Source organism: Manis pentadactyla, chromosome 11 (genome assembly GCF_030020395.1).
Source record: "Manis pentadactyla isolate mManPen7 chromosome 11, mManPen7.hap1, whole genome shotgun sequence".
NCBI lineage: Eukaryota > Metazoa > Chordata > Mammalia > Pholidota > Manidae > Manis > Manis pentadactyla.
In genome coordinates, this window is record NC_080029.1 from 87,848,821 (window position 1) to 88,100,916 (window position 252,096).

The window sequence follows — 252,096 nt, forward strand, 5'->3', positions numbered from 1 at the left end:
AGCAACTTTAAAGCCAGAATGCCCCCATGGTCTAGAAAACATCCCACCTGTGCATGGAAACATGGCCTGCAATTACAGTGCATTCTGGATCAGCTAGTACATAGCTTAATGCTTTAGAGCAGACCAGAATTTGAATCCCTGCTTTTCCCAGCTATGTGACTTTCAACAACTTCTCCTGAGCTTCAGTTTTCACATTTGTGACATGAGGAAAAAGATAGTAAATATTTAATGTGAAGAGTAAATAAAATATATAGGTAAAGAGCTCAGCACAGTACCTACCTCACAGGAAGCCCTAACTTAAATTATCTAAAGTAAGAAAGAGTCAGAGTAGACAGACCAAAGTTGACACTCAATAGCTAACATGGCCAGATGATAGAGGCAGAGCACAGCATGAGTGACAACTCAAGTGGGGGCCTAGGAACCTCTCCAAATGTAGGACAACTACCAGGAACTCAGAGCCCTATAAAGTATGACTGGGGCACCCAGGTCAGGGGCTGGCTGCTGGTGTTCTGTTCTCAGCAGCCTGGCTGCTGTGCATAGATGTATGTGACATTCCAACAGAAAACAAAGGTCCCACTCAAGGGTGTGAAAGACAGAGCAATTATGGTTTAAGGAAAGTCAGTGAAAGATGGTGAAGCAACCCTGGGCTAACAAGAGGGACACCACCAGCAATGCCAAGTCTGAATGGCAAGGGGAAGGAGTGGTTGCTGGGTCCCCGTGGGACCTGCATTGTAGGAAAGAGTCCCAACAGGAGCTGTGGTCTTTTTCTAGAAAAACACAGCCACTAATAACTTGAGGCCTGGTAGGAAGGGCAGTGGAGAAGAAATAGATCCACCTTGCTTTCCTGCTGCCCTCTGTCTTTCTTGTAAGTCCTTCCCATCAGCCAAAGCAAACAGAAGCCAGAGGTAGGGGAGTAAGTGATTTAGTCCCTAGGCATCAGTGATCATAGTGAGGTGTGGGGTATAAATCCGTAAGGGAACTCCGAATATACAGGGCAATGAACAAAGGATAAAAGGAGTGTATTCTCTTTCTGAAGAAGATGGGGGTCTGAAGGCATTGTTAACATTAAGAGTTGAGACAAGATCTTCTTGGGACCCCTCCTCAGTCTAGCTACAGACTCACCAAGGCAGAAAGGAGCTAAGAAATCTCTCATATTCCTCAGGAGCATGAAGGCCCCTTCCTCCCTCCTTCATCCAGCACACCTCTCCTCCTTGGATTATATTCCCTCATGTGTGTTTCAGAATCTTTAGCACCTGGCTTCTGCCTGGGTGGCTGCTTTCTTCTCCTTCAGCTTCCCAAAAGTTTAAATTTCTTTCTAGAAATTCTATTTCAAAGTGAGCTCCAATGACCTTATCCTACTATACCTAGGGACAAGTTTGACTTGAAATAGTCTGGTGCAAACATGAATAATTCAGGAGAACAATTTTAAATCTTCTACTTCATCTTTAGCCTGTGTCCTAAATGCTCTACTTTGTTTTCTGTTAGTCATTGAAGAGTAATGAGACTTTGATCATTTTCATCTTGGAATGTATTGCGGAGATGTTGACTTTGGGATCTAGTCCCCTTGCCTCCACCCCACCGGATATGCACTCATAAGTCTTGTTGACATTAATGAATAGTTGTGTGTGCACAGTACAAGGATAAGAGAGACAACTGAGGGGTCAGAGTGACCATTTCTTTGCTAAAAGCAGGAGCAATAAACTTTGTCCAACAAAGGAACCAGTGGAGTAGCAATGCAGGCTGTTATTTTTTTCTTTATTCTATAGGGAGACATTATAAGTTCTCCTAATTAATAGAATCTTTTGTGTATCACACTGAGAAGAGCTTTTCCCTTTCAAGAAGGAATCTAACAGCACAGCAAACATATGCATTTTTGGCTGCCTTTCAAGCCATATTTATTAACTAAGTGCTAGGGCGGAGGACGGTTTTCTTGCCAACAGGATTCAGAGGACACAGCCCTTGAAAGCACATCAAGGAATGAGCCATTTCTGTGACAAGCACAATCACTGCCTGTAACTCCAATTTAGCTGGTGCTGTCAGCGCTGACCACATAAACCACAGACTAACTGAAGAACTTCAGGCACCTAGGATTAAACACAAGTCTCCCAGTATTATGAGGTGCTGGGACCAATCCCCAGAGCCACTTGAGTTTAGAGAAAATAGCAGCTGGTCAGATAGAGACCACTTCCGACTTCTTCCCACTGTTTTGGACACAAGGATGTTCCTGGTGCTGAGCTCTCCCATATCCTGTTGCTGGGAAGAAGTATCCTAGTCACCAGAGGGCCTGCACTACTCCATATGCCCCTTGCAAAACAACATTTCTGGGAGAAATCCAATGGCCTATGAAACTAAAGCTGGGAATCTGCCAGGTAATTAAGACATAGGTAGGTTTTCTTTGGTGCCTCCCCCGTCCCTTGCCCACCCTTTCTCAGTCTCTCCCAACTTTTAACATCAGAGATTGTTCTCTTTCACTCAGAGGCAGTCTGTGTAGATGAGGTTGGAATAAAAGGCAGTTACAGGGTTCATGTAAGGTGACAAAGCTGGCACACGCCAAACACTTAGCATTATACAGCCTCCCTTAAGAGTGCTCCAAATCCATCAATCATCATGGAAAAATTAGAAGCTGTACTGGATTCCTGCCTCCCCAGACAGATCTTCTGAACTTCTTAATGGACTCTCTAATTCAGCATTTGAGAATAGAGCTTCAGACCAGCAAGACTGTCTCTGTAAGATGCTCTCAGGCTACTTGGAACAGGCAGAGAGGAACAAGTCATAACAATCAGCTATTTCATTAAGGGGATAAGATTAATCTTGAATGATGCCCAAGTCTGATTCACATTGTCAAATATTATATATGATCTCTACAAGCAGGCCATTTTCCCAATTCACTGAAACATCTACATGTTTCAATGGGCTAAGCTTTACCCTGTCTACTGCCCTCTAGCTGTTTTTGTTGTGGATTATGCAATTCAGTGAGTGATGCAATCAGAAGAATGCTTTCTACCTGTGCTTTCATACACAATATTATATTGGCTGATGATGAGTGCAACAGGCTAGATGGCTCAGACCTTGAATTTCGACACCTGAACTGCTCTGTGACCTCTATGACTTCCCTCTCCTGGCATCTGCTATAAAAATGGGGAGGAGCAAATATTCTTGCCTCTTTCACCACTGGATTTGAAAACATGTAACAGCCATGAAAATAAGCACTGGTCCAAGAGGCCAATGCCCATAAAGTTATGCTGAGAATCCCAGAAGTAAACAGTGGGCAAAACAAAACTTTTATTGTTGTTTTTATTTGTCTTTACGTTTAACTCTGTGAGAAGCTATGTGTTTAAAGAGGGAGTCAGTTTAATTTAGATTTTCATTCAGTGATATAAAGAAGAGAAAGAAGACTTAGAGAAGTTTAGGAGGTAAAAAACCTCTGTTATATACAAGAAAGCTTATATTTATCCTAAAATATATCCTACAGGGATCAATACTTTAAATGTTAAAAAAAAATGATGCCATGTAAACACTACAAGAAAATGGGTGAATATTTTAAGAATGTTGGAGCCTTTCCAAGGGTATCATAAAAACCCAGATGCCACAAAGGAAAAGCTGGTGGATTAACTACATAAAATTCTAAAACTTCTTTATAATAAAATAAGGATACACAGAAAGCCAATGTATCAAAGAAGAACTAGAGGCAATGTTTTATTTCACACCATAAGAAAAAGACAAAAGTCCTTAGCATATGAAGTGCTCTTTCAATACCAATGTGAAAACCATGAATACAAAAATGAGCAAAGGAAATGAACAGGCAATCTGGGGAAAAAAGTGTCAGAAGACAAATAAATGTCTGGGAAGATGTTATGCTGTACTTGTAATTGAATAAATATCAACTAAAATAGATACACCAATTTGTTACCTATCTGATTGACAACTATCAAATTCTTCTTAAAACCCGATGAGTGGTGGTATGGAGAAATGAGCACTCCATATTTTGTGAATTCAGTAATTCTCCTTCTAGGATTTTATTCTGCAGATATGCTCCCAAAAGTATGCAAAGACTCTTCATGTTAGCTGTTTGTCATAACAGAAATCTGGGAAAAGCCTTAGAATGCAGTATCTTAGTGGGTCCCTATGTACTGACAATCACTAGTGCTCTGTAAACATCCCCCTCTAAATGGGGATGAAATAAAAAAAATAGCTTCTCTCTTCAGTCTACTCCTCTGGGCCCCACACTGAACCCCAATGCCACTGCCTCCTCCAGGACTGGGCTGCAGAGGTAGGGGGAGCAATAAACAGGAATTCCATTTAAGTGACATACATGTCATGTGCACATGCATGCATGCACACACTTCTAAATATTATATATCCTTTCTTAACCTCAGATGGCAGTTTACTATGTTTTCTGTTAGAACTTGTTTTCTTAAGAACATATCTTAGACAGCTTGTACTGTCAGAACATACGGGTCTGTTTGATATACCAGTTCTACATGCATTAAACATTCCTGAAAAAATAAACAAGTAGCTCTTAGCTGGGCTTACTCAAGGTGTGGGAATAGGGAAGCACACAGGTTGGGGACTTCAGTTTATTCATCCATACTTTTTGCATCTTTTACAATAAACATAAATTACTCTTAAAATTTAAGATGTTCTAAGTAGGGAGCTAATACACATTTTGTAGGCAGATTAATTTGTGAAAACCCTTTGCCCAGGGCATTTATAGTATCTCTCTCCAAATTCTCTCCTTCACCTTTAAGACAGTTAACTACCACCTACTCGACTTAATCAGCTAGGACTAGGTGGAGTTCCCTGGTCACCTGGTTGGCTCCATAGGCCACCAGAATCTTCTGGCATCTATCCATTGAAGTATGCCAGAGAACAAATAACCCCAAGAGGGAGGCTTCAAACAGCTGGTGCTGTGGCTTCAGTCTCTTGAACTAAGTGCATCCCAGTGCAACCCTTAAGGCTTTAAAGTTACTCTCAGAGCTCCTACCACACATATGAAGTATTACAAGGAGGTCCCAGTATGAACAAGCTCAAGACTAGAGAGTTCCATATCTTCCACTGAGATGTTCATTCATCTGCCCATCAATCCTTCATTTAATGCATTCTGACCCTTAGTATCATGATTGGCTATTGTGTACCATGCCACAGGGTGGGAAACAAACCACTGATAATGCTGACAAAAGGAAAGATAAATTTCCCCCAATGGTCCTATTTCCTCAGAATTATTTTGTTTATATCGCAGTAATCTTTCATGTCAAGTCAATGGTATATTTGGTTTGTATTCTCATAAACACTCACAATTGTGGTAAGGTAGCTTCTTGCCTTCAGATTAAATGGTCTGAAAGGGGGCTGCTCACCTAGTGATTCCATCAAAGAGAAAGAAGGAACCCAGGAAAGACCAGGCTCCAAGACCCAAGCCACTGGGCCTCATGCCTTTGAGGGACAGTAGCAAAAAAGACATCCCCTCTCAGTTTGCAAATCTTTGTCTTCTCTTTCCACAGAGGGAAAGTTGATGTATCTCACTCTATTTACTCTTCTAAAAACTAATTACAGAGCTATATCCTCCAGGCTCAGGGAGAAATAATGAAGGGTCTTTTCACATTTGCTCTGGGGAATACTGAGGAGGCAGTGAAGGAACAGGGAGAAGCAGAGGTGGCACTGCCACTTTGACATCCCCAGTCCTGCCAGGGCTCCTTACCTACCAGCACTACCCTAGGGCACCTGCTGTGTTGGCTCTTCCCAGCAACGATCCTCCAGTCCTGTGGGTTACAGAGCAAGAACCTCCGAAATCCAAGATAGAGTGAATACCAGGGACGAGGAGGGTCAGACGTGGCAACACCTAGAAGTGAGCAGTGTAGGGAAAGAGGCAAAATCATTTCTGGTGGAGAATCCAGACCCATGACCAAGAGCCAGGATGGCATAGGTACCTGAGGTCAACGTAAGGCAGCAGGAGGAAAAAGGTAATGTGGGAGGGTAATGGAAAGAACAGTCAAGAACTCAATTTAAAACAAAAAAAGGCCAAGGCAATGAAGAGACTTGAAACAGAGGTGACTTCTATTTAGGACTGGAAGCCTGCTTCCTCTTTCAGGATGGTCTCATTCTACTTAAGGAACATGATCTGCTGGGGCATGCCACTGAGCCCAAAGGTAGCTGTGCTCTGGAAATGGCTGATGGGAGAGTTAACCTGGGTTTGGGAATCTGAGTATGAAGATAAAGGTAGATTCTAACATTGCTCTCTCTGGCTAGTTAAGTATCACCACAAGACTGCTGGGAAGGGAAGTTGCACAAGGCTGAAATATAATAATTAATTAACAATGCAAAAGAACATACTCTGAAAGGTAAGGACAGGAAGCACTCCATAATCCTATAAATTATTCCTGTTTATTGAGTACTAAATGCACAAGTTCCAGACATATATGAATAATATATTTGTATAAATAATTGAAAACACAAGGAAAATTACATAAGCAGGAACCAAATCTAAATTTAGCAGGGCCTCTGGCTTGAAGAACCCCTATAAACTATCCTTCTTACAGAGCCCTATCACCTCATCCGGGAAAAAACAATCAAGATGAAGAACATTTTACTGCACCATATGGAACTGGCCACAGTGTTTCCTTTCTCTGGTTTTCAGTTTTAACACCAAAAAAAAAAGAGTCTGTATAAATGAGCTCTAAAATCCCTTCCAGCTCTGACATCATACTATCTCCTTAAAAATTACTAGAATACTCTTTAATTAGGATCCTGCTTATACTTCCATTGTTCAGGATAATAATTTGTTTTGGGCTTGATTTTCTATCTTCATTGCAAAATCCCCTATGTAAGCCCTAACATCTCTGAGCATCTCAAGCATCTCTGAATTTTAATTTTATAATTTATGACTTGACCCATCCTTAAGCAGCATTTTCTCTAGTAACACTGGTGGTCTTGGTTTGGTGTTATTTAAGCTAACAAATTACTATCTTTGGCTAAAAGAGCATACTGTAACTACAACCTTAGTTCATGAATTAGCTAATTGTTTCTCCCTCCTTGGGACATTAGCTTGTTGTCTGTTTCCTCCAGAGGAAGACTTTACACAGTGCCAAAAGCTCTGGTGTAAATTAAATAAATGGGCTTCATTTTCTAAGTCGTGCAAAATTGCACAAGGAACATGTGCTCCCTGGTATTCTTTCCTGTAGCAATGGTTCCACTTGATTCTAGGGACAAGTTATCAAGTAGTCACCAGTAGCCCTGATTAATGAAAAAAAGAAAAGTTAGGTGCATTCCAAGTTTGGCTTGGCTTTCTTCCTCTATGACTCTGTTTAGACTCAGAGATAACAGTTAAATCACAACTATCATTTATTGAAAAGCAACCATCTGGCATGCACATGTATTATTTCTAATCTGAGAATTTGGCTAAGTAAATATTATCTATACCATTAGACACTAGTACTATAGATATTAGTATACTTTAGTACTATTAGATACAGTAGTACTACAGATACTATATTTCAGACAATCTGAATATTATAGATAATATAATATAATTATACTATAATTATATTATATTTATACTATATTATAATATATTATAATTAAATATTAATTATAATTGTTACAATATTATAGTCTATATTTTAGACTATTAACCTTTGATTCTCAAAGTTAAGTAACTTTCCTAAGGCTGCATATGGGACAGAAATACGATTTAAACTTGGGTTTCATCTGACTCCAATATTCTCACACTACTTCTGAGCTCCCTCTCATGCAACACACCGCAGTGGTTAGGCCTACAGGCCCTACAGACAAAATACTTGATTTCAAATCCATCATCTATAATTTGCTAGCTCTGAGATCGTGCAAAAGTTTCTTAACTTCTATGAGCCTTTGTTTCCTCATCTGTCGATAGTAGTAGTACTTACTGCATGGGATTAAATGGTACAGTATTACAATGATACAATAATGCAAGTACAAATGATATAATATTACAATAATACAATAATGCAAGTACATGCACTTAGCACCTTCTTGGCAAGTAATAAGGAGTCAGTTCATGATAGTGGTTATTGTTGTTCTTATTATATTATGCTCCACCTAGAATCAGAATTAATTCAACTTCTACAATGGAACAAGGTCTCTTGCTACAGGATCCACCAACGGTAGATGCCCAATAAATATTTGTTAATGATCTCTATGGTTTGCCCAATAAAACATTTTCTGTCTGGGCAAGGGGTATGTGTGCTTTTATTTTTATTTTTATTTACATTTACTAGATTACAGTAAGTCTTTTTTTCCCCTTATACATGTGGTGAGCATGCCTGCCTGCATGCATATGCATGTACATTCAATAACATATATTATATAGGGTTATAGTTTATCATCATTCATTTATATCAGTGATGTCACAATGCCACAGAAATGTTTTTTTCCAGAATGTATTTTATGGTATGAAATAGCATTTCTGCATCTGAAATTTCTTAGTAAATACTTAGCTTTGATAAAACACATGTACTTTGAAGATTACCAAAGAATAGGTTGTAGAGTAAAATGTCACAGAAAGAAAATGTGTGCACATGCGTTTGTGTGTGTGTCCCATATCATTCATTTACTCTGTAGTCTGATGCTGCCAAGTTCATCAGTTAAATTTCTGGGAGACAACAGTTATCCTTATAGTATATCCATCTTATAGTTAACAAATATAGATACATGGTCAATAACAACTGTTCCTCTTCAAACTGTTCAGTCTAACACATACACAAAATTAACACCCCATAATTAAGTTGGTTTCCTATTCTATAACATGTTCAGGGTAAGAGCCATTGAATATGGCCAAAACTGGTCAGTCATTTTCTGAGCCCAAAATCATGTTTGAGTCATTAGGAGTTAAGTCTCCTGGATAGAAAGCTGGGAAAAGGTGTGTGTCTCTGTCCCATTCCCATAAAGTGGAATATAATACCCTCCCTATGAGTAGCATGCTATGCTGTCTGGGTAAAGAAGTGAAACATGTTAAAATAATGACCTTAGGACCTTTGCACTGACAATTCCTTCTTCCTAAAAATGCTCTTCCTATAGATAGCCACATGTCTAACTCTCTCACTTCCTTTAAGTCTTTGCTCATCTCTGAGCTTCTCAATGAAGCCTACCCTGATTATTCTGTTTTAAATTGCATACTCTCCCTTTAATACTTCTGATTCCCTTTATCCTGAGACATCTTTATTTTTCCATACTGTCTAATTTACTTATTTACTAGGTTTAATATTTATTGTCAATCAACCACACTAAAATGTAAATTCCATGAGGGCAGGCACATTTGTCCATTTTACTCATCAGTATATTCCAAGAGAAGTACCTAGAACATAATAGGTGCTCAGTAAATATTTGTTGAATGGTGCTTCTGCAGATGCTATTAATGACATTTATGACATTTTTTTCCACAATGATGAGATATTGCTCACTACAAATAAGTAAATTCCTAATAAAATACAATATTGCCTTATTCAAACAATGAACCATTACAAAAACCAAATGCTTTTGCCAAGGAAAAAGAATGAAAAGTAAAATCTATCATTGTATATACATTTCTTGGGATGCGGGATCCTGACATAGGGGTCTAGTCATACAAGTCTGTTCAGTTTAAGTACATGATCAACTAAGTCACATATAATGTCTACCCAGTTCTTTCCCCCAGGAAATATCTCTTCACTTTAGGGTGATGCAATCTAATCTTCACACAATTTCATCTATCTCAAATTGCATCACAATTCTCCAGGCCTTTGTCAGTGGCTTTTTCAATATGCCTCATATAGAACCCTAGCATTCCACACCAAAAGCATACAAGTACAGTATGAAATCATTGCTCCCCTATCCCCAATATTTTAAGTTTATGTGAAGATATTATTTCAGAGTCTAGTGTCTTTCTCTCTTAACTGTCTCAGGTTACACTCATTCTTACCATGTAGCATACCAGTTCTACCCCGCCACAATTAAAGACAATGCCTCTGGTGTTACTAGAGTATTTCCACCTTGTTTGACCCTATCACTGATGCCATAAAAAGGGAAGAAATAAATAGTATTATAACCAACACAGCTTCCCATCCCTTATTTGTTCTTCCCTAATTTTTTATACCTTCCTCTTGAAGTTTACCAATAGTTACAAACCTATGTCTTTATTTAATCACTTGTCATGGACATTTTTAACTATCAATAACTAGACTGAAAGATAAGAAAGTTCTGTGTTTGTACAGTTTTTAACAAAATATATATGCTGTGGATTTCTAAACCTTTGAGAACTTCTGATTTAGTATTTCTTTTGGAAATTATCTGTTATCTTCACTAGAACGAATTAGATTAAGCCTGGGGTGAAGGTTAAAACCAAGTGACTTCAAAAAGTGAATCTAATTCAAGTGAAAATAGGCATATATTCCCTTACCAAGCATGGATCTAAAATCACTGGAAATGCTGAGTGGTTGTTATGATATTTAGAGCCTTCCCTTAGCACAGAATCACTTGTAGTGTTGAACAGAGTATTGCTAGAACCAAAATTTGTTTAAATCTCATGCAAAAGTAACAGGATTAAATGTGTCTTTGATGAATGACATTTAAAGAAAAAAAATTCTTTAAAAAAAACACTTCACTCATATAAAGCCATACATCCCCATTGGCCATCGTCACTGTGATTTCCTGATCTATGACTTCTTTGTCTCCAACTCCATGCTCTGAGTGCAACTGTCACTGAGTCACACAGCCTGCTCTAGGCATGGAGCCAATTTGATTACAACAACTGCTTGTGCGACAGAGAAAGGTGGTTTCAGGGCCCCAGCACATGGCTCACCCAAGCTTCTAACTCTGGGGCATAAATTTGGACTGTCATTCACAAGATGGAAAATAAATATCCACCTAACCTAGTAAACCAACAACCCAGAAAATACATATGGACACAGAAATCTATAACCAGGACACAGTAGGAGTGATCAGACTGATCATACGCTAGCCTTATAATGTGCACATTTACACTCCTCAAAGCACAATGTCCATGGACTCAATACATTTGCAAACTTACCTTTGTTTTTAAGGGTTAAAACTGTGCCCTGCTCATTTGTTAATCCTAGGAGCCTGGTGCATGGTATATGCATTAACGTATTTAATATTTTAAATATTATGAAATAACAGGTCACTTGGAATGAAAATAACAAGTTTCTCAGAGGCACAAAGGTACCTGTTAGGTAGGCTTATCCAACTAAAAAGCTGGTTGTTCAGGAGGAGGAATCTACGTTTTTGATCTCTAAAACTGAACTTAATTGTTCTGCTTTCAATAGTTGTTTTAGTGTCATGGAAACTTTTTGCTTTTTTTCTGTTGTTTTTTTGTTTTTTTAATCTTGTCAAAAACATGGTATTCTACTAACATAGTTAATACCATCAAAAATTATTTATTTAAGCAAGAAGTCCTAACTACTTGGACAACTGCATGGGACATCCCTCTATTTATTTTCATATTTTTATGTTTCCCTCTGGTTTTCACCTAAAACATAACCTAGAACATTAAAATTCCTCAAATCCCTGGGGAAAAGTAAGCTTTTTACTGTAATATATCTTTTGTCCTTTCATAGTGTATCTTTGTTTCTTTCATAGAGTCACCTGACAAAACCTTATAAAACTGAGTATATAGTTAGGCACTTGTGGGGGAGAGAAAACTAGACTAATAAGATAATTGTAGCTACCATATATAGTGAATATTTCTTAGGCTCCACTCTTCATATGCTAGAGCTTTACATGTATTATCTCAGTCAAATAAATCTATGTGGCTGTTACAATTCTTATGCCCACTTTACAAATGAAGAAAGAGAGATTAAAGAATTTGCCCAAGATCACCTGCCAAATGAGTGGTAAGTCAAAGTTCAACACAGAGGTCTTTGACCCCAAAGCCCAGTTCCTTGCTATTCACACACACATACATAGAACTGAAGGAGAAGATATATTTTCTTGTTCCAACCAACAATTTGGGTGGCAAATAAGACAAATATGCCTGAAACAACTTAAATGTTTCTCAGGGAATACAGAAGGAAATATAAAAGGGTCTAGGCAAAGAACCACTTTCCAGTAAAGTAAACCAACAATATAAGCAAGCAGAACTTGAGAAAGTCAAACCCAGGCCAGAAAGAATCTGCAACTTCTGGACATTTTCCAACACTTCCTCCCTCTGGAATATTCTCTCCCAGCTCAGCCAGCTTTTGTGTTTTTGTTTTGCAGCTGGGGTGTCCCCAGGGCACTGTGCTTCCCATAGATTCCTAGCCTCCCTAAAAACGTGTCCTTCTTCCTTCTTAGCTAGTGGAGTCAAAGCTGAAGATCTTCAAAAAGTATTTACTAAGAAATGAAGGGAAAAATGAACAAGAAGATGGTGGGAGAGGAGGAGGAGGAGGGGAGAAAATAAGAAAATAAAGATCAGTAAAAGAACATTGAACATATGGAAACTGGTGTTTAAAAATGCCAGCTGCTTGTAGGTTTTTGGTTCTTCTTTGTTGCTTTGTTTTGTTTTCCAGTCCTAAGGGAAGTCCACTCGGAGGGGTGCCTTTTCAATTTGATTAACTCAAAGATCTCGTTTCTTTCTTTGCCTTTGATAGCAGGTTGGGGTAGATGACAGCTACGGTTTCTCTGAGCCCACTGTGCATGTATTACCTTAGTTCATTATGAGGACCTGATCAAAGTGGTGTTATTATCAACTTTTTACAGAGTAGGAAACGGAGGTTCAGAAAAATGAAATACCTTTTCCAGGGGCCCTTAGCCTGTCCGAGGCAGAGATGAGCAGGATTTCTGACCTGGCTCCTTCTCTCAGAGCTCCACTTTGCAGCCTGCAGAACTCTGCCCTTCTTTGTCCTGAGGCCCTTCCTTCTATCACTCAGTACTTTGCATTGTCTCCCTCACCTAAAACTTCTCCAGTAGTTGAAGCAAAAGTCAGCCCCAAGGAGCTTCCTAAAGATTGAGGCTTAGAAGTCACCCATGCAGACTCTCAGGATGCTTGTGCTCAAATGCTTCTGGATTGTGCGTGTGTCACTATGTTACCTTAGGCAAATGCCTTAGCCTTCCTGGGGTGAGATTTCCTCATCTGTGAAATGGGGGTGACTAATGGTGCTACTGCCTTGGAGGGTGAAACAAAATGTGTAAATACCTAGGTGAATTGGCTAGAGCGGTGCCTGACACAGATAAGCGTGACATAATTGTAAGCTGCTGTCATTGTGGAAGTTGATGTGTGGGAAAGAAGAAGAAATTAGGACTTCAACACGCTTCCTAAAATGTGACACATCAGTACTTACTGAGTTACTCTGCAGCTGATGGGGCAGTCCATGGTTTGGGATGGTAGGGAGAAGCGGCAAGGAATACCCAGGAAATAAGGAAAACTTTGGAATGCCCTATGCCAACACAATCTGTTATATTGACTTTGAAATAATGGTTTGTCTGGAAGAAGACAAATACTGTTGTTGAAAGATAAACTGAGGCATATTAACTTTTTAAGAATTTATTTGAATAAAAAATCTATTCAAATCGGGTAGAGACAAACCAGAAGTGGGTAGGAGTGCTTATCCAATCAGAGCTGGATGGGGAGTTGTTCACAGAGAGGAGGTAGAAGTAAAGCAAGAAAATTATTGACTGACTAGAGCTTAAGTGGCTGCCCCATTTGGAAAAGCTGAGTTAGCTGTTTGTAATTTGTTGTCTGTAGGTTTCGATTTTTTAACCTGGAGGCATTTCAGGCTTAGGCTGTGGTTTGCTTAAAGCAGGCTACTAAGGCATTAAAACCATGTCAGTCTAAAGGCCTCCCTGTTTAATTAATTTAACATTGTGTTGGCCATTTTCTTAGTGTGTATATTTCTTTGAGCAAAATAGGGACTACAGAAAAACAGATATTAATTTAGGGGCTAAAACAACCTTCAGAGCTGAGAGTTAAGTGCTTTCACTGTACTCAACCACAGCCTTCCAACTACCTTTCATTCCAATACAGATGTTATGAACATTCATACAGGGAGGGGAGATTGAAAGATGCCCCAAATGTGAAATGTTACCACAAATGGACTCTTCCCCTTGAAGGAAAACGTTATTCTTCTATTAAAGAGATGTCTATCTAACTATCATCTATCTACCTATCTATTTAAAGAGAGAGATGACTACATTATTTGGAGGATTGGGGAAAAGACATTTTATAGTGATACCCGTTTAAAAGAAACTTAATTGAATGGAATATATAAGTCAAGGTTGTTTTCAATGACCCAAAGGATTTAAATGGGTCCTTTCAAAGTAGATGGACGGTTTGTAAGACAGACTGATTAAGAAAAGTCACCAAGTCTTTGACATAAATAATAATCCTGTAAGTAAAATTAATTTCTGCTATAATATATATTGATTTTATAGAAGCCTAACTTCTCTCTTACTGATAGAACTTGCCAATTATTCTTAGAATATTTTGATAGGACCTTGGAAATTTCATTTTTAACAAGTTTCTTGGGCAACCGTGATGCACACCAAAATTTGGAAACCACTGACATACTTTTTAATGGCTGCCTAGTAGTATATTATACAGACATGATACCATTTATTTAATCAGTCTCCTTTTCTTGGGCACTTAGGTTTATCTAAATTTTCATTATTGTTAATCATGCATTATGATTATCTTTGTAGTAACAGCTAATATTTATTGCATGTTTCCTGTGTCCCAGCCACTATACTACATGTTTATTTCCTTAGGACAAATTCTTAAAGAGTAGAATTACTGGGGGAAATTTTGTGTATTTTTAAGGTTTCAGATGCCCATCACCAAGATGCCACTCCAGAAGTTTGCTCTGTGGCCCTTTGGAGTGGGAGAACACTGATGGCTATGTTATATGAAGACTAGCATTCAGCTGTCAGCTCAGTAAGCACCCATAAACAGTGGTCATTCAAGAGACCTAGGAAAGATATAGCTCAATGTCCTGACTGGTGCATCATATCTTAGCTGCTATTGTTGCTAAAAGCAGCACTCCTGAGTGGTCGCTTCCAGGAATGCCTATCCAGAATCCAGCCACAGGGACTGTATGCTGTTTCTGGGAACTGGTATATTTCACATGCTGTCCCTTCTAGGACCCATCAAGGCATAGCTGTCTCTGGTAGTCAAGGGAACACAGGGTAGAGTGGAAATGCTGAATCCTAGATCACTTTTTATAGAATTCAATTTGAAAATGTTCTGATATCAGACACAAAAATTATGCATTGGCCTATATGTCCAGGTAATAAAGAAATTAAAGCAAGCCTAAAAAAGTTGATCAGGTAGGCATAGTGGAATCATCCAGTGAGGAAAAGTGAAGTACCTTTTGTCCCCATTGCACTTTTCTTGAATTTTTGTGAACGAAATGTATAGAGAACTCTGAATAATATGAATTATATGCTCATAACACTTATTAGCCATCTATCATGGAGAGGGACAGAAGAAATCATTTGGAAGGGTGGCATTTTTCTATGTAAGACCAGTGTGAGACATTTTGGCTGCCTAAATTGATATTTTTTTAAATCACAGCAACCCATTATAATGTTAGCACTGGGAGACAAAGCCATTTGGTTTTCAAAGAAATCTGGTTAATTTGATGATCATAATTAGATCACTTAGGATCTGTACACAAATAGTAAAATGCAAGGGCTATTCACTTTGGAAAGTAGAGTGAAGCCACTTGCTTTCACAAAAAATGTGGAACTTTAAAGTGGGATGGATTTTATATTTCTTCGGCTTCTCCAATCCTTTTAAGAATATAGTGAAAGTAGAATTATAAATAATTTCAATAGAGACTATATAGTCCCCATTCTTATTTTATATAATTTAGGAAACTTAGGCACAGAGAAGTTAAGTGAACTTCTGAAGGTTACATAGTTAGCAAATGGAAAGCATGATGTCTGACTATAAACCAAGATTCAATTTAATGTCCATTCCTTTATTTTCTTTCCCTCTTGGAGTTCCCAAAGAATTCGCAATTGTTATGTATAAATGTTCCTCTCTGGAGACAAGTAGTAAGTGGGGCATCCTAACTACTAAATAAAGGTATTTTTTTTTTCCTCTCCACTCACAATGTGCCTCGCATGTGGTGAAAACATGCCTTATCTGTTCAAAACCCTTGTGTGTGTTAATGTGTATCATGACTGGTGGCTATCAGAGCAATCACTCTCCATGTGGATTTTAGAAAAGCTAATTTGATCTGAGTGGTAGAAATAGCCAATAGATAGACAGAAGAGAGCAGACTCCAACGTAGAGAAGAAAGACAGAAACAACTTTTAAATCCATAAACCTGAGGCCCAGTGTGTTCCTGTCCTTTATGGCATTAGATGCCTTAGAATCCTCACATTAAATTTCCCATTAAAAAATTAAATTGGCTGTTTAACCATTATTTACTAATTGAGATGAAGATTATTATATCTACCATCTCTTTCATTTCTTAAAGTTGAAGATTTTAAGGCTTATGAAAGCTGTGTAGTGTTCAGATAGGAATGCTATATTTTGATAGGAAGAAATTTAACTGGAGCAGACTTAAAAATAGAAAATGATCTGCTGTTGGGAAATTTCATTGAGTGGGGATCAAAGGAATAGTTCACTTGGGCAATCAGGGAGTAAATGAAGTATCATTGTACCTGGATGTGAAGGTATGTCATGGAGAAACAAGACAGAACAGATATTATTTCCACAATCCCCAGAAAGCTGAAAGACAAACTGCTCTGTCATTATTTAAAATTCTGATATTTTGTTCAGCTCACCTTAGTCCAAGGCCTTAGAGAGAAGAGTCCCATATGCACAAAGGGTAGAAGCAAGGGTATTGGTAGGAAGTGGGACAAGAGAAAATTAAGGAAGCTTTAGTAACATCTTCAGTCAAATTAAATAAAGTAGCTAAGGAGGGAAGAGTTTGTCTTTGGGCATATAATTCATGCCTCCAAGATTTCCTTACTGTGTGGTAGAATAGTTTTACCTTTTCAGTGAGTGACCCCAATAAATGTTTCATTGAGTGATTACTATGGAAGAAGTACTGGCAAAGAATTATAAGCAATTTTCCTTGGGACTCGGAGATGAAGGCCTTTGTAATGAAATGCTGGAGGCTTTCGATCTTGCGCTATGGATCTGCCTTGTCAAACAATACTTTCATCTTGATGATGATAAAGAAGCAGAAGTCCTCTTCCTGCCATATTCTCATACACCTTTCTCCTGGATAAGAGCCACATTTTCTTGTTACTGTTGTATCATTTGGTTTTAAGTGTGGGTCTGAACTATTGGTATCTAATATTGATCAGACAAAAGGCCATTTCTAGGGGAGTCTCTGAAGAGGCATTCACTGGCCAAGTCTCCTAGTTTGACACATACATTGAAGAAGAACTGACCCCATTACTCCAGTGGTCTCCAAAGGGGGTGGAGACTCCCAGGACGTATACAAAATGATCCACTGAGTTATAGAAATAAAATATTAGAACTTTTATTTTCACTTGTTCTTTATCTTATTCATTTAAAAATTTTTGTTTCGGAGTGTTTTGAATGCACATTAATATATTAATGTGGTAGTATGTGTATATAATTTATAAGCTTATTTTATTTGGAGCCATATTTAAAAATTACCAATAGGGCAATATTCCATTCTTTGAATGATCTTGGGAACAGGGATAATGAGATAAGCAGAATCATATTGTACAAATAATGCTAGAGTTGTTCAGAATCAGAGAACATGAATTCAAATCCTGGTCTGCTTCTTACTAGCTTATGTAAACTAGAGCAAGTAAGTTCACCTTTTTGAGTCTTCAATTTCCATATCTATAAAATGGGTATGTGAGGGTGACATCAGATAATGTACAGACAACTGAGCAGAGTATCTGGTACATAAAGTTTTAAATATCATATAAATCTCAAATATATTATAAAATACTAACTTTCATAGACTCTAAATAGATCACATGTTATCATGAATAAACACATAAAAAGTCAATATTCAGATCTGTAAGGTAAGTTTTCTTAAGATAAGGAATATCCTAATCTAATTATTGGATAATAATTATTCCTAGGCAGGTTCACTAAAATGAAGACTTTTCCTTTCTTTTCTTCTATTGTCATACTGATAATGCCTGCTCAGTTCCATTTCAGTCCACGGCTTTATAAACACCCAAATAACTTCATTCACAAAATCCTTCTGCAAAAGAGTTCATGACCAGAGGTGGAAAACTCTGGCAAGTGATTGCACCCAAATATTTTGTCCTGAACTTTTATATACTTAAGTTTTCCACCAATTTTTTCTCATGAATGGCCTGGCCTTAAGCCAGACAGGAAAGAGTTAGAAGGAAAAATTATAGAGTTTGGCTAGAAAGAAAAGTTCTAGTTGTCCTTGTATTTTGGTTAGGGAACAGATTCCTGTGCTATCGTAAAGGAGCTTTAACCTGACCAGGGTAGCGTTACCTTACACCACAGGGGTTCTCAACCTTGGTGCTGTTGATATTTTGACCTGGAGTAGTTCTTTGCTGTGAGAGGCTGTCCTTAGTAGCATCCCTGACCTCTACCCACTGGGTGCCAGTGGTATCGCACCCCCAGCCCTAGGTGTGACAAGCAAAAATGTCTCCAGGAATCACCAAATGTCCCCTGGAGGACAAAAATCACCCCATTTGAGAACCACTGTCACAAAATAATCTCCATTATCTTTTCTACTGTGCTCAAGATGAAATGAGTAATGAATTAGGGAGAACTGGAAATCCAAATCTAAATTTTATAATGTTTTCTCTGGAATGTTTTTAAAGGCATACTTTGTAAACATTTGGTCAGTGGCCTGTTTTATGCCTAAAAGCAAAAATCAGATGTGGAGCAATCCATCTTTCTTTGTAAGAGTCCACATCTCTCCAATTTTTGTGAATCTCTGCAGTCCAGCAAGGGAAGACACAAGGACAAGTTCCTGCATCAGAGGAAGGATGTTTGCACATGGGTGGGAGGGGCTGGCTGGGCCAACCCTGGGGAGCATGAGGAATACTGAGCCCAGAGTGCAGTGCGTTTTATTGGCGCTGATGTGAGCAGGCCCGTTTAGTTGACCATTGGGGTGGTGGCCCAAGAAGATCAGAAGGTATTTTCCCCATTTCTTTCTTCCCTATCTCCTTCCTTTATTTTTTCTTCAGCTTCCCTATTTTCTACCGTTTTCTTGTCTCATCCTCTGTTTCTTTCTTTTCTCCCCTTTTCTATGTACTTCTCAATGTTCTGATGCCCTTACTAGTTTAGTCATACCCTGGTGCTGGAAGCCGAGCATCGTGGCTGGGAGGGGGCTCTGGAACCAGACGGCCTGAGTATGGATCAGGGTCCTGCCACTTTCCTGCTGTGAGGCTTACTCAAGCAAGTTATTTTACCTTATGTGTTTTCATTTTCTCATCACTAAAATGGAGATGATACCAATAATACCTTCTCATGATGAGATGAGCATTAACGTATATAAAACAGACTGAACAGAACCTGGCATGCAGTAAGCACCTAATACATGTTAGCTGTTAGGATTACCTTCATGTCCTCCATCAGGGAAGAAAATGTACCACACTTTTATATAAAAGAGTCTAGTAACATTTTCTCATTTGTATTTATCAAGAGGGTAAGTCTACTGTGCTGGTCTGAGACAAGAGAAAGAGGTATCTATCTCATAACACTTTTAGGAATAGTGCTGGTTTTATTTAACACCTCTGTACCAGGCAAGTTGTGCTGGGGGAACATTATGGACAAATGTATATTTTATAGAAGTAGAGCATATGTAGTTCCACTGAATTTCTCCCCAAAGTGTAAGTATTGTTAATGTTAGTCTGAATACAATGTATACAGAGTTTCTGTGTGACTGGAGAAAAAGCAAATTTTAAAATTACATTAAAAAGTTACCAACTACAGGAGAGAAAATTTTGAAAAGCTGTTCTAAATAGTGTTTTACCTGTTATTTTTCTTAGAAAAGACAGTGACCCACTGATAACAGTGTTTAATAAATTAGTATTTTCTTTTTTTTTATTGACATGTAGTTGATATACAATCTTATTACTGGTTTCAAGTATACAAAAATTAGTATTTTCATAATAGTTACTTCAATACAATATTCAGCTAAGAGTACAGTTAAGGAAATTGAGGCAAAGAGAAATTAATGAGAAACTAATGATTGGGGGAGAAGAAGAATCACTGAATTACTGAAGAAGAAACATGAATGAAATTAAACATAGTGCTTAGGGAAATCAGAATAAAACAAGATACCATACTGGTTGCCATTATACTGGCAAAAATTATAAGACTATCAATATCCACTTTGAGTGAGGGTACAGAGCAAAGGATACTCTCATATACTACTGGTGAGAAAATAATTGATTAAAAAAATGGAACAGTGTTTTTGGAAGACAATTTGGCATGATCTTTCTTGATTGAAAATGTTCATTCTCTTTATTTGACCTTGTTATTTCATTTATATAAATCTGACAGAAGTTGTTACCCTTATGCTCAAAGATAAGTATACAGGATGTTCACTGAAGCATTGTTTCTATTAGAAAGAAAACAAAATCTGGAAACAATCAATGATTGATGTTCATTTATAGATAGAAACATAAATAAATTACAGTATACCTACATTATAAAATAATACACAACTGTGTAAAAGAATGAACGCTAGTATGGAAAAATGTACATGGCAGGTTAAAGAGGAAGTAGAATAATAAGTAAAACCTATGTTTATCATAGGTGTGTGTGTGGAAATACATAGAAAATGATCTGAAATTACATATTCTAAACTGTTTAATAGTGGTCTCCTTTGAAGTAAATGAAACTAGAGTCCTTGCATTTACTGTGCACTACTTTTTAATAGAGTCCTAAGTTTTTACAAGGAGCACTTGTTTTAATTTAAAAATGAACACAATAGGCAATTTTGTATTTTTGTCTTTGTGCTGGGAGATTATAGTGATGATACATGGCAAGTCCATGTAAACTTTCAACTCCAATATATCTGGCTTGAGGTAACTGATTAAGTCTTGGGATTTCTTTCTCTTAATTATTTTGTGCCTTTTAAAATTAGTTTTGAATTGCACATGATGACCCAGGTTCACATGAGCTTCCTTCAAATTTTGAGGAGGCACCAGGCAACTTCTGTCAACATTGTTGAGGGTACAATATTAAACATTTTGGAAAGATAAAAGAAATCTTAGTAAGCAAGTCCTCTGTTTTCTTAATTTGATATTCAGAACATACACTAGGAACCTAAGAACACTTTTAGGAAAAAAATAAACACAACAAAAAATATGTCCAGGATAGCATTTTTACATGCATTCAGAATAGACAGGAGAAAATGGAAGGCCTGGTGAAAACTACCTTGGGATGGATAGGATGAGAAGCCAGACAGGTGGTCTTGCACATTTCGTACACAAAACAACCCTAGACAGTTCTTCAGTTGGGAATCAAAACAAAGTGTATTATGTTAAAGATTATTTTCTCAGAGTATTTAGGTACAAATTAGTAGATTGTTGAAATAAACCAAGATGGCCTATACAATAAATAACTGCAAGAAAACAACTGAAAACAAACAAGCCTGCTATATAAACAACCATTGGGTCACTGTGCAGCGTTCTCCCAGGGGAAATGAAGATATGTATTGGTGAAAGGGGTAACATATTTAAATATGCTGATGACTTGGGAGTGGCTGTAAGAGCTACATCCTCATGGGGATGCATCTTCAGCGACTGACCTTGTTACATGTAAGTGTACAAAAAAGAAGTAAACATTCATCAGATCTCTCTGAGCTCCAATAGTCCCTTTGGAGGTTAAAGTTATACAAGTAAACAATCGCCAGCATTTTTTTTTTCCTATTAACACTCTCCTTGAATACATGCGTGAAGTCATTTTCAAGGATGGTTTTTCATTTAATTGTTCTTGTTTGTTTCACAATAATGTTTTATGGTTACTCACTGTGAAATAACAGAAAAAATATATATTGGCTTCTGCCCCAGGATCCTGGCACAAAGCTTCTAAAACCCCTGTAATTTCCTAAGTGATAAGAACACCAGGAGCATCTCTTATTCTGATATTTGTTTTTAACCCTGTCCCTGACACAGAGCTCCTGAAACCCTTGTAAATTCTTAAGTGATAGGAGCACTGGAGTATCTCTTGTTCTAATGAAGCAGTTCTGGGTGGGCTCCTGGATGGCTCCTGGATGGGGGCTGCTCACCAGAAAGACCAAGCCATGGATTCGAAGCTTAGAATTTTCAGCCCCACCCCTTTTCTCCAGCGACGGAAGAGGGGCTAGCAAGTTAATAAGTGATCATTTCTACATGAGGAAGCTTCCATAAAATCCCAAAAGCAGGGAGTCAGAGAGCTTCTGGGATGACGAACATGTGGAGGTGCTGGGAGAGTAGTGTGCCCAGAGAGTGCATGGAAGCTCTGTGACCCTTCCCAATACCCTGCCCCCTGCATCTTTTCCATCTGGTTTTTCATCAGTATCCTTTTACAATAAACCAGTAAATGTAAGTCAGTGTTTTCCTGAGTTCTGTGAGCTGCTCTAGCAAATTAATTGAACCTGAGGAGGTAGCTATTGTAACCGCCAATCTACACAACATGTTGGGCAGAAGCCTGGGTAACAACCTAAGCTTGTGACTGGCTTCTGAGGGGCTAGGGACAGTCTTATGAGACTGAGGCCTTAACCTGGAGAATCTGATGCTATCTCCAGGTGGATGGTGTCAGAACTGAGTTAAAAATTGCAGGAAAACCAGCTGGTGTCATAGAGAATTGCTTGGTGTGGGAAAACCTCCACACACTTGGTGACCAGAAGTGAAGTGTTCTGTGTAAAAGCAAAAGAGACACACAGGAGAGAAGCATAGGAGGCAAGAACTGGATTTTTCCCCGTACAAAGGAGGAAAATTGAGTTTTTTACTAAATACTCACCTACTGTTAATTCTCTATTTTATGTGAGGCAAAATCAGTTGCTACTTTAGCATTTTAGTCCTGACTCTTATAGTACTTCCATGGTAATAGTAATTTACCAGTTTACACCTGCACTAGACATCGGTTTCTTGAAGTCAAGGCCTGCTTTAATTTCACCCCGAGTACTAAGTATGGCATATACAATTAATTAATTAATTAATTAATTAATACTCCTGATGTTGATATCTTCTGTGAGCTTATCAAAGATGGATCCTTTCATAGCTAGACGTAAGCACCACTCTCTAATGAGTTCTAATGACAAATTCCTGAAGTTTCTATACTGAGTACTTTTGGTTTTATGAAAGATCAACATTTCAGAAGTGATGGTGATGAAAAAGAATAAAAAAGCAAGAAATGATTACTATTAGAATTAAATGAGTTGCATTTGAAATGCTTTCCAAAGAAATTTGACATTATAGATATATGAAAAGTGAAAAATAAACTGGAATCATACCTAAAGAGAATTTATGCATCTCAGTGAAAACTTGGCAAAATATCTAGTGTCATTTATACATTTGAATGGATAGGAGCTCCAGAGATATAAATTCAAAATATAAATTAAAAGTTGTCCTTTTGCAGTAATAAATTACTAGTACTATATAAAATAACATTTGATAAGCACCTATCAGACATCTCACTTTACGAGACATCTCCTTTTATTATACAAAAACAATTTGAAACATGAATATTGGATATGAGGAGAGTAAATATAGACATTAAGCAAATACATAGTTAGGAATCCTGGGACATAGGAAAAATAACAACATTTATAAGATGTAGACTGGACCAAATAGTGTAGGATGATAGAAAATAATTTTATTTTCCCAAATCAATTCTAAAAAGCTGTATGGAAAAATAGCAGGAGATGTTCTTAAAATAAGCAAGGACAAAAAGGAAGGTAAAAAGAGACCGTTCAAATAACTTGGCACAGCTTGGCAAGGAACGCAGAAGGGGAGACTGGGATGAGCCAGCAAAGGAAGGAAACTGGAAATAAACAAAGATGGGCTAAGAACCAGAAGAGGATCAGAGTGTGAAGTGTTTTAGGGCTTCTTGATAAAGAGCTTTAGAGCTGAGGCGGCATTCTCTAGTATGAAAGAAAGCAGTGTCTTAGGATTTTAAATCTTACAGAGAATGAAAACATCTCTTTCTGGTGAGGTAAGGACTGGTCAGATGTCACTGGAACTGAAGTTTTCAGCATCTAATAATTTTTAAACATAGAATTTTCCAATATGGTGTACATTTTAGAATTTATTAAACAAAGATATTAAAGATATTATCATAGGATTCCAAAATGGACATATTTGGTGATGCTAATAAGACTAATGCCATTAGAGGAAAATAACAGCAGTTATTTTTGTTACTTGTTATGGCATTTATGCATATAACATCTTGTATTTTCTCAGTGTTTCCTTTTAGTTTTCCATGTCTCCCAAGTTTCTGGAAAGCAGGCCTCCTCCTGGCAGCTAAAGTAGTCCTGACTATTCTGTCACCTACATGGATTTGTATCCATCCTCTTCTCTTTAGCCCCTGACCAGTGCCTAATTTTTCTCTTATGTAGACCATTGCAATGGCCTTTTTAGTGGTCTCCAAAAATCTTACAATGTATCTAGGAAGACATGGAAAACCAAAAGGAAACGTTTCAATGACATGAGACATTATACAAAGCAGATAATACAAAACACTGCTACCCTTCCTCACTGATACTGTCTTTTCCTTTATAACTCTCCTGCTTCCATCACTAAATTTCTATATTCTTTGAATTATAGAATATAGGATACTACACACACACACACACACACACTGCCATCATAAGTACAGGTCTGGAAGGGCCAATGCTGTATATCAATGTGGGATTCAGAGTTCTGTTCTGTTTTTAAATTACAGAGCAAATAGAAGTTACAAAAAAATACAGTTTTAAGGCCCCCTGAGTGACTTGTGTAGAACTACCAGGTTTTATACATGCTTAATAAGGTGTGATAAAGTCTAACTAGAGTGTGACGTTGCAGAGTGAGAAGAAGAGGGGACCTTTAGATGAGTCAGAAAAAGAGAGTTGGAAAGAAGCAGGATTTTTTTTTTAAGTAGGGAAATTTGAGAGAAAAGAAGGAAATGGGGAAGGAAGGGGAAAGGCGCAGCGTTCAAGGGCAGAGTCCCCTGGCAGAGTCCCAGGTCTTCAAGGAGCTAAGAGTGCGTAGTAGACAATTTAGAGAGCAACTGAGTCTAGGTGCTGAGTGGTCTAAAGCCTAGACCAAAAAGAAGAGACTAAAAACAGGAATAAAAATTCTCTCTTGGCAGGGACAGGAAAAGGGCTAGAAGTAATGGTGGGAATATTTTACTTTTGTATTCTTGGAGGCTAGACAGGCTTGAAGAACAGTATATTTAGGCACATTTAGGAAGGGCCACTTAAATTAGAGAGAAAGAGATTATTTACAACAGGGCTTCTTGAACTTGAATGTGCAGATGAATCACCTGGGGATTTGTTAGTTCAGTAGGGCTGGGGTAGAGCCTAAGAGTCTGCATTTCTAACAAGCCCCCAGGTGAAAGCTCTGCTGCTTTGAGTAGCAAGGATTTGCAGTATTAAATATAAACATTTAAAGCATTTTTATTAAAAAAATAAATCAGTGCTTCCCACTATAGATATTTTTTGTGGGTTTATCAAAGACTTTAATTATGAAGTCATCCTCACTTATACTTTTAGTTAATGCAATGAAGACATAGCTAACATCAAAAGAGGGAATACAATACCCCAGTACAAACCAATAATATTTTTGAAAGCCTAATCATTGTTAGATGTCTATATTAATAACAACATAACTACTTGTGTTTTTTACAGCAACACATCTGCACATTACATGCCCAAGAGAACTTTCTGTGATGACAGAAATGTTCTATATCTGAACTGTCCAATATGGTAGCTGCTAACCATCTGTGGCTATTGGGTGCTTGAAATGTAGCTAGTACAACTGAGGAGTGTTTTAAATCTGTTTGAATTTAATTAATTTAAATTTAAATAGCCATGTATGCCTAGTGGCTACCAAGCTCATCAAAACTGTGAGCATTACCAAAAGACAACCAGATGTTTTTGCCTCCTGATGGAAGGAAATATTCTTCCTATCAAGGCTCAAAATTAGCTATCAGTTTCAAAAGGGACCCCAAAGGTGTCAAGACCACACTCTGAGAACAGACAGTAAAAGAGAATTTATGTACCTGAGGCCCACAGAAGGCTGCTGTTAACAGCCAAGGAATTCAATCCTTCCTTTTTCTAAAGTACCATTCTCCTGCAAGTCATCATCTGCAGTAAAAATGACTTAAAAGAGAGAGAATATCCCACCAAGGATCCCGTCTTTGAGAAGTTTTTTGTAATATTAACTCTCTCTCTTTCTCACACACACTCACATTCCACACACATGGCTGTTGAGGGAGGAAATGTGAGTTTGAGCTCTAGTCACATGCTCACTAACGTGTGACCTCTGGCAAGTCACTTAACCTCTCTGATCTTAGGTTCCTAATTCTCTCTGTAAATTGGAGTTGATAATAATACCTAGTGGGCAAGGTTGTTAGGAAGGTTAAGTTCCTGAAGGGCATCATAAATTTTATAGTCCTGGACAATGGCTACTTATTACTCACTAAAAATGGAAGTCAAATCCCATATTTAAAATCCAAGGAAATGCTTAGACTCTTTTGTACTGAGTTTCTGCTGCATACACATGGCCTTGGAAATCTTAGGTAATGGATATTTCAATCCTTTATATTTGTTGTAGTGGGATTCAACCTTCAAGAAAGGAGCATGCCAAAGCCATTGGGGACAATGCTGGTAAGGGAGGATTGCCTTATTTAGTACTGTGGGGCCTGGTAAGAATTCTCCCTGCTAAGATTATACTGGAAATAAAGGAAATCGCAGACTGCTCATTTCCCTTGTACTGGTCGTAATCTCCTGGAAACTTCCTGTAAAAGGCAGTTATAGCATTAAACGTAAACTGATTTCACACTCACCGGATACTACCAGACCAGCAATTGCAGTCCTATGGGAGAAAAATAAAATAGCATACTTACCCTTTATACTTTGTATTAGTTTGGAAGAACATGGAAACCCTAGTGATAGAGAAACAGACTCATGCCAGAGGCAAGGAAACTATTTAGAAACATGGTTACCATTTAGTAATTCCTCTGAGAGGCAGACCTCATTAGCCAAGAGACTGGTTACACTAAAAAAAAAAAGAAAAGATCATTCATTAAACAAAATACAGCATGAAAATAGAATCTCCTTTGATCTGGGCACACATTAACAACAATTTTAAAATACAGAATTTTAATAACATCTGCTAAAGGGTAATGTTAAGAGTAATTTTAGAAATGGAAATGTGTACATGTGTTTTATATACTGTCAAAACCTGAATGTTGGCATGGCTGTCTCCTCTCTTGGCTTTTCAAGTTCACAAATATCCGCTGAGAGTGGATATTTAGCGCAAGCGACATTGTATGTGAAATGCTGAACTGTAGAGGGATCAAGTCACGATAGGAAGCCAGAGGAGACTCCTGATTCCCATCACTGTGTCAGTCAGTACAGTTTCAGTTTTATACATGCCTACTTTGGAATAATATTTCACTTGAAAAGCCTCCATGACTTCAAACCACTGTGGAAAAAAACAACAAAAAATATGAAATGCATTTTCATGTGAAACCTTCATAAGAGTGTATATCAATCATACCTTAATAAAAAAAATGAAATGCAGCCTCTGTCTTCAAGCCATTTAAAATGTAACTGGGAAAACAAACTCATAAAAAGGTTGATTAGCCAAAAAAAAAAAAGGAGAGAGGGTGATAGAATTATCAGTACAAGCGTAAAACAGTACTGACAAAAATAAAATAATTCGAGAAGACAAATTGAGTTACGAAATACAATCACTATGGGCCAAATGGTCTGTAAAGAGGTTGAAAGCCTTGAATTGGAGCCATACATGCCACCTGCCAGTGCCTCCGTAAGGACAAGCCACCTTTTCTGTCCTTGTGACCTACATGGAAATCCAGAACCCATTTGTATCTTCTTAGCTTTGATGATGTCTTGTACTGGCAATTACTTGGCAATTGTGCCATGAATGCTTTGAATAATTCATCATATGGAACAGGCTTATTAAGTGGCTGTGGCAAATTCCTAACTCTGGAAAATAGTACGGAGAGCACCTGTGAACACCAGCTGTTGTGCCCAGCTTCCTTCCAACAGACCTACCTGAAAAAGCACAGCCAAGCAAATACAAGTACTCCTTGCCCTGCTGCCTCATGACCAGCTGAATGGAGTTGGAACTTCTGGTGAAACTGTAATCTATAGTCATCTTTTCAGACTGCTTTTCAAGTCTTTATTGGATGCACTTTCTCTTGGCCTTAACTAGTATCTACCTTAGCTTATGACATACCTTGGGCCACCCTTTTTTTGTCTTCTGCTGAGATAGAGGTTTCAATGTGTAGGATGTGTGCAGAGATGGGATGACACAAGTAGTTAATATAACCACAGAAAGGAGAAGACCATGAAGGGCTAAGAAGGACCAAGTACGTGAAAAAGCAGATTTGTCAGCCCAATTATAGATCTGCTGATCACAATGTCTGCAATGGGGCAAGGAATCTGCATTTAAAGCAGTATTTGCAGGGTACTTACAAAGACAAAAAAATCTTTTTGTTATGGAAAATTCCAAATATATATAAAATAGTTTAATGTGCTCATCATCAATCCATAACCAAACTTGTTTCATGTATATCCCTACCCACTTCTCCCCACTCTTCATCCCACTGGATTATTTTGAAGCAGATCTCAGATACAATATCATTTCATCTGTTAATATTTCACTATATAATTCTGAAAGATGACTTTAAAAAACACAACCACACACCAGTACTCCCCAATTATCTCAAATTTTGAAATATTTGTTCAAATCAGGATCCAAATAAAGTCTCACACATTGCATTTGGTTGCTATGTCTCTTAGACCTCTTGAGGTCCAGACATGAGGATTGACTAGGTAAGGCCTCTCGAATTTAGGACAGCTACTGATAAAGTCAGACTAGAAGACTAGAAGCCCTCTGAACCTCAATGAACAACCATTTCTGATAGTCTTGGAGTAGAAGACTCTGGGCTCTGGCCAGCCGAAGACAATTTTCTAAAATGTTGGTAAGCTCTTTAACAACTGGGTGAGAGGAGAGAGCTACAAACGCATCCTTAAAAAGAAAGGCACAAAAGTCCTGAGAATTATACGGGGGAACATCAAAGAAAATGAATGGTTTGTGTCTTGGTCATGGGATTGGGAAAAATCTAAAAAGCATTCATTTGGGCTGTTGATCATATCTTGCCCCTTCGGGTATGCAATGTATGTGAAAGTGGTCAGCACAGTGCCTTGCATGTGATAGCCAAGATGGTTTTCATATCTTTGCCCAAAGCCTGTAACTGATAATTTCCCTGGTGCCCTTGAACCTCAAATGGATGTAAATCTTCAAAAGAAAAGGTCTTTGCCAGTGACCCAGCTTTCCTTGCACTTACTTAATCATAATAACTCTGAAAGCTATCATTTTTTGCTGGCTTACTCAGGGGTAGGCAGGCCATGGGTCTAAGCAAGACTGGTAGGTACACAGAAGAAAACTGGTAGTTATTTGTTGAATGAATGAACAAGGCTACTAAATGCTTTACATTTAACCTTCGAAGCAACTGCCACCACCTTGTCATGGAGTTTATTATGTCTATTTTACAAAATCATAGTAAGAGCTAGGACTTACTGAGCTCTTAAACTGTTCTCAGGGCTGTATGTATATTATTACCTCATTCATCAGTACAGCAGCTCTTGGAGTTAGGTACCATTATTCCTATTCTACACAGGCACAGAGTTAAGTTACTAACTTGTCTAGAACACATAACTGATAGGACTTGATTCAAATCTGAACAGCCAAAGTGGTAGCAGGAGTACTGGAAAGAGAGGCAGACGGTACTACTACTCCCAGTTACAGGTTCTTCCCAGGAACAAGATAAAAAGTGCAGCGTCAAGAGTTCACAAAGGTAACCCCTGACTATCTTGGATCCCCTGCTCTCTTCCAGTCACCAACATTGCCCCTTCCTCGCTCTAAGGACAATGCTACTGCGGAGGCAGGAAGCAAGAGTTACATAAAAAACAAAACAGAAACTCTTCAGAAATCAACGGGATGGGTTTTTAAAATTTTTTGGCAGACTGGTTTCGCTCCTTTACTTATTATTCAAACATTTATTAATTACCTAGCACGTTCAACAAACAAAAACAGTTAACAGGCACGGGGACGCACTCCCGAGAACAGCAATTCTTAAACTTCCTGGAAACGGGTGGCCGAGTGCTGGTTTCGGAGGTTCTCTGACTGTTCTTGCTCAGGAATCTACCCCTCAAGGTGGCAGGAGCGTCAACCTTTATTCTTAGGTCGCACACGTCTGGGAATGCAGGTGAAAGCACTGCGCACAGAACTAGACTGATACCTAGGGAGGTGCGTCAGAAACCTGGGACTCAGTCCCGCAGGCCACATCCTGGACAGGCTGGCTTTCTAGGCAGAGAAGAGATAATAGAATTTGCAGAGCCAGTAGCTCTGAGTCCTCCGGTCCGGTGGACCTTACACTCCTGCCCGAAACCCCAGCAGGTTTCTGTGCAAAAACCGCTTGAGATGAATACATATATTGTCCTCTAACAATGCAAACGTGACAGCTGCCTATTCACTAATCGTTTGGCCTTCGTTTAGAGCAGTTCGTGCTACAGAGGCATCTTCTGCGCTGTAGTTATGCAACCTCACTCGCAGCAGGAGTTATTTCCTGTGCTTCAGGCTGCGCCAGATTCACGTAACACGCTTACCCTGGGCTTCAATGGAAGTCGTTCTCCATTAACAACCACTGTAGCTTGCGGGGATGAATGCCCTGCACAACATGCTCCTTGTGCGGTAAGAATCCAAGGTATTAAAACTAATTCTATCTCTGTCTCTAACACATACATGCACACACTCCCACTGTCCTTGTAGCTAGGGGGCTGCAGCAGTGCAATCAGAGGGACAGCAGGCGGAGCTCTCTTTGTACAGTCCCTCCCTCTAACCCCCACCAACTAAAGATGAACTCATGCCAGTTCCATTCTTTGCTCTGCAAGGAAAACACACACACACACACACACACACGAACAGAGTAGACTGCAGTTTCCTCTTTCAGCACACTGTCAGTCTAGCCTCTTTGCTCAAACAACCCGGATATTCCACGGCGAACAACGGGGAGCACCACGCCGCAACAATGCAACCTCCCGAGCAGCTCGCACCCCCGCCCCCTATCGCAGCGTGCCAAGAGTTTGGAGCGCGCGCACGCATATTGAGCACGGTGTTCTAGCGTATCCCTCCGCCTCCCTCCTCCTTTCCCCGCTCAGAGCTCGGCAACGATTTGGGAAATGAAGGGAGGAGGGAACTACTTTCCTGAAACTTGCTATGCTGCACACGACTTCGAGTTGCAGTGATTCGCCCGGAGGCCGCAGCTTTTAGTTCTACTACACGCACTCACAGCCTGGGCACCGCGCTCGGCAGCCCCACTCTGTGCTTGCCTAGGCCCCCGGGGGAAGCCGGCGGCCCGGAAAGTCGCCAGGGACTACTTCGTCTCTTTCTCCCGTGGGCGCCCCCGGTTCGGGCAGCGGCAGCGGCGGCGGAAGGAGCGCGCGGCGTGAGCGCTTCCGCCGCCCCCCTCGCGGTTCCCCTCTGGCGGGCGTGAGGAGCTGGCCCGCCGAGCTACTGGTGGGCAGCGGCTGGTAGGGGAGCTGCGGCCGCTCTCCTTGCGCTCCGCCGCTTCTCGGGACCCTGCCCTCGGGCTCGCCTGCCCTTCTCCGACCCGGGTGGGGGCGGTGGCTCGCCGGTCCCGGCCCACTCGCTCCCCACCGCCGCCTCCTCCCGGAGACGTCCCGGCTGGAGCGTGTCTGGAGGAATCCGCCACCGTGAGGCCCCTCGCCCGGCTCTGCGTGCTCCTGAGAAGCGCCCCGGTCGCCACCGGGGGACTGAGCGGGCAGCCGGCGGCGAGGCGGGAGATGGTGGGCTGGGCTCTGGCAGAACCGCGCCGCCGCCGTCCGGAGCCTGGGTTCGGCCCCCTGCCGCCGGCCCCCACCGAACGGAGCTCGCCTTCCTCGTCGCCGCATCCCTGAGGGAAGCGCCGCCTCTGCTCCCGGGCTCTCCAGCCGCCCGCCGCGCTCCACCCCAGTGCTTGGAGCGGCAGCTCTCCGCTCAGCCTGCGCAGCCCGCGCCCCTCTCCCTCCCCACCCACCGTCCCGGCCCCCCGGATCCCTCGGTCGGGCGTGAGGCGGGGGAGAGGCTGGGGTCGCCACGGCCGAGGTTGCTGCCGCTCCCCTGCGGGGGTGGCCGGGGTTCCCGGTGGGGGGGGCACCGATCCGGCTGAGGCGTCCACCATGGTGAGGCCCCAGAGCCACTGCCCCCGCGCGCCCCCGGCCGCCGCCTGCCCCTCGGTGCTGCTCCTCCGACTGCTGTTGCTCCGCCGCCCAATCGGATCACGGTGAGGGAAAGATGAGCGAGGAGACGGCGACTTCTGACAACGAGTAAGTGCCTGGGTCTTTATTATTAGCCCCCTCCCACCTGCCACCAACACCAGTATTTCCTTGGCGCTTGCCAAGACCCCCGGGGACTTAGGTGCCTGAAAGCTCGCAGCCCTGCAGAGTTCCGTGCATCTTGTTCTGGAGATAACATTAGATTTTTTTAGCCATTTTATTTCTTGGCAGCAACCTCCCCGCCCCTCCCCCCGGCATCCATTCGTTTCCTTCTGGGGGAGGTTTAGAGTGTTGGGGTGGGATGGCAACTGTACGTCCCTGAGGGGCACAGTGTTGACGGATGGAGGCGGGATAGAAATCATCCTGTTGCCTGGAAGACCCGCGTGGCCCGTTCATTTACATTTTAGCATACCAATCAACATACCCTGCATATCCATTCTGCTGCTTTTAGAGCTATTTCCCTGGGAAACTGGTGTGTGGGAGCACCTCCTGCAGCAAACTGCTCTTGAATCCTTAATTCGATGAGTCAGTGACTCTTAAATACCGATTAAGCCTCCACCCTCTTCCCCTCCCCCCTTAAACTTATGACCTGTAGGATTCTTGTAAAAAATTGGGGCTAGGGAACATTTCTAGAATTTAATAGTATTGAGGGCACCTGGAATGTGGGAGTTGTTGAACTGTTAGATTTTACCTCTGCGAAAACTGGTCATGTCTTTATCAGGAGCATAGGATACTGAATGCTGATTTTTCTTCTTCAGCCAAATTGCAATACCCGTCTTAGGTTGATTTAACAGTATTTACAATTGCTGAACATGTTGATGACTTCATTAACTTGTTAGAGCATCTCAGTTTAAGTGTGTATTTGGGCTGTCCTTATGTTTGCTAAACGAGTTACTTAGCCTTTAAAATATTTTGCTTTACCGTAACAGCTGCCTGGAGGAATAATGGTGCGGCAACAGTTCTCTTTTGCGAAGGGATTTAATTCCACGCGGAATATTGGCATCCGTTTTCTCATAGTTAAGTTCAAGTTTTATCTTTGGAGGATTGGAAAGAGTTAAGTGAGTTAAGACTCGTCCTAGGATGCATTCCTTTAAGTAAAGTGCATTGCTCGAGTCAGACCTTTTTGAGATAACTTTAAAGTCCCAAGCCTAGGCCTGTTTAATATGAAATAGCTTGAGAAATGCCAAGCAGCATTTCTCCTCACTCCTCTCACCTCCCCACAACACACTCTTCCGAAGAGCGGGTGTGGGAGAAGGTAGATTGCTGCAGTGTCAGTGCAGTGTGGAAGCAGAAGTGGCCGCCATGTTCTCTCTCTTTTTGTGAATCGCCCTCATTTGCATAGCACACTCTTCATTCATAAAAAAATAATTAAACATCCATCACCTTGGACATGTTGAAAGGATTTCCCAAGAAAAAAATTCGAAGCTTGACTGTCTGTTGTCGTGTAGACTTTGAGTTCAGAAAGTAAGGAGAAGTCTAAGTTATGGGTAAAATTCAAAAACAAAGCACACACCAACAACTACCCCTATTCTCAGAATGTTGACACAGTTATGTGGGAAATATCAGTTCGGGGAGGTGCTGGGATCACGTGATCGCCTCCATTCATAAAATACCTGGCTGTCCATTCACAGTGCTGTACACTGTCTCGCTGCCTTCCTCAGATTAGACCTACTTTGAGAGATCAAGAAGTATCTCAGATAACGCTTAGTTAGGAGGAAAATTGCTAAAAATTCTGAACGAGATGATGATAGTTTTTTCTGGTATCTTTTTAGAAAATAGCCTAAGTCAAAAAGTCAAGTTCCATTTTAGCTATGGGAAAAGACTGATTAATATATTTAAAGTAAAATACTGAATACCTTATTTTCGGGTGCAGCTAACAAAAACAAATGAAGGAATATGAATCGACACAATAAAATATGTTTACAAATGGGATCTTTTTGTACTACTTGCCGTGGACAAATTGAAAATTCTAGTTTTTGTTGTAGTGGTATCAGTGGATAATACCGGTGTTACACTAAAAATGAGTAAATATTCCTAGTGGTTTAATCCCAAATGTGATACCTGAACCACAAAATGACAGTTATTCCCCCACCCCATTTGAAATGTGCTTATATGGAACAACTTGAAAATTACCTCACGCAGACTCTTAGAATTGTTTTCATAAATGTATCCTGCTTTATTAATAATTTATTCTTTAGGGGCTTTGTTTTGGTAGGACAAGAATAATATGTTTTGCATATGTAATATTTTGATGAGATATTAACTCTAAATGGTGCAAACCCTTGAGGTTTTAATTAAAATTTTTTTTATTCTAGAAAGTTGTGTCTTTATCTAGTAATCAGTTTTATTAGAGCCACAATTGTTTGTGTGTTAGCCAAATGACAAAGTTCACAAAGAATGAACTTGACTGTAGCTTTTATTCTGAAAACATATCATTTTTAATATATAATGTTTCAAAGTAGTAGTTTACTACTTATAATCATATATTATGAAGAAACAAAAGAGATAAAATATAGAAGACATCCTTAAAGCCTTAGCATAGTTTAAAAAACTGTCCTGTGATAGGGATTCTATTTGGGCCTTACATATATTTTTGCCTTTTTCTCTTCTACCTTTTTAAATGCCACAATCATTAGGAATTTAATTACAGTGGAGACTGTTCTTAACACTCAAGACTGTTTCTACACTTGATTTCAATCTTTAAAAGAAGTGCACATCACCAGTACCTTGGGAAACTGTTATCCTTTTCTAGATAGATGTTGTGGTAAAATCCAGTAAGGCCTTTAGAGGCCTCATTTTGAAATCCTGTAGCTAAATGCTCTGTTATTTGAAAATAGCGTTTTCTGTGGAAGGATACATAGCTCTCAGAGATTGATGAGTACGTGTTTAATCAAGAATATGTGAAGGATCTGTTATGTGTATGACTTTGTTTTATGTGATGCCAAATATGGGGAAGGATTGGTGAAAGTTTCCTTTTCTTTTCCAGCCATCGATAAGACCCGGAACTGCCTTAAAAGTGCCATTAAAAAAAATTCCTTCCATGCAAGAGGAATAGTTTATTTCAGATAATGTATAAAATGATCTTTAAAGTGAATAAGTAATAATAATTTATTTGCTCTTCTGCCACTCAGATAACAACTCTTAACATTTTATATGTAATCAAACCTTTCCTTTCCTATGATGTGGATGATGAATCAAATCCTTTTATTGGATATTTGCTGCGTGCCTAGCACATGTGATAAGCACATGTATTATATAGTTTTTATATATATGTATACACATATATTCTCAACAGAATGGAATTGCATAGTAGATATTACCATAACTCAATATATTGTGACTGCTTTCCTATGTCATTAAATATTTCCTAGAACATAATTTTTAATGGCTCCATTATAGTCAGTGTGTAACATACATTAGTTTTAATCAGTCTATTATTGTAAGATATTTTTGTTATTTCTAAACAATGCTGCATTTGATCCTGAGTTCTGTCTTCATCCAAACCTATTATTTTTTCTTAGAGATAGTCTAGGAATAGAATTAAAAGAGGTGCAATTTTTAAATTGTTTTATTCTTTCTGCTAAATTGCTATCTAGAAAAGAAAAACTCAGTATGTGAGAGTGCTAATACCTTGAAATGTCTGTCCAATTCTCTTTTAAACATTATTTGCCAGTTTTGAAGGTAGAGATGAGACTGTATTCCTATTTTTAAAATGTGCTGGGTAGTAAAATAAAATTGTTAAAGAAACAACTTGGTAGGTTGTTTTGGGACAACAGGACTGTTCTTAAATACTGTGTTTTAAATAGAATTAAAGTGATCATATAGAAGACGTTTGCAGATAATATAACTCTTACCAACTTTTATGCAGTATGGGATAATATGTAAAGAATGTTGGGCTTGGAATTGGGAGATACATTTCTGTCCTAGCTTTCACTAATATATTCTGTGATTCTGGGCAAATGATAGCCTCTGTGGGCCTCAAGTCTGCTCAGTCGTAAATGAAGCAGTTTGAACTAAGCATCATTATGTGCCTTTCCTGTGCCAAATTACCTTAAAGTAATACAATAATAGACAAATTGCAAGTCACTGGACTTGTAACATACATACTTGTTAATTTTATTATTTTGTTGTTTTGACATATTTAAGCAAATGAAAGGCTTCCAGTAGAGATCTGGTTGTATGATGAAGTAAAAGCATGAATTTGAAGAATGAAGATAAAACATTTGGAAACAATTGGTATATTTATAATCTTTTAAGACTTTTCTTATCTTGGGCTTAATGCCATGTGTCTTTGATAATATATATACTTCACAGATGGAGAACTTCGTAGTGCTTTTTTTTTTTTAATATGGCCTCTGGATGAGTAAGTGAGCAAAAGTATATTGGGTTTGAATACCAACTTGAGTCCTTCTAAGAGGAATATACTTACAAGATAGCAGCCCTCATTCTTAACTTACTGGCTAAGAAGTGTCAAAAGTAAGTCTTTTTGTTGTTGTTCATGCAAGTCATAGTAATCTAGCACCAAGGGGTAAATTTTACTTTAATTAGTTTAAGAAGTTAATGCAGATAGTGAAATTTTTTCTTTCTTATTTAGATTTAATTTGCTGTTTATGAAAAGTTTTGTGTCATAGCTGCATCTCATTTTAGAGTCCAAAACCAAAGTCATTACAGATCCCCAAAGTGGTGTTTTTGTGGCACTCAGAATGGTTTGAAATGAAAAAAACAAAAATAAAAAAACTACTGATAGCTTTTTGTTTAAAATTAGTACATTATTTTTGATAAAACATAGTTTATTAGTAATGGATCTTTGACTGAAGTGTTAAATTGCTTTAGACATAGGGTTCTTAGAATTGAGAATGTTTTTAATAATCTCTAACTGAAACTTGTTTACATTGATTGAAAATTGCAACAAACCAAAGCAGTATTAGAGGTATTTGTGACAATTAGTTTCCTGGTGTTTCCCTAACAAAGTATGGCAAGCTGGATGGCGTAAAACAACAGACATTTATTGTCTCACAGTTCTGGAGGTTGAAATGCAGTGATCAAGGTGTTGGTAGGACCATGTTCTTCTGAAACCAGTAGGGGAATCCTTCTTTGCCTTTTCCTAGCTTCTGGTGGTTGATGGCAGTCTTTGGCATTTCTTGGCTTGTAGCTGCTCAATTCCATTCTCTGGCTTCATTATCACATGGTGTTCTTCTGTGTGTCTGTGTCTTCATGTGGCCATCCTCTTAAAAGGACACCAGTCATAGTGGATTAGGAGTTCACTCAGCTCCAAGATGGCCTCTTCTTGACTAATTCCACCTGCAGTGACACTATTTTCAAATGTCATGTTCTGAGAACTGGGGGTTAGAACCCACATATTTTTTTGGAGGGTAGCAATTCAATCCATAACACCAATAGAAATCAGTTTTTTTTCCTTATAATTGCTGTTCAGTTGTTGCACGGATCTTTAAATAGCTCCTATAGTCATCACTAGTTGGAAATATAGTTCTTAAGCCATTGCTAGAGCTTATATTTTAATATGTTAAAAAAGCAGCACATATGTACTATATAATTATAAGTATTTTAATAATTCTATGTAATTGACTTTTTTTGTAATCTTATGTATTTTTTAGGCCTTTAATATTTTTCTGAGAAGAGGGCCATAGGCTTCACTAGACTGTGAAAGAGGTCTGTGGCACAAAAGTTTAAAATATTCTGCTGTGGACTGAGGCCTAAATGGCTGAGCCCAAAGATAGAGATTATAAAATAGGAAAATGAAGAAACATGGAGGGTAAGATAAACAAGTCCAACATACAGCAAACAGTTCCAAAAGAAGAGATAATGGAAGAGAGGAAATATTCAGAGATAATCGCTGAGAATTTTCAAGATGTAGCAAGTCAAACCCAACTCGGTGAACGAAAAACAAAGCCTCACAGTCCAACTGGGTTTATCTTGAGATTGCAAGGCTGGATCAACATGAGAAAATCAATGTAGTCTATTACATGTGAAGATTAAGGAAAATAAATGGTATAATCTTAAATGCCAGAAATGTAATACTGTTGTTCATTCTCTGCCATAATATGGAAGTAAATGTTCATAATTTATAGATTTACAATACAAATGTTCACAAATATAGATTTATTTTTCTCCCTAGAATTTTACTTCTAATTTTTTTTTAATTTAAAATTAATTTTGGATTTGACTGGTGGAAATTAACCTTGTATCTGAAATTTTTGAATTATCTTAGAAGGCATTTTCTATGTTTAGAGTGCAAAACAAAAACTTTAGTAATTCAAGAATAATTGGAAATTAATTTTGATCTAATACCAGTTTTATAATTTTATTTCTAAACTTATATAACAGGGATTATAGTTTAGATAAGGGCCGTTATGACTTGTAATGTAAAATGTTATTATTCTCCTGGAAGTATTTAATGATACTATTACCTATGATTAAACGTTTATTGTCTGTTCACCTGGTTACAGATTACTTTTACAAATACATAGTATTTGTTAATGGTGTCTCTCTGTTAGTATTCTGTAGTGGGATCACCAAAAACTTAGATGGAATTTGGTGAATTGTGACTTTTCTAATGCCATTTTTTTCAAAGTTATTGAAACTTTGACCACATTGGAATGTTTTATTAACTTTGACATAAAGTTAACAAACTTTTTTTTTTTCACTGTTTACAAGTAAAATTACACTGATACTTTTGAGATTGGAATTAGAGATTAATTCTGGGTTTGTCCCTTAATAATATATAAAAGTATTTCAGAATTTTAGTTGCTGAATTGCACATGTAGATTTCTTACTTTTTCAGGACAGTCCCATTAGTAATTTTTTCTTTAAGAATTTCAGTTCAGTGACATTTGAGTATCTGCTAGACACTTGATTTTTCCTTAGCCCTGGAGATATAAAGATAAGTAAAACCTGATAACTGTGTTCAGGATCCAACAAGGGAACTAGATCCCTCAGAAATGTGATGAGTGCTCTGCTTCCTGAGTTCTTCAAGGCTCAAGGAGAAAGTGATTCTGCCTGGGGGTGGATGGCAGTGAGGGAGCTGTGTGTGAAAAAGTTTCAGAAAAGAGAGCTTTGGAAAGGGGAAGAGCATTCCAGAAAGAGTAGGGTTGCAGCAGGGGACAAAAAAGAAACCCCAAAAAAACAAGCGTAGAGGGATTAAAGAAACATTTGTTTGATTTTAGAAAAGCAATAACGTTTTAGATACACTTTTTGAAGGAAAGGTGAGGATATAAGAAAAGTGTTGAGGGCTAGATTGTGATTGTTTTTAGGTTTGTGCTTAAGTTTGTATTAGCAATGTTGGGGCAAAGGGTGGCCAGGCCTGGAGCATGTAACCCCAAAATAAATATGACAGAAGCTCCTGAAAATTAGATTTTCATGAAAAGTTGAGGAAAATTTATTCAGCTGGTTAGTAATAGTAATATTAATTTTAAACAGTTCCCACTGATTTTTCAGATAAAGCACTAAGAGCTCAAAGAAATTTTGTTCTTCGACTACTCTCCCTCACTCCTCACAGCGCCACTCAGGTCAGTAAGGATGTTCACTATAAAGTACCAACTAAAGTCTTTACATGTAGACAGCGGGGAACCATTATTTTAAGTGAGGGAGTGATAATCAGATTTGTGTGTGGATACTGGGAATTGTTTGGACAGTTGATTGAAAGGAGAAAAATGAACTACAGTTGATGAAGAAGATAAAATATTCAAGGCAAAACAAGAGCTGGAAGTAGTGCATTTGAAACTGTTGGGGTGAAACCAAGGCAGTCCAGATGTCCAGTACGATTACTTGATTGGATAGGAAGGAAGGAGTAGGAGGAGTGTGGGATGACTCGAACGTTTTATATTTGTGCTGCTGTGGTGCTTTTAAACCAAGTGGAAAAGAGGAAAAGAGGTAGAGAAAGTTTTTAATGGGAAAATAATGCAATTTTGATGTTTTAAAGTTTGTGGATACCTACCTAGGTATCAAGGTAGAAAATGTCTTATAAGGTGTTTTAAGTATAGGTTTGGCACCCGAAGAAGATTGAGAAGGTAAATTAGAGGTGATGCCTTCAGCATATGTAACAATTGAAGCTGGGGAAAATTGCCCAAAGAGAATATTAAGTTGTAATGGAAAGATGAGTAAGAAATAACAGTGTTTTTAAGGGAGACCAAGAAGAGACACCAAGACAGAAAAGTCTTGAGAGGTAGGAGAGTTTAGAGAAAGTAATAAAGGCAAAATGGGAAATGAAGTGGAGACAGCAATGAGTAAGATTATACACATCCAGGGGGAAGTTAGGAATTGAGATTAATTATTTGTTGGATGAGGTTGTGTCAGTAGTGGGGAGAAAGAGAAAAAAGATTTAAGGAAAGGCGAGTAATTGGTAGAGGAAGGTGCAGGAAAGACAAGTCTCTCAAACTGTTTTACTGCTTTTCAGGCTCTGCTAGGTTTAATCCTCCTAATGACCATGTGAGCCAAATATTATCCATAGTTTTCATAGGAGGTAGCTGAGACTTTAGAGAGGTTTAGTAACTTGCCCACAGCCACAGAAGGGAGTAAGTGGTAGAACTAAGACTCAAATTGTGCTGTGTTTATGCCACACTATACCTCGTACATTTAATGTCTAGACTAGATTTTAATGAAAAGAACTAGCTTGAAGTTATAGGTAGACACGTAGAATTGACAACTGTTTTGAGGGACTGGATTTTGGTGAAAGTAAAGATCATGTAGAGTGGAAGGGGGGAAAATTGGAAGATAGATTTTAACCAGAAAACACAAACTCAAGAGTGATGACAGATGAGGGAAGATTAAAGTAGAAACAGGCTGTTGGAGTACAGGAACCATGATCTGCTAGGATATTAAAAAAGATCAACAATATGGCTGTTCAAGTTGGTTGGTAGAAGGGGTTGCTGCGGAGAGGAATCCTGAACCAGTGCCCATGTATTTGATGTGTGGGGAATGAGTTACTTAGAAAAAGAGTATGAATGTTGATAATGGCCTCTACAATTTAAAGAGACAGGAGTAAGCATTTTGGAATTGGTGTTTGAAGAGGAGGGTGCTGGGGAGAAAGATAAAAAAAGAGAAGTGCTTAGCTGAGAGGAGTTTGAGAGAATTGGAAATGACAGAATCTCATGTAATAATGGTCCTATCAGGAATGAGGGATGTAGAGAATTAGGAAGCAGAAGGGAAGATAGACATATGACTTAGTTATCCAGATTTGGATTATTAAGAACTTCACGGTTTTCTGAGATGCTAGCATGTTGACTGGTGTTGCAGTTTTATCCATTTAAGTTAAATTGTCTCTGACAGAAGGTTTTGTATTCTTTGGGTACTCCAATCTTAATGTGCTTAGAAAGGCCTTTTCACAACAAAATACATAATTAACTTTGTGTTCACAATTAACATGATCCTGTAGTTACTGCTGGTTGTTGCATTAAGACTTTGGCAAACCACATACCTGTCTTTCAACTCGACTCTCCATCTGTAAAACGAGGATAGTATGTACCTACTTCAGAGGAATGTTAAGATAAATGTAAACTTCTCTACCCCCAATAACATTTTTTGATTAGAGATAAGAGAATGTTAAAAATAACTTAATTCTTGAGAAGAAAGGTCTGTATTCATGAAATAATCAGTGCTCTTTTTCATTTAGTCTGGAGGTAGAGTTACTTTTTTTTTTAAAAGGATTATTGACCTGCTAGAAGAATTATATTTCAGCTTAAATGTTAAAAAACAGCTTTTCAGGAAAACTTAAATCTAAAAATTCCAATAGCAGAAAATAATATAAAGCTATGTTGTAAACATTTTCTTCCATGTTCTGAGCAGACTAAGTGAAGAGGTAGTAGATACACCTAGTGTTGGGAAAGACACTAAGGCAAAGACTTGGCCCTAGCCAGTTGTTTGTTTGATATTTAATACAACTATTTAGTAATCAAAGGAGTATGTTTCTAGAGCTTGTTAATTAAAGCAATTTCAATACCTGAGCACATTTTGAAGTGTAAGATTAGACATCTCTCCATTATTTTCAGTGGAAAAAGCTATCTTTTTCTGGTTGAATGCAGTAGTTTTCACTGTATGGAGGGAAAAATCTGCTTTCATGGAAGAGGAGGGGAGAGAATTTTTCATCTTATTAAAGATTTAGATGTTTTATTTTTTGTACCTGCAATCAATCTAGGATCCCTTTGAATAGGTGAGATAGGCTAGATCTGCTAGCCTAGAAATTCATTACTCTTGATTTAATGTTTCATTTGTGCAGCTAAAGGTCTGTAAGCTTATGTTCATTTCAGTCCAAAAACAAGTTTGTTAACATTCTGAGCTAGTCGAAGGAGAATTTGATTGGTGGGAGTCATAAGCCCTGCTATGCCATTAGTTTGCTGAGGCAAACTTTTTTTTAGGTATGTTTCTACTTTGGCAAAATGGGAGAAAGGCTGACTTGGAGAAGAGATGGTAAATTATTTTTTTTCCCACTTTTTAATATCAAATCAGAAAGTGTGTGGCTATAAGATAAAACATTTTTAGCAGCAGAGTCTGGGGATGACCAATGCATTATAAACACAAGACTTTTTTTTTTCTTTTTTCTTTTGCTATCATTAATATACAATTACATGAGCAACAATGTGGTTACTAGATTCACCCCATTATCAACTCCCCACCATACACCCCATTACAGTCACTGTCCATCAGCGTAGTAAGATGCTATAGAGTCAGTACTTATCTGCTCTGTGCTATACTGCCTTCCCCCTGCCCTCCCCTACATTATGTGTGCTAATCGTAATGCCCCCTTTTTCCCCCTTATCCCTACCTTCCCACCCACCACCCCCAGTCCCTTTCCCTTTGGCAACGGCTAGTTCATTCTTGGGTTCTGTGAGTCTGCTGCTGTTTTGTTGCTTCAGTTTTTGCTTTGTTCTTATACTCCACAGATGAGTGAAATCATTTGATACTTGCCTTTCTCCGCCTGGCTTATTTCACTGAGCATAACACCCTCTAGCTCTGTCCATGTTGCAAATGGTAGGATTTGTTTTCTTCTTATAGCTGAATAAAATTCCATTGTGTATCATGTACCACATCTTCTTTATCCATTCATCTACTGATGGACTCTTAGGTTGTTTCCATTTCTTGGCTATTGTGTAAGTTGTGCTGCGATAAACATAGGGGTGCATATGTCTTTTTCAAACTGGGCTACTGCATTCTTAGGGTAAATTCCTAGGAGTGCAATTCCTGGGTCAAATGGTATTTCTATTTTGAGCTTTTTGAGGAACCTCCATACTGCTTTTCACAATGGTTGAACTATTTACATTCCCACCAGCAGTGTAGGAGGGTTCCCCTTTCTCCACATTGTCGCCAGCATTTGTTGTTCCTATTCTTTTCTATGTTGGCCATCCTAACTGGTGGGACGTGATATCTCCTTGTGGTTTTAATTTGCATTTCCCTGATAATTAGCAATGTGGAGCATCTTTTCCTGTGCCTGTTGGTCATCTGAATTTCTTCTTTGGAGAAGTGTCTGTTCATATCTTCTGCCCATTTTTTGATAGGGTTATTTGCTTTTTGGTTGTTGAGGCATGTGAGTTCTTTATATATTTTGGATGTTAACCCCTTGTTGGGTATGTTGTTTATAAATATATTCTCCCATACTGTAGGATGCCTTTTTGTTATGCTGCTGGTGTCCTTTGCTGTATAGAAGCTTTTTAGCACGATGTAGTCCCATTTGTTCATTTCTGATTTTGTTTCCCTTGCCCAAGGAGATGTGTTCAGGGAAAAGTTGCTAATGTTTATATTCAAGAGATTTTTGCCTATGTTTTCTTCTAAGAGTTTATGGTTTCATGACTTACATTCAGGTCTTTGATCCATTTTGAGTTTACTTTTGTGTATGGGTTTAGACAATAATCCAGTTTCATTCTCTAGCATGTAGCTGTCCAGTTATGCCAACACTAGCTGTTGAAGAGGCTGTCTTTCCCCATTGTGTATCCATGGCTCCTTTATCATATATTAATTGACCATATATGCTTGGGTTTATATCTGGGCTCTCTAGTCTGTTCCATTGGTCTATGGCTCTGTTCTTGTGCCAGTACCAAATTGTCTTGATTACTGTGGCTTTGTAGTAGAGCTTGAAGAGAGATGTTAAATTATAAAATGTTTTATTTAATAACTTCTGAAAGATCATACCATGTTGGATAGTAACTAACATATATTAAGCATTTTGTTGTATGTCAAACATGATTATCTCATTTTATCCTTCACTCCAAAACAGATTACATTTAAGCTTCTGTCCTTTTTTAAAAAAACCTTTGGTGCACAGAATTGGACTAATCATTATCTTTATTCATACTATCATTATTGGTATGTGTATGGATCTTGGTAGCCTATTATTTTAATTTTTTATTTGACATATACTCACAGTACAAAGAATCAGGACATTAATGAAAATATAATACATAAAGTTCTTCTATCATATTCTCTTGACTTTTTCTCAGAGTTTACTCTATCCTGAGTTGTGTGCTTAAAATTCTTTTCCTATTTAAAAAAAGTTTTATCCCATATATGTATGCCTAAATAGTGTCTCATTGTTTTTGACCTATGTAAAAGGAATATATTTACTTATATGTCAATTTCTATAACTTGGTTTTATACACACACACACAGACACACACACCACACACACACTCAACAATGCATTGCAAAGATGTATCCATGCTTTTGGGCATAGTTTTAAAATTCATTTTGCACTGCCATATAATATTCTATCATGTGAGGTTATCTCAGTTTAGACACTTGTTTAAAGTTATATAGGTTATCTCCAGGTATTTGCTGGCATGGACATGATGTGAACATTTTTGTAATACGCTTCTGATACACATGTGCTAAAGATTCTCCTGGGTGTATATTTAGGAGTAAAATATAAAATAGTTGGATTACAGAGTACATTGTGAATTTTCAGGTTTACACAGTAATGCCAAAGTGTGTCCCAAAGTAGTTCCAGTAACAATGTAAGAGAATGGGTATAAAATCTTATTTTATTGTGGTTTTGTTTTGCATTTTCTTCAATAGATAATGATTTTTGCTGGGTTTTTTTGAGTGCCTGCTGTATGCCTCTGTTCTACTTTACATGAATCAATAAATTCTTTTAATCCTACAACAACCCTTTTGAGTAGTAGGTACTGTTACATGTATTTTATAGATGAGGAAATTGAGGCATGATGAGGTTAAGCTAATAAATGATAGAGTTCAGATTCAGACTTGGTCAGGTCAGGCTGCTACATCCAGCTTCTTAACTGGTGTGATATTTTACCTCTCCAAATACTCATGTTTATGCATTCACACTCTTTTTTCCTTTCCCCCCACCCCTATAAATGTCTGGGCCAAATGTACTTGTGATGGTGAGCATTGGTTATTCTGTCCTTACATTATTGTGTGTTAGCAGTGTCCATTGTGTAGTCTTCCTTTAAAAAGCAATTTCTTACAAAACGTAAGTTTCTTTATTGCTAGAATGAGTAAGATGGCTCAGATGATTTCCAGTACCTTTGGGTCTAATACTTTTCATGTGATTTATTCCCTGTGCAGTTTATTTCAGAATAATCTGTTATTTGCATTTTTAATTTTATTTTAGTATGAAAATGTGAAACAATTCATTCAGTACCTTTTATTTCATTGTGTAATTATATTGGAAGTGAGTTATTTATTTTTAATACAGTATTTTTAATGTGTTAAATAATATAAAAATTTTTTGTTGCCTGTTGCAGTAAGGAAAAGTGTTTTAATTCAAATCCATTTGTGTATACTTCATGTTTTAGTGGTAGTTAACTGTTACAGTGTAGTGAACCCAAAAGGATTGATCACACGTGTGTTCGAAGGGTAGGCTGATGAAAGCAGCCAAATAGATGGAGAGCAGGATGTCATAGCATTTCTTATGAGTCAAATTTAGTTTGTTTCGTGGATTTTACATTGCTCTTAGATTTGGCACATTGATTAATGTTGATAATGAAGTAGCTACAATAAACATTTATTGAGCATTTATTATATGCCAGAGAAAGGATTGGAACTGATGTTTTTATTAGTTAAGAAGATAGGCTTTGGGGAAGTAGATGAATAAAATGTGGATTTTTAACCTCAAGGAGTTATCAATCTGATACTAGAAATAAATTACTGATTCTTTGGTAATGAAGGGCATACTTGGAAATACTGATTGTCTGCTAGGGGAAAGTACAGTTTTCCCAGAAGAGTGAGAAAAACTATTGAAAGTAAAAATCATTTCATTTTGAAGAGGCATCTTTATGTGTTTAACTTGATATGTAGTTGTCTAGTCTTAAAATCTGACAAAGTAAATTTAAATGTCTTTGATTCACTTTGAAGTTTGTATGTGAGGATAGTGTAAAGAAGGTAAAAGATTTAGTGTCTTAATTTAGAGTTAAGGATCAGATGAATATTGTGAACTTAGATGTTTTATAACCTTAGCCTTTATGTATGCAAATAAATTTTATATATGAATTTCACTTTATTATTTATAGGATGTACATGACTTTAATCTTAAAAAATCATTTCTTTCATTAGCAAGAACTTTAACTTGTAACTGTTAAGCCCATTTGTGTCAGACTGTAAGCATTAAATATGTCATTATAAGTCAGATAAACAAGCCTAGATTTCTGATTGGAAGACTAAGGGGTCTTTTAGATGAGGTACACATCCTTGTGGTTAGAAATTCCTCCCTCTAAACTTGTCATGAACCTACTGAACTGTAGGTTTTTCTCCCTTTCCTCTCAGTTATTTGTACTAAAAATTGTAGATTTTATGGGTGAGAGGACAAGGTAGAAGCAATGAAGGGATTATATAAACATGCTGGTCTGTTATTGTCTCTTCCCAGCCTGCATAATCTTGACAAATTTTTCAGTGTTACATACTATGCTGCCATTCAAAGATATGTGGCAGTTATTGGTAAAATAAGTATAAACTAGTCGTCCTCATATTCCTGTGTTCCTTCAGAAAATTTTTATGTGTGTGTATGTATTCATTCTCATTTTGAAATGATTTTAGGCCTACAAAAATAGGAAAAAATATACAAAGAATATCCACTGTATTTTTCAGCCAGCTTCCCAAAATGTTAACATCTTACATAGCCAGATCAGGATATTAGCATTGACATATTATCTACTGACTTAATTCAAGTTTCATCAGTTGTTCCAGTAATTTATTTTTTCCTGTTCAGAATGCAATCCATCCTCACATACCAAGTTTTTATGTCTCCTTAGTGTCCTTTAATGTGGAACAACTCTACAATCTTTCTTGTAAAATTTTGAAATTTTTGAAATGTACTGGCTACGTATTTTGTAGACTGTCCTCAGTTTAGGTTTGTCTGATGCTCTTAATTAAATTCAAGTTAAGCAATTTTGGCAATAATATTATAAAGTGATAGTGTCCTCATGCTTTGAGTCAGGAGGTCCATAATGTTGGTATACCCCATACTGATGATAATGAGCTTTAATTAGTTGGTGAAGATGGTATCTGCCAGGTTTCTCAGCTGGTAAATTCTCTTTGTAATAAGCATCTTTTGGGGAGAGATTTTTTGAAACTGATTCCTATCGTAAACCTGTCCACTACTTTTTACATCTGTTGATGATTCCTGCCTGCAAGAATTATTGTGGTGTTTGCCAAGTGGTGATTTTCTATTTCCATCATTCCTTCCACTTTTATTAATTGGAATTCTGTAGACAAGCTTTCTTTTCTTCCTACACTTATTAACTATTTCTGTCATTATGGATTATAATCCATTATTGTGATTATTTTGATGCTTTACTGTTCCAGATTTGGTCATTGGTAGCCCCATCAATTTGGATTCTGTGCTTTCTTGACATGTTCCGTTTTTTGAGCCTTTTTGGCTTCACAAGGTATTCCAGGCTCATCTCATATTTTCCCTGTCGCAGCTTTATCGTCATTCCATTATGGAAGTCTGGTTCCTTTTTTTGAGAAATAAATTTAGAAACTGTTTTTGAGTACTGGGTGTGCTCACTGGCATTAGGGTGAGGTTGGTGGTACTAATCCCATTTTACAGGTGAAGAAAACCAGCTGAAGGTTAAAAGTCTTGTTCATAACACTCAGATAAAAGTGATAGAGTTGAGACATAAACTCAGACCTTCTTAGTCCAGTGTACAGATTCTTTCTCCTTTCTCTACTATATTATTAACATAGTAGGCCTTCCTTATATTTGTCTTTGCCATTGATTTTTTTATTTGTCTTACCTAGTGTAATTATGGGGGGAAAATCCTGGGGCAAAATACCTTTGAATTCAAAATCAGTCAAAGGGAGAAATAAAGTGGGAGAATCCCATTTCTTTCTTTTTTTTAATTGAAAATGAGGTGATATTTAATCTACAGTTTAAAGACTAAATGGTACACCGGATACATTACAAAATTTGATTTTGAAATAGATTTGAATTTAAAACAGATTTTATTCAAAATGATTTCAGTAGCTCAGGTGCTCCACAACATTGTGGCAGTGCAACCATTACATGATAGCTTCTGAATTGTCCAAGGGGATAAAAGCCTTTTCAAATATGGGAAGAAATTAAATCTCTCCACAGTATTAAGCCCTAAGAGTTACTGTCCCTTATAGCCACACTGTTATTGTCAGTTTCATAGACTTTTACTTTATAAAGAACTCCCACATGAAATAATTTCTGGAGGCTTTCCCAGATATATACAGCTACATTTTCGGTCGTGCTTATGGTGTCTGTAAAGTACAGCACATCGAGATCCACATTCTTATGATCAAGAGGCTTCATAATTGCCTCCTCCATATGCTCTTTGAGGTCAGTCAGATTCATAAGCATCCCTGTGACAGGATCAATCTCTCCATGTACTGTCACCTCAACTTTATAATTGTGGCCATGGCCATTTGGATTGTTGCATTTCCCAAACAATTTAAAGTTTTCTTAATTACTCAGAGATTTGCTGTGCAACTGGTGCATGTGCTGAAGGAGATGAGGCGGGTTACCAGCATCCTGCAGGAAGGCCAGAGCCCAACGCGCTCATCACGTCACATGGCCAACCTCTGCTGCCAGGGCCGCCCTTCTGCGGCTGCGCAGTACGTTTATTTCTTACAAGCAGTTGTGCTGCGTCCTTTGTCACCCGGCTGCAGAAGAAGAGGCTCCACCCAACCTCCCTTGTAATTACCTATTGATATGGGAATGGGCTACTTCTCTCCACCCGTTAGAAACACCTATTGATAAGGAGATGCACTAAGGCCAGGCGAGAGATTCTGGAAATATTGCAATTTTACCCATAGCCCACTGCTCCAGAAATCTCACCTTACAATCTACTTGTTCGCCATCTTCCGCAGTGGTCCCTTTGTGAGAAAACTGGAGCATTATAATCAGACTAATGACATACAATAGCAACAGCAATAAAATCATGATAATCCTCAGGCTGGAGGATTCAGCTAAGTTAAAAGTCCTATGCCGATTTAGTCCACAGCTCACCCATTCTACAGGCGGTCAGTAGCTGAACAGGTAGGGAGTTCAGAGCAATCATCATGCAGCAGCTGCAGCCAGGGGGCGGGTCCAGGCCATAGGGACTATAGAAGAAAATAACCTTAAGGATGATAAGGTAAACGTTTTAATGACACCAGCATAGATAAATCTTGTCCATCAGGTAAGATGTATGCAAGAGAGTGGTGCTGTGATAGGACAGTGGCAGGAATGGGATCTCATCTGGGTCTAGTATACTAGACTTTCACCACCCTCCCTTTGGGAGTTACAGGTCGGTCAATATATAGGGCTATGGGAGGTACATGTACTGGCCATAAAGATAAAATAAAACTTCCCTGTAAGATACTCTTACCTTCTGGACATTTTGGGTACTCTACCATGATCTTTGGGGACCACTCTGCTGTTACTCCAGGAATACACATGAGGCCAGCTTCCAGGCCTTTTTATTATATATTTTTCCCCAAGGTGCTGAAAGGACCAGCCATCGTTGGTCCATGTGTCAAAATGTCCATGGTCACATCCACTCAACAGAGTTTCCAGGGTTTAATTCATTTGGGGCTGGCAGCAGGATGTTGCTCTGCTGGCCATATCCTGGCTTCAATAACTCCTCTTTGGTTTGTATGTGCAGCTGTATAGGGCAGGCAGCAATGTGGGTTAGCATATCCACAGGGCTCAAGGTTCCTTTTTGGGGTTTCTCATTCAAATGCCATAGCACTGTCTGTGAGTGAACTGACCAGCCCCATAGACTATTGGTGTCCGACTTTAGGTCAGATTTCAACAAACCATTGTACTTCTCTATCATGCCTGCTCTGGTTCATGAAACTTCCACTTTATTCCTAATTGCTGCACTCATTTTTGTAACCCATGTCCAGTAAAGTGGGTGCTTTGATTGCTTTCAGTCACCTGTGGGCAGCGATAGGCTGCAAAGAGATGCTCTAGGCTCCTTTTAGTGGTTTGCTGATCTGCATGATGTGCAGGTAAAGCAACCAACAGTCCAGTAGCTGTGTCCAAACAAGTCATGGCCTACCAATATCCTTTTGATATGGGCAGAGGCCCAATATAGCCTATTTGCCACCTGTCAAGGGATATCGGCCCCCTTACTATTGTCCCATGTTGCTGTGGGACCCAGTGTAAGTCCCTCTTAGAGCACACAAGGCCCTCCTTCTGGGCTCTGTTGACTTTTTCAAAGGTCAACGGCAAGCCCCACCTACGGGCTACAGCCCACATTGTCGTTTGCCCCGTGTGCAACAAACACTAATGTAACCATTGGGCTACATCAGAGGTAGGCTTTCCTTCTAGCCAACGCACCTGGGCCAATATGTCTGCTCTATCATTCCCTGGGGATGCTAAAGGCAAATAGCCAGTCACATGATATACGGTAACTGTCTGATCAGAGGCCCATAGGTCTTGCCACAACTCTTGCCCCCAAAGGTGACTAACCAGTTGGCATGGTACCATGTCAGTAACCACAGGGGTCAAGCCCTGATAGATGGCCCAGCTATCAGTGCAGACAACTATAGGAGAGGGCTCCTGGGTGATCATGAGTCATACTGCCTGCATCTCAGCCCATTGGCTGCTCTTCCCCTCTCCATCCTCCATCCATATTGTCTTGGTCTTAGGATGGAAAGCCACAGCCCTCCACTGTGGGGTCTGCCCATGATGGAGCCGTCTGTGTACCAAGCATCTTCAGGTATAGGGGCTTTTCCTTCCTGATAAGGACTCTCAGCTGCCAATGGCTCAAAAGCACATTCTTCCTGCTTTCCACTGGTATATGTCACTGGCCCCAATGAAGCACTGGAGTTCTCCACTTAAGGGTTGTTAAAGAGGGTGCTACACTGCTGTAAATGTGCACTCCATTTGACCAGTGTAGATGTCTGTGCCTCACCACTCTGTGGCCTTTGGGTCCAGTCTGGCACCCGCCCCATGATGGGATAGGTAGTTATTACCTTGGTCAGAGCTGTTCTGGGGATGGGCTCCGTAGCCAACAATGTGTGGTACATAGCAGCCAGTTCCTTCTCAATGAAGGTGTACTGGACCTCTGCTCCTTTCCATAATTGTGACCAGAATCCAGTAGGTCGGCATGTTCATTCAAGCCACTGCCAAAGACCCCAGCTATAACCATCTTCGGTTGCATGCACAGCCTTGACTGCTCGCTTAGCAGCAGTAAAAGCAGCTGCACATGTCTCATCCCACTCCCACCTGATGCCCTTTCATACCAACCGGTATAAGGGCTTCAGAATTTGTGCCAAATGTGGTATAAACACTCTCCAATAGCCCAAAAGACCCAATATTCTTGTAAGACTGCCACAGTGGTAGGGGTAGGGAAAGCCTGGACCTTGTCTATGACTGCTTCCAGAATAACTTTAGTTTTACCCGACGAGACAACCCCCAAGAACTTTACTGACAGACCAGGTCCCTGAACTTTGGTGCTGTTCACAGCCCATCCTTTCTCCTGTAGATGTTGCAGCACTCTAGGAACTGCCCCTTCTAAATCTGCAAGAGTCATATGTGAGCATGAAATCATCAATGTAGTGATACAGCCATTCTGTTTGTGGTTTCTTCCATGTGACCAAGTCCTGGGCTGCAAGTCCATGACAAACTGTGGGACTGTGGAGGTATCCCTGTGGAAGGACAGTGAATGTCCACTGCCAGCCTTCCCACGTGAAGGCAAACTGTTCTGACTTTCCTGTGCTATGTCAAGAGAGAAGAAAGCATTAGCAAGGTCCACAACATAATGATACTGTCCCTAGTTCATGACTGAGGGTGTCCATAAGGGCTGCTATAGAAGGGACAGCAGTTTGCAGAGGGGGTTTGACTTTATTCAATTCCCTGTAATTCATGGTCATACGCCAGGAGCTGTCTGGCTTTTTCACTGGCCACACTTGGGAATTAAAAGGACTGTGAGTGGGCTTTATGATGCCCACCTTCTCCAACTCCTGTAGAGGTTTTCCAATTTCCTTGTGCCCCCCAGGCAATTTATACTGCTTAATATTTGTCACTCACCAAGGTACAGGCAGAGTTACAGGTGGGTGCATAGCATGTCCCCTTAGAACTGCCTTTACCACACATACCCTCAGTCTGAACTCACTTGCAGTGGTCTGTAACCACAGGCCTTGCAGGGTATCTACCCCAAAAATACATCCTGGGATGGGAGAAATATACACAGTATACTCCTTTGGGAGTAAATGCCCTATCTCCATTGGGATTTGGGCTTTCTTCATTTTAATTGCCTTACCCCTATCACAGCAGGGACCTGGGAAAATGCTCAGGGTTGCCATAAATCAGAGAACATTCAGCTCTTGTGTCCACCAGTGCCAGGGCATGTTGTACATTCACAGGGGACCAATGAGTTGCTAATTCTACATGTGGCCTCTGGTTCCCACCATGTCCTCCAAGGTGGGGACCTTGACTCTCCCCTCTGTCTAACCCAATGCCCAATTGTCGTCCTGTGGGGGCAGGGCCCAGGCAGAGCCTGAGTACTGTCACTCAGGAAGTCTTGCAGGGACATGGGGCCTTGGCTCTGGCTTCTGTGTTCTGGACCTCAGTGGCTGGAACTGCTGCTCTGGCTTTAATTGGTGCCCTAGTTCTAACAAGATCCTATTGGGCTGCCCATCAAGTTTTTCTTGAACTACCCCAGCCTTTATCAAATTAAACCATATCTGGGTCCTTGAGACCTTCACAGGGCACTTTGCACCTCTCCTTTCAGTTGTAGTCTGTATTTCTTCCATGCTCTTATTATTGTTTCAACTTCCCCTAGATCTGCTAAAGTACGAGTAGCCTCGCTTATATGTTGGGGGCAAGAATAGTCCCTAGGGACCCAAAGAAAGATGGGGGAGCTGTATGCCGCACCAGATTTCTTATTGCTGTGGTGAACTACTCCTCATCAGGGCTTTGGGGGTCCATATTATAAATGATATTTTTCATGTTGAGCTACTGTTAACACCTGCTGGAGTGCTGCATACATTTTCCAGCTAGTGGATATGACTTGGTAAATCACCCTGATTTAGTCCAAACTGCCCTGATGGCTGCTGTCAGCCAATCCAGAAGTGCCTGATTGCCTGAGGTGTGACGTGCACTTTGCATCCACAGCTGGAGGGAGGGGTGAGTTGTCAGGGAAACCAGTCTACCTAATTCAGAATCCGACTTAACGATGTTTTCCACCTCTGTATCCCAGAGACACAGAAGCTATGTAGGCCGAGGTTCCAGTGGCTTCTGCTGATACTGGACACTCATGTCCACCAGCTCAACCTGGGTATAGGGGCAGAGCATGGAGTGCTCCACAACCTGGGGAGGGGGCGGCTCCTCCCCCTGAGGAGCCCACAGTTGTTGCGTTTTTACTTTCTTAATTACAACCAAGTGGGCCTTCAATACAGGAGAGGGTGGTGCCTCGGGCAGTGGCCTCAACAACAGATCAGCTCTCAGCCACACCCCATCATCCTCTCCCAACATCTCCTCTACCATCCCTGGGGCTGAAGGGCACTGCTCTTTCCTCCCCCTCCCCAACGACCTGCTGCAATACAGATTCTTCCGCTGCCTCTTGCCTCTCTGCTAATGTATCTTCCAGGAGTGTGACCCATCTTAATAACTGTCTTTCTTTCTTAAGGGCATCCTGTAGGTCATCACCCAGCTCCTCCAAGCTATGCTGAAGTGTGTGTGTCTCCTGCTGAAGTCTCTCTCTCTCCTTGATAACCCTCTTTCTCTTCTTGATAACCCTCTCTCTCTGCTGGATAACACTTTCACTGTCTCAAGGAAAAGAGATCCTATAATCCCAGCTGCTGCACAGCTTCTCAGGGCCTCTAAGCAGTCTTAGTGGTAATTCTGCAGCTTCTAGTGTCTGCACCCTTCCCCAATTCTGGGGAAGTCCCCACCCCTTGAGGAGGTGCTTTACCCTAGACCAATTTCCCACTGTGGGCTCCCCAATTAGAAGCCCCACAGATAGGGGGCTCCCAAGTGAAGCTGCACCCTCAACCGCTGCAGCCTCTAGGGCCTCCCCACCATCCACAGGTGGGGTTCCGGGCATCTCCTCACCATCTCTAGAAGCAGTCTGCCCAGGAGTCGCTATTGTAAATTGATTGATCATCCATGAATATAAATATAAATGTGGACAGATTTCAGATTCAGAGGTCCTGCCGACTACTGCCAGATGTAACTCTGGGGCGGGGGGGAATCTTGGGGCAAAATACCTTTGAAACCAAAGTAAATAAAGTGGGAGAAACCCGTTTATTTCTTACAAGCAGTCATTCCATGTCTCTCTTGACCTGGCTGCAGAAGACCCCACCCAACCTCTCTAGTCCAGATATGCCCTCCTTGCCCATGTAATTACCAATTGATGTGGAGAATGGACTACCTTCTCTCCACCCCTTGGAAACACCTATTGATACGGAGATGCACTAAAGGCCAGGTGAGAGATTCTGAAAATACTGCAATTTTACCCATACCTGGCAAGAACAGGCACAATCTAATATTCAAGAAAATTATTTGCCAATAATAGGTATAACTATTTCAAAACACAAAATAGCCATTGTAATTCCAAAATGTTTATTATATGCTTGCTATGGGTAAGGCAATATGCTGGACATTGGTAGTATTTAAGTGTGAACATATATGTTTTGGGACAACATAGTGCTTAGAGTGTTTTATTTTTGTTTATATAGCTCTCTTCCCTTCAATATATAGTTAAGGGGTAGAGGTAGGCGGTATGGCTATTGTAAATTGATTCATCATCCATGAATATAAATATAAACGGCTTAGAGATTTATATATTACATTTAGTATATTCTACATAAATGCATATAATATTTAGATTTATATATATGTGCTTCCTTTTAGTTCACTGTCATTTTATAATTTTAGTGATATTATACAACCATTAAATGATGTTTGCTAAAACACATTATGTACTTTACATTGTTGCTTTGTTGATACTACTTTTCCCATATTCCAGATGATCAGAGAGAGATAAATTAAATGACTTGTCAAAGATCATAAAGCTTATATTTCATATGGTAGATTTAAATACAATTTTTACACTGTCTACTATGCAAAATACTTTTTCCCTTATATATATATATATTTTGTTCAGTCTTTGAGAGTGTCCCTTAGTTCTGATGTTGAGGATTTGGTGAATAAGTCTATTCTGTACACCTCTGTGGTGGGCTTTTGAATTCATTCTGCCAAAGTTGAAGGCCCAGCTTTGTCACCGGTTTTGTGAACTTGGACTTTTATTAACCATACCTGTAAAATGAGGATAATAATTATACTTGTTTGGGAAGTTATAGTGAGGATAAATGTAATCCATGTAAAGCATTGAACTGTGTATGTAGCAAATACTGGAATGTTAGCTGCCTATTAATATTCTTAGTAGTAGTATTAGAAATACTAATTAATTCATTGCAAAGAAACATTAAAAGTTTATACTACAGAATAAGCACTAATACATGACAACATTTATAGTGAACTACATGGGATAACATTACAAGTCTTGGATATTTCATGGAAAATTTAGAATGAGAAAGAATTTTGATTAAATTGCATTTTGTCTCTAATTCTTTTGGATGAAGGTGTAAAGGTCTGAAATTTTATCAATAACTTGCCCAAAATATTATAGTTGCATTGTGTCAGTCTTAGTGGAAGCTTTGGCTTCATGACTGGTATGGTAATTCAAGTATTCTTTGCATTGTGGATTTTTTCTATGTCCTTCGGAACCCCAATTTCTATGAAGGGAAGTAATTTATTTGGGTACATCATCATCATTCTTTCTTTCCTTTTAGTAATCGTTGATACTAATAATCACCACTGAGTTCTAAATATAACCAATGTAAATTGGAAGAGAAGTATCTAGTTGCCTCTTTAATTTAAGGGAGCATGAAAGTATAATGTCTTTAATCAGAATCCCTTAATATGAGCAGCAGGTCAGTGAAAAAGCTTCTCTAAAAGCGCCATTCAGATTCTCATGCTAGCCAACAGGGTCTTGGCAAGAAATAGTTTATTTAGTTTTATGTGAGTTGCTTATTTGTTTATTTTTTGGAAATTTAAAAGAGAAAAATGCAAAGATGATTGCTAGTGATCTGTATCATTATCACTCAGAATAAATCACTTGCCATCTTTGTCCCAGGTTTTTTTTTAACTCATTATTATTATTATTTGCTGGTAATTATAATTGAGTTAGGCTAGTCGATCTATTTTATCTAAACATAGATAAGAGTTTAAAAATGTGCTATTTTTGGCCTTGGTTATTTAGGACATTTGGTTTGGCAGGGTATTCATGAAGTTAATGAGTCTGTATGTATACCAGTGAACTGCATTTTCTTGCTTAAGCAAACACTTGTTTGTAAAACCAAATGAGTTAGAACAATGAGTGCAGATTACTTACCATTTCTTAAATTAAAAGAACTACTTAGATTGTGAACTCCAGGCCATCATTCAGGAATATAATGTAGAGTGGATATCATATTAAAGGGAAAGCAGTGAAGTGCTTTGCTAATGAGTGAACTTAGATATCATGTAATATCCATATCTAAAAGGTTATTTTTTATTCTTTTCCCATACACACATTTTGTGAAAAATTCATAATCTACCAGTATGATGAGATACTTAGAAACTAGGGTAGATGAGGAAATGTAGGAAATTGTCAGGGTGAGTTTAGAGAAGAGTTGATCCAACCAAAAATACTAGCTGTTTCCAAATAACTGAAAACCTCAGAAAATATTAGGAGTAACATACTGCCTTGTCCCTGAGAATAAAACTAGATCAGTGGATGATGGTTAAAGGGTGATAGTGTAAATTTTTGTTTTATACAAAAGACAGCTTCCTAATGATTTGAGTTCCTAGTGATTTAAGTAATAATGAAATGGACTGTCTTGTGAAGTTGAGAGTTTCTCAGTTTGTTTTTTTCAAACTGAGACAAATGATTGATCATCCATGTGACTTTTTCATCACAAGGAGTGCTCTGTTGTGTGTCAGGTTAGTCTACATCTTTCAGATTCCTAACTACTTAAGATCCATGCTTTTAACTTTTATATACTTTAATACACTACTGTTTGTAGTTTGCCACATCTGAGAAATGCACTTTTTTTGTATAAAAGTAAAATACATAACTTCAGAGAAATACTTTATATTTTAAGATTTATGAATGAAGAAAAAAATGTTGATCCCCACTAATCTTATGGTCTAAAGGAAAACACACACACTCAGTTTATATTTGCTTACAGGAAGTTCCTGAAAATATTGTATGTAAAATTGATACCCAAGTATGGGAGAATATATTCATAAATGACATACCCCATAAGGGGTTGACATCCAAATTATATAAAGAACTCACACATCTCAACAAACTAAAAGCAAATAAGTCAAGTAAAAAATAGGCAGAGGAGCTGAACAGACACTTCTCCAAAGAAGAAATTCAGATGGCCAACAGACACATGAAAAGATGTTCCACATCCCTAATCATCAGAGAAATGCAAATTAAAACCACAAGGAGATAACCACCTCACACCAGTTAGGATGGCCAACATCCAAAAGACAACAACAAATATTGGCAAGGATGTGGAGAAAGGGGAACCCTCCTACACTGCTGGTGGGAATGTAAACTAGTTCAACCATTGTGGAAAGCAGTATGGGGGTTCCTCAAAAATCTAAAAATAGAAATACCATTTGACCCAGCAATTCCACTCCTAGGAATTTACCCTAAGAATACAGCAGCCCAGTTTGAAAAAGACAGATGCACCCCTATGTTTATCGCAGCACTATTTACAATAGCCAAGAAATGGAAACAACCTAGGTGTCCATCAGTCGATGAATGGATAAAGAAGATGTGGTACATATGCACATACACAATGGAATACTATTCAGCTGTAAGAAGAAAACAAATCCTATCATTTGCAACAACATGGATGGAGCTGAAGGGTATTATGCTCAGTGAAATAAGCCAGGTGGAGAAAGACAAGTATCAAATGATTTCACTCATCTGTGGAGTATAAGAACAAAGCAAAACTGAACGAACAAAGCAAAACTGAAGGAACAAAACAGCAGCAGACTCACAGAACCCAAGAATGGACTAACAGTTGCCAAAGGGAAAGGGATTGGGGAGGATGGGTGGGAAGGGAGGGATAAGGGGGAAAAAAAGGCATCAGGATTAGCATGTATAATTGGGGGGTGGGGACGGGGAAGGCAGTATAACACAGAGAAGACAAGTAGTGATTCTATAGCATCTTACTACACTGATAGACACTGATGTAATGGGGTGTGTGGTAGGGACTTGATAATAGGGGGAGTCTAGTAATCATAATGTTCATGTAATTGTACATTAGTGATAGCAACAACAACAAAAAAATTGATATCCAGTTCATCATACCTTCCTCTTTAGTAGATACTATGAGCCCTTATAAGACAGAGAAAGTATGTTTTTGTGGCTGTTTTAAGTTTTTCTGTGGAATATTTATATGAATATTATCTGTAGAATTAAAAAGCTTCCACTTCCTGTTTAAGAGATTGACCCTTCATGGTTTCTGAATTATCATAATCTGGTGGACACCAGTATTACTGAGATCATACATGATTCATAATATTCCATGCATGTTCCATAAATACATCTTTTGGTAACGAATGTGGGTTTACTGTATATGCATTAAGCATTCATTATTCTGTTCAAGAAGCCATGTATAGTATCTTTGATTCTTTCCACCTGTGTCTGATGTAGATGGATAAGTGGTGTTAAGAATATTTTGATTTTTTGGACCTTAAAAACTCTTGAGAATTCTTATCTATGCCTATTTCCTAATATCAACAGGAAATTATTCTGTATGTCTTTACTGTAATCTTTTACTCATGACAACTTTCAGTATGAAAGTTCATAGAGTACAACTTGTCTGATGATGATTAAAATTAGTCTGGTGATGGTTGTTTTCATTTCATCAGCACTTGTTTTTTCTTCCAAGTGAGGAACATGGTTTGTGTGTTTGTAAGGGCCTTACTGGCTTGCTGTTTTTGTTCATTTTTCATACCATATATGAGGACCATGATGCTGATTTAATCCAGTATTGCCAGTAGTTGAAAAGCGTCTCCTAAGTTTTAGTTTGTTTCAATGAGGTGTGCTGTGTTGCTGAATGTTTTGATAGGGAGATAAGCAGTTTGGGCATTATGTAAAAGGAATGTTGTCATGATTGGACATGGTTACTTTGTGAAATAGGGTTACAGATTTTGAGATGTGCTTTTCTTCAGGAGAGGGAGTCATGATTGTGGAATCCTATTTTTGAAATAGATGCTGTGAGCTTACATTTAGATATAAGTGCAAGAAAGTGAAACATATAATTGCTAATATTTATTCCAAATTTTCTTTTACATAAATGAAGTTGGGGGGTAAAGAGCAAGTGTTTTTTCCTTTCTAGTCACAGTTATTTAATTTTCAGAGCAGAAACAGAGTAGCATGAATTTTAAATCTTTGATCAGTCAATTACAAGTGATACAATCACTTAATTTCTTGAAACTGGTTTCTTTATAATATGGAATAACACCATTTTGCCAAGTTATATCAGAATTGAATATAATATCTTTAACTGAAGTAGACTAGGCAGATAGTAAAAGCTAGACAGATGTTTACTATTAAATGTTTATTATTAGAGCTTGGATTACTTTGTTTTAGGTAGTTTTACTGTTTTTTGTGATTATAAAAGAAGAAAATAAAGGTAACCTCTAACTGCTACTAAGGGGGATAACAGTGATGACATCATGTAAATTTTTCCACGTTATTTTTCTTTTCTTTTTTTAGGGCATATTATATACATTTTATTTTTTTGTTTTTCCAAAACTGGGTCTTTAGGGTTTGGCCTTTTACCATGACTGAAATGTGTAGCTCTTGCAGGGATTCGAGCAAGAGTCATATGACCTGACTTAGGTTTTAAAAAGATCACTTGAATGTTCTCAGCTTCTAAGTATATGTAAGACACTTTTTTTTTTAGGTTACCTTCTAAAAAAGAAAAAAAACTAAATTTCTAGCAAATAAACAATTTAGAATTGTCATTCTTTATAATACTGAGTTTTACTTTTAGAAAACAAAGTGTCTTCGTATTCATTCAGGTCTTTTATACCCTTCATTAAAGTTTTGTAGATTCATATTGATCCTGCCCATTTTATTCCAGTAATTTTATGTTTCTTTTATTATGAGTTAGCTCTTTTTATAATTTCTTAACTCATTAGTGATTAGGAAAACAAGTTAGTTTTTAAATTATTTTTTATATCCAACTTCTCCACTTTGTTCTCTTATTTATAATAGACCTCTTTTTTAAAACAGTTTTAGGTTTCTAGCAAAATTGAACCAGAAGGTAAGGATTTCCTATATATTCCCTGCCCCCCTAGCCTCTACTGTTTTCAACATTCCTTCCCGCCAGAGTGGTACATTTGATAAAGTTGATGAACCTACATTGATATGTCATTATCACTCAGAGTTTACATTAGGGTTTACTCTAGGTGTTGAACATTCTTTGGGTATGGACAAATATATAGTGATATGTATTCACCATTATCACATCAAATAGAGTAGTTTTACTGCCCTAAGAATCTTCTGTACTCTGCCTACTCTTCCCTCCCATCCTCTAACCCCTGACAACTACTGACCTTTTTGCTGTCTCCCTAGTTTTATCTTTTACAGAATGTTGTATAGTTGGAATTATTCAGTATATAGTCTTTTGGACTGGCTTCTTTCACTTAGCAAAAGGCATTTAAGGTGCCTCCATGTCTTTTTGTGGATTGATGACTCATTTCTTTTTAGCACTGAATAATATTTCATTATCTGAATGTATAGGCATATCTTGTCTTGCTGAGCTTTGCAGATATTGCAGTCTTGCAGAATGAAGGTTTGTGGCAACCCTGTATTGAACAAAGTCTGCCAGTGCCATTTTCCAGCAGCATTTGCCCACTCTGTGTCTCTGTGTCACATTTTGGAAATTCTGGCAAGATTTCAAATTCTTCCATTATTATATTTGTTATGGTGATCTGTGATCTGATTATGACTGGGTGAAAGCCCACATGATGGTTAGTGTTTTTTTAGCATAAAAGTTTTTTTAGTTTATGTATGTATGTTGTTTTTTTAGATATGATGCAATTGTTCACTTAATAGACTACAGTATAGTGTAAACATAACTTTTATATGCACTGAAACAAAAAAATTAATGTGACCTGCTTTATTGTCATGGTTTGGAACTGAACCCACAGTATCTCTGAGGTATGCCTGTACGACAGTTTATCCATTCATTTCCTGAAGGACTTCTTGGTTGCTTCCAAGTTTTGCAATTATAGATAAAGCTGCTATTCACATCCATGTGCAGGTTTTTATGTGGACATAAGTTTTCAGCTACTTTGAGTAAATGCCAAGGGATGCTATTGCTGGATTGTATGGTAAGAATATGTTTAGTTTTGTAAGAAACCACCAAACTGTCTTCCAAAGTGGCTGTACCATTTTGCATTCCCACAGACAATGAAAGAGAGTTCCTGTTCCTCCATATCCTCACTAGCATTTGGTGTTGCCAGTGTTCTTTATTTTTGCCATTCTAATAGGTGTGTAATAGAATCTCATTGTTTTTATAACATGATGGGAATCTTGTCATATGTATTTGCTACCTCTTACCTTCTTTGGTTAGTGTCAAGGTCTTTGGTCCAATTGTTTGTTTCCTTATTGTTGAATTTTAAGAATTCTATGTATATTTTGGTTAAGAGTTCTTTGTCAGATATATCTTTTACAAATATTTTTTGCCAGACTGTGACCTGTCTCCTCATTCTCTTGACATTGTCTTTTGCAGAGCAAAAAACTTTAGTTTTAATAAAGTTCATGTTATTAACTCTTTCTTTCATGGATCATGCCTTTGGTGTCTAAAGAGTCATCACCAAATCCAAGGTCAATAGATATTTCTCCTCTGTTACTAGAAGATTTTAGAGTTCTGTGTTTTACATTTGATTCTGTGCTCTATTTTGAATTAATTTGGTGAAGTATGTAAGGTCTGTGTCTAGATTAATTTTTTTTGGCATATAGATGTTCAGTTGTCCCAACACCATTTGTTGAAAAGACTATTTTTACTCCATTGTATTGCCTTTGTGCCTTTGGTGAAGGATGGACCAGTTGACTGTATTTTATCAGTCTATTTCTGGGCTCTCTGTTCTGTTCCATTGATCTGTTTGTCTGTTTTTTCCCCAATACCATTCTGTCTTGACTGTGACTTTAAATCTTGAAGTTGAGTAGTGTCGGTCCTCCAGCTTTATTCTCCTTCAACATTGTGTTGGGCATTGGGGTCTTTTACCTCTCTGAATAAACTTTAGAATCCTTTTTCAGAAATCCACAAAATAAATTGCTGGATTTTGATTAAGATTGCATTGAATTCATAGATCAAGTTGAGAAGAGCTGACATCTTTACAAAATTGAGTCTCCCTATCCATGAACATGGAATATCTCTACATTAATTTACTTCTACTTTGATTTCTTTCTTTAGAGATGTACACTTTTCCTCACAAAGATCTTGCACATATTTTGTTAGATTTCTACCTAAGTGTTTTGGTTTTTCTGGATACTAATGTAAATAGTATTGTGGTTTTAATTTCATATTCCACTTGTTAATTATTAGTATGTAGAAAAGCGATTGGCTTTTGTATATTAGCCTTGTGTCCTGCAAATGTGCTATAATTTCTTATTTTAGGGGTTTTCAATGTTGATTTTTTTCAGATTTTTTTTTACATAGGTGATCATGTCATCTGTAAACAGGGGCAGTTTTATTTCTTGCTTCTCAATCTGTATGCCTTTTATTTCCTTTTACTGTCTTACTGCATTAACTTGAACTTCCACTACAGTATTGGGAAATCTGTATACACTTTATTTCCTTGTTTTGTCTTGCTGCCTTATCTAGGACATTCAGTATGTTGAAAAGAGTGGTAAGAGGGGACTTCTTCCCTTGTTCCTGATATTAGTGGGAAAGCTTCTAGTTTCTCACCATTATGTTATGACTGATACTAGCTGTATGTGTTTTGTAGATATTTTAAATTAATAATCCTTATCTATTCCTAGTTTATTGGAACTTTTTATTATGAATGGATATTGGATTTTGACAGATGTTTTATCTTCATCTATTGATAAAATCATGTGATTTTTCTTCTTTGGCCTGTTGATGTGATGGATTATATTAATTGAGTTTATGTTTTCTAAGGTAACCAGCTTTACATAACTGGGATAAATGACATGTGGTTGTGGTATATATATTTTTATCTTCACACATTGTTGGATTCAATTTGTTAATATTTTGTTGAACAGTTTTGTGTCCATATTCATGAGAGATATTGACCTGTAGCTTTTTTACAACGATTTTGTCTAGTTTTGAAATTAGCATAACAGTGGCCTAATAATAGAGTGAGTTAGTAAATATTCTCTATTTTCTGAAAAAGACTAGAAAATTGGTATAATTTCTTCCCTTAAATGTTTGGGAGAATACATCAGTAGACCTAAGTAAGCCTGGTGTTTTCTGTTTTGGAAGGTTATTAATTACGATTAATAGACCTTTTAAAAATAGTTTTAAAAATAGATATAGACCTTTTAAGGTTGTCTATTTCTTGTGTCAGTTTTGGCAGGTTGTTATCAAAGGATTGATCCATTTCAGTAGGTTATCAAATTAGTGAGCATAGAATTGTTCATAGTATTCCTTTGTTATCTTTGAAATGTTCATGAGATCTGTAGTAATGTCTCCTCTTTAATTTCTGATACCAGAATTTGTGTCTTCTCTCTTTTTTTCTACTTATCCTGGCTAGAGACTTATCAATTGTATTGAACTTTTCAAAGGACTAGCTTTTGGTGGTGTTTCTCTGTTAATTTTCTGTATTCAGTTTCATTGATTCCAGATCAAATTTTTAAAATTTATTCTGCTTTCTTTAGATTTCATTTGCTCTTTTTTTTTATACTGCTAAGGTGTTAGTATAATTGATTTCAGGTGTTTCTTCTTTTCTGATATGCACATTCAGTGCTGTAAATTTTCCTTGAAGCACTGCTTTTACTGCACTCCACATATTTCCACAAATTATGTTTTCATTTGCATTTAATTCAAAATATTTTAAAATGTTTTGAGATTTCTCTGACCATGTTTTATGTTTCACACATACATACTCATGTTTACATACAATAAACATATATACTTGGATACATTATTGTTATTATTTTGAATAGTTACCTGTAAGATCAGCTAAGAATAAGAAAAATGAAAGTTTTTATTTTACTATCACTTCATCTTCATTCTCTTTCTTTATGTAGATTCAAGTTTCTGGTCTGCTATTTTTCTACTCTCTAAAGAACAACTTTTAATATTTCTTGTGAGGCATATCTACTAGCAACAAATTCCCTCAGCTTTTGTTTGCCTAAGAAAATTTTATGTCTCCTTCACTTTGGAAAGATAATTTTGAAGAGTACAGAATTCTGAGTCACAATTTTTCTTTTTTTTTCTTTTCTTTCAAACTAAGTATTTCACTCCAATGTCTTCTTGCTTGCATGGTTTCTGAGAAGTCAGATGTAATTGCTGTCTTTACTTCTTTATAGGTAAGGTGTTCATTTTCTCTGACTTCTTCCAGGATTTTTTCTTTATCTTTGATTTTCTTGTTTGAAAATGATGGGCCAGGGTGTAGATGTTTGGACGTTTATCCTGCTTGGTGTTCTCTGAGGTTCCTGGACCTGTGGCTTGGTGTTGAACTTTAATTTGGGTAAATTCTTAGTCATTAGTGTTTCAAATATTTCTTCTCTTCCTTTTTTTTCCTCCTCTGTTATTCCCATTACACATATGCTATACGTTTTTCCATTGCCTCATACTTCTTAACTATTCTGTTGTGTTTTTTCAGTTCTTTTATTCTGTTTATTAGTTTTGGAGGTTTCTATTGAGATATTCTCCAGTTCAGAGATTCTCAGCTGTGTTGATGAGCCCATCAAAGACACTCTTCATTACTGTTTCATTGTTTTATTTTTTTTATTTCTAGCATTTCTTCAAGATTCTTTCTTAGGATTTCTTTTTTCATTGCTCCTATGTTTTTGCATACTGTTTATCCTCTCTAGAGCCCTTAGCATATTAATTGTAGTTGTTGTAAATTCTTAATTAGATAATCCCAACATCTGTCATATCTGAGTCTGGTTCTGATGCTCTCGCTCTTTAAATTGTATTTTTTGCATTTTAGTATGCCTTGTAATTTTCTCTTTATAGCCAGACATGATATACCAGCTAAAAGGAACTGTTGTAAATAGGTCAGGAGTAATGTGGTGGTGGTATGGGGGTAAAGGAAGTGTTTTATGGTCCTACTATTAGGTCTCAGTCTTTTTTCCCTCCAGTTTTATTGAGGTATATTTGGCAAATAAAAATTGTTTATACTTGAGGTGCACAGTTTGATGTTTTAATATACATATACATTGTGAATAATCATCACAATCTTATTAACATTGATTGCAGCATTTAATTACCATTTTGGGTTTTTTTTGTTCTGTGGTAAGAACATTTAGGTTGTACCATTAGCAAATTCAAGTATATAATACAGTATTGTTAACTATGGTCATGTTGCTGTACATTTGATCTCCAGAAATTATTTAGGTCTTAGTTTATTTGTAATACTGTGTCTCTGACTGTGAACTTTTCAAGTACTTCTCAGTTTCCACCTCCTCTTAGGTGGGACAGGATGGTTGGAGGGGGTTAGTTGGGTATTAGGTTTTGATAAAATTTAAGAGATTAGGCTCTGGTTAAATACTTTCTTCCAAGGACAGACTTTGTTAAGAACAGAGTGCTCTTGGGTATTTCAGAATGCTTTCTTTTACCCTTACCTTCTGGAAGCATGAGGAAATTTTTCTCTGATATTCACTGGAAGGACTATTAGAGTGCCAAGCGGTAAAACTCACAAAAGTATGGGCACTTTGATGGTTGGGTCCCCTTGGAGTTTTTAATCTCAGAGTTGTCCACATTGAGCATCCTGCAGTTTTGTCTATTATACCTCAAGTTTCCCTATCCTGGTATTGTTCCCTACAGAGGTCTCTGCTCTCCACTGTTGGGTTCCTGCTCCAGTAAGTTGTGATTCTCTGTATTCATCTGCCAGTCTCTTCCAATTTTTTTCATAGTTCTCCCTATGACTTCACTTCTATGGATCTATCTTCATAGAAAGATTAATTGATTTCTATAGATGTTTCACATGTCACAGAATGATTGATTGATTGATTGATTAAGTTCATTCAGCTTTTTACTTGTTGGTAACACATATTGTCAACTTCTAAGCTTCTTACAAGACTGATTTGAAAACCAAAAGCCCTTTTTATTCTAGTAAAAGGTGCTTGTGCTTTTAGGTAAATAATCATATAATCTGCAAAAAAGGATAATTTTAAAATCAACACTTAATATTTCATTATTGTTCCTCCTTTCTAATCATTTTACTGTATAGTTTAAATGTTTTTAACATTTCCATTAATGTTGTCCTATATCTGGCTATAGTAGAAATGCCTCTGGTGTTTCACTTTGAGGTATGGTAATAAATTATTGAGTTTTAAATAGCCTTTACCATGTTAAGGAAGTATCTTTCTAATATTTCTTTACCAAGGATATTTTCAAGAATTAATGTTGAATTTTTCAAACTTTCTTAGCATCTTTTAAGGTAGTATATTTCTTCTGATTCAGTGTCTTGATTCCTAGGTTAGTTCCCTTTTCAGCATTTGCATCTTGGGATACAAACTATATAAAAGTAATATTGTCCTACTTCATTAAATTTATCTTACTTATATTTAAGATCTTGCTTTTCCTCTTTGTTTGTATATATTTTTATTCGTACTGCACATTACTGTGTTGCTACTTGTATTGTTTATAATGCTATCTAATAACACTGTTTCGATGGTGAACTCCTTGAGGAAAGAGATGGCTTTTGAATAAGGTAGTCTTCTATCAGGAAAACCATTCTTCCCCTTTCTTTACTTTTCCCCTTCTCTCTAATGTACCTCTACTCCTTCAGTTCTCTCAGGATCCAGAGTGTACCTACTTCCTGAAAAGACAAATCACTCCGAGGTCCAATGTAATTTTTTCTGAATGGCACATAACTGAGAAAAGTTCTTTCTGGTTTTTGCTTGGATTGTAAGAATGTACTTGCTTATACCCCTCTGTCATTAGAGTTGCTTCTGGAGTCTTTATGTTCGCCCACCCCAACTTAAAATTACTTGACCACAAGGATACAAGGGAATGACTATTTCTGAAGGAAGGGAACTCAGCAGAGGAAGGTAGAAGAAGCTGGGGAACTGAAAATTTCCTATTCTAATCCTGCTTGGGACTAAAATTTTATAAAACATTTTATTGTCTTCAAAGAAGCTCACTGATATGGCATATTAATAAGTCAGAAGTAAGATTGGGAGTTGATATGCATTTCAGTTCATTTACTCAACAATTGCATGTACATTGAGCACTTCATAGCTCATAACATTCCACCTGTTGCAATAGTGAGCAAGGGTAAAAAGGTCCCTGTTCACGTGTAACGTAAATCCTGTTAATAGGAGAAAGACAGTAAGTACCTAAAGAAATAAGTTAAAAAAATATTTTCAGATAGTCACAAACATTATGGAAAATAAAACCAGGACAAGTAATAAATTGTAATAGAACAGGGTTGAGGTAAGGTGGATATTGGGGCTAATTTAGATTGGGTGAATCCACTGTAAGGGGGATTCATGTTAGTTGACACTTAAAGAGGCGGCCAATCCGATATTTCTGGAGTAAAAAGTATTCCTAGGGTGGAAGGAAACTTGAAGGAATGGAAGGAGTAGGAAAACTCTTACGTGAGCTAGGACAGGAAGAGAGGTATATAGTCTTACAATTTATGTTAAGGAGTTACTAAAGGATTTCACACTGCCAAACTATCTTTTTTTTTTTTTCATTGCCAAGCTATCTTAAATCAGTATTTTTGCTTTAACTGTTGAGTTCGTGTTAGTGCTTTCTGTAGGGGCCGGCCTACGGCCGAGGCTGAGTCCCACTATGGCTGAACACCGCCTTTCCACTCTAGTTGACCAATGCCCTAAGATGGCGCCCGCTTAATGGGCGCCACCCTGCCTGGTTAGGTGGCATTAGCATAAGGAAGTTGCTCCTATAGGCTTGCCCCATGCTTCCGCACTCGTGCTCAACTCATGCAGAAGGCATGCTAACAATCAGCTTAAAGGTCACGCATGATCTTGATCACCATAGGCCAGCTTCCTTTAATAAGGCATAAGCAGGAAAGAGAAGCACTCACTCACTTTCATTCTCTCTCAATCTCTGTCTCTCTCTCCTCTCATTCTTCCTCTCATTCGCTCCCCCCGGCTGTTGCTTCTTCTCACTCACCTTCTCCCGGCCTTCCGAGCAACAATAAACAACTGAAGTGAACCAGGTCTGTGTACGTATCGCTGTCGTCACCGCCACAAGGGGCGAACGCGGTACTTTCCTCTGGAACTCAATTTTAAGATTATCCAAACCTAAGATTAGAGTAGCTATCTGTATTTCCTGAAGTGATAGGAAGGAAAAAATTCTGAATGGAATTTTATAGTGGTACATTTTCAGTTAATTTATTCAAAATTAAGATTAGTTTTATAGTTTACTAATACTCTGAATAAGTAGTTATTCCCAAATACAGCTACCATCGGAACTACTTCAGAAATACAAAATACAGGTTTCCTAATCCTCATCCCTTAAGAATCAGGAAGTGAACCATGGGAATCCGTGTTTTAAGAAAGTTCTCTAGATAATACTCAGAGAGCCAATCCTCAGAGTTGAGTTTAGGAACCTCTGAAGCAGTGGAATTTTTATCTAGAACAAGTTTGGCCATGATTTCTGGTAACTTGTGTGGTCTATATTAAATTAATTTGTTGGGATTTTACAAGTTTTATATTTCATGTTAAGAGCAATGCGTATTTCTTCAGCACTCTGAAACAAACAAAAAATGTATTAAAGTGACATTTCTAGGAATAAGGATAAAGTGCTAACTGGCTAATTGCTTTTGTTGCTTCCATCGTTTGGGAGATCCCACAATATATGTTTATTTGTGTAGTTTTCTAGTTAGAAAAAATACACAGTAGCAGAAATGGATAAAAATAATTAGTATTTCTGTTCAACTAATCATTATTTAAGGCATAAGATGAAAACTGCAGGTAAAACTAGTCCACATATAAATGAGCCAATATTTAAGAAATCAGATTTCATATAGGCAGGATTTCTAGCTTCTCTAAAAAGACTGAAATATTTTGAGAATACTGAGCTTGCATTCCTACCAGTCATCTGCTGGAGTGGACTGTTAAGTGTCCTCTTTAGATGGCTACATTCCCCACCACTGCAAGTATTATAAGCACTTAAAGCAGTAATCTTTCCTCATTTGTTTTTTTGACCTCTGCTTTAAGACCTAAGATACTATTACAGGTGTCAGTATAGGCTAAATCTGAGTCTTCTGTGAAATGAGAAGAGAGAGGAAATGCAAACATTTATTTGTAGCTATTAATTTCTTTCTAAAAGGCAGACTGTCTTGCTCAAAATGATTTGGCTTAACAAAAATATTAACAGAATGTGAATTATTGCTTTAATTACTCTCTACTACTGAAGAAATGAGTGTTCCATATTTATTGTATGAATCCATTAGTACTTTTTCATTCAACTCATACTTTCAATAAACTAAGGTCTCTTTTTCATTTTAAGAGACCCATTGTCTTGTATTTCATTACACTTTATTCCTCAAGTTTTCCTGCCTATGTTAAGTATTCTGACCCTCATTCCTGACTCCTGTCTTCCTCCTTAAAAGGAATATTTCTTCCAAAGGTCAGTCTCAGTAACATATTCTACTGTTCTTATACACAGGCTTTTGATTTGCTTTTGAAGCTTCCATTACCAGAATTAATCACTTGTTCCTCTGAACTCTGATGGACAATTAAAAAAAAAATTCACCCTTATTAGTTATTCAAGTTAGTTTTATTGTGAAATCTTTGAGAACAAGGACTGTGTCTTGTTCATCTTTGGATACTTTCTGTTCCAATATATTGGCTTGTAAAAGACATCCAGACCATCCATCCATACATCTGACTTTTTACCAAACAACTATTAATATGCTAAGGACTGTTGAATTACTTATGTTCCCCCTCACTTTTTAGTTACTTCCTTCCAGTGTTCTACCACACTTGACAGCTGAACTCTTATTCTAGATTGACTACAACTTCTTTTCTACATCCTTTACAGTGTATGCAGCACTGCTGGACTGAAATCTTTAGAAGCTTACAGTCTTGGAGGTTACCTTTGACTCCTGTATTTTTTTGTACCCCCTTTTTCTTTCATACGATCAGATCTGTGAGTGTTGTTTAAAAGAATAGATGTAGTATTCTGCCTTCTGCTTTCATCTTTAAAGATACTGCTATAATCCCAGGCTTCATTACTAAAATAGCATTTGGATTCAAAGAGCATCTTCCTAGCTGCCTTTCTGCCTCAGCCTCCTGACTATTCCAAGCTTTCTTGATTCATTTTTCAGTATAATTATATAACAATTTAATGGTATACTTCCTTCATAGAAATCTAGAATAGTTCCTTTTGGATGTGCAAGACCTTCATTAGGATTCGTATTTAGTCTCATTTTTGTTGTTTTCAGTAATCTTCCAATTCAAGGAACACTGTCATATATATTCTTTCATGATGTTGTCACCCACATTAAATAATTTTTTAACCTAAATCCACACCCATGTTCCATCCTTCAGTATTATAATGGCCATTTGTTGTTTTAGTATGCCAAGCATTCTTTGATTCATCTTCTGTTAAGAAGCTCCTACTTTTCCTTGAATCATCCCTTCTTCATTTTCAGGCTTTTTGGTTTGAGTTGGTTTAACCTCCATGGTTCTGATTGGTTTGGGGATTACCCTGTAACCCAAATCAGACAAATCAGAGACAGTGAGACTCAATTCCAGGACTTTTGCACTCTGAGAAGAGGCATTTTCTATGGCTGTAAGAGTTTTGTGTACCTGGAGCTAATGAGGTAGGGAAAATAAGTAGTGGGGTAGAGGAGATCAGTCAGGAACCTTAACCAGAACCAACTTAAAAATAAAGTCAGTTTTATTTAAAATTAAAACACTTTTATTTTGAAGCATTGTCAGTATACTTCAAGCAACTCAGTAGCAGTGGTCCCTCTAAATGTCCCAATTTGACAATTGTATATTGTGTTCACATCAGGAAATGGTGTGTATTTGTGTTGATAGACATGTGCAGGAGAGATGATAGCTTTTGACCTTACTCTATAGGAATCCAGTCGTTTTTTGGAATCCTGAAGAATGAGATAATGGAATTTATTTTTGAGTAGATGAGTATATATACATGTGAATACTATTATCAATGACTTAATATCAACCATGCATTTGCTTGGTTGTAACAGTGATAAAAAGCATAGGCTCTTTATTTAGATCTTTGTTTCAATCCTTGCTCTATCACTTTCTACGTAATTGGGAATGAAAGAATTGTTGAGGGGTTAAAGAAATCTCACTCTGAGAAAAACTAGCTCTGAAATTGAAACTCAGTTATTTTAGTCTAACTGCAGAGATGTTATCTAGAGAGTGTCTTTGTTTGGTCCACAAAGGGATTCCTATTCTTTTGGTTAATTGGCAGCTGCCAGTCTTTCTCCTGTGAAGGCTTGATTCAGAGAAGGATATATCCTGTCTTTCCACTTTTAAAATCTCTTTGCTATCACAAATTGGCTGGCAGATCTTGTTAACTCTCTCATCTGCTCTCTGTCCCCACAACTCCAGATATATAGTGGATGGTATTTCAAAAAGTTCTATTACAGTCCACTTTTTAATAAGATGCTACTAAAATATTTTCCTGTGTTTGTCAGTGATATTTTAGATCATATGTTGTTGGAGAATATCTTGCTTGTTAAAAGCAACAATGCTTTTCAGATTTATAACTCTGATTATAAAAAATATATGTGTAACAAATGATTATAGTTATTTCTTACTGATTTTTATTATACAGTTAAACAATAATCAGGAAATACCTATTTTGATAGCTGATGTTTACAAAGTGAATTACAATGAACAAGCACCTTTTTAAATAAGGCATGTGTGTAAATATTTCTCCATCAACTTAGCAGTTACTCTCCTTTAGATAATAATCAAAACTTAGCCAAACTTAACCATTCTCCTTTTTTATGGAAATAATTTTAGTTTGATATTTTAAATTCTGGTTCTTTGGAATCCTGATGAAGATGGAATGTCAGTTGTGTTACTAGGCAACATTGCGGTTGTTGAACAGCACCTGGACTGGGAGGATTATGAATGAAATATATAACTGGTAAAAAGCCAGAGCTTTTGTCTGCCCTTTTATCCTTTGCGTATCCTTTTATCTGGATATATATATATATATATATCCCTTGCCAAGACTTCAAGAAGCTATGTCCACACACTGTTCTATGAGATATTTTGGTTCCTGTATGGATATGGGACTTTCAGGCCAAGAGTGATTTCATACACTAATGATTTCAAACCCATGGGGTTTCATTCCCTCATTACAGAGCTATCAAAGGGTTAAACAGTAGTCTCTGGATTGCTGTGCAGACTCCTGCTGAAGAGAAGTCTTGTAGTTGCCCTGCTATGTTTCCTATCCTGTGCTTTTTTGAGTTAAGGATCCTAAGTAGAACCTATTGAGGTTGTGTGGACTTGGATTATTTAAGTTAGCTGAAAACAACCTGCTTAGAGTGGATGTTGCAGATGTCCTTTTGGTACTACTATTACCTGCATATAAAATATTGTTCATTAGTTGTAGTAGGGAGAGTTCCTGATGGAACAAGAGGATGTTGAGTATCAAATTAAATTCTTGTTGTTTATGAGGCATTATGGATGGTTTAGGAAAGTTTAAGATGTGGTAAAAGGGAAAAGTTTGAAATTAATAGGAGATAACATTAGAGGAATCATAATTGCCTAATGAAGGATATAGATGATGAATATATTGAATTCACCAGGAGAAGCTTTTATAGCCTCTAGAAGTCAAAATGAGAGGTAAGTGCAGGTCTTTTACCTGGTGTAAAAGAGCATTCCAGAAGAAAAAATACAGTTATAGGTAGGAATATGCATACATTTATTTCTTTGGTGGCTCCTCCAGTTTATAAAAAAGATAACACACTGGGGATTAGTTACAAATGTGTATTATAAAAAGTGAGCGTTCCAGATTTTAAGAATGTCTTCTTTCAATATATGCTCATCTGACAGCTTATTTTTGTAATCTTTAAGTAAGATTCCCTCTCCAGTTTGGTAGCTATTTGCTACATGTGATTGTCAAATATTAGTCAGAATTGACATGTGCCATATGCGTAAAAATGTGCACCATTTTCAAAGACTTAAAATATCACTTAAAATACGTAAAATATCATTTTCACTGCCACCCTCTTTTTAGTTTTTTAATGAATTGCTAGAAAATTGAAGATTATGTGGCTTGCATCGTATTTCCATTAGATGGCACTCTGTTGAATATTACATTTGAAGTGAAAATTGAATCCATTTATGTTGCAATTGGAAGGAGAAATGTATTAAATTTTCAAAGGTCCCTCAATAGCACAATATGGTTTAGCTATGTGCCATTAAACTTTTTATTCCCAGACTAGTGTGGTATTTTCAGAGGGATCTCTCTGAACTTCCTTCTGTAGGATGAAGTGTTACTAACATTGTATAATTATGTACAGACATCACTGAAGGTTCCTAAATTTTGATGAGATTCTCATTTGATTAAGTGTTCAAACCACCTTGTGCTGTGGTTCAAAAACTTCTCTCAAAGCATTCTTGATATTTGTAAGAAGAGCTAAGCATTCTTCATACTTCTTCATCTGATTTTCCTTTTTATTTGTGGATTCAATTATACAAGTATTTATTTAATGTCTATTTTATGGAGGTACTCGTAGAACTTGCTTTCAGCTGTTGGCCATACCCAGGATTCTCAGATGTGGGTGATCTGAAATAGCAAATGTGGAGATGCTTCCTTTTTCTCAGGATATTATTCTGCTATTAATGTGAGTCCCTATCACTGACTATTTATCTTTTTAGCATTTTCTGCTTGTTTGCCTTATCACTGAAGAATTAGCATGATGGATATGCAGGGTTATCAGCGTACCTTTGCTGCTCCTCTGTGTGTCATTAAATGCCAACATGTTACATGCATTTGCAGCATGGGTGAAGCTGTACTCTAAATGCTGGCTCCAGGTGCATTTGAAAAAGTGAGTGCTTTTCACTTCAACTAAAACTAAGGTTACATGTACAGAAACATATAGAAGGGGTTGGCAACATGTTCAAAAGTTGTATACTGAATATAAGGGATTCTGCTAGCTTCCTTAGCAAAAGCCATCTTCTTTATGTTAGAGTGAACTTCCTTGTCAGGAATGTCAACTGAATCTCCCTGAGTCTGTTCCCTGACCAGCAAGAGTGGTGATGTCTCACTAAATGCTCTTGCCACTGCCCTGATGGCAGTCAGAAAGGCATTATTTCATTTCAGTCAAGCCCACAGTTTTTTCATTAATATCTGGTACCACAGAAAGGACCAGGCAGTATAATTTTACTAAAAAAACTGAGAGACCAGAGTAATAGACTACTTTGCTTTCCTCCTATTGGGTAAAAAGGAACTTCTCATATAACCTAAATCAGAAAAATGCAAGTGTCACTTTTTTGCTTTAAATAACAGTTATTAACTATTACAGCTAACCATCAAGTATCAATTATTTGAGACTAACTCAAACCTTACGTGGTGAAGCATTTACAAAAGATACCTAATCCAACAATAGGCATCAGGGAAGACTTTTGGAGAGTAAGAAATGTAACTAGATAATGTGTTATAATTTAGAGATTGTCCATGTTGACCTTGGAGTCTATAGGAATATCTTTGCTAAATCTATGCCTGCTTTCAAAGGGTGGAAATCATTTTCCTCCTACAATCCAGTGATATCCAGCTTCTTCAGGCAAAACTTTTATTTGCTATCTGCCCTTCCACAGAGCAACTACTCTAAGTTTGGTAAAATGAGCCCAGCATTTTTAAAGGAGACACCTGTATATATGATTTATGGAATGTTTTATGGAAGTGTGTGGAGAGGGCTGAGGTATCAGGCTGTATTCGAACAAGTCTTAGTGACTGGGGAGAACTATGAATTGAAAATAGTTGTGAACAGAGAGAGGTATTGTTTCTTTCAGCTTGATGGTTCTATGCAAGCTGCAATAGGTTTTGACACCAGGGATGTGAACAAAGCTGATACATCAATCTTCATTCCACTAAAAATTTGCCATTGTGCTATAAATTGGCAAGTGTACAAAAAACTGCTAACTCTTGTTGCAGAGACAAGTACCATTTTGAGATCATAGCCCTTCAGGGAGTGTGTATGTGTGTGTTTAATTAAAAGTTTGGTAAATAGATTTTTGAACGGGTAATATATGCATATAATACAAATTTTAAAAATGTAAAAGGGCATTTAATGAAAGGAAAACTACCCTTGTACCTGTTTCATTTCCCCTTGCTAGAGAAACAGTTAAACATTTTATTGTGTAAAATTCTATTCATATTCTACATATGTGTGTTATGTGTTTTATCCCCAAATGGTAGCATAGTAAACATCGTTACATATCTTTTTTTAAAAAAAAAACTTAATACAACATAGAGAGCAGCTCACTTAACAATATAAGGAGCTTCCTCAGTTTTGCAATCGCAATGTAATTTCGTTTGCATGACAAAAATGAGGAAGTTCTTGATATTGTCAAGTGAGCTGATAGTGGAAAACCTCTCCTGACTGTGGGTCTTCAGTCAAAGAGAGGTGACTACAGAAGAAGGGTCAGACAGAAGCATTCCAATGACTGGATACAGTAAAGTCCAGTAATTAACTATTACTTTATTTCTTACCCTCCTTCTGCTTACTCCTACCGTCCCCTTTTGAACTTGATATTGATAATTAAACATGATATATTTGCATCATGCTCCTTTCATGGAGTGTCCTTAGTCTTTTTTTCCACCTAATACACTGCTATACAAAACTCACAGAAAATGTGATTAGTCATCTCCTATCCTGTACTCCTAATACGTCTTTGCTCACTAAATCATGAGCTTCTATAGGGAGAAGAACATAACTTAAATTTTATTTATGTATGAAGCCACAAATAGAAGCTTACTGTGTAAATGAATAGATAAGTGAATAGTAATATGGTTGTCTTCTGAATGTCATCTTCATTCCTTATATTTGAGAAGTGCTGTATCATTGTTTATACTGTGAAGTGCTATATTATTCTAAACTACTTTGAATGTTTCTTTTTTCTCATGTACCCAGTCTCTGTAATAATGTTTAATATTTGGATGGTAATGTTTACTTAAAATATACCGTGGAGAACATAGGATGTTTTGTCACTCTAAATATCCCTCTATGGAAAAATATCATAAATTCTTACTGTACTGAATAAATTTTAAGGGATTAAATATCTTTTTTTTTCTTTTCCCATCCAGTTTTTTTTGGCCCTTTTGTTTTGGTACTATTGTAGTTAGGAAAGGAGAATAGTTATCTGTGTCTCCTGGATTGCTTTCATATCCTCATGAAGCTTTCCCTCATCTTTTGTATTAGTTTTCTGTTGCTACTGTAATGGCTTAAAGTGACACAGATTTATCATATTATATCTGAAGGTCAGAAATCCAAGTGGATTTCACTGGGCTGAAGTCAAGGTATGGGGCTGGGCTGCTCTCCTTTTGGAAGAACTAGGGAAGAATCTGTTTCCTTGCCTTTTCCGTCTTCTACAGGCCTGCACTCTTTGTTTCATGACCCCTTCTTCCAAATCTTCTAAGCCAAGCAGTGTAGCATCTTCAAATCTCTGATTCTGACCCCTTCTATCTTCCTTTTCCACTTTAATTTGTGTTATTTTGGTTTTGTTTTTATTTTCTGAATGTTACTTAATATATTTCATTCCCTTGGAATTGTAATAATTTTAAGGTTTACTTAAGAGGGGATGATGTAACCCCACTTAACAAGCATTCAAATATCTCATTTGCAAGGAAATATTTTGATAAATCTGTAAATTATAAGATCTAAAAATCTATTGCAGAGCAATTTTGCCCTTTAAGTCAAATTTTCTTAATCTCAGTTTTAGTGAAACACTTAGGAGGGACAGTGAATTCTAAAAACTATTTAAGTGTAAGTTTTTAGCCATATATGTATATTCTTAAGGGGAGATAGTCTATAGCTTTAATCACAGTTTTAGTAGCATCAGTGATTACCATGGGCCCCCAATTTAAGAACCATTACTATGCAAAGCAAATAAAATGACTTGCGGAGCTCTTACTTTTTCTCAGATCTATTTCCTAAATTTATATACATTTCTGATTTGCCTTTGGTCATTTAGAATAATTATAGCCAGCTGTCCTTAAACTTAACATTTCTAAAATCCTTTCCTTTCCTTTGTCTTTCTTCTCTCTGTTTCTCCTTTTCTCTTCTCTACTGTCCCATCCCACCCTGCCTCTGGACTTCATGCTGAGAGCAGTTTGGTTCCAAGGTCTTAAGTATTTATTTGTAATTTTTTTCTTTTACCTTTCTGCCAGAGACTACTAATTATGTTCTTGTGTTTTTTCTCTTTTTTTTTAGTGTTAGTGTCTCCAACTTTTAGATGGGCATATGGTTGCCAATACAGACATCACTTCCTAGCTTCCCTTATAGATAGGTATGGTATTGTGACCATGTAATAGAAACAGAAGTGTTTGTATAAATATCTACATTTAAAACATTTTATTATGTAAAATTTGTTGTAACTTTCTAAGTAACCTTTCTGCCCACAGTCTCTACAAATTCTCCTGTATTTTGAAGCTGTGTAAATCTTTGTTAAATACCCTCTTTTAGTGGGAAACTTTGTAGGTGAGAGCATAAAGGATGTATATTTGCAACATCATTGTAGTTATTTGGCATTTTTTTCAGTGAAGATATAATTGAATACTGTTTGAAGTAGTGTTAAATATGTCAATGAAGTTAAAAAAAATATCTGGAACTTTTAAAGTATGGAATGATAGAAAAGTTTAGAAGTTGGGTTTAGCTTAGGAATGGGAAGAGGAAGTTTTCTGGTACAAATCTATGCTAGACCAGAGTGGATACTAGAAAAATTAATGAAGGGTCTCAATTAACCAACATTGTGCAGTAACTATGAAGACCAGGTTGCCATGCCCAGGGGAAACAGAATCATAGATAGTGGAGAAACAGAGACCAAATTGGATTTAATTTCTGGGCAACAGAAAAGTGGTAATGTGTGCTCTATCAGTAAATACATGAATGCTTGCTCTTCTAGACATGAGTGATTTAGGAACTTACATATTTTTACAGAAAATATAGCATTCTCGTTGCTGAAATGGCTTTAAAAAAGGCAAAAAAACCGGATTTTATATTTTAATAAGATGTAAAACGTCTAAAATTAGTATGTATGAGGTCTTACAGAAAGCCACTGGCACAGATCATAAGGGAAAGTAAATGCACTCAACTATAGTGAAATAAAGGTTTTCTCTTTAACACATTAAAAAGTAAAAAAAGCTACAGATTAGAAGATACTTATAATTCACATAACTGGCAGAGGATTAGTATATATAATATAAAGAAGTTATGCAAATCATAGAAGAAGAAAGACAAACCACCCAGTTGAAAATTAGGGATAGTATAGAAAGAAGAGAGTAAGAAGGCAGTTGGGTGGGTATATGTAGACTTAGTCATAACAGAGCAAGAGAATCTTACAAGGGAGAAAAGAAACTGAAAAAGAAGGCCATTATTAGGCCAAGGACACTTTTCATATTAGATAGTTGAAACTATTAGGGCTTGTAAAATTTTTTATAAATGATACCCTTAATTTGATAAGAAATATTTTTGCCAGTAAGCAAAATTGAAAATAAAACTGTAGTGTACATTTTTCCTCAAAATGCAATGAAGTTTAACTTCAGAGTTATTCTGGATCATATTCAGTGTAGTTACTGCTATTTCAAGAGAAACTACATGGCTCAGTCCAACTGAGGCAAAATTTATGTACATATTTGGTCATCATCTTTTGCCCTTAACTTTATTAAAGTACCAGTTGAAAATTCTAGGAAATAAAGTTCGTGGTGACTATTAAGAATTTTAGGTAATTTAGAACAATTCCTTTGTATTTAGAACCCCATCAAGTGCTCTTAGTTCTTCCTCCAAAATAGGCCCAAATCAGGCCATTCAGCTTCAGTCCATTATGAACACCCTAGTCCCATCCAACATTGTGTCTCACCTGCACTAATAGATTAGTTGTCTAATTTCCCTACTCTGGGGGAAAGGATATGTTTGATATAATTGTTCAGATAAGTGATTCACAGTTGGGATATAATTTAGATTTTGAATAAAATCAAGCCGCATTTTACAACAAGAGACTCTTTATTTCATTAGAATGAAAGGTAGAAAAAGTGGTTATTATGTAGTCCACTGCCAAAGGGAAGAATAGAGCGTTAGTTTGAACTATTTTAGAAAATTATATTACAGAACCAATTATTGTCAGATTTGACTTTTTAGATAAATGACTGGGAACACGTGCCTTTCAACTAAGCGTTAAGACATTGAAGAGTGAAATTGCTAAGTGTTTGGCAGTTAAGAGTAAGTTGTCTCAGAGACTAACAGATTGCAAATATGATGCCCAGAGACAGTAAAAATCCAACAGATTCTTAAATTTTAATTCCATGATGGCAAATATTTTTTTTCTTTTTTTTTCACATTTACTAGAATGACCTTCTATTTGCATGATCAGAAAGGAAGTTAATTATTATTTTAAACAGAAGAATATGACTTGGTTCATTGCTCTTAAGTCACTTTGATCTAAGGAGGGAATCACAAATACAAATTTTATTATGCTACAAGGCAGAGTATGACAAAGTTCTTAAGAGCTGCCAGTAGGCTGAGAGTAGTTGCATGTTTTAGACAAAAAAGTTACTGCTTTTATTTGGGAAAAGAAGATGACATTTGAAGGCAAGCATATTAGGTGATTAAAAAGCCCATGTAAAAAGAAAGAAGATCTGTTAAAAAGAAAACGAAAAGCCCCACATATTTATTGAAAAATTTGAAAATTTTATCTTAAGTATTCTAATCTTAGTTCTTCGAGTTGAGGCTTTTTTTTTTTTGATACACAATCATTTTAGTTTTAAGTATACAGCACAATGGTTCAAAAATTACGCATATTATTAAATCCTCACCCCCCACCAGTACAGCTACTGTCTGTCAACAAAGATGTTACAGAATCATTGGCTGTATTCTTCATGCTTGTACTACTATCCCCATGACCAACCTACATTATAATTGAGAATTTTTGTGCCCATTTATTCCCTATCCTCTCCTCCACCCACCTTAACCCCTTCCCCATGGTAACCACCAGTCCCTTCTCAGTGTCTATGAGTCTACTGCTGTTTTGTTATTTCTGTTTTGCTTTGTTTTTATACTCAACAATTAAGTGAAATCATTAGGTATTTCTCTTTCTCCACCTGACATAATGCCCTCTAGATCCATCCATGTTGTTGCAAATGGAAGGATTTCTTTCTTTTTAATGACTGAATAATACTCCATTGTATATATGTACCACATCTTATTTATCCATTCATCTACTGATGGACACTTAGGTTGCTTCCGTATCTTGGATATTGTAAATAATGCAGCAATAAACATAGGGGTGTATATGTCTTTTCGGATCAGGGATTTTGTTTTCTTCAGATAAATTCTTAGAAGTGGAATTGCTGGGTCGAATGGTATTTCTATTTTTAGTTTTTGAGGAACCTCCATACTGCTTTCCACAGCAGTTGCACCAATTGACACTCCCACCGATAGTGTAGGAAGGTTCCCTTTTCCCTACATCCTTGTCAGCACTGTTGTTTTTTTTTTTTGGATAGTGGCCATCAGAATGGCCTTGTGTGAGGTGATATCTCCTTGTGGCTTTTATTTGAATTTCCTTGATGATTAGCAATGTGGGACATCTTTTCATGTGCCTGTTGGCTATCTGTATTTCTTCTTTGGAGATATGTCTGTTCAGATCCTCCACCCATTTTTTTAATCGGGTTATTTGTTTTTTTTGGTGTTGAGGTATATGAGCTCTTTATATATTTTGGATGTTAACCTCTTATTGGAAAGATCATTTATGAATATATTTTCCCATGCTGTGGGTTGCCTTTTTGTTCTGCTGATAATGTCCTTTGCTGTACAGAAGAAGCTTTTTAGTTTTATGTAGTCCCACTTGTTCATTTTTTGTTTCCTTCATCCAAGGAGATGTGTCCAGGAAAAAATTATTCATACTTAATGAAGAGATTTTTGCCTATGTTTTCTTCTAAGAGTTTTATGGTTTCATGTCTTACATTCAGGTCTTTGATCCATTTCACATTTACTTTTGTGTATGGACTTAGGCAGTAATCCCATTTCATTTTCTTGCATGTAGCTGTCCAACTCTCACATCACCAGTTATTGAAGTGGCTCTTTTCCCCATTGTATATTCATGGCTCCTTTATTGTATATTAATTGACCATATATGTGTGGGTTTATATCTGGGCTCTCTATTCTGTTCCATTAATCTATGGGTCTGTTCTTGTGCCAGTACCAAATTGTCTTGATTACTGTGGCTTTGTAGTAGAGCTTGAGGTTGGGGAGTGAGATCCCCCTGCTTTATTCTTCCTTCTCAGGATTGCTTTGGCTATTTGGGGTTTTGTGGTTCCATATGAATTTTAAAATGATTTGTTTCAGTTCATTGAAGAATGATGTTGGTATTTTGATAGGGATTGCATTGCATTGGTAAATTGATTTACGCAAGATGGCCGTTTTGACAATATTAATTCTTCCTATCTGTGAGCATGGGATAGAGTTCCACTTATTTGTGTCTTCTTTGATTTCTTTCATGAGTGTCTTATAGTTTTCAGAGTACAGGTCTTTGACCTCCTTGACAAGGTTTATTCCTAGGTATTTTATTCTTTTTGATGCAATTGTAAATGGAATTATTTTCCTGGTCTTTCTTTTTGCTAGTTCATTGTTAATATACAGGAATGCAGCAGATTTCTGTGTATTTATTTTGTATCCTGCAACTCTATTAGTTTTAATAGTTTTTTTGGTGGAGTTTTTAGGGTTTTCTATGTGTAATATCATGTCATCTGCAGATAGTGACAATTTAACTACCTCCTTACCAATCTGGATGCCTTTTATCCCTCTGTGTTGTCTGATTGCTGTGGCTAGGACCTCCAGTACTATGTTGAATAAAAGTGGTGAGATTAGGCATCCTTGTCTTGTTCCTGATCATAGAGGAAAAGCTTTTAGCTTTCCACCATTAAGTATGATGTTAGCTGTGGGCTTGTCATATATGACCTTTATTATGTTATGGTACATACCCTCCTTGCCCATTCTGTTGAGAGTTTTTAATCATGAATGGATGTTGAATTTTGTCAAATGCTTTTCCAGCAACTATTGAGATGATTGTGTGGTTTTTGTCCTTTTTGTTAATGTGGTGTATGATATTGATTGATTTATGAATATTATACCATCCTTGCATCCCTGGAATAAACCGCACTTGGTCAAGATGAATAATCCTTTTCATGTATTTTTGAATTTGGTTTAGTAATATTTTGTTGAGGATTTTTGCATCTATGTTTCTCAAGGATATTTGTCTATAATTTTCTTTTTTTGTAGTGTCTTTGCCTGGTTTTTGGTATTAGAGTTATGTTGACCTCAGAATGAGTTGGAAGTATTTCCTCCTTTTCCTAGTTTTTGGAATGCCTCAAGAAAGATGGGTATTTTTGAAATGTTCAGTAGAATTCAGCTTTGCAGCCATAAGGTCCTGGACTTTTGTTTTTTGGAGGATTTTGATTACCAATTCAATTTCATTGATGGTAATTGGTCTGTTCAGATTTCCTGTTTCTTCCTGGGTCAGTCTCGGAAGATTGTATTTTTCTAGGAAGTTGTCCATTTCTTACAGTTTCTCCAGTTTATTGACATATAATTTTTCATAGTATTCACTAATAATTCTTTGTATTTCTGTGGTATCTATAATGACTATTACTTCTTTGTTTCTGATTTTATATATTTGTGTACTCTATTTTTCTTCATGAGTCTGCCTTAAGGGGTTTATCTATTTTTTCAAAGAACTTTAGTTTCATTAATTTTTACTATTTTTTTTCCTGTTTTCATTTGTTCTTTTTCTAGTTTCTTTAATTGTGAGTTTAGACTGTTTATTTTGTATTTTTTTTGTTTCTTGAGGTAGGCTTTTATTGCTACATACATCCCTCTTAGAATGGCCTTTGAGGTGTCCTACAAATATCAGATTGTTGTATTTTTATTTTAATTTGTCTCCATGTATTGCTTTATTTGTTTTCCATCCATGGACTGTTTAAAAGCATGTTGTTTAGCCTCCCATGTTTGTAGGCTTTTTTATTTTGTGTAATTTATTTCTAATTTCATACCACTGTTTCTGAGAACTTGCTTGATACAATTTAATCTTTTAATTTACTGAGACTCTTTTTGTGGCCTAGTTTGTGATCTGTTCTGGAGAGTGTTCTGTGTATACTTGAGAAATATGTGCACCCTGCTGCTTTTGGGTGGAGTCTTGTGTAGATGTCTATTAAGTCCATCTCATCTAACGTGTTGTTCAGTGCCTCTGTTGCCTAATTTATTTTATGTCTGATTGATCTGCCTATTGATGTGAGTGGTGTGTTAAAGTCACCTACAGTGAATGTGTTATAATCTGTTTCCCTCTTTAATTCTGTTAGTATTTGTTTTAAATACTTAGGTGCACCTATGCTGGGTTTGTAGATATTTATAATGGTTATATCCTCTTGTTGGCCTGACCCCTTTATCATTATGTAATATCCTTCCCTCTTTGTCTCTTGTTAGTTACTTTGTTTTGAAATCTATTTTGTCTGGTGTAAGTACAGCTACTCCTGCTTTTTTCTCCCTGTTGTTTTCATGAAATATCTTTTTCCGTCCCTTCACTTTCAGTCTGTGTATGTCTTTGGGTTTGAAATGAGTCTCCTGTGGGCAGTATATAGATGGATCTTGTTTCTTTATCCATTCTGCCACTCTTTGTCTTTTGATTGGTGTATTCAGTCCATTTACATTTAAGGTAATTTCTGATAGGTATGTACTCATTGCCATTTTATTGTTTTCTGTTTGTTTTTATAGCTCCTTTTGGTTCCTTTCTGCCTTTCTTATACCCTTCTCTTGTCATTTGATGGTTTTCTTTAGTGTTGTAGTTGAATTTCTGTTTTTTAATTTTTTGTGTATCTATTATAGGCTTTGTTTTTGGTAACCAAAGGTTTAAGGATAGCTTCCTGACTGTAAAACAGTCTATGTTAAGTTGCTGTTTGCTCTGTTTCAAACACAATCTGCAAATTCTTTTTTTCTTCTTCTCTTCCACATTTTATATATTAGTTCATAATCAAAACTATTTAGCCTTAGGACTTTTTCCATCTACAGCAGTCCCTTTAGCATATCCTGTAATGCTGGTTTTGTTGTTATAAATTCTTTTCGCCTTTGTTTATCTGCTTCAAATTTAATGATAATCTTGCTGGGTAGAGGATTCTTGGTTGAAGATCCTTCTGTTTCAGTACATTAAATATTTCATGCTACTCCCTTCTGGCCTGTTAAGTTTCTGCTGAGAAGTCTGCTGATAACCTGATGGGGTTTCCCTTATAAATAACCTTTCTTCTCCTGCCATTTTAATTATTATATGTCTTGGTGTTGTTTTCTTGGGGTTCCTTTTGTTAGGGGCTTTTGAGCTTTCATGATCTGAGTAGCTATTCCTTCCCCAGATTGGGGACATTTTCAACAAATATTTCCTCAAAGAGACTTTCTGTCCCTTTGTCTCTCTTCTCTTTGTGGTACCCTTATTATGAGATTATTGTTTTGTTTGGATTGGTCACACAGCTCTCTTGTCATTCTTTCATTCCTAGGGATCTTTTTTTCTCTCTGCTCCTCAGCTTTGTTTTGTTTCTGTTCTCTTGCTTTCCATCTCATTGATTGTCTCCTCTATTTATAGCAATGTATTATTCATTCTTTCCATTTTGTGTTTCATTTCAGCTACTGTATTCTTCAGCTCTTGTATCTCTTTATTCAAGTCCTCCCTGAGATCTTTAATACATTTTAGCAGATCAGTGAGCATATTTATGACTTTTACTTCGAAATCTTTAGTGATCTTTGGTGATCTCCTTTTCATTTAGCCTTCTTTCTGGTGTCTTATCCTGCAGTTTTGTTTGGAACATACACCTCTGCCTTCTCATTCTGTCAGGGTTTCTGTGTTTCTTCCTTTGTATTAGATGGTTCTGGTGTGCTTCTTGATTTAGAGAATAATGGCTTTATGAAGAAGGCATCCCATGGTGCCCAGAAGCTCAGTACTCTTTCCTTCCCAGTGCCTGCTTCTCCTTTGCTGTGGAGCCCCAGTTGCTGTTGGTGGGCAATGTGCAGGGTCACCTTTCTGTCTGCGGGCAGTGGTTTATCTTGGCCGGTGGTTTGCCTCAGCTGGCCGTATGTGATCAGAGCAGTGACTTCTGCTTGGGCAGTTGTGGGTGGGTCCACCCTCTGCCTGCCCTGCATTGATGGACAGGCTGTTGGGTTATTGGGGTGGGCTGGGCAGTTACAGGTTGAGTTGCACAATGGCAGGGTGTATGTACTTCTGGCAGTGGCAAGTCACCTGGTTGTAGAGCCCTCAGATGTTTGACAGTAGTGGCGAGTGGTGTGGTGGTGTGGCTGGCATTTGCGCTTAGGCAGCAAGTTGTCATGGAAGGCCCCATAGGCTTGTGATGGTAGCATAAAGTGCCTGGTGGTTTGGGGTGTGGCAAGCAGAGATAGTGAGTTGGGTGGTGGGAGGCTCTGTTTGCAGCATAGGCACTAGGTGCTCCCCAGCGGTTGCAGCGAGTTGTACAGCACCCTGCCTAGCCATCTGTGGGAAGGAAGGAGCTTTTGGAGCTGACTCCTGAAGTCACCTCCCCAGTTGGGCTGAGACTCTCTTGTGAAAGCTTGGGAGAGTCTCTCCATGCCTGCCAAGCAGCAAAGTTGGATGCTGCTGGGCCAAGTGTGCTGGTTTGTTGGTGGCATGCAAGGAGTTGCCTTGGGGCTGAGCCACCAGCAAGGGGCATGGAGCACCTGGGGCTCTTGAGAGTGCTCCACCCACTGGGCCGAGGGAGGGCTGGGGAGGTATCATCCACCTGCCATTTCTCCTGCAGAGACAGCTCTGTCCAACCCTCTACCCTCTGGCTTGCCTTGCACTGGTAGCAAGTCTTTCAAATTGCTGCCTCTGTGTTTAGTCTCAGTGGGACCAGCAGAGAGTGCCTGTCCTCTACAGGTGGGTGGTGTCTCAGCAGAGTGTTCCACCTGTCCCTGGTGTCGAGTCCTGCTGATCACCAGAACCCAGTGCAGTGTGAATTCCTGTTACCTGAGCAGGTATCCAGGGCGAGATGTGCAGAGTACCTGGGCACCCATGCCCTCCCCTCTCCTTTCCTTTTCTTCCACCTTTGGAACTGGGATGGGGGGAAGTCTGGGGTCCCACTTCGTTGTGTCTGCCACTTTATCCTTTTCTGTGTGGTCTTCTCTTCTTACCCAGGTGTAGGTTGTCTGTTCTGCAGTCTTCAGTTCATTTTTAGGTTTAGTTGTATTTGTTCTAGTTGCTTCCTTGTGTATATGTGTGGGAGGAGGTTTCTGTATTGTCTTCCTACTCTGCCATCTTGAGGCTCCCCCCTAGGCTAACATTTTAAGTTGTAAACTAATGAAGGCTATGGTTAGTTTACTTACATAACTTCTGGAATACTTTAAAGCTTGAGGGATCAACTTGAAGTTATAATATATTTTGTATAGTTTAAAACATGAAATTCAAAAACAAGTTTATATAAATTACTGGCCAGTTTTAAAACCTCTTTTGTTGTAAACAATGAATCAGGCAACCTTACTCTGCCATTAAAGAAATCTTTGTTTTAACCGATTTGCTTAGACAGGATAACACATCTCTTCTAGGTGGCACTTTTATAAAGTAGAAAAAAAAAGAAACTGGGGTAATCAGTAATATTTTTGTTTAAAACATATACACTGTTACTGCAAAAATTTTAGAGTTTTATTTTTATCTTTAGTATAGCTAAGATACAGTTAAAATATGAGTTCTTGGTTTATATTACTTTTAATTTTTGAGTGTTAATTATAAAGTAACTTCTGAAGAAACAAAAATGAGGGGAAAATACCTAATTTTACCATCCTAAAAAAAAAACTAGGATTTCTAATATATTTCCTAATAATACTTATACATTTTTATTTTTAACATATAAAATAAGCCTGAGAAGCATTATACAAACTGTAAATGAGAATCAGTAAGATTCAAAGATGGTAAAAGAAAAATCTGTGCCCCAAAGAGAATAACTACTCCCACACTTTGAAGCCTGAGCTTCTGAATTGGGTTATTTTACACCTAGTCTTGTAGAATCTAGGGTAAAATTCTTAAATTTCCTAGTTTACTTAATTAGATAAGAATGAAGAGTCAGGAGCCTATAGTAAAATAAAAAACGATCATTGGGAACTTGAATTTTGGTTTTGATCCATGTTCTCTACCTTTGACTGTAACTTGAAATGTGTTGAACTTTAAATGCATGTGCTCAGTTCAGAAACATTTAATCTGAACTTAACATGTCTTAATTTATGTGCTATGCTTCTGGGATATCCTTAAACTTAAATTCTTGATCAAATGACCTTTGTCTAGTACTGATTGTATCCCTCTGAGCTGGTTCCCACTGTAATAAATTTCCCTGGCTTCTTGGGATGGATGCATGTCCTATTTATTTATAGTAGAAGTATTTGTTCTAGCCCATCCCAAGGGGAGGATTCCAACTTGATATTTATGTCAATATAACCTTTATGAAGCCACACCTCCTCTGACCATTATTGGGCCCAGACAAGAATAAGAGCCTCTGAATAACTGATTAATAAAAAGCTTAGACAGAATGGTCACCTATAAAGCTAAAGACTTTCAGAACTTCTATATAAAGGATTATTTTGATCTCAGTTATAGAGATTTATGGTTGGCCATGTAAATTTAATTTTTTCCTCGTTCCTAACTGGCTTTGAATTACCAGGATGACAACTACTTCAGTTTTAAATTCTTTGTTGTAGTTATAATAACCAACACTTATATGTTGTTTATTATGTGTTTGGCCTTGTTTACATTTTATGAAGTTGGGTACTGTCACTTTATCAAGGACACACAGCTAGTAAGTTGCTGAGCCAGGAACAAACTTAAGAAAGTTTGGCTTCAGACTCCTCATTCAACCACAGCACAGTGCAGCTTTAAAGTATATAGCTCTCTGACAAAAGACCTGTGATGAATAAATAAAGAACTTTTAAAAGTCAATAATAAAAACATAATATAAATTGATAAGAAGACTTAAAAAAAGGCATAAGAGACTACGGGGGCGGAAGATGGCGGCGTGAGTAGAGCAGCGGAAATCTCCTCCCAAAACAACATATATCTATGAAAATATAACAAAGATAACCCTTCCTAGAATAAAGACCAGAGGACACAGGACAATATCCAGACCACATCCGCACCTGAGAGAACCCAGCGCCTCGCGAAGGGGGTAAGATACAAGCCCCGGCCCCGCGGGAGCCGAGCGCCCCTCCCCCCAGCTCCCGGCGGGAGAAGAGCAGGCAGAGCGGGAGGGAGACGGAGCCCAGGACTGCTGAACACCCAGCCCCAGCCATCCAGGCCAGAGTGCAGGGCGCTCGATACTAGGAAAACAGGGCAGCAAGAACAGTGAGCAGGCACTGGAGGCTGGGCGACAGAGGACATAAGAAAAGCGCGCGACCATTTTTTTTTTGCTTTTTTGCTGTTTTGTTTTGGCGAGCGCTTTTTGGAAGTCTTAAAGGGATAGGGACCCCAATACTAGGGAAACAGGGCAGCAAGAACAGTGAGCGGGCACTGGAGGCTGGGCGACAGAGGACATAAGAAAAGCGCGCGACCATTTTTTTTTTTTTTTTTGCTTTTTTGCTGTTTTGTTTTGGCGAGCGCTTTTTGGAAGTCTTAAAGGGATAGGGACCCCAATACTAGGGAAACAGGGCAGAAAGACCGGTGAGCAGAGGCCTGAGGCTGGCACCGGAGAATAAAGAAAAACGAACGACCACCCTTTTTTTTTTTTTTTTTTTTTACTAAAAACTTTTTTTTTTTTTTTTTAATTAAAAAACTTTTTTTTCTTATTATTTTTTTTTTTTTTGGTGGTCGTTGTTTTGTTTTGGCGGGTGCTTTTTGGAAGTCTTAAAGGGGCAGGGCGGGTCACTTAATCCAGACGTAGGGAATCCGGGATATCTGGGCACCCTAACCCCTGGGCTGCAGGGAGCAGGCAGGCCCCTTACGGAGATAAATAGCCTCCCAGCAGCTCCTGCTCCAACGCGACTCCACCATTTTGGAGTAGCTGCCCAAGCTAGGCCACGCCCACAGCAACAGCGGAGATTAACTCCATAGCAGCCGGGCAGGAAGCAGAAACCCTGTCTGCACGCAGCTGCGCAGCACAAGCCACTAGAGGTCGCTGTTCTCCCAGGAGAGGAGGGCCACAAACCAACAAGAAAGGAAGTCCTTCCAGCCGTCACTCGTCCCAGTTCTGCAGACTATTCCTATCACCATGAAAAGGAAAAGCTACAGGCAGACAAAGATCACAGAGACAACACCAGAGAAGGAGACAGACCTAACCAGTCTTCCTGACAAAGAATTCAAAATAAGAATCATAAACATGCTGACAGAGATGCAGAGAAATACGCAAGAGAAATGGGATGAAGTCCGGAAGGAGATCACAGATGCCAGAAAGGAGATCGCAGAAATGAAACAAACTCTGGAAGGGTTTATAAGCAGAATGGATAGAATGCAAGAGGCCATTGATGGAATTGAAATCAGAGAACAGGAACGCATAGAAGCTGACATAGAGAGAGACAAAAGGATCTCCAGGAATGAAACAATATTAAGAGAACTGTGTGACCAATCCAAAAGGAACAATATCCGTATTATAGGGGTCCCAGAAGAAGAAGAGAGAGGAAAAGAGATGGAAAGTATCTTAGAAGAAATAATTGCTGAAAACTTCCCCAAACTGGGGGAGGAAATAATCGAACAGACCATGGAAATACACAGAACCCCCAACAGAAAGGATCCAAGGAGGACAACACCAAGACACATAATAATTAAAATGGCAAAGATCAAGGACAAGGAAAGAGTGTTAAAGGCAGCTAGAGAGAAAAAGGTCACCTATAAAGGGAAACCCATCAGGCTAACGTCAGATTTCTCAACAGAAACTTTACATGCCAGAAGAGAATGGCATGATATATTTAATACAATGAAACAGAAGGGCCTTGAACCAAGGATACTGTATCCAGCACGACTATCATTCAAATATGACGGTGGGATTAAACAATTCCCAGACAAACAAAAGCTGAGGGAATTTGCTTTCCACAAACCACCACTACAGAACATCTTACAGGGACTGCTCTAGATGGGAGCACTCCTAGAAAGAGCACAGCACAAAACACCCAACATATGAAGAATCGAGGAGGAGGAACAAGAAGGGAGAGAAGAAAAGAATCTCCAGACAGTGTATATAACAGCTCAATAAGCGAGCTAAGTTAGGCAGTAAGATACTAAAGAGGCTAACCTTGAAACTTTGGTAACCACGAATTTAAAGCCTGCAATGGCAATAAGTACATATCTTTCAATAGTCACCCTAAATGTTAATGGGTTGAATGCACCAATCAAAAGACACAGAGTAACAGAATGGATAAAAAAGCAAGACCCATCTATATGCTGCTTACAAGAAACTCACCTCAAACCCAAAGACATGTACAGACTAAAAGTCAAGGGATGGAAAAACATATTTCAAGCAAACAACAGTGAGAAGAAATCAGGGGTTGCAGTACTAATATCAGACAAAATAGACTTCAAAACAAAGAAAGTAACAAGAGATAAAGAAGGACACTACATAATGATAAAGGGCTCAGTCCAACAAGAGGATATAACCATTCTAAATATATATGCACCCAACACAGGAGCACCAGCATATGTGAAACAAATACTAACAGAACTAAAGGGGGATATAGACTGCAATGCATTCATTCTAGGAGACTTCAACACACCACTCACCCCAAAGGATAGATCCACTGGGCAGAAAATAAGTAAGGACACGGAAGCACTGAACAACACAGTAGAGCAGATGGACCTAATAGACATCTATAGAACTCTACATCCAAAAGAAGCGGGATATACATTCTTCTCAAGTGCACATGGAACATTCTCCAGAATAGACCACATACTAGGCCACAAAAAGAGCCTCAGAAAATTCCAAAAGATTGAAATCCTACCAACCAACTTTTCAGACCACAAAGGCATAAAACTAGAAATAAACTGTACAAAGAAAGCAAAGAGGCTCACAAACACATGGAGGCTTAACAACACGCTCCTAAATAATCAATGGATCAATGACCAAATCAAAATGGAGATCCAGCAATATATGGAAACAAATGACAACAACAACACTAAGCCCCAACTTCTGTGGGACGCAGCAAAAGCAGTCTTAAGAGGAAAGTATATAGCAATCCAAGCATATTTAAAAAAGGAAGAGCAATCCCAAATGAATGGTCTAATGTCACAATTATCGAAATTGGAAAAAGAAGAACAGATGAGGCCTAAGGTCAGCAGAAGGAGGGACATAATAAAGATCAGAGGAGAAATAAATAAAATTGAGAAGAATAAAACAATAGCAAAAATCAATGAAACCAAGAGCTGGTTCTTCGAGAAAATAAACAAAATAGATAAGCCTCTAGCCAGACTTATTAAGAAGAAAAGAGAGTCAACACAAATCAACAGTATCAGAAACGAGAAAGGAAAAATCACGACGGACCCCACAAAAATGCAAAGAATTATTGGAGAATACTATGAAAACCTATATGCTAACAAGCTGGGGAACCTAGGAGAAATGGACAACTTCCTAGAAAAATATAACCTTCCAAGATTGACCCAGGAAGAAACAGAAAATCTAAACAGACCAATTACCAGCAACGAAATTGAAGCGGTAATCAAAAAACTACCAAAGAACAAAACTCCCGGGCCAGATGGATTTACCTCTGAATTTTATCAGACATACAGGGAAGACATAATACCCATTCTCCTTAGAGTTTTCCAAAAAATAGAGGAGGAGGGGATACTCCCAAACTCATTCTATGAAGCTAACATCACCCTAATACCAAAACCAGGCAAAGACCCCACCAAAAAAGAAAACTACAGACCAATATCCCTGATGAACGTAGATGCAAAAATACTCAACAAAATATTAGCAAACCGAATTCAAAAATACATCAAAAGGATCATACACCATGACCAAGTGGGATTCATCCCAGGGATGCAAGGATGGTACAACATTCGAAAGTCCATCAACATCATCCACCACATCAACAAAAAGAAAGACAAAAACCACATGATCATCTCCATAGATGCTGAAAAAGCATTTGACAATGTTCAACATCCATTCATGTTAAAAACTCTCAGCAAAATGGGAATAGAGGGCAAGTACCTCAACATAATAGAGGCCATCTATGATAAACCCACAGCCAACATTATATTGAACAGCGAGAAGCTGAAAGCATTTCCGCTGAGATGGGGAACTAGACAGGGATGCCCACTCTCCCCACTGTTATTTAACATTGTACTAGAGGTCCTAGCCACGGCAATCAGACAAAACAAAAAAATACAAGGAATCCAGATTGGCAAAGAAGAAGTCAAACTGTCACTATTTGCAGATGACATGATACTGTACATAAAAAACCCTAAAGACTCCACCCCAGAACTACTAGAACTGATATCGGAATACAGCAAAGTTGCAGGATACAAAATCAACACACAGAAATCTGTGGCTTTCCTGTATACTAACAATGAACCAACAGAAAGAGAAATCAGGAAAACAACTCCATTCACAATTGCATCAAAAAAAATAAAATACCTAGGAATAAACCTAACCAAAGAAGTGAAAGACTTATACTCTGAAAACTACAAGTCACTCTTAAGAGAAATTAAAGGGGACACTAGCAGATGGAAACTCATCCCATGGTCGTGGCTAGGAAGAATTAATATCGTCAAAATGGCCATCCTGCCCAAAGCAATATACAGATTTGATGCAATCCCTATGAAACTACCAGCAGCATTCTTCAATGAACTGGAACAAATAATTCAAAAATTCATATGGAAACACAAAAGACCCCGAATAGCCAAAGCAATCCTGAGAAAGAAGAATAAAGTAGGGGGGATCTCACTCCCCAACTTCAAGCTCTACTATAAAGCCATAGTAATCAAGACAATTTGGTACTGGCACAAGAACAGAGCCACAGACCAATGGAACAGACTAGAGAATCCAGACATTAACCCAGACATATATGGTCAATTAATATTTGATAAAGGAGCCATGGACATACAATGGCGAAATGACAGTCTCTTCAACAGGTGGTGCTGGCAAAACTGGACAGCTACATGTAGGAGAATGAAACTGGACCATTGTCTAACCCCATATACAAAAGTAAACTCCAAATGGATCAAAGACCTGAATGTAAGCCATGAAACCATTAAACTCTTGGAAGAAAACATAGGCAAAAACCTCTTAGACATAAACATGAGTGACCTCTTCTTGAACATATCTCCCCGGGCAAGGAAAACAACAGCAAAAATGAGTAAGTGGGACTATATTAAGCTGAAAAGCTTCTGTACAGCAAAAGACACCATCAATAGAACAAGAAGGATCCCTACAGTATGGGAGAATATATTTGAAAATGACACATCCGATAAAGGCTTGACGTCCAGAATATATAAGGAGCTCACACGCCTCAACAAACAAAAAACAAATAACCCAATTAAAAAATGGGCAGAGGAACTGAACAGACAGTTCTCCAAAAAAGAAATACAGATGGCCAACAGACACATGAAAAGATGCTCCACATCGCTAATTATCAGAGAAATGCAAATTAAAACTACAATGAGGTATCACCTCACACCAGTAAGGATGGCTGCCATCCAAAAGACAAACAACAACAAATGTTGGCGAGGCTGTGGAGAAAGGGGAACCCTCCTACACTGCTGGTGGGAATGTAAGTTAGTTCAACCATTGTGGAAAGCAGTATGGAGGTACATCAAAATGCTCAAAACAGACTTACCATTTGACCCAGGAATTGCACTCCTAGGAATTTACCCTAAGAACGCAGCAATCAAGTTTGAGAAAGACAGATGCACCCCTATGTTTATTGCAGCACTATTTACAATAGCCAAGAATTGGAAGCAACCTAAATGTCCATCAATAGATGAATGGATAAAGAAGATGTGGTACATATACACAATGGAATACTACTCAGCTATAAGAAAAGGGCAAATCCAATCATTTGCAGCAACATGGATGGAGCTGGAGGGTATTATGCTCAGTGAAACAAGCCAAGCGGAGAAAGAGAAATACCAAATGATTTCACTTATCTGTGGAATATAAGAACAAAGGAAAAACTGAAGGAACAAAACAGCAGCAGAATCACAGAACTCAAGAATGGACTAACAGGTACCAAAGGGAAAGGGACTGGGGAGGATGGGTGGGTAGGGAGGGATAAGGGGGGGAGAAGTAGGGGGGTATTAAGATTAACATGCAAGGGGGGGTAGGAGAAAAGGGAGGGCTGTACAACACAGAGAAGGCAAGTAGTGATTCTACAACATTTTGCTATGCTGATGGACAATGACTGTAAAGGGGTTTATAGGGGAGACCTGGTATAGGGGAGAGCCTAGTAAGCATAATATTCGTCATGTAAGTGTAGATTAGTGATACCAAAAACAAAGAAAAAAAAAAAAAAGGGCAGTTCCTGTGTGGTAACCTCCAACGAGTTCTACACAAGGGTATAAAGGGCATATAAAAGTGTAGGCAAAGGGTCTGTTTGTGTTTATACAGAGGATCAAAGCCTATTTGGGCTACCCCAAAAATGAACTAAGATACGATATGAAAAAGAACTTCCAACATCAGCACTCTCTGGAAGACTCATGCCAGAAGATGATCATCAAAAAACCCCAACAAAGATCCACGCACTGCTACAGCTGTAGATGCACTCATCCCACCCGTTCCTGGACTTGCCATGGGAATGAGGAAGGAGATATCTAAGCTGGCCTGTGCATACAGTAAAACAACAAATTTGACTGGATCTATACTGTTGGAACTCAACCAAGAATTTGGAGAAGTGCAAATTGTAGCGCTCCAAAGTCTTACAACTACAGACTATTTACTGTTAAAAGAACATATGGCATGTGAACAGTCCCCAGGAATGGGTTGTTTTAGTTTGTCTGATTTCTCTCAGACTGTTCAAGTTCAGTTGGACATTATCCACCATATCATAGATAAGTTTTCACAAATGCCTAAGGTGCCTAACTGGTTTTCTTGGTTTCACTGGAGATGGCTGGTAATTACAGATATGCTTTGGTTATGTAACTATACTCCTATTATGTTAATGTGTGTGCGCAATTTAAGTAGTAGCTTAAAACCTATACATGCTGAAGGTACTCTACAAGAAGATATGTCAAAGAAATAATCAATCTTCCCATGTTTTCTTCCACCTGCTACTTCTACAGCTTTTCTTCTTCCTTCCTATTTACAACCCTTAAATAGAATTTGTGCCTCATATCAAATTTATCGAGTATCATAATTCTTCCAAGTGGTAAAGATACCTCAAGACAAATGCTGGGCATAGAAGCCACAGGGCATAAATATGCAAAGATGTAAAAAGCTAACCTTTTCAAACAATAAGGCTTCTCTCTCTCTTACCAACTTCACATTTCCCTGTATGGCCCCGGAAGATGACTGGTTAGCCAGAGATGGGTAAGATTCCTCAAGGGAGGAACAACCTAAGACAGGCACAGTCGCAGGGGGGCCATCAGGTGAGAAATTGGGGATTAACAGAGGTGAGGCTTAGAACCTCACCCCCCCTGTTCTGAGAGAAATCTTCTGCATACCTGGATGTTTTATTGCCCTTGTCTAGCTTGGATTAACACATAGTCTACAGGCACACACCTGATCATCTACATTTGCTCTCTTACAACAGTAAACTATGTTTTCTACCTTTATCTTGTATCTACCTACCACTTCAGCATTTTATTAAAAATAATAATGAGAGAAATGTGGTATCCACATATAAATCAAGTATAAAAATCAAATGAGTATTCATATTTGAACTGACTGTTTAGAGTTCATAATGCTTGAGCAAAACTGAAAGTTTCTGTGATGACTGCCCTTGTACTGTTCACTATGTAACTTATTCATTATGTAAGAATTTGTTCTCCATGTAAGAACTTGTTTGTTATGCCTCAGAAGATTGGAGACTGACGAAAATTAGGCTTGGGGTGGATTAATGATTGTGCATTGAGCATTGACTCCCCTATACAGAATTTTATTGTCGTTAACAATCATTTGATCAATAAATATGAGAGATGCCCTCACAAAAAAAAAAAAAAAAAAAAGGACAGACTTCCAATGGTAAAATAAATAAGTAACCGGATGTAATGTGTAGCATAAGGAATATAGTCAAGATATTGTAACAGCTTGGTAGGGTGATAGCTGGAACCTCGAATTATGTATATAAATGTTCTACCACTGTGTTGTACACTTGAAACTAATGTAATGTAATAATGTGCGTCAACTACCCTTCAATAAAAAAATAATTATTAAAATAAATAAATAAATAAATAAAGGCATAAGATGCTCAACATCATGATTCATCAGGGAAATGGATTTTAAAACCACAGTGGGTTAACAATATATAGTCACTAAAATGAGTGAAATCTAAGAAATTGAAAACACCAAATGTTGGCAATGATGTGGAGCAACTTATACTATCATACATTATTGATGGGATTGTATAATGAATGGTATAACCACTTTGAAATACAACTTGTTAGTTACTTATGTAGTTAAATATACTGCCCTATGACCCATCAATTTCATTTGTATGCAAATTATCTAAGAGAAATGAAAACATCAACCTAAAGATTTATATAAGAATGTTTATAAACAATAGCAATAACTAGAATCAATCCAAATGTTAATGGATGTTAACATAAGAAAGAATAAATGAATTGTGACATTTATTCAGTAAGAAGGGCAGTTTAGCAGTAGAGAAGAATAAACTAATAAAACAATATAATAAGTGAGAGAAGTTAGACAAAAAAGGTACAAATAGTGATTCTTTTTGACTCCATTTATATGAAGGTCGGTAATAAACAAACTAAATATGTTATAAATCAGAATAGTGATTACCTTTTTGATGGGAGGGTGGAAGAATTTTCTGGAGTCATAGAAATTTTCTATATCTTGATTCTCGTATTGGTTACACTGATATGTATATATGTCAGAATTTGAATTTTATATTTAAGGTCAGTATATGTTATTGTCTGTTAAGTATACCTCAATACAATAAATATTTAAAGTAAAAAAACACTGGTGAGATTTTTGGACAAGCACTAATATCAACAGGAATGACAGCTGGCAATCTAACACTTAGAATATGCCGAGACACTAAGCACAGGACTGTTGTGTAGAACTTCAGTTAATATTCATAATAACCAAGACAAGTTTAAGTTACATTCAGTATAATTTCCTAGGAAGTCATCAAGGTGTACTACTTTTCGAAATTTTTAGAACTAAAGTGCTTAGATGTCAGTGATCTAAAACAGTAGTACATGAAATACATTTCTTAGGTTTTGCATAAAGAATAGTTATGGTTAACAGTGGGAAATGATTCTGAATGGAACTAAAACTTAGTCTTAAGAATAGAGACTGCAAAGAAGAGAGCATGAAAGGTTTCTATAGATCAGTTTGCTTGATAAGTTACTGAAATAGACATTTGTCTTTATATGATACGTGATTTAGATTCCCCGTTAGAAGAAATAAAAAATGTGGCATCTGAGCTAAGCATGTTTGTTTTAGCATTTTATTTGTAATATATTCCAGAAATATTAGAAACTTAGGAGATGTCATAATTAAATGTGCTAAAATACTGCAGTAATATGTCCTGATTGTATTGTAACAGGTGGACATACATGGCAAGTTTGATGGAGATCCATATAGTGTGTTTGTCTACAGGGTCCTCTATAACTGTTCCGTGGCAATCAAATGTGCTCGAACTACTCAAATGATGAATTGAAGTAAGGTGTCTGTAGTCTTTTATTGTGATTTTTAGTCTTCAAAATAAAAGTTAGCCTTTTAAGTTAGTTTGTGATTTTTGATATCTTGTAAATAGGTTACTTTCTGTGGACTGTCATGGAAGTAATAAACACTTGAGTTTTAGTTCCCACACATTAACTAGTCCTTGGTTTCTCCAAGAAGACTGACAGCTTGGTTGGTTTATATTTATGGAAAGCTAATTTCTTATCTTTGCATCTGTTTTAGTAATAGTTATGCACGAGTACGAGCTGTGGTGATGACCCGGGATGACTCAAGTGGTGGATGGTTACCACTTGGTGGGAGTGGACTAAGCTGCGTCACTGTCTTCAAAGTCCCTCACCAGGAAGAGAATGGCTGTGCTGACTTTTTTATCCGTGGAGAGCGACTCAGGGACAAAATGGTAATGAAAAATGCATCTTTTGTTATGATTCTGTAGAATTATTTTAAATTATGAGTAGCATACCATTATTTATGAGAATTACTTTTGCCTAGAATCAATGATTCTTTTTCTGTAGCTCTTTTCATGTTAAAGGACAGTGAAATATATCTGTATCTTTACAATTAGGGCTGACATTAATGTGCACATGCTAGAGGGGAGCTGCTTTTCTAATTAGGCTTAACACAAGGACATTCATGAATATCCCCCTATTTATTAAATCAGGTATACCCTGCCTTCCTTTTTCCCCACTACCCCCTAGACTAGAGGTTGGTAAGCTATAGTCCACAGGGCCTGCCATGTGTTTTTCTGTGGCACATGAGTTAAGAATGGGTTTCATGTTTTTAAATGATTGAAAAAAAAATCAAAGAAGAGTAATAATTTTGTGACACATGGAAATTATGTGAAATTCAGATTTCAGTGTCCATAAATAAAGTTTTATTGGAACATAGCTAAGCTCATTTACATTTTGTCTGTGGCTGCTTTCACAGTACAATGATGGAGTTGAGTAATTGCAAGAGAGACCATAAATAACTGTCCCCCAACAGAAAAATGTTTTCTGGCCTCTTCCCTATATTCTTGTGTTCTCAGGTTTTTCTCTTCATTTCCTAATTAATCTTGCTGGCCAACCTTGTTTTTAACACTATTATCTTCCACTTAAGTTATTTTCTTAGATCTAAATATTTTTAAATTTGAATCTAACTTTTGATAATGTTAATTATTTATTCTCTCTTAATTAGTATGGAAAGCTCTTTCTCCTTTATTTCATTTATGAGCCAAGAAAGAACTCTAACCATATCTGAAAAGCTGAGTAATATTAGTATCCTACTGCATCAAACAAAAGGAGAGCATACGTAGAAGCAAATAAAAACAAAGTGCCAAAAATTTCTAAGACTCTTGAAAATAACTAGAACTCCTTCTAAATATTTATTTGTAGATTGGTCTGTAAGCCCGTTTAGCATCCATGTTATTCCTATTGAAAATGTGTTTTAAGTTCTAAATCATTATTTTATACATGAACATTTTGAATAAGCTTACTTTTAATTTTGGTTCTTGGTTTCTGGATATTTTTTACTACTGAATTATTTTAGTAATTTAGATAGTTGCCTAACTTGTCTGTGCCCTAGTTTCTGCCTCAGTTAAGTGAAGAGTTATCCTAAATCTCTTGAAATCATTCCAACTTTAGTTTTTTTGTGATTTTATGATTCAGTCCTGATAATGGATCTGAATTAATCAGAATGTGGTTTTAGAATTGTAAGAAACCCCAGTTGAAGTCAAAAGTATATATAATAAACTTAACCTGTCATCTCTAACAGTTTAAATATTTGAAGGTGGTTCCAGCTTTGGATAAGATAGTGGCTGGATATACTAGGGCTTATCTAGAATAAGGCTTGTAGACTCTTGAGAGCCAGTCTGCAGTGACCTGTCCTAGAGTATAATGGTTCTTGTCTGAGCTAATGATAACTGGGGAATGTTGCTGGAGGAGAAGTTGTACATTTTAGAAAGTGAGTAAAATAGTAGAGATCTAAGGCATTTTTTGATAGTAAAGATAGAAAAAGAGAGGAAAGAAGTCAAAGGTGGAGCAATAATTGGAGGAAAAAGCTTGCTAGGCAAGACATAAGAATAAGGAAGAGATAACCTAGATGTGAAATAGAAAAAAAAAGTGGAACAGACTAGTAGCTATACAAATGAAGAAGATGGACGGGTTGCTTTAAGATAATTAAATAAGGGATTATTAGATCTGTGTAACTAGGAATGAGGCTGGTCAGAGATACCTCTGATTGATGGATTGGGAGGTTGCTCAGGCTTTGACATAAAGCTAGTGAGAATAAACCTGGATTCAGAAAGAACATAAACTTACTCCTTATGTCAGGACTTAAAAAAGAGCCCTTACCCTAATCCTAAAGTGTAAAATGATAATAAACTATCAAGAAAATAGCATTTTCTGATAGGAGCACTGACCCAGGAATCAGAACACCTGTTGTTTCACCTAACCATTTCTCCTTGAGGAAGCTTGTTAGTTGTGAAACAGGGATGATAGATAAATCTCAGTGTAGACATAAAGGAAAACACTTTCAGTTGGAGGGTGCCGTTTTTCTTATAGGGATTAGCTATTAGTTAAAGCATTTAAGGTTATATAGGCTTTTATGATCAAAGGCAGAGGCAATAATACATGGCTATAAATTGAAAATAGCGAAGTCTTATAGAGTTTCAAGACAAGTAGGACAGTGACCTTGAAATAAGCATATTAATTGGCTGTCTCAGCTGGGTCATAACATTTCTGACCAAGCTACTTTTGAAGCAATAACAGAATTGAAGTATGTATTCTTTTTCATTATCACTGCATTTTGGGATCATTAATGTTCATTTCTATAGATATTTTTATTTATTGTTTTTATTGTAATCCATTTTCTTGATCTAAAAAAGAAAGTACTCTGTGACTATTGAGTCTCTTAAGTTTACAGAGTTCTTCCCAAGTTGATAATAGTTTTCTTTAAAATCGTTCTTGGTAGTAAACTGCGTTTTAACCTTGTTCCTGTGTAATAGTTAATCATATAAAAGATATTTGCTAAAAACTGTGTTCTGTCCATTTTTCACATCTTAGAATTCTCTACCTTAGATGAATTCTAAAAGGGAAGTGAAATACCTGCCCCTCATATCCCTTTTATACCCTTTAAGAAAGGATAGGTAATTAGTAATAAGGTACTATGGCCAACTACTTGTGCAGCTAATAAAATAATAGTAGATAATATTTTAGAGTGTTTATAAGTCAGAATACTGGTAACAATAATGAAGAAGAAAGATGCCTTTTCTCAAGAAGGAAGAAAGCACTTGGGTGGAAGACTTTCCAGCCTTTGATTTACATTTACTTCTTTTAAAAATGTTCTTAATTTACAGTTCTGAAAGGGTTGTATTTCGGTACTTTTTGTAATAAAGGGAGCACGAATACAGAGCAGGCTGACCAGGATCTTTTTTAGAAAGGCAGCATTTTGTGTAATTGGGTCAGTGCTCATTCATTGGTTTGTTCATTCATAAGAATCAGAAATTATTTCCTATAGTGCTTACCAATAACTTGCTTGTTATTACGGTGCTTACAAAGGTAGAGTTCATTTCCCAGGTTACCCTTTTGATACTGCAAATTTTTCCCAAGCTGTGTGCCATGGATAGGTTAAAAGCGGCTAGAATCTCCAGGCTGGTTGCCTCTTAATCACCAGCAGTTCCTTCTCTTTCCTGGTTGCCTTATAAATGTTATTTTCCTAAGTATTCCTGAGGAAAAAGTTGGAAAGTACTGCTCTGCATAATTGGTTTTCATGCTTTGTTGTTGATTGAGAATCAATTCAAAAGAAACCAGGCTTTGATGTTGTAGCCTAAGATAATGAAAGTACTGCCTTTCCCTCTGACATTGGGGATGGGTGGAATGGTCTTTGAAAAGGACAGATTCTCAAAATGCTTTTTCTGATCTGTATGAATTGTGTCCTCCATTTCCTAAATCTTTACAGCCTTGATTTCTTCCTTTAATTCTTTAGTACAAGTTAGTGTTATCTTTGATTACATATTTTTTTTAATGTTAACTAAAATTTAACTGTTAATTTGTATACATGATCTTTACTGTAGAGCTCCACATTCCTCATGATAAGAACTTCCTCTTTTGCATTCAGTTCTCCTTAGACTTAGTGGTTCTTTGTTAGTATGACACTTCTATTTTATAGGCAAAGATTTTGTCCAAGTGTTATACCATGTGTGTAAGTTACACTGTTTGACCAATTTTAGCTGAATTTAATATAATGTGTAAATTTAAAATACAATTGTAGTATACTTTTAGAGTCATTAAAAGTACCTGAATAAACTGTCAATAAAAATACTAAAATTCTACCAAGATACTGACTACTAAACACAGTTTTTAATTACCCTGGAGATCTAAATTTATTATTAAGTGTATATGGTAGACAATAAAATACTATAAATTTACTAATTTAAGGTATTATTCTTTCTAAGCATATTGAGTGCTAAGAGATAACAGAAAAATGGATCCATCTGCATAGAAATATACAGTAGGACTTCGAAAACATCTGGATTTAAGATGCTCTGTGGAAACAAGAAAAAGGCACCGTGCTATGTCAAAGTTATAGGATAGCTATCATTATAAGCTTACAGAGTGAAAAAGTTAATATTAAAATAAAGCAAGGAAAAACAAGAAATTTTTCAAGTTTAGAAACTGCCAAAGATTTAAGTAATTGTTTTTCAGAATAATGAATAGGTTGTGGAGAAAAAGTGCTTTAAAATTAAAATGCCTGTAAGATAATAGGTCTCATTTAAAAAGACACGTTTTAACAATGGGGTTTCCTTGCAGTTATTGGAGCCTAAAATAAAATTAGAGTATTTGTTTTCTAGGAAGAAAATTAAGTAGTTAAAATATAGCAGTAGCTTTGCTAAAAATGAGACTTGTCTCCTTTCCAACTATGGGAACCTTAAAAGACCAGGGGAACATTTTTCTGCCTTGCCTTGAACTTCATAAACATACAGAGCAGTAATTTCCTGCTTTACTCTTCCCACTGTGCCTCTGTGAATTATTCCATTGTGAAACGTAAATCCTACAGACACCGTCCTCCACTAAAACCCAATTGCCTTAACTGGCTTTCTTAGGATTCAGCAGTGCTCTCTTTGGAAAGATGATTCTCTTATTTACTGTAATATCACAGGGAACAAAGTAGTGGCAGTAGAGGTGGTGTCAGCATTTTTATTTTTCCTTATTCCCTTTACATAGTGTTACTCTCCCACCCACCTATATAAATCCTTTTATTGACACTGTGTACCATTCAGATCAGCATTCTCTTGCTTTCATTTTCACCTACTGACTTTACCCGTTCCTTCCCATAGCCAACTTTTCCACATGTAAGTCTCGTCATCATTCTTGGCTACTTTTCTTTACAGTCTTGACATTCTCGTCTTCACTTCAGCAGGCTGCTTTCATGAATCTGGTTATTACCCAGAACTGTTCCATTTGAGGAATTTTACACTTCCTGTCAATTCTAATTTATTTCCCTTTTGTCTCTCCATAGTTTTATGCTTACTCTATTCAATTTTCTCAAAATTTTACTATATTCCTTCTGGTTTCAGTTTCTTATTTTCTTTTTAAATCCAATCTTAAGTTTTCCTCATCAATCATTTGAACCGCTCTGTCGTTCATATTTCATTAGCCTGTATGTTGTTGAGTTTTTACCTTACCTTACACTAAAGGACCTTCACTGAGTCTTACATTATTAAAAGGGAATAATCTCTTTTTAAAGGTGAATCTTTAATGCAAAAATATTGACCAACTGCTGTGTGCCAAGCACTGTTCTAGGTTAGGGGGATATGTAAATGAAAAAAGACAGAAATCCCAGCTCCTAAGGTAATATACATTCTGGTGAGGGAGAAAGAAATACTACAATAAATAAGTAAAATGATTAATTTGCACTAGATAGTTTTAAATGCTGGGGGTAAAAACAAATCAGGGAAAAAGAGATAGGAAATATTTTGTGGGGAGACTGGTTAAAAATTTAGATAGAATAATGAAGGAATCCTTACTGAGAAAGTGGGTAATATTTGAGTAAAAATTTCTATTATAAATAAGGCCTTATATTTTAGTTTATATGTTCAGATTTTTAAATCTTGAATTTATATTCTTAATTAAATTCTTACACAACATTATGTAAGACCTTGGACTTTTTGTGGGTTTAGGTGAATGGTATAATATGCATTAATAAGAGTTATAAACCTAAGTATTAGTGATTCCTCCATATATTCAAACAAGTCTTTTTTATTCTTGATCCTACCCATCTCCTGCCTAGTGTGTATTACTTCAGATAACGCTCCTAGTATTTTTTCACAGCCCAGTTTTAACTCTCCCTCACTTCTATATTGCTTACCTAGTGAACTTTCTAAAACTTGGGTCTAATATTCATTTAGTAATTTCTGAAAGTTTCTAGTTTTGAGACAATTCCATCTCCTTATCTCAACACAAAAAACTTTCATAATTTGAACCTTACTTCCTTTATCTTGAATCTGTCTGCCTGTCCGTTTTTCTTGCTTTTAGGCAGTTACTTCCATGATGTTGTCTTACCAGGTTACTTACAGTTCACCAAAAGCAGGCATTGAATTTATGGAAATGCCCTTCTTTCTTTTACATTAACTAATTAACTATAAAGATAGCATATTAAGAGTTTATATGGAGTAAAGAATGTAGACAAATAGATTGTTAATCTGGAGGAAACAATAATGGTAGGAACAATTTCCTTTTCATTGTCACATGTAGGTCACAGATGGAAAATAGGAAAATTGAGTTAGAGGAAGCACCTTGGGCAAACCAGTTTTGCCGTGAAGGATTAGAGTTGGAAGAAATGCTAATAATAACAACATTCATGTAGTCCAAAATTAACCTGTTCATTTTAAGTGTCGATCCATTGAAAAGATTAACAAATTGTACTATTAGTGACTTCTGTGCGACCGTGAATTTTGTGACTTTTCTCCCAGCTATTGTTTTATTTACAGCAGTTATCCTTAATGTTTACAATATTCCTCAAAGAAAAAAAAAACTGCCTGTTATCATTTCTGTTCTCTTTCTTTTGGAGCCATGCAATAGGTGTTTTCTGAAGATTAAGGTTTAGGATATGTCTCGTTTTTCCTTTGTTGCTTTTATTTTCTCTTTTCATTAACTTAAGCTTAACACTTTTCAGCACTCCGTTTGCTGACTATACAATACTTCCTCTTCTTTTTTGCCAACTGTTTGAAACTAATATCCCTCCATTCTTTAGTTACTGATTTATACAGGTTGATCTGATATCTCAGAATTGTTTTGGCTTCATCTTTCTCTTTTATACCTGATTGTAATACATTTTACATCCTTTCCATTACATTCCAACTGCTATTAAACTGTTATAATAGCTTGGATAGCCTCTAATAGCTAAAGTCCACACTCAAATTACTGCCCTTACTTATTAGCTTTCTAAATATTTTCTCACTACTTTTGCTTTATTAGAATCTAAGTTATAATCTGAATGTAGCTTGCTTTTAATTGACTGCTGGATTGGTATTATTTTAAATCAACAGCTGTTTAAATACCTTCTTTGTGCTAGATTTTTTTTTTAAGTTTAAGATGTACAGTATAGTTTGATTAAGTGTAATATTCATATAAGAATCAGCAATGTTCGTTACTCTTTTGCTCATTTTTTCATAACTAAACAATTTATCTTTTTTTAATATATAGGTACATTCATTTAAGTTTTTTCCTAGGTACACAAAGTTTTTTTGTGGCTGTTAATTTTTTTTTGTCATTGCTAGTATCTTTTAAAGGTCATTCGTGTGACTTATCTTTTTTTGTATAGCACTCTCCAGAACATCCAAAATAATGTTAGATAATGTTGGTGATAATGTTGGCTTCTTCGTAAGTTTCTTATGTCACACAGGTAGGTCTGATGTTAGCTGTTATTTTAAGATGTTATTCATCATGATAAGGAATGTCCTTAATGCGTTTCTCTTTTCTGTTGCTCATTTTTTTTTCAGAACTCTAAACAATTTATCTTTTTTTAATATATATATATATAGGTACATTCATTTAAGTTTTTTTCTAGGTACACAAAGTTTTTTTGTGGCTGTTAGTTTTTTTTGTCATTGCTAGTATCTTTTAAAGGTCATTCGTGCGACTTAGCACTCTCCAGAACTTCCAGAATAATGTTAGATAATGTTGGTGATAATGTTGGCTTCTTTGTGAGTTTCTTATGTCACACAGATAGGTCTGATGTTAGCTGTTATTTTAAGATGTTATTCATCATGATAAGGAAGTGTCCTTAATGCCTTTTATTTTCCCCCAACCACTAGAATTCGATACTGCTTTTTTTTTCAAATCAGTTTCTGCAGATGTTTCATAGACTCTTTATATTGATATTTTTATTGAGATACTTGTAGATTACTAGTTACTGTTGTAAGGAATAATACAGAGAGAGCCTGTTATCTTTTACCAGTGTTCCCAGTGATAACATTTTTCAAAGCTATAGTGTATCACAACCAAAATATATATTCACATTGATATAATCCATCATATTCAGGTTTTTCCCAGTTTTCTTGTACTTGTTTGGGTGGGTATTTAGGCCTGTAGAGTTTTCCACTACCACAAAAAAGATAAAAACAGTTCAGTAACCACAAGAATTCTTCCTCCTATTACTATTTTATGACTACATCCACCTACTTGTTGGCCTGGCAACCACTCATATGTTCTCCATTTCTATAATTTTGTCATTTCAAAAAATGTTATATAATTGGAATCATTAGTCTATAACCTTTCAGGATTGGCTTTTTTCATTCAGTACAGTTCCCTGAGGGTTAATCAGATTGTTGAGTATGGCAATAGTTTGTTCCTTTTTATTGTTTACCTGGTATTCAGTGATGTCTTTGTACCAAAGTTGATTTAACCATTGACTCATTGAAGGGCATGTCAGCTGTTTGCAGTTTTGGGTTATTGCAAATAAAGCTACTGTGGACATTCATGTGCAAGTTTTTCTGTGAATTTTTGTTTCTCTGGGATAAATGACCAAGAGTGGAATTGCTGGATTGTATGGTAGTTTCACGTTTAGTTTTTTGAGAAACTGCCAAGCATTTCCCGAGAGTACCATGTTAAACTACAGCTAGCATGCTGTGAATAATCCAGTTTATAGTTATTTTGAACAGCATTTTGTATAGTCATTTTTAAATTTTAGTCATTGTGATTGGTGTATAATGATAGCTCATTGTGGTTTTAATTTGCATAGCCCTAATGGCTAATGATGTTGAATATCTTTTCATGTGCTTATTTGTACCTTCTTTGGTGAAAATTCTGTTCATATCTTTGTCTATTTTCTTATTAGATTGTTTGGGGTTTTTTGCTGTTGAATTTTGAGAGTTCTTTATATATTCTGTCTTCTAGTCCTTTGTTAGGATATGTGGTTTACAAATATTTTTTCCTGATCTGTAGCTCATCTTAATATCCTCTTCACAGGGTATTTAGTAGAGCAAAGATTTAAATTTTGATGAAGTTCAGTTTATCACTGTTTCCTTTCATGGGTCATGATTTTTTTTTTTCTTTTTGTCAAATGTAAGAACTCTTGGCCTGAAGATTTATCCTAGTTTTCTTTTTTCCTGAAAGTGTTATAGCTTTACATTTTATATTTATGCCCACAAAAGTTTCATTTAACTTTTTATATAGGGTATGATACTTAGATCAAGGTTCATTTCTTTTGCCTATGTCCAGTTTTTCCAACACCATTTGTTTGAAAGGTTGTCCAGTTTTTCCAACACCATTTGTTGAAAAGGTTGTCCTTCCTGCATTTGAATACCTTTGTACTCTTGTTAAAAATCGGTTGAGTGCTTTTGTGTATCTTCTCGATTTTGTTCTGTTGCTCTATAGGTTTATTTCTCCACAAGTATCATACACTATATTACTATGGTATCCATGTTGTAAGCCCTAATATTGGCTAGGATGAGTTCTCCCATTTTATTCTTATTTCTCTGATTATTTTAGCTATTCTAGGGTCTGTGCCCTTCCATATAAATTTTAGAATAATCCTATCTATGTCTACAGAAATCCTTAACTGGTATTTTGATAGGAATTGTATTAAACCTATGGATCAGTTTGGGAAGATTTGATATCTTTTCTATGTTGAATCTTATAACCTATGCACATGGTATGTCTCTAAGGTCTTCTTTGAATTCTTTCATTAGCATTTTGTGATTTTTTAGTATATAGATAGTATATTTGTTTTATTAAGTGTGTGTGTAATTTTTCTTGGAGCAATTGTAAATGGTATCGTGTTTATAATTTTGGTTAGTGCATGCTCGTTGTATGTGTATGTGATTAATTTTTCCTGCATCCTGTTACCTTGCTGAATTATGAGATTTTTTGGTAGATTCCCTGGGATTTTTTAATACAGACAGTCATGTCATCTACAAATACAGTTTTAGTTCTTCCTTTTCAATCTGTATGTGTTTCATTTCTTTTTCTTCCCTTATTGCAGTGGCTGGAACTTCCAGTTCTGTGTTGAGTAAGAATGGTAATAGTGAAACATGCTTGCTTTGTTCAGATCTTAGTGGAAACACATTCAGTCTTTAACCCCAGATTGTAGTGTTAATAGTGTTAATTGTAGGGTTTGTTATAAATAATATGTATTGAGTAAGGTAATTCCACTGTATTCCTCACTTGCTGATAGTTTTATTGTGAATGGGTATTGAAATTTGTCAAATTTTGCTTTTGATATGGTCAGAAGCATATCTTAGATTTTTATGATAGATTACGTTGACTGATTTTTGAAAAAGTTGACAGCCTCATGTACCTATCCTATAAAATAAATGCCACCTAGCATGGTGTATATGATCTTTTTATATATTGTTGGATTTGACTTACCACTCTTTGGTTGAGAAATTTGATGTCTTAAGTTCATTTCATGAAAGATAATGGTCTACAGTTTTCTTTTTTGGTACTGTTTTTGTCTGGTGTATCAGTATAATACTGACCTCATAACATGAATTGAGAAGTGTTCCCTCCTCTTCTGCTTTCTGGAAGGGATTGTGTAAAATTGGTGTTAGTTCCTCTTTTTTAAGTATTTGGTAGAATTCTCAGTGAAACCATCAGTTTAGAGAGATCTCTTTTTGAGAGCCTTTAAATTACAAATTCAGTTTCTTTAATGTTTATAGGACTATTCATGTTATCTATTTTATCTTGGTTGAGTTTTGATAATGTGTAATTTTTTAAAGAATTGGTCCCTTCTAAATTGTCCAATTTTTGAGTGTAAAGTTGTTCTTAATATTGCAGTTACTCTTTTAAAGGCTGCTGTCTCTTTAGCAATGAATGCCCTATTCATTCCTGAAGCTGGTGATTTTGTTTTTCATTTTTAATGTGTGAGTCTTGCTAGAGATTTATCAATTTTATTGCTGTTTTTAAACCTGCTTTTTATGTCATTGATTCCCCCCACCAGCCCCCATTTCAAATTTCTTTTCTTTCTGTTTTTTGTTGTTTACTTCCTTCTGCTTGCTTGTGGTTTATTTTGCTCTCCTTTTTCTTTTTCTTAAGGTAGTAACTTCAGTTACTGACTTGAGACCTCTCTTCATTCCAGCATCCATAGGAGCCTTTTGAAAGGTTTCAATTCACTGTTTAATACAAAAGTTTGAATTTATAAAATTTAACCGTACTTACTAAATTATTCAGATCTTACATATATTGTTTTGTCTGTTTTAACTCAAAGGCAGAAGATCTCCAACTGTCATTATGTTTTTGGACGGTCATGTTTCTAAATGGTTTTTGTGCTATGTAGGTAGTGCTGTATTAGTCAGTTAATAAAGGTCATGACTGTTAAATTCTTGAGATCACTGAAATTGGTTCCATTAGAATTGTATGGGTCCCTCTTCAATTATGAAGACCAGGTTGAGAGAGAAGAGAATTGTTTAAACTTACTTAGGTTTATTGTGGCAATTCAGAGAGCTAACAGTCTGGGGGGATTTGGAAAAAAGGTAAAGAACCTGGGAATATTGCCTGTTCCCCCCAAATTCTATGTTCTTTAGTGTGGCCATCAGGCATTAGAGCAGTGTCCAAATTAGAAGTAAGTGACAGTTCCCTCCTATTTTTCTGTGGTAGTAGTCCCCTCTAAGTTCTCTACAGTAGGTGGCCTTTTTGCTTGTGACCCTTAGTGCTTGACCTATTTCCCAGAGGTGCTGGTGGAATCCCAAGGAATATTACCTCATCTTTTTTCACTTTCTACTGATTCAATCTCTTTAATGGTTACAGGTCTCTAATGGTTTTCTGTTTTCTTTTTTTTTGTAGATAATTATTTTTTATTGAAGGGTAGTTGACACACAGTATTACATTAGTTTCAGGTGTACAACACAGTGATTCAACATTTATATACATGATAATTCTAGGTGCCAGCTATCACCACACCAAGTTGTTACAATATTTTGACTATATTTCTTATGCTATACATTACATCCCGGTTACTTACTTATTTTACAATTGGAAGTGTGTACTTTTTTTTTTTTTTTTATGTGAGGGCATCTCTCATATTTATTGATCAAATGGTTGTTAACAACAATAAAATTCTGTATAGGGGAGTCAATGCTCAATGCACAATCATTAATCCACCCCAAGCCTAATTTTCGTCAGTCTCCAATCTTCTGAAGCATAACGAACAAGTTCGTACATGGAGAACAAATTCTTACATAGTGAATAAGTTACATGGTGAACAGTACAAGGGCAGTCATCACAGAAACTTTCGGTTTTGCTCATGCATTATGAACTATAAACAGTCAGTTCAAATATGAATACTCATTTGATTTTTATACTTGATTTATTGTGGATACCACATTTCTCTCATTATTATTATTTTTAATAAAATGCTGAAGTGGTAGGTAGATACAAGATAAAGGTAGAAAACATAGTTTAGTGTTGTAAGAGAGCAAATGTAGATGATCAAGTGTGTGCCTGTAGACTATGTGTTAATCCAAGCTAGACAAGGGCAATAAAACATCCACATATGCAGAAGATTTCTCTCAGAACAGGGAGGGTGAGGTTCTAAGCCTCACCTCTGCTGATCCCCAATTTCTCACCTGATGGCCCCCCTGTGACTGTGCCTATCTTAGGTTGTTCCTCCCTTGAGGAATCTTACCCGTCTCTGGCTAACCAGTCATCTTCTGGAGCCATAATGGTTTTCTATTTTCTTTCCAGTCAATTTTGCTGTTACAGTTTTTCTAGGAAATTGTCTATTTCTCTTAGGTTTCAAATTTAGGATCATAAAACCTTATATTCTTTATGACTTTCTAAGTCTTTGCTGTGCTGTAAGTTTTGTTCCCCTTTACATTCCTAGTATTGTTAATTTGTACTTTTGTGCCTTTGTTGTTTGTCCATTTCATGTACAAATTCATTAGTAAGAATAGTACAAGAATTCCTGGCCACCAAATTTACCAATTTTAACATTTTGCTGATTGGTTTTATCATTCTTTCCCTACCCCTGCATAGACACACACATACACACAAACTAACTATCTCTCTCTCTCTCTCTCTCTCTTGTTTTTGAACTATTTGAAGTAAATTGCATAATCCCACATTTTATCTCTTAATATTTCAGTGTATTTTTCGTAAGAACAAGGATATTTTCTTACATAATCGCAGTATGATTATCCTATTTAGGAAATTCAACATAAAGTACTTTAATCTACAGTTCATATTAAAATACTAAAGCAATTTGGAGTTCATATTCTAGTTTTGTCAACTGTTCTAATGTAACATTTTTGTTCCCTCAGTACAAGCTAATGCAAATTTAGCTGCCACGTGTCTTTATTCTACTTTAATCTGAAGCAGTCCCTTGGTCTTTCTTTCATGACAGACATTTTTAAAGAATATTGTCTCCTTCCCTCCTTCTTGTGAGAAGCTGAAATGCTTTTATGCAAGAAACAGTGCCATTGTTCTTCTGTTTCTTAAAAAAAAACTGTCTAAAATCCTAGTCATTTCAGAGCTTATCATTAATGTATTTTTATTAATAAACAATTAGTAAAAAAATGGATTTGAGAACAATAATCTCATATTTCTTAGAATGCCTGTGTCCTTCATAAAGGACAGTAGTTTTTCTATTGTTCAGGAAACTGAAGTTCATAACATGAGGCAACTATTTAACAGTTACTGATTTTGGTTATTGAGTAATTTAACTTAAATTTGGAATTTTTATTTCGAAAATGATTTTTCCTTGGAATCAAAGGTATTTCAGAAAGTTACTGGTAAAATTTTTATATCATGTTACCAACCATACTACTTAATAGATAATACTAATTATAAACATGTAATTATCTACTCATAAGGTAGCAACTATAATAAAAGTACATAGTAGCTTGAAAATACATATTAAATTTTACTCTGCTCTCCCAAACTATTAGTTGTTATTAGTGAAACAAAAGTGCACTTGTATCCTCTTTTGGCTTAGTCTATTTTAAATGCTTCTGGCAAACAGTCTGGTAATTTTATGATGGAGTTTTGCTCCGTATTTCCCAAAATAACTTGGAATACATCTTCGGAAGTTCTAGTTATTTAGTAACTGTGGTGTGTCCCTTTATTGTTCCCTCTGTAAAATACCCTAGAATTTCTTTCAGAAGAAGGAAGAACATTGAAGACAGATGTTTTCATTGTTTTTAAAATCCATTAATTTCCTCAGAATGTACTCGCAAGCTCTTTGAGGTCCTGAACACCTTTATATATCATTTAAACTCCTCCCTCTCCCATACTCAAAAAAGGTCTCCTCATAAATAATGAACTTGCAGCCTCTTTTTGCAACTGTTGTGTTATGGACTAATGGCATTACCTAGTTACCAACATCATCACCATTTATTGAAGGTTTACTCATGCCAGGCACTATTTGAATACTCTGTATTATTTCACTTAATTCTCAAAAGTCAGATGGATAATGAGTGATGGAGACTGGATGGGCCCACCTGGCTTAGCTGCAAAGCACACAAGCTTAATTAGTTACTACACCAAATTCCTCTTAAACAGTACTGACATTTTTCTTCTTGGTAAGTATATGTATCCTGTTCTTACTCCTTCTATTAATCATACCTTAATCATTTTATTTTGGACATTTTTCACTCATGTAAGTTTCGATTCTCATTAACCACCATTCTTCCCCTCTTTTAACTCTTAGCCTGTTACTAGAGGAAACCATCCTTTCTCCCTTCATCTATATCAGATTTTGATATATTTATGCTAACTGTAGTTTCACTTCTCTTAAATTCACCTGTTCATCTGTTAGCATTTTCATAATTAGCATCTATTTAGCCTTAACAGAGTTGAGAAAGAATATTTGTTCTTGCTGTTACCAGTAGATAAAAGACTTTAATACCTGATCAAAATATTCATGGTTCCAAAGTATTTATCTAGTAAAAAAGAATTTAGACATGTATGTCTTAACCAACTTAGATCTGTTTAGATATGTATTGCATTTCAAAGCTGTTCTACCAAATACCCCATTGTTGTATTTTTCCTCCTCCATAATTATAGTCATCTTCTGAAGCTGGCTCCAGCCAGTCTGTTTGCAGCAGTTCTATTTTACTCAAACATGGTCAAGTCTATTGGTATATAAAAGTCTGAACTTCTTTTTAATGTAGCCAGTGTAATATTTAAGTGTTTTTGACTCTGATGCTTTTCCTAGTTTAAAATTTCTTTTTAATGTAGCCAGTATAATATTTAAGTGTTTTTGACTCTGATGCTTTTCCTAGTTTAAAATTTCTTCATTATGCATTTATTTTTGTTTATAATAATTATTCATTTCTAATCCCAGTACACTTACAGATGATCAAAAGTTCAAAAAGTTCTAATTTCAAAAAGTTCTAGTTCTGATTCTAAAACATGACTCCTTAATTCGTTCTTTGTTAATGAGCCACATTCTTAATGGAGCAATTAAGGATAATTTTTTTCAAATTACTTCGGCAGCATATTCTTTTGTAGTTATTGTTTATTCATCTTACATTTAATATTTGCTTTACAATTGCTGTTTACACTCTTGATGTCTTTTCTGTTTATTAATTTTATATAATCCATCTTCTTTTGTGTAGAAATGAGGACATGGCTACTGATCTACTTTTAGATTTATCTTTACTCTAATTCATAAATGTCCTTCATGGTTACCATGGATATCTGATGAAATTTACATATTTGCAGAACTCCTTAACCCCAGAAAGAATTACATCCAACTGTCAAGTAGGATTAATTAGAGGTGTGTTTCAAGTTTAACAACTGTATACAGAATATTTTTAAGATTATATTTTCAGTGACTTCTGACAATGCTTTTAGGATAATATTAGTAGAATTTAGAATTATTCATTTCATTTTGTACTAGATCTTCTCTTATAAAGAAGCTCCAAGAATGAGTGTAGGTCATGTATTTTGGGAGAGTTGTAAACATTTTAGGCTTATAGAGTAACTTTTAGTTTATTTGTAATTAATAGATGTAACTCTCTTTTGGCCAGAAATAATTTATTTTGTTATCTTATTTTTCCTACAGAATAAATAATTCACCCCATAATGTTGAATTGGTGGGCTGTAATCAGTTGGCAAATATTTTCTACAGTTTCTTTGCTAATTATACCAGTCATGAATATGGTAAACATAGAATTTTGCTCTCTGTATGCCTATTACCATTAATTTCGCTGTTTTTTTTTAAGATACAGAATTAATACACTGAAAACTGCAATGAACTAAAGTCAGATCACACTGTTCTGATGCAGATGAGGGGCAATGGAAGGGAAAGACTGCAGAATTCACCAATTTTTAAGTATACTTCCAGTCATTAAAAATTATTTTTGTTTCTCTGGAATGCAGATTTAGTATTGATCACATGGTTGGTAAAATTATTTTGAGGCATTCTTCAGCCTACTTTTTTTAAACAAATTTTTAATCCCATTGATTTTTTAAATTTGCGGTGGTTATTCCCATTAACTTAATCAAAATGTGCCATACATTGTTCTTAATGTGATGAGTGCATTTATTTTTTTAATGCTACTTAAAGTCAGAAGCAAAACAACTTTCTAATATATTGTGTGACTTACATGAAAAATTGTTATGCTTTGGATGTGGAGGCTTTAAGAATTACATAAATGCTGAGTGATGTAAAATGTTCTAAGAAGCAATTTTTTTTTAATTACATACAAAGATGTTAGATGGTTGTGCCATTACATTATCTGCTTTTTTTCTACCTCATTACCTATTACTAAATTCAGAATAACTACTACCATAGCAGCCTTTTCCTAAAGGTTAGTTATTTTTATGCTACATTAAATATATAATATGAACTGTAAATTGTTATTTTCCTAATATTTTATAGTTAAAAAATAACAAATTGACATCTAGTTCATAATTAATTGGCATGTGTAGCATCAATATTTACATAAATTTTAGGTGGAACACATTCTTGCAGAGGTATTTCTGGGTGCCAAAGAACAGATTTGTCAGTTATTCTTGCCATAAATTCAGAGCTTATTTAAAAAAACTCATTTTTCTGTGTGCTTTAGGAGCCTCTAAAAAATAGGTAACGTTTGGAAACATGGTAGAGATGAGTGTAGATCATGGTGAAATTTTATTTATCTTAGAGAAAATAGTTGGAAAACAACTTCAGAAAATTTAAGACGGTTAACTCAGCAATATTTTCATGTATTAGAAATTAATTTCATGTTTTCATGTAGTAATAACTAGGACCAAATTCAGTTTTTTACATTGCCTTTTTAAACAAATTGCAATGTAGCATTGTTCTCTAAAATGCATACTATTTTCCTGCTGTTTATGAATACAGTAAAAAAACTACAGTAATTCATAACACCAGTTTTAACTTCTTTAATTCTAGAACTTAGTTTACTCGTGAATTTTATTATGGTTGTTATTGCAAAATGATTGTTGTAACAAATAGTAAATATCTGTAAAATGCCACAGCTAAGTGCTAATATAAAAGCCCTAGATTCATGTTAATTCTTTTCTAATACTTGTGGAATTATTAAAGTATAGGAAACAATACTCTTGAGATAGTTTCATTACTTTGCCTCTAAGCAGGTGAGAGAATTAGGGAGACTTACCATCAGAAATCATATTCAGTGATATGCTGGCAAAGGTTTAACAATCAACTCTCCTGGGAGGGAAAAAGGCAATGATTTATCGCATTTTCACACCCCCTCTGTGGCTGATTTCAATCAGTATGACATCATTGCATATGTAGTTGGGAAGAAGTGAACATAAACTTTCTTTTGTTACCTGTGCCTTTGGTGTCATATTCAAGAAATCATTGCCAAATCCAATCTCATGAAGCTTTTGTCCTGTATTCTTCTAAGAGTTTTGTTTTAAAGTTTCTTCAGGTGCTTGATCCATTTTTAGTTCATTTTTCTATATGGTATTAGGTAAAGGTCCAACTTCATTCTTAGCATGCAGATAATCTATTTTTCCCAATACCATTTGTTGAAAAGACTGCCCTTTTTCCCCATTGAATGCTCTTGGCACTGTTGTCAAATATGTTGGGATAGATTCCTTTTACTCCGTGTTTATTGAGTGTTTTTATCATGAAAACATGTTAAATTTTGTTAGATGCTTTTTATGCCTCAAATGATCATGTGGTTTTTTTCCTTCATTCTGTTCATGTGACATATTACATTGATCAGTTTTCTCCTATGTTGAAGCATCATTGCATTCCAGGAATAAATCCTATTTAGTCAGTGTATATAATCCTTTTAATGTGCTACTAAATTTGTTGTGCTAGTATTTGTTGAGGATTTTTGAATCAGTGTTCTTAAGGGATATTGGTCTGTAGTATTTTTGTAGTGTCTTTGTCTGGCTTTGGTATCGGTACTGTTGATCTGATAGAATGAGTTGGAAGTGTTCCTTCAGTTTTTCAGAAAAGTTTGAGAACTGTTGGTATTCTTTAAATGTTTGATATAATTCACCAGTGAAACTACATATCCAGAATTTTTCTTTTTTGAGGGATTTTTGATTACTTACTCTCTTTGCTAGTTGTAGGACTTCAGATTTTCTATTTATTTCTATTTATTAGTTTTGGTCTGTCTTACATTTCTAGTAATTTGTCCATTTAATCTAGGTTATCTAGTTTGTTGGTGTACAATTAGTCATAATACTCTATTATCCTCTTAATTTCTGGAGACTCGGTAGTGATATCTCAACTTTCCTTTCTGATTTTTGTAATTCGTGTCTTCTCTCTTTTTTTCTTAGTCCATCTTGCTAAAGGCTTGTCAACTTTATCTGATCTCTTGGAAGAACCAATTTTTTCTTTCATTGATTTTTCTCTGTTTTTCTATTTTGTATTTCGTTTTTCATTGCTCTCACCTTTACTATTTCCTTCCTATTGCTATGTTTGGGTTTGGTTTGATCTTCTCTAGTTCCTTAAGTTGTTAAGTTACATAGCTGATTTGAGATTTCTCTTTTTTAATATTGGTGTTTATAATAGTACATTTTCCCATTAGCACTGCTTTCACTGTATCCATAAGTTTAGGTATTTTTTTGTTGTTGTTTATTCTCTTAAGTATTTCGTAATCTCTTGTGATTTCTTCTTTGATCAATTGGTTGTTTAAAAGTGTATTTTTAATTTCTAAGATTTTGTTAATTTTCCAGTTTCCCTTTTGTTACTGATTTCTAATTCCATCCATTGTGGTCAGAGAAGATACTTTGTATGATGTTGTATTTTAAAATATATTGAGATTTAATTTGTGTCCCAACATATGGTCTGTTCTAAAAAATGTCCCATGTGCACTTGGGTAGAGTGTTTTGTATTTGTCTAATAGGTATTGCTGGTTTATTGTGTTAAGTTCCCTATTTCCTTATTTTCTGTTGTTCTGTTACTTATTGTGTTCGGTCCTCTGTTTACTTCTACTTGTTCTGTTAATTATCATGAGTGGGATATTGAAGTCTCCAGCTGTTGTAGAACTGTCTGTTTTTCCCTTGATTGTCAATTTTTGCTTCATGTATTTTGATGGTTTGTCATTCAGTGCATAAATGTTTATTGTTATATCTTTCTGTTCGGTTGAACCTTTTAATACATAATGTCGTCCTTTGTTTCTTACAACCTTTTTGATTTAAAGTCTATTATGGATATCACTGAAGCCACCCCTGCTCTCTTTTGGTTTCTGTTTACATTGAATGTCTTTTTCCATCTTTTCACTTTCAACCTGTTTGTGTCTTTGAATCAAAGATGACTCCCTTGTAGGGAGCATATAGTTAGATCATATATATGCTTGTATCCCATTCTGCCAGTCTCTGTCATTTGATTAGATAATGTAACCATCTACATTTAAAGTAATTACTGATAAGGAACAACTTACTTCTGTCATTGTTCTGTTTTCTATATATGCCTTATTGGTTTTTTATCCCTCATTTCCTGAATTATTCTTTTATGTTTAGTTGATTGTACTGAAATGTTTTAATTCCTTTCTCATTTCCTTTTGTGTCTATTTCAGAACTATTTTCTTTGTGGTTACCATGGAAATTACATTTAACACCCTACAGTCACAGCACTCAGGTTTGAATTTATACCAGCCTAATTTCAGTAACATACAAAAATTCTTCTCCTTTACAGTTCCATCTTTGCCTCTTTGGGTTGTTGATGTCACAAAATTACTTAATATATTGTATGCCCAGAAACATAAACTAATACTTGCTTTACATGGGTTAGTATCCTGAATTTTATAGGAAACAATATTGGGGGTTACAAACTAAAGTTACAATAACTAGCTTTATACCAATAATTGGTGTTTTAAAATCTTTAAATGTGTTAGTCTAAATCTTATAGAAAACAAAAAATGTACTTACAAACTGATGTTACATTGTTACACTGCTTTTATAACTGCCCATTTGTATACTTTTACTGAGGTCTTCTTTTTCCTCACGGAGATCTTTTTTTTCCCATAAACTCCAAGTTACTGTCTAGTGTCATTCATTTCACCTTGTCAGGACTCCTTTGAGCATTTTTTGCGGGGCCTATCTAGAGGTAACAGAATTATTCAGCTTTTTTGCCTGGTAATGTCTTGATAGCTTCCTCACTTTTGAAGGACAATTTTGCCAGGCATAGGATTCTTGGTTGACAGATTTTTCTTTTAGAGCTTTGAATGTATTTGCCTTGCTATCTTCTGGCTGCCAACGTTTCTGAATAAAATCTGCTTATAATTCTTTTTTTTTTTTTTTTTACTCTCTTTTTTAAAAATTTTATTTTGGTATCATTAATCTACAATTACAGAAAGAACATTAAGTTTACTAGGTTCCCCCCTTCATCAAGTCGCCCCCCACATACCCCTTCACAGTCACTGTCCATCTGCGTAGTGAGATGCTATAAAATCACTACTTGTCTTCTCTGTGTTGCACAGCCCTCCCCATGTCCCCCACGCACTATACATGCTAATCGTAATGCCCCCTTTCTTTTTCCCTGCCCTTATCCCTCCCTTCCCACCCATCATCCCCAGTCCCTTTCCCTTTGGTAACTATTAGTCCATTCTTGGGTTCTGTGATTCTGCTGCTGTTTTGTTCCTTCAGTTTTCCTTTGTTCCTATACTCCACATATGAGTGAAATAATTTGGTACTTGTCCTTCTCCGCTTGGCTTATTTCACCGAGCATAATACCCTCTAGCTCCAGCCATGTTGTTGCGAATGGTAGGATCTTTTTTTTTTCTTATGGCTGCGTAATATTCCATTGTGTATATGTACCACATCTTCTTTATCCATTCATCTACTGATGGACATATAGGTTGCTTCCATATCTTGGCTATTGTAAACAGTGCAGCGATAAACATAGGGGTGCATCTGTCTTTTTCAAACTGGAGTGCTGCATTCTTAGGGTAAATTCCTAGAAGTAGAATTCCTGGGTCAAATGGTATTTCTATTTTGAGCATTCTGAGGAACCTCCATACTGCTTTCCACAATGGTTGAATTAGTTTACATTCCCACCAGCAGTGTAGGAGGTTTCCCCTTTCTCCACAACCTCGCCAACATTTGTTGTTGTTTGTCTTTTCAATGATGGCGATCCTTACTGGTGTGAGGTGATATCTCATTGTGGTTTTAATTTGCATTTCTCTGATGATTAGCGACGTGGAGCATGTTTTCATGTGCCTGTTGGCCATCTGGATTTCTTCTTTAGAGAACTGTCTATTCAGCTCCTCTGCCCATTTTTTAATTGGGTTATTTGCTTTTTGTTTGTTGAGGCGTGTGAGCTCTTTATATATTTTGGATGTCAATCCTTTATCGGATCTGTCATTTATGAATATGTTCTCCCATACTGTAGGATGCCTTTTTGTTCTATTTATGGTGTCCTTTGCTGTACAGAAGCTTTTTAGCTTGATATAGTCCCACTTGTTCATTTTTGCCTTTGTTTCCCTTGCCCGGGGAGATATGTTTATGAAGAAGTCACTCATGTTTATGTCCATGAGATTTTTGCCTATGTTTTTTTCTCAGAGTTTTATGGTTTCATGACTTACATTCAGGTCTTTGATCCATTTTGAATTTACTTTTGTGTATGGGGTTAGACAGTGATCCAGTTTCATTCTCTTACATGTAGCTGTCCAGTTTTGCCAGCACCATCTGTTGAAGAGACTGTCATTTCGCCATTGTATGTCCATGGCTCCTTTATCAAATATTAATTGGCCGTATATGTTTGGGTTAATGTCTGGAGTCTCTATGCTGTTCCACTGGTCTGTGGCTCTGTTCTTGTGCCAGTACCAAATTGTCTTGATTACTGTGGCTTTGTAGGAGAGCTTGAAGTTGGGGAGCGAGATTCCCCCCCACTTTATTCTTCCTTCTCAGGATCGCGTTGGCTATTCAGGGTCTTTGACTGCTTATAATTCTTATTTAGGATCCCTTGAATTGTGATGATTCACTTATGTCATGCAGCTTTCAAGATTCTCTGTGTGTGTGTGGCTTTCTTTGAGTTCATCTAACTGAGAGTTTGTTGAGCTTCAGCTTGTATTTTTATATTCAGGTTTATATTCAGGTCCTTCATCAAATTTAGATACTTTTTCAACCATTGCTTCTTCAAATATCTATTCTGCCCCCTTCTCTCTCTCTCCTCCGTCTGCAGCTCCACAATGTGTATGTTGGTCGTCTGGATGATGTCCCACAGATCCCTTGAACTCTTTTTACTTTTCTTTGGCTGTTTCTTTCTGTTCTTCAAACTTAGTAATTTCTATTTTCCTATCTTCAAGTTTATTGATTCTTTCTTTGGCTTGCTCAAATTTGCTTTTGAATCCCACTAGTGAACTTTCCAAATAAGTTATGTACTTTGCAACCCTAGATGCCTTTTTAGCTTCTTTTTAGGTTTTCTCTCCTTATTGATATTTCCATTTTGTTCATGCATCATCTTTTTTACTTTCTCCATATCTTCAGTAGTTCTCTGATCATTTTTAAGACAGTTTTTTTGAAGCCTTTGTCTAAAAGATCTGCCATCAGGTCTTTTTCAGGGAGTCTGTGTTGATTTATTTCACTGGGCTTACTTTACTGTTCCTTTGTATACCTTGGGATTTTTTTTTTTTGAACATTGGACATTTGAATCTAATTATTTGTTAACTCTGGAAACCAGATCATCCCCCTTCCCCACGGTTTGCTGGGTTTTGTCATTGTTTTTGTTTTTGTTTTGATTGCTGTAGGTTGTCTGTGCTGAGGTCTTCTAATGTCTATTTTGAAACTTTGCCTGTGTATGCATAATGATTTTCTGATTTCATCATTTATGTGGTTGTTTTTGAATGCCGTAGTCTTTAGTATGGGTCCTAAAATGGGAAAAAGTGAGAAGTTACAGATTAAAAGGGTGGCTGGATAAATATTTTGTTAGTCATTTTATTCTGATGGGAGGGACTTGAAACAATTAGGGAAGGTACAAGAACAATGGCTACCCTCCTCTTTGCACCTTTCTTATCAGAAGCAGCAATCAGTAATCTGAACACAGATCCCTGACATTTCGAGGATAGGGTCCTTTTTACCCACCCTGGCTTCCATAATTTGCTGACAAGCCACTCCTGAAACATGTACACAATTCTCTTTAATGTAGCTGGGAGTGGGATTTGGGTAGCTGCTAGTGTGTTAATAGCTGAAATTGACCAAAATTAATTGCATTTTACTGTCCATGTAGTCCCCTAGAAGTTACAAGCCTTCTGCAGAGTCCAGAGTTCCAGCATAGTTACATCAGACAAATTCTGTGTGCAGTTGTTGTCTAGGTGGAGAAAAAGATTCCTGGTGCTTATTTCTTACTTCTCCCCAGAATCCTCTTTAGTCCCATCTAATTTCTATATTTGAGTGACTTTGTGAAAGTAGATTAAGTAGCAAGACCTCTATATTAATAGGGGGGAAATGTACTTATTAAAATATAATAGTTCTTTTCTCACCTCAGTTTGTATTTAAGAGCTACATTAGGTGCATTTGATATGTGTATAGTAATTTTTTGCATTTAACTTTTGGCAGGTGGTTTTGGAATGTATGCTTAAAAAAGACCTTATTTACAATAAGGTCACTCCAACATTTCACCACTGGAAGATTGATGACAAGAAATTTGGCCTTACCTTTCAAAGTCCTGCTGATGCTAGGGCCTTTGACAGGGGTATTCGAAGAGCTATAGAGGATATTTCTCAAGGTAGGTTTTCTTGATTATTTTCTAAATTTGTTTATCAGTTATACACAATAGAGTAGAGGAACTTTAAATAAGCCAGCTTTTGTGATATTTAATCAGGTTTTGAAAGCTTACTGTGGGTGAAAATACTATATGAGCGGTTCCTTAGTCTCTCTTTTATTTGTTGCATCACAATAATACCAATTACGTGTACTATGAAGAGCCCATCAACATCAGCCTTCAGATAATTCCATTGTTTTAAAATAAGAACTTAAAGAAGAGGGGAGCAGTCAAGTAGAGATTTAAGAATCCTGTGGGTATGTTATGTTATATCAGTATTATCCTTATTTTGCTAATGACAAAATTTCTAATCATTAAGTATATGCAGACTCCAGTTATTCCAAGACAAACTCCTCACCTCATTTCATTATGGAGGATTGGCAGAGACTACAACCCCATCTGTCCCTTTGTATAGCTTGTCAATCTGTTAAGATGAATAACTCTAAAGCTTGCAGGTTTTAAAGGGAGAAAGAACATATTTACATGTAAGATTGGCCCTGCTTAATTAAACAAAAGTTACATTAAAACCTGTTTCTTCCCCATAAAAGAAGCCATAACTAAAACTTGATTTGTTTTTCTAATTAAGAGGGAAGATTATCTCTATCAATAAAAATAACATTCTGTGTAAATCAAGTGAATCAAAAATGTGTTGGCATTGGGATTTGTATATTTTGAAGGTAGCATTTTAATAGGAAAATTAGAAGAAATGCAGTGATTATGAGAAACCTAGAATTTTAAAAATGATGCCCTATGCCTCACCCCACAGAAAAAGATTTAGATATTGGTTTAGGAGTATACTCTAGCACCAGTATATTTTTTTAAATTCCCCGCTTGATTCTTATATTTAGCTAATGTTGAAGAACCAGTGCTTTGAAAAGAAAATCATTATTCATGGCTCCTGGAAATTTAATGATTATTTAAAGTTGTGAATTACTTTTAAGTGCACACTCATGTCCCCATAAGAGCATACTTACTTCACTGTGATCAAATTGGTTATGTTTATTGTTTTAAAAGACAATATAGAAGGAGGAGCTTACAGAGTACTAGGTAGTAGAATACACTGTAGTGCTCAGCCTATCTTGTTATTTTTTAACATTTTTTAAAACATACTTGTTAGCATTATCAGCCACTTATATAGACTTTCAAAAATCCCATTAAATCTATCTTACAGCCTTCCATGACAATTAGAACAAACTATTCAGCTCTTTCCAAAAGGCAAATTTCTCCTCTTCTGCATCTTAGCTATGTCTCTCAAGGATAGAATAAACTCACAATACTTTGCTAGGGAAAAAACCCTCCTTTTAATTTTTTGGAACTAAAGGCACTCTCAGATACCATGAAAACTTACACAGAGCCATTGATTCACAAAGTCAGTAGCAACAATTGGCCATTGGCTGTCAATAGTGGATTAGGCTATTTGTTTTATTTCTTAACTAAAGCAACTAAAATCCTAGTTTGGGGTATAAATATAGTTTCATGGGTCAAAATATTTAGAAAATTTTATAAGCCATATGTGGGCATCACCTAAACACCAGAAGAATGTGGTGCACATACTTGGCACAGCAGTGTATTTTGGAAAAATCCAGGTCAGGGTCTGTATTACACATAGTAACACTTTTCACAGAAAACATCTCTTCAGTAAGTAACTGGGAATTTACCTGTAGAAGAGGAAAACAAGTGGGGGAGGCCAATAGCTGACTCGTTGCCGGGAAGCCCAGAATAATCTCTGATCAGTCTTCTACAGTATTATAAAATATAATGAACTATCAACTTATTGCTATTTAATATCAATAATACTAAAATAATATCAAAAATAATAAAAATAAGACAAAAATCATATGGTTATTTGACTTTCACCTGTTTTCTTAGGATGCCCAACATTTAAAAATGAAGCTGAAGGAGCAGAAGATGACTTACAAGTAAGTATGTTAGTTTAAAAGGAATTTCTAAACAGAAAGAATGTGGTGGAAGTCACTAGCTTTAATAAACAACTCATACACATTTTTAAGAAATTTCTGAGGCACTGTATTTGTCAGGTCATACAGAGAAACAACGTGTGTGTGTGTGTGTGTGGTTTGAGTTTCTCTTGTTTTATTTTTGGTTGCAGAGATTGGCTTCTGATTGTGGGGGCTGGCAAATCCAAAAGTCCTCAAGTAGGCAGGCACGCTGGAAATTCTGGCAGAAGCTGATGTTTTACTCTTGAGTTGGAAGACACTCTCAGGGCAGACTTTCTTCCTCTTTGGAAGATCTCAGTCTTCTCTTGAAGTCTTTTCATAATGAGGCCTACCACTTTGTGAGGGTCATCTCCTTTATGCAGAATCTACTGATTTAAATGTTAGTCACATCTGAAAGTTACCTTCACAACAACATTTAGACTGCTGTTTGACCGAACAGCTCATCATCTAGCCTTGCCAAGTTGACAGATACAGTAAACCATCACAGATACCCCATCTCACAGGGAAGGTACTTAAAAATTCACAGGAAAAGAATTGAAAATAGAAAATAAAAGCATCTTTCTCCCTATCTTGTAATCAGCAGGTAGTGTAAATTAAAAATTTTTTCATTACCAAATGACCAACGATTTAAAAATTGTTACTTCCCCATATTGTGTCTGTCTGTTAGATTGACAGGTTGATATCCTGCTGAAGAAAATGTGGGTTGATAGGTTGTTTCTAGAAAGTAGTTCAATGATATATATTGAAAGTCCTAAAAAGAAGAAATATTCATGCCTGTTGATTCAGTGAATCAAGTTCCAGTAATCCATAGTAAGGGAATAGAGATGCACAAAAATTTTTTAAACAGAGATTTTGAAATGTGTTTGTATAAAATGAACAATAAAAAATTAGCTATCTAAAAAGAATAAGAGTGGTTGAATTAAGATGTCTATCATTTGATATTGTCATGTAACCATTAAAATTTTTATTATTAGTTTACTTGTAACATCGAGTAATGAAAACAGACAAAATCATACAGTGTTATCAGCATTACTCAGTTAAAATGTTAAATATTTTTGTTGGTTACTTTTGGATTGTGGGATTCTGAGCTCTCTGGCTTTCTTTGTAGTACTTTTTAGTACTGTTACCCTAAAAATATTAATTCTAAAGCAGCAAACTTGAAAATTATAGACAACAGTAAAAGAACCCATATTTGTATGTAGACCTTAAAATTAATTATTCATATTATTGTAAAAATAGTTGTGACCTAAAGATATGGCAAGAATTTTATGTACATTTATTACCAGAAAGTAGAAATTTTTTACTTTAGAAAAATTTGAAGGATGTAGCAAAGTCTAAAGAAAAAATCATAAATAATGCTGCCACCCATGATAACCACTATACAGTAAATACAGCCTTTGAGTTTTTTTCTGTACCCATAAATACATTCACACATGCTATTACAACGTATCATTATATTTCTTGTGCCTTTTAGTATTTTTTCAAGTTTGTAATTTTTAATGATTTTGTTTTACATAATTTGTTTTCAGTAGATGTATTCTAATTACTAATTCCTCTATTGTGCACTTAAGCGTTCCTATTTCGTGTTTAAATATATGAATCTGTTTATTTTATTGATGGTTAATTATTTCTCTAAAAATGCAGTGAGTTGTAATTATTTAGGTATAAAAAAAAGTAATAAAATGAAACTAAATATATTTTTAGTTAAGTCTTTTCCGTTTTGTTCTGGTGTCAATCAAAATATGGGACTGAAAGCAGGGAAACATTTTCTGAATTGCTTGTTATGATTAAATAAAGTAAATTTGGTTAAAATTCAACTTAAAAAGACTTTTCACATACCTACACCATCTCCTACATCATGGCTGTTCATTTTAATATTCTTCTGATTCAGTTTTATTTCATTTCTGTATATAATCTTAGTAAAAGAAAAACTGCTGCAGGTTGTAATTGTAAGACTGCCTGTAGCAATGAATAGATTTTGTAAAAGCTGTTGTCTGTTTTCATTATTGTATTACTACTGGTACTGTATAAGTCAGGACTTTAGTATTGAGTAAAAAAAATGGGGAAATATGAATGAGAAATAATTTATCAGAGAGAAAGACAAAATAGTAAAAAGAATAGGAGGAGACTAGTAAAGAGGATTACTGCATAACAAAAACAGCAAGTGTAGTTATTCTGTTGTTAGCTCCTTGGGAATCTACTTCCTAGTAAGGAACTCTAGTGTCCTCTATCCAGCAGGTTTCTCACATACACACACCCCTAAAGAGTTATTTATATTTTAGCTTGATTAGAAACTTACTTACTTGCTTGATTTTTATTTTCATAATAAAGTAGAAAATAGGCAGTGTCACTAGAGATAGGCTTCCATTTAAGTGTAATTTGACTAAGAGCAATTTTTACATCAAGTTTTAATTCTTGGTTTTTACATACTGTGGTGTTTTAAAAATAGATTCTTAAATTATATTCCTTTTGGTAGAATCTAGTTCTTTTCCCCTTGAGTGTGCGCTATACTTAGTTGTTTATTAACAATGAGAATATTGTGGAAATGACAGCGTGAGACTTCCAAGGGTAGATCATAAAAGACATTGCAGCTTCTTTCTGGCTTTCTTGGATCACCTGTACTGGAGGATGCCAACTGCCATGTCATGACACTTAAGCAATCCTGTGCAGACACCCATGTGTTGAGGAATTGAACCCTTGTGAAAATAACATTGCAATTACTGATTCATCCAGGGAGCAGGTCCTTTACCCCCCAATCGAGATATCAGAGGACTACAGCCATGGCTGATGTCTTGATTATGAGCCAGAACCACCTAGTTAAACTGTTTCTGAGTTCCTGACCTACAGAAACTGTAAAAGAATAAGTATTATTTTAAGTCTAAGTTTGGAGGCAATTTGTTACCAATACAGATTTTGTTCCCATAAATGGAGTGCTGGCATAACAAATACTTTAAAATGTGAGACAGCCTTTGAATGTGGACAGTAGGTGCAAATTTAATGTTAAGCTGTTGAGGAGACTGCTGGTGAGGGCATAAATGAAAATGAAGAAAACCACATTGGAAAATGGAAAAAACGGAATCATTGTATAGTGGCAGAAAGTTTAGCAACACTGTCACCTGCAATAGTGTGAGAAGTAGAAAAAGAAATTTTCAAGCAAAATGTTAAAACTCTTGCTTGATTTCTTCTTTCTGCTTAAAGCAGGAAAGGAGAGAAATAGGCTAAGGAAGGGTTCCTAAACAAAAAGGAGTCAGGACTTGCTTTTTAAAATCTCACCCTTTATATATCAAACTATGCTAACATTAGGAAATAGCATCCAGGCAAACATCAAATCTAGGGCACTATCAGAATTATCTTTGTTTAAAGATGAAGCCAACTGTGTGACTCTAAAATCCTTTGTTAAGGAGCCAACATGGCGGCGTGAGTAGGACAGTGGGAATCTCCTCCCAAAAACATATATACTTTTGAAAATACAACAAACACAACTAGCCCTAAAAGAGAGACCAGAAGACGCAGGACAGTGGCCAGACTGCAGCTACACCAGCGAGAACCCAGCAACTGGTGAAAGGGGTAAGATACAAGCCCCGGCCCGGCGGGACCCGAGCGCCCCTCACCCCAGCTCCCGGCGGGAGAACAATAGGCAGAGCGGGAGGGAGACGGAGCCCAGGACTGCCGAACACCCAGCCCCAGCCATCCGGGCCAGAGCGCAGACACAGTATATGCCCAGGGGGCCCTGGATACTGGGAGAACAGGGGGTAAGACCTCAGAGCGGGTGCTGAAGCTGATGCCCCTGTGACAAAGAAAAGCGGGGGCTTTTTGAAAGTCTTAAAGGGACAGGGACTTAACAGCTTGACGGAAACAACCCAGGTCACAGTACAGCAGCTGGAAATTACAGGGAAAACCGGGTGCACTAACCCCCTGGGCAACAGCTCTGAGACCCCTCACGGAGGCAAACAGTCAAGCAGCCCCCCCATCCATTACCCCACCGGGCGCTGCGAAAGCAGAGAAGCAGCCTGAGACAAATTCCGCCCACAGAAAGGGAAATTTCTCCCTTCCGGCCGGGCAAGACACAAAGACCCACTCTACACGCAATTACCCAACACAAGCCACTAGGGGTCGCAGTTGCCCCAGTAAAGAAAGGCCAGTAGCAAGTGAAAATTTTGGCCCTCCCAGCTGACAGTCAATAGCACCTGTCAACATGAAAAGGCAAAAAAATATGATTCAGACAAGACTAACCCAGACAGCTTCGGCATCTGCTACATCTTCCCCTGAGAAGGAATCTGGGGAGATAGATTTAGCCAGTCTACCTGAAAAAGAATTCAAAACAAAAGTCATAACCATGCTGATGGACTTGCAGAGAAATATGCAAGAACTAAGGAAGGAGAATTGAGAAATAAAACAAGCTCTGGAAGGACTTCAAATCAGAATGGACGAGATGCAAGAGACCATTAATGGACTAGAAAACAGAGAACAGGAACGCAGAGAAGCTGATGCAGAGAGAGATAAAAGGGTCTCCAGGAATGAAAGAATTTTAAGAGAGCTGAGTGATCAATATAAAAGAAATAATATAAGAATCATAGGCATTCCAGAAGAAGTAGAGAGAGAAAAGGGGATAGAAAATGTCTTTGAAGAAATAATTGCTGAAAATTTCCCCAAACTAGGGGAAGAAATGGCCTCTCAGACCACAGAGGTACACAGAACTCCCATGACAAGGGATCCAAGGAGGGCAACACCAAGACACATAATAATTAAAATGGCAAAGATCAAAGACAAGGACAAAGTATTACAAGCAGCCAGAGAGAAAAAAAAGGTTGCCTACAAAGGAAAACCCATCAGGCTATCATCAGACTTCTCAACAGAAACCCTACAGGCCAGAAGAGAATGGCATGATATACTTAATGCAATGAAACAGAAGGGCCTCGAACCAAGACTACTGTATCCAGCACGAATATCATTTAAATATGAAGGAGGGATTAAACAATTCCCAGACAAGCAAAAGTTGAGGGAATTTGCCTCCCACAAACCACCTCTACAGGGCATCCTACAGGGACTGCTCTAGATGGGAGCACTCCTAAAAAGAGCACACAACAAAACACCCAACATATGAAGAAGGGAGGAGGAGGAATAAGAAGGGAGAGAAATAAAGAATCATCAGATTGTGTTTATAATAGCTCAACAAGCGAGTTAAGTTAGACAGTAAGACAGTAAAGAAGCTAACCCTAAACCTTTGGTAACCACAAACTTAAAGCCTGCAATGGCAGTAAATTCATACCTTTCAATAATCACCCTAAATGTAAATGGACTGAATGCACCAATCAAAAGACACAGAGTAATAGAATGGATAAAAAAGCAAGATCCATCCATATGCTGCTTACAAGAGACTCACCTCAAACCCAAAGACGCGCACAGACTTAAAGTCAAGGGATGGAAAAAGATATTTCAAGCAAACAACAGAGAGAAGAAAGCAGGTGTTGCAATTCTGGTATCAGACAAAACAGACTTCAAAATAAAGAAAGTAACAAAAGACAAAGAAGGACATTACATAATGATAAAGGGCTCAGTCCATCAAGAGGATATAACCATTATAAATATATATGCACCCAATACAGGAGCACCAACATACCTGAAACAAATATTAACAGAACTAAAGGAGGAAATAGAATGCAATGCATTCATTCTAGGAGACTTCAACACACCACTCACTCCAAAGGACAGATCCACCAGACAGAAAATAAGTAAGGACACAGAGGCACTGAACAACACACTAGAACAGATGGACCTAATAGACATCTACAGAACTCTACATCCAAAAGCAACAGGATACACGTTCTTCTCAAGTGCACATGGAACATTCTCCAGAATAGACCACATACTAGGACACAAAAAGAGCCTCAGTAAATTCCAAAAGATTGAAATCCTACCAACCAACTTTTCAGACCACAAAGGCATTAAACTAGAAATAAACTGTTCAGAGAAAGCAAAAAGGCTCACAAACACATGGAGGCTAAACAACACGCTCCTAAATAATCAATGGATCAATGACCAAATCAAAATGGAGATCCAGCAATATATGGAAACAAATGACAACAACAACACTAAGCCCCAACTTCTGTGGGACGCAGCAAAAGCAGTCTTAAGAGGAAAGTATATAGCACTCCAAGCATATTTAAAAAAGGAAGAGCAATCCCAAATGAACGGTCTAATGTCACAACTATCAAAATTGGAAAAAGAAGAACAAATGAGGCCTAAGGTCAGCAGAAGGAGGGACATAATAAAGATCAGAGAAGAAATAAATAAAATTGAGAAGAATAAAACAATAGCAAAAATCAATGAAACCAAGAGCTGGTTCTTCGAGAAAATAAACAAAATAGATAAGCCTCTAGCCAGACTTATTAAGAGGAAAAGAGAGTCAACACAAATCAACAGTATCAGAAATGAGAAAGGAAAAATCACAATAGATCCCGCAGAAATACAAAGAATTATTAGAGACTACTATGAAAACCTATATGCTAACAAGCTGGGAAACCTAGGAGAAATGGACAACTTCCTAGAAAAATACAACCTTCCAAGACTGACCCAAAAAGAAACAGAAAATCTAAACAGACCAATTACCAGCAACGAAATTGAAGCGGTAATCAAAAAACTACCAAAGAACAAAACCCCCGGGCCAGATGGATTTACCTCGGAATTTTATCAGACATACAGGGAAGACATAATACCCATTCTCCTTAAAGTTTTCCAAGAAATAGAAGAGGAGGGGATACTCCCAAACTCATTCTATGAAGCTAACATCACCCTAATACCAAAACCAGGCAAAGACACCACCAAAAAAGAAAACTATAGACCAATATCCCTGATGAACGTAGACGCAAAAATACTCAACAAAATTTTAGCAAACCGAATTCAAAAATACATCAAAACCATCGTACACCATGACCAAGTGGGATTCATCCCAGGGATGCAAGGATGGCACAACATTCGAAAGTCCATCAATATCATCCACCACATCAACAAAAAGAAAGACAAAAACCACATGATCATCTCCATAGATGCGGAAAAAGCATTTGACAAAGTTCAACATCCATTCATGATAAAAACTCTCAGCAAAATGGGAATAGAGGGCAAGTACCTCAACATAATAAAGGCCATCTATGAAAAACCCACAGCCAACATTATATTGAATAGCGAGAAGCTGAAAGCATTTCCGCTGAGATCGGGAACTAGACAGGGATGCCCACTCTCCCCACTGTTATTTAACATTGTACTAGAGGTCCTAGCCACGGCAATCAGACAAAACAAAAAAATACAAGGAATCCAGATTGGCAAAGAAGAAGTCAGACTGTCACTATTTGCAGATGACATGATACTGTACATAAAAAACCCTAAAGACTCCACCCCAGAACTACTAGAACTGATATCGGAATACAGCAAAGTTGCAGGATACAAAATCAACACACAGAAATCTGTGGCTTTCCTATATACCAACAATGAACCAACAGAAAGAGAAATCAGGAAAACAACTCCATTCACAATTGCATCAAAAAAAATAAAATACCTAGGAATAAACCTAACCAAAGAAGTGAAAGACTTATATTCTGAAAACTACAAGTCACTCTTAAGAGAAATTAAAGGGGATACTAACAGATGGAAACGCATCCCATGCTCATGGCTAGGAAGAATTAATATCGTCAAAATGGCCATCCTGCCCAAAGCAATATACAGATTTGATGCAATCCCTATGAAACTACCAGCAACATTCTTCAATGAACTGGATCAAATAATTCAAAAATTCATATGGAACCACCAAAGACCCCGAATAGCCAAAGCAATCCTGAGAAAGAAGAATAAAGTAGGGGGGATCTCACTCCCCAACTTCAAGCTCTATTATAAAGCCATAGTAATCAAGACAATTTGGTACTGGCACAAGAACAGAGCCACAGACCAATGGAACAGACTAGAGAATCCAGACATTAACTCAGACATATATGGTCAATTAATATTTGATAAAGGAGCCATGGACATGCAATGGCGAAATGACAGTCTCTTCAACAGATGGTGCTGGCAAAACTGGACAGCTACATGTAGGAGAATGAAACTGGACCATCGTCTAACCCCATATACAAAAGTAAACTCAAAATGGATCAAAGACCTGAATGTAAGTCATGAAACCATTAAACTCTTGGAAGAAAACATAGGCACAAACCTCTTAGACATAAACATGAGTGACCTCTTCTTGAACATATCTCCCCGGGCAAGGAAAACAACAGCAAAAATGAACAAGTGGGACTATATTGAGCTGAAAAGCTTCTGTACAGCAAAAGACACCATCAATAGAACAAAAAGAAACCCTACAGTATGGGAGAATATCTTTGAAAATGACACATCCGATAAAGGCTTGACGTCCAGAATATATAAAGAGCTCACACGCCTCAACAAACAAAAAACAAATAACCCAATTAAAAAATGGGCAAAGGAACTGAACAGACGGTTCTCCAAAAAAGAAATACAGATGGCCAACAGACACATGAAAAGATGCTCCACATCGCTAATTATCAGAGAAATGCAAATTAAAACTACAATGAGGTATCACCTCACACCAGTAAGGATGGCTGCCATCCAAAAGACAAACAACAACAAATGTTGGCGAGGCTGTGGAGAAAGGGGAACCCTCCTACACTGCTGGTGGGAATGTAAACTTGTTCAACCATTGTGGAAAGCAGTATGGAGGTACATCAAAATGCTCAAAACAGACTTACCATTTGACCCAGGAATTGCACTCCTAGGAATTTACCCTAAGAATGCAGCAATCAAGTATGAGAAAGATCAGTGCACCCCTATGTTTATCGCAGCACTATTTACAATAGCCAAGAATTGGAAGCAACCTAAATGTCCATCGATAGATGAATGGATAAAGAAGAGGTGGTACATATACACAATGGAATACTACTCAGCCATAAGAAAAGGGCAAATCCAACCATTTGCAGCAACATGGATGGAGCTGGAGGGTATTTTGCTCAGTGAAACAAGCCAAGCAGAGAAAGAGAAATACCAAATGATTTCACTCATCTGTGGAATATAAGAACAAAGGAAAAACTGAAGGAACAAAACAGCAGCAGAATCACAGAACTCAAGAATGGACTAACAGGTACCAAAGGGAAAGGGACTGGGGAGGATGGGTGGGTAGGGAGGGGTAAGGGGGGGAGAAGTCGGGGGGTATTAAGATTAGCATCCATAGCGGGGTGGGAGAAAGGGGAGGGCTGTACAACACAGAGAAGACAAGTAGTGATTCTACAACAGGTTGCTACGCTGATGGACAGTGACTGTAAAGGAGTATAAAAAAGGGGGACCTGGTATAGGGGAGAGCCTAGTAAACAAAGTGTTCGTAAGTATTCGTCATGTAAGTGTAGATTAATGATTAAAAAAAAAAATGCAGTTCCTATGTGGTGACCTCTAATGAGTTCTACACAATGATATAAAGGACATATAAAAGTGTAGGCAAAGGGTCTGTTTGTGTTTATACAGAGGATCAAAGCCTAATTTGGCTACCCCGAAAATGAACTAAGAAACGATATGAAAGAGAACTTCCAACATCAGCACTCTCGGGAAGACTCATGCCAGAAGATGATCAAAAAACCCCAACAAAGATCCACGCACTGCTACAGCTGTAGATGCACTCATCCCACCAGCTCCTGGACTTGCCATGGGAATGAAGGAGATATCTAAGCTGGCCTGTGCATACAGTAAAACAACAAATTTGACTGGATCTATACTGTTGGAACTCAACCAAGAATTAGGAGAAGTGCAAATTGTAGCGCTCCAAAATCTTACAACTACAGACTATTTACTGTTAAAAGAACATATGGGATGTGAACAGTGCCCAGGAATGGGTTGTTTTAATTTGTCTGATTTTTCTCAAACTATTCAAATTCAGTTAGATAATAACCATCATATCATTGATAAGTTTTCACAAATGCCTAGGGTGCCTAACTGGTTTTCTTGGTTTCACTGGAGATGGCTGGTAATTACAGGTATGCTTTGGTTATGTAACTATACTCCTATTATGTTAATGTGTGTGCGCAATTTAAGTAGTAGCTTAAAATATATACATGCTGAAGTTACTCTACAAGAAGATATGTCAAGGAAATAACCAATCTTCCCATGTTTTCTCCCGCCTGCTACTTCTATAGCTTTTCTTCTTCCTTCCTAATTACAACGAATTCTTAAATAGAATTCGTGCCTCATATCAAATTTACCGAGTATCATAACTCCTCCAAGTGGTAAAGATACCTCAAGACAAATGCTGGGCATAGAAGCCACAGGGCATAAATATGCAAAGAAATAAAAAGCTAACCATTTCAAACAATAAGGCTTCTCTCTCACTTACCAACTTAACATTTCCCTGTATGGCCCCGGAAGATGACTGGTTAGCCAGAGACGGGTAAGATTCCTCAAGGGAGGAACAACCTAAGACAGGCACAGTCGCAGGGGGGTCATCAGGTGAGAAATTGGGGATCAACAGAGGTGAGGCTTAGAACCTCACCCCCCCTGTTCTGAGAGAAATCTTCTGCATATGTGGATGTTTTATTGCCCTTGTCTAGCTTGGATTAACACATAGTCTACAGGCACACACCTGATCATCTACATTTGCTCTCTTACAACACTAAACTATGTTTTCTACCTTTATGTTGTATCTACCTACCACTTCAGCATCTTATTAAAAATAATAAAGAGAGAAATGTGGTATCCACATATAAATCAAGTATAAAAATCAAATGTGTATTCATATTTGAACTGACTGTTTATAGTTCATAATGCATGAGCAAAACCAAAAGTTTCTGTGATGACTGCCCTTGTACTGTTCACCATGTAACTTATTCACTATGTAAGAATTTGTTCTCCATGTAAGAACTTGTTCGTTATGCTTCAGAAGATTGGAGACTGACGAAAATTAGGCTTGGGGTGGATTAATGATTGTGCATTGAGCATTGACTCCCCTATACAGAATTTTATTGTTGTTAACAACCATTTGATCAATAAATATGAGAGATGCCCTAACAACAACAACCAAGAAAAAGTACACACTTCCAATTGTAAAATAAATAAGCAACCGGGATGTAATGTATAGCATAAGGAATATAGTCAAAATATTGTAACAACTTGGTATGGTGATAGCTGGTACTTAGAATTATCATGTATATAAATGTTGAATCACTGTGTTGTACACCTGAAACTAATGTAATGTAATACTGTGTGTCAACTACCCTTCAATAAAAAATAATTATCTAAAAAAAAAAAAAAAAAAATCCTTTGTTAAGACCTAAGAAAGATTTAAGTTGTGCCTCAGAGATCTTGTCAATCTAAGTAATAGGGACTCTAAACAGATTAAAGTGGTCCCTTAGAAGAAATTTAAAGTAAAAAATTAAATTCATCTGATTTGTGACTGTGCTTTTTTGCCTAATGAAGTAAACCCCAATAAGATTCATAAGAGACCCACAGAGTTTTCAGAAAAGTTATATTGGCAGAAATTATCACCAGCTTGGACTGAGGAGTAGTAGCCCTTTGGATCCCCCAAATTCTGCCTTTGAGGAAGCAGATTGGAAAACACCATGTAGATGTAAACATGGACTGTCTTTAATTAAAATGGAAGGATAACTCAAAAATCAGAATGCAAATTATCAAAAGGCAGACCCAAGAGCTATGGAGAATTATTCCTAGGTCTTAAATTCTATTCAGGAAACTTCTAACATGTTCCCTCCTTGATTTAGAATTACTTTGGATGGATGACCTCATTGTTCCTCCCATTTTCTTCTATTTTGAACAAGGTTTTATAGTGGTTATTCTCTGTCTGTCCTACCACTGTATTTTGGGTATATGGGGGCAGATAATTTGTCTCTAGTTCACAGGTCTTCACATTGAGAGGAACTTTGTTTAAGGAACCATACTTAAGAAACTATACCCAAAAGTTTCATCTGTACATGGACTTACTTAGATGACAGCATCCTGGATTTGAAGTTGTTGCTCTAAAGGGATGAGGCTTTTGGGGAATCTTGGGAGGGAATGAGTGTATTTTGCATATGAGAAAAATAAATAATTTGAGTGGTGGACAGTAGTTTAAAAATACATTGACATAACTTAGAGTAATTCCCCTTTCCTTGAGTGTGGGCTGTATTTAGTGACACAGACGTAGAATGTATCAGAAATGAGGGTAGGTCAAAAGAAAACTTGTGGTTTCCCTATCTTGTTCTCTCTCTTGGATCACTCACTCTGGGAGAAGCCTGCCACTATGTAAGAGGGTGCTGAAGCAGTTCTATGAAGAGATCTATGTGGTAAAAAACTGAGGCCTTCTTTCAACAGCTAGCAAGGAACTGGGGCCTACTAATGACTTGTGAGCAAGCCATCTTGGAAGCAGGTCTTCAAAGCCCCAAACAAGCATTCAGATAATTGCAGCCATGGCTAATACCTTACTACAGCTTCATGAAGGACTATGAGCTAGAACCATGCAGCTGAGTTCCTCTCAAATTTCTCATCCACAGAAACAGTTAATTAATGTTTGTTGTTTGAAGCTTCTGTTTCCTGATAATGTACTGGGGAGCAGTAGCAAACCAATACATGAGCAGAAAGAAGATGATTAGAACAGAAGCTAACATCTATAGCCATGTTTGTTTAATCCAGCTCTCTATCCCATTCTCAACTTTTTAAGATGACTCCTAGCTTAAGCTAAATTGTATCCTTCAGTAAAAGACTATATTTTATCTTGTTTTTTTAGCCCCTTTATAACTAAAACTATGTTCAGGTAGGAAAAAATGATAATCCTTATAAATTTTAAGAAATTCTGAGCCTGATTATATGATATATTAACATTAGTTATTCAGAAAAGGGAAGGGAATACTGAGATGCTACTACATATGTGGGAGAACTTTTTCTGAACATCCTATTTGAGAAATTTTTTAAAAATCCAGAATGCCAAAGAAAACTCTTAAATTTGCCTTAGTACCATTTATTTCATGATATGCCTAAGTATTTGTATATCATTCTTATTTGGGAATATATTGCAGGTTGTAAATATCTTAATTTATTAAACCACTTTGTTAGGAATAAAGTACATCATTATTTCATAATTCACCTAGGGGCTTGGCATAAATAAACATTTTGGAATTATTCTTGAATACAGCTTAAATAATTTATGCTAATAGTCAGGCCAGGTTTAGTTAATTTGAGATTGCTTGCAAAGACAACAGGTTTTTAAAAAGTAATCATTATCTAATTTTTTTAACACAGGGGAAGTAATGGTTATGTTATATTTAGTTCATAAATGTCTCAAAGGCACTAAATATCAGAGTGGAAGTCTCCATTTTAAGCATTCATTCAGTGAATATTTAAGCACCTATTCTGTTCCAACTATGCTAGACATTTGGTTATTTGCTGGTAGACAACTTTATGCTTTTAACAATTTGGTATCTTCAGTTATCATAAATCAACAGAAAGATGTTTACCTTTGTATTTCACATCTATTTTTGAAGGGTTTTATAACATATCATTTGGATTTAAAATATCATCTGAAAGCTGAGTTGATAGGCTTTATTTAGCTAGCAAAATAGATTTTATATTTCTGTGACGTTTCATCATTCGACATACTAAGTACTATCCGATAGTTAAGTCCCAAAACATTGGTATATTTTAGATTGTTTTATTTACTGTTTAAGAAGGGAGCAAAAAAAAACCCTCTGTATAACCTTTTTGTGCAATGTTTTATCATTTAAATGTTCTCTTGATACTAGAGTAATACATCTTCCTGTAGAATCGTCAGATAGGTAGAAAATTATAAAGAAGAAATCAGGAATCATTTTTCCCTATTCAGAGATAACTGCTATTAGTATTTTGGGTAGTTTTGTCTACGTTTTTCTTTGTCTTTCATGTTATATATTCATATATGTGTTACCTCTTAAAAGCACAGTTGGGATCCTCAGTCTCTGTTCATTGTGATTGTATTTTTGATAGGATCTTTATATTGGTGATGGCAGTGATCAGAGTTTAAGTAGCATAAGTCATTTGAACCCACACAGTCTGACTTCAGAGTCTTTGATTATAACAATATTTTGTTGAGCACTTACTGTATTTTCCACAGTTTCTTACATTAATTTGTGTCGGTATTTCTGAGTGACCTTAGGATAAAATCTATAAGTTCATTGGCTAAAGGATCTGTGTAAAGTTTTATATAGTCAGCAGGCAGCAGTAACTACTGCCAATTAACTCAAAAACAGATTTATATATAATAAGCAATCCGTGAACATCTAATACCACACTTAAGCCAAACTAACTTTTCATTGGAAAAGTAGTTCTGTTTCTGTGTCAGTTAATCTAGGTGGAGAATTGGGTTTGGTTTTTTGTTTCTTTTCTGTTTTTTCCCAGACTTCATATCTGGTACATTTCTCATAATTTTTCTGTATTTTATCACTGATTACTGTGTTCAGGTTGCTTAAACAAAATACTATATACGTTATTAATGTTTTTGACTATGCTTATGGATAAATGCAAAATGAAAAACTCAAGGGTCACTTTATTCTTATCCTTAAACTAATCAAAAGTAACTAAGAAAATCTTAGGAGCAGAGTAGGAGGCAACTGTGGACAAATGTAAAATGAATTGCCACTGGACTGGTTGCTACACCAAAATGTCAATAGTGATTTTGCTGACTTGTGGAATTGTTAGTAATTTTTTCTCCTTCACTGTGCTTTCTAAGTTTGCACAATTTGAGTACATACTTTTATTTGAAATACCAGAAGACTAGCTTTGGTAGAGTTTTTAACAAGTGCAATACCAAAATACAAGTTTTCTTTGGCAAAAAACATTTAAAAATTCCTCCATTATGCTAAAGGAAATTAATAATTATTATTAAAAATGTTTTTTGTTGGATTTGACCCAACCACACATTTCGAACTTGTGATTTTTCACATTTTTACATTGCACATTTTTTCACATTTGATTTTTTATTGGGAATCATATATTTTAAAAGGTTTGCAAAGCAATAAATTTTCTTCAGAATTAATACAGGAAGAAGGGACAAAGGACAGAAAGAAGCAAAGTCTGTTTTTATTTTCTCTACCACTGTCATTTAGCCTAATGTTCTGATAGAAAGTTACAGCTGAAATTATTTTGTTTTGCCCCACATTCTTTTGATTCTACACACAAAATTGCTATAGTAGTCTTAGAAAAAGCTAATAAACAGTTTGTTAGCAACCATAAGAGAATATTATACCATCCGCTGAGAGTGAAACAGATTTTCATTATGCATTAAATATTGGCATGGGTTACTCTATAGATAATACAGATGAGCCTATGCCAGCACAATATTAAAAGCATTGAACATGGGTGTATATAACTGCTACAGAAAAACTTTCAAAACTGGAGATCATGCAAATGTATGCATATTATATATAAAATTTTCTGCTCTTGTGAAAGATTTTTGGCATTTCCCCTCACCTAACTTTAGATCATGTCTATGTTCCCATGGTAATTGTTACTTTTAAGAGCCCATAATCCACTAAAAAACATTCAAATTTGACTAAGCCTGGACACTTGTTACTAAGTTGTATCCAAGATAGTGTTTTGGTAATTTTTAGTTTTAGTTATGAAAATGATACTCAATCTTTTGGAAACTAACAAAATATTTTTCCTATTAGATTGGCAAATATTGTTAAGTGATAAAACCCTGTATGGGCATAGGTGTGAGCAAATGGTACCTCTGTCCTGTATTATTGAGGGGTTTTCAAGTTATACATAAGCTTGCTAGAGGGTACCTTGGTAATGTAATTGGAATATATGTATATTCCTTACTCAGTAATTCTATTTATGGGAATTAATCCCAAGGAAATAATATTACCAGTGGACCAGGAGATGTATTCATAAGGAGGTACATGGCAGTGTATATAACAAAAAATTGGAAACAATCTTAATGTCTGTAATTAGAGTATTAAGGAGTCTGGAAAGATGCATGTCAAATAATAAATGCTATCCCATGAGGTGGGATTCTGGGAAGAATTAGTTTTTAAATAATTCAAACTCTTAATAGTTATTAAAATTATTTTATGGGTGAATATTTTTCTACATTTTTTCTGTTACACCAGATTTCCTCTGAAGGGTCTATGTTAATGGATTGTGATCTGATTTGTGGATATTTGTATGTCACAGATTATGTGTAGGGTACTCACTATGTTGTGCCAGGCATAGTTTTAAGCTCTAGAGATAAAACATAGGCAGGGTCTCACTACTGGCTCATGGGAGAAATATAAATAAAAGAACCCCTAGAATATAGGCTGATAAATAACAAGCATTTTTGAGAAGTTCAGAGGAGGGAGTGATTAACTTGGAAAGTGGATCAACAAATACTTTCTGAGTAGGTTATACCTGACATTGTAAAGGAATTTTTCCGGTGGAAAACTGAAGATACTTTTTGTGGGCAAAGGAAATAACATGTACAAAGAATCAGAAATGGAGGTCAGATGGTAACTGGAGAAAAAAACTACATCAATATTTCTGAAATAAAAAGAGATGAGGATGAAACAGTAGCTATGGTAAAGGAACCTATGGATTCATTTTGTTCATTCCCCAATTTCTTGTCTGTGAAAAGAAAACATGTAATTTTCTCTAAGACTGATCCATTATCATAGAAATTAAATAGCATATAGATACATATATAAGTAAAAGTTGTGATAATGCCTCATCTTGGTGAGTATATGGAACATTGACTGTGGATATGTGAATTGTTAAAACCATTTTGGAAAATAATTTTTATTATGTAAACTGGAACGCACGCATATCCTGTAATCCAGAATTTCCACTCCTGGATTTTTACCAGAAAAACTCTTGTACATATATGTACCATGAGGGCCTGAACAAGAATGTTCTTATCAACATTATTTAAAAAACAAAAAATTAACTTTTAGGCAGGTTACTTAATTTATTAGAGCTTTACTTTCTTCATATTGAGTAGAGAGATAATAAATAATACTACTTTGAAGGGTTGTGGGGATTTAAATGAGTAAACACATGTAAAGTACTTGGGAGCAAAAAAAAGGAAGTCCATAATATTGCAAGTAGTGTGATTTCAGTCAAATAAAATTCAAAAGCATCTATAATATTGTTTAGGGATAGCACTGGTGTGGTAACAGTGTAAAAAGTAAGAAAAATTTAAAAACAATTTAAAGATAGTGTTTACTCGCTGGCGAATCCAAGTGGTAGAGATAGGGAATGCTAATGTGGAGAAACACAGGAGTTACTTGTTACACGTACTCACTTTATTATCCTTTATATGATATACCTAGTCCTTTATGTAAAATACTTCCTTAGAGAAATATCAGTGGTTTGGTGTATGTCCTTCTTGGTATTGATAAAATTTAAAAATAACCGTTCACCCTCCTGTCAGACAGATGGGATCATGTCATACTGTCATTTCTATACCTAGCTTTTTTTCACTTAGCAATATCTTGTGAGTACTACATACAGATCTTCTTAATGGCTGCATTAGTGTTCAGCTATATATTATAGTATTATTTTTAAACTAGTCCTCTGCTGATACAGTCAGAGGATGTTTTCTTTTTTCTTCTTCTGTGGTTAAAAATTGTGCTATCATGATTATTTTTTTTTTGTGTGTGTGTATATATATATATATATATATATATATATATATATATATATATATAAAATCACTTTCTCAAAGAAGAATTTCACTCCCACCCACAGTCCAAAAGTATTCCTCTTTCTCCATCCTCATGTCAACATTGAGTATTTTTATCTATTTTTCATCTCTCTTCCAGTCTGTATAAAAAATTGGCTTTATATTTTTGGCTTTAGTTGAAGTCCAGCATCTTTTCATATATTTATTCTCCATTTCCTTTTCCTATGAAATAAAATTGGACTTTATCTTGTACATCAGTATTTTCCAGGGAAAAAAGGTGCATTTCTATAGATTGTGTAAATTATGTATTTTATGAAAGTGTTGCTCAGATAATACTAATTCTTTTCCCTCTCCTCTCCAGTATGTGCAAGATCCTCTAGGAGAGCTTTGGTATTTTGGAAACTTTAGAGGGGTTCTGAGCAGGAAAAGCAACAGATTTGCATGAACAGCCTTTTGCAAGGCTATAAACAAGGCAACAGTTAGAATCCTACTGAAATGACTAGCAAAAAAGAATGAGGTTCTCAGTCAGTGGATAGTATGTATGGAGAAGAGAAGATAAATATGAAAGATATTCAGAAGATTAGTTTGTTTAGAAACTAACTTAGTTTTATTGACAAAATGAGGGATTCTGCATGAATCCAGAAGGGTTTGAGGTAATGGTTGAAGAATGTCTTCAGTTCATTATTTCAGATGTAAAATAGGGGGATAAAAGAATTTATGCCAAAAAGCAATTGACTGGTCCATTAGTTAGTTGAATTACTTGAACATTTTGATAGAATATATCACATTAAATGTATTTTTAAGTTCTGTGTCAAAAGAAAGGGGGAAAGTATATCCCTAGTATATCCCTGTGTAAAAGAAATTAACTATACATAAGAAAATAAGTTCTAGGAAAATTGGAAAATTACTGATAATCAAGGATAAGTGTTAACACTTACATGCTTTTAATCTTTGATTTTTTTATGGTTATGATAATATTGTAAATATGCACTAACTTTTTAATGCTAAATGTTTCCTCACATAGCAGGTATTCATAAATCTTGATAGTCCATTAAGTGGGCATACTATAGTTTATGTAATCATTCCCTATCTTGGTACCTTATTAAGGTTGTTTCTTCACCTTTACTATTAAAAATAATTCTGAGAAAAATTCTTTATGCCTAAAGCTTCTTCTGTGCAGTACTTTTTTCCTTTATTAGATTGAAATTGTGGGAGTGTTTTAAAAGCTTTTGATAACATTTTACTAAACTTGCTTTTTAGGAATGGTTGTTCAGATTTTACTCCTGTGTATGGAAATTAGCAATGAAGGAGAATGATCATTTTCCTTACCACCACTTTTTGTTTAACTTTGTCAGTTTAATATACTTCTATATTTATAACTTGTGGAAAGAGATATAATCCATAAGAAAACAGTCTTTTCTAGTTTAGGATTCTCCAAAAATGTTAGTTTGTTTCTTACAGTTCATAGATAATATACACCTTTTTATAGACTGTAGATTCTATGTTCAAATAGTGAGGGTTTTGGTTTTTAGGTTTTTCTTTTTTTTTTTTTTACCAAATCAGACACCTGAAAGATGTTTCAGTTATTAGCTCAGACCCATTTAGTTACATCCTTGTAAATTCACTGTGTGATAGAAGTATTTCTAGTTAATAGGCTAGTTCTAGCTATTACGGTTAACATTTTTAAAGTAGAACTAAATTGTGTATATTTTTATTTGTTTAAGAATGAAACAATAAACACTGGATATTTTATAATCTTAAATACCTAAGAATAAAGGTATTATTCCTAATTGAAATGAAGTGTTATTGTTCTGTATACAGAATATAAGTAGAATTAACCCACGTCAATACAGTAAAACACCGAGTTATGTAACCATTTTGTGTTTGTTCAGATACAGATTTTTAAGTAAGCTCTATTTTATTTTACAGTTCTTAACTGACTCTTCAATTAGATTAGAATTCCATAAAGACAATCTAATCCAAAAAGTTGTCACCATTAAAAGCATAATTACTACTGATAACTACTACTACTATAATTTTTTTTCATTGCTTTTTTAAATTTAGGTATTATTGATATACACTCTTATGAAGGATTCACATGAAAAAAACAATGTGGTTACTACATTCACCCATATAATTGTGTACCCCCCATGCCCCATTGCAGTCACTGTCCATCAGCATAGTAAGATGCCACAGTCACTATTTTTCTTCTCTGTGCTACACTGTCTTCCCCATGATCTCCCCCACACCATGTGTGCCAATCATAATACCCCTCAATCCCCTTCTCCCTCCCTCCCCACCTGCCCTCCCCTCCCCCTCCCCCTTGGCAACCGCTAGTCCCTTTTTGGAGTCTGTGAGTCTGCTGCTGTTTTGTTCCTTCAGTTTTGCTTTGTTGTTATACTCCACAGATGAGGGAAATCATTTGGTACTTGTCTTTCTCTGCCTGGCTTATTTCACTGAGCATAATGTACTCCAGCTCCATCCATGTTGTTGTGAATGGTAGGATTTGTTTCTTTCTTATGGCTGAATAACATTCCATTGTATATAAGGAATATACATCTTCTTTATCCATTCATCTACTGATGGACACTTAGGTTGCTTCCATATCTTGGCTATTGTAAATAGTGCTGCAGTAAACATAGGGGTGCATATGTCTTTTTGAGTCTGAGAAATTATATTCTTTGGGTAAATTCCCAAGAGTGGAATTGCTGGGTCAAATGGTATTTCTATTTTTAGTTTTTTGAGGAACCTCCATATTGCTTTCCACAATGGCTAGACTAGCTTACATTCCCAACAGCAGTGTAGGAGGGTTCCCCTTTCTCTGCATCCTCACCAGCATTTGTTGTTTTTAGTCTTTTCAATGCTGGCTATCCTAACTGGTATGAGGTGATATCTTCTTGTGGTTTTAATTTGCATTTCCCTGATGATTAGCAATGTGGAGCATCTTTTCATGTGTCTGTTGGCCATCTGAATTTCTTCTTTGGAGAAGTGTCTGTTCATATCCTCCACCCATTTTTTAATAGGGTTATTTGCCTTTTGAATGTTGAGACTTGTGAGTTCTTTATATATTTTGGATGTTAACCCCTTGTCGGATATGTCATTTACAAATATATTCTCCCATACTGTAGGATGCCTTTTTGGTCTACTGATGGTTTGCTGTACAGAAGCTTTTTAGCATGATGTAGTCCCATCTGTTCATTTTTTATTTTGTTTCCCTTACCTGAGGAGATGCGTTCAGGAAAAAGTTGCTCATGTTTATATTCAGGAGATTTTTGCTTATGTTGTCTTCTAAGAGTTTTATGGTTTCATGACTTACATTCAGGTCTTTGATCCATTTCGAGTTTACTTTTGTGTATGGGGATAGACAATAATCCAATTTCATTCTCCTAAAAATATGGTATGCTTCACGAATTTGTGTGTCATCCTTGCGCAGGGGCCATGTTAATCTTCGCTGTATCGTTCCAATTTTAGTATATGTTCTGCCGAGTCAAGCACAACCACTACTGTAATTTATGCTTATTTATAGTTTTTATTTGTTCAGTATCTCATCTAACCCCAAGATTATTAGTACAGATATACCCAATTTATAATATTAAAAAACTGAGATGCAGAGAAGTTAGTTGTTTAAATTTTATACCCTAGTGGATGAGACAAGTTCCAAACTAGCCCCTTTTTCTAAACCTTTTATTATTTTCCCCCTTTGTTTACTGCTATTCAGTTTGCTTATAAATTTTGGCAATCACTTGAATCATTTATTTTGAAAACTGTGGAACAAATAAATATATTTCTTGAATATTCTTATTATTACCAGTTTTGATCATGCATTTTCAAAGAACATTTGTTGTTTACTAGTCTTCAGCAACTCAGTAATTTAGCATCAACTTTCATAATATGTTGGAACAACTATGATGAAAATTAGTTAAGAATAGCAGTTAACTGGGTTTGATACAGTTTTAAGTGACAGTTTATTCTCAGACATTTTTAAAAGTTTAATTGCTTACTCCTGTTGAAAAAACAGCTTTTAGTTTTTATAGCATTTTCACATATATTACTAAATATTTATGATAATCAATGTAATAAAACAGTATAGGTATTATAATTAGTTGGCAATTGAGAAAACTGAGTTCTAAAGAAATTAAATGTCATCAGGCTACCTTGTTGCAGAGCACGGGCTAGATGTGAAATATCTTACTCTCCCTGTTTACAGACAGTTGGCCTATGTGGATTGAATGGTCTATAAAATACACATTACTTCATAACATAGCATACAAATAAACATATTGCATAAAAGACAATAGTCCAGACTGTGATTTTGAACAATGCTTGAAAAGACTGCAATTGATAAAAAGTTTATTAATAATTTTCTCTACATTAAAAAGTTGATTTTGAAACCCTTCCCCAAAGTAAAATCTTGGCTATTTTCTTAATTTTATTGCTTAATTTTAGAAATAACACCAAATTTTTAAATGTGCTTTTATTTTTTTTAAATGCTCATATAAGTTTGTACCTTTAAAATTATTAGCCCTATATTGATGCTCCAAATTATTTTAGAATGAGCCAATAAAAGTGTTTCTGTCATTTTTACTTAGCTGTCACTATTTCTTCCAAAATGACTGTATAGTAACAGGAAAGTAATAGTAAATGGTTATTTTTAAAAAACAAACATTCCTTTCAGGACTTTCTGTACTGTATACTTATTGGACCTTTATTTCACAGAAACTGCTTATGAAATTTTAAAAGCATGTCATTAGTGACTGTCATTAATTGTCTCCCTACCTACATCTCATGTGCATGATTTGAATGCTTGTAAATAATCAGCAAGTTCAGGCTAATTAATTCATTCACTCATTCAGCAAGGTCATGGGCTATTGTTTTCCTTCTTTTGATTCTCTCTGTCACACATTAGAGCACAGTTCTTGGTAAAATAACACTTCTGTTGATTTGTATTTTCTTCCTAATAATTTCTTCACTTTCTATGTATGTAGAAATACTTTTAGTAATAATTAAAAGCTTTGTTACAGTTAGATGTCTCTCATATGTGGCATGGTTAACCTTCTAACTCTTCCTAAGTTGTTTTCTATAAGGAAACCCACTTTGCTTATAAACTTGCTTTTTTAAAAAATTTAGTACTATTTTATTTTGATATGGCTTCTTGATCATGTATGTTTGAGTTTGAGGAATTGCTGTTCATAGTGATGGTGGTTGTATTGCACATACGTACTGATTTGCTAAATACTTGTTAGAGTGGAGGTGTCTTACTTTATTGCTTTTTATATTTTAGGCCACTAATGAGTTGGGGATTGTTCCCTTTAGGCAACTGAAGAGGATACTTCCAGTTCTCTAGTGAAAGATCATCGTTTCCAGCAAGAGACAGTTGTTACCAGTGAGCCTTACAGAAGCCCAAGACCTTCTCCCTTTGAAGATCTGAATGCCAGAAGAGTCTACTTGCAAAGCCAAGCCAGTCAGGTAAGAAGATTCTCATACTTTTTAGTGTGTTATTCATTTCTATAGAAAGTAGATGTGTTAGCGAAGGACATTAAAACCATCTGCCCACTATCAGACAAAATAAAGATACAAAAACAAACCCAGGAGAATGTGATTTATAAATCAAATCCAGAAAGAAACAATAAATTAATAGTCCATAAAGTTCTATATGATGTAATAACTGAGTCATAAAATTTGACTTTGAATTTTTTCATGACAAAGGTAAAAAGGGGAAATATATTACATTTTCATTATCCTGGAGGAAAAAGCATTTCAGCCTCTTAGAAGTAGAAGTTTCCCTAGTTTTACAAAAAACTTCTCAGATGAGAAATAAAAAAATATCATCAGCAAACGTATCAGTGATAATATACTGACAGATTTCATACAGTTGTTTCGTGTAGCTTACCTCAGAAATCAATAGTGTCCTCCTAAATCAATTCAGTGACAGTGTTTCCATTGGACACTACGTATGCAATCTTCTAATGGCTCCAGCTTGATCTAAAATTGAAAGCTTGGTAATAGGGTATATAACCCTGTTTTGGGACTACTCACAAGATTATCAAATCTGTCAGAAAACTATTCTTGACCCTAATTCTCTTAGTGATACAAAGAGGTAAATTCCTGTTGTTAAGTAAGCATTTGTAACTGTTACTCTATGTTAACTCATGTAGTTTAACCTTATTCAATGTATGTCTACAGAATAAAAGGCCAATAAAAGTAGTTTTAAAAAAATGTTTTAAAATATTTATCCTTTTTGATAGATGGTATCTGTAAGATGTATCCGCATCTAGTGGCATAGTGGCTATGTGTAAATCTATCTGTTTCTCATTTAATAATTCTCATTTTGATCTGAGGAACTCAAACATGTAGTTTGTTAGGGAAGAAACTTGCATACATTCTAGATAGTGAGATAAATGAACAACATGATAAAGTTCAGTTCAACAAGCTGTATTATTAATTACATTATACCATATGTTTATACCACATGCCAGATCCCATTCTTACAGTTGAGGGGTACAAAGGAAAATAAACTATGGTTTCTGTTTCGAAAGAGTTTCTAGTGAAGTAACAGGTACATGCTCATGGTGCTATGGGAGTACAAGATAGGGTTATTGAATTCATTGTGGAAGGTAAGATTTTTTTTCTAGGTATGCCTAAACTTTTCAAGGTTGAGAATTGAAGAAGGTGGGACTGGTGATGAGAATTGGGAGGGTAGGGTACAGGAAGAGCAGGAGGACAAATATTTTAGACAGAGGGAGTGTTATAGTCAGCTTGATCCACCATAAAAAAATACTGTGAACTGGGTGACTTAAACAACAGAAATGTTTTTTCATGGTTCTGAAGTCTGGAAGTCCAAGACTAGAGTGCCAGCCTGGTTGGTCCCTAGTGAGGGCTATCTTCCTGGATTGCCGACAGCTGCCTTCCTGTGGTACCCTCATGCGGCAGAGAGGGAACAAGTTGTCTGGTGTCTCTTCTTGAAGGACACTAACCCATGACCTGGACCATACCCATGACCAAACTACCTCCCAAAGGCTCCATCTCTAAATACCATTACACTGGGGGGCTAGGGTTTCATATGAATTTTAGGGAGATACAAACATTTAGTCCATAACAGTGAGTAACATGATCAAAAGCATGTATGTTCTGGGGGAAAAAGCAACATGGAGGGTAAAGAGAGACAGGTAAAGGGCCAGATGGTTGGGTTTTTACATTCTGCACACATGTTGGACTTCATTTGGTTTGTTACTTCACAAACCTGGGTACATAGTTGTTTAGCTGAAGATACAAGAAACTACAGGTTAAACAGTGTGTCTTTATTTTTATTTTAAACAGTCATTTTTCTCAGGGAAAAAAAAAAAGACTCCAAAGTGGTGTACCAGTTTACATTCCTACCAGTGATGGGAATTTTCCTGAACACTTATTATTATCCTTTTATTTTTTACAGTTTAGTCACCTGGTAGAAGTAAAGTAAATTTTTTTGTGATTTTAATTTACTTTTGTAATTACTATAGTTACTACTGATGTTGAACTTTCTTTATATGCTTTTGATCATTTAGAAATTCTTTTTTGTGAAGTACCTATTCAACGTTTTTGCACATCTTTTATTGAGTTGTCTGTTCTTTGTTGGGTGTATGTATTGCAGATAGCTCGCCTATATATAGTTTGCCTTTCTCTTAATAGTGTTTTTACTGAATAAGAGTTCTTAATTTCAATAAAAGAGCAATTTAGCAATCTTTTCCTCTATTGTTAATACTCTTTACATCCTGTTTAAGAAATCTTTGAGTACTCCAAATCATAAAGATACTTTATGTTATCTTTCAGAAACTTTGTTTTACTTTCACATTTGATTTTATAAATGATGTGAGATTAGGAGGTCATGGTTATTTTTATCCATCTGGATAGCCAGTTGATCAACACTATCTAATGAAAAGTCCATGCTTTTCCAAAAGTCTATGGTATTGCATTGTTAGCTTTATCATGTGACTGTATGTGTGGATCTGTTTCTAATCTCTGTTCTTCCTTTAGCCTATTTGTCTTTTTTTTTACACCAATACCACACTTTTTAAATTGCTATAGCTTTTTAATTCTGGGATCTGGGAGTTACCTCCAAATGTCTTTCAAGATTTCCTTTGTTTTTCTTGACCTGTATAAATTTTAGAGTCTGCTTATCAATTTCCACAAAATTCCCAGAAATTTGATTTCAACCTATTGCATTCATAAATTAATTTGGGAGAATTGAGATCTCAACAGTATTGGATCTTCTAAACCACAAAATGGCCCATTTATTTACCTTTTGTTAGATTTATTCTTACATGTATGATTTTCTGTTATTGTAAGTATATTTTGTGTATTGATCGTGTATCTGGAGACATTGTTAAAATAACTTATTAACTCTATTTCAATCTGTAGAAATTTTAGATGGCAATTTATCATCTCATTGCACTGGCTAGGACTTCAAGCACAAGGGAGAATCATAGACATCTCACTTTGTTTCTTATCTCCAGGGAAAGCTTTCTGTATTTATCATAAGTTTTCATAGATCCCTTTAACAGATTAGGGATATCTTTCCTTTCTCACATAACTAAATTTTTAATCTCATTTTTTTCCTACAATAATTGAGATAATCCTATTTTTTACATTCTTTATTCTGTTGATTGGTAAATTGTAGTAATTGGTTTGCAACCTTGCAGTATTAGAATAAACTCATTTTGGTTGCCATGTAATACGCATTATATATACAAATTTATACACATAGATGCTTGCACCCATAAAATGGGATTTATTATTATTTTATCTAGGATTCTTAAGTCTGTGATCATGAAAGACTGGCATATAGTTGCCTTTCTTGTAATGTCCTGATCAGGTGTTATGAAGAAGGTATGCTAGCTTCATAAAATAAATGGACCAATGTTTCTTCTTTGTGGCTTGTGGAGTTTAAGGTTGGTTGTTTTTCTTTCTTAAATGTTTGGTTGATTTCCCTGGTGGAGCCGTTTGGGCCTAGAGTTTTCTTTGTCAGATAGTTTTGAACTACAGAGTCAGTTTCATTAATGGATACAGTACCATCCAGATTTTCTTACTCTTTTTGTGTCAGCTATGACAAGTTGTGTCTTGCAAGGGTTTTGTCCATTTCATCTAAATTTTCAAGTTTACTGGCATAAATGTATCTTATTTTTAATTGCTGATACTGGAAATAGTGCCACCTTTCCCTTCATTTTGATTATTTTTGCTTAGGGGCTTACTAATTTTACTAACCTGTTCAACAATTTAACTTTTAGACTTCTTAAATTATTTTTTACATTTGTTTTCTGTTTCATTGATTTTTGCTCCAAACTTCTATTTTCCTGCTTTCTTAGGATTTAGTTTTACTATTCCATTTTAGCTTCTTGTGAAAGCTTACTAGTTCCTTGATTTTTTTTTAACCCTTTTCTAGTACGTATTTAGGGCTATCCACATTTTATAGGACCTTGTGTTTTTTACTCCTTTTTTATGGAAAATTTCAAACATAACAGAACTAGAATGAATAGTGGAGTGAACTACCATGTACTACCCTGCTTCTAACATTAATGGTTGGCAAAATGATGATATGCCATATTTTCATAGTAATTCAGAAATGGGATTGTTTGATTTCTAAACATCTGGGATTTTTTGGTTTTCTTTTTATTATTAAAAATATCCATCCAGAGAATATACTGTAAATTATTTCTTTCTTAACATTTGTTGAACCTTTAGTTAAATGATCCAACATATGATCAGTGTACCATGTGCATTTGAATGTAAGTATTAGTATGACTAGATCATTTTATTTTGGTTAGCATTTGCGCAGTATGTGTTTTTTCTGTCCTTTCACTCAACATTTCTGTGTCATATATGTATGATGTCCCTTTTAAGCCATATATATATATATATATATATATACATATATATATATATATATATATATATATATCTGAGTTTTGTTTTTTTCTCAGGGTCTCTTTGTCTTTTAGAGAATTTTGTCCATGTACTTTAACTGCAATTACTAATACATTTAAGTATAAATCTACTATTTTGTTTGTTTTCTTTTTCCCAGTTATCTCTCTTCATTTTTTCCTCCCTTTTTCTTTCACTTTGTATATTCAAGTACATTTATTTAATTTTCCTCATAATTAGCTAATTAGTAATATAATTGTTAGATATTTTTAGTAGTTATTCTAGAGATTATAATATGCATCATCAAGTACTTAGAATCTAACTTAAACTGAATTTTTTTTTTTAACCACTTCTTGGACAGTGCATAGACCCTGTAATACCTTAATGCCCTTTATTTACCTTTTGTGTTGTTATGAATTTCAATTCATTCTCATTCTCTCTCTCTCTCCATATATATGTATATCCCCAAATAATATTTTAAACGATCAGTATTTAGTTTAAAATTGGATTTTTATGATGTTGGATGTTCTTCAGTTTCTTGTTTATCACCATACTTCCATCTAGGGTCATTTGCTATTTACTGCTGTTAATGAATCACAGTTTTTGTTTTTCTGAAAGCATCTTTTATTTTCTCCATTTTTGAAGGATGTTTTACTATCACATTCTAAATTATCATTTTTTTCTTTCAGCAGTTTAAAAGATGCCATGCCACTGTCTTGCAGTTTTCTTTCATTGCTATTAAGAAATATTATCTTTACCTTTGGCTTCCAGCTGTTCCATTATGTTATGCCTGAGTATTTAGTCATTTATCTTTGTGAGTTTAGAGAGCTGCTTGAATCTGTGGCTTATGTCTTTGAACAGATTTAGACATTTCTCCACCAGGGTCTCTTCAAATACTATTTTTGGATCTGAGGCTCAGGGACTGGAGATGAATTTTGGGAATCATTATCTAACTATGGAAATTAAAACTGAAAGTAGTTAGAATTACTTTGTAAGAAGAAATGGTCTTCAAAACTAGGACATTAGGGCTCACTAAATATTAAGGAACAGTGAGTTAAAGAAGAGTGGTCACATAGATAGGAGAACTAAGAGAAGATAGTAATATCTAAAAGCTTAGGAAGAAGAGTTGAAAGAAGTGATGGAGTAGTTAATTAATGTCTTGGACTTAAATGATCCAATAAAATTTGAGTTCATCTCTATAAAGATAATTGGTAACCTTGGTTCAGTTTTAGTGGGATTAAGAGGTGTTTGTGACAAGAGAGGAAACAATGACAGTATTTTTTGCTGTGGACTCCTTTCAGAAAGTTTGACTACAAAGGCCTTCCTTTAGAAAGTAAATAAAGCTAAAGGGGTGCAGGGCCAAGGAATGAATGTGTTTATAATTTGAAGGGATTAAAAAAAGGAATTAAAGACTCAGGACAAAAGTAATAATTGATCAGACACAGAGGAGACTTATCAAGAACACAGGTAGAGTGTTAGGGTTCGGGACTCCGGGGCTTCTCCAGAGAACAAACCACACAGGCATGGAGATGTAAATGCAAGCAAAGTCTTTATTCAGCCAGCTAGCTGGGGCCGACAGCACCTCCCCTGACACGCAGGTCGAGTCCGAGCGGTCGACCCCCAAGCAACTTTAGGTATAGATTATATAGGATTTTCACAGCCATTGCACCAAAGCCCACACATTACCACAACCAATGAATTTAAAACACATCCCATACTTTAACCAATAAAGTTGAAACGGGGACCCGCCGCTTGCCTGACCTTTGCACAAGCATTCCTTAACGTCTTGTCACGAGTTCCGTCCCCCTTAGGGTATGGAAACTGGGTGGCTCTCGCTCTCGGGTGTTTCCTGCATTCCTTTACATTCCCCCCTTTTCTTGACTAAACTGAGGAATCTTCCATAGCGGCATCTAGGGCCTGATACTTTTGACGAAGGACTAAAAGTTGGACAGTGTCAATCCTTTCCCGCACAAACCTAACAAGCCTGTTAATTATGCATGGGCCAATCGTAAGCAGCAACAGCAGGATGACCAGTGGCCCTGTAATGGCTGAGAGGAGGGTAGCGAACCAAGGTTTGTATTTGAACCAAGACTCAAACCATCCCTCGCTACTTTCATATTCTCTATGTCTCTTCTCTAGATCTTTCTTCAGTTTGGCCAGGGAGTCTCTTACTGCACCTGTTTTGTCTACATAGAAACAACATTCTTCCTTTAAGGCTGCGCACAGCCCACCTTCTCTTAAGAACAGGAGGTCCAGGCCTCTTCAGTTCTGTAGAACCACCTCCGACAAGGAAGTGAGGGATTGCTCCAGGTCTGACATAGTCTGTCGGAGTTGTTCTAGGTCCCTATCAATTGCCAGCCTCAAGGCTGTGAGCCCTTGTTCCCGAGTTACAAGGGCTGCGACCCCAGTGCCTGCCCCTGCTATCCCTAGGGAGAAGAGGGCCCCAGTTGTCAGGTCAGTAACAGGCTCCCTCTTTCTCTGGTGGGGGCTCGGCACTTCTTCCCAAAAAGAAAGGAGGGATTCATGAGAACGATATATTAGGCGAGGTAGAATGGCCATGAGCACACAAAACTCACTGCTAGCATTGAACACAAGGGTGGATAGGGCCGGGGTGAGGCCTGTCTTTGAACAGAGCTACCAACCCGAGGAGGGTATAATCCACTTTCCCGGCTCCCACGTGGTGTTATTATAGGAGGAGCATAACTGACTCTGGGCCGTAGGGACTGTGCCCACACATGTACCAGCGATTGAGACCTGAGCGATTGTAAGTCACCTCGGTCCCCTGTCCCAAGGAGTGAGATAGGAGTCGTTGATGGTGTAGGAGCCATTTATCCCAACTGCCTCATAGAAGGGGGGTGAACCTGGGTAGCAAAACCGACAGGGATCAGTGAAGGAGGGAGTGGTGTGGTTCAGAGTTTCTGCTACTGCCTGCACCATCTCCCACAAGGAGTTATCTAACCCAGACGGACCCAAACCCGGTCTTCCTGCGGGTTCTGGAATCAGCTTCACAGATGTGGTTCCCTCGAAAGTCCATATTAAGGTGCTTATCAGCAGGCTCCCCTTCATCTTCGGCTTAGGTGTAGTTTTAGAGGATTCGCAGGATGCTGCTGCACCTTCCACTCTTCCTCGCGGGCTCCTGCTCCTGGATCCTTATGAGGCAGGACCTTCCAAACGTGGGTGTGATGCACCCAGGGAGCGATACCATCTACCTTGAGGGCAGTGGGAGTGGTAAACAATACAATGTAAGGTCCCTTCCACCTGGGCTCGAGTGTCCTCACTCGGTGTCTCTTGACCCACACCATGTCCCCTGGGACTATGCCATGTTCCGGGCTCGGAATCTTCCCGCCCTCATAATATGCTCTAATCAGGGGCCAGATTTCCTGTTGCATTTTAGCGAGAGCTTGCAACACATTCAGGTAGTCAGGGGCTGGATCCCCTGTCCCGGAAAGCTGTACTCACCGAGTTATGGGTGGAGGAGCCCCATACATTATCTCAAATGGAGTTAAACCATGTACATAGGGGGAGTTTCGAGCACGGAAGATGGCTAAGGGAAGGAGGGTCACCCAGTCCCCGCCAGTCTCTAATACTAATTTAGAAAGGGTCTCCTTTGAGGTCCGATTGATTCTCTCTACCTGCCCAGAGCTTTGTGGGTTATAAGCACAATGTAACTTCCAATCTACCCCCAAAGCCTGGGCCAGTCCCTGCAGGATCTTGCTAACGAAAGCCGGGCCGTTATCTGAACCTATGGCTTCAGGGACCCCATATCGGGGGATAATTTCTTCAATTAATCTTTTTGCTGCTACCTGGCTTGTCTCATGCTTGGTTGGAAAAGCCTCCACCCACTCTGAGAAGGTATCTACCATAACTAGCAAATACTTGTACCCATACTTCCCTGGTTTTACTTCGGTGAAGTCTATTTCCCAGCTCCTCCTGGGAGTCCTCCCCCTTTCCCGAGTACCTGTCGGGTGCAGCTCTCTTGGGGCTGGTTTCAGCATTGCACAGCTGCTGCATTCTCTCGTGATCTGACGAGCTGCCTCATTCTGGTGGGGAAACACCAACTGCGCAGACTGGAAAAGGCTGAGCAGTTTTTTCCAGCCTAGATGGGTGGACTTATGCAGATTAGCAAACATGTACTGTCCTAATGCTTCTGGCAGGATCAATCTACCTTCTTGGAACCTACTCCAAATTCTCTCCTTAAACACTTTACCCGAGACTTGTTTCCTAATCCACTCAAGATCCTGAGGGGAATACTCAGGTTTGGGTGGCAAGGCGGGCAGTTCAGGTATGGGTATCTCGAGGGCTGCAAGTACAAGGGAGTCCGAGAGGGCCGCCCTCCTAGCTTCCGCATCAGCATGTTTGTTGCTGATGGCCTCAGGCGTCTTTGATTGGTGGCCCGGTACACGTATAACTGCTACTGCCTTCGGTTTTTCGATAGCAGCCAGTAATCTTTGGACTTCTTGTAGATTCCTCAGCTCCTTTCCTTCTGCGGAGTGGAATCCTCTTTCCCGGTAAATGGCACCGTGGACATGGACAGTGCCAAAGGCATATCTGCTATCTGTGTAGATGTTGGCCCGCTTGCCTTCTGCTCTCTCCAGGGCCTCAGCAAGAGCAATAAGTTCCGCCTTCTGTGCTGAGGTGCCAGGGGGCAGGGCTGCTCTCCAGACTACCCCCCCCTCGTGGGTCACCACCACTGCCCCTGCTCTCCTGACTCCCTCCTGCACAAAGCTGCTCCCATCTGTGTACCAATTTAGCTCACAGTTTGGTAATGGTGTGTCCTTCAAGTCTGCTCGCATCTGGATAATTCCGGAGAGGATGTCTCTACAGTCATGGATGGGGGTCAACAGATCTTTGACAGATGTGGGCTTTCTTGGCGCTGGCTCGATATCCCAGTTCGCCCAGTTCAGCCAACAAGTTCCCTGTGGCTTCTTCGCACTCCTCACGGGTTTCTGTGGCCAGCAACAAGTCATCCACATACTGCAGCAATGTCACGCGGGGGTGGCTCATGCTAAAGGGCTCCAGGTCCTGGCTTAGGGCTTCGTTGAATAAAGTGGGAGAGTTTTTGAAACCCTGTGGCAGTCTAGTCCAGGTAAGCTGCCCGTTTCTTCCTCCCCCTGGTTCTTGCCACTCAAAGGCAAACAAAGGCTGACTAACTTCAGAAAGGGGGATACTGAAGAAGGCATCTTTCAGGTCCAGAGTAGTATACCACACATGTGAGGGTGGCAGGGGGCTGAGCAAGGTGTAAGGGTTGGGCACTGTGGGGTGGATGTCCTCGATCCTTTCATTAACCCTTCGCAAGTCTTGCACTGGTTGGTATTCTCTGCCGCCAGGCTTCCTTACTGGAAGCAGGGGCGTATTCCATGCAGATTGGCAGGATTTAAGGACTCCAGCCTCTAACAGTCTGTGGATATGGGGTGCTATCCCTTTCCTAGCCTCTTCCGGTATTGGAATATGCCGTACTCGGATGGGCAGGGCCGCGGCTTTGAGCTGAACAACTGGGGGCAGATGTTTGGCGAGACCAATTCCTCCGATTTCGGCCCATGCAGAAGGGAACTTCTGCAACCAAGAGTCTATTTCTCCCTGGCCTCCCTTTTCTTGATCTGCCTGAAACAGGCGATGCTCGTCGGCTAGGGATAGGGTTAGCACATGCACCGGTTGTAGGGACTGCCCTTCTTTGTCCATGATCTTTATCCCTTCAGGTTCAAAATGAATGCACGCCCCGACCTTGGTCAATAAGTCTCTGCCCAGTAACGGTGCGGGGCTTTCGGGTACAACCAGGAATGAGTGAGAGACCTGATGTCTTCCTAGGTCCACTTTTCTATTAGTAGTCCAGGCACATTTCTTGGACCCTGTTACTCCCTGGACTACACTGGTGTGTCCTGGGTTTAGGGGACCGTGGGCTTGGTTGAGAACTGAATACTGTGCCCCCGTATCTACCATGAACCCAATAGGAGTCCCCTCCACACACACGGTTACCCAGGACTCGGGGAGGGGTGCCAAGTCCCATCCCCGTCAATTCTCCTCTCCTAGGTGTAGGGTCTTAACGGGGTTCCCTCCTCCTTGTTCCTTCCTTTTGGGGCACTCTCTTTTCCAGTGCCCATATCCCTTACACAGGGCGCACTGATCTCATCCTAGCCGGGATGGGTGGGGTCCCTTTCTTCAAGGAGATCTAGGGCTCCCCTTTACTCCAGCTAAGAATATCCTAGCCATCTCCTCTCTCTGCTTCTTGTTCTCCCTCTTCTGAAATTCTCTGTCTTCCTCCTATTTCTCTCCTGCACTTCCCATTTCTCTTTCTTCAGCCTTTCTTCCCTATCTTCCGGAGTCTCTCTAGCATTGAAGACTTTCTCCGCTTGCTGCAGCATTTCTCTAATAGAGATCTCTCCTAAGTCATCCTGCTTGTGGAGTTTCCTCCGGATATCGGGGGCTGCCTGGTTGATGAATGAGAGGACTACAGCTGATCTGTGTTCCTCTGCCTCTGGGTTTATGGGGGTATATTGCCTGTAAGCGTCAAACAGCCTCTCCAGATACGCGGCCGGGCTTTCCTTTTCTCCCTGAACAATAGTTTTTACCTTAGCTAGGTTAGTGGGCCATCTGGCGGCCGCCTGGAGACCAGTCATCAGAGTCTGGCAGTAGACCCGGAGACGCTCCCTACCTTCTGCAGTCCCGAAGTCCCAGTTTGGGCGTGTAAGTGGAAACGCCTCGTCAGTGATGGGCTGGAGGGTAGTAGGTCTTCCATTTTCTCTGAGGACATTTTTCCTGGCTTCATTGAGGATGTGCTCTCGCTCTTCTGTTGTGAAGAGGGTGCGGAGCAACTGCTGGCAGTCGTCCCATGTGGGACAATGGGTGAACATAATGGACTCTACCAGACCTATAAGACACTTGGGGTCTTCCGAGAAGGGAGGGTTCTGAGTCCTCCAATTATAAAGGTCACTAGATGAAAAGGGCCAATACTGATACTGCTGAGCTCCGCCCGGACCGCCTGCACCGATGGCACGCACGGGCAGAACTGGCACTGCTTCTTCTGAGGTGGAGGAGGGGGCCTCCCTTTCTTGCTCCCTTGCCCCTCAAGGCCTCAACTGCATTCCTCCCGCTCTACCTGGCGCCCAGCGTGGAGCCAGGGCGGGAGAGCGTGAGAAAGCTCTTTGCGGCCTCCTGCCTTCTGCTGAAGAGTCTGGGGAAGCTGTGGCTGCCAGATCCCTGCTGGGCTCCCCAACCTCGTTCTCTACCCCTCCGGCAGCTTCACCCCCTTCTGCATACGGGGGTGGCCACTTGATCGGCAGAGGGGGGTAGAGGGGGGAGCTGTCAGGGAGAACACTCGGGCACACAGGGTTTCTGGCTCTATGATCAGGGGGTTTTAGATCTTCCTGGGCAACTAAGACGGAGGTTTTTAGTGGGTCAGTGTGAAATTTCCCCACCAAAAAAGGCCTCAGCCAGGAAGGGGGATTCTTGGCCAAATTTTCCCAGACAAGAATATAGGGAAGCTGGTCAGGGTGACCCTCAGGGTCTGGCCAGGAGATGACGGCTTTGATCTTGCCCATAAGGTCCAGGGAAAGAGACCCCTGGGTCGGCCAGCCTACTCCAAAGGAGGGCCACTCGGCTGAACAAAAGGTATCAAGCTTACTTTTCTTGATACTAAAACTCATGTTTAGGGCCTGTTCCTTGACCTTCGGAAAGTGGGAAAGGATCAGACCTTTAGGAGTAGCCTGAGTCTGGCCCATGGTAAATAATGCAAGGAAGACAAAAGGCGAAAAGTAGAAGTGCCACTTTAAACAAGATGATGACTGGTGTATGTGCTTGTGGACGGGTGCCTGTCGTTGCACAGTTTTTCTTCTGCGGGGGACGTGAATTTATCTGAGATTCGCGGCAAGGATCAGACCTTTAGGAGTAGCCTGAGTCTGGCCCATGGTAAATAATGCAAGGAAGACAAAAGGCGAAAAGTAGAAGTGCCACTTTAAACAAGATGATGACTGGTGTATGTGCTTGTGGACGGGTGCCTGTCGTTGCACAGTTTTTCTTCTGCGGGGGACGTGAATTTATCTGAGATTCGCGGCTGTGACCCCCTTATCCTGTCATGGGAGTCTTCCAGCGGCGGGCGCCCTAATGGCTCTTAATTGCCCGACCCGTGCCCGCAGGGGAATGATTTAGTGGCAGAAAGGAGGAATGGAAAGAACAGGAACAGGAGAGCCCTCAGAGTAAGAGAAACTTAAAGGGAAAAGCGCAAAAAGAAATATAAACCAATACACAATAAAACAATCAACAATAACACCAAACACACACACCACATTTGATCGCACTCGCTCGGACCGGTCCTTCTCTCACTCTGGTGCGCACCACACTCACCACTTTCAGGATCCTCAAAAACTCTCGTGATTCTCCCGAAAGGCGTCTACTCGGACTGCCGCAGCGTGACGAGCTTGATCCTCTCCTCCTCGGGCGCCAGGTTCCTGCCGATCGGACTTCCCTTCCTAAGGCCGAATCACTCGGACCTTAGGGCCAGGATTGGTTACCTGGGCTTCACCCAGGGTCACTAACCTGAGGGCCGGGACTACCAACCCGGACTTCCTTACTCGGGATCACTAACCCGAGACCAGACACGGGATGGCGACTCCCACTTTATACTGGATTTATGCAGACACGAGGGGGCGACCCTCGAATTACACTGCCCCATCCAGACAATCAGACCTTGCCTCCAGCCGTCCCTTGTTCTCTGGGAAGTCGCTCGGATCCCGGACGAGCCCCCAAAATGTTAGGGTTCGGGACTCCGGGGCTTCTCCAGAGAACAAACCACACAGGCACGGAGATGTAAATGCAAGCAAAGTCTTTATTCAGCCAGCTAGCTGGGGCCGACAGCACCTCCCCTGACACGCAGGTCGAGTCCAAGCGGTCGACCCCCAAGCAACTTTAGGTATAGATTATATAGGATTTTCACAGCCGTTGCACCAAAGCCCACACATTACCACAACCAATGAATTTAAAACACATCCCATACTTTAACCAATAAAGTTGAAACGGGGACCCGCCGCTTGCCTGACCTTTGCACAAGCATTCCTTAACGTCTTGTCACGAGTTCCGTCCCCCTTAGGGTATGGAAACTGGGTGGCTCTCGCTCTCCGGTGTTTCCTCCATTCCTTTACAAGAGTAATACATGAAAAAAGGTAAAATTACTTTATCCTTCCAGGCTGAGGTGAAGTTCAGGTAGAACTAGAGGTTTACTGTGGAAACAGAACATTAATGAATTCAAGCTTGATTAGTTTAGCAGTATGGCCCCCAACATTCTTAGGTGAGCCTAAAATTTAACTGCTGTTTTTATCATAAAGATTTGAATGGGATGGCACGTGAATAGGGAAAATAAAAAACTTTCTAAATCATCTGGGAAATTTTCTTCCAGCAACTCTTGATACAGCCATACCATAGCAAATAAATATTGTTTGAAATACTCAAGTTAGACACAGATTGTGAAGGATTCCCTGCTATTGGATCTGATTAATTAAGATTGCAAGAAACAGATATTATCAGGGTATGTCAGTTGGTTGGGGCTTACTGCAAGGACCAGGCTAGCAACAAATAGTCATATAACCTCCCAGGTGCCCCCAAAATTGGAACTTCAGTTAGGATATCTCTTGGTTTCCTTCCAACCTAACTAATTATAATGCCAGTATTTTCCATCTCAGTAAATGTTACATCATTTATACATTTGCTCAGTGCAGAAACTTGAAGCCATCCTGACTTATTCCTTCCTTAATCTTGCACCCTATGTATCTAATCAGTCAGCAAACCTTTAAACTCTATAAACTGTATTTCTTGTTCAGACTTCCATCATTTCTTTATAGTCTTCTGATTTCCCTACTTCCACTCTTACCCTTCCCCACCCAACCCAACAGTCTGTTGACACAGTAGCCAAAGAGATCCTTTAAAGATACAAATTAAGCTTGCTCAAACCTTTCCAGAATTAATCATCTCATTTAGAATAACAATTATTCAGAGTTTTTACAAAGCTGTATGTGATTTTGTTCCTATCTTCTCCATTTTATTTACTATTATTCTTTCTCACTCATAGTATCCTCAACACCTTGACTTTTTATGTTTTAAATAATATTAAGGGTATCTGTGCTTCAGAGGCTTTGCATTTGCTCTTCCCTCTTATCTGGAACACTCTTCACCCAAATAGATCTTCAGAGAGCTTGCTTCTCACCTCTTTTGTGAAGCCTTCCCTGAGCACTAAATAAAATAGCATCCCCTCCAAAATTTTATGCTTACTCTGTTTTATTTTTTTCATCACACATCACTTCCTGACTTTATATATTTCATTTGTCTCCTACTTGTACTTTGTTTATTGATATGTTCAGGAACCTAGAAGTTCCTGAAATACAGTAAGCACCCAGTAAACATTTTTTGAATGAAAGAATAAATGAATAAATGCTAACACTGTCTCCTTGGAAGCAAAGGGTATTTTGATTCAGTTTATTCCTAGTCTTGTTATCATCCAGTATTGGGAACTTGATTCATTTAGGGTCATTTGGCTGCAGTTAAAAAATCAATTCAAACTAGTTTGACTAGGGAACTTTATTTTAATCACTCAGAGGCCTTCCTCAGAATTCATTTTAAGAATAAAAATAGCTAGGACTTTTGAGACCTGGAAAGGCACTAGGTAGCTTCTTTCTTTCTCCACTTTCTCTCCTCCCTCCTGCTCTACTCACTCATATCCCACATGATTATTTATCTGTTTTTCTTTATGTACCTGCTTCATTCTTTTTCTCTGTTGTCTAGGTTCTTGGTTGCCTCATTGGTTTGTACTTTACTGTGACTATCAGAATATCAGGCTCAGCCCTTTAGTCTACGTGACATTCCAGCCTAGATCCCTATAGTCTCTAAACCATCTTCTTATAGGAAGGAAGTCAATTGTCTCAGCTTAGGGAAGGTTTATTTAGTACATATAGCTCGCCATTCTAAGATTATAGGATGTGCAGATTAGACATAGTGGAGATACAGTGACGCACAGTCCAGCCAGCATTGCCAGTTTCGCACAGAGCTCTTGTTCTAGGCTATCTTAACAACTTACATGGCTTGTCGTTGTGTCAGGTGCCACATCCTGGTTTAATTGTATTTATGGTGGGTTGGAAGGAGAGTTGCATGGCTAATAATGACAACCTTTGAGTAAGGAGATGTTTGTTTCTGCTTTGTATGAATTGGAGCTGTCAGTTTTACATTCCTGTATAAACTTGTAATTCTGTCATTTTTCTTTAAAGTCTGCTTGCTTAATAAAACCAAATTAGGTATTTGGAAAAATACCTGCTTGAGTACATGGGTAAGATCTTGGGATTTTTAGGCACAGGCAGATCTAGTTTTAGATCCTAGCTTTTTAACTTACAATTACAAAGCTGTTAATGCTCTCTGTCTTCCTGTTCCCTCATATCAATGGCAGTAATAACAAAACTTACTCTTATAGTGTTATTTAGGGGTTCAGGAAGATCATTAATTCATACATACATTGATATGTATGTGATATACAGGCATGTGATTAGAGCACCTACTGTATGTATGGCCCTTTTCTAAGCCCTGAGAAGAGCTGTGAATAAGAAGTATGTGCACCCTAACCTCATGAAGGACATAAATGCTCTTGAGGTGGGTAGATAATAAATGAGTTAAACCAGTAAGATTTCAGATAGTAATAAGGCTTTGAAACAAAGTAATGGGAAATAAAGTAGTAGGCTTATAGAGGGGGTTTATGCAAATATGTAAGATTATTGGGAAAAGCTTCTGAGGAGGTATTGATAAGGAGAAATTAATAATGTTTCAAAACAGAACAGCCCTATGGAAATCTGGCAGGGGAAATATTGCAAGCAGCAGTATTGGTATTTTAGAGAAACAGGAAAGCCAGTGTGGCTGCAATTTAGTGAGTGAAGGTGATAGTACTACAAATTATAGGGAACTTGCTAGAGCTTGGATAGGGTAGACTATTGGGAGGAGTTGGAATTTTACTCTGATTTCAAAGGAAAAGAGTTGGGAAGCTTTTAATCTTCAGTGAAGGTCTCAGTTTCCTTTTTAATACATTATTATGGCTGCTACATGGAGAAGAGTATGGTTGAGAGTGGAATTAAGCCAATTTAGAAGGCTATTGTTTTCAGCTAAGTGAAAGATACTGGTGATTTGGACTAGACAGAAATGATAAGAAATAGCTGTATATGGGATAAATTCTGGAGGAAAAGCCAAAAATGACTAGATAATAGTTAAGATATGGAATATAAGGGGAGGAGTCTGTGATGCCTTCTGAGTTTGAGGTCCACGCAGTCGGGGGCTCATATTGCCATTGTCTGAGATGGACAAGACTGGGGAAGACTGGTGACCTTTGTCACCACCAGTACAACAACACTTCCACTTCCTGCTCCTGTTAGAGAACATAAAGGAAGCCTTGCCTAATATCCAAAGACTGTTGGTGTCATTTTAATTTTAGTACATGTAGCCTCATATATTCTGAATAATGTGTGCTATGGTTAAATAAGCTGTCATGATTATTTAGTGGCTCTAAAAGATACAACTTGTCCTTATAGCTAGTATAAATCAGATAATAACGTCAGTAAAAAGTAAAGCAGAGCATACTTTAATTAAAAAGTAATTAAAATGAAAGTTTTAAAACAAAATTTGAACCAGAAATCAGAAATTGAGGGTGAAATTATGGTAAATACTTCTTAAGCAGTGAAGAATAAAGACAAAAGTCCCAAACTTGCTTGGGTTAGGAAATTAAAACGAGGAAAATTAAAGGAAAGGCTGCATAAAGGAGAACAGCAAAACAATCCTTTGAAAGAACAAAAATCTTAAAAAGCAGAGAGATGAGAGGGATAAATGATGAAGCAAAGAACAATGGAATGAAAAAAAGGAACTTTTCTAAACATTACAATGATTTGAAGTAGTCTGGAATAAATGCATCCCAAGGTGGGCCTGGGCAAATACTTAACTACCTTTTGTTTTTGTTGCTGTTGTTTGTTCATGTAAAACAAGCCATAAAATCAAACTAGCATTGAATTTGACCTCTTGATTCTTCATAGAGTTCCTTGAAAAGTATAACAATGCTGAGTTTTCCTCAAGTGGAGAGCTGAAGGACTCCAACAGCAGATCAGATCAGAACATTTGATATTTCATCCCTTGCCTCAGATTAGGACCAGTAGTTGGCCAACTCTCAGGAGGTGTGTGTGCACCCATGTGGGTGCACACAGTATACACATGAACACATGTACTGTTTTGTGGGGAGAAGGGACATGCTAATTGGTAATTTGTCTGACTGGTGGTTTGTTGTGTTGAACTGGTTGAAGAACAAACTTTAATTCCAGAGATAGCACTGTAAGCTATTTTCTTCTGAGTTAATTAAGCGATCGTAACCTTTTACCTTATTTATAATCTTAGTAATTTATGGGCTCATTAAAATATAGGTAAAATACTAGTAAGTTTTAATGACTTAAAGGCTTATTATCCCAGTGCGAAAGAAAGGGGAAGTTCCATAGCCAGAGTAATTAAGGAATGATAATTTCTTAACCCTGTCAGACATGTGGGTCACTCAAGCAAAATTGATCTGAGCAAGTCATAATAACAGCATGGATCCTATTATTTAAATTTTTTTGGATGATTATGCTACATGTTTCTTGTGATCATGTAGTTTTTAATTATTTACTTAACTAAAATTTTGCTTTTCTTACTTACAGCAGATTTTATAGCCCCTACTTTCTTTTCATGTTGGCCATTTTGCAAATACTTAGGTTTTCTTTTTTTTTCCTCTTCTCAAAAGATAAAACTCTTCTTTCTTCGATAGTGTTTGATTGTCTTAATTTGTTATTCTTTCAAACACATTGAGTGTCTCTGTTTGCCTGGTACATTAGAGCTATAATTTATACTGCTATTATTGACATTTTTCACCCTCTAATATCATGTTATAGAAGAAAATAGTATGTGAAGTGGCATAATGAAACCTGTTAGTATTCCTGCCTAGTGTTTTTCATTAATTTCTACAGAAAATAAAAACATTACCAAAAGCTACAGAAAGCAACACTCAGATGTCTGAGAATCATTTTGCTTTTACTTGGGGAGATGACTCTCATTGTAATACTTAGTTACTTTCAGTTGTTAAAGTGTAATTCCACCTCTGTAGTTGTCTTACTAGGAAATCAAGAATGTTTAAATTTGAATGAGATTTTGTAGTCCTTTGGTGCTTTGCTAAGTGCTTCTAACTCCAGTATTTCATTTAAGCACAGACAATATCTTTAGTTTTTAATCAGTAAAGAAATTCATGTATAGTATCATTAGGTACCTGAACAGAGTCCTAGGTTAGTGATTGTTGAATTATTAGAATTCTAATGTTTTTAGAAATAGTAAATATATTTTTTCCTTCTCTTGTCTTCCTCCTCCTCCTCCTCTTCCTTGTTATTCTAGATCAGATTAAAATATATCCCTTTATAGTAAATAGGCAGCTTTATTTTCATTAAATCTGATCATTATGACTTGTTAATCTTTATAATAGCTGGTGCCTACTGTGTGCTGGGTACTATTTAAAGCACTTCTGTAACTCATTTTAATCCTCACAACAACCACTATGACACAGTGCTTCATATTTAGAATAAAAATTACCTATAGTTCATACATGTTTTTGTCTAGGCTTATGAAATTTTGTAAGAAGTATAAGAAAAATCATATTAAAATATTGGTACAAGAAGTAAAAAAGTAATCGTAAGCCAGTTTTACTTTGAGCAAAATAATAACAAAAAATAGAGGCTGGAAATAATCTGCAGACCTTCTCCAGAGATTTGGGCTATCAGAACAATCCACCTGGAGTCATATTTGCTTATAACCATCTAGGCATCCTAGGAAACGAGACAGTTAAGTCCATATATACCCAGTTTAGCGCTTTTAAATACAAAATATCTTCCAACATCTTGAGTGCTGAGGTTCACACATTGTGAACTAGGTCACTGATTCATACAGTTGAGCAGGGAGAAAAAAACCTGGTGAATGTAACACAAAGTTATAATAGACTAATATTCATCATCCCAGACCCTTGGAATTTATTGGGCCTAACTTCTTTGGATGAGGGAACTATAAACTTAAATCTAGTGATGGGAAGGAAAAAACTCTTCTCCCAAAATGGCAATGATAGTAGTGGTGGGATGGTTGAAGAACATAGACACCACGTAGAAAAGCACAAAGTAGCGCTAGGTAACTGCACAGAGGGAAGTGAACATTTGGAAGGCAGCTTAACATGGGGACTTTGAACATGACTTTTAGAGCCAGACTTTTTCAGTCTGAATTTCAGCTTCTTTATAATTGACTTCCTGAACTCCAAGATTGATGTGACAGAGAAACAGGGGTTATGATGTAAGATCAGATGCTTAATCACGCATCTGCTGATGTTAAAATAAGTGAACTTCTCAGTTTGTTAGGAATAGGACAAGAATAGATTTTCCCTTTTAAAACTGCAATAGACATTAGCTATACATTTAATAAATACTACAGAAGTTTCTTAAAAGGAATAATATACACTTGCATTTAGCACAGTACCATTAACATTGTGTATAAGTTGTTCATTTGGATGTCACCCAAAAGGCCTCCCCAGAGTGAATCTCCATAGTATAGAATTTAGTCCTCAACTGCAGATAAGAAAACTTAATTTGTCAGAATATTAAGATAGGCATCATCATTCATACACTAAAATAATCAAGTTTATGAAAATGATGTGTAAAAATCAGAATGTAAAATTTACTTAAGCCATCATGTGGACTGTATTGCTAGTAGTAGCTTGTTTAGTACATTGTCTACCTAAAATAGATCTTCATGAGATAGTAGGTCATTGCCAAAAGTTAGCTTTGTGAGTATATGCTCAACAAAGTATTTACATGCTTTGAATGTTTAATTGCATTCAATGGAAATAGCTTGACGGACCCTTCTCTACAGAGGAACAGCTTTACCAAAAGAACCAGACTCCTTCCTTGGTGTCAAGAAATATGAAGACTCTACTAGTTGTATGGATATTGTCGGAAAACATGAGACTGCTGGGTCAGAGACAAAGGACTTTGTTACTCACAGCACAATAAAGTAGCATGAGCTCCATATTCATGCTGGCTCCCTTTACTTCCCAAACCCCATGGGAGCAAAGCTGAGCTGCTCAGGTGGATATTGCACCCCCTGGGTTTGCATCACTGAATTAGAGCCCCGAGTGTAGGGAACTCAGTCTTTCATAATGATCAATAAGACTGCTTGACTTTTACCAAGGAGGGAGAAAGTATCTTTGTTATACAGGATACTAAACAAACCTAACTTCAAAGGGAAGACACTTTATCTTGCATGGGTTTCACTATACACACATCTTTGAAAAGATAGTCTGAAACAAAGGGAGACAGTGCCTTTGCTCACTACATCTGTAGAAATGAGACCCATGGAGAACTATCATCTAAAACAAACTTGTTACCTCCAGCCATGCTTAAATTTGACATTGTCAGTGATTTATATTAGTTTGGGGGAGAATTTAGCCTTCTTATCCTTGAATGTGATATATCCTTCTATTTAGCTCTTCCATATCTCAATAAAGCTTTACATTTTCTTCATGAAAAGTTGTCATGTATATCTTGTGTAAGACTTCTTTCTGCCATTCAGGTTTTGTTGCCATTATAGATGGAATCCTTTTAAGATTTCATTTGTGACCAACTTTGAAGAAGCATTTCCCATAGCTTTTTCCTCTAATAAATTCTTATAAAAATCTGTAGTGAAAGCATCGCATTCTCAAGCTATTACAGAACAATAATTAATGGGACTCTCTCTGTCTTGTAACATCTATGTTTATTAAGTGTTAAAGGTCAGCATTATCCATTTGCCTTTTCACATGGAGATTGTGTGAGAGGATGAATATTTCAAGCTCTATTAACTCAGTTTGTTTTTTTTTTTTACTTTACGAAGCTAGCGTAACCTTTTTTATATCAAATGTACATCACAGTGGTTCAACAGTCCCCTTCCCTCTCCTCCCTGCCCCACTCATCTCCCTCCCCCTTGGTAACCACTAGTCTCTTTCAGTGTCTACGAGTCTAATGCTGTTTAGTTCTGTCTTGCTTTGTTTTTATATTCCACAAATAAGTGAAATCATATGGTATTTGTATTTCTCCACTGGCTTATTTCACCGAACATAATACACTCTAGATCCATCCATGTTGTTGCAAATGGCAGGATTTCTTTTCTTTTTATGACTGGCTAATATAACATTGTATATACATACCACATCTTCTTTTATCTATCTATAGACACTTAAGTTGCTTCCATATCTTGGCTATTGCAAACGGTGCAGTGATAAACATAGGGGTGCATATATCTTTTTGAATCAGGGATTCATATTTTTCAGGTAAATTCCTAGGAGTGGAATTACTGGGCCAAATGGTATTTTTATTTTTAGTTTTTTGAGGAACCTCCATACTGCTTTCCACAATGTGCACTCCCACCACCAGTGTAGAAGAGTTCCTGTTTCTCTGCACCCTTGCCAGCATTTTTTATTTCTTGTCTTTTGGATAGTGATCATTCTAACTGGTATGAGGTGATATCTCATTGTGCTTTTAATTTGCATTTTCCTGATGATTAGCAATGCTGAGCATCTTCTTATGTGCCTGTTGGTCATCTGAATTTCTTTGGAGAAGTGTCTGTTAAGGTCCTTTGCCCATTTTTGGATCGGGTTATTTGCTTTTTGGGTGTTGAGACATGTGGGTTCTTTATATTTTTGGGTGTTAACTCTTATCAGATGAGTTGTTTACAAATATATTCTCCCATACTGCCCTTTTGTTCTGCTAATGGTGTCCTTTGCTGTATAGATGCTTTTTAGTTTGATGTAGTCCCACTTGTTCACTTTTGATTTTGTTTCCCTTGCCCAAGGAGATGTGTTCAGGAAAAAGTTGCTCATGTTTACATTCAAGAGATTTTTGCGTATGTTTTCTCCTAGGATTTTTATGGTTTCATGACTTATATTCAGGACTTTGATCCATTTCGAGTTTACCTTTGTGTATGAAGTTAGACAGTAATCCAGTTTCATTCTCTTACATGTAACTGTTCAGTTTTCCCAACATCAGCTGTTGAAGAAGCTGTCTTTTCCCCATTGTATATTCATGGCTCCTTTATCATATATTAATTGGCCATATATGTGTGGGTTTATATCTGGGTTCTCTATCCTGTTCAATTGATCTATGGGTCTGTTCTTGTGCCAGTAACAAATTGCTTTGATTACTGTGGCTTTGTAGTAGAGCTTGAAGTCAGGGAGTGTAATCCCCCCAGCTTTGTTCTTTCTCGGGATTGCTTTGGACATTCAGAGTGTTTGGGGTTCCATATGAATTTTAGAACTATTTGTTCTAGTTCATTGAAGAATTAATGCTTTTGGTATTTTGATAGGGACTGCATTGAATCTTTTAATTGCTTTGAGCAGGTTGGTGGTCACTTTAACTCAGTTTTAAAGTATGTATTATTTTAGTGGTTGTTTTGACTTTTTTTCTGAGAGTGAAATTAGAGTAATGAGTGAAAAAAGTGGACATTTTTACTTTTTAAAATAAATCTCAGGAATATATATTTAATGTAAAACTTACAGTCATTCTATTTATTATAAGAAATACATTTATTGGGGAATTTGGAAATAAAGGAAAATTTTCCTCTACTTTTTCTATAATTCTCTTCCATCTTTTTTTTTTTAAATTGGACCAAGTGCTCATCCATAACCATTTAAATTCTTGATTCTGTGTTTACTGCAAGTCCCATTTCCTTCATGATGCCTTCCAGACCATTTCAACCATAGTGATTTCTTTCTCTATTAATTCCTAAATTGTTAAATATTCCACCTTAAGTTATAGTTAACATAACCTTGCTAGTTTATGCTTTATCATCCTTCCTCAGGATAAGAACCATTTTTCTACTTTATTGTGCTTTTTATAGTGTCTGATACTATGTATATATTAGGAAGTCAAATACAGTTGACTATTGAAACTGAAAGGAAAACTGAGTGGCAAGTATTAGGTCATAATTTCCACACTAGGTAGAAGTAGATGGACATAGAATGGATAATAGATACAGTTTAGCAAAAATAAACTCCATAATCCAGCAGTCTTTTCATCCCACATCAATATTTCAGTCCTGCAGTATAACTAAAACTGGAATGCTTCTGTTTCTCTTCATGTTTCTATTACATGATTAATGTGCTAATGGAAGTAAAATTTCAAAACTCTAGGAAACAGACCAGGAATGCAATAGCCTCTTCAGCTCTTAACTACTTTTATTGAACTTCCTTCTCTGTTTAAGATACTAAGTAGTTGGTTCAAGTTAGACATAACCATTTAAATTCCTTTTTGAATTGAAGTATACAAACTTTTTAATCTAATGATACTACTTTTAGGAATTTGTGTTACAAATATAGTTCAATATGTGTATTGAAATTTGTTGCAGTATTGTTTATAACAGCAAAAGGCAGAGAAAAGCTTATGCATGCATCAATCAGAGTAGTTAAAATTCATCCTTCAGTGTAAAGCTTCTATTAAAAGAATAAGATAAAGCTATATGTATAAACATAAAAAAGGTGTCCATAATGTATCAAGTATGAGAATGCACTAAATTTTTTAAAGTTTTGCATATAAACATACTTGTATGTGTGTTTATAAATTAATACATGGACAAAAAGTGGAAAAATACCACCGGGTTGGTACATCTGTTGCAGATGATGAACCTACATTGGCACATCATAATAACCCAAAGTCCATAGTTTACATTATTGTTCACTCTTGGTATTGTGCATTCTGTGGATTTGGACAAATATATAATGACATGTATCCATCATAGTGTCATAGTTTTTTCACTGCCCTAAAAACTCTGTGCTCTGCCTATTTATCCTCCTCACCACCTCCCACCCCCAAAACACAAACCTTTAGCAACCACTGATCTTTTTACTGTCTCCCTAGTTTTGCCTTTACCAGAATGTCATATAGTTGGAATCATAAAATATGTACCTTTAAAGGAATTGATCCATTCCATCTGGTTTAGCAAATTTGTTGGTATAGAGTTGTTCATAATATTTTTTTATTATCCTTTTAATGTCCAAAGAATCTATACTCATGGTCCGACCTCTTTCATTTCTGATATTAGTAATTTGTGTCCTCTCTTTTTTTCTTACCTTGACTTGCCAGTTTTGCTGATGAACCAGTTTTTTTCAGTGAACCAGCTTTTGGTTTCATTAATATTCTCTATTGACTTCCAGTGTTCAATTTCATTGATTTCTACGCTAATTCTTTTATTATTTCTCTTCTTCTCCTTGCTCCGGATTTAATCTTTTTCTAGTTTCCTAAGGTGGAAACTTTATTGATTTTAGATCTCTCTTTTCTAATGCATGTATTCAGGACTATAAATTTCTTTCTGTTCACTACTTTGACCATATCCCACAGGTTTCGACAAGTTGCATTTTAATTTCCATTTAGTTCAAAATACTTATAATTTTTATTGAGAATATTGCAAAGAAATATGTTGCTTAATCTCCAAATATTTGAGGATTTTCCAGTTATTCTTCTATTACTGATTTTCTAGTTTATTTCCTTTGTAGTCTGAGAGCAGACATTGTATTATTTCTATTCTATTAAATTTATTGAAGTCTGTTCTATGCCTCAGAAATGCGATATGTCTTGGTAAATGTTCCATATGAGCTTGAAAAAATGTGTATTCTGTAATTGTGGGATGAAATAGTCTATAGATATTAATTTGGTCCATGCACTTGATTGATGATGTTGTTGAATTCAACTCTGTCATTACTGATTTTTCTCCCTGGTGGATCTTTGCATTTCTGATAGAGGGATGTTGACGTCCCCAGCTATGACAGTGGGTACATCTATTTCTCCTTGCAGTTTTGTCAGTTTTTGTCTCATGTAATTTGATGGTCTGTTGTCAAGCACAAATGCATTACGGGGCTTTATGTCTTAAAGAATTAAGCCCTCCCATTTTATGTAACACCTTTCTTTATCACTGATAACTTCTTGCTTTGAAGTCTTCTCTGTCTAAAATCAATAATAGCTACTCCTGCTTTCTTTTGATTAGTATTAGCATGGTATATAATATGCTCCATCCATTTACCTCCTATTCTGTATGTGTCTTTATAGTTAACAGTATGTTTCTTGTAGACAACACATAAAATTGGGTCTTATTTTTTTTTATTCAGTCTGACAATTTCTTGTCTTTTAATTGGTGCATTTAGGCCATTAATGTTCAAGGTGATTCCTGATATAGGTGGATTAATACCTACCATATATGTTACACAGTTTTCTATCTGTTGCTCTTGTTCTTTGTTTCTGTTTTTGTCTTCCTCTCTTGTACTGTCTTTCACAGTTCTAATTGATCATTTAATGTGATTCCATTTTCTCTCCTTTTTAGCATATCGGTTATCCTTCTCTTTTTATTTGCTCAAGAATGTTTTCATTTCTCCTTCACTTTTGAAGGATAATTTCAAAGGGTACCAGATTCTAGGTTGGTGGGCTCTTTCTCTCACCGCATTTAAATATTTCATTGTACTCTCTTCTGCTTCCATGATTTCTGAGGGGAAATAAGATTTTGTTTTCATCTTGGCTCCTCTATAAGTAAAGAATTGTTTTTTTTTAGCATTTATTCTGATTGGTGTTCTCAGAGCTTCCTGGATCTGAGGTTTGGTGTCTGACATTAATTTGGGTGAGCTCTTAGTCATTATTATTTCAAATATTTCTTCTGTCCCTTTCACTCTTTTTTTCTTCTGGTATTCCTGTTTTGTGTATGTTATGCCTTTCATAGTTGGCCCACAGTTCTTGAGTATTCTGTTCTGTGTTCTTTCAGTCTTCATTCCCTTTGCTTTCAGTTTTGGAGGTTTCTGTTGCTATGTCCTCAAGCTCAGGGATTCTTTCCTCTGCCTGTGTCCAGCCTGCTAATGAGCTCATCAAACACATTCTTCATTTCTCTTAGTGTTTTTGAGCTGTAGCATTTGTTTGTTTGTTTGTTTGTTAGGATTTCTGTCTTTTGCATTGCTTGTACTTGTATGCTGTCTGCTTTGTCCATTACAGCTCTTAGCATATTAATCATAGCTGTCTCAAATTCCCAATCTGCTAATTCCAATATTGTTACCATGTCTGGTTCTGATGCTTGTTCTGTCTCTTCAAATTGTGTTTTTGCTTTTTGGTATGTTTTGTAATTACTTTCTTGATACTAGGTAAAATGATGTACTAGGTAAAAAAGAACTGTAGGTTTGTAGTAATGCAGTGGTAAGGTGTGTGGGGAGAGGAAGTATTCTATAGTCTTTTGACTAGGTGTCAGAGTTTCAATTGGAGCCTCTGCTTCTGGGCTGTGAACTTGAACAAGTATTTCTCAGTTTCTTCTCCCCTCTTAGGCTTGTCAGACAGTTAGAGATGACCAGACTTGGGTATTTCCCTCCCACCGGGTCAAATAGGCTCTGTTAAATACCCTGCAACAGATAATGCTCTGGTTAACTAGCTTCTCCTGAGGGCAAGTCTTGTTAAGAACAGAATGTTCTGGCATATTTCAAAGAATTCCTTTTCCCTTCCCCCTGTTGGATGTATATAGGGGTTTTCCATTTGCCGTGGGAATCTGGTTGAACTCCTAGAGATGAACTCATAAAAGTTTGGGAGCTTCTCTATGACGGGGTCCCCCTGGTGTTCTTATGTCTCAGAGTTGTTCACACTGAGCCCCCAGCAATTTGTCAATTACAGTTCAGGTTTTCCTACCCCAGCACTGGTTTCCACAGTGACTTCTCCTAAATCTCTGCTCTGGTAAGCTGTGTGACTCCCTTTCTTTCCTGTCTGCCTCTGTAATCTTGGAGACGGTAGTTGACTCTGTGTTCTTCTCACTCTTACAGATAAGAGAGTTGTTGATTTTTTTCCCCCTCTATTCAGCCTTTTACTTGTTAGGACAAGGTGACAACTTCTAAGCTCCTTACAGGCAAAACCAGAAACCAGAAGTCCCTATTACTTTTTAAGTTTTAAATGTATAAGGAAAGACCTGAGTTTAAATAATAAATAGGATGACCCAAATAATGCTTTTTATTGAAACCATTTTGAAAAACTTGACTATTAATAGGTTATGAAGTTTTAGAATACACACTGTATATAGTTTTATTAAAAATAAGATATGCATTCTTCTGTCACTTAAGTAGAAATTTTTATATTTTAGGTAACATTCAGTCATCCAAGCCTAGACATCCAGGGCAGAAGTATAGAATATGTACAGCGGCAAATATCCAAGGAATGTGGAAGCCTAAAGTCCCAAAATAGGGTAAGTAAGCTTAGTTTATCTTCTTATTTGAAACATAACTAATTAACATGTGTGAAATTTTCCGGTCCCTCTAATACTGCATATAGTTGAATTATACCAGAGAATTTTTATTGTGTAAATTTGCTTCATATATGTTTATAAACACTATTAAATTCCATACATATTTCTGGTTTGAGTCTGGGGGGAGTGCATTTATCACCAGATTAGAACCAACAGAAATTATATATTGTTAATTTAATGGGCTACATCTATCACTCTACCTTTAGCCCAGACCTGAAATTTGTTTACTCCAATTCCAAATATATGGGGAAGAGAAGTTTGTTTCAACCTGGGCCATGTATATCTAGGTTGTAGACTAGTAGACTTGTAGACTAGTCACTGTGTCTGGGACAGAAATGTGACTACTAGGAGCCCATTTGTATGGGTGAAGAGAAGGGTCATTTTTATTTATAGCCCATTTGATTTATCCCAGATGTTTACTTTGCTCCCTGGCCTCAAGTTGACAATATACCCAGAAGGGTTAGAGAGAGTATTTATATGCTGAGAATAGCGGGTTGTTTTAAGTAAATTTCAGAGACTTTCATGTAGCCAAGCTATAAACATGATTGTCTTTGTACTCATTTGCTGGGGCTGTCATACTAAATGCCACAGGCTATGGCTTGAACAAAAATTTATTTTCTCACAGTTCTAGAAACTGCAAGTCCAAGATCAAAGTATTGGCACACTTGGTTTTTTCTGAGGCTCCTCTGCTTGGGTTGCAAATGGCCACCTTTTGGCTATGTTCTCACATGTTTTCCTCTGTGTACCCACCTCTCTGGTGTCTGTCTGTGTATGTTCAAATTTCCTCTTATTATGAGGACACCACTCAACTTGGATTAAGCCCTATCCTAAGGACCTTGTTTTAATTTAATCACCTTTTTAAAGCACCATCTCTAAATGTAGTCACATTCTGAGGTACTGGGGATTGGGGCTTCAACATGTAAACTTTGAGGGGACACACAGTTCAGCCCTTAATATTCTACCCTTGGGTCCCCAAATTCATGCCCTTCTGACATGCAAGATATATTAACCCTATCACAACAGGCCCAAAGTCTTGACCCATTCTAGCATCAGTTCTAAGTCCCAGATGTAAATAGCATCTAAGTCAAATGTGGGTAAAATTCAAGGTAATACTCATCCTGAGGTAAAATTCCTCTCCACCTGGGAACTTGTGAAACAAGACAAATTACCTGCTTCCAAAATACAGTGGTGGGAAAAGCATAGAGTAGATATTCTCATTCCAAAAAGGGAGAAGTCAGAAGGAGAAGGGAGTCATGGGTCCCAAGCAAGTCCAAAAACTAGCATAGCAAATTCCATTAGATTTTAAGGCTTGAGAGTAATCCTCCTCTTTGGCTAAATGTTCCTGTCCTCTGGGTTCACCAGATTGGTAGCCCCTACCCCCTTGGCCATGGATGGTAAGCTCATTCCTGAGACCCTAGGTTTCCTGGCCCACTGAAAATAAGGAAGCAGTCCCGCTCTGTGGAACTGAGGAGAAGAGAGCCCCACCTTTCGGATCATTCTCCCCTTTTCTTAAAGAATAGTACATGTAAGATCCTGTAAATCCTAGAAGTCCAGTGGCCATCCTCTTCATCCCCAGCTATGTCTTTCAGTTCAGCATGGTAGCCATTTCAGCTGGGATGGTTGATTGGATCCATGAGTCACGCCCATCTTCTACCATATGTTGTCCAAGCAAACCTTTGGTGTTCTCTCCAGAACATGCTTTCTCAATTTTTGTAAAAACACATAGGTCAAGATTTTTCCAACTCTTCAGGTTTTGGTTCCTTTTTGCCAAAAAATTACTACTTCAATTTATCTCCTTCCTTTCACATTTTACTAAAGCATCAGGAGAAACCAACCTACACCTTCAACACTTAGCTTAGAAATCTCTACTAAGTATCCAAATCCATCACTCACAAGTTTTCCTTTCTACAAAACACTAGAATACAATTCATCCACATTCTTGGCCACTTTATAACAAGGACCTCCTTTCCTCCAGTGTCTGATAATAAGTTCCTCATTTCCATCTGATCCCTTAACACAAGGACCTTTAATGTCCGTATTTGTACCAATAGTCTCTAAAAGGCTACCTAGGCTTTTTTTAACAGTCACCTCAAAACTCTTTCAGCACCTACCCATTATCAAGGTCCAAAGGCATTTCCACATTTTTAGGTATTTGTTATAGCAAAACCCCACCTTTTGGTACTAAAATCTGCATGAGTTGGGGTTCTCCAAAGAAACAGAACCAAGAAGATGTGTATTTATACTGCTAGAGAGATGTGAGGAATTGGCCCACATGGTAATGTAGGCACATATCCAAAATCTTCAGGTTAGGCTGTCAGATAGGAGGCCCAAGGAAGAGTTTCAGTCTATATCCAAAGGCAGTCTGCTCTCAGAACTCCTTCTTGCTCAAGCATGGTCAGTCAGTACTGTTAAGACCTTCAGCTTAGTAGATGAGGTCCACCTACATCATGGGGGGTAATCTGCTTCACTCATAGTCCATCAGTTTAAATGTTAACCTCATCCAAAAAACATACTTACTTAAACATACAGAGAAATGTAGAACCAAATACTAGACACTGTGGCCAGCCAAGGTGACACATAAAATTAACCTTCACAGTCCTTACTGCAATTTTCTTCTCTTTTCCTTTTTTAGGTTCCTTCAAAAACAATCAGACATGTCAGCTTTCAAGATGAGGATGAGATTGTTAGAATAAACCCTAGAGATATCTTAATACGTCGCTATGCAGACTACAGACATCCTGACATGTGGAAAAATGACTTGGAGAGAGACGATGGTGACTCCAGTATTCAGTTTTCTAAACCAGACAGTAAAAAATCAGATTATCTGTACTCTTGTGGGGATGAGACTAAGTTAAGTTCACTCAAAGACTCTGTGGTATTTAAAACACAGCCTTCCTCATTAAAATTTAAGAAGTCAAAACGAAGAAAAGAAGATGGTGAACGTTCTCGCTGCATATACTGCCAGGAAAGGTTTAATCATGAAGAAAATGGCAGGGGAAAATGTCAGGATGCTCCAGACCCTATTAAAAGATGCATATATCAAGTTAGTTGCATGCTCTGTGCAGAGAGCATGTTGTATCATTGTATGTCAGACTCAGAGGGAGATTTTTCCGATCCCTGTTCATGTGACACTAGCGATGACAAGTTCTGCTTACGATGGTTAGCCCTGGTAGCTTTGTCTTTCATTGTGCCATGTATGTGCTGCTATGTCCCTTTGAGAATGTGCCATCGTTGTGGTGAGGCATGTGGGTGCTGTGGTGGGAAACATAAAGCTGCTGGGTGAAAGAATCCAGTGCCAGAACGAGCTTAAAATCTTTGTTTCCAGGAATTAGCTAACTTGGATTTATGGAGGCTTTTGGCAAGCAATATGAAATCTTGCCTGGTGTCATTGGGGCCACACGTGGAGGAAGCAGAACTCAGCAGTTCTTAGGCATTTCAAGATGCTAATAACCATGCCTGACTTTTTCCCTTGAGTGCATGGCATGTTTTGTTACAGGTTTTAAAGAGTATTTGCAAAAGGAAACCACTTCTGGTTATTGGCTATAAAAAGTGAGCATAAAATATGATCCAACTAAAAGGGATTAATTTTTGGCATTTTTGTATATTTATGCATTAAGTGATGGGATTTTTAAAGGTTTGAATTCATAAAGACGTGAACTAAAAGTGCACTAAGGGACATTTTATTTCAATCTAAGAAAAGTTAACACGGGAATTTTAAGAAGTAAAAGAAGTACAACTAAATCCTTTATTAGTTGTTTTCTGAAAGCAGTTTTATGTATAAATAACAAATGTTTATATTTAACTAAATATAAGGTACGAATTATTACATATTAAACTTTTTCTTCCCTTTCCTGGTTCTGAAGTAGATATACATGTTATCTACTGTCACATTCCATTATATTTTGAATATTTTACTCATCTAGTTAACAATGTTTTTTATTCCATGTGAATGATCTGATATTTTCATCCTCATTTGCCTTTGGCTACAATTTACATTGAATTATATCTGTACATTCTGGTAATCGAAAATCCTTAAAAATATCCTAATAGCCTTGAGTGACCAACTTTTTTTTAAAGCACAGATGTAATTGTCTAATATTTGATGGGAATGTAACACTTATTTTTATATAAAAAGACTGAGTAAACATAGAAAAAAGTGAGTTTTTGGGTTGTTGGGTTTGGTTTTTTTGTGTGTGTGTGGTATTCAACCAGCAAGTTGTTTTCTTTCAGAGTTTCCTCCTTCAAAAAATTATATTGCATTTACAAATGTTTTACAAGGCAAAAAGTCTAACTGGATAGTTGATGTAAAAGTTTTTTTCTTAAATCTCCCATTTACCATTCTGCTAAACCAGAATATGTTCAGCTGTGTTACTAACTTTTTAGCTTAATTCTCAGTTCTTATCACACAAACCAATGATAATTTTTCTCAGTTGCATTTTATCCAAACGGGCCAAAAGCAAATTATTTTGTTAAAGTGTGTGGTAAATGATCCCGGGAAGGTATTTAATCCAACATTGTGAATGAAATATCTTGTACATATAAATTTATTTCATTCGCTGAGCATCATATTACTAGCTGTTTTATTGACAAAGTAGTTGGATAAATAAATATTCCAACAAATTGTTTAAAGTACTGTGGGATGTTTTTTTTTTAAGTGTTACATTAAAATGCTAACAAAATGGCAGTTCTTTAAGAACATTATCTTAGAGGGATTAAGTTGAAAAGTGTGCCTTTTTTTAATGGCTTGTAGATTCAGAAATGATGAAAATTAAAATCACACTACCATTTGAAGCTCATTTTCTATGGAGGTTTTAAAATGTCATTTATGTATCATTCTTTTTATGTATCCCACTTAAGGTTGTGTTAACTTTTCTTCTTCTGCCCTAGATCAAACTGAACAGTGTATATATAACACTATCTGTCTGTAAAATACTTTTTTTTAAGAAAGCATTTATATTTATATGACAGCTTGAACTGACAACATTGTGTATATAGGTCATCTTGAAGTATTATTTCACATTGAAAAGAAGAAAAATATATTGATAACTATAGATGTTATGAAGAAGAGGTTATTTCTAGTTTTGTACTAAAAAATCAATTGGATGAACTAAGTCCAAAACATGACTGTAGCAGAAGTTTTAAGTCTTCTTTTTACTGTTTATATATTTGAACACTGCTACACCAGATGATCTTCATCCCTGAAGTTTTCAGCTAAACTTGGTTTCCTAGGATAGACTGTTAACTTTCAAAATTACTTTTTATTGGTGAGATAGAAATACTGATTTTCCTTGTGATTTTCATATTTGTAAGTGCTGAGTTTATAATTCAGGTTTGAGCAAGGGGTGAATAACTGAAGAAAATAACTTGCTGGCTATATAGGAAAATGCTGTGGAAATGAACTGTGTATATATTCTGGGAGGAACAAATTTAATCATTTCTTCTGTTAAGCACTAATCAGTATAGTGCAACTCCTGGTTCTGTACTGTATTTTATATGCAATATATATGCTTTAATATTTTAATGTTTGTGCATTAATATTTTCAATTTGTTTAACCACTTTGCTGCTAAGATTTTGCCATCCCCATTTTTTTCCTTTACAATTTTAAATAAGTTTCTTCATTAAAAACTGGTGATGAAATGGTTTTTATTTCACCCTGGATCTTCATAGTTGATAACACCCAGTTTCCAAATCAGTCTAGAGGACTAACTGGTAATATAATGTCATCTAAATCCCTGTGTGAAATTTTTCTCTTGAGTAAATTAGAATTCTTATGTAAAAACAAATGGATAGTTTAAATTTTTCATTTTTAAATATGCATAGAGGTATATTCATGAACATTTTCTCTTTCTGCACAGAGATGTGGCATTTGCCAGTCGACTTTTCCTCTAAAATCTTTGTTTTTAATCTGGTAGTATAAGCAAATGGGTAACTGAACTGCTTACATAATAGTAAATATTGTAAATGAAATCACCTAGATGGCATGACAAGAAAGACTTTGGTCTGATGGCTTGTGCTCAGAATTGGTAATTCCTAAGTGATTTTTCTCCTGCCTTAACGGGAATCATTTGATTACTGAATATGACATGTGGAACTTCAGCACCACCTACTGGATAATTTATAGACCAGAGACTTGAGGTGGTAATAGGGATCTAACAGGGTTCATCACTACTACCAGTAAAGGGCTATTTAAATGGTAGCCACCTCCAAGTAGGGAAACCAGGAGTAAGAAATGTCTCAAAGGAACTGTAAAATGAATCTTTTTCCTAATGTGTCTTACTGGTCACTGAAAGATTTTAAGCACTTTTTTCTTACATATCCTGTTTTAAAATATTTATTGATATTTAGAACTGGCAATCAAACTTAACAGATGTGCTGAAGCATTTATAGAACCAATTATTTTTCACTCACAAAAGCCATTACCAAATGGTATTCTCATTTTTCCTCCCATCACCAGTCAGGGAGAATTTTTAAGAAAATAAACATCACCTGTATTTCATCATGACAACTTAAGAGAGTGTGTGTATGTCTCTGGGATAATGTTGGGGCAGGGGTTAAAATTTAAAGGGGAAGACTTGAAACTACCTATTTTCATTGGTTATTCAACAGTGCCTAAAATGAACTTTTGAAGTAATGCACTTTTCAACTCATGTGTTTAGTGCCATCTGGTATCTTGGGTAAGTCTTTTCTTTTTTCTTCCCCCCTCCCCCAATTAATGTCACAGAGATGATTTTTAATATAGTCTCCAAAGGACAGGAAGCATGTGCTTTCCTCCAAATGGGCAATTTAAAGAGTCTTGAGCATGTTTCTTCTGTTAAAGTTTTCTTTAGGTTTTGTGGGTATACCTTGGAATAAGTGTTTAACTTTTGCCCAAAATATATTAAGTAACATTTTTCTACATAAAACGTTGAAAACTACTTACCTGGAAGACAGCTTTTTACCTAAATATTGTCATTCTTCATTTGGCCTCCACAATCACATTTCTAAGTATAAGGGAAAGCACTAGAAACTTGCATTGTTGCACTTAAGAAAACTTGTCTATAAGTTAATAATAGCACCATAAGATGTTTTGCAGTGAGTCAAAATCTAAGAAAAGAAATCACAACCTGAGGTGATTTATATAAACCAAAAAAAGGGCTTTAAGGTATTAAGGTACTGTTTGCCTAGCAGCCAGGTGGTTATAAAATTTTCGTAAGCTTTGATAAACTGATGTTAGCCATTGTTCCTGAAGGCTCCTTGAATTGCATAAGTTGCTAATTTTGAAATTTTTCAAAAATCTAGTTGAAAAGCCTTTGTATTAAAGATACATAGATTTTTGTGAACATTGCCAGTATGTAGTGTCATTTGCTTTCTATTCTTGACCTCAAAAGTGCCTCACTTGTATATTACTTCCATTAAGAGCTTGACTGCATTCTTTCTAATAAGCAATGAAAAGTTGTTTAGCTCATGTCATAATGTATCTCCTTAGATAGTTAACTAGCCTGATAGTTTTGGATATATAATGTAAATATGCATATATAAGTTTGTAACTGTTTTTGTTACATCATACCCATGTAATTGGACATATCAGACGATATCATAAGAGTTTGTTTTAAAACCTAATTAAATCTATCATGAAATACAAAAGGACTTTTTGTGACTCTTCTAGAGGAAAACAAACACAAGAATAATTACTAAAGGAGAAAGTGGTAGAAATAGAAGCTTTGGGTCATAATTTTTTAAGATATATTTTTAACTGAAAGTTCATGCATAGTTCATTATAATGACTTATTTATCCTTGATTATATCCAGATTTTTTAATAGTCTGTTAATACATTGTATTTATTGGTTTGGGAACATGTTACAGTTAAGTGTGGATTTACCACCTTAATGGATATATGGGAAATTTTTAATACAAGGCTACTACTGAATTTTTCATGTCCTAGTCATTTTCAGTTTTACCTAACTTGCTAAACAAAAATAACTAATAATCTAAATAAAAAGTTATTAGGATAGTACTCAAAAAACATAATTTATTTCAATACCCGAATAACTTTTGGATTACTATATTATAATTGCATTTGAAAAATCAAGAATTAACTATTTATACCTTTACCATGAATTGTAAAATGTAGTCTCATGTGCTTATTTACAGGTTTTCAGAAATTTCCTTTATATTCTTCACATCAAGTTAAACCCCACAAGTAAGTAGAATAGTTTTTACATCAGAGAAATTGAAACTAGGGTTTATGCTTGACCTTTGATATAGTGTCATGCACACAATTGTCCTTAAAGAAAACAAAGTCAGTATTATGAAAGCTGGAGCTGAGTTGACTACTTTTAAATTAACTGCTCTAAGATTTTCAGTTTTAGATTCTTGAAATAATGGCTTATAATATATTCATAATAAAAGTCTAACAAAATCATAGTTGAAATGGTGTTTTCTTTTGTCTAGCAGTCTTAATATTATAAATAACCCTATAGTTTTTAGCTCTCAAATAACTGTAATGAAAGTGTTACCCTCCTCAGTTTACTAGATTTCAGCTTTGAGAGGTTAAAAAATATTTGCAAGACTACATTAGAGGCACCAGGGTTTAAACTAAATTGTCTTAGGCCAAAGACCGTGCTTTTAGTCACAATAGCAGTTTTGTGTTTTGTTACAAGGGTTATAGGTATACTTCATAGAATAATCTTGTATTGAGATGAAATTTTAGGCAGGAAAAATTTCTTAATTTTCTCTCCCTTTTGTTTTATTTCTGGGCCCCTATCCTATTCCTCTCGTTCACTAGTCTGTGGTGTACTGTCCAAGTATGGCAGTGGGAATCTTTAAAATTGAAGAAAACTGATAATGCTTCAGGATGTCATCAACACTTAATCAGGCATGTGCTGATCCAATAGGAAGTCTCAAAGACAGCATACAGTCCAATGAGTGGGTTCGTTTTGCTTAATTGATGACATTTCCCTAGTATTCTGAGTCTGAGGGATTCTTTTATACCAAAGCAGTGATACCATCACTTGAAGCAATAGAAAATAGTGTTCACAGATATTCTGCTCTCTTTTAAAATGGTGAGCCATTCATATGTCAGTTATTCCACAGATCCTGTCTTTGAACCAGACCTGCATTTAGTATAAGGGCTGCTGCTTATACATTTGTCACAATGATGAAGTTAGTGGTCCCTCTTCCTTCAAACCTAAGCAAAAGACTGTGTGCAGTTTTGAAAGAAGGACAGGAACAGTTCCACAATCTCTAATATTGAAGTAAGATCATTCTGGACAATAAAATTTAAGGAGACCAGTTTTTCATTTCCTTTCCTTAGTTTTGCAGTGCCAACTTTTTACATACTACTTTAAATGTTTTTTTAATTGTGATATGAATCTTACTTATATTACTTGTCAAACTAAACCCCTTTTGTGCCCTCCATACTTCCCTCCCTGCTTTTCCCTGTTACAGGAATAATGTCTCCAACTTCTAACCTGTTAGGGGAAGAATTCCTAAAGAAGAAATTTCAACAGTATAATTCTTTCTTAAGTTGTTCCTTTTCCCAAGAATGGTCAGCAAACTTAAATGTGTGTCTTTCATCAGGAGTATCCAGTGTTTCACTGTCCCTTAAAATTTAAGAGAAAACAAAGTTGTATGAATTCCTGAGCTCCCAGCTAGTTAGTAGTTCTTGTTAGATTCTAAAAGCAAAACACACCAATCACATGATATTCTAAAAGTTCTAGAAAGGAAATAAGGATCCAATCCAAATTACTGATAAAGTTGAGTTCTCTAACATTTTAGGACTGGGAGGCACTTTAGTGATTAGTACAGCACCCTTATTTTACAAATGTAGAAACAGACCCAAGCAGGTTAAGATATTAGTGCAAGGTCATTCACTTATATAGTAGCACAGCCTGTAGTTCAAACCTACACATCCAACTGCCTAAAATGCATCTCTTACAGGAACCTCAAATTCAATCAGTGCAAAACTGATTTTCCCTGTTCCTCAAACCTTTTTTTCTCTTCTCTGTCTTGTCAGATGGTAACACCACTGTGCATCCAGTAATGTAAGCCAGAAACCTGGTCATATCCTTAATTTCTCATTTTCCCTTATTTTTTTTTACCATCAGTTCTGAATTTTGTAGGACTATTTCCTAAATGTCCCTCAAATCTGTCCATGTTCGTCTATCCTGAGTCCTACCCTCGTGGAAGTATCTTCCACTACTGATGTTTGGAAGTGATCCCATACTATGGGGATTAGGCATTGAATCGCTTGCACATCTTTATTTTTAACAAAAGATGGTCTGTATTTCAAATGACTGGAAGGTGAAAGTGCTTCTAACAACAGCAAGTGTTTGCCTGCAACCAGATGGTGATAGAAAGATGCTCAGATGGAAGTATCCCCAGAGTCAGAGGACAGAAATGGAAATAGAAACAGTGTGTGTTGGGATTGAGGAATCGAATAATGGTGACTTGATAAAATCGTTCAGTACCTGTGACCAACTAGGGAATTAGCAAGTTGAACTATAAAATACAAACTTAACAGAAATTAAACTTTAAACTCTATTTTCACCTTTCCTTAAGCCCATCCCCTTTTTTCTGTAATATAAGCTTATTGTGTGTTGTCTGTTGTGGTGGTCATTTTCTAAGAACATGGGTGAGAGAGAAAAGTCCATTACTGGAAACCTTTGAGATCTTATTGCTGATAGCATTGTAAGTAAATCAGTAGCACCATAATCAGATTAGCCCATGTTCAAAAGGTTTTCTTTGCTTTTTACAACTCATTTTTCCCTAAAGCAGCATCAAGAATAGCCTCGTAGGTACAGATTTCTTTTCCTTTTGAGGGTCACATCTCCAGGCAAGGCCAACTAATTACAGGACAAGTGGGAAAAGAACCATTCAGGTTAAAAGGGAAATGCAAAGGCTCTGAACAGAAAGAAACTTGGCTCATTGTAAGAATGGCAAGAAGGATAGTGTTATGAGAGCAGGCAGAGTTCAGGAGCTCAAGAGAGGAGATGAAGTCACAGAAATGGCAGGTGCCAGATTTTGTGGGGACTTGTAGGTCATAGAAAGGAGTTCAGATTTTATTCTGAAGGTGATAGAAATCCATTGAACAGGGACATTTGTGGCCTGGATGTTCTGTGGCCTTTATTGATTTTTTTTTTTTTTGAGAGGGCATCTCTCATATTTATTGATCAAATGGTTGTTAACAACAATAGAATTCTGTATAGGGGAGTCAATGCTCAATGCACAATCATTAATCCACCCCAAGCCTAATTCTCGTCAGTCTCCAATCTTCTGAAACATAAAGAACAAGTTCTTACATGGTGAACAAATTCTTACATAAGTGAATAAGTTCTTACATGGTGAACAGTACAAGGGCAGTCATCACAGAAACTTTCAGTTTTGATCACGCATTATGAACTACAAACAATCAGGTCAGATATGAATATTGGTTTGGTTTTTATACTTGATTTATATGTGGATCCCACATTTCTCCCTTTATTATTATTATTATTATTATTTTTTTTAATAAAATGCTGAAGTGGTAAGTAGATGTAAGATAAAGGTAGAAAACTTAGTTTAGTGTTGTAAGAGAGCAAATGTAGATGATCAGGTGTGTGCCTGTAGACTATGTGTTAATCCAAGCTAGACAAGGGCAATAAAACATCCACGGATGCAGATTTCTCTCAAAACGGGGGGATAGGTTCTAAGCCTCACCTCTGTTGATCCCCAATTTCTCACCTGATAGCCCCCCTGTGACTGTGCCTGTCTTAGGTTGTTCCTCCCTTGAGGAATCTTACCGTCTCTGGCTAACCAGTCATCTTACGGGGCCATACCGGGAAATGTAAAGTTGGTAAGTGAGAGAGAAGCCATATTGTTTGAAAAGGTTAGCTTTTACTTCTTTGCAGATTTATGCCCCGTGACTTCTATGCCCAGCATTTGTCTTGAGGTATCTTTACCACTTGGAGGAATTATGATACTCGGTAAATTCTATATGAGGCACGAATTCTATTTAAGGGTTGTAATTAGGAAGGAAGAAGAAAAGCTATAGAGGTAGTAGACGTAAGAAAACATGGGAAGATTGATTATTTCTTTGACATAATCTTCTTGTAGAGTAACTTAAGCATGTATAGGTTTTAAACTACTAAATAAATTGCGCACACACATTAACATAATAGGAATACAGTTACATAACCAAAGCAGATCTATAATTACCAGCCATCTCTAGTGAAGCCAAGAAAACCAGTTAGGCACCCTACGCATTTGTGAAAATTTGTCTATGATATGATGTATATTGTCCAACTGTACTTGAACAGTCTGAGAAATCAGACAAATTAAAACAACCCATTCCTGGGAACTGTTCACATCCCATATGTTCTTTTAACAGTAGATAGTCTGTAGTTGTAAGATTTTGGAGCGCTACAACTTGCACTTCTCCTAATTCTTGGTTGAGTTCCAACAGTAGATCCAGTCAAATTTGTTGTTTTATTGTATGCACAGGCCAGCTTAGATATCTCCTTCTTCATTCCAATGGCAAGTTCAGGAACCAGTGGGATGAATGCAGCTACAACTGCAGCATCGCCTGGATCTTTGTTGAGGTTTTTTGATGATCATCTTCTGGTATGACTCTTCCAGAGAGTGCTGATGTTGGAAGTTCTTCTTCATATCGTATCTTAGTTCATTTTCTGGGTAGCCCAATTAGGCTTTGATCCTCTGTATAAACACAAACAGACCCTTTGCCTACACCTTTATATGCCCTTTATACCATTGTGTAGAACTCATTGGAGGTCACCACACAGGAACTGCTTTTTTTTTTTTTTTTTTTTTAAGAGAAAGGAATATGATCAGAAAAGTGTACCTCCATAGACAATCATCTGACACCCTTTAAGTGATCAAAATTAAGGATATTTAAAGCATGCATTAATCGTTGATTTACAGTTAGTTGTATCCTATTGTGGAGTAATCCCCCTTTTCTTTCTCCTTTTTTTTTTTTTTTTTGTTATCTTTAATCCACACTTACATGAAGAATATTATGTTTACTAGGCTCTCCCCTATACCAGGTCCCCGCTATAAACCCCTTTACAGTCACTGTTCATCAGCATAGCTAAATGTTGTAGAATCACAACTTATTTTCTCTGTGTTGTACAGCCCTCCCCTTTCCCTCACCCCCCCATGCATGCTGATCTTAATACCCCCCTTCTTCCTCCCCGCCAATATCCCTCCCTACCCACCCATCCTCCCCAGTCCCTTTCCCTTTGGTACCTGTTAGTCCATTCTTGAGTTCTGTGATTCCGCTGCTGTTTTGTTCCTTCAGTTTTTCCTTTGTTCTTATACTCCACAGGTGAGTGAAATCATATGGTGTTTCTCTTTCTCTGCTTGGCTTATTTCACTGAGCATAATACCCTCCAGCTCCATCCATGTTCCTGCAAATGGTAGGATTTGCCCTCTTCTTATGGCTGAATAGTATTCCATTGTATATGTGTAGCACATCTTCTTTATCCATTCATCTACCAATGGACATTTAGGTTGTTTCCAATTCTTGGCTATTGTAAATAGTGCTGCGATAAACATAGGGGTGCATCTGTCTTTCTCAAACTTGATTGTTGCGTTCTTAGGATAAATTCCTAGGAGTGGAATTCCTGGGTCAAATGGTAAGTCTGTTTTGAGCATTTTGATGAACCTCCATACTGCTTTCCACAATGGTTGAACTAACTTACATTCCCACCAGCAGTGTAGGAGGGTTCCCCTTTCTCCACAGCCTCGCCAACATTTGTTGTTGTTTGTCTTTTGGATGGCAGCCATCCTTACTGGTGTGAGGTGATACCTCATTGTAGTTTTAATTTGCATTTCTCTGATAATTAGCGATGTGGAGCATCTTTTCATGTGTGTGTTGGCCATCTGTATTTCTTTTTTGGAGAACTGTCTGTTCAGTTCCTCTGCCCATTTTTTAATTGGGTTATTTGTTTTTTGTTTGTTGAGGTGTGTGAGCTCTTTATATATTCTGGATGTCAAGCCTTTATCGGATGTGTCATTTTCAAATATAATCTCCCATACTGTAGGGTTCCTTTTTGTTCTATTGATGGTGTCTTTTGCTGTACAGAAGCTTTTCAGCTTAATATAGTCCCACTTGTTCATTTTTGCTGTTGTTTTCCTTGCCTGGGGAGATATGTTCAAGAAGAGGTCACTCATGTTTATGTCTAAGAGGTTTTTGCCTATGTTTTTTTCCACGAGTTTAAGGGTTCCATGGCTTACATTCAGGTCTTTGATCCATTTTGAATTTACTTTTGTATATGGGGCTAGACAATGATCCAGTTTCATTCTCCTACATGTAGCTGTCCAGTTTTGCCAGCACCATCTGTTGAAAAGACTGTCATTTCACCATTGTATGTCCATGTCTCCTTTATCAAATATTAATTGACCATATATGTTTGGGTTAATGTCTGGAGTCTCTAGTCTGTTCCACTGGTCTGTGGCTCTGTTCTTGTGCCAGTACCAAATTGTCTTGATTACTATGGCTTTATAGTAGAGCTTGAAATTGGGGATTGAGATCCCCCCTACTTTATTCTTCTTTCTCAGGATTGCTTTGGCTATTCAGGATCTTTGGTGTTTCCATATGAATTTTTGAATTATTTGTTCCAGTTCATTGAAGAATGTCGCTGGTAGTTTCATAGGGATTGCATCAAATCTGTGTATTGCTTTGGGCAGGATGGCCATTTTGACAATATTAATTCTTCCTAGCCACGAGCATGGGATGATTTTCCATCTGTTAGTGTCCCCTTTAATTTCTCTTAAGAGTGACTTGTAGTTTTCAGAGTATAGGTCATTCACTTCTTTGGTTAGATTTATTCCTAGGTATTTTATTCTTTTTGATGCAATTGTGAACGGAATTGTTTTCCTGATTTCTCTTTCTATTGGTTCATTGTTAGTGTATAGGAAAGCTACAGATCTCTGTGTGTTAATTTTGTATCCTGCAACTTTGCTGTATTCCGATATTAGTTCTAGTAGTTTTGGGGTGGAGTCTTTAGGGTTTTTTATGTACAATATCATGTCATCTGCAAATAGTGACAGTTCTTCTTTACCAATCTGGATTCCTTGTATTTCTTTGTTTTGTCTGATTGCCGTGGCTAGGACCTCCAGTACTATGTTAAATAGCAGTGGGCGAGTGGGCATCCCTGTCTAGTTCCCAATCTCAGAGGAAAAGCTTTCTGCTTCTCGCTGTTCAGTATAATGTTGGCTGTGGGTTTATGATATATGGCCTTTATTATGTTGAGGTACTTGCCCTCTATTCCCATTTTGCTGAGAGTTTTTATCATGAATGGATGTTGAATTTTGTCAAATGCTTTTTCAGCATCTATGGAGATGATCGTGTGGTTTTTGTCTTTCTTTTTGTTGATGTGGTGGATGACGTTGATGGATTTTCAAATGTTGTACCATCCTTGCATCCCTGGGATGAATCCCACTTGGTCATGGTGTATGATCCTTTTGATGTACTTTTGTATTCGGGTTGCTTATATTTTATTAAATATTTTTGCATCTACATTCATCAGGGATATTGGTCCGTAATTTTCTTTTTTGGCGGGGTCTTTGCCTGGTTTTGATATTAGGGTGATGTTGGCTTCATAGAATGAGTTTGGGAGTATTCCCTCCTCTTCTGTTTTTTGGAAAACTTTAAGGAGAATGGGTATTATGTCTTCTCTGTGTGTCTGATAAAATTCCGAGGTAAATCCGTCCGGCCTGGGTGTTTTGTTCTTGGGTAGTTTTTTGATTACCGTTTCAATTTCTTTGCTCGTAATTGGTTTGTTTAACTTTTGTGTTTCTTCCTTGGTCAGTCTTGGAAGGTTGTATTTTTCTAGGAAATTGTCCATTTCTTCTAGGTTTTCCAGCTTGTTGGCATATAGGTTTTCATAGTAGTCTTTAATAATTCTTTGTATTTCTGTGGAGTCTGTCGTGATTTTTCCATTCTCATTTGTGATTCTGTTGATTTGTGTTGATTCTCTTTTTGTCTTAATAAGTTTGGCTAGAGGCTTATCTATTTTGTTTATTTTCTCAAAGAACCAGGTCTTGGTTTCATTGATTTTTGCTATTGTTTTATTCTTCTCAATTTTGTTTATTTCTTCTCTGATCTTTATTATGTCCCTCCTTCTGCTGACTTTAGGCCTCATTTGTTCTTCTTTTTCCGATTTCGATAATTGTGATGTTAGAGTATTCATTTGGGATTGTTCTTGCTTCTTCAAGTGTGCCTTAATCGCTATATACTTTCCTCTTAAGACTGCTTTCGCTGCGTCCCACAGAAGTTGGGGCTTTGTGTTGTTGTTGTCATTTGTTTCTATATATTCCTTGATCTCTATTTTAATTTGTTCGTTGATCCATTGATTATTTAGGAGCATGTTGTTAAGCCTCCATGTGTTTGTGAGTCTTTTTGTTTTCTTTGTAGAATTTATTTCTAGTTTTATACCTTTGTGGTCTGAAAAATTGGTTGGTAGAATTTCAGTATTTTGGATTTTGCTGAGGCTCTTTTTGTAGGCTAGTATGTGGTCTATTCTGGAGAACGTTCCATGTGCACTTGAGAAGAATGTATATCCTGTTGCTTTTGGATGTAGAGTTCTATAGATGTCTATTAGGTCCATCTGCTCTACTGTGTTGTTCAGTGCTTCCGTGTCCTTACTTATTTTCTGCCCGGTGGATCTGTCCTTTGGGGTGAGTGGTGTGTTGAAGTCTCCTAGAATGAATGCATTGCAGTCTATTTCCCCCTTTAGTTCTGTTAGTATTTGTTTCACATATGCTGGTGCTCCTGTGTTGGGTGCATATATATTTAGAATGGTTATATCCTCTTGTTGGACTGAGCCCTTTATCATTATGTAGTGTCCTTCTTTGTCTCTTGTTACTTTCTTTGTTTTGAAGTCTATTTTGTCTGATATTAGTACTGCAACCCCTGCTTTCTTCTCGCTGTTGTTTGCCTGAAATATGTTTTTCCATCCCTTGACTTTTAGTCTGTACATGTCTTTGGGTTTGAGGTGAGTTTCTTGTAAGCAGCATATAGATGAATCTTGCTTTTTTATCCATTCTATTACTCTGTGTCTTTGGTTGGTGCATTCAGTCCATTTACATTTAGGGTGACTATTAAAAGATATGTACTTATTGCCATTGCAGGCTTTAAATTCGTGGTTACCAAAGGTTCAAGGTTAGCCTCTTTAGTATCTTACTGCCTAACTTAGCTCGCTTATTGAGCTGTTATATACACTGTCTGGAGATTCTTTTCTTTTCTCCTTTCTTATTCCTCCTCCTCCATTCTTCAAATGTTGGGTGTTTTGTTCTGTGCTCTTTCTAGAAGTGCTCCCATCTAGAGCAGTCCCTGTAAGATGTCCTATAGAGGTGGTTTGTGGGAAGCAAATTCCCTCAGCTTTTGCTTGTCTGGGAATTGTTTAATCCCACCATCATATTTAAATAATAGTCGTGCTGGATACAGTATCCTTGATTCAAGGCCCTTCTGTTTCATTGCATTAAATATATCATGCCATTCTCTTCTGGCCTGTAGGGTTTCTGTCGAGAAGTCTGATGTAAGCCTGATGGGTTTTCCTTTATAGGTGACCTTTTTCTCTCTAGCTGCCTTTAAAACTCTTTCCTTGTCCTTGATCTTTGCCATTTTAATTATTATGTGTCTTGGTGTTGTCCTCCTTGGATCCTTTCTGTTGGGGGTTTTGTGTATTTCCGTGGTCTGTTCGATTATTTCCTCCCCCAGATTGGGGAAGTTTTCAGAAATTATTTCTTCCAAGATACTTTCCATCCCTTTTCCTCTCTTCTTCTTCTGGTACCCCTATAATACAGATATTGTTCCTTTTGGATTGGTCACACAGTTCTCTTAATATTGTTTCATTCCTGGAGATCCTTTTATCTCTCTCTATGTCAGCTTCTGTGCGTTCCTGTTCTCTGGTTTCAATTCCATCAATGGCCTCTTGCATCTTATCCATTCTGCTTATAAATCCTTCCAGAGTTTGTTTCATTTCTGCGATCTCCTTTCTGGCATCTGTGATCTCCCTCCAGACTTCATCCCATTTCTCTTGCATATTTCTCTGCATCTCTGTCAGCATGGTTATGATTTTTATTTTGAATTCTTTGTCAGGAAGACTGGTTAGGTCTGTCTCCTTCTCTGGTGTCTCTGTGATCTTGGTTTGCCTGTAATTTTGTCTTTTCATGGTGACAGGAATAGTTTGCAGAGCTGTGACGAGTGACGGCTGGAAGAACTTCCCTTGTTGTTGGTTTGTGGCCTTCGTCTCCTGGGAGAACAGTGACCTCTAGTGGCTTGTGCTGTGCAGCTGCGCGCAGACAGGGCTTCTGCTTCCTGCCAGGCTGCTATGGAGTTAATCTCCGCTGTTGCTGTGGGCGTGGCCTGGCTCGGGCAGCTACTCCAAAATGGTGGAGTCGCGTTGGAGCAGGAGCTGCTGGGAGGCTATATATCTCCGTAAGGGGCCTGCCTGCTCCCTGCAGCCCAGGGGTTAGGGTGCCCAGAGATCCCCGGATTCCCTACCTCTGTATTAAGTGTCCCACCCTGCCCCTTTAAGACTTCCAAAAATCACCCGCCAAAACAAAATGACCACAAAAAAAAAAAAAAAAAAAAATTAATAAATAAATAAAAAATGGCCGCTCGTTTTTCTTTATTCTCTGGCGCCAGCCTCTAGCACCCACTCACCGGTCTTGCTGCCCTGTTTCCCTAGTATTGGGGTCCCTATCCCTTTAAGACTTCCAAAAAGCACTCACCTCAACAAAACAAGAACAACAAAATGGCCACTCGCTTTTCTTTTGTTTTCCGGCGCCAGCCTCCGATACCTGCTCGCCGGTCTTGCTGCCCTGTTTCCCTAGTATTGGGGTCCCTGTCCCTTTAAGACTTCCAAAAAGCACTCACCTCAACCAAACAGCAACAACAACAACAACAAAATGGCCGCTTCCTTTTCTTATGTCCTCTGGTGCCAGGCCTCCAGTACCCGCTCACCGTTCTTGCTGCCCTGTTTCCCTAGTATCCAGGGCCCCGCGCATGCACTGTGTCTGCGCTCTGGTCCGGATGGCTTGGGCTGGGTGTTCGGCAGTCCTGGGCTCCGTCTCCCTCCCACTCTGCCTCCTCTTCTCCCGCCGGGAGCTGGGGGGATGGGCGCTCGGCTCCCGCTGGGCTGGGGCTTGTATCTTACCCCCTTCGCGAGGTGCTGGGTTCTCGCAGGTGTGGATGTGGTCTGGATGTTGTCCTGTGTCCTCTGTTCTTTATTCTAGGAAGAGTTGTCTTTGTTATATTTTCATAGATATATGTGGTTTTGGGAGGAGATTTCCGCTGCTCTACTCATGCCGCCATCTTGGCTCTGCCTCCTTGATTTTTTTTTTTAAACAATACTGGTTTGAGATGTTGGGCTGGACTTGTATTACCCCAAGCTTTACCCTGAAGCTGAGGTGCTCTTAACAAAGTTCTCCACTGACCATGTTTCTAAATCTGGTGGATGTTTCTTAGAACTCACTTCATTGAGCAGATTTTAACACTTTTTAAACTTTTTTGGCATTACACTATCCTGGTTTCCTCCCATTTCACTAGTCCCTCCTCTCTTTGCTAGATTCTTCACTTTCTAGTCTTTGCAAGTCGGAACCCCTCAGAGTACAGTCATAAGCACTCTCTTCACCAGCAGTACTCCTCGTTAGGGGATCTCCTCTACTCTTACAGTTTCCCACCGCACATGTGCTGATGGTATCCACCTTCTACTTGACATCTCCACTTGGATGTGTCAGGCATTTCAATTTCAATAAGGCCAAAAGAAGAACTCTTGATTCCCCCCCTCTAAACCTCTTTCAACTCGTGTGCCTCATTTTAAAAATGATCACAATTTATCCACTTGTTCAAAGAATTACAGCCTTTTTTCCTTAACAAGAACCCAGAAACAGATTGTGAACCTGAACAGTTCTCACCATGTGCACCACTACCATCTTAGTCTAAGCTTCAATTATCTCTTGCCTACATTTCTGTAATAGCTTCCACTTCCACTCTCACTCCTAGGTCTTTTATTTTTAGAATTGATTTATTACCTTATGTTCATTGAGTATTTGTCTCTTCCATTATAGTTTCAGAATTGTTACTACATTGTTTTTCTTTATTTGACAGCAGGTAGTGAGCCAGTAATATGTAAAGAGAACTTCACATGTATTAATTTAATCCTTCAGTAACTTTGGGCTGTAGGTATGATTACTCCCATTTCACACATAAGGATACTCAGGGCATACAGAAATTAAGAAACTTGCCCTCTTAATTAAGTATGCGAGCTGAAATTCAAGCTCTGGTCTTTTTGACTCCCACTCTCTTAGCTACAGTTCTGCCTATCAGTTTTTCCTTCATGTCCTGAAGTCCTTGGTCTGTCCTTTGCTTTGATTTCTACTCCCATATAGCTTTTGCTCAATCTCCTTTTTTCCCTTCAGATTCCTCCCTTGGTATTTTCTCTCATTATTCTGCATTTTCTCTTATACTCACTGACCTATTCTTGCCCATAAATGACACTCAAGTAAAAGCAGATTTTCCAAAGAGAATCTGTAGGATTAGCTTCATGACTGCCATCCATATCAAAGTAACATAAAGATGTTAAGTCTGTTTTGAACACTCAGAAGATGAGTATCTGGAAAGTCAGGCTGAGCCACTGTAGTACATTTCTGTAGTGCCTTATATTCTGACAGTGAGGCCATTTTTTGCTTCCTAATTGGGCAGCATAAGGCTACTGTGCTTAGTAAATGTTGGCACCCATTTATTACCTCCTGTAGTTTGATCTCTACTTCTTATGAGATTAATGGAGATTTAATCTATGTAGTACTCTTAACAAAGTTGTGATCATTTTCTGTTTGTATCTTAATTTCTTCTTTTCAGCATTTAAAAATCATTTCCTTCATACAGAATGATATTTTTGTTAGGCTTTTAATTTTCCCTACTTAATTTTTAATACAAAGAAACCTAATAATGCATGATAATATTTTTAACCAGGAATAAATTATTATTTATTATTATTTATGAGAAAGCTGTACAGCCTCAAAAGTTCCACTTCAAATGAAGGTATTGAGAATAGCAAAAGGAATAACCTGCTTTAATAGGCTGAATAATGGCACACACAGATAACAGGTCCTAATTCCTGCAAACTGTTACCTTCTATCAAAAAATGGTCTCTGCAGGTGTAACTAAGGGTCTTGACATAGACGGTCCTCAATTATCCAAGTGGACCCTAAATACAATCACAAATGTCCTTGTAAGGAAGAAAGCTGACACACAGGAAAAGACAATGTAAAAACAAGCAGAGAGATTTGAAGATGCTGGCCATAAAGATTAGAGGAATACAGCCACAAGCTGAAAACGCCAGTAGCCACCAGAAGGTAGAAGAGGAAAAAAAAGGACTCTCCCCTTTCTAAAGCCTCCAGAGGGAGCACAGCCCTGCTGACACCTTGATTTCAGCCCAGTGATTCTAATTTCAAACCTTTAGCCTCTAGAACGGTGGGAATAAATTTCTATTGTTTTAAGCCACCAAGTTTGTGGTAATTTGTGCAATTGCCACAGAAAATTAATACACTTCTATAAAAAGAGCACTGGGCCATAGCAATAGACAAGGGAATTTTTCTCTGCAGAGTCGGGGACTGAATCAGAACAATTCTTCCCCACTTCTAGGGTAAGAGAACTTCTTAGTATCTCCCAAGTGGGAGATTTGCTATGACTATAGATAGCTTTGTATCTACTAGCCCTCCTCCTTTCAAATGAGAGTTTTTATTGTAGTGATCCTGTTCTTGCTCCAGCATTATATATTGGATGTGTTGGAGGGAGAAAAGGTAAGTTGACTGTTGGCCCATAGATCTATGGACAAGAAACGTCCCAAAGAAGAGAAATATGTAGATCACTTAGAGATCCAGGATATTAAGCTAGATGTAACAATAGGATGATACAGACGGTGCCCAACCTAATACTGGTTAGACTTGCAATTTTTCAACTTTATGATGGCCAGAATGAAATATGCATTCTGTACTTCAACTTCTGCATTTTGAATTGAAGTGTACTTCAAATTTTGATCTTTTCCCAGACTACTAATATGCAGTTCAATACTGTTGTGGTGCTGGGCAGGAGCATCAAGCCACAGCTTCCAGTCAGTCATGCAATCCTGAGAATAAACAACCAATACTCTTATAAGCATTATGTACAAACACAACCATTCTGTTTTTCACTTTGAGTGTGGTTTTGAGTAAATTACATGTGATAATTAAATACTTTTATAAATGAGCTTCATGTTAGATGGTTTTGCTCAACTATAGACTAATGTAAGCCTTCTGAGCCCATTTGAGGTAGGCTAGGCTAAGGCTGTGATGTTTGGTAGGTTATGTGTATTAAATGCACTTTTAGCTTGTGATATTTGCAACTTACGATGGGTTTATCAGGACGTAACCCTATCTTAAGTCAAGGAAGATCTGTAGGTTGTCTCATTTGGGAATGGATTGATGGTGTTCTTTGATAGAAAGGATAAAAGGAATGATCTGATTAAAAGGCAGGGATGGTTAATATTTACCCAATATCCATATGCTTCTCTCTATCTCCAGGCTTTCTCTGGGGATAGGTTGAGGCCACATGACTAGTTTCAGCCAGTGTAATTTGGGGGTAGTGACGTGTTATGTTGGGGCAAGGCAAGCTCTCAGAAATCATGCATATCAGGTGTAGTTACGAGATGGAGGAGAAGCACCCAAACTTCACTGGACTTTGTCTGAAAAAGAAATAGATCCTGTGTTAAGCCCATGGTACTTTGAGATTTTTTGTTTCAGCAACATAATCTAGCACTATCCTGACTAAGTGATAAGCATTTTCCTACATTATTTTAGATTGATTCAGGTTGGTTGAATTCAGCTTTAGCTAGTTAAAGCAAATTTGAAAGTGAATCTCATTCTTTGTACAATTTGTATTAGGAGACCATTAATGTGTCCCCATCCTCACTAAATAAATTCTAAAACTTTTAATTTAAGAGGATCTGTGTGAAGAAGCAAGAATTTGTTAGCTGTCTTAGGTTGTTTATGAGACTGAGTACAGGGAAGAGGCAAGATATGAAGCTGAAGATTCTAAGTTTACTAACATATCCCCAGTGGCAGCCCCTGGAAATGAATGAAAGTTAATCAGACATTTCATAAAGACTCACAGGTCATGCAGGAGGTTTAAACTTAATCTTGAAGATTATAAAAATCCACTAATGGGAGGAGGATTCCACGATCAGATTCGCATTTTTCTGTGATGATCATTAAATTATTCAAATATTTATTAAGGGAATGTTAAGATGAGCTAGACAAGCATGTTACCGACTTTCACAGGGCTTATATTCTAGGGACGGGAGAGAGTGTTCAGTAACAAAGCAGAGAGTAGAAAGTTACATACAGAAAATTAATATTTAGTTGGAATACAGATTACCTGGGTGGCTAATGACAGCATAAGAAAGCTTTTAAGATGAGACCCAAATATCAATAAGGAACCAGCCATGTGAAAATTAGAAGAAGTACCTTGCAAATACAGGGAACAGTACTAGGGCAGAGACTTTTATTACTCATACTTGCTTCTACTTTCTCAGCATGTAGGACAATAACAGTTCCCCATTATCTTGCAGGTAAGTGGGGTTATGGACAAGTCCTGGAAAATGGGCTGTGAGAGGAAGTGATAGAAATTCTACCACAACAATCATGAATGAGGCTGCATACTGACATGGTAGAACCTCAAGACTGAGGTTGCCTGAATTGGAGTTCCCTCATGGACAAAAGTTGTTCTAGAGAATCACCTAGCTTCACTGGACACTTTGTGTGATTTGGGGATTGTATATTACAGTAGCACAACCCATCCTATCTGTCTAATGCAGACCTTGAGGTAGGGCTTCTACCTCCATTAATCTCAGTCAAAGGAAGTTCAATAGAAAATGTTATGTTTCTAATCCACAGGAATCTTCATGTACATATGGAATCCTACCTAACAGTATAATTTCCCTTGGGTAGATACTGTTATTTACATGTTATTTATACTTTAGCCTCACACAGTGCTCTTCATTCTGATTTGTAATCTGCTTAGAAGTTCAGTTTGCTGAATAAGTGAGTAATTGAGTTCATGTTATTGGAAAGCCAGGTGGAAACAGTATAAATGAATTAGAGAAAAGGAAGGGTTCCTACCTCACCACAGCTAGAAACCTGTCTTCTAGAACTAGTCCCATGATCCGGCTGCCTTTGCCTAGGTTCTTTGGAGCTGCATCATGACACTCTGCTACTTAGACTCTTCTGTCACCTTTGTCTTGACCTCAACTCTAAAAATTATCTGTGCTCATTTCTAATACTTTGCTCATCAAATATTACTGCCTATTCTGCACAGACCTTTCATGTCCCAAGAAACTTCTTATGTGCCATAATATCTACTGAATGATATCTACTGATATCCCCTAACACTGAATAAAAAGTACATTTATTACTGCAGTTAGTTACATAGCGTTAGGTACCCTTCTCTGAAGATGTTCTGAACAGATTTTTAAAGTGGAGAAAATAAAGTTAAGCACCCTTCAGTCTCTGCAAAAGGCTTCAATTTAGTGCCTCCCCTAGAGATACTTATTTTCCTTCTCTGTCAATAAGATGCAAATAATAATGCTTTCAAATGCTAATTCACATGGTTAAACTTATTGGTCTGTTTCTGTATTAGGTAAATCATGGTTTACAAATACCTATTAAACCAGCTTTCTTAAGAAAATGAACATGCAATAGTGCCACCTAGTATTTAAAAAGTGTAAAATTACACAAACATTTTTTGTATGAATGAACGGGACAGAAAGGAGTGTGAAGAACATCTTTCCAAATTTCAAGTGTTCTCTGCCTTCTGCCTTGCTCTCTACCTCTAACTTTGAAAGTAGTGCCTTGGGGTGGGAAGTTAGGGTGAGGGACAGGGAAGGAAGGTGGGGACAAGGAGATTGAAATTAAGAGTGGAGAAGAAAGGATGAAAGGGGCTCTGGGCTGTGGTCTTAACTTTGGCTTTCATTGGCTCCTCAAATTACCTGTTGAATACTGAGACTCAAAGACGCCATCCCAAGTTACCCTGGCTCCCCACTCCGTGCACATTTCTGGGGAAATCTCATTGGTTTGGGGGCTTCAGCTGCCACCCATATGCAGATGAAAGCCAACTCTAATTCGAGCCCAGATACTTCCTGTGAGTGTAAAACCTGGGTTTCTGATGGCCAGTGGACACTCGGTTGGATATTTCTCCAGTAGAGCAGAGGTTGGCAAACTACAGCCTGTGGGCTGTCTGCTCTGATGCCTGTTTCACAGCATGCAAGCTAAGAATGGTTTTTACATTTTTGTAGCTGAAAAATACCAAAATATTTCATGTGAAATTCAAATTTCATTGCCCATAAATTGAGTGTTCTTGGAACATAGTCATGCTCATTTAAATTGACTGGCTGCTTTCATGCTACAGTGACCAAGTTGAACAGTTTTAAGTAGTTGTGACAGAGACTGTATGTTCCACAAAGCCTAAAACATTTGCTATTGGGGACTCTATAGAAAAAGTTTGCCAATCCTTGATCTAGACTACAGCTGAAGCAATGCTATGGAATTCCCCAGGCCATCACAAAAGGTGGTGCAGCATCTGCCCTGTAGACTGAAATACTCAACTCCAAAGGCCTCAGCCACCACATCAGCAGTCTGAGTGCCCTGAAGTCAGTGTTGTAATGTGCAAACCCGCTGACATGAGTCCCCGAGGGAGCTGCTCCAGTCTCCCCTCCCAGCCCCCACAGACTCATTGCAAGTGCATCAGAAACTCCCAAGCCAGAACTGCCCAGCTGAGCCCTTCCTGAATTCTAGACCCACAGAAGCCATGAGCAATAATAAAATGGTTGTTGTTGATTTAAGCCACAACATTTTGAAATGATCTTTATGCAGCAATAGGTAACTGGAACATGGACATTTCTTTTCCCTACAATAGCCTCTTCCTTGCTCCCTTTCAATCCATTTGTAGCATTTGTGTTATCGCTTCCCATAGTCTGTTCCTTCCTTGGGAGGGTATTTTTCATCAGCATCCTTGTTCTGCCTTTCTGTAGGCTAAGTATACATCTTCATTCCTTTGTTCAGCTTGGCTGCATGGCTTGCTTGGACCAATGGAAGTGCGGTGGATGTTACTTCTAAGTAGAAGCTTTTAGGGATATGCAAAGTTTCCTCCATGCCCTGTCAGATGATAACAGTGTGTCTCCCAGAGGGGCTGCTTCATCAGCCCAAGACCTAGAATGGGAAGACGTGGAGTCAGCCCACAGTTCACCTACAAACTAGAGCAGATCCTCAGCATCGCAGAGCTGGGGAACCTCAGCTGGTCCGTTGTTGATATGGAACACGAACGACAACCTTTGTTGTCACAAAAAACCACTGAGATTTTGAAGTTACCTGTTTCCCAGCATGACTAGCAAAACGAGTCTCTTCTGTGTGTCAGGACACTGAGAATATACAGAATACACTGCAGTGGATTGCTTCTGGTCCCTCATCTCTTGCCATCATCACCTGACAGTTTCTTCCCGGTGATTCCATGTTTCTGTACCCTTTGCGCATGCTATTCTGTTCCCTCTGCTAGGAATGCCTTTAGCTGATTATCAAACTGTATGTACTCTGAAACTTTCCTGAAATGCCACCTCCTTTGTGAAGCCTCCCCCAGTCTCTCCTAGTACCTTCTCCAGCACTTGTTCAAAGGTCAGTCAACAGGTATCTTTGTATGGTGACACTTGTTGACCAGTTTGGGTCCTCTGCTGGACTGTCATCTCCTTGAGGACAGGAAGAGTGTCTTTTCCACATTTGTATCAAGTCCCCAGACCCCAGCACATAGCCTAGCATTGAAGAGGACCCAAGTAACGTAGAACAAGTGACCAAGAAAGAGGGAATCCTGAGGGTGAGGGATAGGATTTAAGTTTGGGGCAAAACCTCTGTCTGGAACTCATTTCTTGCCTCCAGCATTTTCCTGCAGAACCAATAAGATTCAAATAAATATCAAGGGCAAGCTTGAAGAGTGAAGGAGTCACAAGGTTCATCTTGAAGACTGCTGTGGTCTTAGAGGAGTTTGCTGTTGATTTTATATGTGTGAATCTCACCTTGTTTGTGTTGGTACCACCATACCACCCATCATCTCCTCCTCTCCCCTTAGCAGTCATCTTGTCCTCAAGTGCTCCAACCAGTAAGTTCCAGGCCACCACCCAATTCACAACACCCTAGCACACCTTCAAAGGACCACCCCAGGTCCCTGTTAGAGCAAACATTTCTCACTGAAGGTCTCTGTCAGAGTTCATGGGGAAGCTTTTTGATAGAGAATCATTGAGAGTGCCTAATGTGGATCAATCCCCACCCAGAAGAGGCAGAGATGAGGAGGCTGAGCCTTTTCTTCTTCAGTACCTGCAGCATATTTCATGGAACCACACTTGCTGATGGATGAGGACTGCTTGTCAACAGAGCAGCATTGTCATGTTAGCATGATGGGGCCACACTTAGGTATGTCTTAAATTTTCTGTGTATTTCTTTAAAAACCCTATATGAACTTTATGTAGTAACTCTCAGAGACTGTGAGTACTGGTTGGATATATCCTTGTTTTATTTGACTATAATCCTGGCTCGGCCTCTGGCTAGCTGTTTGGGCCTCAGCAAAATGAGTGGTTGGGAAGTAACTGAGAGCTCATGTTCCCTTAAACCTCTGAGATTCTAAGATTTCATAATGGATTTAGCAGCTGCAGGTTTTTGATGATGTGCCCAAAAATACACACCACAATTGGATCAAGATTGTGAACGTGCCGATCTTTAAATAAGGATGAGTAGGGGAACTGATGATATTATGGTGAGGATAAAATAAAATGCTGGATGTGATCATGCTTTGAAAATGTTTGTGCATTTTATGCAGAGTCCTGCCCGTATTGAAGAGTGAAATACTACATTCAGTAGCTTGCTATCCCCTCAACAAAACTGATGATTATTTTATACTAATGATAGCTCACAAAAGAGAGAAATGGCTGAGAACAGATCCTGTTGAGAGGTGGTATAAAGAATAGAACATCCTTACATCACTCATAGTCTTCTGCCCTTTCTTCGCTTCATGAATCAGTGACTATCGTCATCACCTGACAAGTCTGCAAACTGGAAACACAGCACCTTTCTGGACCCACTCTCTCCTGCATTTCCATTTAGGGGCCACTGCTCAGCACCACCTTCTTGGTCCAAGCTGCCATCTCCTCTTGCCTAGACTTCAATATTACTCTGTTCCACCCACATCCATCTGTGCACCAGCTCATCTCCCTCAACCTTGCCCTACACTTCAAATTGAATCAAGTGCTGCCCCTGTTCAGAGCCCTTCTGTGGCTCCCCATTGACCTCAGGACAAAAATACAGTCCCTTAATGCTGCCTCATGCCCTCTCCAGCCCCCTCAGCCTCTAGAGCTCCAGCTGTGCTGGCTTTCCTGTGGTCCTTCTGTCTAAGCCTGCTTCCTCCAGGAGGCTTTCACTCGCATGCTCCTCAACCTGATGGCTCTCACCGTATCTCCTCTCCTGACAGCTCTTACCTTTCAGGAAGCCCTGAGCACCATTTCCTCAGGAAACCTTCCCTTCTTCACGCTGTCTCATGGATTCATGCACATGCATGACATTTATTTGTGTGAGTGTTTGATAAATCATGAACTAATTCCCACCAGACCAGGGACTATGTTTATTTTTGTTCATCATTTGAATCCCCAGCACCTAGCGGAGTAGGAGCTCAATAAATATTTTTAGAATAAATGAATACTGTTAAGCTTTACCTTCTTTCCCCTGGTACCTCAAGACCAGAACACTCAGGAGTGTTCTGTTTGGATCTGTTTCCTCAGTGACAGCTACCATCTAGAGGGGCACTGGGATCATTTTATACTTGGTGCTGCAGGTAACTCCGTGTGCAGAGTCGACACCAGGAGGGGAAATCCCCCTGCACCAAGGATTATTTCTGCATGTTGGTTTGTCTACCTGGAGCTTCTGCATGGACAGCCAGCATCTGCCCACTGGTCTCTGAGCCCTAAGGGCTCATCTGGTTCTGAAAACCAACAGAAAAAAAAAAAAACCAGGAAGCCATGAATAATTAAAGTAATTATATCTGAGAGTGACCAGAAAAATCGTGGGCCTGGTCTAAATTTTATCCATGTGGGTGAAGCAAAATTAGCCTACCCAAAGGAATTACTAAGGCCATTGTAAGAAAGGGCTTAAAATTGTATTTTCTTGTACCTCAAAGTCCTGCTTATTCAATGGCATGATTACATTTGTGCATGGGATTTCTTATCCTTTTATCTCTGTGTGAAAGACATTCCCACTCAACCCTTTAGCTTCACTCCGGACAATGGGCCAAACCCTCCTCCTTTCTTGAAGTGTTCATCTTTTAGCTCTAAGAATACCACTTTCTGGTTTTCCTCAAACTCTCTTGGACAGCTCCTTTTCAAGCCCCTTTGCTAGCTCTTTCTCCCCTGTTATGCTGCTCAGTTGTGCCCCAGGGCTCAGGCCTCAGCCCTTTTTCCTTCTCTGTGTGATCTCATCCAGAAACATGGCTTTAATTACCATCTCTTAACTGAAGTCTCCCAAATTTATATCTCTGATTTTGACTTCTCCCCAGACTCCCAGACTTACATAACCAAGCCAAGCCCAACCAAACCAAACAAACACTTTTTAACTCCTTTTGCATGTGGTGCTGGATATTTCCCATTTTGCCCTCCGGACCTGCGTTCCTCCCATCACTGTCCTGTGCCCGTGAGAATGACCACTGTGTGCAGCATGGCCACACGGTCTTTCTTTCGGCCTCCAGTTGGGTTTTCCCAGTGGGAGGCACTGCTAAAAATAGATGGGGAGGCAGGAGGACAGTGAGTTGAATACACGTTCCATTGTCCTCCTCTTTGCCTGCTTGCCTTCTGTTGGGGTTTGTCCTCCCCAGGGGCTACAGCTATTCTCTCTGGCTTCTGGGGAGCCCAGCCTTCCTTGCCTTGTCCGCTCAGGCCTAGAGCTGGTCACCGTTCAGTGCCGTGGCTTGGCCCGAGGCACTTGCTCAGCGCTTGTTGGAGTTGCCTCCCTGCCCATGCTCTTAGAACAGTGCCTGCATTCACCGGTCTTCAGTGCTCCAGTTTGAGTGGCATCTGCTTCCCACATGATCCTATGATAAGGACATCGACTAGACATCTCAAACTTAACATTGCCAAATAGGATTCCTATCCCTCCTACACCTGCCAGCCCTCGCATCACAGTACATGGCACCAGCATGCATCCCCTTGCTCAAGTCAAGAACCCAAGACTCAGTTCTGTTATAAAATGTCAGCACATTGCTGAGTCCTCATGGTTTTTATAAGAAGATTGCTCATCTATGACTCTCCATTTTAACAATTACAGAGTTAGAAGATGGGGGCTTTTTGTGAATGCTGTTTATTCCATCTGAAGGGAGAATATCCCACCATTTCTCACTAAACTGTGAACCCTTCAATGGCATCACTTCATTCATCTTTGAATCATTACCTAGCATGATATTTGAAACATAGTTGGTACCCAAGATATGTATGCTGGATTTATGAGTTAATTAAGGCTTGTTAGATATTGTCCTAGTTAAAGGTACCCTTTTTGTTCTAGTATACTTAAACTTTTAATAAAAGTGTAAACCTTATCTGATTGGTTTGGTCTTGACTTGCCTACAAGTAATTCCTTCTTAGCCTTAGTATTCCACAACTTTTAGTTTTAATTCTTCTAAAGTGCAAGGGATGAGGATTAAGTAGGAATGTTTTTGGCTTTTGAGTTGTTTTTAAGCTCAGTGAAGTTCACAAAACTACTGGGAGACTTTTACATGAACAGCTGTTAATATGACTGTGTAGAAGGAAATGTGCATTTTAAAAAGTCAGAGTATAAACAATAAATATGCTGGGAGGTCAAACTGAGAAGGGGAAAAGGAAGGCTGGGAATAGGAGGGCTAAGACAAGGGGCCATTTCACACTAGCTCTGACACAGCCAAGCATTTTCCCTGATGTCTTTAAAAGTTGTAGCCGTTTTCAGAGAAGAGATCATGTGGCTGTTGATGAACATCATGTTGCTAGGTGACACCATGGGATGAGCACCATGCTGACTTATCAGCCACTGATTTCCAACACTAGGTTATATGAGGGTGGAGAACAGAAGCCAGGAAGGAATGCAGAGGCACTGGGAGAAGAAGTGTCTAGAGTAAATAGATCAGCTTTAGAAAAACCTTCATTTTTCTCTCTCCATTCCAATAAAATGATCTGTTCAAGATCTTAGGTTCAGTCCTTTCTCCTGCTCTCTCATTTGGGGCCCCCTTGTTGCTAGCAGCCTTTCCCTCTATTATGACATTTGGCCTCCCCTGGGAGAAGCGCAGATCTGCTTCCTGCAGAAGCCAAGTCAGGAAATCACCAGGGAGGAAACCGAGGAGTCAGGCGCCCCATGCAGCAAGTCTGAGAACGGGCCTTTCCTTCTGTCTGCACACACACGGCGTGGGAATGTGTGCAAGGCTGTGTGTCTATGCTAAATGTAAGTCAGGGTGTCCATATGATGCTTCCTGTGATGAAGCTGGCTTCCAATTACCTGACCACCTGCAGTTTAAATATATTTTTAGCCATTCTGAACCTGAAGCAAAATCAACCACCATTTTGAAAACTGCCTATTGAAAACTAGGCTCCTAATGTTTAGTTACACAATAAACACAAATTCAGGTTGGGAATATACAGGTTCACAGCCGTGTATTGGCTGGAATCAATGACTGGCCACCTGTGAGATACTAGCTAGCACCCTGGGATTATCAAGAATTTATGAATGCTTTGAGGCAGGGTGGGGTGTGTGTGTGTTATACAGGCCTGTGTTTTTGAGGCTGGCCCACTTTAGGGACACAGGCTTGAGTATAATTGCAAGGTGGATGCTTTGAGCCTCGTCCAAAGCACTTACTGGAACTGACGGTTGCCTTGCATCCCCGCCTCTCTGAGGCTGCAGTGAGTCTCATGCACCCCCTAGTGGCCATGAGCTGTGGGAGCAGGTCCCCTTCATCAGCTTCTCCTCGGAGCAATGCTGCTGGTGCTGTTCTCTGTCGTGTCTGACCTGGCTTCTTGCTGCTGATATCTGCACTGCTCTTACAGCTCCATTGCAGTTCTCCCAGTTAGAGAAGAGGCTGTCCTCAGTGACACTAGCTCTTGAATGCCACCCCTGTCTGGAGCCCACTGATAGTCACCTTCATGCACATTGGTAAAGGATGATTTCCCACTATGAATAGCCAAAAGATGACACCTCTAAGTGAAAATCTAAGCAAACTTTACTAAAAAAAACATGTTCCTTCTTCCTGCTGAACCACTGTCCTTCAAGGCAAATGGCTTGGCCTGCGAGGCCAGTGCCAAACTTCTGTCCCCACTCGTCCTCTTAGCCTGGCTGGTGCCCTGTGAGTACCGTATGTGGAAGCCTTGTGTTTGAGACAGCATACTAGTTTTGAAAAAAATATTTTAATATTAAAAATTTCAAACCTGTACAGAGAAGATAGAATAAGAAGAACAACATAAAGCACTCAGTTTGCAAATCACCCATTTTCAACAATTATCAGCTCATGGCTAATCTTATTTATATACACCTTAACTTTCTCCCCTGCCTCAAATATTCAAAAGAAAATTCTAGAAGACCGTGTTGAATTTGTATCATCTCACCTGTAATTATTGCAGTATGTATTCCTAAAAGATAATGATGCCTATAAAATATAAGGAATACCATTACCATAAAAATAGTTAAAAACAGTTAATAGTAATTCCTTAATATCGAATATTCAAATTGATATTCATATCACCTTGTTGGTGTCATAATTTTTTTTACCAGTTTGTTCGTTTGAATCAGGACCCAAGTAAGGTCCATACACTGCGATTAGTTGATTGTTTTATGCTTTGCAGTTCCTTGCTAACATTCTCAGACTTGTCTTCTAATTACTAAAGCATATTAATCCTGTATATTTTAAGGTTATGTCTGATAACCTCACTATTTGGATCCCTTGTGTATGTGTATCTATCATGTGTTTTTTTCTCGTCTTCTTGTATGCCTGGCTATTTTTTGTTGAGATTTTGACATTGAAGAAATATTCTAAGGCTCTGATTAGATTATCATCCTCCAAGGTTTACTTTTCTGTAGGTAGGTATCCAGGCTAGGGATGCTAGCAATTGTAGATCACCTTAGTTAAACCAGGGATTGACATTCTTTAAGCTGGTTTTGAGTCCTTGAGAGGGATGATTTATTTCTAGTTCACCTTACTTCTAGGTTTAGTTCTTACAATATTTGCCAGGGCTCCTTCTCTGATTTTTGTTCTCCTATTTCTGTGAATCTGTTGGAAGCTTGTTTAGCCTTTCAGCCATTACTTTTTATACTGGCAGTTGCCTAGAGGGGAAAAATAACTCTAAATGTTGGGCTCACCTCTTTCTTGGGTCTTGCTCCGTAATTCCTCAACTCCTTAGTAGCTCTCTGATACCTTCAAAGAGACTTTTTGTTTGTTTGTTTAATTTTTTAGTTGTTTTAAATGGAAAAGTAGTTGTGAAACAACCTTGTCCACCAAAGCTCGAAGCAGAATTCCATGAAAGGGAAAGATTTTATGAAAAATGAAGCATTGAAAATTTGCTGATGTTTTCTTTGATGCCATATAGTTATTGCTAGTATGCTCCCTAGTAGATTTTTTAAAACACAATTAACATTCTTGGTCTTTTTCTTCAAAGGTAAAGTGATGTTTAAAATTAAGCAAGGGACCACTTTTCAAAAGATATTTGTGCTATGGAGAATTTAAGAAGGAATGTTTGAAAAACAATTCATTTGTCTCAAGATTTTGTTGTTGCCAGTGATGTCAGGTTGGCATTTATAAAATTCCTCATCTGCACAGCAGTTAAAAAGTAGAAATTACACCTTTCTAACCTATTTAAATTTTCTGCTAAAAGTTTCAGTGAGTCTTGAAGCCATTTGTTAAAAATGCTAAAATGCAACGTCTTCCAAATATGCCCAACAACAGTAGAAATGGAAATTTACTAACCAGATTCTTCCCCCTACTCCCACAAAAACCCTTTTGTGTAATTAATTGGTAGATAAGGTTTAAATAATAGCAACCATAGTTTGATAAACATAGCCAATGATACACTTCTTTCATTTGGATTTACATATTTTGTGATTCTTTTGTTAGTCATAGCTTCCATTAAAATCAAATATGAAAGCTGAATTTAGGATGAGATACTTAAGTATATACAGTAATATTGCTCACATTAATAATTTCTTAATGAAGTAAATGGATTTGTAGTGTTTTAGTAAATGTTTTTTTAAAATTGTTATTTCATCCTTTTTCCTTTTTTCAGATGTTATTTAGGATGCACACAATATATAAATTATTGTACCATATATATGTGTTTGTGTATATATATATATAACTTAAAGTTATATATATATATATATATGTATCAGGGATAATGCTCAGAAATATTTGCTGATGGGCATGTGATCAAAAAAAGTTTGGATGCTCCTGTTCTAGGGAATGTAACAAAGGCAGTGCATATATTTTAAAAATTCAGTGTTTATATTTCAGAGACAAAACAAGCTGTTAAAAAGAAAAACAAACAGCTGGGTTAGCATTCCCTTGAATTGTAGAGCCAGGAGGAAGTTGGAGTGTCTGCTTCAAATTACTTCTCTTCTTTGTTTTTAAACAGGCAACATGAGTTCCACAAAACTCTCCTGAGGCTGGAGACTTTCTCAGCCCCCACTATACGGTGGTCAGGAGCACAAGTTTTGAGTCCTGGTAAAATTGTGTGAAGGGCTAATAATAACTTCATTTATTTATTTTTGCCACGTAGCATCTGAGCACCCTTCCTGTTTACAGTTATCCGCCCCATCCATTCTGGGAGCCTCTATGGCAGCCAGAGGGGTAGCTAGACGTGAGTTGCTGCAGTGGAACTGAGCGCTTGGTGTTCACTGGAGTTTCTATAGTATGACCTTCCCAGTCCTAGTTCTTTGCTCTTCTCGTCAATTCTGTGAGCCAATCAACAGTCCTCAAATAAAACTGTTCTGCCTAATGTAGCCGACACTTCTGATGCTCGTATCCAAGACATGTGAGAGACACACTATCTCACTGTGATTTTGTTATTAATTCTGTTTTTTAAATTATCATACAATATACTTTTGTTTTTTATTTTGTTTTGTGTACATTGTTATGAATTTTAATACCTGCATAGAATCCTGTTCCCACCATCACAATCAGGATATAGTTACACTTCCACACCAGGAAAAACTCCCTCCTGCTCACTCCCCCACATGTGCATCACCTAGTGTTGGTCTGTACCGTGGGTAGTGGTCTGTCAGTCATTCAGTCCTCAAAGATTTTGGTATGCCCGTTAGGATCAGACCCATGCAAGCACAGCTAAGGGGTGAGCCCAGTAGTTCACAAATAACCTTATAAGTTCACTTTTCTGAGCTTGTTCCTCTCTGCAATTTTCCTATAATTTCTGGTTCCCAGGGATCCCCTCTTTGGTCCTCTGACCAGAGTTCTGTAGCTTTAATTGTCCCACTCTGCGGACCACATGGCGGGTCAAATAGTGGAGGGTTGGAGAAAGGAAAAAGGCAGGCAACTGGGTTCTCCCCACTCTCTGGGGATCGCAGCTCCACCAGCTGGAGAGGAAGGCTCCTGTCTCTCACGTTCTGGCTTTTGTTGAATTGCAGCTGCCATGAGATTGCAGAGTGCAAGAAAATAGAGAGAAGAGAAATAGAGGGAGGGAGACCTCTGCATCCGCTCTGAGCTTTAGGAGTTCCCTTTTTCTGCTCCGGTGCCAAATCTAGAGGGAGTCTCCTACAACTCTGCGGGTTCACACCAGTGCCCATGTCTGGATCCCAGGCTGTGTTGAGCTCAGGCCTGGGGATACCAGAGAAGGAAAAAATGGTAAACACGACAGTTTCATTGTCCTTTGAATTCTGGTCTTCTTCTTCAATCCACCTGCTGCCATTTACTTTCCTGAGTACTCAGACAGCTGCTCCACACATTCGGTCCAGGATTTATATGGGTGTTTTCTGGGGGACTGGGTTTTTGCAAGGATTCAATGCGATATTGCAGGTTGTATCAGAATACCCGACATGAACTAAAGGCTGATTAAATATTAGATATTATTGTCTTTACTAACTTCTATTTACTTTGGTTAATTGATCTATTAATCAAGATTAATTAGAAACATCAAATTTCTTCAGAAGTATTTTAAAACCAAAAGACCAACTTAAAAATAGTTATGCCCAGACCATGTGTGGTAATGTATTCTTTTGAAAAGAATTTCCAAGAAATTCCTTTTGTCCCCCTGCTTTTTAGCTCAATTTAGAGGTCGTGTGTTGATTTACAGGTGGGATGTGCTATTTCTTTTGTACTTATGTCACAGAACAGAGTGATGTGAGGATGCCATACCCCTAATCATTTGTAGATCCAAACAGAGATGTGAGGAATGGGTGAGGCAGGGAGGTTCTGGTTCAGGGAGGATGTTTTCCTTCCTTCTGAGTCCTAATTTATGAGCACAAGTGAATTATTGTGGAGATTTCCAGAGTTTATGTTTTATTTATTTATTTGTAACTTAGCTCAGAGAAAAGAGAACAGGACTTAGAGTCTGGAGAATTCAGTGCTTCAAGACCAGATGTTGGTAAACTATAGCTGGTGAGCCAAACAAATCTGGTGCCCCCACCACCCATAAATACATACATAAGTACATAAAGTAATAAATATAAATGTAGTTCTGTTGGAACACACACATGCTTACATATTGTCTGTGACTACTTTCTTTTTTCCTAGTTTTATTGAGAAATAACTGACATCACTGTGTGAGTTTAAGGTGAACAGCATGACAGTTTTACATATATTGTGAAATGATTATCACAGCAGGTTTAGTTAACATCTATCAATCATCTCATGGACATACAATAAAAAGAAAAGAAAAAATTCTCCTTATGATGAGAACTCTTAGGATTGACTCTCAATGACTTTCCTATATATTATACACATATAGGAAATATATTATTTCCTATATATTGTGTGTTAGCTGTAGTCATGCTGTTCAATAGATCCCAAGTACTTAGGTTATCTTATACCTGGAAGTTTGTACCTTTTGACCACCTTCATCCAATTCTCCCACCTCTGGTAACCACAGGTTTGATCTCTTTTTCTATAAGTTTGGTGTTTTTTAAAAAATTGGATTCCACGTATAAGTGAGATCATGCAGTATTTGTCTCTATCTGACTTATTTCACTTAGCCTACTGCCTTCAAGTTCCATCCATATTGTTGCAAATGGTAGGATTTCTTCATTTCCTCATTTTGTATGGCTGAATAATATTGCATTTTGTGTGTGTGTGTGTGTGTGTGTGTGTGTGTAAACCGCACAGCTTCCTTATCCATTCACCCAATGATGGACACTTAGGTTGTTTCCATGTCTTGGCTGTTGTAAATAATACAACTATGAACCTGGAGGTGCAGATATCTTTTCAAGTCACTATTTTTATTTCCTTTGCATATATTCCAAGAAGTGGAATTGCTAGATCATATGGTAGTTCTATTTTTTATTTTTTAAAGGAACATTCATTCTGTTTTCCATAGTGGCTGTACCAGTTTACATACAGTCCCACCAACAATGCACAAGAGTTCCCTTTTTTCCACATTTATGCCAGCATTTATCTCTTGGGTTTTTTTTTTTTTTACGATAACCATTCTAACAGGTGTGAAGTCATTTCATTGTGGTTTTAATTTGCATCTTCCTAATGACTGGTGATGTTAAGCGTGTTTTCATATACTTGTTGGCCAATCATATATTTTCTTTGGAAAATGTGTATTCAGGTCCTTTTTCTAAGCTACTTTCATGCTATAGAGTTTATTAGCTGCAACAGTAACTGGCCTGCAAAACCTAAAATATTTACCATGTGGCTCCTTATAGTCTGTAGACTCCTATTCTAAACCTGATTCTAATCATTTGGGCAAATACCTTTCCTCCCTGGGAACCAATTTCTACATTTAAATAAAAAGAAAAAAAGCTACATTAGATGATCTGTAAGCCACCATCACATGCCACTATTAATAAAGACCAGTTCTTCTATGACCCAAAAGCAAACAACTGGGTGATGTTAAACTTTTACTTGTGAAAAATTTCAAACACATACAAAGGTAGAGAGAATAATATAACAGATTCTCAAGTACTTATTACCCAACTTCAATAAATATGAACTCACAGCCAATCTTGTTTCATCCATACCCTCCCAGTCCCTAACCACCCACCCCCACGCTCCACCCCACTAGATTTTTAAAAAGAAAACCCCAGGTATCATCATGTCGTTCATAAATATAGTATGCAGCTTTAAGAGAAAGGACTCTTTTTTTAAAACATCACAAGATTATTTAACAAGTTGTTTTATTGAGATAAATGTCACATAACAAAATTCCCCATTTTGGCTATTTTAAAGTACACAATTTAATAGTTTTTAGTATTATTCACAATGTTGTCCTTCACCACTAATGAGGATGGAAAACAGGAAATTCCAGTACATTTCCACCATCCCAAAATGAAATCCCTTACCTATTAGTGGTCACTTCCAATTCCCATCTCCCGACATCCTCACGACTATTAGTTTACTTTCTATTTCCATAGATTTGCCAATAGAAATGAATAGTTAGAGTTAGAAGCTTGATTAGAGTCATACAATATGTGGCCTTTATGTCTGGCCTTTTTCACTTAGCATGTTTTCAAGGTACACTGATCTTCTAGTGTGTATCAGTATTCATTCTTTCTTCTGGCTGAATAATATTCTATAGTATGTTTATTCCATCATCAGGTGATGGACATTTATGTTGTTTTTTTCCTTCATTTTTAGGTTTTTGTGAAAATGCTCATATAAAGATTCATGTGTAACTACTTTTAAGAGCATGTTTTCATTTCCTTTGTGTATATACCAAGGAGTGGAATTACTGGATTGTACAGTAAGTCTACATTTTTAACTTTTTGAGGAACTGCTGAGCTGTTTTTCCAAAGTGGTTGCACCATTTTGCATTCCCACCATCAAGGTGTGAGGGTTGAAATTTCTCCACATCCTCAACACCACTTGTCATTATTGGACTTTTTGATTGTTGCCGTCCTCGTGGGTGTAGTTTTGATTTGCATTTCTCTGATGGTTAATAATATTCACCATCTTTTCATGGGCTTATTGGCCATTTGTATATCTTCTTTGGAGAAATAGCTACTCCGATCCTTTGCCCATTTTTAGTTGGGGTATTTGTCTTTTTATTGTTGCATTGTCAACATTTATATATATTGTCAATACTTATATATTCTGTATACTAGATGCTTGCCAGAAACACGATTTGAAAATGTTTTCTCCCATTCTGTGGACTTTCGTTTCACTTTCATTGTGCTGGTCTTTCATGCACAAAAATTTTAAATGTTAATAAAGTTTAATTTGTTTTTCCTTTTGTTGCTTGTGTTTTTTTGTGTCTTTTTAAGACACTGTTCCCTGATTCAAGGTCACAATACTATTATTATAACTATACAATTTAAAACGATTTCCTAAAAATCATAAAATTTGTAGTCAGTGTTCACATTTCCCTGATACTGTCATAAATGTCTTTTTACAACTGATGTTTGTTTGTTTAAACTAAAGAACCCAAACAATGATCATAAATTGCGTCTGGGTGATGTCTATTAAGTCTCTTTAAAACAAATAGCTCTTCCTCTTGCTATCTTTTTTCCTTGCCATTCACTTACTTACCTGTGGAATTTTCCACATCCTGGATTTTGCTAATTGCATCCCCAAGATAGCTTCACCATGTTTTCCTCCCACTTCCTGAATTTCTCAGGAGATGAAAAGAGTTAGAAGCTTGACCAGATTCAGGTTCCACACTGGGTGAGAAGACCTCACAGGTGGTGCCATGTAACTGCCGCTGCATCACCTGGGGAGGCACATGCTGTCTGGCTGTGTCTTCTTTGTGCTATTAGGAGTGCCCAGTGAATTCAGATGCTGTCAGCTTGACCACCCATTATCCATCGCCCATCAGGGGATGAATGTCCTTGACATTATTTACATAGAGAGTCCTTGGCATAATTATGAAGTCTCTGAAGATGGTCTTTTAAATCTCTTTTTTCTCTTCCTTCCAATTTTTTGATTTTCATACTTTCTCCTTGTCTCCCCCCAAACACACATATCTTTTATCTTTCAGAGACTTTTCTAGAGTCTGGAACAAAACAGGATAAGTTTAACACTAAAATGTAAGGGACTTAACTTTTTTGCCTATTGGCAAGTTTGTATTTAAGGGGGAAAACTGTAGCATTGATTTAACCTAAAGAAATAATCCCTAGTGATAGGAAGTCAAGCCCAAATGCTGGAATTTTCTTTAAACCAGAGTTTTCCCTAACAAAGTTCACTAACCACAGATCCTTTTTACCTTGAAAACACAGAATCTGGCCTGCACTTGTGTCTGTTCTTTGTTGGGAGCCGCACTGCTCTCAGCTGTTCCTTTTCAAAGTCCTCCCAGGTCTCCTGCAGGTGTTGGGAGCTGCAGAATGATATGACTAAAGCATAGGCAGGGAGAAGGTGATTGATTATGACCATGTCATCTTAATATCCAGGTTTAAGTTACATGTATTAGAGAACTTTCAGACTTATTGGCCACTCCCCCCAAAAAACAAAACACTTTAAAAATACTAGGAAACTTAAAATAATAATGGTCAGGCCCCGGAAGATGACTGGTTAGCCAGAGACAGGTAAGATTCCTCAAGGGAGGAACAACCTAAGACAGGCACAGTCACAGGGGGGTCATCAGGTGAGAAATTGGGGATCAACAGCGGTGAGGCTTAGAACCTCACCCCCCCTGTTCTGAGAGAAATCTTCTGCAGCCGTGGATGTTTTGTTGCCCTTGTCTAGCTTGGATTAACACATAGTCTACAGGCACACACCTGATCATCTACATTTGCTCTCTTACAGCACTAAACTATGTTTTCTACCTTTATCTTGCATCTACCTACCACTTCAGCATTTTATTAAAAATAATAATAATAATAATAATAATAAGGGAGAAATGTGGGATTCACATATAAATCAAGTATAAAAATCAAACGAATATTCATATCTGACCTGATTGTTTGTAGTTCATAATGCGTGATCAAAACTGAAAGTTTCTGTGATGACTGCCCTTGTACTGTTCACCATGTAAGAACTTACTCACTATGTAAGAATTTGTTCACCATGTAAGAACTTGTTCGTTATGCTTCAGAAGATCGGAGACTGATAAGAATTAGGCTTGGGATGGATTAATGATTGTGCATTGAGTCCCCTTTACAGAATTTTATTGTTGTTAACTGTTAACAACCATTTGATCAATAAATATGAGAGATGCCCTCTCAAAAAAATAAATAAATAAAATAAAATAAATAAAAGATCATGAGATAGCAAAAAAAAAAAAACTAAGCAGAATTTAGCAGCTGGTAAAGGAAGTCACCATATCCTATAACTATAAGCATCAAAGACATATTTTTTAAGGACTTGTTTCATATTTAACAAGTTTTATCACATAAATAATCTCATCTTGGAAGGAGAACTGATAGTACAAAGGAATTAAATGATACAAATCTACAGAAACTGTGTTTGTTCATGTAGGAACAAATACCATCAGATGGTTCCTTATTCCTTTCTGCAAAGGAGAAAAATAAATCTTAAAAGGAATTGCCAGAGAAAAGGATAGCTTTTGGTGTATTTCACCAAATTTCATTCGGAAAAAGGTACTGGTTCATATGATTATCAGCAGTCTATGGTCCATTTTCCCACAACTTCACGAGGGACTGAATTTCAGTGTTGTAAACAAACTACAAAAATACAAATAACAATGTGGTAAGCAAAGAAAAGGTCTTGCTATTATTTTATTCTTACATTATTAACATTATTTTACTATGTTTTTTATTAAGAATAAAGATTTAGTTATGTTTGTTAAAGTGCTACAATTTTTTTTGATTGTCAGATTTTTAAAAGATTCTACCACCCAATAATTTTTTAATAGGGTAGTGGTAAAGGGAAACGCTAGTCAATCGGTAAACTCCTGCCAAATAAAGGAGTGACACATGATGCGTAAAAAATAATAATAATAATAATGGTCAAATATGGACAGGTATTCCTCTTATGTTCCAGAACTCTGAAGGTTGTCAGTCTAGAACCATTCGGGCACTGCACAGACCTAGGCTCCACGTTGTTGTTCCACTGTGCCTGGCTTCCATTCTCGAGGATCCCATGGCCCTAACTGATTACTAGAACTTCAGTCATTAAATCTGAATTCTGACCAACAGAAAGGAGGAGGAGGGCAAAGAAGAGCATGCCCCCTCTCTTTAAGGGTGTGCTCATAAATTGCACACACCACTTCCTTTTTGCATTAGCCAGAATTAGCCACATGACCACATCTAGCTGCATGGGATGATGGGAAATATCTATATTCTAAGCAGCCATGGACTCAGTTAAAAATCATGGATTTTATTATGGAAGGGGAAGAAAATGAATAGGGAAAAAGTAGTATCAGCCACAAATAAACATTATGATAGCGAACGAGAAGCAATGTGATACTCAGTACCTCCTCAACAAATTAAAAACAAAGTACTCTTAAAACTTTACTCACTAATTCTGAACTAGTATCAATTATTTTGGATAGGACTTATTTTGCCTTCTAACATCACACCAAACCAATGATCCCTAGTCCTCCTACAAAAAAAGACCAATTCTTTCCAGTGCCTTTTTGATGTCATTTGAAAGCCCACACTTGATAAAAACCAAATTATTGTAGTCAGTTGTCTCTATTTCAGTGACTTCCCTTTTTAGGAGAAACAACTTCTAAAATAGTTTCATGTGCATTGTATTTTTAAAGTTGGAATAAAGGCCTGCTCATTGAATCTATTTAGTACTTGGATTCGTCAGCTTGGGTTTTTGAATTGGTCATGTGGGCGAGGAATTCCTTGAAATCTTTTATTTATTTTCTGCTTTATATAAAGCACACCATGTTCCCAGGCTCGAATGTTGTAAAAGAAATCCCCACTTCCAAAATAACATGATGTCCAAAGTGGTTGCCCTAAACTCACTCCTCTGGTTAATGGCGGCTGACTCACTGTGTGCTGGCAAGACTTCCACCTTCTTCACTTTGAATTCTGTGGACATTAGGACAAACTTCCTGTTTGGTCAGGCAGTGGCTAGGAGTCAAATGGAGGTTGTGATTTGTCTCTCTGGGTATGGTATTCAAGATGGAACTCACTGCGGGAGAACCTAGGTGCTATTCTGGCTGCGTGACGAAGAATGGCTCAGGGATCCTCTCATCCTGTGAACCTCTCCCATGGCAAAGATCCAAATTCTGATATTTCCACTAAAAGCTTTTTGCTGATCAACTTTCAAGTCCCTCTAGACATGTAATCACAAGGTGAGTGTAACAATCTGCATGTTCACCCCCCAGGATTCAATCTGTGATCAAAAACTTTGTCTCACATTTTCTTTGAGCTGCTCCCTTCCTCTTCCAGAGGTCAGTCTCTAGAGTCCCTCATATCTTCTCACACATTTTTTTTTCTAGTTTCTCTCAACCTTCTACCTCTGTCTTTCCTTTTTTAAATCATTGTTAAGTTTGGACCCCCCACCCCATTTCTGATTCTGATTTTCTTTGCCATAATCCTAGAGTATAACCATATTTTAAAGAATAACACACATAAAATTAAAAACCACCCACCCCTAAATTGATGATCCAAGGAAATTTTTCCACTCCTTTATTCTCTACATCTTAGAGGGTTGTATTGGAGAGGTAAGGTGGAAGTATGCAATCAGCTTCTGAACTTACCTGGTTTTTTTCTGGTCACCACATTTTAAAGATTATAGCATGAGTCTATACTCCTATATTTCTCACTTGATTTTATGTATGGGGTCATTTTCTTGGATTTTGAGGGATGAAATTTAGTGTCTGACTTGGTTCTTCTACCCTCTTCTGGAAGGCTTTGTTATCCCTCAGACTCTGGAGAAGAAAATGTACTTTCAACTGATTACTTCTCAAAGTCAGTTTCTCTATTAATATTAAGGCTAAAAAAAATAGTGATGAAGATGCAATAAAGGACCATGGAACACACTGGTGTTCTTATCCAATCAAAAATAATTTCCAAGGTCAAGAACAAAAAGAGATTAAACTCCCCAAGGTAGATGCTGATGAATTACAAAATAACATCAAATCTATCTGCTCTTCCTCTACTCAGGCTCAACCTATTCCTTTTTAAAAAAAAATATGTTTAGATAGATGTAACATAAAATTTACTATCCTAACCATTTTAAAGTATACAGTTCAGTGACTTTAAGTCCATTTGTATTGTTGAGCAACCATCCCCACCATCCATCTCCAGAACTCTTTCATCTTGGAAAAGTGAAACCCTGTGCCCATTAAATAATAACTCCCATTAAATAGTAACTCCCTAAGTCCCGCCCAGCTCTTGGGAACCACCATTCTACTTTCTTTCTCTATGAATTTGTCTACTCTGGGAACCTCATATAAGGAAATCAGAGAGTATTTGCCCTTTTTGTGGCTGTTGTATTTCACTTAGCATCATGTCCTCAAGGTTCATCCATATTGTAGCATGTGTCAGAATGTCCTTCCTTTTAAGGCTAAATAATATTCCATTGTACATATATATATATATATATGTATATGTATTGTACATACATATATACACACACACACATATATGCACACACACCACTTTTTGTTTACCCATTTACCTGTCAATGGACATTTGGGGTTGCTCCCACCATTTGGCTTTTGTGAATAATAATGCTACAGTGAACATTGGGGTGCAAATATCTCTTTGAAACCATTTTCAATTCTTTTGGATATATACCCAGAATGGAATTTCTGGATCATATGGTAAATCTATTTTCAATTTCCTGAGGAATCGCCATACTGTTTTCTGTCAATTTATTCCTTTTATTTTAAAATGGGATCTCATGTTAGGGAACAGATAACCCTGGATTTGGGTTTACTTGTAAAGGACTGCTGGAAACGAAGTCTAGGTGTGTGAGTAATTTAATGGTAGCCCCAAGTCGGAAAAACTATGTGGCAATGACAACAAACTTAGAAAAGCAAAAGGGGAATAGAGTACAGAAATAAATAACAAACGATGGATTTGGATATAATTACTCTATCCTTACTTGGTACTGTGCTGTGGATAATGCTCACTGTTTCCCTTCTACTTTAGGTGTCCCTGAAGAGGTTCTGGGTGATCAGCCCTTGGCAGAGGCTGGGGTGCTCTCCTCGGAGAAACACTTCCATGGGTGTGGGATGGAGACAGTCTGGAGTCTGTTCACCATGGCTTGGTACCCTGCGGATTTCACTGGAATGAATCACTAACTTGGGCTTCTAGAATGCTACCCTGAGAAAAGTGGGCAGAGCTCTCTCTGAATTAAAAGCAAGGGTCTGGAATACATCTTGTGTTCCCCTGCCAGGCGGAAGGCTGTCGGTGGGGAAGGCTGCATCTGCTGCGTGGTGGGCTTTCTTCCCACAGCTGCCAGAGGACTTTTCTGGGAAATGAGAGAACATGTTTGTCCAGACTTCAAACCTGTCACTTCTCATAGGCTAGGTTAGGCCTGAGGTTGCCTGTTTTCACATTCTAGGCTTAGTTTTTATTGACAAAATATAACTTCCAGCTTCAGAAACTGGGGCTAGGGGTGGGAAGGTATGTGCTTTTAGAGCTTATGTTTAAAAAAGAAAGAAAGAGAAAGTGTATCAGGCTTCTTCAACATCAAATGGCTCTTATAAAACTGAGTTTTGATGGGTTAAGTATAAATGATCCCAAAACATGTGGATTAAATTTTCCAGGAAGCCCACATGGATCTAAAAATCAGAAGGAAGGAGATCCTGGCAGTGTCAGTTTGGGCCTTCCCAGGCCTTCCCAGGCTCCAAATGCTCTGCTGTTCCTGGTGCCTGGTGGGTTTCCATAGTTGCACTCGGGCTTCTGGTGATGGTGATGCACAGGATTGTTGACCGAATATTTGTCTGAGAAACAAGGCATTGCCCGGAGCCAAATTGAGCAATTCAGACTGAAAACTCTAGTTGAGCTCTAATCAGTCATGCTGGGGCTCCCTATCACCAGGTGCGCTGGTGACTCAGCCAGCCTTCTCCCCCCTGATCACTTGGCACAGACACATAATGAGAAACAACAACTCTGCCACCATGAAGGGCCTAAAAGAGTGCTGGGTACAAGAGGATGCACCTCACAAATGGCAGTTGGTGGGGGTAGGGAGCCCATTGTTTCTGTTTCTTCTTTCCTTTTCGTTGTGCCACCCCCTGCTTCAGCAGACTCCCTTAACAAGACCTACAGGTCTTCCCGCCTGCTCTGTTCCTCACACCAGTTATAAAAATCGCCCTGGGTGCTTTAACTATGCAGATCTCTGGGCCCCATGTGCTGAGCTCCTGGTTCTTAAGGCTGGAGTGGGAATCTGTACTTCAGACGAGTGCCCTTGGTGATGCTGATGCAGATCTGAGGGCTGCGCTTGCCACACAGCCGTCCCCTGGGCCGCCCCCTCTGCAGCCCTCAGGGATGGTGCGGCCTGCGAGCCATGCACATGTCGTCACGTATAACGATGGCTTGAACTCAAGTCTCTCCAGTAAACTACTAGCATTTGATTATACAACCGGGTTGTAATACAAGGAAATAAATGAAAGACACTCTCTGCTAGGGTGTTCATTTGAAAAGTGGTGTCTGTGTGGAAAGGGGGTTGGCTGGCAGTCTTAGGACAGGAAACCCCCGAGTAGAGAGCCACACCCTGTCAGTGACAGCTCTCATCTCAGGTTCCCCTCTTCTGCATTCAATATACTTGAATGGGGGGCTTTCCTACAGAACTTTGAAATAATCTTGAAAGCAGTGGACCTTCAAGAGCGGGCAGGCATCTCTCTCCTTGTTGACACTTTCTCGGGAAGCAGCCAGTGTTGTCCCTGTTTCCCATCTGTCCGTCTTTTCTCTGTATTCAGCAGAATAAAACCCTTTCAGGAAACAACTGGGCAGGAAGTAAAGGCAAAGTGAGTTTCATCCTGGGAGGTTAGATTCCCACAAGGAAAGCACTGCGGTGGGAGCAGTCGGGAAGCGTTGGCGCTCATGGGGACTGTCGTGCTTTATGAACTCCATCTGTTCAGAGCATCTGGGAGTCATGCACTGCAGCAGGGCAAGATTCTGTTTCATTCCAGCATCTCCCTGTTAGATGAGATCCTGCTAGTAATTAGGAACTAGCTAAAAATAGTGTATCAGCTCAACATACACTGACATGAGACAGTTCTGGGAAGGGGACTCAATCCACCCCACTTGGAGTTGGGCCGAGTGAAGAGCACACCTTCTAAGTAGGTATTAGCCAACAGAAGACCTTGAACAGAGCTCACCTCCTCCTAGGATGAGAGGATAGAGTGAAATGTGGGTCTCATGGAGAGAAGTATTGCCAAGTAAAAGGGAGAAATCATTCTCAAGACTCTGAGAAAAGTGAGACATCTGAAAAATGGTTTATCAGAAGAACCAGGAAAGAAAGTTGTTTGGTGTGCCTCTAGGATGCAGGAAGATCTGACTCTATGGAATGGGTACAAAAAACTAGAAGGAGTATAGCTGGCATGAAAAAACAATGGCATTAAATGAAAAGATGTACCTGAGAGAAGAAAAGAAAATAAACAGGAAAACTCAAAGTCCCGTAATAATCATGGGACAATGGAGTACAAACCATAGTCAGAGGTATTTTTCCAAGTTTAAAATGTAAAAACAAATAAATATGATACATGGAATCATGACTGCATTCCAGGCAAAATCAATGAAAAGAGAATCAACTTTAGGCATAACCTGAAATGTAAAAAAAAAAAATTAAAAATTATTTTTAGGTGGTTTTAAAAACATTCTTGAAGGGGAAAAATTGCCTACAAAGAAAAAACACACCAGCTGGCCCCAGACCTTTCACTTGTAAAACAAAATGCCAAATGAAAATGGAGCAAAATAGCCAATGTTTTGAGGCTAAATGATTGTAAACAAGTAAGTTTATACAAAGCACAACTGTGTATAAAAATGCAAAGATAGTTTAAAGCATGTTAAAATTTGGAAAATGTCATAAAGCTTATTACAACTATTCCAACTTATGGGAGGCTTGGGGTACAGTAAATAGCACCCAAGTCCTGAACTGATTTAGAAACCATCAGAAGTTGGGCAGAGGAGCCAAAATATTCCCCTTTTGTTGCTGATAAAGCTCATATTAGAGAACGTGCCTTATATCTATGGATTACTGGATTTTCTAACTGAACCCTAGCTCTAGACAATGGTGCCCACAAATGTCTCCCACCCGTGGGTGTCTGTGCTGGTAAGCATTCAGCATGGAGCGGCCGGGCAGAGCAGATGATTCCTGAAGGCAGGCTTGGTCCAGAGAGGATGGTGACATTCCTAAGCTGTCTGGTTTGCAGCCCTAACTTGCTGCTCAGGTAAGTCACCTCTCCCCTCCCACTCCCATCCATGGAAAAGTGGTCGAGGGATGGGGAAGGGGCCGGCAGTGTTCCCGAAGAAGCGTGCTCTTCTCCCGATTGCATCAGTCCGCCCCTCCCCTTCCTGCTCTTGCCCCCACCATGTGGGCTGCCTGAGAAATAAGTGAAAATCTGAATACTGGGAAGTTGTGATATAAAAGATCTGATGCTTACTTATTTTCATGAGGCTCTGCTTTCATGGTCTATATACATATTGAAAATCAAGATAAAGCAAGTTTTTGCCCGTGGAGGACAAAGGTCTGTCTGAGCTTACGCTCCCTGCTGGATCAATACTAAGGAAAAACAAATAGAAATAAAGACAAAATGTATCTTATTCATTACAGCATCATGTATTCTTTTAAATTAGCTGTATACTATTTATAATAATAAATATTGTAAATAAATGATTATTTTTTAGGAAATGGAAAAGTTATTCTGCCATAAAAGTGATGTTTTTATAAGGTTTTTAGCAACATGGGGAAATGTAGGGATCATACTGATATATACATACATACAGAAATTGTACACAGTTTTACCTTGTATGTCAATTAAATTGTGAGTGACTGCTTTCTTTTTTTTTTTCCAGATAGATTTTTGGGGCTACATCTGGGTTAAGTGGGAAAAAATGGTGTGAACAAAAGGGAACATGGGATGTCATTGTTTGGGGTGGGATGGAGGTATATGGTGTGATACCAGCTTATGGTATAATTTTAACTGTGTAAAGAGAAGAATGCAAAAAAAAATGGTAAGAGGAAGAAATATTGAAATGTAAGTAGATGTGGCCTCAGGGTGTCAGGACCATGGGTGGTGTTTGTCCTGCTGCCTCTAAGTGTTGTTACCGCAGACCTAGACCTGGCTTCCCTTGGACAGAATCCTGACTCTGTCACCTGCTAGCACATGTCACATCCCCTCTCTGTGCCTCAGTTTCCTCTTCCAAAGAAATGGTGATAATAATTGCATCTACCTCATAAGGGCAGGACTCAGGCAGATGGACCAAATTAAATGTATTAATATACATAGTGTGTGTAAGACAATGTCCAGCACACAAAAAGTCCCAAGGAGGCATTAGCCATTAGTTGTAGTAATGCAGTAAGCAAATATTTATGAAATAGGAAAAAACAGAAATGACAATGCAGGCATATGAAAAATGTTTGATAAAACATTAAGTGGCTAAAGCTTTAATATATGATTTTATGTTTAATTTGAATACAGCTATTTAAAACTATACATGTGGAAAAGTGTTTGAAAAGAGTATCAAAAAATGAAAGATTTAAGAGATTGTGGGCTTTAAAAACCATTTCCTTTTATGTCTTTGTTATTTAAAATATGCATGTGATAAAAAAAAAAATCCCTCTCCCCCATGTCCTTATAAGCAGGTATCTTCATCTGTAGTAGATATCTAAAATGGTGTTTGCTTAGAATTTCTCTGCCCTTGTTCTGGGAAGAACAGCCCCATTTTGCTGGGCTTCATCCTCCTCGGTACCCATGGGGTTTGTACAAACGCTGTTGGGGTTGATTGAAGGGAGGGCACTTGACCCAGGCTGAGCTAATTAGGAACCTTCCTTGGGGAATTTTGAATTTGGGACTAGAGAGTATGAACCTCTAATTAGTATATCTCTCTGGAGGTAGGATGATTTGAGAGCATTGGCAGCCCTGTTACCCACCCAAGGGAGTGAGTCTTTTCTAGTGAGAAAGGGTAATACTGCACACACAGGGAAGAAGAGGTGAATGAGAGTTTTAATATATGTGTGTGTGTGTCTGTGTATGTATGTACATGCACATGTATATGTGTATATATAAATACACATGCACACTGTCTATCTGAATATGTCCTAATAACATTTAAGTCCCTGACCCCAGTTATTCCTCTAATCCTGCCTTTTCTCCAATTTAATTGTTTAACCCTTATTCCATTTATGGGGAAACCCCAGTGTCACTCCAGTAAGTTCCTTTTTCTGCTTGAAGTAGTTTGAGTTGCATGCAACCAAGAACCAGGACTTGCAAGAACCATATACCAGCAAAAAAACAGGAAACAATCTTAAAATATTAGGGAATGGTTAAATAAATGTCACATCCATATAATGGGAAGTTATGCAGTCATTGAATAATACCTTCAAATAATACTTGAGAAATCATTTGGAATATTATTAGTTGAAAACAGAGAACTACTTGATATTGGAAGAGGGATGGAGATGGGGTGCAATCTAGGAAGGAGGACCAGCATGTGCAGAGGCCTTGAAGTCTGGTGAACTTGGCTTGTGAAGATACTGAGACGATGCCAATGTACTTGGAACAGAGAAAGCAAGTAGGAATATGGAGTGAGGTGAAGAGGGAAGGAGAGGCAACGTGGGCCACTGTGGGGGCATTTGAATTTTATCTCAGAGAAATGAAAAAGTCATTGAAGAGTTTTGTAGGAAAGGAGTACCATTAACAATGTACATTTTTAGCTTCTGGAAAGAGCATATTGGAGATGGGCAGAAGTGGAAGCAGGGGAAATGGTCAGGAGGCTTTTACTAGGGGAGCCATATAATTATATTTAAAATCTGGACAATTTGGAGAGTGAAAGAGAGACCTATTATGATCTGGACCCCAGGTTCAAGCCAGGACTTCCCTGGCCAAACCAGGAAAGGTGGCCACTGAGCTGTTGTAGTAGTCTGACAAAGACCAAGGGCAACCGAACTAGGCTGGGAGGACTGGTAAGCATTCCAGCCATGGGTGGCTTAAGGCTGACTCTCAGCCCTTAATTAGCTGCCTTTGGCACTATCCTCATGTGATATTCCTTGCTTTGACTTCCTGTGTTTAATAGGAAGCTTTCCTGGTGATTTTAATGCATCTGGATCAATGGTTCTCAGAATTCAGTGTGCATCAGGATCATCTGGTGGGCTTATTAAAGCACAGATTCCTGGCCTTCATTCACTTTTAGAGTTTGTGACTCAGTAGGTCCAAGGCTACTGAGCAGCTCCCAGGTGCTGCTGCTGGGCTGGTGACCACACTTTGAGAACCAGTGCTGTAGATCTATGCCACTTTGTGGAGTGTAGTCAGTAGTGTACCACCTTCAGTCCAGTTTCCATCATGCATGTTTTTAGGCTGTAACTCTGTGGCATGGGAGGGGGAGAGGAATATGTTCTTACCTGGGGCAAATAACCTTTGAAGCTGAAATAAGTCAAAGGGAGAAATAAAATGACAGAAACCTGTGTATTGCTTACAAGCAGTCATCTACTTCTGCTCGCTCATGTCTCTTGTGACCCAGCTGCAAAAGGACCCCCAAAATACCTCACCACCCATCCAGGTGCCCACTCACTCTCCACCCACTTTGTAATCACCTATTGATATGGAGATGCAGTAGGCCAGGAGAGAGATTCTGGAAATATTGCAATTTTACCCACATATGCCTTTTCTGACACAGGTTTCTATTTATTGCTTTTAAAATCACTTGCATATCTCTGCTTCATTGCATTCATGAAATGCTTTGCCAGGTTGAATGGGGAATCTCTGTGATCTAGGCAGAAAAACTGTGACTCTTCTTTTCTGTTGCTTTTCGTTCTAAAATTCTACTGGGCTTAGTTTTGTTGTTGTTTGATTTTTGACAGTAGTAACTTCAAAGTTTCTCACCTCTAAAGCATTCCTTACCCCCAATTTCTGTATCCAATTTTTTATAATACAGTTTTTCAATATTGGCCAGTTGATGACTAAGCTCACCTTCTGCTCTTTGTAACTGTGCCTTGAAGCTGCACTTTTTCTTCATCCACAGACTCTGAAGTGACTGGCCCCCTTGCATCTCCAGGACCTCATCCTTCCCTTCATGGATGCAGACTCAGCAACCTCTCTGTTCCTGTCTTCTTGCAGATCTCTGTGGACCATGTGTCTGCACTGACCGCCACACAGCACTGACTACCATAAGCCGCCTGCCTGTCACATCTCTCTGGTCTGCTTGGACTCTGCTTTGTCTCAAATCTCTTCAGTCTCTGCTGACTTTGGGCCCTTTAAACCTCTGGATTCATCGCTCATGCATCCCAATAAGTCCATGGAGGAAGCCATAGCTGCTGAGAACAGTGTTGCCAGGGAGACTTTACCCTAGAAATAGCAGCCACTTTTCTCAATAGTCTTTTCCTATTCCCACTTTCAAAATCTTTCCCCTTTTTCACAGCTTCAGGGTAACAGACAAAACAGCTGTGCTTTATGTTTGAAAACTGCAACTCACATTCAAAATGCTACAATCCCAGCAAAAAGCCTGTTTTCAGCACTTTTTTTTGGAGAAGTAGGCAAAGCTTATTCTTTTAATATAACTTTGTGTGTGTTTTAATTACAAAAGTACTACTTTTTCATTGTTGAAAATTCGTAAGATGCAGAAAGCAAAAATAGGAAAATTACCACTGATGGTGCAGAAAATAAAAACCACCAGAGATAACTTTTTCAGTACTTTTAAATCCTCTCATTCGTGTATTATAGCAGCAAAAACTTTCCTTCAAATAAAATCATACTTGGAAGCCCAGTATATAAACAGATAAAGGTACTTGGGTTGGGTTGGAGCCAGGAGATTCGGGGCCCAGCTGCTCAACTTCACCCTTGCTGCCCACAGCAGACCCATAGGCCCACCGGCCTGTGTGAAGACCGTGGCTCAAGGTTGTTCCTGTGCAAAGCTGGCATCCTCCAGATTCACTGCCAAACACGGGCTCAGGGTGGCGCTCTGGTTGCCTAGGGGGCGGGAGAAACAGATGCTCTTTTGGGGTTGATGGTCCTTTGGGCTTCCACACAGTCCATCTTTTCTTAAAGTCCATGTTATCCCCACTCTAAAGCAGAGATTATTAACCTGGGCATCAAACCTTCCCTGAAAAATATGCATCCATGACTTTAATTAGTGTAGAGTTCATGCAAATTCTTTTTTTCCTTCATAAATGATATTTTTGAAGATATCAGCAACTTCTAGTTCAGCAATACAGTGGAAATCTTTCATTTATGTGGCTAAATGGTTGAAGTGGTAAATATATAATAACAAAGAAAACAATTTGAGTAGAAATTTTGTTCCCATTGCTTTTAAGCTTGACCTTAACATGTCCATCATATTTTTTAAACAATTGATTGTTATTTTCTTCCCCAAATTTAAATATTAATGTTGTCTCACATCTAATATTTGAACACCAGCAGTATGAGACAATTACGTAGTACAGAAAACTAATCTTAAGATAAAAAGTAACGGTAATGGCACTGATTTCTTATAAAGACTCTGTTTCCCTTCTCTCCCCCATGTTATTAGTGTAATTCAGTATGCTATAAATATACTGCTGAAATGTTTCTAAAATTTTGGTAATTTCACATAATTTAAATTTTGGTAATTTCACCTATTCTAATGCAGTAGGAAGATTCCTTTCAAGTGAAATCCCTCAACAAGTGCGTCCCCTTTTTTTTATTGAAGTATAGTTAACATACAATGTTACATTCACTTCAGGTGTACAACAAGGTGATTGGACCATTAGCACATCCTTTTAAAAAGTGATAGTGCTTTTGTTATGTTAATGATCATAGTGTGAATAGAGGTATGTATTTTGTTGTTTTATATATTCTGTTTGATCTTGCATTTATTTTGTATTTTCTGAAAATGGGGCCCATCCTGTACTGGGTGTTTTCTGCTAGGCATTTATTTATCCTTCCCAGGGAAAGGCAGGTCTCATTCTTGACTGATCGAATTGAAATACCTTTCACCTCTGAAATATTCTCTCCACCAGTTTGTACAGTTTGCTGCATTTAAGGCTTTTGATGTGTGAAGCAGGGCTGGAAGGTCACTACCCACCATGGTGGTCCCACTGCTGAGCAGCTTTGTGCCCTAAGGATGTACAGAATCGTTTATGCTCCATTTATCTCTTATTTTGTGTTCATGGTAAAATTATGACAGAATTAAAAGGGCAGATTGAGATGAGATCCTATACTTCCTGCTCCTTCATGAGGTCTCAGTTAATTCATGTCATTTAATATCCCTTCATTTTTAATGATTGTTCTTAATGTACAAATGCAACACTGGGTGTCCTCCTGTTAGTGTATGTTGGAGAAAAGAGGCAGAAATCCGTGGTTAAGAATTGTAAGGAACAAAATCAATGCAACAGATGGCGTCTGTGTGACCTCTTCAAGTGTGCTGAGAGTCCCCCTCTGCTGCCCGCAGCTGCCGTCCCTCCTAGGGGCTCCGCAGTGATTTATCCTAGAGCCTGTTACCTTACCCAGTTGGCTTGCACCGGTCCACCAGCTGGTGGCTCCAGTGTGTTTGAATTAGAGAATCACAGCAAATTCTGCAACTCTCTGAAATCAATTGTATTCAGGGTGTTTTGTTTCGGCTTGCATGGGTTTAAATGAAAAGTCCCTGCAGCACGGAAACTGTACATAATTGAAATTCTTCATTTCCTCTTGTTAGTTGCTTGCTCTCTTCAGATGAATCCTTCCCTTTTTCTTCCCAAAAGTGAGGTCAGGTATACAGATACAGAGACACTGAAGATGCAGGTTCAGGACACAATACTTCTGTTGGTCTGCTCCTGGGCAACCCAGCTCTCTGAGCACACCTCTCTTCACCTGTGCTCCAAAGCGCTTCTGCTGGGAACTACGGGGACTAAGCAGTTCTCTTCATCTCTTTAAGTCACGTGGGCATATCTAGAGGCCCTGGGCTCTATAAATCTCTTCTGTTGAACTGTAGACTAGTCCATGGGCCCCTCTGTACATAGTCTTGTACATAGTATGTGCTTAATATGTGTTGATTAAATAAACTAAGGTACCTGAGATGCATGGCACCCATCTCAACTCTGGTTCCAGAGGGGAAAATGCATTATTTCCTTTGGCTTACTCTCCACAAAGAATCACTGAACACTTGAAAATAATCCCTGAAGAGATAAACACTGTGTTTAATAGCAAAGTGTTCCTGCTTTTCACTCCTTGTGCGACAAACTGAAAATCTATATCGATCATGCCCACTCATAGAATGAGATGTTGTTTTAATCTAGGATGAACACATGTGAATAGTAGTGCTGTGGAACATCAAGTCCATGCATTTTGGAGTGTTCTTATAGCAAGCCTAGCAATCTGACAATTCGGTCTAACAATCAGAATGTGCTGCCATTTGAAGGAGTGACGTCCCGGGTGCGGCTGTGGGAGCCTCTGTCGGGGAGAGGGTAAGGGAAATGTCAACACGGGGAAGTTAATGGAGAACTAGATAAGCTCTGGGGTCCCTGCAAACTCTGTTTAGGAGACTGTGATTCTTACTCTAAATTTAAAAATATTCTGGTCTTAGGAGCCAATTATCTTAGATTCTGTTTTAAAAAGAAAAAGAAAAAATTTAAAGGGAGGACTATGAATCACTGTGACTACAAAGCAGCTCTGGCCTCGTCTCCAACCAGGAAACCATTCCCTTCTGCTAAAATATGTCTTGCATGCTCTTCTGACTCCAGCATCCTCCTGCTTCCTCCTTAAAACCCCTTTCCTCTTCTGATCCATCAGAGAGATTTCAGGTCATTGCTGGGCCTCGCTTTTCCTAGACAAGATGCCCCACCCCAGGGCTGGCATGACTTTCCCAACACCCCCTCCTGTCCCTGCGCCCATTGCCCTGGCAGTGTCTTGGTCTTCGACCCTGCTCTGACTGCTGCCTTGCCAAAGGGGGGTAAGAGTGACAATAAAGAAAGAATGCCCCCTTCTTGCTAGCAAACTCTATCACCAGGTCACAACACAGCACTCCCTGTATCCTCTGCTATGGTCCTTTTATTTGGCCAGATGTCACAATTCATTGTTGCTCTCGAAAACTGGAAAGCAATATCCGAACTAGAGAGCAATGCCCCTGGGGACAAAATGGAACAATTGGTGTGAGGAGAGCAGGTCTGCTGGGGTAGAAGGAACTGATATCCCAAACTCTGTGCCCTTGAAGATTCCCAGATGGGGAGTCTTGAGATGGACCACTGAGACAGACACTGGCTAAGGGTTCTTTGGGATAAAATTGCCCTAAAGCAGCAGGGATTGGATTAGTAGACAAGTCTGGCATTGACTCTTTAGCTTGACATCATTTGTGTTTTAATAACTGATGTGATGTCTGGCACTGGGTATCTGGGGGAATTCCGTAAACCAGCAAGTAGGTAAGGATGACTTGGGGTGCTGGAATAGTGGGGTCTGCTTCTAACACTGGCACGAGTAATCAGCAATTTAGCATTCTCTGTGTGTCAAGAATTGAGCTCAAGAGGGTCTGTATATGACAAGACTCAAGAATTTCTCCAAAGTTTTTCTGTGATCTCATATCTGGCATATTTCAATGCTTCATTTAATTTCAGATTCCTAGTTTGCAGCAACCACCACATAACCTCATCACTCTAAGTAATGGGCCAACATCTATCTCAGCATTTTGAAAAAGCATAGACACAGAAAATTTGTCACAAATTGTGCAAAAAGAATGGACCTGTGACACACTTACGCTTTTGCTGATATCAGTTATAAAGAAATGAATTCTGTTTTAGAGATTACTTCATTTCCAACAGTGCTAATCTCACCCAATGCCCATTTTTTAGCATGAACTTTATAATGACATGAAAATTACTTGGTTCTTCAAAAAATAACTTTCCATAATGATTTATTAGAACAAAGAATAATTTGATAGTATTTCTTTTTGGGAAGAAAAAAGTGTATTTTAAGGACAACACATTCAAACTCCACGTAAAATTAACCAACTTCCAGAAATCTTCATCATGCTCCCTTCTAGTTTAATGATCATTAAATTTGTCTTGCAATCAATTTTAAACCACAAAACAATAATGAATAGAACTAGCTGTAATTTAGGAAAAACCTGGTATCCCAAGTTAATAAATACAATGGGATTTATGAAAATGGGATGAAAAATGAGTCCTGTTGTCCACGGCATGATCTGCACAGGGCCTGAGCTTCAGGACATTGTGAAGTTCTAAGTAGCAGCTAAAGGACTCTTGAGAAATGCTTTCTTTCCTTTTAAATGTATCTAAATATTTTTCTATAACATATGCTCCTAAGTTAGTGTTGATTTTATTCTAAGTTTTATTTTCAGTTACATATTTATTGAGTGATGTTTACACTTGCTTTGGCTGGTTGCAAGCAACACCAACTAATTTAAGCTAAAACTAAATTATTTGAATATTGGGGTAGCTTCATGAAATTGAAGCAAAATCTGAAATATTGTGTTGGAGTTTTAAGGGCCAATTTATAACACCCTTTTCTTCCTTCCCAGAGTTTGGGAGAAGGTGCGTTAGATAGATATATATATAAGATTATAAAAATGATTAAAAAATCACCTTTATACCTAATAAAGCTGACTGGACAATGTGGCTTTAAACTGTGACCCAGTGAGCTTATGAATACATCATCTGTGAGTCCGACCAGCATGTGCAGACCCAGGCAGAGCTGGACAACCACTGGCCTCCCTCGCGAAGTCAGGCTCCCTACCACGTGGCCAAGAGCAGACAGAATGGATTCTCCCTATAGGTGAGCTAAGCTGAAAAGACAGAGAGGAAGTGGCTGACTTGGGTACCTCAGGCCCCTTCTACAATCTTATCGGTCAATTAACATTCCTGCAGAGAAGTAAGGCAAGGAGTGGAGAGAACCCAGAAACTAATGAAAGTTCCTCCATGTGGAAGTATGAGTCTAGGGAATCAGAGCACTGTCTACTGAGTCATGTGGATTGTGCAGTTCACACCCTGGGCAGCTGTAAAGTGCAGCCATGTGAGTTTCCCCTAATAAACCAAGCTAACATAAGATCCTTGTCTTGAGCAGACTTTCTTCACCTTCACCTTTTCAAGAAAGTGCTGGTTGTGATCACTCAGTCGCTCCCCTGTACCAGCCCTTGGAAAGGGTCCTCTGTTATCATCAGATGGGTTCTGCAAAGCCAAGAGCATGAAGAGAAATCTGGGGGGAATTTGGGGAAGTGGATGCTGGAGAAGCTGTGAGGCACAAAAAGAAGCAGATGGAAGAAGAATGGGGGGATTTCTGACAGTGCTGCTGAGAATTATGTATCCCCTCCACAGTGTTTGAAAAATTCAGTAAAGAATTTCAGTTACTTTGAAGTTGTGCTTTGGTTGCTGAACTGGGCTCCTTTGACTAGATTTCACCCAGAAAACTGTATTGCATTTGGTTGGATATGAAAAGTGAGCTAAGGGAAGAGGTACAAGGTTTCCAACATGGACTACTAAATGAATTGTGTTGTCTTTGATTAGGATCTAAATATCAGGACAAGAAGTGCCTAGGGAACAGAAAGAAGGCACTGCTTTTTCAGCTGTTTTGCTTTGGGAATTCAGATTCAACATGTCTTATTCTTATTTGTAGGGGGTGTTAACAGCTATATTGAAATATATAACACATACCATACAATTCATCAACTTAAGTGTACAATTCAGTATATTTTAGTATATTCACAGAGTTGTGCAAGCATCACCAAAATTTAAGATTATTTTCATCACCTCAGAAACCCTGTATCCTTTAGCTGTAACTTCCCAAATCCCCACCCCTGAACTTTAAACAACCACTAATACCTATTTTGTCTTTATAGTCATACATGTTTGGATATTTCATATACATAGAATCATGTAATATATGATCTTTCACCACTGAGTTTTTTCACTTAGTGTATTTTCAAGGTTCATCCATGTTGTTGCATGGGTCACTATTTCATTCATCTTTATGATCAAATAATTTTCCACTGTATGGATATACCACATTTATTTATCCATTCATCAGTTGATGGATATTTGAGTTGCTTCCACTTTTTGGCCATGATGAACAATTCCACTATAAACATTCACATATGTTTGTGTGGACGTATGTTTTCATTTATCCTGTGTATATACATAACAATACAATTGCTGGGTGTATGTTTAATTTTTGAGGAGCCGCTTGACTGCTTTTCACAGTGACTGCACTATTTTATATTCAACCAGCAAGTTGTAAGGGTTCCAATTTCTCTGAATCTTCAACATCACTTGTTATTATTTGAGTTTTTCTATAACCATCTTAGTGGGTGTAGTTTTGATTTGCATTTCCTTGATGACTAATGATGTCCAGCATCTTTTTATGTGCTACTGGCCACTTGCACATCTTCTTTGGAGAAATATCTATTCAAAAATTTTGCTCATTTTTAATTGGGGAATTTGTCTTTTTATTGATTTGTCAGAGTTTTTTTAATATATTCTAGATACAAGTCCCATATAAGACATATAATATGTAAATATTTTCACCCAGTATGTTGGTTGACTTTTCACTTTTTTGCGTGTCTTTTGAAGCAAAAGTTTTTAATTTATTAGATAAAGTCCAATTTATCTTCTTCTTTTTTGTTAACATGTCTATTCTTAAGGATTAATCATTTATGAAAAAATTATCTTGTTTTTTTCTATTTCTGTTATGTGTACTTTTTTTGACATTTTGCACTACTGAAAATCTTATGATCTTCTATGTACATTCCCACACCTTGGTAAAAACTGCCATTGGAGCTATAGTGCATCTTCCAACCAGCATCACAGTATAATTAAGGAAATATAGTAATGTAGTATTTTTTTAATAATCACAACCTTTGTAAATTATACTTTAGTCTAACCAATGTCTTAGTTCTAGAGTTTGATGAGTGTGTATCTTTATAATATGCACTAAATTCTATCAGACCTTTCCTATCACCAGCATAGGCTCAAAATATTTTTTATCTAGCCTGAAATTTTAAAAAAAATCCTTGCACTTTTTCTTCTATTCCTGAATTCAAAGGCTATTTGAATTGAGGGAATCAAGTGTGTAATTGTTGTTAAAGTCAATCTTTCACATCCTAAAAACAAAGAGAAATATTTATTTAGACATGTTAAGCCTCCAAAAACATAAAAATCCCCTTAATGAAGTCTTTCCAATCAGAAGTTGCACTTTGCTCTAAAAAGTATGAAACATTCCTCTTTTCAAAAGGTGTTTTCAGAGGTCATTACTGGCTGGGCAGAACTGAAGTCACTGTATGACAGCATTTGCTTGTTTTGTTTTTCAGCAGTACTTTGAACTCAGAAACTGCTGCTCTACAAAATTTCCAGAGACAAATCCAGTCACATTAGAATTATCCAGTGAAATTTAAACCAAGTACTTTTAATCAATCTGAGTTAAGTTCACATTATTTCTAACTCAATGTAGGAAACCTCAATTCCCTCTTTCTTCACCAACACACTCATAAGAAGGTCTTACTCCTTCTATGCATGGGGAAATAGATTTTAACTGATGCACTTACTCAAGGCTTAAATGTTTGCACAGCTTTGCTGATATCTGTGTGAAGAAATGTGTTTCAGACTGCAACTAAAGTTTTGTTTTGTTGATTTGGTTCAAAGTCCTCCAAAGGAATAAGGTACACCTCCTTTCATAGTGTTCACCTGGAAGGGACACAACACTGTTCAGAAGAGCTAATGAAAATAGCACTTAGTCTGCAGTCCCCAAATTTGGCTGGTCATCTGAATCACCTGGGTAGCCTATAAAATCCAGGCTCTGGCAGGTAAGTCACTGGCTTAGGCAACAAAGATGAAGCTCCACAGTAGCTTGCCTGCTGGAGCGGTGGCTCAGACTGGAAAAAAAGAAAAAAGGAAGAGAAGTATTAAAACTGTAATGAACACCTGTACTTTAAATGGTGGCTTACTGGAGCCATGGATGTTAGAAGCTGTAAGTTTCATGTTGTGAATAAAATGAAGGTTCCTGTGGCCAGGATTCTCACCTGGCCCTGGTTGGCTAGCTCATTACACATGTGTGGGCAATACATTGCTAGTGACTCTATATAAAGAGCCCTGCCGAGTGCTCTGGGCAACATGGTGGTATGGCTGCAAGGCTGCAGGAGAGCAGAGTAGAGGCTAGAGTGGTGGTAGCGCCAAGGACAGAGGCCCAGAGGCAGAGACTGGCTTGCTGTGTGCAGACTTGCTCTGAGTGAACAGGATTTTAGCAATTGATCTGCCACTGTGGAAATAAAGTTTGGTATAACCCTTTCACCCCAAGAATGTTCTACTGTCATTTCTTTGGTCACACTGAATCCATAGTGAACTTGCCCAGGGTAGAAATCCATGGGCAAGACACATGTGATGACCAGTTGGTGAGAGGATATACACACGTGCATTTGAAGAACTGGAAAGACTGGAGCATAAAGTAAGGTACTTCACTGAGTCTCCTCACCTTCCCCTTCTCCCCATGTTTGGAAATATATTTTAATGTTTTTATCTATTAATATTTTTAAATGTACAACTAGGGGGAAGTTAGCTGACTTATGCTATTGTTTAAATTCAAAATATGTGTAAATATTTAATGTAAGAGTGGTTTCCCAAACTTGATCTCCATTAGAGCCATCTGGAGTGCTTTACAATGCACAGATTCCTAGGCTCCACCTCTCTCACTCGATCAGAGTCTTGGAAGATGGAGCCTGAGTGTGACTTTGTGTAGAAAGCTCTCCAGGTGGTTCCGAGAGGCAGCCGTTTACTCTTCTGGGCCGGCCAGCACTGGCGAAGTGAGTCAAATCCCTGCGGTTTTGCATTTTTAATCAAATAACACCAAAAAGCGAGGAACCAAAATGTAGTTGGGCTGACACCTTGCAGTGGTAGTTCTCAAATGGTGTTTACAATACAAGTCATTGTTCAAAGACATGTTAACTTGATCTGTACACTGTGAGAAGAAGATAAACTGGAGTTACTCCATTTGGCAGTGGTGTGAGAGGCATAGGTTCTCGAGATGAGATTCATCCTCCCCTCGGCTAAATGGGGACTAGAAAGAACAGTGAGGCTCTGAGGGAGGCATGTTGACAGCTGTTTTATTTTACCCCCTCCCTCTTCCTTGCTCCGTAGAGATTTCCCAGTTCCTGTTGACATTACCATCTTTTTTGCTCACAGGAATCAGAAGCCCAGGAATCAGGAGGCTGCCTGTGAGGGGACCTCTACTGTCCCCACCTTTTCTCCTTCATTGTTTTTCTTGGGACAGAAAGCCTGTGATTATTCTCCTAGAGTAAGCAGGCCCTGCCTTGGATTTCTAACCCCTGACCCTACCTGGTATATGGAGCTGGACAAGCTAGAAGGAAAACTGATGGTTCAAATTAAGCAGTAGTCCCCAGGCTCCTCTCCCGAGGCTTCACCCTCCCCAGATAAGCTGAATGACTTCTTTTCAAGCAAATCTTCCAGAAGGCCCAATCCTAGCAGCTCTTGGATATTTCTAATCCCTTCACTCCTGTTGGAGATTCCACTCCCTAATATCTTGCTGGTTTTATCTTAGAGCTGGGGGTGGAATGCCTAGGTAGATATGCCCTTCTGTATCCTCCTCTCCTCTCTGAGCTATTATCTCATCTACTTTAAGTTTATCAGTGATTGTTATGCACATTTCTCTGCTCTGGGGTCTTTGCAGCCTCATCACCCCACCTATGACAGCCCTTACTGCCACCACATACTCACCCAGAGGAGGATGGAGTGAGGAGAGTAGGCTTGGATCTTATGGCCACTTCTCAGCTCTGGGAGTGATTGGTGTCACATGGGCGACTTTGGACAAGTCCCTCAGCCACTCTGGAACTGACAGCTCACCTGTAAAATGGGTCAGGTTAGATAATCCCCAGGGGATCTTTAATTTTTAAAAAATGTTATGATTTCCTCTTTGATTCTCCCTTCTTCCTTTCCTTCCTACTTTATCAGTGGTAAGATCATCTCTTTTCCCTTTTCAGGAAATATAGGAGTTGCCCCTGCCCTTTCATTGCTCTGCTCCAAGGTCCATTCACAGCTTTATCACCTCACACCTAGACAATAGGAGCCAGCATTCTCCATTCTCTTCCCCAGTCAAAAGCATCAAATTGCCAAATACCTTTCTCTAAAAACCTTTTTATGTTTTTATATTACTCTGATCAGGAATCTACAATGGCTTTCCAGTTCCTACCAAGTAAGACTTTATCCTTTGTCTGGTACTTCAGAGTCTTGGCAAGCTGGTCTGAACCCACATTTCCAAACTGAGGTTCCATTCCTCTCCCTTTAGAAACTCCTCTCCCGGTTAAAACTGTTGCAGTCACTCTTTCCATAATTCTTTTCTACCTCCTCACCTGAATCCCTTTCAAAATGTCTTCTTTCCCACCCATGTTTAAAATCTTACCTTCAGTGAAGTCCAGCACCCATCCTGTGCTTGGTGAGGAGTTCCCGCCACCTCTGCTAGCCTGGAATGGTCTCTCCTATCGAGGCACTATTAAGGTTCACTGCCACATTACTTCTGACCTTCATGAAGCCTTACTAGATAATTATGTTTTTGAAGACAGATGATTTTGATTGTTATTTTATCCTCAGTATATATAGTTCAGTATTTTGTACAAAATGTGTAGTTAATAAACAGAATCTGTTGAGTATCAGATGCTTCTTTATTAGTTACTTAGAAATATAACCTCATATAAGTGTCAAGAGTATTTGGGTGTGAATGATAATTCTCCTACAAGCAAAGCAAAGCAATGTAGCTCTATGAAATGCACCTCCACCCCCCACCCACCCATGCACATATGCACACACACACACGTAGACTGCAAGCTTCTCTTTGGGGGTCAGGTGAAAGAAAGTCTAAAAATCACTCTGGCTTGCAGAACCTTAGGAAATGTTACCAGGCTTGTGTTAGTCAGGGATAACTCTTAAGGAACAGCTTAAACAAAACCAAGAATGTATTGGACTCTGCGGTGGGGAACTAAGGAGCTAGATTTTTCAGCAGAGCTGGATTTAAGAGTTCCAGGGTGTCCCAGCTCTGATTTAGTCCATGTTGTTTCACCCTCAAGCAAGTTCTCTCTACAGAATAAGATAGCCCTTTGGCAACTCCAGCCTGAAGTCCTTACAATGAACAATCCATAGAACAGCTTCTCTCTCCAATAGCACAGTGACCTGCTCTTTGAGTCACCTCTGCTTTGTAAGATGTCCCTGGACCCACTTTACTATATTCATGTTTTGCAGGAGATACTTTATGATAGCACCCAAACCCTAGTTAATCACCCCCTTCTCCTACCCCACCTCAGAAATAGAATCCAGAACAGATGACCACTTCCTAGGCCAGGCTCAGTGCCCTTCAGTGGAACTCTTTCTTCTTGAGTGGCATGTCACATTTCAGTTTGAGCTAAGGGATACCCAGATAGCTGGCAAAACATGATCTCTGGGTGTGTTTGTGTAGATATTTCCAGAAGAGATTACTGTTTGACTCAGTAAACTAAGTAAAGATTTATCTTCATCTATGTGGGCAGGTATCATCCAAGTCATTTGGGGCCCAAATAGAACAAAAAGCCAGGACAAAAAGTCAAATTCTCTTCTTTTGAGCTAGGACATCCATCCGCTCCTGCCCTTGGACAGTGGAGCTCCTGGTTCTCAGACCTTCAGACTCAGACTGAATTATGCCTCTGGGTTTCCTGGTTCTCCAGCCTGTGGATGGCCGACTGTGGAACTTCTCGGCCTCCATGACCACGTGAGCCACTTCCTGTAACAAATCTCCTGTTACATACATCTGTCTAAATAAATCCTATTGGTTCTGTTCCTCTGGAAAACCATGACTAACGCAGTAACTCTGCAGTCTGCTCTCTTACTGCAAATCAATACTTCTGATTTTGTCAGACTATAAATTCGTGCTTATTGGTCTCTGGCTAATTAAATTTTAACAGAGACATAGGAGGAATGAGCCTGTATGTATGACCTTTAGCCTAAATTAGTCCTTAGAAGATGTTTTCTGATTATATTTTCTTGTGGGATTTCAACTTCTTGTGTAAGCAGTACCTATTCATTCTCAATGGAAACTCTCCAGGTGGATCTGAATACTTTTAATATTGTATCACCAAGGTCATCCCCTTTATATCTCGCATCACACTAAAGCACATTAGTGTGCTCATCACAGAAGAGCAAATTAGTCCTAGAAATTCCAATTCCATATAATTAATTTTCAAGACAAACACCTAATGTAAATAGGAATGTGGAAATGTAGGTATTGAAGGTAAAAATGAAAAGTGAATATGGCAGATCAAGACAGAGTGATTGCCGGTGGCCCAATATGGATTTCATCCATTTAATTTTCTTCTCTTTAGAAGCTTATTCCTTTACCATTCAGTTCAAGTTATCTATCCTGTTTGTCAAACCAACTTAGCTGCTTAAAAATAGCCATTTCATAAATCCCTATGGATTCTATGGATTAAGAATTCAGAAAGAATACTGTGGAGATGGCCTATCTCTGTTACCAGGATTTAGGGCCTTAGCTGAGATGATTCAAAAGCAGGGGTTCATGATGCCAGGGAGAAAGTACCAGCTGGAGTCTTTGTATTGCAGGCGTTCACAGGTCTGAAAGTCAGTGTTAGCTGTTTGCTGGGACATCTGCTGACACTTTAGGCCAGTATACCTACACAGGGTTTTCCAGGTGGGCTGTGCTTCCTCAGAGAATGGTGGCCTCAGACTTTTTACATGGCAAATCACAGCACCAAAATCTCAGGAGGACCAGTCATGAATTGTGCTGCCTTTGATGGTCTAGCCTAGAGTATAGTGTCACTTGCACTGTACTCTATTGTTCTATCAGTCACAAACCCTCCCACATTCGAGGGGAAGGTACAGAATCCACCTCTTCATGGAATAGGCATCAAAGAATTTGTGGACATATTTTAAAATTGCCATAATTCATGACTACCATAACTCTCTCCCATCCCTGAATCCTGCCCCCCTCCATCTTTATGTATATCTTAGTGATATCTACTATGTCAAATACAATATGTAAATTATAATGGTATAGCGGTATCAATCCAGGGATTCTTTCTGGAACCCACTTCTCTCTTGGGACATGATCATATTTTGGATATTTTACATTTGGATACAACTAAAATTGAATTCACTGAGAAAAATATTCTGTCAAAGAGTTGGGTTTAATTCTTATTAACTTTAACTGGAGATTGTAAAACAGAAAGTGGTGTCCTATAAAGCAATTTGAGTTAATGACATTGGTTTCCATAGTGAGCTGCTGTAATGCCTTTTAAATTGAGCATTAGGATAGAGATTAGGAAAAGGAAAGTCTACTTTGCTATTAGAAAAGTATTCATTGAAGAGAAAAGCACTTACCTATCAGTAATTCTGACAATATGAATCTCTGGACAATGGGAGAAGATTATTCAAAGACAGAGACAGTTAATGGGTGGTTTCAGGTTCTGATCACACAAGAAACAAAAGGAGAGTAACTAGATTCCAGGGATGACAAATCAGATTAATTGATTCTAGTAGTATATTTATAATGTCAATATATATTTTTAAAAGGAATATTCAGTGGGCTTAAAAGTAGAGTATTTTACTGGGAGAATCCACTTTAGTGTCAGTAATTTTTATTGGTCTTCATCCAAAACTTTTGAAAGTAAGCAAGGCTTTTGAGTTGTAAGCATAAAGCAGCTTGGTGGAGGAAAAAAAAATGAGAGAATTTTGTTTTCACGAAGGTAGCCAAATCATTTCCTTCTGGGAATCAGACTTTTATCAGGTATGTATTTCTGAACCTGTTTTCCTTTTTAATGGCCTATAGCATTGCTCATAATATAGACATCACAGTTCACCAAAGTCCATAGTGGGATGGCAGTACAAAACATTGTCTGTAAAGATTTCCTACAGTTGAACCAATACTGGGGAGGATATTATCCTTTATAAAAGGCAGCATTGAGATTTGGAACCTGAACAATTTACATGCAGTAGGCTACAAAGTCTCCAGCAAATACATTATATATTTCACAATCATGATTATGATCATCTTCCTCATCATGATAAATGCTTGAAACTAAACCAAATATGAAGCCAATATTAATGAGTGAATATCTGACTTAGCATTTTGTAGCTGTGGAATACCATGCCTACCATTTAAAATGTTTGTGCTCCTAACATTATTTATGGGCCAAGAAAAGGGAATATTTATAGTTTGAACTGAATAGAAATGAACCAGTTAATAAATTATTCCTGTGTGAAATAAGGAGTAGGAAGTCTACTCCTAACTTTATGATCCCTTTCTTTTACTACCTTTTTTTATACTTCAAAGAACTATAAGATGTCATCAACAATTGTCTACCTGTACACTGAAAACTATAAGACCCTGATGAAAGAAATAGAAAATACACATATAAATGTAAAGACATTCTGTCCTTATGGCTTGGAAGAATTAATATTGTTTAAATGTCCATATTACCCAAAGATATCTAAAGATTCAAAGTAATCCCTATCATGCCAGAGTCCAGCTCCAGCGAGTCCAGGAGTCCCTGAAGGATGGATGGCGTCCGTGACTGATGGAATGAATGAGGACACAGACACTAGCAAAAGCTGAGCCTGGCCTTTAATGAAAAGTAGCAGTTTGATTATATACTCTTTGATTACATAAAGTACAGATATTAATCATATAATTGACACATAGCATGGTTACATGAGTTTGGAGAATGAGTTTACATCATTTGGCAGGTCTTAGACAGTTAACTTGTTTCTAAGTAAGCCTGGTTTTTAGTTACTGCGGCCAGAAAATTTCACAAAGGTTAGGTACGTGCCAGACTCTTGGTTTTTTTACAGATGACTATCTAAAGTTCACTGATATATTGTTTTTATGTAAGGCCCTCATTCTTTCATAGTTATACTCCCATTCTTCATCTCCGGTAGGAAAGAAGGGGGCTTTCTCTAAAAGAACACGATGATTTTTTGGCAGGCAGGGACAAATTTTATGGACTGTGCCTCGGAACCATTTTCAGTAAGATTTACAATGGAGATTTTTCTGATCTGGAGTTAAATAATGCCCCGTTCTCATTTGTTTTACAGTTTGCCAGGCTGTTCTCTGGCTGGCTAACCACAGAGTAGCATTTGTTCTCTGTACTCACCTGTTGCCATTAATCATTGGATATGTTATTTGGAGGCCACATAGGGGCAGGGGAAGGAACCTCAACCCAGGTAAATTTCCCATATCTTTTTCCAATAAACTTGGGTTCAATTCTCACGGGGTCTCACTTTTCCATCACAGGGGATAGTCACAAGGGCAGTAGTAGTTTTTTCCAATTTCCTTTAGGGCCAGTACCTAAAATTTTCAGGGAGAATTAGATATGGCCTCTTCCCTGAAGGGGCAGTTTGACTTGAAACCAAAATAAGCAAATTTATTAGGAGGGACATTTTGAGCAGGAGGGATATCAGGGTTGCTCCTCTGGGAAGGCCGCTGTGCAGTCCCTTCCATCCAACTGCCCGGACTGTGTCATCAGGCTGGGGGCTGACCAGCTCCCAACACTATCACAATTCCTATGATATATTTCATAGAAGTAGAACAATCATAAATGTGTATGAAACCACAAAGATCCCAAATTCCAACAGCAGTCTTAAGAACAAAGGTGTAGACATCACACTTCCTGATTTCAAATGATATTACAAAGATACAGTAATCAAAACAGTAGGCCATTGGCATAACAAACATATAGATCATGATAACAGAATAGAAAGCCCAGAAATAAACCTATGCATATATGGCCAATTAATTATGACAAAGGAACCAAGAATAAATATGGGGAAAGGATCGTTTCTTCAGTAAAACCAGATAGCTATATGCAAAAAAGAAAAAAAAGAAACTGGACCACTGTCTTATACCACACATACACACACACACACACACACACACACACACACACGCACACAACAATTCAAAAAGACTTGGATGGAAGACCTGAAACCTTAAAACTCCTAGAAGAAAACATGGTTGATAAGCTTCTCGATATTGGTCTTGGAGATGATTTTTTGGATTTGACACCAAAAGCAAAGGCAGCAGAAGTAGAAATAAACAAGTAGGACCTCATCAAACTGAAAAGACTGCATAGCTTAGGATTCCATAATCAAAATGAAAAGGCAACTTAGTGAATAGGAGGAAATATTTGCAAAGCATATATATGATGAGAGGTTAATATCCAAAATATATAAAGAACTCATACAACTCAACAGCAAAAAAACAATTTGATTTTAAAAATGGGCAGAAGATCTGAATATAAATTTCTCCAAAGAAATACAGATGACTAACAGGTACAAGAAAAGAGACTCAACATTACTAATCATCAGGGAAATGCAAATGGAACCACAAGGAGAAATCACCTCATATGTATTAGAATGGCTATCATCAAACAGACAAAAGATACCAAATGTTGGTAGGAAAAGGGAACACTTGTATACTGTTGATGGTAATGTAATTTGGCATTGCTGCTATGGAAAACAGTATGGAGGTCCCTCAAAAATTAAAAATACAGTGGTGATGGGTGAGTGAAATAGATGAAAGTGGTCAAATGTACAGACTTCCAGTTATAAGATAAACAAGTCCTGGGAATGTAATGTACAGCTTAGTGACCACAGTTAACAATCCTGTACTACATATTTGAAAGTTGCCAATAGAGTAGATCTTAAAAGATTTTATCATTAGAAAGGAAATTGTAGCTATGTGTGGTGATGGATGTTAATTAAACTAATGGTGGTAACCATTTCACAGTATATATATATATATCAAATCACTGTTTTACACCTAAAACTAACACACTAACACAATATTACATGTCATTTGTATCGTAATGAAAAAAGAATAATTTACAAATTTATAAAAATTAAATATAGAACTATTATATAATTTAACAATCCTACTATGGGTATTTATCCAAAGGAAATGAAAACAGGATCTTGAAGAAATATCTATACTCCCATGTCCACTGCAACATTTTTAATGATAGCCAAAAAATGGAAACAACCTAAGTGTACATCATCAGTTGAATAAAAAGGTGGTGTGTGTATGTCTGTGTGTGTATGCATGTGTGTGTGTGTGTGAGTGTATAATTCAGCAAAAGGCCATTGTGTCATTTGATACAAAATGAGTGGACCTTGAGGGTATTATGCTAAGTGAAGCAAGTCAGTCAGAGAAAGACAAATACTGTATGATATTACTTATATGTGGAATCTAAAAACACTGAACACAGAAATAGGGGTTAGGATGGTGCCTAAAGAGTGAGGGGCCTAAAGAGTGAGGGGAAAGGAGAAATGTTAGTCAAAGAATACAAACTTCTAAGTATAAGATGAACAAGTTCTAGGATTCTAATGTGAAGCATAGTGATTATAGTTAATAATACTGTTTTATGTACTTGAAAATTGTTAAGAGAGTAAATCTTAAATGTTCTTACCATAAACAGGAAATAGTAATTAGGTGACATTATACAGGTGTTTGCTAACACATGGCAGCAATTATTTTGCAGTGTCTAAGTGTATTCAATTCACACATTGCACACCTTAAGTTTGCACATTGTATATGTCAATTGTTATAGCTTGAAGCTGGAAAACATCCACAACTGTGTACATGACACTCATGTAATGCTTGCCTTCATGTATGAAAAAATATATATATATATGTATCTCCTATATGTGCACCATATTTATAACATAAAAGAGTAGATACGGCACCATTAAAGTGAATATTTGCAGTTTGGGTTTCCCAACATTTGCTCTCCTTTCTTTCAGTCACAGATCCTTAGTTGTGGTTTGGTATCTCCTTCAAACCTCCACCTGTCCATGTGCTCAGAGGATGCTAATCCTGTTGTCAGCTTCAAGGATGGGAGCCGACAGGCTTAGGTCAGTCAGCACAGCCTCTCCATCTGGTCTCAGGAGTCAGTATAGGAATGTACACAGAACCAGCTGGGCCGAGGAGAAGCGAGGAGAAGTGAGGAGAAGTGGCCGAGAGGCTCTCTTCCCCGGCACTTTTCCCTTCCTGAGAGCACCACCGCAAGAGATCCTCCTGCATGGTAAAGACTCAGAAAACTGAGCTGAGGACAGAGCCTCCATCAGGTAGTGGGTAAAGCTGAGAACTGCAGAGAAGCAGAGCCAAGGTCCGGACCGCGTGGTGAAGCCTCTGGCTCAGACCGTTCCCAGGCCTTGGACTATGAATGCCCAGAGCCAGCACATCCCCCTGTTAACTTAGGCCAGTTTGGATTGGGGTTTTTGTTTCTTGCAGCACAGAGTCCTAGAAGTGACATAGGCTAAAATGTTCAGTAAAAGGAAGAGCACACTAGCCAAACTGTCATCATATTTACACATAAAACTACTGTAAGACAGAAATCACAATATTTTGATGTCAGGTTACATAGGTAGCTTTCCTTTCCCCCTGCCCTTGTTTCCTGAGATAGAGTGAAAGAGCTCAGAAAAGGAGCAGTGTTAAGAAAAATGATGAGGTCCAGCCTAGGCTTAACAGAGTGAGTGATGGTCCATTACAACAGAAGTCATAAGTGCACAAGGAGTAGTGATAGCTATCATGCTATACCTGTGTTGCATAAATTAATTTTCTGAAAGTTTAATTATTTAAAAAGTATATTGACATGCAATAATGGTACATTTTTAAAGTGTACAATTTAATCAATGTTGATATATTTATATACACATGAAACTTACCACAGTCAAGATAACGAACATTATCTTTAACCTTCAAATGTTTCCTTGTGCTCCTGTGTAATCCTGTCTCACCCCACCCTGACACCCCTACCAGTCTCCAGGACCCACTGATATGCTTTCTGTCACTATAGCTTACTTTGCATTTTCTAGATTTTATATAAATGGAATCATGCACTATGTACTCCTTTTTTTTATCAGCTCTCTTTCACTCATAATAATTTTGAGATTCACCCATATTGTTGTGTGTGAATCAGTGCTTCATTATTTTATTGTTTAGTACTTTCCTACTTTATGAAAATACCACAATTCATTTATCTATTCCATTCAAATGTTAATAGACATTTGGATTTTTTCCAGTATGGGGCTATTATAAATAATACTATGAACACTGGCATACAAATGTTCGCCTGCATGTATGTTTGCCTTTTTCTTGGGTAAATGTCTAATTGTGGAGGATCAGACAATAGGCATATGTTTGACATTTCAAGAAGCCATGCTGTGGTCCAAAGTGATTCACAAGTTTACATTCCTACTGGTGTCATGTGAGAGCTAGTTGCTCCACAACTTACTCACATTAGGTATGGTCAGTCTTTTCAGTATTAGCCATTCTACTAGGTATGTAGTGGTATTTCATTGTGATTTTTCATTTGTATTTATGACAAATGATATTAAGCATAGTTTTGTGTGCTTATTTGTCACCCACATATCTTTCCTGGCAAGATATCTGTTCAAATGTTTTGCCCAATTTAAAAGGTGGGTGGCCTTATTTTTTAGTTGATTTCTTTATTCTGGATACATATCCTTTATTAGATTTAAGCTCTGCAAATATTTTCACCAAGTATGTGGCTTGCTTTTCAAAGAGAAAAAGTTTTTGTTTTGATAAAGTATGATTCATCAAATTTTCCTTTTATGGATTGTGCATTTGGTATCAGAAATCTTTGCCTAAAGCAAGATCACAAAGATTTCTCTTAGAAAATCTTATGTTTTCTTATGGAAGTTTTCTGTCATTAGGATTTACATTTATGTCTTTGATCAGTTTTAAGTTAAATTTTGTATATGGTGAAATGTATAAATCAAAGGGTTTTTTTTCTTTTGTATATGAATATTTAATTTTTGCCAGCAACTTTTGTAAAAACAAACTATATTTTCTCCACTGAAGTGCCTTTGTATCTTGGTCAAAAGACAAATGTTCATATGTGTGTAGGTTTATTTGTGTACTCTCTGTTCTGTTCCTCTGATATATCTATCTTTACAACCAACCATTATCTCAATGAAAAATCTTGAAATAAATTATTGTTCATTTTTCTGTGTTCAATTTAAAAATTGAGGAACTGTGTTCTTTTCCAATATTGTTTTGGCTAGTCCGGGTCCTTGTACTTAATACAGATATTAGAAATAGCATGTCAGTTTCAACAAATTTTAGTTCATATTGTATTAAAGCCATAAGGCAATTTAGAGGAAGCTAACATATGAACAATATTGAGTATTGTGACTGATAAATAGAGTATATTTGTCTACTTAGTTTTTATTTTCTCTCAAATATGTGTGGTTTGAATTTATAGATCTCCTTTTGTCTGATTTATCTCTAGGTATTTCATATTTTTTGATGGTATGAAAATGATAGCTTTATTTCAATTTCTGATTTTTTTGTTACATAAATATAAGTGATTTTAAAATTGTTGACATATATTAATTTCAGGTATACAACATACTGATTTAATATATGAACATACTGTGAAATGATGATCACAGTAAGTCTAGTTAACCTTCATCACCACATACAGTTAACAATTTTTTTTCTTGTGGTGAGAACCCTACTCTCCTACTTTTTTCAGCAAGATTATATCTTGCAAAGGTTTTCTTATTATTAATTAGTGCCGTTTCTTTTTAGCTTAGAGAAGTCCTTTTACCATTTCTTGTAAGGTGGGTTTAGTGGTGGTGAACTCCTTTAGTTTCTACTTCTCCGGAACACTTGCTCTCTCTCCTCCAATTCTGAATGAGCACCTTGCGAGGGGGATAATGCTTGCTTGGCAGTTTTCTTCCTTTCAGCACTTTGAATATGTTATGCCACTCCTTTCTGGTTTGTAAATTTTCTGGTAAAAATATTATGATAGCAGTATGGGTTTTCCCTTATATGTAATATGTTGCTTTTCTCTTGCTACTTTTAAGAGTTTCTCTTTATCCCTAACTTAGGCTATTTTAATTATAATGTTCTTGGTGTGTTTCTCTTTGGGTTCATCTTTTTTGGAGCTCTCTTGACTTCCTAGACTTGCATATCTGTTTTCTTCACTGGATTAGGGAAGTTTTCAGCCATTAGTTCATCAAAGAATTTCTCTGCCATTTTGTCTGTCTCTTCTCTTTATGGACCCCTTTAATACCACATGCAGTAAGAGGGTGCATGTGGCTCTGAATGAAGCAAGGGCTGAACTGACTGGATTAAGTTCATGCACCACACAGAATCATGCATGTGCATCGTGTTCTGGCTAGAGGGGCCCTAGTAATAGCTTGTGCTTAAAATGGTTGGGGAAGACAGCTGCTCTTTCTTGTTCCTACAAACAGAAGGTCTCATTGTTGTGGTTGCTCCAGGATCTTCTTGTTGAGGGTGGGTCTAATCTGGGATGATGCCTATGTCACATGCCTGGCATTTTTTGCCTTGGGAACTCCATGTAGCTGAGGAGATGCACATATAACTTGGAATTGTGAGGGAGTCACTTCCTCATGGAACAAACTTTGATGCATAGAGACATGAGCCAGATGGTAAATTCTTCTTTCCTCACCCAGAGAGATAATTGAGAAATGCAGTAGCTTCATGGACATCAGTGAAGAGATGGAGGCACTCTAATTGATGTTGTAAAGCTGTGGCTGGCTTGGTAATGCATTTCCATGTATTTGCTGTTCTCGACTGCCTCTCCCCCTTCTTCCATCATTCTTGTTTCCCTAGGATTGGACTTACCAGTAAAGTCTTAGTATCTAAGTTTTTGCTTCAAACTCTGTTTCCTAGGGAACCCAGGCTAAGAAAATTGATACCATTTATTAAGTGCTTACTGTATACTGGACACTGTTTTATACACTTTACATTATTCATTTTTATTGTGGCATACATATAGAACATAAAATCTGCAACTTTAACCATTTTAAGTGTATGACACTATAGAAAAATAAAGTAAAACATACAGAGAAGTGCAGAATTCAGAAATGTACAGCTCAGTAAATTTCTGTAAATTGAACACATTTGTTCAAGATACATAACATTACCGACACAAGAGAAGCCCTCCCCTTGTACCTCTGCCAGTCACTATCCTGTCCCAAGGAAAATCACTGTTTTGACTTCTATCATGATTTGTCTGCTTTTAAATCATAGAATAGAAATAACTCTTGTGTCTAGATTCTTTTGCTCAACATGGTGTTGTAAGATTCACTGCTGCTGTATGCGGCAGTGGTTTGTCTGTTTTCATTGCATATAGCATTATATTGTAGGATTAGACTTTTATTTATTCTACTAAAAATAGACATTGGATTGCTTGCAGTCTTCTACATTTCATAATGAAGCAATATTATTTTGTTACAGATTAACTTCTCTTTATTTCTTCTTTAAAGTTGGAGCACTGCTGTGCATATTGATTTAAAAATTTTATGTGGCTAC

General features: G+C 37.6%; 1 protein-coding gene and 1 non-coding gene across 2 annotated transcripts; one reads left to right on the plus strand and one right to left on the minus strand.

The window, feature by feature from the left end:
- Window positions 1-32,347: 32,347 nt before the first annotated feature.
- SPRED1 (sprouty related EVH1 domain containing 1) lies at window positions 32,348-184,167 on the plus strand. The gene is made up of 7 exons (XM_036889896.2): window positions 32,348-32,480; window positions 99,297-99,471; window positions 123,476-123,644; window positions 125,550-125,599; window positions 148,620-148,772; window positions 176,382-176,483; window positions 179,176-184,167. Exons 1-7 carry the CDS (start codon window positions 32,449-32,451, stop codon window positions 179,824-179,826), a joined length of 1,332 nt encoding a protein of 443 aa, XP_036745791.1. The 5' UTR covers window positions 32,348-32,448; the 3' UTR covers window positions 179,827-184,167.
- Window positions 146,695-146,801, minus strand: LOC118914785 (U6 spliceosomal RNA). Its single transcript, XR_005025763.2, has one exon. It is a non-coding gene; the product is annotated as a U6 spliceosomal RNA (small nuclear RNA).
- Window positions 184,168-252,096: the final 67,929 nt, after the last annotated feature.

Coding starts and splice junctions, on each gene's coding strand:
- SPRED1 (XM_036889896.2), top strand. CDS start 32,449: ATGAGCGAGGAGACGGCGACTTCTGACAACGA. Junction 32,481..99,296: donor ACGGCGACTTCTGACAACGA/GTAAGTGCCTGG, acceptor CATCTGTTTTAG/TAATAGTTATGCACGAGTAC. Junction 125,600..148,619: donor GAGCAGAAGATGACTTACAA/GTAAGTATGTTA, acceptor TGTTCCCTTTAG/GCAACTGAAGAGGATACTTC.